Source organism: Quercus robur, chromosome 5 (genome assembly GCF_932294415.1).
Source record: "Quercus robur chromosome 5, dhQueRobu3.1, whole genome shotgun sequence".
Classification (NCBI taxonomy): Eukaryota; Viridiplantae; Streptophyta; class Magnoliopsida; order Fagales; family Fagaceae; genus Quercus; species Quercus robur.
The window spans coordinates 11,786,144-12,074,501 of NC_065538.1; the positions used below are offsets into that span (position 1 = coordinate 11,786,144).

Here is a 288,358-nt window from a genome sequence, read left to right on the forward strand (position 1 = left end):
ATTTTAGTGTGAAACAGAAATGAAAGATTGCATACATAATAAGAAACATGTGTATAAAGAGAAAAAAGAAATAACACATGGAGAGATAGGTGAAAAGGATAACAACATCATCAAATATATATATATATATATATCAAAATATAATGTTTGCTATCACTAAGTGGTCACAAAACTGATGTACAAAAAGATAATGTATCTAAATAGAAAGAAAAGAAAAGATACATAAGTCCTCACTACATCCCTCAAAAAATGTAAAACACTCCCCCCTAACAAAAAGGTCCTATGCTAACTTTCCCCCTAAGTACATGACTACTCTCATACCTAAAACTCCTCCCCCTTTTTGTCATGAACGACAAATGGCAAGTCATTGAGAAGCAGTCATCTCCTCATCACCGGAAGAGCTAGCATCCTCATCCTCATCATCACTGGAGCCATCATCATCATCCTCATCCTCTGAAACCTATGGAGATGGAGAGGGAGAAGCAACAAAACCACCAAGGCGAGCCTGACGTTGTGCAATATGACCCACACGGGTGGTCACCTGACTCATCTCATCAGTGAGAGTGTCAAGGCGAGCATCCATGCACTGAAGTTGCGCCATAATCGCCTCGAGCGTCACACCACCCACGGAAGAAGAAGAAGCAAAAGTGGATGGAGTGGAATGGGCTGGAGGAGTCGCCGTCTCAATCTGTGGCTGCTTCAGTCGAAGCTGAACAGTCACCGCGCTAATGGCACACATGATGGTGAAATGAGGAGACTCGAGATAAGAGACAGAGTAGTGGTGAATGATCCTCATGATAGTAGAAGGAAAGATAAGCTTATCACAGATCACCATATCCTTATAGACATCTATAAGAGAGAGTATGAAGTGAGAGAGAAAGTCAATAGTAAGGTCCTCGATGAGAGACAACAAAAAGCAAGCACGAGGCTTAGTAATAGAATTATAGTGAGACAAGGGATGTAGAACAAATGTCATTACCATATTCAGGAATCTCGAACCTTTTGCAAAGCCCGAGCATGAGGTATTTTAACGGTCACCCCATAAAGAAGACGTCTCACAAAAAAGAGACAGAAGTTTGTCTTTAGACACAGTCTTCAGATGAGGACATCCGGGGTAATTAGGATGCGATTCCCTCAGAACATGTAGCACATCAGAGATAAGCTCCGAAGTAACTACTATACGAGTACCTTGAATAGAAGTAATGAAACAAGGTATAGAATAATCAAAATCGTGCATATTGGAGTAAAACTCTTGTATGATCACGGAGGGATAACTCATGGGTATCTTACAAAGAGATTCCCAACCCCGCCTGTTTATGACAGTCGGAAGAGTAGTATCGAAGAAGTCCGATAGGATAACATGGCGTTCTGAATGAATGCCACATTTGGAGAAGTTCTTCGAGAAGTATTGATGGGCTTTCTCATCACAGAACCTGACATGGAGAGGTGTGGAATCAGAAGAAGATGCCCCGAAATGAAGAGGGTTCCAGGACGAAATAGTTTTGCGCTTGGGTGCCATGCGTAGACTATCTGAGAGAGAAAGAAAGAGAGAGGGAGACAAATAGAAAAGCACCAATCAACAGAATGTACCAAAGAGGAAATGGAAGGAACGTATGCATGAATAATACATGATCATGTGACGTGCAACAAAAATTTCATCATGGGCTCAGCCCAATCCAAACCTACCAGCAACAAGGTTCCAACATATAAAACACACATCTAAATGCATGAAACATTGTGAAAATGCAAAAGAAATGCAATGCATGAGCATACAACATCATTTAAGCAAAACCCAACCCAAAAATTTCACAAAATACTCATCAATTTGTAAAAACCCTAAACATTTTATCAAAAATCCAAAACCTAGGTCTAAATGCATGAAATGCATAAAGAATGAGAGAAAGAAAGATCATACCAGAGAAGAAATGATCACTCTAGGCCGAAATCTAAGTGGGTTAGAGATTTAAAGAGAAAGGGCAGGTTTCTGTCGAGAGAGATCAAAGAAATAAGATCAGATATCGCGTTGGATCTATTTAAAGAAAACGCGTCTTGATGGATTGAAGATCTATCAAGATTCTGTCGAGCACTAATTCTCGACAAATGAATCTGTCGAGGTGCTGTCAAGAATCTGTCGACAGCAAAATGCCTAGATGGATCGAGAATCTATCAGCCAGACAGAAACTTTCTCTATGGATCGAGAATCTATCAAGAAGCTATTGAGACAAAATCTAGAAAGCTTCGATGGATCGAAGATGCTTTAAAATCTGTCTAGAAAAGAAGTCCAAAGGTCTCGTTAGATAGCTATCTATCAAGATCTGTCGAGAAGCTGTCGAGCTTGATAAAAACAGTTTTTCAAAGAAAAGAAAAACACAGAAATGAATGCAATCAAGCAAGCTACTCAACTAAAGATTCAAACAACATTTTAAGCTTTGAAAAACATCTCTCAACAAGAAAAATGTAAAGCATTTAGGAACCAAACACACACACACACACACACACACACACACACACAAAAAACAAGTCTAACCAATTTTATATTTCAAAAACAAGTCAAGACAGTTTGCTGAGCATACATTAACACATGTATTCCTTGTGATGATCAAATCACATTGTACCTGCACATATATCAAAAGTAGCAAAGAATTTTGTGTGTTGTGTGTGAAAGACATCGCAAGATTACATAAGTGTCTCATGTTATGACGATTTGAGATATAAGAAAATCAAAGTTTAGAAAACTTTGTTTCAATGGCTTTCAGTACCAATGTACACAAAACACATTGTTTTTATATTTTTCTGATTTTTCAAAATTTTTTTAATGAAAACAAAATAAAGCAAAACTGAAAACAAATAAACAAAAACATGTTAAACAAAGTATAGCATAAAACTACATGCAAATGCATGAGGAATGAGGAGAAGGAGAGGAGATCAATCCGTCAAGACAACACCAATGCTTTGGCGAAGGAATTCAAACCATTTGCTATCAAGAGGTTTAGGGAACAAATCAGCCTTCTGATCATCGGTGTGAATGAACTCAAGAGTGAGGGTACCATCTTCGACAAGCTCCCGAATGAAGTGTTGTCGAATCTCTATATGTTTTGTCTGAGAATGTTGAACAGGATTCTTAGAGATGTTAATAGCACTGGTATTGTCACAATATATGGTAAGAAGTTCTTGACGAGTATCATAATCAAAGAGGAGTTTTTGCATTTACAGAAGTTTGGTGCAGCAGTTACCGGCAGTGATGTATTCAGCCTTTATAGTGGATAATGAGATGGAATTATATTTTTTGCTCATCTAAAAGACAAGATTATTACCCACATAAAAACAACCCCCTGACGTACTCTTTCTATCATCAACATTCCAAGCCCAATCTATGTCAGAATACCCAACTAAGACATCATTAGTGTCCTTGCTATACCACACACCAAAATCGGCAGTGGTTTTGACATACTTTATGATTCTTTTCAAAGCAATCATATGAGACTCTTTGGGATTAACCTGATATCTAGCACACACTCCCACACTGTAACTAATGTCGGTCTACTAGTAATAAGGTAAAGAAAACTACCTATCATGCTTCTATATAGAGAAGAATTAACACTTTTTCCCAACAAATCAATAGTGAGTTTAACTTTTGGGCTCACAGGGGTTCTAACAGAACTAGTAGAATCCAAACCAAACTTTTTCACAAGATTTTTAGCATATTTAGATTGAGATATGAATATACTTGACTCTTGCTGATGGATCTGCAACCCAAGGAAGTGATTCAACTCTCCAATCATGCTCATCTTGAACTCGGCTTGCATGAGTTTGGAGAAATTATGAGCAAGTTCATCCGTTGTAGTCCCGAAGATGATATCATCAACATAGACTTGAGTAACTGTCAACTCACCATCTTCCCTCTTGATGAAGAGTGTTTGATCAGTTTTTCCTCTTATGAAACCAAGTATTGTGTAAGCCAATCATACCATGCTCTGGGTGCTTGCTTTAATCCATAGAGTGCCTCTTGAGGTACAACATATAATCCGGAAAGTGTGGATCAATGAATCCTTTAGGTTAAGCCACATAGACATCTTCTTTAAGGAATCCATTCAAGAATGCAATCTTTACATCTATTTTGTAAAGCTTGAACTTCAAGTGACATGCTAGGGCTAGGAGAATCCTGATGGATTCCATATGAGCTACAAGAGCAAATGTCTCATCATAGTCTACTCCTTCCATTTGGAAGTATCCTTGAGCCATAAGATGAGTCTTGTTGTGGATCACATTTCCCTCATTATCAGTCTTATTGCGGAATATCCACTTTGTGCTAATGATGTGCTCACCTTCCGGTCTAGGTACTACGGTCCAGACATCATTCCTTTGAAACTAAAGCAGTTCATCATGCATTGCCTCAACCCAGCTTTCATCTTAGAGAGCTTCCTCAACCTTGGTGGGTTCTACCTGCAACAAATAGCAAGAATAAGACACAAAATTAGCAACACATTTATCAATTGTACGCTTCCTTAGTGTAAGTTCATTCATATTTCCCACAATAACTTCAGGAGGATGATTCAACTTCATCCTTAAGGAAGGTCCTTTCTCTTCATGAGATTCAGAATCAAGTGAGGTATGTATGTCTGCTAAACCTCCTACAACACTTGGAGTACTTGGAGATTTGGGCTCTTAATCAACAATTTCTTGAACACCCTTAGGCTCGAGAGGAAGAATTTCCCTAGAGATCTCCTCACTAATTTTCTATAAACCAGACTTTGAAGCTTCATCGATAACAGTATTGATTATTTCCATCACTTTCTTGGTTCTCTTGTTGTATACCTAATAAGCCTTGCTAGTAGAGGAGTATCCCAAAAATATTCCTTCATCACTTTGGGAATCAAATTTTCCCACATTCTCTCTATCATTAAGAATGAAACAAGTACTTCCAAAGATTCTGAAATACATCACATTTGGCTTTCTTCCCTTCCATAACTCATAGGGAGTTTTCTTGGTATCGAGTCTGAAATACACCCTTTTAACCTATGACACGCAGTGTTGACGACTTCTCCCTACAAATTTCTAGCCACATCCTTGTTGTGCAACATGGCTCTAGCCATCTCCTAAATGACTTTGTTCTTTCTTTCTACTATACCATTTTGTTGAGAAGTAATAGGAGCAAAGAATTCTTTAGATATACCTGATCTAGTGCAAAAGGATTCCATGTATGAGTTCTCGAATTCTTTACTATGATCACTTCGAATTCGATCAATCTTCAAGCTCTTCTCATTTTGTAATCTTGTACACAAGGCTTCAATGTGCTCAGGAGCATCTGACTTAGATCTTAGAAGAATGACCCAAGTGTACCTAGTGAAGTCATCTATTACAACCATGATGTATCTGTTTCCTCTAAGAGGCTCGATTCTAATTGGACCCATGAGATCTAGATGTAGTAGCTCCAAAGGTCTAGATGTAGTTGATGTCTGAGTGCCTAGATGTTTAGCTTTTGTCTATTTACCTAGCTAACACGGTCCACACACAACATTGTTCACTTTACTGAGTTTTAGTATCCCCAAAACTGATTCATGCTTAGATACAATTGAAAGATGTTTGTAGCTAGCATGTCCCATCCTTTGGTGCCATAGATCTTCATTTGGCAAACAAATGCTATTGCACACAATATCAGCATCAGGTACCAATCCATAACAGTTATCTAGAGTGCGTACACCGCTTATGAGTTTCTTCTCAGACTCATTCAACACAAGGCATTTCCCTTTTGAGAATAGCACCATAAAGTCTTGATCACATATCTAACTTATGCTCAACAAGTTCACTCTCAGACCTTCTACATATAGCACATTTGCAATGTCTAGCAGTCCAAGTAAAGAGATGGTTCCCTTCCCTTTAATCTGTGATTTGCTCCCATCACCGAAAGTGACATTACCACCTTTCTTAGACTCGAAAACCTTAAAGAGAGAACAGTCTGCAGTCATGTGTCTTGAGCAACCACTGTCAAGGTACCACAAACATGTGTCCATTACCTTAAATGTGGACTTCATCATGAAGCACACCTCATGCTTAGATGACAAATCAGTAGGATGGTGTTTTCTTTCATCTGCCATTTACGAACAAAGCTTTTAACTTTCACTCTTCTCAGATGAACTCCTCTACACATTTTCATTCTGAGACAATCTAGTTTCTTTTTTGTCATGCTAAGATCTTTTCCAATAATCATCATGATAGATTTCAAATAACTTTTAGACTTGCATTTTCTGAGACATTCAATCAAGTAGAAATTATAAAAACAAGATGTATTTGAAACAAAAGATCTTTTTACGCCGGTTGCAACCATGACAACAGGGGTCAATGGATCACACAACAAAGATTACCCTAATCAGAGTGTGCCTGCTCTGATACCACTTAATAGGCCAATAGTGTATTGACCTCTTAGATAAATTAATCAATTAATTAGCAAGTGAATTAATTAAGTCAATTTAACATGCAATACTCGTGGTATCACAAACAAATTATCAACTAAGTTAAATGTAGCGGAAAATAAATTTGACACAAGTGATTTGTTTACAAATGGGGAAAACCACCGAGGCAAAACCCCACCAGGTGTATTTAAGATCACCACTTCCGAGAATCCACTATTATCAAAACAAGTGGTTACAAGTAAAGGAATCTCAGTATCTTATACCAACCTACAGTTGAACCCTTACCCCAATATACAATTGGACTTGTAATGTAGTGGCAATCTCTCCTTTCAATGCATGGCTTCAAGTACGTGACTAACCAATCGATGCACGGATCCCAGTACGTGACTAACACACCAACTTGAGAAGGATGTTGGCTGCAAAGTTCTTCAGTTCATCCACACGATGAAGATCAAGAAGCTCCTTGGTTATAAAACCCTATAGCGTACAAACGCAGCAGCTTCTTCAAGAGAAAGATGAACGAAGGCAGATTGTCTTCGGTCACAATATGCATGTAACAGCAAGTGCAACAAACTTACGACGGCCCTTAAAATAATCCTTATATATGTCTAGAGTTGTGAGAAAAGAAACCCTACACAAATAGCTTGGATATGCGTGAAAAACAGATTTGGAAATCTGAATTTCGTAATTCTCGATAGATATAGCTGTCGAGCTTCAAATATTAAATCTCGATAGATACATCTGACAAGCTATCTGTCGAGCTTCAATGAACAATATTTCTTCACTTGATTCTTGGACAGATTTGCATGGCTTCAATACTTGGACTTGAACTCTTGTTCCTTAAAGTATTAAACACATCCTAGATCTACCCAATTACAAGTAAAGTGTGTTTTGTCAAAGGATTAGCCAATTCTAAATGACATATGTTCATAACAAGTTCTACATATGTCCTAACACTTGATTAGTTAAACTTCGAATCAAACAGGGGTCGAACTCTTCTCTTAATCGATTGAACTTGGACTCATAATTTTACATTAAGAACTCAACAAAACTCAATCTTTTTGTCATTGGTTACCAACACCTAATTCGTTGGACCTAACATGTCATACTCGTATCTTAGATTTTCTTGTATAGTTTTAGAAAAGATAGCACTATTTTTCTTGTATTGAATAATTGAATAGCCAATGTTTTTAGTGCAACTAAACACCAAAAATTGGTGAAAATATTTTCTAAAAATATTTTTAAAGGAAACAAACACAAACGTACAGTAAAAAGGGATGATTGGATAAAATAATTAAAAAATTCTTTGACTAAATTTTAGAGTGCGTAGCCTTGTAGGGATATGGATCCTTTCCATTTCAAAGAGAAATGGAGAGTATCCATTTCATGGACAAGATCTATTTAAAATAGATCTAAGGTGTAAAATGTGTCACCTTAATTAAATCTTATTACTCAACTCATCAACATGACTATGGTTTTTCCTAAAATAAAAATAAAAATAACTGCAGCTAAACACATTACAGGTTAATGTTGTTTTACATAAAAACATGAAACATTAACATTAGCGTTAAGTTCTGTTTTTTTTTTTTTTTTTTTTTGCTGAAAGCTATTAGGTATGGTGGTGTTGTGGCCGTTGGAGTTTCTGGTAGTGGCAATGGTGGACTTTTGCAGCAATGGTCTCATCCTCTGAAAGCCATCTGCCATGATCGCAACCGCCAACCTCTTCAATCATGACGCCTTTGTCGGCAGTGGACTCGCGTTTTTCTTTCTTTTCCTTCTCCTCTAGGCCTTTGGCAGAAAACTTCACAGGTTTTGTTTTGTTTTTGTTTTGTTTTTTTTTTTTTTTTCTGGCAAATTACAATTTAACCACTTATGGTTTGGATGAAATTTAAGTTGTCTATCTGTGGTTTGAAATTTGACACTTTACCTACTTGGGGTTAGCTTAGTTAGGGCTCTATTACCTATCTTTGTTAAAAACATGACTAGATATATAATTTTACTCCACTTCTAGGTATCTTTCCTCCAAAAACACAAAAAAAAAAAATAATAATAATAATAAAAACAAAAATACAAGATCAAATAAGATAATAAAAAAATCCCGCGAAACACTTGTATCATGGGATTTCAAACCACATATAGGCAACTTAAATTTCGGTCAAAGTGAAAACTGAAATTGAAACTGAAAATTTTTTGTTGAAAGTACTGTAGATAAATGTAAAAGTTAGCTGAAATAGTATAGTGGGACCCATGAATAGTACCAAAAAGCGTACTAAGGTTTATGAATAGTAGCAAAAATAAATTGAATAGTAAAATAAGCTAGCTTTTTAATTTGGAGCCAAACACATACTAGGTGAATAAAATGTCAAATTTCAAACCATGGTAGTAGATAGACAACTTAAATTTGGGCCTCCCCGACCCCGTTCATAAGTCCAAAAGTTGTAATTGCCGTATTTTTTTTTTATAGAAAACTAACCAACGTTAACCTTTTGAGTTACTGATTTTAAAAGAGGTGGCGAAATTATAGCCCCTAGATATCTTTGAAATGAATCTTAGCCTTTAAAATGGACACTCCATTTCATTTTGAAATGGAGAAGATCCGGATCCAGCCACGTAGTAGGTGATCGAAAAAGAGTATTGACAGTTGACAAAGAAAAGAACTTTTGAAGCAACGATGAGAGAAGGTCCAAAGCTCTACACCAACAAACCCAAAAATGTAAGCTCAAATCATTTCTACGCTTTCCAAAAAAAAAAAAAAAAAACAACAATATTTTTTATGTTTTTGAGAAACAGTAACAAGAGATTCCAAAAGCAACTTTAGTGCTTTTGTTGTTTTTGCTTTTAGTATTTTGGTTTTAGTATCTGACTTTTGATTGATTGATTGCTTGCTTGTGGTCTTTCACAAACAGCACAACTGAAATAATTTCAAGAGCACCAAACAAAAACCCAATGAGTTTCTTCACCATCAGCAATGGTCATTCATAAGTTAGCTCTACCACCTCAACCACCACCAAAAGAGTCATTTGCTCGACTTTACAAGTTTCTCTGGCCTATGCTTGTGGCTGTCAATCTTGCTGTTGGTGGTCCCTTTCTTTTTCTTATTCTTTAGCTTTGTAATTCACTGTTTATCTTAATTTCCTATCTACAGTAATATATGTGGGTGTTTATTTCGTATGCAAAGTGATTAAATTTATAAAAAGGTGTAATGGGTTTTAAGATTTCAACTTCGAAGATTTGTTTTTTAAGCTTATCGGATGCTTTTCATGATGTTATTTTTGATGAGTATTTTGTTGTTAGGATTGGGGGTTATGGTTTTAAATATCTCATTTTTGGAGGAATCCTTGATGGGAATGGAGGAATTTTGATTAAATGAGAATTGGTGTTCCATGGTTGGACTTGTGTGGGATTTAAGATTCTCCTTAGTTGAGGAATAGTGTGATTAGATGTTGATTCTAGCCTCTGTGGATTTAGATCTTAATTGGTTATGTCATATGTGACATCTAATTACTAATATGCACTAAAGAGTCTAGGAACGCAAATGTGTAAAGAGTGGTGATAAGTATGGGGTTAATATACTTTTCCTATTAGAGGGGAAATAAACATTTTATGTCTTGTGTGGGATTTATGATTCTCCTTTTCTTCTACCCAAGCACAGAGGGGGTTTATAAAAAGCTTATTTTTGGTCTCCATAGATATCCTTGGCCAAACGGCAATGTCCCCACTAACCCTCCCCTTCCCAGTTAGTTGAAGTAAAGGCAAAAGTACTACTCGAATCCCATGTCTCTGTGTCAGTTGTTTATTTTTCTATTGATAAAAACCATTATTTCTCAACTTAAACTTTTAGTTCACTATAGGTTTCTATTCGCGCTCCTTATAAATGGATGCATATTCCTTCATTTTGGAAATCCTGGAGTTTGTTGTTGATGGAACTTCTTCTTGTTTTGTTAAAATGGGAGTAACTGCAACAGCTCATGGCATTCTTCATTGTATCAGTGCAGCCTTATGGTTTCCTAATCAGAGTAATGGTTTTGGCTATTTATCATGGAAAACAGCCAATGATCAAGTAAAATACTTGCTTGTCTATCATTCTAAGTATAATCATTACAAAAGGTGGGAGAAAAAGACACACATAGAATGCAATTCTTGCATAATTTTTAACTGGTAGGCTAAAGCTCTACTACTTTATATGATTAAAATCATATACCAGTAATTTTTGGCTTTATCCATGTCAGTGGTGAGCAATATGTTGGATAGACAAAGTTAGTATCGGTTTAGGGTGTGCATAGTATCTTGCATACTGTAACGATAAGTTGGATGGAGTCATTCAAATGGCTCATTAGGAGCTTATAACAATATAGGTGAGTAGCAACATATTCCATTTGCTCAAACTCACTTACCTGTTTAACTAACTGCTGAACAAATATTGATGACTTTATAAGTAGGGGTTAGGATGCTTACCAATCACCACTCTTCGACCCCACAAAAGTGCGATCTTTATGCACTCGGTACAATCTTTTTAATATATAGGACCTACATTGGTGATCATTTTTAATAATTTGTTTGTCTCAGTCAAGTTTGAGAAAGAAAAAGTGGAGTATAAAAGAAGACTTCAGGGGTGGTAAAACTGGTTTCGTCACATTGACATAGAAGTAAACTGAGCAGTCTCATAAAGGAAATATATTATTTACATGTTATGGTCCTATATAGTTTGAGAGGTATTTATATCTAGGTTTGTGGTCAAAGTTGGTCTTTTCCCCCTCTATTTGTGTGTAATTTTTCTATATAAGTTGTTACTCTTTTATTTTTTAGTCTAGATAAGTTGTTAGTTTAAGCTTTTTTTAACACTGTCTTGAAGCCTATCACAAAGTTGTCTCTAGGGCTCTAAATATGCTCCTTAAGAAGTTAAGAGTTTCTGTGAACTTTTGTAGCCTACCTCTTTGTGTAGACAAAGAAGAAAGATGAGCACATAGAAGAAGAAGGTGCAACTCCAGTTTCAATCTCCGCTGCTAAAACTGATCCTATTGCTGAAAAAACCTTACACTCACCATCCGTCACAAAACCTGTGAAGTTGCTATAGACACTCAATTTTGCACCCATGATATAATCAAAGAAAATGACTTGAATAACCATCCATGTACCCCAAAAATCATTCTTGCATTACATGCATCAATTTGTTCTTGCATTACATGCATCAATTTGTCTTTGCATTACATGCATCAATTCATTCATTGCATATCATAAAAATGATCTTGAGGTTCTAATGATCGCAATGGTGTGTCCAGTTTCCAAATCGGACTATTGGATCGAAAGATATCGTATGATCAAGTTTGCACGATCAACATGCATTGTGTCTAGGTAGAGTTGACCGCATGTGATTAATTTAAACTAAATTCTGATTGGTTAAACAATTAAAATTAATTAAATAATTTTGTGATTGGTTGATAATTAGTGTCTAAAATAGGGATGCATGCGTAGGAATAAAATGGATGATTGGATAACAATAAAATTGTGAATAATCTGAACTTTATCAAGATTTATTTTAGGGTATTTATCTACAAGATAATTGTTCCTAAAAAGCCTGAATTATCTAGAAAATAGATTAAAAAAAAATCATGGACGGAGGATGAAAACACGTCTAGGTGCAAGGACCGGATCAAAAAACCTTAGAAGGAGAGTCCAAATGGCACCCGAACATGAAAGAGCGTTCAGCATCCAAAAGCACCATTCGGCACTTTTGGAGTGTCGAACGACACTTTAAAAGTACTAAATTGGCCTCTTTTGGGCTTTGGCCCAATGGCCTTCGGGTGACGATAAGGCACACCCTTTTCGATCTTTTTGTAGAATGATGAGTCCCGATTCATATTCTACACTTCGAGGCTATTTTTTAGAGTTTTTTGGCCTCTATAAATAGAGACTGGGTCTCATAATTCAGCACCTTTTTTCTACGCTCTGAGAGGCATACGTTTTGAGGCTCTCAAATTGCTGATACTTGTTGATCCTCTCAAAGATTTGCTGCTTTAATTAGGGTTTTTAGATTTCAAAGATAACTAAATAAGTTTCTTTGAACCCTAAAACATCCTCTCAAGATCAAGGAGTGCTTACGCAAGAGGTTGTCTTCAATCACTCTCTCTTTTTTATGCTATCTTTTTATGATTGATGAATATTTTATCCATAATATGAATGATTCTTCATTGTTTTGTTTAAAGCATGATTGTTTTTTATGTGATTGTTATGATCTTTTTCTTGAATGTTAATAATTTGCATGTGAACAATTCTTTTTCTTAAAATAAAAATAGATCTGCATCTTTCTTAGATGTAGATCTAAGTTTTTCTTCAAACAAAAACAGTTCTGCATCTTTATGAGATGTAGATCTAAATTTTTTTAAAGATAAAAACTGATTTTTATTTTTCTTGGATACAGATCTGATTTTTCTTTAACATATGCAGATTTTTGAAATAAAGAGAAAGATTAAACATGATTGTGTTTGCTTTTATTTATCTAATTCATGTTGCATAAATTCATATTATGAGTGAAACTCTCTTCTTAAAAGAAAAATCCTTTTCATTTTTTTTAACATAAAAGAAAAATAGATCTGATTTTTCTACTATTAAAAATCATGTTTTATTATTATAAAACAGATCTGATCTTTTACAAACCAAAAACACAATTTTTTTAATTCTTAAAAAACAGATTTGATATTTTTCAAACCAAAGGACATTATTTTGTGTAATAAAAACAGATCTTGATTTTTATCTCCAAAAACCACTTTTTTATATACCACAAAAGCAGATCTAATTTTTCCAAATCAAAATCAAATTTTTACCAACAAAAACAGAATTAATTCTTTTCAAAAGAAGAGACTTCATTCATAAATAAATTTGTGTGATTTAACATTTTTTTTTTCACATGTTCAATATATCATTCATGACATGCATAAAATGGTACATTGGTCACAAGATTCTAGAAGACCAGACTCTGTCTGGGCAGAATGGGTGCCTAACACTTTCCCATTCCGTAACCTAGCATCCGGATTTAGGTCTTTGGCTAAGTAGATCTAACCTTGTCTTTATTTATTTTGGGTAGAATGTAACTAGGACAAAAAGCCATGTAATTATTTGGTAGTTTGTAACTAGGACCCAAAGCCATGTAATTTTTCAATTTTTCAAATATGTAATTTATTATTCAATCAGTGAATGGAACGTCATGTATTTGTATATATTTATTTTTTTTCTTATTTTTTTGGTATAAAAAAATAAGTGGTGACTCCACACCACTTACCCAAAAAGAAAGGTGTCCTAAAAAGTACCCAACTCTCTTTTTTGAGAGGCACCCCAATTTTGGCGGTCTCTCACAGTTGCGGGAACCAATACCAGAGGATTAGTAGCACGAACTTTTCAAGTGGATGTTGGAAGAGAAAAGGAAGATCAAACCAAAAGATCCTGAAGAAAAAAAGCGCATTGATGAAGAGAAAGTCATTCTCAAACAGTTTATTCAAGCAAAACCTATCCATAATATCTAATTATTTAACAGTTGTTCTCAAGTTTAGAGATTACTATAAATGAATATTTTCTTTCTTTTTACATGTTCAATTTATCCTTATGTCAAATCTCTTTGAAGTTCTTTAAATCATTGTTGTTCAATGCAAGGAAAATGTTGATAACAGTCAGGAAAATGACTTCTTTCTCTTTTTCATGTAACAAATATTGCATCATAAGATTTTCTGTTTTAGGTGAGGACTCAAAGGGATCATATTCATTGAGGGTGGGGTCACCACTTAACCCAAATCACTCAGATTGATGGCTAAGTCATCAACCTTCAACTAAAAGATAACAACTGAAAATGATAATAACAATAAGCTCTCTGCTTCATTGTTTTCAATGACCTTAGGATACAAATGCTGATCATTACCTTTATCAAATGGCCCAGCCAAACCCATAATAGTTACTACTATTATGTTTATGTTGGTGGGCTGGACTGGGATTAATTTACTATCCTCTTTCAAACTAGCTCATGCATGGTCTCACTCACATCAACCAAATCTATACGGCACCTAGATCCCAAGACCCATATGGGCCCTGGGCTCAGGCCCAATGGAACGGCCCCATTGCCCTAAATCCTTCTTGAAACTGCCTTCATAAAACCGATCACGCTCTCAAGAGTCACGCCGGTACTCCCGAGAGACACGTCATCACCAGGACCGCTCACGGTCGCATGAATACGATTACCGAGGGTCGAAATCGCCGGAGGAATAGCAGCCTCACAATGCTGCCATGGACGCCATAAGTCGAGCCCTACGAATGGCTGCCCGGTCACCGTTCTCCGACGAGATTGAACAGGCCCCTATGCCGAGTAGATTTACACGACCGCCATTCAATTCCTACGATGGGAAGACGGACCCTGTGGAGCATGTCAGTCATTACATCCACATGTTGTCCTTGCATGCACACAATGATGCGTTGATGTGTAAGGTATTCCCCTCCAGTCTCGGCTCAATGGCCCTGAGATGGTTCAATGGGTTAGGAAAAGGCTCCATTCGTAGCTTCGCCGAGCTGATTCAAGAGTTCGGCAGTAGATTCGTGACATGCAGCCGAGTGCCACAGCCGGTGGACGCGCTACTTTCCATAAAGATGAGGTTCGGAGAAACCTTTCGAAGTTATGCCAGCCGGTACTGGGAACTCTACAACGAAATTGGTGGAGGAAATGAGAAGATTGCGGCAAGCACCTTCAGGATGGGGCTCCCCAAAGACTCTGAATTACAGGAGTCACTGACGAAAAGACCTCCCGAGGATATGAGGCAACTTATGAGACGCATTGAAGAGTACAAACGCCTGGAGGATGATCGGCTGCAGAACAGGGGGAAAGCTCCGTTACTCGGAGATCTCAGCAAGGCATTTTGCCGGCAAGACCAAAAAAAGACTTTAAGGTGCAGGAACCAGAGGTGCAAATTGAAAGAGTTAATGTGGCGTTCAAAGAGCCCGTGCACAAAATCTTAGATCAGATCAAGAACGAATCATTCTTCAGGTGGCCAAACAAAATGGGGGGTGACCCATCTCGGAGGAACCAAAACCTGTACTGCACATACCATAGAGACAAAGGGCACACCACCGAGCAGTGTCGGATACTAAAAGATCATCTCGGGCAGCTAGTGAAGGTAGGGTACCTGAAAGAGTTTGTAGTAGACTCCACTGACCGAAAAGCCGGCCAGGGTGTTCAACAGAAAAGGAACCCCTTCCCGCCACCACTAGGGGTGATCAAAGTCATCCACGCTGCACCAAAAGGTACGACAGCAGCTAAAAGGGTATTAACAGTGGCTTGCACTGAAAGAGATTTAGCCGAAAAGAAGAAGAAAGTTGAACGGCTGACCATCTCATTCGGAGAAGAGGATTTGGAAGGGACGGTCCAACCTCATGATGATGCGTTGGTAGTAACAACTCGGATAAGTGGGTTCCTGGTGAAGAGGGTGATGATAGACCAAGGAAGCGGGGCTGACGTCATGTACCCAGACCTGTTCGAAGGGCTCGGATTGAAGAGTCAGGATTTGACGAAATATGACACGCCGCTGGTCTCATTTGACAGGAGAGTCGTGATTCCTAAGGGACAAATCTCTCTCTCGGTGGACATGGAAGGCAAGGGAGTTATAGTGACCTTCATAGTAGTCCGATCATTCTCACCGTATACTGCAATCTTGGAGAGGACGTGGATTCACGCAATGAAGGCTGTTCCGTCCACCCTCCATGTGAAAGTAAAATTTCCCACTGAGTATGGAGTCGCCGAGGTGAGAGGGAACCAACAAGTGGCGAGGCAGTGTCTTGTCGCCGCGGTCAAATGGAAAAGTGAACAGCTAGGACAAGCGGAGCAGACCGATAGAGAAACTTTATAGCAATTACAAAAGCCCCGAGGGGAAACGGGGGCGGACGTTGCCGAGGAGGTATTGAAGGTTAGAATTTTTTCAGATACTGACAGGTATTTCCAGATAGGTACAAGCATGAATGACTGAGAAAAGGTAGAGATGTTGTTGTTCCTTTTGCAGAACGTAGACGTTTTTGCCTGGAGCCCATATGAAGTGCCCGGCGTAAATCCCGAGTTCATTGTCCACAAACTTAACGTGGCCCCATCATTTCCCCCGAAAAAGCAAAAACCGAGAAGAGCATCAAAGGAACATGTTGACGCAGTAAACTTGGAGGTCCAGCGGCTGAAGGAAGCCGAAGTGATAAGAGAAATATTCTTCCCGAGATGGCTAGCAAATACAGTGATAGTGAAGAAAAAGAACGGTAAATGGAGAGTTTGTGTGGACTTCACAGACTTGAACAAGGCGTGTCCCAAGGATTCGTTCCCAATGCCCAAGATTGACCAACTAGTAGACGCCACGTATGGGCACCCGAGGATGAGCTTCTTGGATGCTTTCCAGGGTTACCACCAGATTGCCTTGGCGCCCGAGGATCGAGAAAAGACAGCATTTATCTCCCCGAGTGTAAACTATCACTACGAGGTCATGCCGTTTGGATTGAAGAACGCCGGGGCCACGTACCAGTGGATGAAGTATACATTGACAACATGGTGGTAAAAAGCAGAAAAGAGTCACAACATACGGAAGACCTTCGGGGAGTATTTGAGATACTCCGGCGGCATAAATTGCGCCTGAACGCCGAGAAGTACACTTTCGGTGTGGGGGCTGGCAAGTTCCTGGGTTATCTGACCTCTACTCGGGGGATAGAGGCCAACCCCGACCAAGTAGAGGCCGTGAACCGTCTCAGACCACCAAGCAATCCCAAGGAAGTGCAAGTGCTTATCGAGATGTTAGTCGCCCTAAACCGATTCATCTCCAAATTCGCCGATCGCTGCCGGCCGTTTTATCAACTTTTGAAGAAGTGGAAAGGGTTTCATTGGGACAAGGGATGTGATGAGGCTTTTCGAGAGCTGAAGGAATACTTGGCAAAGGCGCCAATGTTGACGGCCCCGGAGCCCGGGGAGGATTTGTTTATGTACCTCTCAATCACCGACCATGCCGTAAGTGCTGTGTTACTAAGGGACCAAGGAGTACAGATGCCAGTATATTACATAAGCAAAACCTTAGTAGATGCCGAGACGAGGTACCTGCCCCCTGGAGAAGTTGGTTTTAGCCCTGGTACACGCCATTAGGAAGTTGCCACATTACTTTCAAGCTCATATGGTGTTCGTCCTCACCGAGTATCCATTACAGTCACTGTTAAAGAGATCAGACGTCACGGGCCGAATTGCCAAATGGGGGACTCGGTTGGGTTCGTTTGATATAAGGTACTGACCGAGAAGCTCGGTGAAGGGACAGGTTCTTGCAGATTTCATCGCAGAATTCACACCTAAGAACGACGGGAAGGTAATCTGTAATGCAGAAATTCGTCCGTGGAAGGTATTTGTAGACGGTGCTTCTAATGCTATGGGGGCCGGGGCTGGTATTGTCATAATCACCCCGGAGGGCATACGATTAGAACACTCCTTCAGATTGGGATTTAAAGCCTCAAACAACGAAGTCGAGTATGAGGCCCTACTGGCCGGTTTGAGGGCCGTATTGCATCTGGGCGCAAAAGATGTTGAGATTTATTCAGACTCTCGGTTGGTTGTTTATTAAATCATAGGAAGCTTCGAAGCTCGGGACTCTCGAATGAAAGCCTATCTAAGTGCAGCTAAGCAGATTATCGGTCAATTCGGAATGGTAAAGGTGGCCCAGGTAGGTCGGTCACAAAACAAACATGCCGACTCACTAGCCACGTTAGCTTCATCCGCTACCGAGGATACGCCATAGCTAGTCAAAATAGAGCTTATAAGGGAGCCAAGCATCAATGTGAAGAGTATTCACGACCAGGCCAGAGTAGAGGTTGCCAAGGTAACTGTGGCCAATCCGTGCTGGATGAACCCGATCATAGATTTCCTTGCCGAGGATAAAGTTTCGGATGATGAAGACGAGGCCAAAAAGATTCGTCGGGTAGCTCCCCGGTACTGGCTGTCATCGGATCACAAACTGTACCGAAGGTCTTTCGCAGGCCCTTACCTTTTATGCTTACATCCCGAGAAAGTAAGCGAACTTCTGACCGAGCTACATGACGGAGTGTGTGGCGGCCATGTTGGGGGACGATCTTTAGCGCATAGAGCGATGATCCAGGGGTTTTGGTGGCCACAGATGCAGAAGGATGCCGTCGAATATGTCCGGAGGTGCGAACAGTGTCAAAAGCACGCCCCTTTGATCCACTAGCCAGCAAGTCATCTGAACCCCGTCAGCAGCCCGTGGCCGTTCACGCAATGGGGGCTTGACATCTTCGGCCCATTCCCCCGAGCAACAGGTAACCACCGTTTTGTATTGGTGGCTGTAGATTACTTCACAAAATGGGCGGAAGCCGAGGCCTTGGCAAACATCCGGGATACTGACGTGAAAAAGTTTGTATGGAAAAATATAGTCACAAGGTTTGGGGTAACAAATTCACTAGTAACAGAAAATGGGCTACAGTTCGATAGCAAAACTTTCCGGGCCTTCTGCAGCGATCTCGGCATTAGAAACAAGTATTCAAGCCCGGCTTATTCACAAAGCAACGGCCAAGCCGAGGCAGTGAATAAGATGATTTTGAACGGGCTCAAGAGGAGGTTGGATGGGGCAAAAGGGAGATGGGCTGAAGAGCTACCTAATGTATTATAGGCTTACCGTACGACCCCCAGAAGATCCACGGGCGAGACCCCTTTCTCTTTGACATACAGGGTGGAGGCCGTAATACCAACCGAGGTGAGCTTATGCAGTGCACGAGTCGCGGTGTTTGACCCTGCCCAGAACGCCGATCTGATGATGGAGCGTTTGGACCGGCTAGAAGAATGCAGAGAGGCCGCAACCATATGGCTCGCCGAGTATCAGCAGAAACTAGCCCAAAGATACAACCGAGATGTAAAGGGGAAGGAATTCAACGCCGGGGAATTGGTGCTAAGAAAGGTCGTGGGAAACATGCGAGACTTAGCTGCAGGGAAGCTTGCTCAAACCTGGGAAGGACCGTACAGAGTTACCGCCATCGCCGGCATAGGGGCCTACTACTTGGAGGACCTTGACGAGAGGCCACTTCCCTGACCATGGAATGCCCACAACTTAAAGAAGTTTTACGCGTGACCACCCGTGTAAGCCAAAACTTGTATTTTGCTAAAGTCAAGATTATGATGGAGTTGCTTGTATATGCTGTTTTCAATTCCATTATTGCACACCAAGAGAATTGCAAATAAAAAACTCTAAGGACAGAAACCTGACCCTCGGCTCAATTAAAATCGCCGAGCAGGTGGAAACCTTATCGTCACAAAGGAATAAAAGGATAAGGACAAAAACATCATCCTCGGCAAGATCAAAATCGCCGAGCATGTGGGAACCCTAACCCTTTACAAACATTAAATCCATTGTCACTCTCGGATTATCCAAAGCACCGCGCAACAGGTTCTGGGGTATCATTCCATTTACGGTCAAAACACTGGCATAGTCTAAGCGAAACACACAAATAAATAGAAATTCATTCAACGAATTAAAACCAAAGTTAAAAAAGGAAGCTGTTTACGGGTCAATCCCGCGAAATAGAGGAAATTGTTCGTCCACCACATCCCGGTGACATAGGCAAATAAACCATTAAGAAAGTAAACTGAAAATGCAATAAAAATAAGTGAAAGCATAAAAAATTAGACTGCGGATAATCAATTGGAGGGCCGACTCGGATCTGTCACTTCTTGCTGGTCGGTCAGGGGGTAACGCGAGTCTTCACCGAGAAGGTCCTGTACAGTCGGGATGCTGGTGACTTCCATATCATCTGGCTCGACATGAGCATCAATCTATTCAACCAGCTCCCTCATGCTTGCCATTTCTTCCTCCTCAGCAGCAACCGGGGGATCCTGCACGGCAGTAACGGGGCTCGGGAAGGGAATTTGGCCAGGGTCTCTCAGGTGGGAATCCTCAGGAACTCCCAGTGCTTGAAGAGCGGCGAACCACCCGGCCTCAAAACCCAGCTTCCGAGCCTGGGCCACTACCGGTTCTACGGATTGCTCGGCATCAGCAAATCCTTCGTTGTACCACTTCTGCTCACAGGCCTCTAGGGCTACCCTAAGGTCAGCTAACTCCTCGGCTTGGGAGGTGTTGAGGCTGATGGCTTCAGCTAGCTTCAAGTTCGTTTCGTTCTGCTTAGCCAAAAGCTCCGCACACCTCTTTTCCGCCAACGCCCTATTTTTCTTCACGGCGGCGGCCTTCTTCTCGGCGGACTCAGCTACCTTTAGTTTTTCCTTCGCTATTTTGGCCGCTGACTCCCGCGCCCCCTTTTCATGCTCGACTTTCTCGGCAAGATCCTGTGCTCGGCCAGCCATTATGTGAGCCAGTTGAGCAACCTGGCAATCACAAAAGTTAGTAAGGAAGCAAAAGTAAATGTATGGGAAGAAATGGATAACTAAATAATTACCGCGATAGCGTGCCACTCTAACCGGCGCCCCACAGACTCCTCAAATCCCTCCTCAAAGGCATGCACGTCATCGGGAAGAAGAAGACCCTCGGCCAAGGTTTGGGCAATACAGCCACCCTCGCCTTTCTCCCACATCCGCACACAGGCGGTCGAAGGTAAAGGCTTGCCGTCCAACAAGAACTTGGGCTTCCACGCTGGAGCCGCTTGGGAGGAGGACGCAACCCCCGGACCAACCTGGGTCTACGGCTCACGGATAACGATCCCTCTTGTTGGCTGGGGAGGAGTCTGGACGGCAGCATCTCCCGGGCCTGTGGATGGTTGATCGGTGATCTTCTGTTTCTTACGGGCCCGTCCAGCTTGAGAAGAGGGTGGAGGCTGAGGCACCTGGCTCCGACCCTGAGAAGGTGGGGGCTGGTTGGGCTGCCGTGCATCGGGCACGAAACGATCAATAGTCATAACCTTCCTTGACACCATTCTTCCGCCGGGTTGGGTATCTTCAGCCGACAAGGCAGTCGCTTCAATCACTAGTTGCTGGGGCTCCGCGGCTAGGTTCTCGGGCTGTGCTTGCTTTTGAACAGGGCCCTCTTGTTGGATTGCCTCGTAAGCTAACTCTCTAAGATGCCGAGACACACGTTCCGCGGACTCGTCCCGCAAAGGAGCTAACTCATCCGAGCAAGTGTAACGCCTTCCGAACTCCCTCACCTCCCCGATTGTAAGCTTCGGCGGCAAAAATTTCATGAACCGAATGTCAATATATGACAGCAGGGGACTATCAACTAATAGCGCCTGCTTAAAGGGCTACCAGGTAGAGTAAACTGGCTCTACTCCGAGGATCAGGTGCGAGGCCCGAAGCTGTCCGTCCCAGTACACGAATATCTCGGAACGAAGGATGAAGTTTAGGTCTTTCACGTGGACGGTCCTGATGTCCGGAACGAACACTTTGCCGTCTGCAAAAGAACAAATGTTATATCAATATCCGATGATAAAGATCTACTTCAATAAAGAGGAAAGAAAAAGAAAAAAAATGGAGGAAAAACAGTTAGATCAAGGGATTGGTACGAACCCACTTCATGCCATGAAAGAGGGCAAGGGACATCTTCGGCAAACCAGTTGCCGCGCACCCGAACAAATTCCCCGGCGGAGTTCCTATTCAAATCAGGTAGGCATGATATAAGTCGTACCCGGTTATCTCTTGTTTTTAGGTAATAATTGGAGGCTTTGTTCCCACAGAGGCTATACATATGGTTAATATCATGGTAATTTAACTGTAAATCGAAGGTGTAGTTTAATCTACTGACACAGCTAACTACCCGGTAAAAGTTGGGGGGAAGCTGGTCGGGACACAGTCCGTAGTACCTAAGTGTATCTGCTAAAAGGAGATCCACGGGGAATCTAACCCCACCCTCTAGAATTGACATTAAAGGAAAAAAGGTCGTGCCTAGTCCTCAGTGGAGAGCGATTTCGCTCTCGTGGCAGTAAGCCATTTCCACGTCATCAGGAATATTAAACTTGCACCTAAAAGTGGCCAGGGCAGCTGGGGTCTCCAAGAGATGAGAGTAGCCCATCTGTGACGCTAAATGCTATGAAAGGAACTTGAAGAAATAAGCTAAAGGAATAGGAAGGGGAAGAGGACTTACTTTGGGTTCTAAGGGAGGAAAGAACTCTGGGCAGGTGAGTAAGCGCACAAAGAGTTGGTCGGCAGAGAGTAAGCTCGAAGGATCAGAGGTGAAGAAAAAGTGAAAGAATGTTCTGAGGAGGGCTATTTATAGGATTAGAAAAAGGAGCAAAGGAATGTTCAATCAAGCAATAAATGGACATGATTCACGAATGACCCTGCGGATGCCAAAGATAACCGACACGCGTGCCGCTTCGATTCGCGAACCGTCAGGTAATAATGAAAACTGAACCTGGCGCCGCGGAACGGCGCGTCTTTTGAGATGAGCATTAATGAGAAACCATAACCGCATGAGTCCCAGGCCATAGGACTTCCAAGACCAAAAAGCTCGGCTGGCTCCTTGATTCTTCTCGGCAACCGGGTATGAATCAAGGGGGGGCTAATGTACGGCACCTAGATCCCAAGACCCATATGGGCCCTGGGCTCAGGCCCAATGGAACGGCCCCATTGCCCTAAATCCTTCTTGAAACTGCCTTCATAAAAAACGAGTTTTGGGCCTCGGATCCAGAGATGCGCTCGGCATAGTACCTCACAAACAATCATATCAACCTTGTCCGGGCAAGTCATGGGATGCTCGGGGAACACCATTACTGAGCAGATTCGCCTGAACTGGAACCAAGTTCCAAGGCCATAATTGTTACATCCCACTCTCACCTAAACACCCACTTAAAACAGATAATATTGGACCTTCAATTGCACTAGCAGTGGCAGTAATCATGATCTCCCCACTAACCTAAGCTATAAATAGCTGAAGTTGGGGAAGATGAAGGGGTTCAGAAAAAAGGAGAAAAAACAGTCGTTGAGGAAGAGAGGAGGAATATTACTTTGAGTCTCTGTGTCGAGAACGACCCAAAGTAGAAAATCTTGAAACCCACTCTACAAATAAATTGTGAGCCCAAGTGAGTCCAAGCCCAACATTCTCATTTCTGGTTCTCACAAGATCTAAAAGCCTTTTGAATCCTAGCTTAAAGTAAAATACTAAAATGATGTAATATTAATAGCTGAGGTTATTTTTTTGTTCAAGAGATTCAAAGCCATTCATTATCCAAAATTCGACTATGCATATTTAATTAATGAATATAATAAATTAAAAATTAAAAATCAAATTAAAGAATTTGTAATTTAATTAGAATTTGTTTAATATTGGATTGCTTTAACCCACGGGAGTCAAGAGTATTAATTCTAAACTAATTAATTTAAACTTACATGGTTTAATTACTCAAAAAAAAAAAAAAAAAAACTTCCGAAGTTTTTTTTTTTTTTTTTGAGTAAACAGTAATACTTATTAGAATACACACAAAAATAATAATACTAGTATTTTAAAACGAATTTATAATACATTATATAACCAGAATAAATGGTTTACTTTGCCCCTATTTCAAATTATGTTCTTCCAATAACTCAAAAAAAAATTTTCAATTTTTTTTTTTTTAAATTTTGAGTTTTCATATATATCTTTTAAGAAAAGTTAAAATTAGATTTAAATTTTGCTTTTTCTTTTTCCCTTTCAATATCTCTTAAAAAATTCAACCTAAATATTTTCTTTTTGTGTAATAGTTACTAATTTATGCTATTAATATTTTATGTATAATATATGTTGACAGCAACAACGAAGTGATTGGCTACCCTTGGGAAGATGTTGAGCATATTTTCTATGAAGGTAAGTTCGAAAATTTTGAGACCTGTACATAAATAGGACAGGTAGAACTAGGATTTTTTTTTTTTTTTGGGTGAAATTTGATTCAGTAGTGTTAACACATTCCTCTCACTATATTTTTTGTTTTTAGCTTGAATAAAGGAAACTTTTTTTTTTTTTTTTTTGAGAAGCTAAATAGAGGAAACTATTCATGTGAGTTTCTTCACTATAATATTGCCTGTTAGAAAAAGATTGAAGCCAAGGCTAACATATTCATCCCCTGTAGGCTCTAACCCCATTAGGCTTTCTGGAAAAAGCACCCCACTATTATGTTCACATCAATCTTTTTTATTTATTTATTTTTTTTTTGTATGTGTTAAGCATGTTTTAATAAAAGGTAAAAAAACAAATAGTGAACTTTAGGAAAAAGTTCATCATATTGGGTGCTTTTGAAGTTGAGGGTGCAAATCGATAATTTTAGAACATATTAGATGACTAAAATTCTTTTCTTTTAGATACAAATACTATATGTTTTATACAAGGATAATTATTCTCTTACATTTGTGCACATTACCCTTACACATCACATATTTCATTCTTTTAAAATGTCCTTTTTGGTTATTAGGCTGGGTTGCCTCCTGCAGTACTGGGCCTAAATATTCTGAGTAAAGGAGTTGAGACCGGTCCAACTGCAACTCAATTTGGTTCAGCTTGTGCGCAAACTATGTCTCGTCTGCCAGGAGCATGCTTACGACGGGCAGGACTATTTCAGATGAGTCGTGGCAAGCAGATATAATAATAATAAGATAAAAGAAAGTACTTTGACTTCTTTATTAAAGTAAATAGATAATCCCTACTTAAGAAAAGATAATCACAGTTTAACAACAACTATTTTTATGAGAAAAGTAAGGGAAACAAGTGGGTAGTATATGGCTTAATTAAAAAAGGAAAGAAATCAGATTAAATCTAATCCACAGGACCAAAACTAGAGAGGGAAGAACACCTCTTCTCAAAGTGAATAACCTCCTAGGGAGATCCTACCGTGGAAATTAATCACTTTGAGGGAAGCGAACCTGAATGGTTGGTACACAGGAGAACTCTTTGTTTCTGACAGAGAGCAGGACTTTGAGAGGGAGAGAGGGAATCGACCTATTGGTGCATGCCTACTGCTCTAACTCTCTATTTTTTTCTTTCCTTCTCTTCTAATATTCCGCTTTCTTTTCTTTCTACTTCTTTTTCTTAATACTTGTTTTCTATTTCCTAGTTTTCAAATTCCTAATATCGTGGTGCTTGTGTCGTCTTGCTCCTATACATGGCAAGGGCCTCTTTATAGTGCCTGCCGTGACCAGATTTTACTATTTTAGCCCTTAACCACCTTTGTTTGGTCTAAGTGTACTTGCCGACCACCACTGATCTGTCTGTATGCCACTCCCCATCACCAGACAAAATAAAACTATTTTGTTTATTTGTCTACCGTGGCACCTGCTATGGTGTGGGTGCCTTCTCTCTCCCTATCTCTCATGGCATGTACCTAGTGGTTCCAACTCAGTTTTGCTTCTTTTGGGTGGTATGTCATCCCAGCAGGACACTTCCTCCAAAAGAGCCCTAGCAGGAACCTCAAAATAGGTTTTTCCCCTCTCCCCACTGCCAAACCATGCCCTCTTACCTCTGACCCATGACCTCACCGTGTCCTATATTGACTGGGTACAGGCTAGTGATGTCTGGACCTTGCGCATGCCTCTCTTCCATGTATGTCCAAAATCTACCTGCTGCTCATGCATTTGCCGTGGTTGGCCTGCACAGTGTGCCGTCCGTTTTTAACTATTTTCTGGTTTCCCTGTTTTTTATGGCTGGCCCCACTTAGGGGCTAGGCCTTGCTTGACGGTGGGCTTCGCCTTTCTTTGGCCCACCCTTTTTTTGGCTCCCATCTCCTACCATACCACTCTATCATTCCTGCTACGAAGTTGTTTGCCTCAATCGTATCGGGCCTCTTTGGACCTACCATTTATTCTTTTCCCAATAGCCTAGTACGACCATTGGTTCTTTTATTACATCACTGGCTGGCTCTTGTGTCCCATTTGTTTTCTTTCGGGCATCAGTGGCCCATTTGCTTTCCTTAGGCTTCCTTGGCCCTTAACTTTGTATTCCCATGGGCTTTTACTGAGTTCTTTAGGCTTCCTCGGCCCAATCACATTATCCCGCATCCTTAAAGCTCATGGGCTTGCCATCAACCCCTTACTTTGTTTGCTTTCATTACTTTGGGCTTGCCGTGGCCCATTCTCACTTTTTCCATATCATATACTGCACATGGTTTACTTATTTCTCTCTTTCTGGGCTCCTTTAAGCTCATTTACCCCCTCAAGGCCCATTTGTTTGTCTCATGGGCCTGTAATCTATTATTTTTGCCGCTTGGGCTTAATGAGTTTTCTATTCACTTACCAATTCTTTTCTGTCTGCATTGCTGGGCTTCTCCTTTCCACTTGGACTTCCAAAATGGCCATCAACAAATGTGAACATCAATAAAACAATATATGCAATTATGCATCACATGAATGTTGTGCGCAAATAGAGTGGGCCATGGTGCCTTTTAACTTTTCAAAACTCCTCCCTCCCTCTTGTATTTTTTGTAAAAAAAAGGATATATATTTGTACGACACGGGGCTCCCCAAGCCCATTTGGGCTTTGCACCTTGAGTTCCAGCCTTACAGCATGGCTCATGGGCCTAACCTACTCGTCTAAAGCTAGGCCCTGAACTAGGTGAGGCCATGGGACTAGGCCTCATGTCATTATGCTCGACCCAAAACTCGTTGAGCAAGCCATTATAATACATGTACGTCATCATTCATTATAATACATGTACGTCATCATCCACGCTACCCCGAGGGATACAACTGTAACCAGAAGAGGAGTGTTAACCATAGCGCCCGTGGGAAATTGCTCGGACGACCAGCCACCCGAGAAGAAAATGAGGATTGGTCAGGAACCCATCGCTTTTGACGATGATGATTTAAAAGGAACAATTCAACCACACGATGATGCGTTGGTAGTCACGGCCCAGATAAGCGGTTTTTTATTGAAAAGGGTGAGGGTAGACCAAGGAAGCGGGGCTGATGTGATGTATCTGGACCTATTCAAAGGGCTCGGGTTAAAGCATCAGGACTTATCGAAGTATGATACACCGTTAGTCTCGTTTGATGGCAGGGTGGTAATTCCCGAGGGTCAAGTTTCCCTTCTCGTAAGTATGGAAGGTAAAGAGGTGATGGAGACATTCATAGTGGTCAGTTCATTTTCTCCGTACATGGTGATTCTGGGAAAGCCGTGGATTCACGCAATGGGGGCTGTTCCGTCCACTTTACATGTGAAGGTTAAATTTCCTATCGAGCAGGGCGTTGCCATAGTGAGGGCAAGCTAGCGAGTGGCTAGGCAATGCCTAGTTGCTGCGGTTAATTGGAAGAATGAGTAGGCTAAACAGAAAGAAACCGCTGATGAGGGCCCTTTATAGCAATCATAGGAGCCCTGAGAGGGAATGGGGGCTGGTTGTGTTGAGGAACTGCTCAAAGTTAAGATATTATCGGATGCTGACAAGTATTTTCAAATAGAAGCAAGTATGATGGATGAGGATAGGGTAGAAATGTTGTTGTTTCTTATTCAAAATCGCTTGGAGCCCGTATGAGGTGCCCGGAGTGGATCCCGAATTCATAGTCTACAGGCTTAATATAGACCCGTCGTTTCCTCCCAAGAAATAGAAGCCAAGGAGCAAGCCGAGGCAGTGAAGTTGGAGGTTAGGAGGTTAAAGGAGGTTGGGGCAATAAGAGAAATCTTCTTCCCAGAATGGTTAGCAAATACTGTGGTGATGAAGAAGAATAATGGCAAGTGGAGAGTTTGTGTAGATTTCATAGATTTGAACAAAGCATGCCCAAAGAATCCATTAAGGATCCATTTCCTATGCCGAAGATCAATCAGTTGGTAGATGCCACATATGGACACCCAATGATGAGTTTTCTGAATGCTTTTCAGGGGTATCACTAGATTGCCTTGGTAGCCGAGGACTGAGAAAAGACAACATTCATCTCCCCATAAGCCAATTACTATTATATTGTGATGCCTTTTGGGTTGAAAAACGCTGGGGCCATGTACCAACGGATGATGACAAGAATGTTCTGAGATAAAATAGGACATACAGTTGAGGTATACATTGACGACATGGTCGTAAAAAGCAAGCAAGAAGTACGGCATATAGAGGATTTTCAGGGGGTGTTTGAGGTGCTTCGACAACATAAGTTACGCCTTAATGTAGAAAAATGTGCTTTTGGGGTGGAATTGATAAATTCTTGGGATATTTGATCATTAATCGGGGAATAGAGGCCAACCCCGACCAGATTGAAGCCATGAAACGCCTCAAGACGCCGAGCAATCTGAAAGAAGTGCAAGTATTGACCAGGATGTTAGCTACCCTTAACCAATTCATCTCCAAGTTTGTTGATCGCTTTCGACCATTCTACCAACTTCTGAAGAAGTGGAAGGGATTCTAGTGGAATGAGAATGTGATAGAGTTTTTCGAGATTTGAAGGAGTATTTGATGCAAGCACCCATGTTGACGGCCCTAGAACACGGGAGGATTTGTTCATGTGCCTCTCGATGCCCGATTATGCTGTAAGTGTCGTGCTACTAAGGGATCAAGGAGTATAGCAGCCTATGTATTACATCAGTAGGACCTTGGTAGATGCCGAGACAAGATATTTACCCCTGGGGAAGTTGGTGCTAGCACTCATGCACGCTACGAGAAAGTTGCCGCATTACTTCCAGGCTTACACCGTCTATGTCCTGACCGAGTACCCTTTACAGTTGTTGTTGAAGAAATTCGATTTTACGGGTCGGATAGCTAAGTGGGGGACTCGGCTAGGTTCCTTTGACATACGGTACAGGCCATGGAGTTCGATGAAGGGCCAAATCCTTGTTGATTTTGTTGGGGAATTCTCTCTAAAGAACGAAAGGGAAATGGTTTGTCAGGTGGAGAGTCGCTCGTGGAAGGTATTGGTGGATGGTGTATCAAGTGCCTTGGGGGCTGGAGCCGGGATTATCATTATTACTCCTGAAGGAATACAGTTAGAGTATACTTTTAGGTTAGGGTTCAGAGCCTCTAATAACGAGGCTGAGTACGAAACCCTACTCACCGGATTAAGAGTCATTTTGGGTATGGATGCCCGGGATGTAGAAATCTATTCAGATTCTCGGCTGGTGGTTAGCCAGGTGCAAGGCAGTTTTGAAGCCCAGGATTCTCAAATGAGAGCATACTTGCAGGTGGTAAAGCAAATCATGAATAAGTTTTGTACGACAAAGGTAGCCCAAGTGGCCTGGGTGCAGAACAGACATGCTGACTCCCTAGCTACGTTGGCGTCATCGATGATAGGGGAGGTCCCTTGGTTAATAAAGGTGGAGCTCATAGAGGAGCTAAGCATTAATGCGGTGATTGGTGCTGGTGCTGCTGGAGTTGATATTGCCATGATTTCGGCAACCGGACCATGTTGGATGGACCCGATCATTGACTACTTAGCCGAGTATCGAGTTCCAGATAATGAAAATGAGGCTAACAGGATTCGCCGAGTGGCTCTTCGGTATTGGTTGTCGACGGATCGCAAGTTATACCAGAGGTCTTTTGAGGGGTTGTACCTATTGTGCTTGCACCTCGAGAAAGTAAGCAAACTCTTAGCCAAGTTGCATAATGGGATGTGTGGCAATCATGTAGGGGGACGCTTATTGGCACACCGAGCAATGACCTAGGGATTTTGGTGGCCATAGATGCAGAAGAATGCCGCCGAGTATGCGCGCAAGTGTGAGCAGTGCCAAAAGCATGCCCCCTTAATTCATCAGCCAGCAGGCCATCTGAATCCAGTCAACAGTCCCTGGCCTTTCGTACAATGGGGGCTGGACATTATCGGCCTATTTCCCCGGGCAACAGGCAATCGAAGGTTTGTCTTAGTGGCAGTTGATTACTTCACCAAGTGGGCGGAGGCGGAGGCTTTAGCTAATATTCGAGACGTGGATGTTAAAAAGTTTTGTATGGAGAAACATAGTCACGAGATTTGGGGTGCCTAACTCGCTTATATCTAATAATGGACTACAATTTGATAGTAAGGCTTTTCGCGAGTTTTGCAGTAATCTCGGTATCAAAAACAGGTATTCCACCCTCGCGTATCCTCAAAGAAATGGCCAAGCAAAAGCCACTAACAAAGCAATCGTGAATGGATTGAAGAAAAGATTAGATAGTGCAAAAGGTAGGTGGGCCAAGGAGTTGCCCAACGTTTTATGGGCGTACCGAATGACTCCTAGAAGGTCTACAGAGGAGACTTCATTCTCTCTCACGTACGGTGCAAAAGCTGTAATACCGACTGAGGTAAACTTATGTAATGCGCGGGTTGTAGAGTTCGCCCCTACCTAGAATGACAGACTGTTGGTGAAGCGTTTGGATTTGCTAGAAGAATACCGAGAAGCGGTGACTATACGATTGGCCAAGTACCAACAAAAACTTGCCCGGCGCTATAACAGGGATGTAAAGACCAGGGAATTTAGTGTTAGGGATCTAGTGTTACGAAGGGCGGTAGGGAATATGCAGGATACGAATGCTGGGAAATTAGCTCCGTCTTGGGAAGGGCCTTATAGGGTAACCACCATTACAGGTGCAGGAGCATACTACTTGGAGATTTAGATGAAAGACCACTTCCCCGGCCATGGAATGCCTACAATCTGAAGAAATTCTACCACTGACAACCAATACGAGAGGGCGCAGGTTGAATGTAATGTATTATGTGCATATTTTTAATTTAATACAGTTATGAAATCTATTCATGCAGATATATTCTTACGTATAATCCCGTCATTATTAATTCATTATGGTCGGCAAATGTGCAAAGAACTATCAAATTTCAATTAAGGACAAAGACCTGTCCTTGGGTCGTTTCTTAACACCGGGCAGGTGGAAACCTTACTTTAAATATTTCTAAGGACATAAATCTGTCCTCAGGTCGTTTCTTAACACTGGGCAAGTGGAAATCTTACTCTAAATTTTTTCAAGGACAGAAACCTATCCTCGGGTCATTTCTTAACACCGGGTAGGTGGAAACCTTGCACTCAACTATTCTAAGGATAGAAACTTGTCCTCGGGTCGTTTCTTAACGCCGGGCAGGTGGAAACCTTGCACTCAACTATTCTAAGGATAGAAACCTGTCTTCGGGTCGTTTCTTAACACCGAGCAGGTGGAAACCTTATTCTAAATTTTTCTAAGGACAAAAACCTGTACTCGGGTCATTTCTTAACACCGGGCAAATGGAAACCTTACTCTAAATTTTTCTAAGGACAGAAACCTGTCCTTGGGTCGTTTCTTAACACCGAGCAGGTGGAAACCTTGCACTAAACTATTCTAAGGACAGAAACCTATCCTCGGGTCATTTCTTAACATCAGGCAAGTAGAAACCTTGCACTTAACTATTCTAAGGACAGAAACCTGTCCTCAGGTCGTTTCTTAACATCGGGTAGGTGGAAACCTTACTCTAAATTTTTCTAAGGACAAAAACCTGTCCTCAGGTCGTTTCTTAACATAGGGCAAGTGGAAACTTTACTCTAAATTTTTCTAAGGACAAAAACCTGTCCTCGGGTCGTTTCTTAACACCAGGCAGGTGGAAACCTTGCACTCAACTATTCTAAGGACAGAAACCTATCCTCGGGTCGTTTCTTAACACCAGGTAGGTGGAAACCTTACTCTAAATTTTTCTAAGGACAAAAACCTGTCCTCGGGTTGTCTCTTAACATCGGGCAAGTGGAAACCTTACTCTAAATTTTTCTAAGGACAAAAACCTGTCCTCGGGTCGTTTCTTAACACCGGGCAGGTGGAAACCTTACACTCAACTATTCTAAGGACAAAAACTTGTCCTCGGGTCATTTCTTAACACCGGGCAAGTGAAAACCTTACTCTAAATTTTTCTAAGGACAAAAACCTGTCCTCAGGTCGTTTCTTAACATCGGGCAGGTGGAAACCTTGCACTCAACTATTCTAAGGACAGAAACCTGTTTTTCGGTTCGGGTCCAATCACCCGACAGGTAACAACCAGATTTCAAATTTTGCTCAGTAATTGCCTGGCCTTTTATATGTAAATAATGTGGTTCCAACTGCCGTCCTATAGCAAATCGAGATTAAACCGCCTGGTCATTGGGAATACATGTATAAAGCAAAAAAACAATCAAAGAGCGTGACAAAAAGGATAACCTAATAGCAAACAGTTATAATTAAAGTAGATGAAGGTTAAACCAATATTTTGTCACCACAGCCTGGTGACTATAGGCAAATGGAACTTAGTAAAACAAGTATTAAAACAGTGTTCGGTCACCACAACCTGGTGACCTTGGGCATGCCAAAAAGTAAAAGAAAAGCAAACATAGGTAAAGAAGCTAGTTAAAAACATAAGTACTAAATGGCTGGATCGGTGGGAAGGAGTTGAGCATCATTGGCCTGTTGGCTAGGGACACCCTCGGTCAGTGGCTATTGGCCTTGCACATAATCAGCAACATTCAGGTTGTTAGTGACCTCGAGATCAGCGGTATCGACATGGGTGTCGATCGCTTGGACCAGCTCTTTCATGCTGGTAGTCTCCTCCTCGTTTACAGCATCAGCCTGACTCTGGGCAGGAGGTGGGGGAGCCGGATAAGGAATTTGAGTTGGATTTCTCAAAGAGGAGTCCTTTGGTACTCCCATCCCTAGAGGGCCGCCAGCCATCCCTCCCCAAACCCATGAAACCGCACTTAATGGACAACAAGCTCCACGGATTTCTCAGCGTCCGCGAAGCCCTTATCGTACCATTTGTTTTCACAGGCTTCAAGGGTCACTTTCAAATCAACTATTTGATCGGCCTAGGCCAAGTTCAAGCTGGTAGCCTTTGCCAGTTTAAGCTCAATACCCCCCAGTCGATCCTTTGCCTCGGCCAACTTCCCCTCCGCCAATTGTCGGGCCTTTTCCGAGGCTTAAGCCTTCTTCTCGGTAGCCTTGCCCTTCTCCTTGGCTGAGGCATTGGCGACGTCCTTCAGCGCCTTCTCCCGATCAGCATCCTCGGCAAGCTCCTTCAGTCTCTCACCAAGTACATATGTCATCTGTGCAGACTGGTAACATGAAAACAACGAGTATAAAGGTTGGGGAATCACTCATGCATCAAAGCAAACAGAAAAAGGAAGGAGAGGAAAATTACCACCACGGTGTGCCATTGTAATCGTTGTACTAGCAAGTCCTCACCCCCTTTCGTGAAGAATCGAACGTCCTCGAGCAGAAGGAGGCCATACACTAGACTTTAGGCTACCCTTCCCCAATGGCCCATATTCCATGTCCTTATGCTTTCAATGGATGGCAAAGGCCCGTCACCAAACTTGAAGTCGGGCTGCCAGATATTCTCAGGCCGGGACGAGGATGCTATGTCCTTACTGCCCTTGGCAGGTGGCCGGGAATCACCCATTGGTTCTCGGATCGTAATCACTCCCCCGGGAGGGGTTTTTGTGGGAACGTCACCGTGGACCTTTAGGGGATGGTCACCAACTTTCTATTTCTTCTTAGGACGGTTGGCAGCAGGGGAGGGGGAGCACAGTCCTCGCCTTGAGCTGGGTGAGGGTTGTGCACTGGGTATGAACCGATCAACGGTCATCTTCTTTCTGGTCACCATGGCTTCGTTCTGAACAGTCTTGGCTTCTCCTGGTCGGTTGCTTGGGCTTGGGCTGCTTGAGCTTAGCCTTTGTTTCCTTCAACAGGAATGTGTTCTTACTCCCTGAGAGCTCGGGAAACTCATTCGGCTAACTTGTCCCACTGGAGCAAGGTCTTCAGCAGTTATGTAGCGAGGGCTGAGATCTCGGGCTTCGCCAGTGGTCAGTGAGGAGGGGAGGAAATTGGCGTGCCAGACATCGATGTAAGACAGCAGCGGGCTGTCGACTGAAAGGGCTTGGCTGAACGGTTGCCAAGTCTTGTACATGAGGGTGCAATTGAGTATGAGGTGCGATGCTCGGAGCTGCTTGTTCGTATGAACGAATATTTCGAACCTGAGCACGAAATTCAAGTCCCTTATGTGCACTACTCTAAGATCCGGGGTAAATACTCTACCATTTGCTACATAGGAATACAATGAGTTAGCATTCAGATAAGCAAAAAAATCATAAGCAAAAAGAAAAGCAAGTTAGTGATCGGTACGAACTAACTTCATGCTACAAGAGGGGGTAAGGGATTTCATCGACAAACCAGTTGCCGCTCACTTGGACGAACTCCCTAGCGGAATTCCTATTAGAATCGGGTAGGCATGAGATTAGCCGTACCCACATATCTCTTACTTTCAAGTAATAATTGGTTTGCTTATTCCCACACAGACTGTACATGTAGTTTATATCGTGATGGTTCAATTGCAAACCGTATATCTGATTCAACCTACTGATACAACTAACTACCCGGTAAAAATTTGGAGGAAGTTGGTTCGGACACAAACCATAAAACCTAAGGGTATTGAGTAGGAGGGGATCCACGAGAAACCTAACCCCACCCTCTAAGATTGCCATCAAAGGGAAAAAAGCAGTGTTAGACCTTTTGTGGAGAGCAATTTTGCTCTTGTGGCAGTACGCCACATTCACATCCTCAGGGATGTTGAATGTTCGCCTAAAGGTGGCTAAGGACGCCTTAGTGTTTAGAAGGTGAGCATAACCCATCCTAAACTCTAAAAATTGAAGGAAGAAACTAAAATAAAAGAAAGAGGTAGAGAACTTACTTTGGGCTCTAGGAAAGAGGGGAATTCTGGGTTGAAGGATAAGCACATAGATGAATGCACGGCAGGGGGGAAATTCAAAGAGTAAAGAATGTAAAAGTGAAAAAATGACTCAGAATGAACTATTTATAGGAGCCAAAAAGGAGGGAATAAATGCTATTTAATAAATGAGGAGCGGGAAACCCTACGAATCCCTACCTCAACTACCACACGCATGTCACCTTGGTTTGCGAACCATCAGAAAATGATGACGACTGAGCCAACAATTTGGTGCAATGCATCTTTTTAGGGCGCATTAAGGGGACTCTTAACTGTCTAGTATTAATCCGTTAAGCTTCCTGGGGTAGTTTCTGTCCCTTGGCTTCCTTGATTCGTTCCCGGGGGCCGGACACAAATCAAGGGGAGGTTAATGTACGGTACGGGGCTCCCCAGGCCCATTTAAGCTTTGCACCTTGAGTTCTAGCCTTATAGAATGGCCCATGGGCCCAACCTACTCGTCTAAAGCTAGGCCCTGAACCTGGTGAGGCCATAGGACCAGGCCTCATGTCATTATGCTCGGCCCAAAACTCGTTGAGCAAGCCATTATAATACATGTACGTCATCGTTCATCACCTAGGAATTGACCGGCAAGGTACACCTCGGGCGGAAACATGATTGCTCGAAAACGTTGTACCCCGGTTATCCGGCACTACGCTGTCGAACATCCCTCCTGAAGTGGGGAGCCAGTTCCAATGCCACTCTCACCACACCTCACTCCTAACTAAAACATCCACTTAGCAATAATAACATTGGACCTCCTATTCCGCTAACTAGAAGAGTAATCATGACTCCCTACTAATTATAAGGCTATAAATAAGAGAAGCGAAGGAGGAAAATGGTTGTTGAAAGGAACACAAGGAAACTGAGAATATAGAGAAAGGGAAAGCGTGAGTAATAGTAGTAGTACAGAAAGAGCAAAATAGTTTAGAGTGAAAGGCAACTAAGTTGGGTTTCTGTGTTGTGAACGACCTTAAGTAGGAAACCCTAAATCCACTTCATAAATAAGTTGTGAGCCCAAGTGAGGTTCAGCCCAATAACATCATTCCTGGTGCGCACAATATTAATTTTGGACATAAATTTAAATAATGCTCCTCTAGATTTTTACTATAAGCATGTAATTAAAGTGTATTATACGTAATTTAATTATGTTTTATTTTTATTAAATGGACCTGTAAATTTTTAGATATGTCAAGACTTACTTTTTTAAAAATATAAATACTTACTTGATGTAAATATTTTTGTTTACATGAGAAATTTTTATATGTTAAATAAAAATTACAAATATTCTTCATGTATAAACAATAAATAAAAATGTAATATATATAGCTTTGGCTCTCTAAAATTTTTTATGCGTACATAATGTACAATAAAACAATATTTTTTGCTTGTGATAAGAATAAAAAACAGTATTTTCTGCTCAAAAACACTCAATATGATGAATCTGATTTTTTTTTTTTTTTAATGAAAAGATGACAACTTTATTAAGAAGAAGATAATTTAGTACATTTTGAGCCAAAACTAACTCGTTAAAAGCTACAAGATAAATCCAGTACAAATTTTTTGATGAATGTGATTTGATTTAATATTTAGTTACAAAATTGGTTATAATTAAGACTACAATCTTAATATCTTTTTATCGGAGGTGAATTTTGACAAATTCACCATTAGATTACATCTTCTTCTTATATCTTCCATACTTGTAAAATTTCTAAAAAATTAAAGATCAATAACTATGTCATTAATAAATTTTTTAAATTACAAGTTTTTGTAATTTAAAATTATGCATAAAATATAATCCTATAGATTATATAGTAAATAATATTTGATTGACATAAAAATTTGACATGTGTACATGTATAATGTAAAGAAAATGTAATTCAACAGTTAGAATTTTAAAATATGTAGTAAGATTTATTTTATTGATTTGTAACAAAATTTTGTCCTATTTTCTGCTTATAATGTACAATAAAACAATATTTTCTACTCAATGAATGTGATTTGATCCAATCCAATTCAAGTTAGAAGTTGAACAGTATCGTCTTATACATATTTATTATTTATAAAATATATATATATATATATTTTTTTTTATTATTAAAAAAAAAGGTACGTAAGTACCTTTCCTTAAACCGAAGTTTACAATTGTCGACATTGCCGCCTCCATTCGCTCAAAATTGAAAAACCTATGATGCGCTGAATTTGGGCCGTTGGATACTTAAATATACCGACGTTTACGATTGTTCTTCGTCACCTCACTTGCCGCCTCCATCCTTTTTATAAAACTCTTTTACATTCCAAACACCCCGTCGTCACCAAAAAAAACTCCTCACTCTCTTCCTTTCCTTTCACTATTATGTACGGATACCCTTCTGGTTTCCGGCCCCCCGCTGCTGCCGGCGGCGGCGTCGTCGGCGGCTGGGGTTCTCAGCCGCTGCAGCAACAACCACAACAGCCGCCTCAACAACAACAGCAGCCTCTTCCTCCTCCTGCTGCTCCGGTAGCTCTTTTAAATAATCCCAGTTTCGCCCTCCAAAACCCGAACTATTTCCTCCAAAACCCCCAAGCTGCCTTAGTTTTCCTTCAACAACATCAACAACAACAACAACTTCTACAACAACAACAACTACAGCAACAGCAACAACAACAACAACAACAACAACAACAACAGCAATTCCTTCTCCAAAACCAAAACCCTAACGCCTTCCCAATCCAAAACCCTCCTCCTCCGAATAACCCTAACCTCCATATCCCCCCTCCCCAGAATCTGAATCTGACTCAGAATCAGAATCAGCAGTTTTCCAATTCGAAACAAACCCACCCAATCGAAAAGGTCGACCGCCAAAACATCTCCCCTCCCCAGAATCCGAAGTTGCCCAATTCAAAGCAAACCCACTCAATCGACAAGGTCGACCGCGCCGTCGTGAAGGCGAGGCGCAATATAATCGCGGCCGGAGAGAACGTGACGGCGTGGCAAGTGTCTCAAGATGCGCTGCTCAACCTCAAGCTCGATTCCTGGTCTTCTCTCAACTTTCCAATGCAGAAAGTCCCCAGTCTTCACAGTCTTATGCTCCTCGAAGGGAAGGTACTATTATTATACTATTGTTATTTGTCTTTTACTTCAATTTTGTGTATTGGTGAAAGCAAAATTGATCCATAAAGGTTGTTGTTTTTGTTGTTTGGTTTGATTAGATAAATGCATTTATCCATTGCTTTGTTGGGGTTCAAAGAATTACTTCGTTGTATGATTTGGAAGTAGCGATTTGTAAGGTTGAGGGCGTAGATAGCTTCGAAAAGCTTGAATTGGGGCCATTGTTGCGACACCCGCTTGTGTTGCATTATTTTTCACTCAGTCCTGATATCACTGAAGTTTTTAAAATAACCGGCAAGGAGGTTTGTTCGTTACTTTGGAATTTCATGGATAAGAAGAAGAAGAAGAAGAGTAAGAATGTTGATGACGCTGTTCAAATTGAAGAGTTTTTGGATTTTGTTGCTAAGAAGCGTTCTGTTGCCAGCAAGGAGGAACTTTGCTTACGAATTCAAAGCTTGGGGATGCATATTTCTGTTATCCGGAAAGCCATGAGCTTAGAGACTGCCACTTTTAAGAAGCCTCTAGATAATGCTAAGAAGAAGACTCTATATAATGCTAAGAAGAAGACTCTAGATAATGCTAAGATGAAATCCAAGAGGAGGCGTCCTCTTCTTTGGGCGTTGAAAAAGCAGCTTGATGAACGTTTCAGTTCTATTTCTCAGCGTGTTGAATCATTCTCCTCTGTACAGAAGGTTTTTTGTGGCAAGCACACTAGATTTGGTTCATCAGGCTCTGATGAAGGTGAAAATATTGATGATGAAGATTTTGGTTCTGAAGACGAAAGGACTGAAGATGCTAACTTGCGATCGCAGAATGTTGCAAGTTCTTCTGACCGAGTCAGTAGCTGTCCATACCCATCTGAAATTGAAGAGATGACACGGCTTGGGTTGAAAGGTGAAGCGTATGGGCACCTTGCTCCTGCTAGCCCAAGGCACAATGAGAGTTGTAGTGGATCATCAAAAAAGAAAAGGAAATCTGAAAATCCAAGTTCCACCATGTCTGCACCCTCTGGATCATCTAAAAAGAAAAGAAAACCCGAAGATCTAGGCCGCAATGTGTCTAAGGTGGTGGTAGAACTAGATGTTGATACTGTAGATAATTCCAAGGAGATTGAGGAGGCTAACAATTGTAACGAAGCTGATCTTGCAATTGCTAATCACTCTATAAAGACATTCATTACAACCTGGAAGGAGGCGTGTCGGGATCATACTGTGCCTGAGGTATGTTAATTCTTGTTATAGATTATGATTCACACCTATCCATTGATTTAATTCTTTATCTGATTTTGAAATTTAATTTTGCTTTTTATGATTTATGTAAAGAATATATGTGTAAATTCATTTATTTAAAATGATTTCACGATAGTTCTCAGGGTTTATAAATTTTAGAAATCTTCTTTCATAGTCTTAGAGATTTTTACCACTCAGTATCTCTTTTGTGATTTGGTTGGAATTCTAATGGTTTTAATTGACAATGTAATATCTAAACTGTATTGCAAATCCTGCATATCTAATAGTGGGTCATTGATATATGAAGAATATATTCGACTGGAAATTAAAGGATTTGAGTTCATATCCTATTAGGACTAAAATTTTTAGTATGGCACAAAATATTGACAAAGGCTTTGACCATCCCATTATATCCTATGTGTATTGAAGATGATATAGTGGCTCTTGCTTGTTTGGGGTTGCACATGTCTCTCCTTTCTTTTCTTAACTTGGAAAGGGGAAAAAAAGAGAGGAGAAAGATCTTAAATTAAGTACATATTTCTATCCTGTTTTGAGGTTTGAGAGGGAGTGCGCATTTAGGGTCTCCTACCTAGAGCATTTGGTGTGCAAAGGTTCCGCAGAAGGTAGCATGTTTTGAGTGGACAGTGGAAAGTTTTTCCGAATTGTTGGAGTATATCGGTGACATAGTAAAAATCATATTTCTCTTGGCATTTTGCAGTGGCAATGGAACTGTTGTCTTTGGTGTTCTTAATCTGTGTTACCTATCAAAAAAAAAAAAAGGTGTTCTTAATCTGTGTTGCACCATGTGATGCTTAGGACCCATGAGGAGGTTCTGGCATGCTGGAAAGACAAACTTGTGTATCACAGGCATACTAAGGTTTGGAATGTTGTGCGTTTCTCCCTTATCTGGATGTTATGGTAATAGAAGAATAACCTCACCTTCGATTGAGTTGAGCATAATTTGAGATGGATTAAGTGTCCATTTGGGATTCCTTAAATTCATTGTGTGGACGGCCGCATGGGGAGATTCTTACTTGTGATAACCTCATTTTGAGAGGCAACACTTTAGTAGGATGGTGTTGCATGTGCTGGTCTAGTTGGGAGATGGTGGACCACCTTTTTTGATTCATTGTGTGGTTGCATATAATTTGTGGAGTTTTGTTTTAAGATGCTTTGGGATCCATTAGGTCCTACTGGGTAAGGTGATGGATGTCACGTTTGGTTGGAGGAATTGGGTGGGTAAGCATTCTTTGGCAATTTGGAATATGGTTCGTTTGTGTTTGATATGGACTATTTGGAGGAAACATAATTGGCGTACATTTGAAGATGTGTAGTGTAAGGGGAGGGTCAGTTTCTATCAATTTTTTCTAGCTCTCTATATGATTGGTCTCGAGCATGGGGCTTAACACATTGTGATTCTATTGCGTGATGTTTTTAGACTCGTTATCTTCTTGTACATAATTCTATTTTGTAATTCTTCAGGCATCTTCATGTCCTTTGCTTATGAAGTAGTTTTTTCTCAATAAAAATTTCTTATTTATATATATAAAAAAGAAGTCGTCGGCTTACTTGACTGAAAAAACAAGTTCGTTAAATAATTGTACTTTAAAAAAGTTGAAGGTTTTAAAATGTTGTACCTAGCCAAATTAGAAATAAGCCATCCTAAACACACATACAGAATATATGTTCTAAGACCATTGAATGATTGGAGGAGGGCCTTTGGCAGCCTCCATTGCCTTTTATTTTGTACGGTAAATTATAGATGCACCACCTCACCCTCCATCCCATTATTTTAGGAGATGTGCCAATTGAGCTACAGCTCATTGCCTCAGCAGCTTCCATTGTCATTTATTTTTAGATTTTGTTGCTCTTTTATATTTTGGATTGTAAAATTTTTTGGGGGATAATATGTACTTCTCCTTTATAATTTTTCCAGGTTCTGTTATTAATATTTCTATTACTTAAAAAAAGAAAAAGAATTATGAGAAAAAGGAAGCACTTGCCATGAAATCTTATATCTTATGTTACATGCCTGAGACTTTATTGTGAAATTTAACCGATTTTTTTTTTTTTTTCAACCTTGGTTGATTTTTTGTGGTAATAGAAGTCTATAAAATTTTTGGATTTTTGTGATCTTTTGATGTTGCAGAAGTTTAGGAGGATATATGAAATTTAGGAACTGTAAGTGAAATTCATAGTCTTCTATGTTCATCAAGTTATTGATGGATAATTTCTAAGTTATCTCTTGATGCCCAGAACTTATCTTATAAAACAGTTGCCTACAAACTTCAGCAATAGGTAGTTGCTAGTTGGTTGTTAAGTAGAGAAAGGAAACAATGAGGACATATGAAAACTAGGAACTATTATGTAAAATACTTAGCCTTCTATGTTCTGCAGTACTAACTAGTTCAAAGGAATCAATGTAACAAATGATCTAGTTATTGAGGGATAATTTCCGAGTGATCTTTTATTTCCCAGAACTTTGCTAATGAAACAGTTGCTTACTAACTCCAACAACAGGTGGTTGGTTGTTAAAAGGAAAGAAAGGAAAAGGTGTGGAGATATGATATTAGGAACTATTAAGTGTTCTGCAGTACTTACTAGTTCAAATGAATCAAAGTAAAAAATTTTCAAGCCATTGTGGAATAATATCCAAAATATCCCTTGATTCCCAGAACTTTACTTATGAAACAGTTGCTTACAAACTTCAACAGTTTTTTAAGGCCACTCTTTTGGTGTTCTGCTATCTTCTTGATGTTTTGCATAACATTATGTTTGATTCACTGCAAGAGAAAAGAAAATAAGTTATTTATTTATTTATAAAATTTAAAAAACAAATCCCTTTTTCTTTTTTTGATAAGTAAGAAAGATGTATATTTGGGTGACTCCTTAAGACTATGAATAAAATTTTCTTTACTTATCAAAAAAAGAAAGAAAGATGTAAATTCAAAAAGCTACCTCATGCAAAAAGGGCATAAGGTAGGCCAAAGATTACAGAAAGGAAAACGAACAAACAAAGAAAAAACTAATTACAAAGGAGAGAACAAAGGAATAAAGAGAGAGAATCACTAGAGGTAGTCCAAAAGCCCTAGACCAGTCAAAAAGGGAATCACCAAAAGAAGCAAGCAGGTCATTGGAGCTTTCCATGTTTTGTTTCATAAAAAAAATCCCTTTTCAAAAGTTTTGTTTGTTGATGGGGAGAGAAGAAATAAATTGTGAGGAACACATCATCATTCTCTTCTAGTGCCTCCCCAAAAACTATTCAAGATATGGATAGATGATTATAGTCTGATGTAGTATAGTCCTTTGGTTTTGAGATTGGGGTTTAGACTCAATATTTTAGATTTTGAGGTTTATGAAGTTGTGGAATTGAAAAATGAAAGAAAACAAAGTAACGGAGGTGCAGTCCAGGGGCTGTAAACATACTAGAATGATAGATTGAATTTTTGGGGTTGTCGATGCTCTTTGGTGATAAGTTGTGCTGACAGTTTTGGCTTGAAAGTGTCTGGTTTTGGTTCAGAAAATCAATGGAGAAATTCAAGAATAATGAGATAATTAGGCAGTCTTACCAGTTCTTCTAGACTCACTTAGAAGAATATATATATAGATATATATATATTGTGGAAATTCAATAGTTGGGGGAGGGGGGATTTGAACCCTAGGCATCTTCATTGGAAACACCAAAAAGTGCTAGTTGAGCCACAAGGCTCTTAGCAACTCACCTAGAAGAATTTTAGTGGAGTCTTGTAGTTAAAGGAAATCATAATATGCTGAATTTTATTAATCAAAGTTCTCTCTTTAATTGTTTACAGGGCCACAAAGTTCACTTATTTTGTAATAAATTCTAAACATACCCTAAAATAACATTAAAACTGCTAATAAGACAAGGAAATGACTAAACAAGGCTCAAAATATAACTAGAAAAAGTCAATTTAACAGCAATAAAATGAAACTAGACTAATAAGTCATAACTAAGTAACTTCTAACAAAATTGTAAAATTACTAAATTACCTTATAATTAGAATTTTCTGACTTGTTGGATCTGTCAGTGTCTATCATGCTGGCTTTATAAATTTTCAAGATTGCCTTCTGCATCATAGCTGTAAAGTTTGGGCTAGAAAGTGATGCTCTTTGGCGTTAAGTGATAGAGGTGAAGTATGGTTGTGATTGGGGTGATTGGTGTTCTAGCTCTTTCTCTGGTCCTTATGGAGTCAGTTTGTGGAAAAATATTAGAAGGGGGTGGCACTCTTTATCTCGGTTTATTATGTATGAAATTGGAGATGGATCAAAAGTGCAGTTTTGGCTAGATTGTTGGTGTTGGACTTCTTCACTCGCAGTCCGCTATCCTGAATTATATAGGATTAGCTGTAGTAAAGAGGCAAGTGTGGCGGATCTAATGAGGTACTCCAATGGAGTCCTCCATTGGGAGATTCAGTTTTGTAGGGAGGTGCATGATCGTGAATTGGAAGCTTTCAGGAGCTTCATCAATTCCATTTATAGCACTCCTGTAAGGGGAATAGAGGACGATAAGAGATGTTGGCTGCCTTGTAAGAGTAAGGGGTTCACGGTTAGTGCATACTACCATCTTCTTGTTGGCCATAGTGAGCAGTTTTTCCCTTGGAAAAGCATTTGGAAGCAGAAGATCCCCTCTAGAGTGGCTTTTTTTGTCTGGACCGCAGCCTTGGGGAAATGTCTAACAATTGACAATTTAAGGAAAAGAAAGGTTTGCATTTTGGATTGGTGTTTTATGTGCAAGTGTAATAGTGAAAGCGTTGACCATCTTTTCCTTCATTGCCTGGTTGCTTCGGAGCTATGGGATATGGTTTTTGGTTTATTTGGAGTTAGTTGGGTCATGCCATTGTCTGTTGTTGGGCTCTTTGCTTGCTGGCAAGGTCGTTTTGGTTGCCATCGTAATGGAGATATTTGGAAGGTCGTTCCTCTTTGTTTGATGTGGTGTATTTGGAAGGAGAGAAATAGTAGGTGTTTTGAAGACATTGAGCGTTCCATGCCTGATCTCAAGCTTCTTTTTCTCTGATCCTTATTTGACTGGTTCTCTGTGTGGAGAAACCAACCTTTTTCTACTATTTTGGATTTACTTGACTTTTGTAATTTTCGTTTTTAAATTGTTCACCCCTGTATACTTCTTGTGTACTTGGGTATCTCTCTTATTTTGATATCAGTGAATCCTTATTACTTATCAAAAAAAAAAGTTGTAAAGAAGAAAGATACCGAACTTCATTCTCTCTCTCCCTCCCTCCCTTTTCTGTTTAACCATAGAAATATATGTGTATGTGTTTGTGTTTGTGTGTGTGTGTGTGTGTAAGCGCGTTTCTCCTCTTTTGTTTTGTTTTGCTTTTTTTTTTAGTTGTAGTTTTCCTGGTAGTATGTGGAGGAAAAGGAGTGCAATAGATTGAAAAACTTACACTTTGATTTTCAATTATGCCTTCAGTTCTATTTCTTGTGACAATGCTATGTTTCTATTCAGGGGCTGGTCTAGTTGGTTCTTGTTTATTGTGCTTACAAAAATGGGATGCAATTTTCAGCTGATATCTCCTAATACCCTTGTAGGTTTTCGAGAGGATGCTTCAGTTTTATAACGTAAAAGCTCGACGGAGGAAGAAAATCAAATTGATGTTTTCATCGTTTCCATTTGTTGGATTACTAAATGTTGCTGTAAGTTGGTTGTGTTGAATTTTAGTATTAAACTTTATTACATGTAATAACTGAATAATAGAATCTTATCATGAAATATTTTAACTAACTCCAATTTTTTTGTTATATAAAGTAATTTTATAAGTTCCTTCAGATGGTATAAGTGCTAGTTAATGTATCTTCTGTCTGTTTGAGTGTCCTCATTTTTTAATTGTTGTCTATGTTTTATATTTGCATATACATAGTGACTAACGTCTGCAATCCTTGTTGTGATGCTTCTATATGAGATCACACAGTCTGATTAAGTTGCTTTTTATATATTGCAGGTATCATCTATCAAATCTGGAATGTGGGACAGCATATACGATACCTTCCTAGCCATTAGTCAACAGGAATTAACTAACTCATTTATGCAAAATCAATCTGACTATGAGATCATAGATGTTGAACCAAGTGTTAAGGATGCACCAGTCATCGCTGAGCATAGTGTTGAGCTTACACACAGTGAGTAGTGTTTACTTCTTAAAATAGGCTTTGCTGATAATAGTTCAATTATGGTTTGCCTATTCCCTTACTTTTCTTATCTTGTGTTGTCTGTCTTTTTTCTTTTTGGGTTTTTTGGGGGGGGGGGGGGGGGATTTCATAATTTTTTTAATTTACAACTGGAGTGTAAATTGGTTGAAAATTAAACATCCCTCCTTTCTCAACCTATGACTTGGTTATGCATTTTGACATCATCTTGAATTCTAAATCTTGCTGAATTTTTGTAAAATTTTGCTCACTGGACTCTTGTCATAATGCCACGATTGTAATGTGCATGCCTTGAAATTCTAGGGAGATTACATGGGACTTTGATATTTGTTTTTGGATAATTGGACTTTGATATTTGTTAATGGAAAAGGTCTATTTTCATTTGTTTAGTTGGTCATGCTTTGGTGTGATTTACTTGATAAGTGAATTAGGGAACCGGAAGGGGTAGCACAATCATTTGGGGACCTCACCTTATGAAGTGGTAATCACTAGTTTGAATCACACTTTCCTCCCCTGTTGGAGTCAAAACTTATATAAGAAAAAAGTGAATTGGGGAAGGTGTCAATATATTGTGACACTTTTTTGAGTTTCCCGACTTATTATCCCATCATTCCTAATATTTTTTCCCTATAAATTTCTTTACTTTAATTGTGATGTGTAATTACCAATTCGATCTCACAGGTGTATCTGTTGAAGACATTATCAGGAAAGCTGCAATGTATTTTGAGCTTGACAATGGAATCCATAGTCGTGGTAAATCAGTTCTAGAAAAGAGAATTAACATCTTAAGGGAGCTCTATAATTGTGAGTTTTGGCTAGCGGAGCAATTTTGCGTCAAGACATTTAAGTCACTTGGTTTTGGGGAGTTTTTAATGTTCCTAGAAAAACATGCCTCCCTCCTACCTGATGAAATACACAAGTTCTTAACAGCTGACATATGTGAAAAGTCCCCTTTGGAGGTTTGCATGCTTCAGCATCAGTTGTTTGTTTTAGTATCACAAGCTCTGAATGGCTGCGTAGGGGAGAAAGAAATAGCAACCAAGAAAATGATTTCTTCATTGCTTAGGAGGCAATTCCCATTGATCAGTTTCAAAATTTCGGAAAATGGTTCTATGTCGGACTTCCTAGATATTTTGGGGAAGCATAAGAATAATGTAATTTCTAAAGGAGTCCTATTTTCTGTAACATTATTTGAAATGTGTCATGTTGGAGACTCAACAGCCCATAATGGAAGTGAATTATTGGAAACCACGAAGGTGAGAATCGACATCAGCCAGAAAGGAGCCTTGGAATCTCTTACATCCAAGGATGCAGTTGAGGCCTTACTTAGGGCACCGCTGATGTCTGATCTAAACACATGGGCACATTGGGACTTGGTATTTGCTCCCTCACTTGGTCCTCTTGTGCCATGGTTGTTGAATGAAGTCAACACGAAAGAATTATTGTGTTTAGTGACAAAAGATGGCAAGGTCATGCGCATTGATCATTCAGCTACTGTGGACTCATTCTTGGAAGCTGCACTTAAAGGATCTCCTTTTCAAACAGCTGTGCAGTTGTTATCTTTGTTCTCATTAGTTGGGGGAGAAAAATATGTTCCCTTGTCCCTTTTAAAATGTCATGCACGTCATGCATTTGAAGTCATTTTGAAGAATTCTCTTGAGAATGGAGAAGTAAATGACAATCGGAACTCTCTCATGCAAGGAAACACTTCATATATGCAGAAAATAGTTGATGAGGTTGATACTCATGCTGGTAGTTTTAGTAGTGAGTTACACAAAAGTTTATGCAATATGAATAAAGCAGTGCCTGTAGTATCAAGATTTTTCCTTGATTGTCTTGGCTATTTACCCACAGAGTTTTGTGGTTTTGCTGCTGATGTTTTGCTTTCTGGAATGCGATCTGTCATCAAAGATGCTAATTCAGCCATTTTGTGTGAATGCAACCAAAGGGAAGAGCGTGTCATGCTTCATGAAGTTGGATTGTCTCTTGGTATAGTGGAGTGGATTGATGATTACCATGCATTTTGTTCTGCTGATGCGACTAATTTTTTCCCATTTGGAGCTTCATGCTTGGAAGCTGCTGGGCCTGAGAAAAGCATTGGCCTTAAGAATATGCAAGATTTGTCAAGTAAGTCTTCCACTTCCAAAGTAAAATTGGATGTACCTCTTGTGGCAGATGGGAAGATTGAAGAACATACTGGAGTTTGTCAATCAATCAATGGGGCATTAGCTTTTGATGATAGAATTAGTAGTGGTTGCTTGCAACATTTATCTGAACTTAATGAAGATAAGAATGCAGCCCTGGTCATTGAATCTATCAGGCGGGAGGAATTTGGCCTTGATCCAAGTCTTTCAAACACTGAAATTAGCATGTTGAAGAAGCAGCATGCTCGCCTAGGGAGAGCACTTCATTGTCTCTCACAAGAATTATATTCTCAGGATTCACATTTTCTTCTTGAGCTGGTAAGATCATCTTCTTTGTTTCTCTCATTGAGAGTAGTAGTGTAGTACAACTTCACATGTGAGTAACGTGATTGATAAATTACCAGTTGTCTCAAAAACTAAAGCTTTTGAGAGAATTGGTAATTTAACATGGTATCAAAGTAGGAGATTTGAGTTCAATCCTTGTCTTCACTCTACCTCCTATTTAAAATGTTAAAAATCCCATGTGTTAAGCCTCACTTATTAACTAGGAGTTTAGGCCCTCACATGAAGGAGAGTGTTAGAAATATGGTTAAATGATTAAATTCATCATTTCTTAATAACTTAAGCTTTTGGAACACTAGGTAATATAACAATGGTGAACCAATATAGATTTGTGAAGTTGGTTTTCAATGCATCCTATATTCTGTAAGGATTTTATGTTATTGAAACTTCATAAAATGATATTTGGAGTACAAAACAAACCATCATCCATATTTAGAGTACCAAAAACTATAACTGACATGCTGATGAACTCTAGCTGAAGTGGCACCTTCTCCCTAATTAAGACCAAGGTGGGGGGTGAGGTTGTGGGTTCATGACCCATCACATATGAAAGTACCAATACAAAAAATTGGTGTCACAAATCAACCATCTAATATCCATCCCAAATAAACTACATTCAATATTATTTAGTTGTGACAATATCTCCGTCATCGACCTCACCATTCATGAAAAGAGCAGTCTCCATTTTTTTTTTATATGAAAACTGATCTTATTAAAGAAGGTAGTAAAATTCAAATAGGGATTGTCCTGGATCTACTCCCGAAAGAATTAAAGTCTGAAAACCAAAAGATCTAAAATATCAAAGAAAGATGTAGCTTGTACGTTGTCTTAAAATAGTCACCCAATCATAAAAAGATAAAAAAAAGAGTACTTAACGCCATCAAATGTTCTACTATTCATTTCTCTCCTTATTGTTCACATTACACATAGAGGAACAGCATTCCTATTTTTTATACACTTTTGATTACAAAACCTCCCGTGCTAACATTCAAGCAACTAGATCACCTTCTTTGGCATTTTCCATAAGACACCAATAGTAAGAACACAAACAGTCAATATTTTTACCATTGATTAAGGAGTTAAGACTTAAAAAATGATCAGTTGCTTATTTACTGTTGTTTTGTATAGAATACCAATCAACAATTAATAGGTTTCTATTATGAATAGTCTTAAAATCTTTCCTTCAGAGGCACCTAGTTACATCAAATACTATTCCAAGGAAATTTCACAAAAATCAACCCTTGTAATGTCACATAAGAATCAGATGGACTACTAATTTTCAGAACCCAGCTACACTTCAATTTATTCTATCCTCAACAGCTCAACTACACTAGAAGGGAAGTTAGAAGAAAATAAATTTGTATGCTTCCATGACTGGTATGAACTAACGTTTGCTCAAATGACCTTTTGATGTTGGACAAATTTGGGGAATTTGTCTACATGTAGTTGTGGTGGGTTAAGGTTTAGTAGGATTTGTGGACATAGGATCTAGAGTTGTTAAAGAAAGGTTTATGGGGTTGTGTTAGGATTTAAATGTGGATTGATGAGTTATTTGGTGACTATTTGATAGAAGAAAGTGTGGACTCCTAATTTGACTAGTAAACTTAACCTAATAAAATACTAACTTGGACCCAAAGAAAATAAAACCTAATCTACTTAGGATCTCCTAGAAGATTCTAGACCTAACAAATTACAAAAATACCCTTAAGTCGTATGATTGTAGAAATTGTAGATTTGCCCCCCCCTCCTCTCAAAAAAACTGTTTTTACCTGAAAAGACTCGTATTCACATGTGGATCTAATAATATTATTCTTCAATAGGGAATGGAATTTTATTGGGACTGCACTTCTATTTTAATGAAATTTTTATTTACCTATCAAAAATAAAATTCTTGAATAGGGGAATTTCCAAAATATAAGAAAATCCATCTTCCATGGCTGCATTACCTTTAACCTGATACTACCTTGAACAAAGGAGTAAATATTGAACAAAGCCAAGTCCGCTTAGATTTTGCAATGATTGAATCATCAGTGAATTCCAAATGGTAGATCACCATAACCTCTCCTCCCTCAACCTAAAAGCCAGTTAAATAGCCAACACCAACATTTTTGTGTAACATTATGCTAAAAAGTTTTATAACCAATATGAAGAGGAGAGAAAATAAAATATCCCCTTGTCTCATTGCTCTTTGAACCTCCAAAGAATATGGCCTGCCATTTGTTAAAAGAAGAAAAGAAAAAACAAAAAAGAATAGTGAATCACAAAGCCAAATCCATTTCCACTTTTCACCAAAACCAAACCTGGGCATCAAGTGCATTAGAAAAAAAATCCTTTTAATATGGGCTTATGCCTTTATTTATTTATTTATTTTAAATTGGTTGCATGTGCACCTATTGAGTTTTAAACCCTGTGATGACTTTACCTTTTACCTATTCTTGTGGGAGGAGTTAGTGCCATTAGAGTTAGAGCTCAATATCTAAATTACATCCTCTAGGAACACCACTTTGAAGACTGCTATCAAGTGATTTGTTCCCAATATACTGAATTATGACTTGGAAAACATATTGAGGTACTTTAGGAAAATCGACCTCCCTTCTGAAGCAGCCATAAAATTGGTAAGAGGCTTTCTTTATGCATCTGTCCACCATCAAATACAAAGCCCGCTCATTTTTCGCTTCAAGGCCCCTTTCGTAAAAAAGCTCTCAATTTGTTCTATTTGGAAGAGTAATTTTCAAAGCAGTGTAACTCAGAGGAGCAAAACCCACAATCATATTATTAGCTGCTTTGGTGTAAGAGTTAATATGATATGGGTTTCTAGCAAAGTGGAATGGAAAGTCACCAGAATAGAACTTACATCCTAGCAATTTGAATTTTTCGATGCTCTCAGGAACCAACATTGTGAAGCTTGGACTTGCCCTTGAGCTGAATTGGCTCCCAAGTAGGTGATGTGACTTGTTTAGGCTTCTTTCTGTGTTCAGCCTCTTCTTCCATCCATTGTATCTTTCAAAGATGCTTTGGTGACACTTTAGGACATGGTTTTATCCCTACTTACTAATTTTTGAGCAAATAACCCTTCAAACGACAATAGATTCTTTTAAAGTACATTGACAATAACTGGAACTAAAGTTTGTGTTTCCACCCCCTTCACCCAAATTTTCCAATTTAGAGACGTAATTCCAAAGAGAACAATGAGCCATTGCATAAGATGAACTCACTCTCCAAAGGCATTAACCTATAACTGTATGATCTTATACTTAAATAATTCAGCTAAAATCAACAAAGTAACTAATGGGGGAAATCACACCAACCCCTTCCCTTGAGTATCAGGAAATGACAATTTCCCTACTTCACATTGTATTATGATATTATGGTTGAACCATTGTGACTTCTGGTTGTATGGTTTTTTATTCTCACTTTCTATTCTTTTTACTGTTATATGATTTTGTAAAAAGCTAAGAGTAACCCAGATGGTTGGCCATATCTAGTTTATCATTTGACTTACTGTCATCTGTACCATTCTTACTTTATTGTACATCCTGATACAGACTGCAACCCCAATTGTATGGAACCTTTTTTGGTTTGATTTTGGAGATAAATTTCATTAAAGGTATTAAGCACAAATTAGGTTGCTTAGAAGCCTTTTTTTTAATAAACGAATATATTTATTGTTCATGTTGCTTCAGGTTCAAAATGCTGATGATAATATTTATCTGGAAAATGTGGAACCAACTCTGACATTTATTCTTCAAGACTCTGGCATTATTGTCCTAAATAATGAGCGAGGCTTTTCAGCTCAAAACATCAGAGCACTTTGTGATGTTGGAAATTCAACAAAGAAAGGATCTAATGCTGGGTATATAGGGAAGAAGGGCATCGGTTTCAAATCGGTCTTCCGGGTATGTTTGGAGAAGACTATTATCACACACACACATGCATGTATATATTATTGGGACAAGTATTAAGAAATTTATTGAAAAAAATGATAGAGGGCATTGGTCAAGTACTTGGGTTGTCATCATTCTTTGTTTTTTTATTATTTTAAAATTTTCTATTTTTCTCTTCAATTTTAAATGATTTTATTTATTTTGTTTTTACTTTAGAATATTTGTTTTAAAGAAAGTCATAGAATCGAGAAGCTCAACCTAACTGAACCTAAGGCTTAATCATGAAAGTATCATGATATCATATGTTTTAAAGTTACAGAAGCTTTGATTTCTTGGCTATTTGTTGCTAAGTGAACCATCTAGACCTCATATTATTGTTCAATGTTTTCTCAGATAAATCTCTATCTGATTTGGGTGCTTGTATTCTTTTCTTGAAAGTTGCTGTGCTATTTTACTTATAAGTTTTGTTTAGAGATTTCATGCTTTTGAAGGAGTCTTTTCTGGTCAAGCTCCATCAATTCACTGGATTATTACGTTGATCTGGATTAGAATCCTCTAGAATACCCTAAAGGACCTTATCCCTCCTTTATTTCCCATTTATTTTGTGCATTTTCTTACTCTATGATTCATTATGTTATTTTGGGATGTATACTTGGTTTGGATCATGATCAATCAAACTGTCGATATTCAAGTATCACAAGCACTGCAAAGCTTTATACTGGTTTTTGGATTCATTAACCCAGGGTTATTAACATTGTTTTTGATACATATAAGGGCAAATGGCAAAGTACAACCCTACAGTTTGGGGTTGTTAGGATTTTACACCTTGAAGTTTGAGAAACTTGATTTTACACTCTGAAGTTTAGTTCGGTTAGCAAAATCACACCCTCGGTTAATTTGGCAGTTAAGTGACACCTCGTCATGCTGACATGTTTTTTTTTTTTTTTGCCAAATTAGCCTGGAGCCCCTTTTCCCAAAACACACAACATAAACCAGATTTTAATGAGACACTGTTTCACAGCTATTCTCAAACTCAAAACCCCATGAACACCTCATTCCCAAATCCCTTTTATAAAAATTTTGGCAACACAGTAATTTTTTTTTCACCAAGCGCCCCTTTGATCACAGATAAGTACTATGTTCTCAACTTTACTTTTCTTTCTTCCAATTTTTGTTTTCATTAACAATATCATTTTTCTAATCCTAACCCCATTCCAACCTCCAGATCTTACTTTTTTTTCCCCTATATTCCTCCTATTCTTGCTGTCCTTTTCTTCTTTCTTCTTAGTTCAATTTTTTTCCCCTGAATTCTATTGATTTATTGTTTGTTATTTTAATTTCCTTTGATTTTGGGTATTTTATTTTATTTATAATCCTGGGTATCTGCTGGTTGTGTTGAAGATCATAACTTTTTGCGTTGTTGAATGCTCCAAACTGGGCTGAGTGAGCCATGCCAACTGTTTGACTAATCTGCCTATCTTTTGTCTTTCTAAGAAATGAATTTGTTACTGTCACTTGATTTTTTTTTTTTTAAAAAAAAAAAAAAAAAAAAAAAAAACTAATGGATTTGGGAATGAGGTGTTCATGGGGTTTTTCTTCTCTCTTTTTGTTGTACTTTTTAATATGCTTTGTGCTCTACTTTGCATTTAGCAGTTTTTATATACATCCTTCTTACTTATCAAATAAGGAAAAAAAAAAAATCTGCAGTTAATTTGTGTTATGAGTTTTGGGCAAATGACTCTGTTTAAGCTAATGGATTTGGGAATGAGGTGTTCATGGTGTTTTGCTTTTCTCTCTTTTTTTGTACTTTTTAATATGCTTTGTGCTCTACTTTGCATTTACCAGTTTTTATATACATCTTTCTTATCAAAAAAAATCTGCAGTTAATTTGTGTTATGAGTTTTGGGCAAAATGACTCTGTTTAAGGGCTGATTTGGCACCCAAAAAAATAAATATCAATGTGATGAGGTGTGACTTAACACCCAAAACTAACCGAGGGTGTGACTTTGCTAATGGAACCAAACTTAGGGGTGTAAAATCAAGTTTTTAAGCTTCAGAGGTGGACTTTCATATAATTTGAACATTGGCTAAAGGTTATGCTTCTCAAACTCCAGGATTGAATACTAACAATTGCAATAAGTTCAGAAGCCAATTATTAAATCTGGTATATTATGCTTTAGAAGCAGATGATATAATCTATTGTTGACATTCATCTCCAATATGATCAATCTTTTGTTGACTGTGTTCATCTGTCACATGCATTCATAAGCTTTATTGTGGTTATTGGGCGTTTTACGTTGGTTAAAATGTAATTGACAGAATTTAATCTTTTGCTTAAGAATTAGTTTTTTGCTTGGGGTTATGACTTAATATTCCAGGAGTGGACATGAAAAATTGAATGAAGTTTAGAAGAAGATGATTAAAATAGATGTTTAAAGGCTATCTCCCACAAAGAATATAAACATGATTCGAATAGTGTGTAGATGTTTTTCATTTTTAGCATGTCAAAGTCTGTGTTTAACGCACTCTACTTTTGTCAGACAATTGTAATTGTGGTGAAAAGTGTTATGGTGTGAATCCTGGCATAGGTTTGAATGTGGTATCCTCACATAGAAACCTGAGTTACTTTTTGACTAAATTTTTTTTTATCAAACTAATGGTTATAAACTATAAATAATCAACATTCATCAATTTGGATGTTCTTTATGCAGGTTACAGATGCTCCAGAGATTCATTCTAATGGGTTTCATGTCAAATTTGATATAAGTGAGGGTCAGATTGGTTTTGTTTTGCCTACAATAGTACTTCCTTGTGATATTGACTTGTTCAGTAGGCTGGCATCCAGTGACACTGATCATTTGGATGGTCGATGCTGGAACACTTGCATTGTACTTCCTTTCAGATCAAGATTTTTGGACAGTACTGTCGTGAACAGCATTATCACTATGTTTTCAGATCTTCACCCATCTTTATTACTTTTTCTTCACCGGCTTAAGTGCATTAAGTTTAGAAACTTGCTCAATGATTCACTTATTGTGATGAAAAAAGAAATTGTGGGAAATGGCATCATAAGGGTTTCACATGGAAAAGAGAAAATGACATGGTTTGTAGCGTCAAAGAAGTTGTGGACAGATGTCATTCGTCGTGATGTGCAAACGACAGAGATCTCTATAGCATTAACATTGCAGGAATCAATTGATGGGGATTACACTCCACTTCTAGACCAGTGGCCTGTTTTTGCATTTCTTCCTTTAAGGACTTATGGTCTGAAATTTATTCTTCAAGGTGATTTTGTTCTTCCATCATCTAGAGAGGAAGTGGATGGAGATAGTCCCTGGAATCAGTGGTTATTGTCTGAGTTTCCTGGTTTGTTTGTTGATGCTGAGAGATCCTTCTGCGCTCTTCCGTGTTTTAGAGAGAATCCTGGAAAGGCTGTATCTGCTTTCATGAGCTTTGTTCCGCTTGTTGGAGAAGTTCATGGTTTCTTTTCAAGTCTTCCCCGGTTGATTATTTCAAAATTACGTATGACAAACTGCTTACTTCTGGAAGGAGGAAACGACAGATGGGCTCCTCCTTGCAAGGTTCTAAGAGGTTGGAATGAACAGGCTCGCATTCTTCTTCCTGATAGTATGCTTAGTGAGCACCTTGGCCTTGGATTCTTGGATAGAAATATACAAATTTCTGATTCATTAGCAAGGGCACTGGGTATTGAGGAATATGGTCCTAAAATTCTACTACAATTTATACGCTCTTTGAGTCATGTGGAGAATGGCATCAACTCCATGGGCCTGTATTGGTTGTCTTCTTGGCTAAATGCACTTTATACAATGTCATTCCATTCATCTAGACAAACTTTGTTTAATTCTGATGCAGAAATTGATCTCATAGAGAACCTTAAAAAATTACCATTTATTCCTCTTTCAGATGGTACATACAGTTCAGTGAATGAAGGTACAATCTGGTTACAATCTGATGCTTTAAGTGCAGGATTTGATGGCAGGCATGGACTTGAAGCTTTCCCAAATTTATTTGCTAAACTTCGAACTGTGAATCCTGCCCTCCTTTCTGCATCAACTGTTGATACCACATGCTTGGATGTGAGTTTTGTAGGCAACCTTACCAACTTGCTTCATAGAATTGGTGTCCAGTGGTTGTCTGCTCATGAAATTGTGAAGGTGCACATCTTGCCAGCTGTATCTGATGACAGAATTACAAATAGGGACAAGAATTTGATGACAGAGTATGTTTGCTTTGTAATGACCCACTTACAGTCTAGCTGCCCTGATTGTCATGTTGAAAGGGAGTACATAATCTCCCAATTACGAAATAAAGCTTTCATTTTAACAAATCAGGGCTTTCAACGACTTGTTGAGGTGCCAATTCATTTTAGTAAAGAATATGGAAATCCAGTCAATGTGAATATGTTGATTAATGTTGTAGATATGAAATGGCATGAAGTTGACAGCACTTATTTGAGGCATCCAGTTACTGAATCACTCTCAAGTGGACTGGAAAAATGGAGGGAATTTTTCCAGGAATTAGGTGTCGTGGATTTTGTGCAAATTAATCAAGTTGATAAGACTGTTTCTGATATATCTCATATCATTTTTAAGAATCTCATGTGGGAAAGAGATCTGATTTCCCCTGAATCAATTGCCAAAGACTGGGAATCTCATGAATTGGTCCACTTAATATCTGTATTGTCCAAAAATTGCATGCAGCAAAGTTGTATATATCTGTTAGAGATTTTTGATACACTATGGGATAGTTGTTTTAGTGACAAAGTGATGGGTTACTGCAATATTAACTCTGGCGGAGATAGCAAACCCTTCAAGTCTTCTTTTATGAGCAGCATTAGTGATGTCCAGTGGGTGGCATCTGGCATGGATGATGAGCTTCACTATCCCAAAGATTTATTTTACGATTGTGAAGCAGTACGCTCAATTCTTGGTGCTTCTGCTCCATATGCTGTTCCAAAGGTTAGTATGATACACACCAGATATGGTCTTTTACACTTCTCATCTTTTTTTTTTTTTTACTTTGATGTAATCTTTTTTCAATTCTGATTCCTTTGTGATGGGAGCATATCTAGTTGTCATTTATATTCTTTACAAATTCTCTTCTTTTTATGCATGAAATATTGTGAAAGGTGCAATATATTTGTTAGCCTTTTGGTTTGGATGAGTTCGTTTATTATGGAGACGGCCTTTGAATTGGTTTAATTATCATGAGTACTTCCACTATGATGTTAAAGAACTAGAATGTGATGCAAACATATTGAAGGTTGCTACAATTATCAGAAAGGTCATTTTGCACAATGAGATTGAGAGCCGTATTGAGCAGACAGCTCTTGCTTTAGGAGTATCTCTCTCTCTCACACACACACACACACATTTGTTTCTTTACGCTTGCTATGCCAAAGCATTGTACATCAAGTGAGAAAGGGCGTGAAGCTCAATTTGCTACATCAATCAATACAAATTTTTTTTTGGTTGGGGGGATAATTCTCAGTTTTATGAAAATATGGAACAGATTAGACATTTTGTTACAGAAAAGAGAAAAAAGATGAAAGATTGTTGGAGATCAATTTTTGGTTAGAAAATAATGTTATCTGAAATAAGCTTTCGTCACAAAGTTCGCACTTGTATGCAAGAAGAAAGTGAGTTCATCAGGGTTGCTCTTGTTCTTTTGTATGTTTGATATTACGTTGCAACATTAGCACACTGTTTTAAATACTGTAACTTGAAACAAAATATATATGCTCCATCTAATTCTTTGAATGGTTGGCAAAGCCAAATCCAACTTAAATGATTACCTACTTATAAATAATGTGCATTAGCACTCCTACAAGAAACGGCCTAGGTAACATGTGTCCTACGTTTTCTTCACCTGCTCTGCAGTTTGAGCTTCATACAGTGTTGTGCCCTTGATGAGAAAAACAGGGGCCACCCACTTTCTCTTTTCTGCACCAATCCTTATTTACTACTATATCTTTTTTGGGTGTATAGGTAGAGCATGACCGAGTTGTTTTCCTCTTTTCTTTTTTTTTTAGGGGGAGGGGTGGGGGGTTTTTCTTTAAGAACCTGCTGCATCTCCCTGTATGTTGGGAGGATGTAGCTCACATGGTTTTTTATAGTTCTTTACTGAGCTATTATTATTATTATTATTATTATTTTTGGAACAGGTACGAAACGGGAAGCTAGTAAGTGATATTGGGTTTAAGGTTAAAGTTACAATGGATGACATTTTGGAAATTCTGAAAGTGTGGAGAAGTTCTCAGAGATCTTTTAAAGCCAGGTATTGCTGCTTCTTATTTGCCATTTTAGATCTTTAAAAATGTCATCTGAAAGTAAGATTATTTAATTTAGTAAATGTTCTTTCTTGCTGGCTATAGGAACTAATCTAATGCTTTTTTCTCTAGATTTCATGTTATCCACTTGCCATGAACATGTATGTGTAAGGCAGCTCTTGAGTCAATGCTGGATTGAAATTCCTTGCATGGCTATTCTGCGGTTTATATAATTCAGATGATTTCTTGGAAATTTATTTGTTGATAATTTAATAGATGAGTTGATTCAAATTAAGGGAATGAGAAAAAAAGGTTGAACAGACCTAAAATAACATTAATAGAAGTATTAAAAAAGGATATGTCAATTAAGGAGGTGATGGAGAGTATGACTTTGGATATGGTAGAATGATAAGAAAAAATACATGTGACCGACTCTGATTAGTTTGTTGAGGATCTATATCTGACTCAAATATAGATTAATCTGACCCCAAACCCAAAATTTTGGGACTAAGACTTGGTTGTTGTTATTGACTTATTGCTGTATAATTTGACAGATTTGCATTGAGATGCTTTTCATCTATATTTGCTTTCCAGAACCAGAGGTTTTTACATGCTTTTGCTCATACGTTCATCTGTTACTCTTATTCTTTTTTGGATGACTTTCCTTTTTCCTCTTCCTGTTACAAATTACAATGATATCTTATTTACTTATGGAACACTTGCTTTTAATATACGCTTTATATGTGCACTTTTTTGACCTCTTAGCATGCTTGGGTTATATCTATTTTCCATTTATTATTTGTTTAGTCTATACTTTTGAGTCTTTCACTTATAAAAAATACTTCTGAGTCTTTCAACCAACTAAACGGGTCCAACTTTCTTCGCATGCCAGCATATCACAAATGTCAAACTTTTACACATTCATCTGGAAAGAAATGGCTACTTCAAGGCACAAAATCACTGAGGAATTACATTCTGGATCTTGTGTATTTGTTCCCTATGCATCTGGCTCTAGTCGTGAGGATGTGGTACCTGGTATGTTTTTGTCTCCTGAAGAAATATGTTGGCATGATCCAACTGGTTGTCTAGACCAAATTAAGGAGATAAATCCTCAGTGCAGTTTGACAGAAGTGACTCATTGCCCCTTAAAAAAGACACTGAGCAATATATATCCAGGCCTTCGTGACTTTTTCATTGACGGCTGCGGAGTACATGAGACCCCTCCTCTCCGTAGCTACCTACAAATTTTGCTCCAGCTTTCAACTGTTACTTTGCCTTCACAAGCAGCTAATGCAGTAAGTAACCAAATCTGAAACAAAATCACAGTTGCAATTAATGTTTGTTGTGGTGAAACTAAGAGTTTCTTTCATGTCTCAGGTTTTCCAAGTGTTTCTCAAGTGGAGTGATGGTTTGAAATCTGGACTCCTGAGTCCTGAAGATATCATTTACTTGAAAGAGCATCTTATGAAAATTAACTGTGCTGTACTTCCAACTGAATATGATAAGTGGATTTCCCTACACCCTTCCTTTGGCCTTGTGTGCTGGTCTGATAATTTGAAGTTATGGAAACAATTTAAGCATTTCGATAAGATTGAATTTCTGTACTTTGGCAAACTTAGTGAGGATGAAAAACAGATACTACAAACAAAAGTTTCTGTGCTCATGCAAACCATAGGGATTCCTGCTCTGTCAGATGTAAGATCTCTCTCTCTCTCTCTCTCTCTCTCTCTCTCTCTCTCTCTCCCCTCTCAGATGCACAGACGTGGAAAAATGGGCGCTGCACCCGCGTCCAACGCATGCTGCTGCCCGTGCGTCGGTGCTGCATCTGAGTTTTTTTTTTTTAATTTTTAAATTATTATTATTATTATTATTATTATTATTTTTTATGGATTTGTGCCGACTTGGCTTCAATTCGTGCCAATTCAGCCAAAATCAGGTCGTATTGGCCGGCGACCGAAATGGCCGAAAAAAGCCGAAATCGGCCTTGAATCAAGCCGGAACAGTTGAAATTGGCTTCGGGGGACAAATTTCCCACCTCAGAGATGTGTTTTGTGAATCAAGGCATAGTAATGTGTTTTTTAAGAATATTTTAATAGTAAAAATATATAGAAAATATAAATAAAAATATTTTAAATAATTTTTTAATCGCCGCACCCACACCCTACTTTTTCAAAAATTACCAAATCCCGCACCCACACCCGAATCTGGAAACACACCTGTGCTACATAGCTGTGCGCGCGTGTCTAGGCTGTGGTCTAGGGATGTTGCTCTTGAGTTGGCAATGTTTTAACTTCGCATGAACTCATCCAATAGGTCTGGCAGTGTATCTAATTATCAATGTGTTTACCTGAATGAAATGGACAGCTAGACATTCCTACTACAAATGATTGGAATTTTAACTTGAGCTTATCCTAAAGAAGCCTCAAACAATTTTATTTATAGCTATTTTAGCACTCAGAATAAACTATAAAGTACTCTACCTACTTTTAGATGTATTCATGGTTCTAATTTTGTATTGTTGTTTTATAGCACATCATAACTGAGCTTGTATACATATATAGTATAAGGAACTTTATCTTATTTGGTGCACCATGAGATACATGGGTAATCTTTGAACTCTTTCATTTTTGTTCATTTTACTGTGTAGAGCTTGTACTGATCATTTATTGATCACTTTCAAGGTTGGATCTTTCATGTGATGTTATTCGGTCCTAGAAGTTTGTTTACATGTGTTGTTTTGCAAGTATCATGATAAGTTTGTGTGGAGTATGAAATTATTCCTTTCTCTGTTGCATACACTCAAGTTGCTTCTGAATGTGTTCATAGAAAGTTGGGTTTGATAATTGTGTGTTCTTGTAACACCACTTCCACTTCAGATGTAGTTACTGGCAAACCTAGCAAAAGAATGAAAAATTGTGGGAAATGGAGAACGATATATAGTGGGTTTTACTTGGAATCGGACAGCTTTCTCTCTCTCCATAAAAGGGATTTCTATTACATGTGGATATAGTACTTTTTTGCATTACAATTCTTTTGAATTATTGACTTGCATCAGACAATGGAATTTCTTTTAAATGCTAGAATTTCTTTTTTAGCTTTAAATAAGCACGACAATTTGTATAGTTGCCTATGAGTTGTTGAGTGGAAATCATTCGCTGTTAGATTTTGTTGATCTAAGCAAAGATGAGCACCATTTTTGTCACCCTTAAGAGAAAAAAAAAAATAAAATAAAATAAAACAGGAAATGAGATATATAATGCGATCTTCATCTTCCTTTACTCATTGTTGCATTAATGTGCAGGTTGTAACTCGTGAAGCAATATATGATGGTCTGATAGACTCTAGCTTCAAAGCTTCATTGGTGGGCTGGGCTCTACCTTATGCTCAACGCTACTTCTGTAGTGTACACCCTGATAAATATGTAAAACTGAAGCAGTCTGGATTTGATCTTTTGAATCGTTTACAAGTTGTTGTTGTTGAAAAGCTTTACTACAGGAATGTCATAAAAAGTTGTGGTGATTCATGTGCATCAAAGAAGCGAATTGAATGTAGCTGCTTACTTCAGGTATGTGATGAAATCCTTTGTTCCATGTCCTCTCTCTTTCTATCCTCCCCACCCCCCACCCCCCCCCCCCCCCCCCCACCCTATTTACCTAGAAAGAAATGAAAAATGAAGATAGCATATTAAAAACAAAGTTTCAGCAAAACTGATACAAAACCTAGACAGACTATTTTTGCTCTAAGCCTTTAATAATTATTTTTTTGATAGGTAAATTAATATTATTGAAAAGAGACTACGTCGTGAAAAGAAAAAGAAACACGATGTAGCCTGAAGACTTAAAATGGGTTAATATCTACATATGAGTTGACTCTAAGAAGGAGTGAATAGAAATACTATCAGCAAGACATGATACAAAATACCACTCATAAAGAGAACTAATGAAGGATGCTTGTATTTAAAATTGCAACCACTTTTGGACATTTAGAACTTTGGAACTACTTTAAGCATTAAAAAGTTGGTAAACTACACTGGAACATGCTAATGTTATACTGTACAAGGTTTCTGCACTTGCTATTGCTGGAATTTGGAGATTTGTGATGTTGGCTTATTTTACTTTCACATCCTTCTAGTGCAGATATATTCTGTTTTTAGACTAGGTTTTTTAGCTAATGTTTTCACAATTTGAAAATCATGCTGTGTCTGATATTTGGCACTGTTGGGATATTAATATATTATCTGTCTCTCTTTTTTAGCTATTGCCATAATAGAGGAAACTTTATATCAATTAATGACTTTGGGGCTAGCAGAAACCTACTCCCACAAATGATAAAGTATAATGAGCAGTACATGACAACAAGATTTAAGAAACGTGGTTCATCCAACTCCATGCCTACATTTACAAGCATCATAAACCAAAATATACTACCATAGTCTCAAAATTTGAAATATTGTGGAAAATAAAGAGAAGATGCACATCTCCGGTCTTCATGGTGGGGAAAGTGAATCATACTTTCTAGCATAAAGATACAAATTTTGAACACTCAATTAACTGGCGCAACTCGCAAACCTAAACTATTTCCTACCACAAAGCTAAAACCCCTAGTGCCTTTGGATGGGATTGAGGTTAGGTTATGACTAAACCCTCCCGAGGGGGACTGCCTGTGGCCATTTTGGCATCAAGGTCCTTCAGGCATTGGTATCTTGGAGTGTTAGGGACTATGGTCATGCCCAGGTAGGGTTGCCATGGCTGTTTGCTCCCTCATATTGTGCATTTAAGGGGGGTGGGGTTGCAGGAAATAACTCTCACAAACCCTCGCAAGCATACACACTCAGAATCCCATACAAACGCCAACCAGAATGAAGCAACCCAAATTTCATTGCACATAATGGTGCTCTAACATTTGAACAATAAATCAAGGTGTTTCAATAAAACTCTCTGAAGTTTTTTTGTCTTTTTAGCTTCCAAACAAACACACACTATGCTTATGTTGAACCATAGACATCTTTCAAGTTGAAGTCCCTAAAATATGTCAGACTCCAACACTAACTTGGTACTCTCCTTTTAAGGCACATTTGGATTGTGTTTCTCCCATGCGCGTCTGCGTCCGGCTTTTTTTTTTTTTTTTTTTTGGGAGAAGCGCATTTCAAGTCTGGCAGTGGGTCCTGTGCACTGTTCACAGGACCCACAAATCTCTTTTTTCAACAAAACTTTCATTAAAATGGGTCTCACGGCACTATTCACACATTTAAAAATTATTTTGCTATAGTATTTTCAGTTTTCAGCAAAATAAGCAGTATTCAAATGCATACTTAGTTGATGGTTACTAAACTTACATGAGTACTATTTTAAACACCAATCAAGCCCCTCACCAGAATAAACCAACCTCAATATCATTGCACCTAATGGCTCTGTAACATTTGAACAATAAATCAAGGTGTTTCAACAAAATTTTCTCTGAAGTTTTATTGTCTTTTAGCTTCCAAACAAAACCACAATATACTTATGTTGAACCATAGACATCTTTCACGTTGAAGCCTTTTTTGGACTGATGCCTCCAAATCCCTAAAATATGTCAGCCTTCAACACTAACTCAGTACTCTCTTTTTAGTTGATGGTTACTAAAATGAGTACTATTAAACCTCCTTTTATACTTTGCAATGTATGCTTTATTAGAATTTGAGGGTATTTCCAACATTTATATCCTTATCGTATGCCTTTTACAGGACAACGTTTTGTACACAACCCAAGAATCCGATTCTCATGCCCTATTTATGGAGCTGTCTCGCTTGTTATATGATGGAACTCCTGATTTACACTTGGCAAATTTCCTTCACATGATCACAACCATGGCTGAATCAGGTTCTACTGAGGAGCAAACAGAGTTTTTCATCTTGAATAGCCAAAAGATGCCTAAGCTTTCTAATGAAGAATCTGTTTGGTCCCTCCCATCCATACCTTCACAGACAAAGAACGATGACTCACTCCAAACAAGTTTTGATTCGACAAAGTCCAAAAAGAAGGCTGGAAATAACTCAAATTGGCCGCCTGTGGATTGGAAAACTGCACCTGGTTTTAGTTATGCTCGTTTAAATGGTTTTAAGACTCAGGCAACAGCTGCACAGCCTAGCGGCAGCCCACGAAAGGATGATTCTGAAGGCACAGTCATGGAAACTGATAATGTTCCTATCTCAATTGAAGATGATTGGACCATTGAAGATGATTTTGCAGCAGCTTCAAAAGCTTTAGTTTTGTCAGCCAATTTGGAAAATCAGTCTGGCAATGCTTGCAATTCAACTTATTCTGATCAGTCTGGCCATGCTCCCAATCATACTGTTTCCACCAAGCATGTTGAATTTGATCCTGTTGATTTAGATCTGGTGTCTGATGGCCCTGAGTTGGGTGCATCTAATTTTAGCAGTAGAGATCATCTTAGATTTGGTACCCCCAATGCAGCACAAGCCATGCAAACGGGGAGAATAGGTGAGAGTGTTGCTTTCAAATACATTATTGGGAAATTTGGTGGGACAGCAGTGAAGTGGGTTAATGAAGATATTGAAACTGGGTTACCTTATGACATTATAGTAGGGGAGGAGAATAGTAGGGAGTACATAGAAGTTAAAGCAACTAAATCTCGAAGCAAAGACTGGTTCAATATATCAACAAGAGAGTGGCAATTTGCAGTTGAAAAGGGTGAATCATACAGCATTGCACATGTTTTGTTAGGTAAAAATAATGTTGCAAGGGTGTCAGTATTCAAGAATCCAGTAAAGTTATGTCAGCTAGGCAAGTTGCAGTTGGTTGTTATGATGCCCAGGCAGCACACGGAATTTTCCGTTGTCTCCTAACATGAACAAACATTGATTTTCATCTGCGCTTTTGAGTTATATTGACTCTATGAAGTCTTTAGCCAAATCATAACTGCCTTTATGGAAATACAGTGAAATGACAGAGGATTGTGTACAGTCACTCTTTCCCTCTGACAAAGTCCAGCTCCTGCAAAGGAAAGCAAGCATTTGTTGTGGATTTTATCTGCAAGAGAACTATGATGGGGCTGACTTGTTATAGGATTTGAAGAATCTCTGTAGTGGTATTTCTTCTGAAAGAGTGATCACAACGCCAAGGTTTGATTTGCACTGCAGGGATCTAATGTCATCTTCATAAATTGTTGTATGTAAATCATAGATTGCTACCATATTGTAATTTTATTTATTTGTAATATTTTATTAGTGGGTGATGGCTTAAGCAGTTGCCCATGAAATTTTGTACTAGCCTCGTACAGTTTACTTTTGACCTTTAAAATTTGAGCAAATAGTTCCAGTAATTAAAGAGAAAAAGCAGTTCAAAGCTTTTTTTCTGTTGCCTTTTAGCTTGAACAAATTCCTAATTCTTGTGGATTCAGCCAAACATTGTAATTTTACTGTGGATCTTTACATACCAAACCATTGAAACTTCATTTGTTACATTACACGACCATAGGGCATGAATAATTAATTAATTTGTAATAAGATTAGTCACATTGCACACAAATCGGATCAACTAGGGACACCACATCTAACCAGATTACAGATCGTAGGAAGGCTATTAGTCAAAGCTTGCCACAATGAAAATCTTGATCTTTTGAGGGTTTTTCAATGACTAAATGCGTTTCATACAAGAGGGTATATTATGTTTCGAGTGAATATATTCAGCCCTTTACAACACATTGGATCCATCAGTACATGGATTTCCCATGTTGTGAAAGAGGTGGGTATATACGCCTGAAATATTATTTAATTTTTCCTTCCAAAAGACTCCCCCATCCCCACTTCACCATATGAAGCTGTTGCACACAACCAAGATATTGCACTTCATGCAAAAAGCTCATCCAACTCTGTTGCTGTCTATACTCTACATAAGCTTATCCTCAACATTTAGATTAGATAATGAGCTTTGTTTTAATTAACGTACCCATTTGCTAGAAGGAAAACTCTCCTAAGCAAAAATTGACGTTTTAGAGCCTGGCATCTGAATCAATCAATTGATAGCAAAATTGTTGATTAAACAAATTGGAGATGTTTGTTCTGATCACTCAAAATTTTGATTATGGTTCATTCGAGTGTCATATGTTATCCAATATTATTTTTAGTCTCCAAAAATTTAAATTGATCTTATACTAAATGAGGTCATAGATATTAAAAAAAATATATATGAATTTTTTTTTTTAAAATAAAATTTTTGTGCCATATGCAGCAAAATTGTTTTGACATACATAAATATTTTCCTAATGCTTAGGAAATTTAGGGCAATTTGAGAAATAAGAGGATAAGGACTTCGTGTAATTATTCTGTTATTTCCATTTTCCACTATAAGATAGTTTCTTGCTCTAGATAAACATGTGTGACAAATATGTATCTATCTTTTTTTTTTAATCAATATATTTCACATTAGTTTTTTTTTTTTTTTTTCCCAAAAAAAAAAAAAAATGATGGGATGCTATTAGGTCGAATCATGCATTATTTCCATTTTTGATTTTTTGATTTTTTGATTTTTTTTTGATTTTTTTTTTTTTTTTTTTTTTTTTTTTTTTTTTTTTTTTTTTTTTTTACAATGAAAAAGAAGTTACTATGAAATTCAGTACAAATAAATTATAAATTATATGTGAAATTTAATAGAATGTTGAATTTCATTTGATAAATTATTCATTTGAATTATAGAGAAATTTTTTTTTACATTTTATTAAATATTAATTATAATAATATTATTTTTCATCTATTAATTGGTCTTGAATGTATATCCTTCTTATTTTTGAATTCCAAAAAATTTCTAGTGCTTTTAAATTTGGCAACCAAACAGCACCACAACTTTTTTTTTTTTTTTTAATTAAACAATTTCAGATCATACTCAAGAATAATCACGCTCTATGTATGAGAAAATTGGAGAATCAATATTGACCTATAAAGACCAATTTAACGAAATACACAAAAATTTATCATTTTTGATACATTGATTTTCAATTTAATTAAAAATCAACTATAATTGTCCAATATCTTAGTATTATAGGTGTTAAGTAAACTAGAGTTGCAAGTTTTCACCCACAACAACAACAATAATAATAATAAGTTACAAGTAAGAGTATTCATGGGTCGAGCAGAGCTGGATAGCGGCTCAACCTATCATTTAATCTGACTACATCGGGTAGGGGGAAGTAGGAATGGCAATAGGTCTGGTTCGGGCCAGGTTTTTCATACTCGAACCCGACTTGCGGGCCTGAACCCGCGGGCTGGACCTGGTCCGTTTATTAAACGAATTTTTTTTCCGGGGCCCAGACTCGCCCTGCCGGGCCCCGTTTAGGCCAATCCATGGCCCAACCGAAGAAGAAAAAAAGAAAAGAAAAAAAAAAGAATTAAAGCCTAAACAAAGCCCTAATGAAAATATAATCACAGTTTAGTAACTAAACTTATTCAAAAACCTCAAAATCAAACTAAAAACCAAAAAAATACATGAGAATTGAATCAAAGCAACAAATAATTAAAACTCTAACGATTCCTCTTTTTTCTCACACTTTCTCGGTAACCAAATAGAGCTAGAAAATCACGATTCACAAACCCAAAATCACAAACATAGAAATCATTGAATATACATGTTTAAATAAAAATAATTACAATAGATATTCTTCAACGACAAGTTTTTTGGGGGTTTGGTGGCTTTGAATTCGCTAAGGAACAGTGGAGGTTTCGATCAGAGGGTGAAGGAAATGTTGAGTACGAAATGTCCATTGGATGATGCTGCACTTGCATTGCTTGTGTACGGGTTTTCTGGGCTTGGTCGGGGTTGTCGTGGTGAGAAGAGAGGAGAGTGAGTGAGGCTTGGTTGTGGCTGTGGTGGTCAGAGGAGAGGAGAGTGAGTGAGTGAGAGTGGGAGAGGAGAGTGAGAGAGAGGGAGAGGAAAGTGGGGCAGCTGAAAAATGTGAAATGATATGAGATGGTAGGGTTTATAACTAAATATATATATATATATATATATGAGGGTATTTTAGTACTTAAGTATATAACTGGGTCGGGTTCAGGCCGGGTTTTTATTAAAACCCGGACCTGTTTCGGGTTTTCTTAAAACCCAAACCCAAACCCAACCCTATTCTTTATTGGACCGGGTAAAACCTGACCTATTAGGGTTGGGCCAGGCTGGATACCCGCAGGTCAGGCAAAAATTGCCATCCCTAAGGGGAAGGAATTCATTATTTACCTACTCTCAAATAAGATTAAAAAAAGAAAAAAGAAAAAAAAAAGCCTACTGTTAAAGATGACTTAGCCACTCAAAAGTCCATAGGTGGCTATTGAATACAGTTGAAACCAGCTAAGGGTGATGACAGTCATAAATTAATGGTTGAGATTAAAAATTTTAAAAATTAGTTTCAATCTCAACCATTGAATCAAAATTTTTAATATATATATATATATATATATATTTTTTTTTTTAAAATTTCCACAACCCTTTCACCTTTCTAACATTTAAATTTCACCAACACATAGTAATTGCACCTTGCATCAATAATTAGGTTTGCCAATTGAATTCAAATACTTAGATGCATTGATTTGATTGATCAATAAGATAAGTATGATGTTTTTTAAAGAACAATTAAATTGAAAACAACCATAAACCAAGTGTTTGAATTCAATTAGAAGCCTAATGTGGTGTGGAGCTAAGGGGCCTCGTTTACCACTTGTGCTAATTTTATAAACATATTAGTTATGTGGTTGAAAATGAAACATAGTAGTTATGTATCATAGTTTGGAATTGGAGTCTTGAGGGATAAAATCATAAAAACATGACTTGGACTTTTTTTTCTTCTTTTTTTAAGTTTCCTGTAGAAATTTTCACATTTGAATTTCTTTCAATTGATACTATATAACTAATATGTTTGCAAAACTAGCACAACTAGCAAAAAAAAAAAAAAAAAAAAAAAAAAAAAACATGAAACTAAGATACTAAGTAAGTCTTATATTTTTTTAGATAAAGTTTCAAATTGAACTCTAGTTTTCTTATTGGACAACAAGAGATTTTACCGAATAAATCTCTATCTAAAAAAATTGGCAAAACTACAATATTGGTCCCTTAAGTTTACTCTGTGTGAGCAATTGATTCCTCAAGTTTGAATCAAGCAAAATTAGTTTCTCAAGTTTTAAAACTGAGTTGTATTAGTCTTTTTACTAATTGCCGTTAGTGGTATTATTTACGTGGGTAATGGAACAATAACTTGACATTTTTTTTTAATGATTTGACATTTTTTAATTAAAAAATTACAAAATAAATTTACACAAACAATATTTACAACCCGGGTTCTCCATTGTCCTCCTCCTCCTCAATGTCTCATATGATATCATATCTCATTCCTTCCTTCATTCCTTGTTTAATTTATTTATTTATCACTATACATATATACAATTGATCTCTTATCTTGATTCTTTTGAGTTATAGAAACAAAAGAAGGGACCAAGTCCAACGCAACACAATAAAAGTTAGAAGCATGGCAGCAAGCTTGTTGTGTTCAAATCGAATAACGTTTTCTGAAAAATGGTTCATTTTCCAAAGAACATTTTCTTGAAAACTGTCTCATTTTTCAGTGTTTGGTAACGACCTTGAAAATAAGCTTGAGAATGTTTTCTAGTGTTGGGTATGCAATTTTTAAAAAAATATTTCTTGTATAATTTAAAACATGTATATTATATAAACTAACTAATGTAATCATTATAAATAAAAAACCAAAAATGAATTTGGTTTTCATACTAAAATTTTGACAATAGATGCAATCAAAATTATTTAGTTGTCAAATTTTCATGATCTTTACTATTCATCTTACTCATATATATAGAAAATAACGTACATACACACACACATATCAACCATTTGTCTATATATATATATATATATTTGACAAGGGAATACATTTTCAATAAGTATAAATAACAATAACTTTTAATTGTCTACTCTTTTTGTTGGTATACTAATTGTCTACTATGGTCAACTACAAGTCTTCAATATTACTCTAAATTATGTATTTACATAATGTACTGTATAATATATCATCAGTACATAGTATCTGCCAACAAAAAAAGTATTTGCCAACAAATGTAATTCTCCTAAACAATTATCATTTATTATATAACAATATTATTAGTCCACGGTAAAGATTGTCCCATGTAAAAGCAATATAGGTACTATGTTTAAAATTTTCATCTTTTACTTCATTCATTCTTTCTCCTTCTTCTTTTTATATTTTATATTTTTTTGCATTTTGTGTACGAAAAAGAAGTAACTTCTGCTTGGAATTTATCAAACTGAAAATTTCTTAGAGAAAAAAGAAAATCGAGCTTGAAATTCAAAGCAAAGAATTAGGATTTTGGTAGAAATGAATAAAATAATTACCACTACAAATTTGTTCTCATTTGCAAGTTAGAGCCATTGACCGATCAGTGAAGGAAAAAAAAAAAAATCTAATCAGAGAATTGTGTTACAAAGGGGTAGAGAAACATGGAGAAAATAGAGAAGAGAGACAATTAGAGAGAGAGGTCTATGGGAAGAGGAGAGACCAGAGTTAGTAACAGTGAGGGTGTGAGGAGAGAAAAAGCAAAGGGAAGAGAAAAAAAGTGAGAAACTTACCATGAGAGAGACGGCGCCAAAAAATTATATTTCCCACGGCTATAAACGAAGATAATATTTATAAGAGATGCAACGCGTGAGAGAGAGAGATTGTTTTCCATTGACCAAAAATAATTTTCCATTGACCAGATTTTTTTTGTGCCACCCAACACTGGAAAATGTGAAAAATTATCTTTATAGAAGGTTTTCCAGCGAAACAAACAGTAGTTTCACTCCCAGAGTAGAAAATCCGTTATACTCGAGATCATTCCTATCCCAAGCAAAAAGAAACCCACGACGTGGTAAGTTTTGTGTGGTAAAGTAAAATCCCCTCATGGGCTAGGCCACATTGTAGTTTTGCTAAAAAAAATTAGTACTAATCAAGTTTTAGGAATTGAATAATTCACGGACGTAAGGACGTTTAAGATTCTTTTGACATTGTTGTCACTCGCCGCCCCCAACCTAAATTCTTAACCTACAAACAGTCAAAAAAATTGTAACGAAATCACTGCCAGAAGTAGCCTTCACGTAGAAAATAAAAGAATTTGGAACTTGAAAGCAACAATGAGAGAAGTTCTAAGACTCTTCAACACCAACAAACCAAAACTGGGTAAACTAAAAAACATGACTTTTTTTCCGTTCTTTCTTTCACTTCTCAGAAAACTTTTTTTTTTTTGAGAAACAGAAACATGGGATTCATCCAAATACCACATTCATCAATGAAAGTTTTGTGCTTTTGTTTTTTTAGTTTCTGGGTTTTGGAATCTAAGCCTTGATTGATTGTGATCTTTACAAACAGCGCTACTTCTAAGGCACCAACAGAAACCCAACTTTTCATATCTTTCAACGGCGGCAGCAGCAGCATATCATCTTAGCAAAAGAAATCGCAGGAGCAGGCGCAGGTGCAGTACTCCGCCATCCTTTTTGGATTCAGGTTATTTTGTTTGCGGGTCTTTACTTCTCACGTGGTCTCTCGGTTTTGCTGCTTTAGGTAGGTCACTTTCTTATTCTTATTCCTCAGCTTGGTAATTGTTTCTTTTTATCTTAACATTCTATGTATATAGTATTTATTCGTTAAAAATTAATTTGTTAAATTTATAGAATGGTATAATGATTTTAGATTTCAGCCTTAAAAAGAATGTTGTTTTTTATGCTTATGGAGTGCTTTGCATCATGTTTTTGACTTTTTGTTGATGGGCGCACTCTATTGTTTGAATTGAGGTTATGGTTTCAATCTCATTTTTTGAGGATTCCTTGAGGGAAGTGAATGTGAAAATTGGGATTTAGTGTTCTAAGGTTGAGCTTGCATGTGTGAGATTTATGATTCTCTTTAGTTGAGAAATTGTGTGAGAATATGTTAGGTCTAGCCTCAATAGATTTAGATCTTAATTGGTTATGTGGCATCTGATTACGTAAGTTCTTGCGCTTTGCTCAATGCTAATCCTATGCACTATGCACTAAAGAGTCTAGGAATGGTAATGCGGAAGAGTGGTGACAAACATGGAGTTAATTAAAACAAACTGAGGGGAAAAAACATTTTATGTCTTCTGAGGATGGTTTTGATGAGTAGATCAGGACACTTGCTAATGTTAGTATTTCTGCTTCTGTTTCTGTTTCAAGAGTGTGTTTGTGTGTGATGATATGTGCAGGTGATTACTTTCAAGAAGAAAATATTGGTCACATTTAGAGTCGTTTCAAAATAACTAGGGAAAGCCATGTGGTTATTTTACTAAATGGCTTTTGTAGCCATATATCAAATTTTCAATATATAGACTTCCAAACAGACCAAGAAAAAAAATTTTTTGGGGGGGGGGGGGGGGGGGGTGGTGGGGGGGCGGAGGGTTGAGGTTTAAATAATATTAATGTCTTGTTAATTTGGTTTCTCCTGGTTGGAAGTGTTGGTAAAAACAATATATATAAAAAGTTGTTTGAAACATACTAGAGATAGTGTTGGATAACCGGAAAAATACTTTGAAATTTACGTTTACATGTGAAGTTCAAACTTCAAAGGAATGGCCAAACCTTGGCATCTCTGAAACGGTCTCCGTCTCTTATATACGTATTAACTTTACATTTGATTCAGTCAATTCCTATGTAAAATGATTATTAGGTTGCACGTAAAACTGTGGATGTTCTACAGTCTCTAATGTGTATTCATTTCTCTCATTCGATTATAATTAGTTCTGCATTTTAATTTGTTGGACATGTACTTCACTAATATCCATGTAACAGCAAAGCAACTTGAGAGGCTACCTGGAGGAAGTTCTCCCAAGCCCCTTTATTTGACTGTTGAACAAATGGTTGTGTATTTTTCTATTAGAGAAAAAAAAAAAAAAAAAAACCATCATTTCTCAAGTTAAACTTTAAAATTGCTACAGGTTTCGAGCCACACTCGCTGCATTATTTTAACAAGTTTTACCTAAAAAAAAATATAAAATAAAATTAAAAAAACTACAGATTGCTTAGGTAATTGGAAGGTTTGTTGGTTTCTTTATAATGAAATGCATATACACAATCTCGGAGGTTGTTTATTCCAGTGTTGTTGAAAGCAACCCTTAGGCGTGTTTAAGCTCAAAGCTCGAAATCTCAAGCTCTCAACACTTTGCTAGGGCAAAAAAAGCTCATTTAATAATGTGTGCTTTAGACGTGCTTTTTGGGCTTTTTGAAAAAGCACCTAAGCATACTTTTTTTTTTTTTTTTTATTACTAATTAAAAAAAATATGGATCATCAAAACTAATTGTTTGATAGTGAAAAAAATGATATGGACCAATGATTTACTACACAACCACTATCCTTAAGGTGTTGTATTACGCAAACAATTTAATTAATTACCTATCATAAGATACAAACAAGATTAATTTACAATTCTTGTGTTTTTTGGTTAACAATCACAGGTATGTACTTTTATAAAGCTCAAGAGATTTATATAAAATATAATGTTTAAACTTTCTAGAACTAGATTATTATAATATTAACTATTGTTAATTGTTTGCAATTTACTATATATAAATTTTAAGAATTGAAATAACTTGGGTAAAATTTGAACGTACAAACATTATTTACTTGACTTTCTTAATAAGTAAAATATAGAAATTTTGAGTTATTATTATTTTTTATGTATTGAGTATTTCTATTAAAATTTAGAAGATATTATATTTGAAAATTGTGTTTTACTTCAATCAAGCACGCGTTTGCACTTTGGACCAACCTTCAAGAGCCCTATACGCCTAAGTGCGCTTGAGACTTTGCTAACGTTGTTCATTCCTACTAAGTTGAAAATTATAGTTTTTTATGTTTTGATCCTAGTAAATGCTTGTTAGCCCATTATTAAGGCTGGGTGTGCTATTATGATGCAGTTAAAGATGAGTTTGCCAATGGTGTAAAGTCAAGAAGAGGGCATACTACATGATCAAAATTCTTGATTGCAGGCTTCTTAATTCCTCCTTAAGTGCAGCTTAACCTGTTTATTTGAATTGTTGGGGAAGGGTGTGATGTGGGTTTAGATTGTTCACTGTCAGTGTCGGTTAGATTAAAGTATTTTAGCTAGTGTTAGTTCATCTTGTAATAAAAGAGCAGACTTTGGATGGAGAAAATTTTCCAAAGTTAGCAACGCATTCCTTTGAGTGTGCACTACTTTTTAAAAATCTATATAACTTTTTAGTAAAACATTTTGTAATAATTATCTTGAAATCTTTGGCTGCTTCACAAAGTTGTTTCTATGGTTGTAAATGTGCTTCTAATTATGAGTTTTTGTGAACTTTATAGTATACTCCGATCCGTTAGAGAAGAATGGTAAACACAAAGAGGACGAAGTTGCAACTACAATTTCAACCACAGATGTGGAAACTTCTCCTCTTGCTGGAAAACCCTTACCCTCGCTACTCACCCTAGAGCCTATGGATTGCGAGAACCAGTTCTAGAGGATCAGCAGCAAAAACCTTTTCAAATGGATGTTGGAAGAGAAAATGAAGCTCAAACCAAAAGGTCTTGAGGAAAAGAAGAACATAGATAAAGATAGTCATTCTCAAACAGCTTATTCAAGCAAAATCTATCATGAGTGTCAAATTATTTAATACTTCTCAAATTACTAGATATTTTATTTTATTTTATTTTTATACTAGAGATATTTTATTTTATTTTTACACTAGAAGTTAGTTCAGTTTATCATTCTATTAAATATCAAATTATCAATAGGTTTCTCGGTTGCCCACAGACCCATAGTGAACGTGTGATCTAGGTTGCACGGACACGCCATTTTTGGCGTCGTGTCGGTGTCGGACACGTGTCGGACACCGGAACGGGTACGACTCGCCGGATTCCCGTGTCCGGCGAGTGTCTCTTTTTTTTTTTTTTTCGCTTCTCCGACACGGCACCGACACGGCTTCGACATGGCTCCGACAAACCAGCAGTGAAAAAAAAAAGAAAAAAAAGAAAGAAAATCACAGATTTCTCAACCCATCTCAAGTTCTCAACCCACATCTCAAGTTGAAAACCCATAGATAGTTGCCGGTAGACACGCCAGCAGTGAAAAAAAAACAGAAAATCACAGATTTTGACAGTCGCCGGTGAAAGTTTAGAGTCTGATACCGTGAAAGTTGAAGCCCATAGACAGTCGCCGGTGCAAGATCGGGCCGATCGGCGAGTCGGCGAGCTCCGTAGACAGTCGCCGTCGACGCCGTGCTCTCTGTCCCTTCCGATCTCTCTCTCTCTCTCTCGGCGTGGACAGGTCCGAGTCCGACCTCTTCTCTTCTCTCCCTCTTTTTTTTTTTTTTTTTTTTTTTTCTTTCTTTCAGAGATGCTGTGTACTCTGTTTACTTAAGTTATGACGCTTTTTTTTTTTCTTTTTTTTTAATCCCACTTTCACTATATATATATATATATCCCAAAAGTTTAAATCTGGTTTTCCTTAATGTTTTTAGTTTGACGTTGAATGTAGCCTGTTTAAACTTTTGGTTTGTGCTCTAAACATTTTATGTGTATTATTATACTACTTTGGGTGTTAGTTTACTTATTTGTAGTCTTTATATAATTTAAATTCTAGACATAAACGTATTTTATGTCTAAAAATATTAAAAAATATGCCTAAATATAAAATTTAATTAATTATTTAACTGCCGTGTCCCCGCCGTGTCGTGTCCTTATTTTTCAAAAATTGCCGTATCCCCGAGTCCGTGTCCGTGTCGTGTCCGTGTCCGTGTCCGTGTCCGTGCAACATAGCGTGTGATCAGTGTGGGATAGCTAGGAAGTTCCAATTTACTTAGTAATGACGTTGGGAGAAATGTATTTTTTAACTTTAAGCTCGGGCTGACTGACCCTCTTTATAAAGCGGAGTTAAGAGTCATAATCCTATGAAGCATCAAAAGAAGTCAAGGTCAGAAGTAACTCGCTAGGCCTTCGGAACAAAGGTGATTTTGTTCATGCTTCAGACGGTATGGCTGCAGTTCTTTGAATCAAACATTGAATGAATTCAATTCTTTTTTAGATATAAAAATTGGAAATCGGATAGGATAGATGGATGGATCTATCTTTCTATTCATATATATTACTAAAAAAAATCAGCCATGGAAATCGGGAACGTCCACTTTGATCTCCCGGTCTCCATGATCTCGATGCCCTTATAAGATAAGCCATATTTCTTCTGTGCTGCTTTAAGCTTCCATTTCTATTACCTAGGTATCTGGCTATGGAGGTCTTTTCCTACCAACCGATTTGAGTAACCGAAACGATTGTGTCTAGATTGCACTTAAATAGCTTTTTAGAAGCATGCTCAAGTCTTTGCCTTTTCGCTTCAAGATATTTATTTTATAATAATGTTATATCTCAAGGAGCCACGACATATCATTATTACTTGGGCTTTTTCATGGTTGGGCTTTACTTTGTTTTCCAAATCTCCCTTCATTTGGTCGGTTGGTTCATAGGAATCATCGTCTTCTTCTACGTGAGAGAGATATCTCGTCCCTTCTTTAATCACATCCATATACATAGTCAAACACAAAGGTGTACAATCCAGTCCAAATTTGTGGTTCTACACTGATCTATTAAACCTAGCTCATGAGAAAGAAACCACAGGGAAAGCTTCTCTATCTATTAAATAGATTATTCACATGGCGCATGATTCTAGGATAGTTTCATTCGACATTGTGATGGGCGGGCCGCTTGAATGGGACCTCTCTCTCTCTCTCTATATATATATATGTATATAAAGTAAGTTGGCACTTCTTGGTATTCCACGATATCCAAGTTCAAATCTCCCAACTCTCGTTATTAGTTGTAACTTGTTAGTATTGAATTACAAAAACATAAAAAAGACTAGAAACCAAGTTCTAGCTGTTAAATAATGCATGGATGCTTTATGAATGTTTTGCCATTGTTGTCATTCATTACTCCCAATGGGTGGTGTTTTGACAATACTTATTGCACACAAACGTACAAACATTTTTTGCACTGAAGTCGATTGTTTTGACATTATTGTCACTTGTTGCCCCCAATTTTGTCTTCATTCTCATTGAAAGCTTGCATAACAGTTAGTCCTATTGATTGCTCCCAATTTTCTTTCATTATCAACAAGGTGAAAAACTCAAGCAAGAGGGTCCATAACTTTGAGAATATAAACTATAGTATCTCAAAAAGAATGCATCAAAACTTTATCTATTACTCGTTTAGCCTTTGCTCCCTTTGCCCATTTACTACGAGTCCACTTCTCAAAATTAAACACGGTCCTTAAGTTATGATTTTGCTTATGAATACATTTTAGTGTAAGATATGAAGTACAAAACCTAGTATTTCTGAGCCTAACAAGCTCCTTGCTTTGTGTACTCTCTAATCATATTCAACACACACCCATGTCTATAGATATATCTAGTCATTTGAATGGCTCTTTCCAAAGTTCTTGTAACTCAGGGAATTTTCCCAATATCCTTCAACATAAGATCAATACAATGTGTAGTACGTGGAGTCCAATACATATTTGGCCTTTTTTTCTTCCAACAATTTCCCTGCCAACACATAATTAGATCAATTTTCTGTTATTACTTGGAATACATTGGCCTCCCCAATTTGATCTACAAATGAATCAAGTAATTTAAATTAAACGTTTTTGCCTCGATTTCCACAATACATTATGCATCACTTGACTTCACAAACATAGTTCCAAAGATTTAAATTGATTTTGTACTAAAAGAGGCCATATATATATATGTAGGGATGATAGGCCCAGTGTATATATTAGGCCGGGAGCTTGGTCCGAGGACGCCAAGTTGTCCGAGGACGGGTAAATGTTGTTATGGAGGTCGGTGTTAATGAATAAAGAAAGGGGTCTGGTCATGATGGTCCAAGAAGATGGTCCAAGGAGGGATGCTTCCTCAACTGAGCGAAGAAGAGGTCAGAAGGTGCGGTCTGCCATCCAGAAGCAACGTTCCAAGAGATTCTATTGATAAGGATATACATCATGAAAGCACAGGACAAAGGAAAGCTATGAAACATCTAAGAGAAAACTGTTACCACCTCATTGAATGCTCTGTGGCTAACTCTCTAGCCGCATTAATGAGGAAGTGATACCTGAATAGTAGTTTTTCAGCCTTATAGCTACTTCCAAAGACTTCAGGATGGTGCTGATGGGACAATGATCAACACCAGCAATCTAATCTACACATGGAGGGTAGAGATGAAAGAGGGAAGATGGTATAAAATAGAAAGAAGACCCTGAGGGAAAGGGATCGGAGAATTAAGAGAAAAATGCTGTAGCAATAAGAATTGTACTTGTAGTCAAATTCAAGAGATATATACAAAAACTGTGCTTGTAGATAAAACCAATCTATCTTTACTTTTTTGTTATCTGGATTCATTTTAATTGTTGCCCAACTCATTAGAGTCTAGTTTTCTAACTCATTTTCTACAAATTCATTGTATTGGGCTCTTTAAGCTTAAATCCTTTTACATTTTGGGCTTAGGAACCAAATTGTGTCCTTACAATATATATTTTAAATATGAAATGGTCAGATAGTTTATTATATATATACTAGTCTCATCATACACACTTTGCATGTATGATGAGACTCTTTTTTATTTTATTTTATTTATTTTTAGGTTTAGTAATGTCATAATATTTAAAAGTGAGATAAATATTTTTGATCCTATTAGATATACTTTTTTGGGCTTTTTGAAGATGCACAAAGTGCACACGCCTAAGCACACTTTTTTATTTTACTACTAAAAAAAAAAATGGATTGTCAAAATTTATTGTTTGATTGTGAAAGAAATGACATGGACCAAGGTTAATTTACAATTTATGTGCTTTTTGGTTAAATATCAAGGTTATGTACTTTTATAAAGCACAAGAGAATTATGTAAAATATTATGTTTAAACTTTCTATAACTAGATTATTATAATATTGATCATTGATAATTATTTTCAATTTACCATGCATATAAAAATTTTAAGAATTGAAATAACATGAGTTTGAACTTACAAACATTATTCAGTTGACTTCCCTAATAGGTAAAATATAGAAATTTTGATTTATTACTATTTTTTTATTATATGTAACAAGTATTTCTATTAAAAATTAGGAGATATATATTTGAAAATTGTGCGCTTTACTTCAATTAGGTGCGCACTTGCACTTTGCACCAACCTCCAAGAGGCCTATACGCTTAAGTGTGCTTGAGGCTTTTGCCAATTTTGTTTATTCCTGCTAAGTTGATCAGTTATAATATTTTATGTTTTGATTCTTGTAAATGCCTGTTAGTGCATAATCAAGGCCAAGTTAGATTCTTGATTGTAGGCTTCTTAGTTCCTCCTTAAAGTACAACTTAACCTGTTTATTTGAATTGTTGGAAGGGTGCCGGGGTGTGATGTGGTTGAGAGTCTTGAGACTGTTAATTGGGAATAATGTCTATTAGTTTAAAGTATTTTAGCTAGTGTCAGTTCATCTTGTAATAAAGGCGCCAACTTTGGATGGAGAAAGTCTACCAAAGTTAGCAACACATTCCTTTGAGTGTGCATTATTTTTTTAAATCTATATAACTTTTCAATCAAAAGTTTCGTGATAATTATCTTAAAATCTTTGATTTGGCCACTTCACAAAGTTGTCTTTATGGCTGTAAATGTGCTTCTTCTTAGTTTCTGTGAACTCTATAGTATACTATGATCTGTTAAAGAAGAATGGTAAACACATAAAGAAAGAAGTTGCATGTCCAGTTTAACCCACGGTTGTGGAAAATGCTCCTTTTGCTGGAAAATCCTTACCCTCGCCACCCATCCTAGAGCTTATGAGTTGGGGGAACCAATTTTGTAGGATCAGCCGAAAAAACCTTTCCAAGTGGATATTGCCATATTGGAAGAGAAAATGAAATTAAACCAAAAGATCTCGATGAAAAGAAGCACATTGATAAAGACAACCGAATGCAAACAATTTATTCAAGCAAAATCTATCCCCATGTGTCTAATTATTTAACACTTCTCAAATTATGTGACAACTAGATTTAAAAAAAATTAATCATTTTTATACTAGAAGGAAGTTCAATTTCTCCTTCAATTGACTATCAAATTATCAATGGGTTTCCCAATTGTGTTGTCTTTTTAAAATTTTTTTTAAAAAAAAAAAAAAATTCAAAACAACAAAGTCTTTAAATTCAATTGAAAACCTAATGCTAAAAAGACTTATAGTTTAGTTAGTTGGCACTGCTTGGTCTGTCCAGGACATCTAGGTTCAAATCTCCCATCTCTTTTTATAAGTTGTAAGTATTAAATTACGCACACACACACACAAAACCAAGTTCTAGCTGTTAGATAATGCACGGATGTATACAAATATTTTGCCATTGTTGTCACTTATCGCTCCCAAAGGGTGGTGTTTTTTTTTTCTTTTTCTTTTTTTTCCATAATACTTATTGCACACAAAAGTACAAACACGTTTTGCACTGAAATCAATTGTTTTGACATTATTGTCACTTGTTGCTCCTAATTTTGTCTTCATTCTCATTGAAAGCTTTCATAATAGTTAGTCCTATCCATTGACTCATATAGATTACCCATAACTAGTTTTCTCTCATTATCAGCAAGGTGAAGAACTCAAACAAGAGGGCCCATAAATTTGAGGATATAAACTATAGTATTCCAAAAAGAAGGCATCAAAATCGTATCTACTACTCGTTTAGCCTATGCTTCCTTTGCCCATCTACTATGAGCCCACTCCTAAAAAGGTAACATGTTCCTTAAGTTATGCTTTTGCTTATGAATGTAGTTTAGTGCAAGAAATGCAATGCAAAACCTTGTTTTTCCGAGCCTAACGAGCTCTCTTTGCTTTGTGTAATCTCTTATCATATTCAACACAACCCCCATGATTGTAGATATATCCAATCATTTGAATGACTCTTTCCAAAGTTCTTGTAACTCAAGCAATTTTCCCAATATCCTCCAACATAAGGTCAATAAAATGTGCAACACATGGAGTCCAATTTGTCCTTTTGGCTTCCAATTACTTCCCAACCAATACATAATTAGATCCATTATCTGTCCCTACTTGCACTACATTAGCCTCCCCAATTTGATCGACAAATGATCAAGTAATTGAAATGTTTTTTTCCTTAGTTTTCAAAATACATGATGCATCGATTGACTTCACAAATATAGTTTCAGTTGAGCAGTTCACCAAAATGTTTATCAAGCTCTGATTGGTTCTAATAGTCCACCCATCAGACATAATAGAGGAACCATGTTTCCCCCAAGATTCCTTGTGATCACTCAATAACTCATTTGTGTAAGCCACCTCTTTATTGAGAATTGGAATACTTAACTCATGGTAAGTAGGAGGTTTCATATTTGGACTGTATTTCCCAATAGCTTCAATTACTTTAAAGGAATCTAGGTGAAAACTTGCAACTGTGACTATTTTACAACTTTACATAACACCTATAATACTAAGATATGGACAGTTGCTATGGAAAATCTATGAATAACCATTTCTTATCTTATATATTGTCGATTTTGAATTAAATTGAAAATTATATATCAAACATGATAAATTTCTGTGTGTATTGTTGCATTGGTCTTCATAGCTTAGCAATGATTTTCACATTTTCTCATACATAAAATATGATTGTTCCTATGTATTGATTATCTGATATTGTTTTTTCTTTAAAAAAAAAAAAAAAGTCGTGGTGCTATTTGGTGGCCAAATTTAAAAACACTAGAAAATTTTTGGAATTAGAAAAAAAGATAAATATTCAAGACCCGATCATTATATAAAAATAAAAATATATATTATTTATTCAATAATAATAAAGTGTAAAAACTTGTTTCTTTATAATTTGAATGAATAATTTATCAAATGAAACTCAACATGCTATTAAATCCCGCATATAATATATAATTTATTTTGTAATAAATTTCATAGTAATTTTCTTTTCATTGTAATTTTTTTAAAAATCCTTTAGAAAAATTATTTTTCTTTCTTGTTGTGAATAGTAATTTTGACAGTATTCAATACCCAAAATACTCAATTTGTAATTGCATCAGAAACTAAAAAAAGGCAAGCACAAGTACAAACATGTTAGCGTGTGATTGTGATGAATGATTACACCATTATATGGTGCACCTTCACACATACAATAACCTCACTTGCTGGATGATGTTGCTTCACAAACAATATCAGTTTCGGAAGAGAAAGACTTGTATTTTGGTAAGGTTGTTACTATAAGGGTTGATGCATGTGTTCGTAAAGTTATATCTATTCCCAAGAAAAGTGAGTTTGCCATAAATACTAGGACCCTAATTTGCATTCAGGCACAAATTACACACTTTATTCTCTTTGCAGACACAATTCAATTAGAATTTCAAATTAGAGTTTCAATTTTGCGCCACGTGTCCTAAATTATTTATTCTTAAATAATTTTAATTCTTAATTTTAGAATCAAATGTGGGACTATATCATAAATATTTATCTAAGTGAGTTATTAAGTCCAAAAACCAAACAGTCTAGAATAAATGAATCGTAAAAAAAAAAAAAAAAAAAAGTACTTCACAATAATTTAAAAAAAAAAAAAAACTTGGACAATTTACATTTTATACCTAATAATATTCTTACAAAATTTTTTAAGGAGTTAATAAAATATAAAAATGATTATCAATAGTATTAAAATTATATATATATATATATATATATATGAATTATATTATGCATCTTATTGTATATCTTTAAATGTATCCATACATATGTACGGGGTTACAAACTAATAAAAGATAAAAAATAAATAAAATCACAATATGGTAGCAAAATAGACATTCTGCCTACAAGAAAATTTCTATCTATGATTTACATACGAGGGGCCTTCAATGAAGTTTTATATACAATATGGTAGCAACATAGACATTCTGCCTAAAACAAACTGGACTCACCCACCAACCGTGGAAAGGTAATAAAGTTTTTCATGCGTCAAGTCGAGGTAAAGAGTCACTGTACACAATCCTCAGTCATTTCAGTGTATTTCCATAAAGGCAGTTATGGTTAGGCTAAAGACTTCAGAGAGTCAATATAACCCATAAGCACAGATAAAAAATGAGTCTGTTACCGTTAGGAGACAACGGAAAATTTCTGCTGCTTCCTGGGCATCATAACAACCAACTGCAAATTGCCTAGTTGACATAACTTTACTGGATTCTTAAATACTGAGACCTTTGCAACATTATTACCTAACAAAACAACATGTGCAATGCTGAATGATTCTCCCTTTTCCACTGCAAATTGCCACTCTCTCATTGATATATCGAACCAGTCTTTTGTTGGAGATTTAGTTGCTTTAACTTCAATGTACTCTCTGCTATTCTCCTCCCCTACTATAATGTCATAAGGTAACCCAGTTTCACTATCTTCATTAACCCACTTCACTACTGTCCCACCAAATTTCCCAATAATGTATTTGAAAGCAATACTCTCACCAAGCCTCCCCGTTTGCATGGCTTGTGCTCCATCGGGGGTACCTAATCTAAGATGATCTCTCATGCTAAAATTAGATGCATCCAACTCAGGGCCATCAGATGTGGGATCTAAATCAACAGAATCGAAGTCAACATCCATAGTAAAATCAGCATGACTGGGAGCATGGCCAGACTGATTTTCCAAATTGTTGCAGTCTGACAAAACTAAAGCTTTTGAAGCTGCAGCTGAATCATCTTCAATGGTCCAATCATCAACAATTGAGATAGGAACAACATTATCAGTTTGCATGACTATACCTTCAGAATTGTCCTTTCGTGGGCTGCTTCTAGGCTGTGCAGTTGTTGCCTGAGTCTTAAAACCACTTAAACGAGCATGACTAAAACCAGGTGCAGTTTTCCAGTCCGCTGGTGGCCAGTTTGAGTTATTTCCAGCCTTCTTTTTGGACTTTAAATGACTTCGCTCATCCAGTGTTGTCGAATCAAAAGTTGTTTGGAGTGAGTCATCATTCTTTGTCTGTGAAGGTATGGACGGGAGGGACCAAACAGATTCTTCATTAGGAAGCTTAGGTACCTTTTGGCTATTCAAGATGAAAAATTCTGTTTGCTCCTCAGTTGAACCTGATTCAGCCATGGTTGTGATCATGTGAAGGAAATTTGCCAAGTGTAAATCAGGAGTTCCATCAAATAACAAACGAGACAGCTCCATAAATAGGGCATGAGAATCGGATTCTTGGGTTGTGTACAAAACGTTGTCCTGTAAAAGGCGTACGATAAGGATATAAATGTTGGAAGTACCCTCAAATTCTAACAAAGCATACATTGCAAAGTATAGGAGGTTTAATAGTACTTATGTAAGTTTAGTAACCATCAACTAAAAAGAGAGTACTGAGTTAGTGTTGGAGGCTGACAAATTTTAGGGATTTGGAGGCATCAGCCCAAAAAAGGCTTCAATGTAAAAGATGTCTATGGTTCAACATAAGTAAAGTGTGGTTTTGTTTGGAAGCTAAAAGACAATAAAACTTCAGAGAAAGTTTTGTTGAAAAACCTTGATTTATTGTTCAAATGTTACAGAACCATTAGGTGCAATGAAATTTGGGTTGGTTTATTCTGGTGATGGGCTTGGTTGGTATTTGTAAGGGATTGTGAGAGTGTGTAGTTAGACATCATTTATTTTCATTTTAATGTTTGTTTGTTTTTTTTTAAATAACCTAAAATGAACACAAATTATGTGTAAGAATATATAAAATATACCTAAAAATAAATATCAATTTATTGCCGTACGCCCAACATATCGTACTCTAGTTTTTCAAGAAATGGCGTATCCCCTTACCCATAGCAGTGTTGGTGTCCGTGCAACATAGGCTGGAACCACTAGATTACCACCTTTGAACACCATGTAATTTGCTATATTCATGTGTGTGTTAGGAGAGAAAAACGTGGCGGGGGGGTGGTGTGGTGGTGAGGCAAAGGACAAGGAACAAAGGATTTCATTACATACCTGAAGTAGGCAACTACATTCAATTTGCTTCTTAGATGCACCACCACAACTTTTTATGACATTCCTGTAGTAAAGCTTTTCAACAACAACTACTTGTAAACGGTTCAGAATATCAAATCCAGACTGCTTGAGTTGAAAATATTTTTCAGAGTGTACACTACAGAAGTAGCGTTGAGCATAAGGAAGACTCCAGCCCACTAATGAAGCTTTGAAGCTAGAGTCTGCCAGACCATCATATATTGCTTCACGAGTAACAACCTGCACATTAATGCAACAATGAGGAAAGGAAGGTGAAGATCGCATTATATATCTCATTCATTGTTTTATTATTATTTTTTTCTCTTCAGGGTGACAAAAATGGTGCTCTACTTTGCTTCAATCAACAGAATCTCACAGCGATTGATGTCTACTCAACAACTCATAGACAACTGTACAAATTGTCATGCTTCTTTCAAGCGAAAAAAGAAATTCTAGCATTTCAAAGAAATTCCATTGTCTTATACAAATCAATAATTCAAAAGAATTGTTATGCAAACACATACTATATCCACATGCAATAGCAATCCGTTTTTTCTTATGGGGGAGAGAGAGGTGTCCGAATCCAAGTAAAGGAAAGTATATATCGTTCTCCATTTCCCACACCTGTTCATTCTTTGCTAAGTTATGCTTTGCAAGTAGCTACATCTCAAGTGAAAGTGGTGTTACAGGAACATACAATCAGCAAACTCCAACTTTCTAAAAACGCATTCTGAAGCAAGTTGAGAGTATGCAATGGAGAAAGGAATGATTCCAGTCCACACAAACCATGAACTTTGCAAAGCAACACGTACTAAAATAGATTGAAATCATAGAACTTCTAGGACCAAATAACATCACATAAAAGATCCAGTACCTTAAAGGCAATCAATAAATAATCAGTAAAAGCTCTACACAGTTAAACGGACAATAATGAAACAGTTCAAAGATTACCCATGTATCTCATGGAGCACCACATAAGATAAAGTTCCTTATACTTTTTGTATACAAGCTTCCTTATGATGTGTTATGAAACAAAAATAAAAAATTAGAACCATGAACAAATCTAAAAGTAGGCAGAGTACTATATTCTTTTGAGTGCAAAAATGGTTATTAAAATTTTTTTTCAAGGCTTCTTTAGGATCAGCTCAAGTTGAAATTCCAGTCATTTGTAGCAGGAATGTTTAGCAGTCCATTCCTTTCAGGTCAACACATTGATAATTAGCTATACTGCCTGACCTACTGAATGAGTTCATATGGAGTTAAAAACATTGCTAACTCAAGAGCAACATCCCCAGACCAAAGCCTAAACAGAGAGAGAGATCTTACGTCTGACAGAGCAGGAATCCCTATGGTTTGCATGAGCACAGACACTTTCGTTTGAAGTATCTTTTTTTCATCCTCACTAAGTTTGCCGAAGTACAAAAAATAAATCTTATCGAAATGCTTAAATTGCTTTTGTAACTTCAGACTATCACACCAGCACACAAGGCCAAAGAGAGGGTGTAGGGAAACCCACTTGTCTTGTTCAGTTGGAAGTACCGCATAGTCCAATTTCATAAGACGCTCTTTCAAGTAAATGATATCTTCAGGACTCAAGAGTCCAGATTTCAACCCATCGCTCCACTTGAGAAATACATGGAAAACCTGGTACATTAAAGAAACACTTTAGTTGCACCACAACAAATTATAATTGCAACTGTGATTTTATTTCAGATTTGGTTACTTACTGCATTAGCTGTTTGTGAAGGCAAAGCAACAGTAGATAGCTGGAGCAAAATCCGTAGGTAGCTACGGAGAGGAGGGGTCTCATGTACTCTGCAACTGTAAACGAAAAAGTCACGAAGGCCTGGATATATATTGCTCAGTGTCTTGTTTAAGGGGCAATGAATCACTTCTGTCAAACTGCACTGAGGATTCATCTCCTTAATTTGGTCTAGACAACCAGTTGGATCATGCCAACATATTTCTTCTGGAGACAAAAACGTACCAGGTACCACATCCTCATGACTAGAGCCAGATGCATAGGGAACAAATATGCAGGATCCAGAATGTAATGCCTCTGTGATTTTGTGCCTTGAAGTAGCCATTTTTTTCCAAATGAATGTGTACAAGTTTGACATTTGTGATATGCTGGCATGCAAAGAAAGTTGGTCCCATTTAGTTGGTTGAAAGACTGAAGTATTTTTTATAAATGAAAGACTCAGACATATATACTAAACAAATAATAAATGGAAAATAGATATAATAATGCTAAGATGTCAGGAAAGTGCACGTATACAGAATATATTAAAAGCAAGTGTTCCATAAGTAGATAACATATCACTGTCACAGGAAGAGGAAAAAGGAAAGTTATTTAAAAAGGAATAAGAAGAGGAGCAGATGAAGGTATGAGCAAAAGCATGTAAAAATTTCTGGTTCTGGAAAGAAAATATAGATGAAAAGCATCTCGATGCAGATATAGATCCATGATACAAGTCTATTAAATTATACAACAATAACAACATCCAAGTCAGGGGTGGAACCAGGAATTTTTGTTTGGGAGGGACTGAGTTGTGATACTAATATTAGTGAAGACAAATCCCACACGCATTTGCAAACACATACATACATATAAAAATCTTAATGTTTTAATATTGGAGTAAGTCATAATTTATAAATATATTGTACATAAAATTATCAAATTTTACGTATATGTTTGCTAACTAATTTTTTTTTAGGAGAATTTATCTTTTAAATTCCAATGGGTATACAAAAGTTGTAAAGATTGATCTTAGACCTGTACACAAATATTTAATACAAAAATACTAAATATCTCCTATCAAAATTATGCCCCATGAAGATTTTCATAGAATAAAATTCATTTTTTATCATCTCCATAGCAAAATTATGAAATTATTCATTTTCAATTTAAAATACTAATTCTGCCGTTTATCCTCAAAACAAATTTAAAATACTAATTGTATACCAAAGGGATTAACAAAATTTTAATGAAACCAATGAAGTACCAACATGAATGATGTAAAACTTTAATGGAAGTAGAAGAGCATGTTTTACAATAAAAAATAAAATTGAGAAGGAAAAAAAATTACATTTGTCTCTATGAATATTATGCCAACTAACTAATTCTTTTCTGAGAAATTTTATTTTAAGAATGTGACAAATTAAAATATATAGTTTTGAGAGTAAGAAATTAAAATGTGATGTTTTAAAAAGTAAAAATTAAACCCCAACCTACATTATACCTCAAACACAATGGGTTAAAGTCTAGTTTGTTATTTTTAGAAATAGAGGTATATTTTGTCACTTTTGAAATTATAGGGTAATTTCACTAATTTATTACTTTGAAACTAGAATGTTTAATTTGTTACACCTCTTAATTACAAGATAAAATATAGTTTTGTTTATATTAAGAACACCGTTGGACTAAAATATTTGTGAGGGCCAACTCCAATTTCGACAAGGTAAATGTGGGGCCTGGCCCAAAATAATGGGCTAGTCAAACTACGGGCCTGTCCGAGAAGCATCCTGTCCGAGGAGAAGTCACAGCCAAAACCTTATTCAAACCCAATTGCGGTAAAAGAAACCTGTCCGAGGAGTAACTCCTCCTCGGACATTACGAAGTCCGGACGAAGAGCTCGCCCCAACCATTGCAGTTCATCCTCCAAGCATATAAAAAAGAATAAAACCCAAAATATCTCATGGAAAGCTGCCACCACCACATTAAAGTGTCATAACCACCCTCTTGGCCGCATTAATGAGGAAAAGACTCCTGAACAGTACTACCTTGGCCACTACAACTCACAAGGGAGTGATAAGGGTGTCTGATAGGACAGGTGCTCAAGTGGGGACTTAGATGATCAAACAAGTGTAAGGTTCAGATAAGAATGAGAGAGCTATATAATGTAGTGGAGTCCCTCGAAGAGGGGGACGAAGAAATGTATTCGGCACTCAGGAAATAGAATCTTCTGTTAGATATCCATTCTTGTGTTTTTGTTCCTGCAATAATATTGTCCATGCATCAGACCGACTAAGCTCACTGAGGCTAAGTTCTTTGACTCATCCTCTACAAATATTTATTGTGTGTTGCGCCTTGGGCCAAGGCCTGATTAATAGGGTTTGGACCAGGAAAATCGTGCAACTACAGTAAATCTTTGAAATATTCAATAAAAACACATAATATAAAAGGACTTTTGATTTTTTTGGGGGGGGGGGGGGGGATGGGGGTGGAGGGCATGGCCCCCCTTTCTTCTTACTAGTTCTGCCCCTGATCCAAGTCTTAGTCCCAAAAAAATTGGGTTTGAGGATATCAATGCTTAGCATACTAATTAAGGTTGGTTACATGTATTTTTTTTTATGTTATTCAATCCTATCCAAAATATTATTGTCTATCACCTACTTAATTGACATGTCCATTTTTAATACTTCTATTAATGTTATTTTAGGTCTTTTTCTACCTTTCTTTTCTTTTCTCGAATTGAATCAACTCGTCTGTCAAATTATAAACAAACAAATGTCGAAGAATCATCTGAATTATCTAAATCGCCAAAATAGCCATGCAAGGAATTTCCATCCAATATTGACTACTTACACATGCGTTGCCACAGCATGTAGAACACATGAAATCTTGAGAATTACAAAATAACACTATATATATATATATATATATATATTTCAGAAGCATCGCTAGGGAAAAAAAAAACCAGTCAGGTGATGAGCCCCCAAAACAAATTCAGATGAATGCAGAGTATGACTAAAAGAGCAATCTCAAGTATAAAAAGCTCGTAGATGATACTATAGGAACATAATCTAAGCACTGATATCAGTTTTAATTGGTCGCACTGAGAAACACACCACCATTTGCTTTTTCTTTTATTTATTTTATTTTTATGAACATTGGCATTATTGCACTATTACCCTGCATAGAAAATATTATACCACTAACATGCTCAAACGAAAAAAAAGAAGGCATTATTCGTAAAAACACAAGCTATTGACAAATACTTCACATGAAAAAGCAATAGTTAAGCCACAGAATGTATGGATTTTTTATGTGGAAAGAGAAAACTACCAAATATGTATGAACAAATCAATTAAACAGCAGAAAGAAGTAAAGCATTAAAATCCTATGTAATAAAACAAAACAAAAAAAGAATACTAATTAGTTCCTATAGCCAGCAGGAAAGAACATTTACTAAATAAATTATCTCTTTCAGATCACAAATATCAAAAATCTAAAATGGAAAATAAGATGCAGCAATACCTGGCATTAAAAGGTCTCTGAGAAATTCTCCACACTTTTAGAATTTCCAAAATGTCATCAATAGTAACTTTAATCTTAAACCCAATATCACTTACTAGCTTTCCATTTTGTACCTGTTCCAAGAAGAAGAAAAAAAAGCTCAATAAAGAACTTGTATAAACCCATGTCAGCTAAATCCTCCCATCATACAGGGAGATATAGCAGGTTTATGAATAGATATAGCAGGTTCTTAAAGCAAGTACCCCCACCCCTACCCCAAAAAAAGAAAGGAGGAACTGGTGCTGGTTATCCCCTCTACCAACTGAGCTATATACCCAAAAAAAAGATATATTAGTAAATAACGATTGGTGCAGAAAAGAAAAGAGGGTGGCCCCTCTTCTTCTCATCATATTAAAGGCGCGGAACACTGTATGAGGCTCAACTGCAGAGCAAGTGAAGAAAATGTAGGGCACACCTTAGCTAGGTTGTTTCTTGTAGGAGTGCTAACGAACATTGTTTATAAATAGATAATCATTTAATTTGGATTTGGCTTGACACCCATTCAAAGAATTATATGGAGAAGCATATATATTTTGTTTCATGTTACAGTATTTAACACAGAGCATGCATATATTGCAACACAATATCAAATACACAAAAGACCAGGAGCAACCCTTATGAACTCACTTTCTTCTTCCATACAAACGTGAACTTTGCGATGAAAGTTTATTTCATATAACGTTATGTACTAACAAAAACTTTATCTGCATCAATATTTCATATTTTTTTCATCTTTTCTTTAATTAAAGGTCTAATCTGTTCTGCATTTTTCATAAAACTAATAATTAACCCAAGAAAAAAAAGAATTCATATTGATTGATGTTGCAAATTCAGGCTCACGCCCTTTCTCAGTCGATGTGCAATGCTTTGGCAAGGCAAGGGGAGAGAAACAAATGAGAGAGAGAGATGCTCCTAAAGCAAGAGCTGTTTGCTCAATATGGCTCCCAATCTCATTGTGTGGAACACCCTTTCTGATAATTGCAGCAACCTTTAGTATGTTTTGTACCACGTTCCAGTTCTTAAAATCACAATGTAAGCAGTCAAGAAAATTAAACCAAAAAGCTTCTAAATATATTGCACCTTTCACAATATTTCATGCATAAAAAGAAAATAACTTTGTAAAGAGTATACATGATAATTAGATATACAGCCAATTTAAAAGGAAACAGAATTGAAGAAAGATTACATCAAAGTTAAAACAAGATGAGAAGTTCAAAAGGAAAATTCGGTGTATATCATACTAACCTTTGGAACAGCATATGGAGCAGAAGCACCCAGAATTGAATGTACAGCTTCACAATCGTAAAATAAATCTTTGGGATAGTGAAGCTCATCATCCATGCTAGATACTACCCACTGGACATCACAGATGCTGCTCATAAAAGAAGACTTGAAGGGTTTGCTATCTCCGCTAGAGTTAGGATTGCAGTAACCCATCACTTTGTCACTAAAACAACTATCCCATAGTGTATCAAAAATCTCTAACAGATATATACAACTTTGCTGCATGCCATTTTTGGACAATACAGAGATTAAATGGACCAATTCACGGGATTCCCAGTCTTTGGCAATTGATTCAGGGGAAATCAGGTCTCTTTCCCACATTAGATTCTTAAAATTGATATGAGATAGATCAGAAACAGTCTTATCAACTTGATTAATTTGCACAAAATCCACAACACCTATTTCCTGGAAAAATTCCCTCCATTTCACCAGTCCACATGAGAGTGATTCAGTAACTGGATACCTCAAATAAGTGGTGTCAACTTCATGCCATTCCATATCTACAACATTAATCAACTTATTCACATTGAATGGATTCCCATATTCTTTACTAAAATGAATTGGCACCTCAACAAGCCGTTTAAAGCCCTGATTTGTTAAAATGAAAGCTTTATTTCGTAATTGGGAGATTATGTTCTCCCTTTCAACAAAACAATCAGGGCAGCTAGACTGTAGGTGGATCATTACAAAGCAAACATACTCTGTCATCAAATTCTTGTCCCTATTTGTAATTCTGTCATCAGATACAGCTGGCAAGATGTGCACCTTCACAATTTCATGAGCAGACAACCACTGGACACCAATTCTATGAAGCATGTTGGTAAGGTTGCCCACTAAACTCACATCCATGCATGAGGTATCAACGGTTGATGCAGAAAGGAGGGCAGGATTCACAGTTCGAAGTTTAGCAAATAAATTTGGGAAAGCTTCAAGTCCATGCTTGCCATCAAACCCAGTGCTTACCGTATCAGATTGTAACCAGATTGTACCTTCATTCACTGAACTGTATGTACCATCTGAAAGAGGAATAAATGATATTTTTTGAAGGTTCTCTATGAGATCACCTTCTGTATCAGAGTTTAACAAAGTTTTTCTAGATGAATGGAATGACATTGTATAAAGTGCATTCAGCCAAGAAGACAACCAATGCAGGCCCATGGATTTGATGCCATTCTCCACATGACTCAGAGAGCACATAAATTGTAGTAGAATTTTAGGTCCGTAATCCTCAATACCCAGTGACCTTGCTAATGAATCAGAAATTTGTATATTTCTATCCAAGAATCCAAGGCCAAGGTGCTCACTAAGCATACTATCAGGAAGAAGAATGCGAGCCTGTTCATTCCAACCTCTTAGAACCTTGCAAGGAGGAGCCCATCTGTCATTTCCTCCTTCCAGAAGTAAGCAGTTTGTCATACGTAATTTAGAAATAATCAACCGGGGAAGACTTGAAAAGAAACCATGAACTTCCCCAACAAGCGGAACAAAGCTCATAAAAGCAGACACAGCCTTTCCTGGATTCTCTCTAAAACATGAAAGAGTGCAGAAGGATCTCTGAGCATCAACAAACAAACCAGGAAACTCAGACAATAACCACTGATTCCAGGGACTATCTCCATCCACTTCCTCTCTAGATGACGGAAGAACAAAATCACCTTGAAGAATAAATTTCAGACCATAAGTCCTTAAAGGAAGAAATGCAAAAACAGGCCACTGGTCTAGAAGTGGAATGTAATCCCCGTCAATTGATTCCTGCAATGTAAATGCTATAGAGATCTCTGTTGTTTGCACATCACGAAGAATGACCTCCGTCCACAACTTCTTCGATGCTACAAACCATGTCATTTTCTCATTTCCATGTGAAATCCTTATGATGCCATTTCCCACAATTTCTTTTTTCATCACAATGAGTGAATCATTGAGCAAGTTTCTAAACTTAATGCACTTAAGCCGGTGAAGAAAAAGCAATAAAGACGGGTGAAGTTCTGAAAACATAGTGATAATGCTGCTCATGACAGTACTGTCCGAAAATCTTGATCTGAAAGGAAGTACAATGCAAGTGTTCCAGCATTGATCATCCAAATGATCAGTGTCACTAGATGCCAGCCTACTGAACAAGTCAATATCACAAGGAAGTACTATTGTTGGCAAAACAAAACCAATCTGACCCTCACTTATATCAAATTTGACATGAAACCCATTAGAATGAATCTCTGGAGCATCTGTGATCTGTAGAAAGAACACCCAAATTGATGAAAGTTGATTATTTATAGTGTATAACCATTAGTTTGATAAAACATTCAGTCAAAAAGTAACTCAGGTTTCTATGTGAGGATACCACATTCAAACTCTATGCCTGCTTTCACACCATAACACTTTTCACCACAATTACAATTTTCTTAAAAATGTAGAGTTCGTGAAACATAGACTTTGACACACTTACTAAAAATGAAAAACATCTGCACACTATTCCAATCATTTTTATAATCTTTGTGGGAGATAGCCTTTAAACATCTATTTTAATCATCTTCTTCTAAACTTCACTCAATGTTTCATGTCCACTCCTGGAATATTGAGTCATAAACCCTAAGCAAAAAATTAATTCTAAATAAAAAGATTACATTCTTTGTCAGTCACATTTTAACCAACTTAAAACAACCAATAACCACGATAAAGCTTATGAATGCATGTGACAGATGAAAAGAGTCAACGAAAAGATTGATTATATTGGAGATGAGTGTCAACATTAGATTAATAGATGCTCAGCCCAAAGATTAATAAATGGCATTAGGATTGCCCCATCAATAGCTGGAATCTCCAAACTCTTCTATGCAGATGATGTTTTATTGGTCTGCAAGGCAAAACATTCAGAGATTAATGAGATCATGAACATCTTGGGAAAATATTGTGATCGGTCAGGCCAGCAAATCAATTTTGAGAAGTCAGGGGTCTTTGCTTCAAAAGGGGTTCACTCTCAATTCCTAAATCAGCTTAAGAATCAAAGAGGGTTAAAGAAACTTTCCCAAGGTACTAAATACTTGGGTGTCCATCTTTTTCTCTCAAGTAGCAAGAAGAAGGACTTTACTTATCTTAAAGAATCTTTGGAATCTAAGGTAAGCAACTGGAAGAGCAAATCCTTGTCTTGGATGGGTAGAGCAACACTAGTGAAATCTATAGCCTTGACTACTCCGATTTACGCTATGTCTTGCTTTCTCATTCCAAAAAATTTATGTGAGGAGATGGATAGTATGCTAAAAAAATTCTGGTGGAGCCCATCAAAGAATTCAAACCGGTATTTCACTCCTCTTGCTTGGGACAATTTATGTCAGCCTAAATATTTGGGTGGCCTTGGTTTTAGGCACTTTTCAGATACTAATATGGCCCTCCTGTCCAAAGTAGCTTGGTGGATTCTAATTCAGTACAATAAACCATGTGTGCAAGCACTTATTGCTAAATACAGGGTGAGAAGAAATTGGCTTGATGCGGATCCATCCAAGAAGGCTTCTTGGACATGGAAAAGTGTGGAATCAGCCAGGCATATTCTTATGGCTGGAGCTTGTAAGCAAGTTAACAATGGGGAAAGCATTCTCACGTGGGAAGATCCTTGGGTCCCGAACCTTCCTAACTATAAACCGGTTCCATTGTCTCCTGATAAGCTATCTAGTTGCTTGGTGGTGTCTCAGATTCTATCACCAGATAAATCAAGATGGGATGAGTCGAAACTCTATGAATTATTCACTGTAGAATCAGCCAAGGCTATCATGAGAATTCCAGTCAAAGTGAGTCATAGGGTGGACAAATGGGTATGGGTAAAATCCCATAATGGTAAACTTTCAGTGAAGTCGGCATATAAGGAACTTCTTGATCATTCTGAGCCCAACGAGTCTGACCAGGTGAAGTCAAAAATTTGGAAATCAAAAATTCATGATAGACTTAAGATGGTTTTATGGAGAGTGGCTTCAGATATTCTTCCAACCAAGGAAAAATTGGCAAGATTCTTTCCAGCCATGGATCCTAAGTGTCTCTTATGTGATGCCTCACCCGAATCCTCCTTACATCTATTTGTCTACTATCATGCTGCAAGATTTTTGTGGGCTGGCAATGAGTGGGGCTGCAGACCAAATGCATTGCAGTTTGACTGCCCAGGTCAATTTATAAAATTTCTCTTATCCCCCCAAGTCTCTTCCCATGGCACTTTTGACAAGGAGGGTTTCCTTTTATTTGGGGCTTTGGTGTTGGAGAATCTGTGGTATGCTAGAAATCAAGCTATTCATAAAGGAAGTAAATTCTCCCCAAATAAAGAAATCCAAGTAGTCTTAAAAAAAAATTTTGAACACCGTGTTGCGCTCACTGATGTCCCCTAAGGCCTCGTTTGGGAGGAGGGAATGGAATGGAAAGGAATGAAAAGAATCATTTTAGAATATTCTTCCATTCCCTTGTTTGGGAGTTTTAATGGAGGGAATGGAAAGCTCATTCCCTTGTTTGGGAGTTTAAGTGGGAGGGAATGGAATGGATAGGAGGGAACACTCATTCCTCTCTATTCCCTTAAAACCTCAAATTTTCATTCCCTTCAAAATTGGGAGGAATGGGAGGGAATGGAATTAGATTTAATGATTTTTTTACTAAAACTCCCAAAATACCCCTATATATTCAACTCTTTATTTTAAAATAGGGGTCTAATAGTAATATTATCAGAAAATGATTCCATTCCATTCCCTCCATGTTGCTCCCAAACAAGATTAGTTACATTCCATTCATTTTCATTCCTTTCCATTCCTTTATTTTAAAACATCCAAACAAAGTTACTTAATTCCATTCCATTCCATTCTTTTCCATTCCTTTCCCTTACTTAAATTTAGTTCATTCCATTCCATTCCTTTCCATTCCCTTATAATCATTCCATTCTATTTTATTTCATTCCCTTATAAACTCCCAAACGGAGCCTTAGTGTTGCCTAGACCTTTTTATTCTTGGATCAGGCCTGAGCAAGGAGCTGTTAAAATAAATTGTGATGCAGCGGTGGGGCTAGATCACTCATTTATTGCCATTGTGGCGAGAGATTGGAGAGGGGATTTGATTTTTTCCATGTCCAAACGGGTGAAAACCAACATCCCATCCAAGCAGAGGCTGAAGCCATTAATTTGGCGACTTGTGTTGCTGTTAACCGCGAGTTTGAGTTTGTAGTGGTTGAGAGCGATGCCAAAGCCTGCATTGATGCTCTCAAAGTCCCCTCTGATGAAGTGCCTTGGAGAATTTCATCCATTATAGCTGATACTCTTTTGCTGGCATTCCATGGTAAGAAGTTTGTTTTCAGGTGGAGTCCAAGAGAATCAAACAAAGCAGCCCATGTTTTAGCTTCTTGGTGCCTTGGGAAAAATTTATCTGGATGTTTTGGTCAGGGTTATGCTCCTAGCCCTTTTTTAGATGTAATTAATTCTGACCTCTTAGCAGCTGTAGCTGCTGGCTAGCCTTTGTTTCTTTTTGGTTTGTCAATAAAATTTTCTGTTCATCAAAAAAAATATATATATGTCATCTGCTTCTAAAGCGTCAAATACTAGATTAAATAATCAGCTTCTGAACTTCTTGCAATTGTTAGTATTCAATCCTGGAGTTTGAGAAGCATAACCTTTATATCCCACAATAACTTAATAAGACAAACAGTAAGAAGATGCACAAAATAAACAGGGAAAAAAGAAGGGAAAAGATGCACAATAACTTAATAAGACAATCAGTAAGAATAAACAGGGCATTCTAGAGGATCCTAATCCAAGAGGAAACCCCACCCCACCCCACCCTCTACCCCAAAAAATAAAAAATAAAAACAAAACAAAACCAGAGCTACGTAATAATCCAGTGAATTGACCGAGCTTGACCAGAAAAGACTCCTTCAAAAGCACGAAAATCTTTAAGTAAAACTTATAATTAAAACTGTAAAATACTATGATATACAGACGGTTCACTTAGCAACAAATAGCCGAGAAATCAAAGCTTCTATAATTTTAAAACATATGATATCATGATACTTTCAGGATTAAGCCTTAGGTACAGTTAAGTTGAGCTACTCGATTCTATGACTTTCTTTAAAACAAATATTCTCAAGTAAACACAAAATAAATCTTCTAATATTTGGAATATGGTTTCAGCTTGTCTTATGTGGTTAATTTGGTGGGAACGTAATAATCGTACTTTTGAATATATTGTGAGATTTGCAGATCTTTTGAAGCCTATACTAGGTTGGGCTTTATTTTAGTGGGGTAGAATTTGGGGTTTTACACAATGTATTTCCATTTATGATTTTCTCTTTTCTATTCATAACTCTTCTTGAATTACTTGTATCTGTTTTAAGTTCAGAGTGTTCACCATCATAAACATGATGTCTTTTTTTATGCAATAAATCTTTGATTACCTATCAAAAAAAAAATTAAAAAAAGAAAAGAAAAGAGAATAATAGAAAATTTTATAATAAAAAAAAAAAAAAAAAACAAAACAAAGAATGATCCCATCTAACAACCTTTGTACGTGGCCAATGCCCACTTTCATTTTTTTCAATAAATTTCTTAGTACTTGTCCCAATAAATAACAAACAAACAAAATTATGATTATAGTTTTCTTCAAACATACCCGGAAGACTGATTTGAAACCGATGCCCTTCTTCCCTATATACCCAGCATTAGATCCTTTCTTTGTCGAATTTCCAACGTCACAAAGTGCTCTGATGTTTTGAGCAGAAAAGCCTTGCTCATTATTTAGGACAACAATGCCTGTGTCTCGAAGAATGAATGTCAGAGTTGGTTCCACATTTTCCAGATAAATATTATCATCAGCATTTTGAACCTGAAGCAAAATGAACAATAAATAGATTCATTTATTATAAAAAAGTTATAAAAAAAAGGCTTCTAAGCAACCTAACCTATTCTGTATTTAATACCTATAATCAAATTCATCTTTATAATCAAACCAAAAAAGATTCCATACAATTGGGGTTGCAGTCTGTATCAGGATGTACAATAAACTACAAAATGGTACAGATGACATAATATCAAATGATAAACTAGATCACAATTCCCATGCCCAACCATCTGGGCTACTACTAGCTTCTCACAAAATCATATAACAGTTAAAAGAATAGCAACTGAGAATTAAAAACCATAAAACCAGAAGTCACAATGTATGTTATCACAATACAATGTGAAGTAGGGAAATTGCCATTTCCTTGTACTCAAGGGAAGTGGTTGGTGTGATTTCCCCCATTTTTTATTGTTGATTTTAGCTGAATTATTTTAGTATAATACTGTTATTGGTTAATGTCTTTGGAGAGTGAGTTCATCTTATGCAGTAGATCATTGTACTCTTCTTTGGAAGTACGTTGCTAAATTGGAAATTTTGGTTTAAGGGGGTGGAAACACAAACTTTAGTTGCAGTTATTGTCAATGTATTTTTAAGGGATTCTATTGTCGCATGAAGGCTTATTTGCTAAAAAATTAGTAATGTAGGAATAAAACCATGTCATAAAGTGTCACCAAAGCATCTTTGAAAGATAGAAAGGATGGAAGAAGAGGCAGAACAGAGAAAGAAGCCTAAACAAGTCACATCATCTCCTTGGGAGCCAATTCAGCTCAGGGGCAAGTACAAGCTTCACAATGTTGGTTCCTGAGAGCATCTAAAAAGTCAAATTGCTAGGATGTAAGTTCTATTCTGGTGACTTTCCGTTCCACTTTGCTAGAAACTCATATCATATTAGCTCTTACACCAAATCAGCTAATATTATGATTGTGGGTTTTGCTCCTCTAGGTTACAATGTTTTAAAAATTGCTCTTCCAAAATGAGAAAGCACACATTAAGATTTGTTGCTACCAAGGGGTCTTGAAGTGAAAAAGGAACGGGCATTGTATTTCATGGGAGGACAGATGCGCAAAGAAAGCCTCTTACAAATTTTATGACTGCTTCGGAAGGGAGATCAATTTTCTTAAAAGAAGTTGATGGTACAAAAAAGTATAAATAGAGGCATTATTTTAATATATCGATTTATCACTAATGTTCTTGCTAAAGTACTTCAAAATGTTTTCCAAGTCATAATTCAGTATGTTGTGAACAAATGACTTGATAGCAGGCTCAAAGTGGTGTCCCTAGAAGATGTAATTTACACATTGAGCACTAACTCAAATGGCACCAAGTCCTCCCACAAGAATAAGTAAAAGGTGAAGTTTTGGTAGGGTTCAAAACTCAATAGGTGCGTGTGTGTAACCAATTAAAAAAAAAAAAAAAAAAAAAAAAAAAAGGCATAAGCCCAGGTTAACTAGGATTTTTTTTTTCTAATGCACTTAATGGCCAGGTTTGGTTTTGGTGAAAAGTGGAGGAAATGGGTTTGGTTTTGTGTTTCACAATTCATTTTTTTTGTTCTTTTCTTTTTTTATAATGGCAGGCCAGATTCTTTGGAGGTTCAAAGAACATTGAGACAACGGAATACTTTATCTTCTCTCCTCTTCATATTGGTTATGGAGCTTTTTAGCATAATGCTACAATAAAATATTGGTGTTGGCTATTTAACCAGCTTTTAGGTTGAGGGAGGAGAGGTAAAGGTGATCTACCATTTGGAATCTGCTGATGATTCAATCCTTCCAAAATCTGAATGAACTTGGCTTTGTTCAATATTTACTCCTTTGTTTCAAGGTGGTATTAGGTTAAAAGGTGATGCATCCATGGAAGATGGAATTGCTTTTATTTTGGAAATCCCCCTATTCAATTTTTTTTTTTTTTTTTTTGATATGTAAATAAAAATTTCTTTAAAATAAGAGTGCAATCCCAATAAAATTTCTCCCCTGTTCAAGAATAATTTTATTAGGTCCACATGTGAATATGAGTCTTTTCAGGCAAAAAGAGTATTTTATATTTTATTAGTAATAGGAAATTTTATATGGAAAAAATTTACCTCGAAACCAATTTGGAGGAAACTTCCTCCAACTCACTATATGGAAATTAAAGAAACCACTCACGTATACTTTTAGTCACAGGACTTTTTAAATGAGTCATGTAACTTATTTAAATTCTACACATAGAAAGTTTATAAATAGCGACTTAATGGGTTGGAGGAGATTCCTCCAAATTGGTTTGGAGGAAAACCTTATCCAATATATGGTCATGAGCAATCTACAATTTCTACAATCATACAATTTAAGGGTATTTTTGTAATTTAGTTAGGTCTAGAATCTTCTATGATATCCAATTAGGTTTTGTTTTCTTTAGGTCCAAGTCAGTATTTTTTTAGGTTTTAGTTTTCTAGTCAAACTAGGAGTCCACATACTTTCCTGGGATGCACAGATGAGGCAAAACACCTGTCATACCCACATTTTTCGCGGCTCGACGTAGCGATGCACGAGGGACGCTGCTGCCTGCACATCGGTGCCACATCCATTTTTTTTTTTTTTTTTTTTTTTTTTTTTTTTTTCACGAATTGTGCTGACATGGCGCAGACTCAGGCTGATTCGCGCCGACTCAGACCGTATCAAGCAAAACCGCCAATTTAGGCCGAAATTCAAAAAAAAAAAAAAAAATGGTGCAAAACGCACTATTTGAACTTAATAACAAACCCTAAATTCTCTCATGCATTCTTCACTTCAAACTTTAGCTCTCTCTCACTAGTCTCTTTGTGCTCTTTGTGCTCTCTGCCTCTCTGTCTTTGCTCTCCGTCTCCCCTGTGAGACACTCAACCACTCAGTCACACACTCAATCTCACCCTCACACTCACACAATCTCACTCTCAACTCACTCACAACCTCACCGACCCACTCTCAATCTCAAGTTCTCAACTCAAATTTGTGGGTTGTATTTAATTTATGAACATCATGTTTTAGTTATCATCTACTATTGCTCTTAAATTTGGTATATGTTTATATAATGTGAAAAAGTATGCTTAGCAATATATTAAAAATATAAATAAAAATATTTTTAATAATTTTTTAATCGCCGCACCCCACCGCATCCGCTCTCTACTTTTTCAAAAATTGCCGAGTCCCGCACCCGCACCCGCACCCGCACCCAAACCCAATCTGGAAACGCACCCATGCTTCATAGATACTTTCTTCTACCAAATAGCCACCAAACAACTCATCAAACCACTTCTAAATCCTAACACAACCCCATAAACCATTCTCCAAAAACTCTAGATCCTATTTCCACAAATCCTCATAAACCTTAACCCACCACAACTACACGTAGACAAATTCCCCCAATTTGTCTTACATAGGTCAATTTGAGCAAATGTGAGTTAGTACCAATCATAGATGCATACACATTTATTGTATTCTAACTTCCCTTCTAGAAGAGTTGAGGATAGAATATATTGAAGTTTAGCTAGGCTAGAAAAATTAGTGGTCCATCTTATGTGGCATTTCAAGGGTTGATTGTTGTGAAATTTCCTTGGAATAGTATTTGATGTACCAAGGTGCCTCAAAAGGAAGATTTTAAGACAAATCTTCACAATAGAAACCTATTAATTGTTGTTTGGTGTTGTATACACAATTAAAGTAAATAAGCAGTGGATCATCTTTTAACTCCTTATTTGATGGTAAAAAGATTGTCCGTTTGTGTTCTTATTATTGGTGTCTTATAGAAAATGTAAAGGAATGTGATTTAGTTGCTTGAATGTTGATGAAGGAGATATTGATGAAATAGTCTTAACATAACTGTGTTCCTATATTTGTTGACATCTTAGTTGTTATAGATGGTAGGAAAGAAAACACCAGTGGTAGAAGAGTAAGAATATCAAAATATATATATAAAAAGTATGACAACAGTAAACAAAGTTCTTTCAACCAGCATGATAATACAGCCGATATTTAAACTACATGATAATACAACTGATATTTAAAAATGTGAAAGTAAATTCCTTACGGAACATAAGATGCATTGAAAAATCTACTTCACAAAACTATATTGGTTCATGATGTTATTCACATGTGAAGTTGCACTACACTACTACTTGCAATGAAAGAGACAAAGAAGATGATCTTACCAGCTCAAGAAGAAAATGTGAATCCTGAGAATATAATTCTTGTGAAAGACAATGAAGTGCTCTCCCTAGGCGAGCATGCTGTTTCTTTAACATGCTAATTTCAGTGTTTGAAAGACTTGGATCAAGGCCAAATTCATCCCGCCTAATAGATTCAATGACCAGGGCTGCATTCTTATCTTCATTAAGTTCAGATAAACGTTGCAAGTGACCACTGCTAATTCTATCATCAAAAACTTCTACCCCATTGATTGATTGACAAACTCCAGTAAGTTCTTCATTCTGCCCATCTGTCACGCAAGGTACATTCAATTTTGCTTTGGAAGTGGAAGACTTACCTGGCAAATCTTGAATATTCTTGGAGCCATAGCTTTTCTCAGGCCCAGCGGATTCCAAGCATGAAGTTCCAGATGGGAAAAAATCAGTAATATCAGCGGAACAAAATGCGTGGTAATCATTGATCCACTCCACTATACCAAGAGACAATCCAACTTCATGAAGCATGACACGCTCTTCCCTTTTGTTGCATTCACACAAAATGGCTGAATTAGCATCTTTGATGACAGATCGCATTCCAGAAAGCAAAACATCAGCAGCAAAACCACAAAACTCTGTGGGTAAATAGCCAAGACAATCAAGGAAAAATCTTGATACAACAGGCACTGCTTTATTCATTTTGCATAAACTTTTGTGTAACTCGCTACTAAAACTACTAGTAGCAGCCTTATCAACAATTTTCTGCCTATATAAGGTGTTTCCTTGCATGAGAGAGCTCTGAGTGTCATTTACTTCTCTACTCTCAAGAGAATTCTTCAAAATGACTTCAAATGCATGACGTGCATGACATTTTAAAAGGGACAAGGGAACATATTTTTCTCCTCCAACTAATGAGAACAAAGATAACAGCTGCACAGCTGTTTGAAAAGGAGATCCTTGAAGTGCAGCTTCCAAGAATGAGTCCACAGTAGCCGAATGATCAATGCGCATGGCTTTGCCATCCTTAGTCACTAAACACAATAATTCTTTCGTGTTGACTTCATTCAACAACCATGGTACAAGAGGACCAAGTGAGGGAGCAAAGATCAGGTCCCAATGTGCCCATGTGTTTAGATCTGACATCAGCGGTGCCCTAAGTAAGGCCTTAATTGCATCCTTGGATGTAAGAGATTCCAAGGCTCCTACTTTCTGGCTGACGTCAATTCTCACCTTGGTGGTTTCTAATAGTTCACGTCCATTATGGGCTGTTGAGTCTCCAACATAACACATTTCAAATAATGTTACAGAAAATAGGACTCCTTTAGAAATTACATTGGTCTTATGCTTCCCCAAAATATCTAGGAAGTCTGACACAAAACCATCTTCCGAAATTTTGAAACTGATCATTGGGAATTGCCTCATAAGCAGTGAAGAAATCATCTGTTTGCTCACTATTTCTTTCTCCCCTATGCAGCCATTCAGAGCTTGTGATACTAAAACAACCAGCTGATGCTGAAGCATGCAAACCTTGAAAGGGGATTTTTCACATATGTCACCTGTTAAGAACTCGTGTATTTCTTCAGGTAGCAGGGAGGCATGTTTTTCTAGAAACATTAAAAACTCCCCAAAACCAAGCGATTTAAATGTATTGACACAAAATTGCTCCGCTAGCCAAAACTCACAATCACAGAGCTTCCGTAAGATGTTAATTCTCTTTTCTAGAACTGATTGACCATAACTATGGATTCCATGGAAATACATTGCAACTTTCCTAATAATGTCCTCAACAGAAACACCTGTGAGATCAGATTGGTAGTTACACATCACAATTAAAGTGAACAAATTTATAGGGAAATAATATTAGGAATGATGGGATAATAAGGAGGGAAACTTAAAAAAGTGTCACAACATATTGACACCTTCCCCAATTCACTTTTTTCTTATATAATTTTTGACTCCAATGGGGAGGAAAGGTAGATTCAAACTAGTGATCACCACTTCATAAGGTGAGGTCCCCAAATGATTGTGCTATCACTTTGGGTTCCCCAATTCACTTATCAAGTAAATCACACCAAATTATGCCCAGCCAGCCAAATGAAAATACACCTTTTCCATTAACAAATATCAAAGCCCACTTGTCCAAAAACAAAAAACAAATATCAAAGTCTCACATAATCGCCCTAGAATTCCAAGGCTTTGTATATTAAAGTTGTGGCATTATGACAAGAGTCTAGTGAGTCAAATTTTACAAATTTCAGCAAGATTTAGAAACCAAGATAATGTCAAAATGCTTGGCCAAGTCATAGAGCCCATAAAATTTAACTCTTGGTGGTTCTCTTCTTTTTTCTTTAGGTTGAGAGGAGGGGGGGGGGGGGGGGGGGGGGAAGGGATTTTTAACTTTCAACCAATTTAGGTTGACAATTAAAAAAATTATGAAATCCTCTCTCCCCCCCCCCCCCCCCCCCCCCCCCAAAAAAAAAAAAAAAAAACAGACAGATAACACAAGTCTATTGGTGCATCCTCTTTTAAGAAGAAAAGCCTATTTGCCAACCATAACTGAATTATTATCAGCAAAGCCTAATTTAAGAAGCAAACACTACTTACTGTGTGTAAGCTCAACACTATGCTCGGGTGCCTCTTTAACACTTGGTTCAACATCTATGATCTCATATTCAGATTGGTTTTGCATACGTGAGCTGGTTAATTCCTGTTGATCAATGGCTAGGATGGTATCAAATATGCTGTCCCACATTCCAGATTTGGTAGATAATACCTGCAATATATAAAAAGCAACTTATATCATAATGTGTGATCTAATATAGAAGCATCACAACAAGGATTGCAGAGGTGAGTTACCATGCATATGCAAATATAAAACATAAACAACAATTAAAAAATGAGGACACTCGAACAAATATAAGATACAAGAAGTAGCACCTATACCATCTGAAGTAACTTATAAGATTATTTTAAATAACAAAAAAAGAAAGGTAAAGTCCTAGTCAAACAATAACCTTCATTTAGATAGAAGTGTTAATATTTAGATGGCCTGGATAACTAGACATGAGTCATAGACAATACAGCATTGTCCTTTACAAGCAGGTCTCTGGAAGGAGCACTCCATATTTTTACAACACCATGCAACTAGAGTCACTAATGGTAATTATACACTTACTGCATGTGAATATTCATCAAACCTCTACATCCCACATCTATGCCCAATCTTGTACCTCCTACTTCGAACCTCAATGAGTATTGCCACTTCCATAAAAAATCTGGCCATAAAACCGACAATTGTTTCCACCTCAAATGTGAAATACAAGACCTCATAGACAATGGAACTCTCCCAAATCCCAACATCATTACCAAGCCTAACATGAGGAAGAACCCCTTGCCTGATCATCACTGAGCTCCTTCTCCATATCAGAATTGGGTGCAAATAGATGAGATTGAATGGGATTCTTCAAAGTTGATAGAAACTGTAGAGGTTAATGCTTTAGAAGTCCAAAGGATATGGGATGAATTAAGGACATTACAGTAGATAATGATTAGTTACCACTTACCACTGCAGTGAAATAAGATCCAATCACCACTGAGTGTTAGTACTTGCTCCCAAATTTTTGAGGTTGATCTCATTTCAAATCATCAATGTTGTTACAATTTGGCTTAACCATATTCTAATGATTTTGAAATGAGTGACTCAGGATTGAACCCATGATCCCACCCCTCCCCCCTTATTCATGGGCAAAGGAGATACCAGTTGGTCCACAGACCTTTGGCCTCAGCAATTATAAACTTACGTATCAAGAAAAACTGGTAGAATTCAACACCAAAACTGTAAAAATTAGGTGGAAAAAGAAAAGAGTGGAATAGGTGATGCAGGGAGCACAAAATTCATTTAAGATTGTGTCTCTAAGTGTGCGTTTTGATTGAAATGAAAAATTAAAATTATTTTACTACTCAGCTTATTTTTGCTACTATTTATGGGTCTCACTGCACTTTTTAGCACTATTCATGGGCTCCACTGTACTATTTCAACTAACTTTTACTATTATCTACAGTACATTCAACAATAATTTTTCAGTTTCAGCAAAATAAACGGTATCCAAACACACCCTAAATTTGAAATTGTTTTTGAATTTGAATTTTGAAATTAGTTTTTAATGTTGAGGGTTTTAGGGAATTTGATTAGGCATTTCCCATAGTAATATAATCTCTAAAATCTATTTAATTGATACTGCTGTAATGAGGAAGGACAGTTGCATTTGAATAAGAATTAATTATAATGAGTTGAGAATATGTCTCCTCCTTTGTTTGGTGGTGATATCAGACACCCTTAGGAGGTGAAGCCTAGGGTTTGGAGGCAAATTCTAGGTGGTGAAGCTTAGGATTTATTATGTTTTTCCTTTTATTCCTCTTTTATTTCTTATTTCCTATTTGTGTTCTACATCAATAGGGAACGTAGAAGCAGAAGAAACAGCAATCCAAAGAAAATATGTTACAAAGAAGAATATAAAATGAACACAAAGGTACAATAACTCCATTCAGCCCAAGACAAGTCGTTAAACAAGAATTCTTTTATTATGAAACTCAGGAAAACCTTATCTGTAGTAATTAAGAGAAATTTTTATCAATAAAGGCAAGAAATTAATAATGACTTACAAAACAACATGCCAGAACCTAAGTTAATGAGTTTTAACCAATACATTTGAAACAGGTCAGCACAACTGGTGAGAGATAACTCTTACTAAGTTCAAAATCCTGCCCAATGAGCACAGAGATAAGAAATGTCTATAATCATATTATTATTATTATGGCTGTCAGAACCAGGATCTTTAAAAGAACTGAATACTGAGGAGGTAGTGATTATCAGATTGTAAGACCCTTTTTCAAAAGAATAGTTATAAGATAGAAGAGTCATACTATACACCTTAAGGATAGTGGTTGTATAGCAAATCATTCATCCAAGTTATATCTTTTAAGATCAAGCAATTAATTTTGATGATTCATATCTTTTTTAGCATAAAATATAAAAAAGCACACCAAGGTGTGCTCTCTTCAAAAAGTGCACTTCATTAAATGAGCGTTTCTTTTGCCAAGCGAAGCACTCAGACCTTGGGGCTTCAAGCTTTGAGCTTTAAGCGCACCTTAAGTTCGCTTTTAACAACACTCAGCTGTACATGATCTGCTTCTGCCACTTTACTAAAAGTTTTTTTTTTTTTACTATCTGTTTCATTGTTCAATTTCAATTATATAGGCATAGTTCTAATTTTTATTTAAAGAAAAAACCTTACATGGGAATATAATATTGGACTTAGATTAAATTGGTCTAACAAGAATCCAGATTCCCAAACACAATGCAGAAAATAGGAGTTAGCTAAAATTCTTCATGATATGATTACATTATTCAGTTATTACATGTAATAAAGGCTAACACTAAAATTCAACACAATCAACTTACAGCAGTATTTATTAATCCATCAAATGGAAAATTTGAGAACATCGATTTGATTTTCTTTATTCGTCGATCTTTTATGTTATAAAATTGAAGCATCCTCCCGAAAACCTACAAGTATTAGGAGATGTCAGCTGAGAATCATATCCCATTTTTGTAAGCACAATAAACAAGAACCAAATAGACCAGCCCCTGATTAGAAACATAGCATTACAACAAGAAATAGAACTGAAGGCATAATTCAAAATCAAAGTGCAAGTTTTTCAAACAGAAAAGAGAGAGAGAAGTTTGGTATATTTCTTCTTTACAACTATGATGCAGAAGGCAATCTTGAATATTTATAAAGCCAACATGATAGACACTAACAGATCCTACACTTTAGAAAATTCTAATTATAAGGTAATTTAGTGATTTTGCAATTCTATCAGTAGTTACTTACATAGTAATGAGTCTAGTTTCATTTTATTGTTGCTAGATTGACTTTTGCTAGTTGGATTTTGAGTCTTGTTTAGTCATTTCCTTTTCTTAGTAGAAGTTTTAAGGTTTTTTATGTTATGTTAAGAATTCAGGCTCCGGTTAATGGGTGCCCTTAGGGCATTTGTTAATGGACCATTTTAAAAAAGTTTTAATACAACTTTTATGGGAAATATAAAAAACTATCAAAAAAATAAGTTACTTTTTTCTTTTCCTATAAAAATTTTCTAATCCTAAACCAAAATTCGTTAACTTTTCCCAAGAATTTATTACTGAATAAGCAAACTTTGTGGTCCTATAAACAATTAGAGAGAGACCTTAGCATATTATGCTTCCCTTTAATCATGAAACTCCACTAAATTTCTTCTCAGTGAGTTTCTTAGAGCTCAATTGGTGCTTCTTGGTGTTTCAACGGAGATGTCCAATGTTCAAATTCCCCATCCACCAACTAATGATTTATCCAAAAAAAAATATTCTTCTAGGTGACTCTAGAAGAACTAGTAAGACTCTGCCTAATTATCTCATTCTTCTTGAATTTTTTTCATTAATTTTCTGAACCAAAACCACCTCTTTCAAGCCAAAACCATCAGCACAACTTATCATCAATGAGCATCGACAACACCAAAAATTCAAATTTACCATTCTAGTATGTTTACAGCCCCTGGACCTCTGTTTGTTTGTTTTCTTGTCAAATTTCAACTCCAAAACTTCCATAAATCTCAGATCTAAAAATCTAAAATCTTGAGTCCAAACCCCAATCAAAATCAAAACACTACATCAAACTATAATTGTCTCTCCATATCTTGCATATTTTTTGGGTAGACCCTAGAAAAAAATGATGACCGGTGTTCCTTGCAATTTCATTTCTTTTCTCTCCCCATCAATAAACCAAATTTTTGAAAATGGATTTAAAAAAATAAAATAAAATAAAAAAACTCCTTTTCTTTTCTCTTGCAGTGAATCAAACATAATGTTATGCAAATCATCAAGAAGAGAACAGAACACTAAAAGAGTAGCCTTAAAAAAATATCTTTTTCTTTCCTCACTGTTTCCATTATTTTCTTTTAACAACCAACCCCTATTGTTGGAGTTTGTAGGCAACGGTTTCATAAGAAAAATTCTGGGCATCAATAGATATTTTGAAATCCATAAATAAATTGGTTACTTTGAACAAGTCAGTACTGCAGAACATAGAAGACTATGCATTTCACTTAACAGTCCCTAAATTTCATATATGCTCCTAAACTTCTGCAACATCAAGTGATCACAACAATCCAAACATTTAATAGAGACCTGCAATAATCACAAAAGATAGACCAAGGTTGAAGAAAAAAAAAAATCTGTTCAATTTCACAATACAAGTCTCAAGGCATGTAATGTAAGATATAAGTTTTCATGGCAAGTGCTTGCTTTTTCTCATAATTCTTTTTTTTTTTTTTTTAAGTAATAGAAATAATAATAACAGGACCTTGAAAAAGTATAAAGGAGAAGTACACATTCTTCTTCAAAAAAATTACAATCCAAAATATAAAAGAGCAACAAAATCTTAAAATAAATGAAAATGGAGGATGCTGTGACAATAAGCAAAATTGGCAATTCCTTTCCTAAAATAATGGGATGGTGGGTGAGGTGGTGCATCTATAACTTACCAATAAAAAATAAAAAAACAATGGAGGCTGCCAAAGGTCCTCATCCAATCATACAATGGTCTTAATGACATTATCACAAGTAAGAATGAATTTAAGCAATCCCAAATGCTTAACCCACTTCAAATTATACTCAACTCAATCGAAGGTGTTGTTATTCTTCTATTTCCAAAACATCCAGATAAGGAAAAATTTATAAACCTTGAGAACTATTGTGAAATCATTTTAAAGAATTAAATTTACACACATATTCTTTATATAAACCATACAAAGCAAAATTATATTTCAACATCAGATAAACAATATAAAGCAGCGAATAGGCATGAAGCATAATTTATAACAAGAATTAACATACCTTATCAGGCTCAGTATGGTCCTGACATGCCTTCTTCCAGTTCGTAATGAATTTCTTTATAGATTGATTATCAACTGCAAGATCAGCTTCATTAAAATTTCTTTTCTTTTCTTTTTTATTTTTCTTTTCCATTTTATCTTTCTTTTTTATATTTTGAGATGATCCAGAGGGTCCAGGCATGGTGGAACATGAATGTTGATAACAACTCTCATTGTGTCTTGGGCTGCCACTAGCAGGAGCAGGGTACTCCCACGCGTCATCATCCCACCCAAGCCTTGTCATCTCTTCAATTTCAGCCGGGTGAGGATAGCTAGTCACTTGGTCAGAACTTGCAACATTTTGTGATGGCAAGTTAGCATTGTTGGGATCATCATCAATTTCATCGTCACTGGAGCTTGACGAAACAAATCTGATGCGCTTGCCACGAAAATCCTTCTGTGCAGAGGAGATTGATTCGATACGTTGAGAAATAGAAGTAGCATCTGCAGGTCTCTTTAAAATGGTAGTCTGTGCGTTCATGGCTTTTCGGACAGCAGAAATATGCATCCCCAAGTTTTGAATTCGTAAACAAAGTTCTTCCTTGCTGGCAACAGAACGCCTCTTAGCAATAAAATCCAAAAACTCTTCAACTTGAATATTGTCAATGTAATAACTCTTATTCTTCTTCTTCCTATCCAAAAACTCTTCAGCTTGAACATTGTTATTCTTCTTCTTCGTCCTATATACGAACTTCCAAAGGAAACTAATTACCTCCTCACCGGTTATCTTAAAAACTTCAGTGGCATCAGGTTTGAGTGAAAAATAATGCAAGGCAAGTGGGTGTCGCACCAAAGGCCCCAATTCGAGCTCTTCGAAGCTATCTACGCCCTCATTCTTACAGATTGCCACTTCCAAATCATACAATGAGGTAATTCTTTGGACCCCAACAAAGCAATGGATAAATGCATTTATCTAACAACAAAAAATAAGGACTTATTATAGGATCAAAATAGAATTAGAATTAGAACTACAGAGTAATAGTAATAGTAACAGTAATAGTACCTTCCCTTCAAGAAGCATAAGGCGGTGAAGACTGGGGACCTCCTGCATTGGAATGCCAAGAGAATTCCAAGAGTCGAGGTTGAGGATGAGCAGTGCAACCTGAGACACTTTCCTTGCCGTCACGCTCTCTCCGGCAGCGATTATATTGTGTCTGGCGTTTGTGACGGCAGAGTCGATCTTCTCCATGATCCGAGTAGTAGCTTTGTTTTGTTTTTTTGAAGTGAGAAGTTGTTGTTGTTGAAGGAAAGTTAAGGCAGCAGGGAGGGTTTTGGAGACCAAAACTGGGATTTTAAAAAGTGTTACCGAAGGAGGCTGTTGCTGCTGTGAAACTTAGCCGCCGCCACCGCCATCGGAGCGGTGGAAGGCAGAATGGTGTCTGTACATAGCAGGTGGTATAGTAGTGAAAGAATGATCTGAATGAAGACCAAGACTCCAAGTACAGGAAGGGAGGGATACTTGAATTTTGAGTTTGAATAATGTTAGTAGTAGACTTGGTAAGTAGCATAAAGTATAGTTTATGTGACGCATGAGACTATTGTCTTGTTGATAAGTGGGTGTGGTGGGTCCCTTCGGGCAGTCGGCTAAAAAGGAGAAATTGGTCTGGTGGGTGTGGGACCCATCCGTCAGTTAGACAATGGTCTAACATCTTGGGTGGTATGAAATACAATCTCGCCTTAGCAAATTATAAGTAGTGAAAAAAAAAAAAAAAAAAAAAAGTAAATTTATGTAATAAATAGTCTATCATAATTCATCATATAAGATAGTTGTGGTAAATTATGTGTAAAAATGTGAGTATTGGTAGTATAGAGTTTTACATACCTTGTTATATGGGTCCGTTTAGATTGAACTTATTGTTGTTGAAACTGAAAACTAAAAATATTGTAACAAAATAATTTTTAAATATGTGAATAGTGCCGTAGGACTCATTTTTAATATTTTTAGTACTTGAACAGTGATGAACAGTGCTTAAATAGTAATTTTTGTCTCTTGCATAGTAAATCCATGCGAGGTTACTGTTCATGGGCAGGAAAAAAAAAACTGAAAAACATAAAACGTGTATGCAGGATTCAGTTCAATCCAAACGGGCACTATATGTCATTTGCCTTAAACGGTGAATAACGAGTAACTCTTGCGCCACACTATTGGCCACAACATTATCACAACTTGAACACAGGAATTTTTTGTGATGGGGGAATTGTGACCGATATTGTTGGCTAATGGCGTGGCACAATAATTTTTTGTGAATAACGAAGAAACAATAACGGGTACACAGAGTTCTGGAAAGTAAGAAGTATACTTTTCCTATGATGCACTCTTGCCATGTCAGCATCGCTTTTGGTAGGAGACCAGCCAATAAAAAATAGAACATCGTACCACGTATCAACTTAAAGGGCCAATAAAAAAAAGCAAATTCGTTGCAATTGGAAGATGTTTGCTACTTTAGCATCCGTTAAGAAAACGAGAAAAGCAAAACCCTCCAAGAAAGCAAACCAACACGCGTAATAAATAGGCAATGTGTATTAGCAAAAGCAAAAGTAATTTGTACCAAAAATAAAAAATGAAATAAGAAAAAAGCAAAAGCACAAGTAATAATTCTCCTCTCTTTGCGGAAATTTTGGTTTTCCTTTCACGTTATCAACTTTCTTTTTTCCCTTATCCTTATTCTTTTTCTGGTCTACTGATTATCAACTTTAGTATTGAGCCAACGACACTGTTTTTAGTCTTCAAATTGGGTCCACGCAGGGATGTTCTTCAATCCATCATCTCTATAGCTTTGTTATGGATTCCAATTAAATCAATTAATAAAGTCTATGATAGTTGTATAAGATATCTGGATTCCCACCTACATCAAAAACTTATTGGTGTCTTAATCTAATGATAAAGAGCTATTATTAGGAGCAAATACCATAAGTTAACATTCTTTCCCAAAAAATAAAAAATAAAAAAATAAAAACCCTCTACAGCTCAAAAATGGGTCGAGGATGTTGGACAGTCCACATTGGAAGCATGACCTTCGCCCAAGAACAAACAGGTTGTGGTCCTGTGGAAGGCCCAACGCTCTGAGCCTGTGACCTTCGACCAAGCACCAATACGCATTCGAGGACCCGAACTGGCATTGAGCACAAGTTACAAAGTAATTTGACACAGTCAAATTGATGGAGCCCGCTGTTGATCTCGAATTTGATAAGGGGGAACAATGTCATAGACTCACAAGGCCATTAGGATCATTGATTTGGTGGGTCCCACACATGTGCGAGAGATTCCATCATAATGAAGGTCCAACTAGCAAGAGGGTATATAAGGGGGAGGAGGTAAGAGAAGAGGGGGAGGGTTGGAAAAATCGGGGTGTGAAAACATGAGAGAAGAGAGGTCTATACTGGGAAATGGAGATTTATCTCAGGGTAAGGGATATCAAATGTAGTTCGAAGATCATGTCCTCGGCCTAAGCTTAAAGTCAAAAGTGATAATCTGCCTTAAAGGACCAGCCTATTGTTGCCAGCAACTGCTCTTAGACCTCCCATCATGGTCCAAAAAATGTCCCCATAAAACAAATAAATTAAGGGTCCAAGCACAGTCTTATGGATTTTTGGGTTTGAGGGCCACAATACCCATTCTAATATTATTTGTCAAGTGAGGCAACTACAAAAGAAAAAAAAAATGATGCTAAAGATGTAGTGCAAAAAGTGTTTCATAAAATTTAATATAAAACATCCTTTATTATATATAGGATATATATGAATAGACATTGTTTTTGGTTTTGATTCTTCATTGATTTCATTGTTTAGATATAAAGTTATAAACATCTCAATTAAAGTAGATGAATATGTAAAGGTAAAATTATATGTAAAGTTAAAACCGTCTAAGATAAATGTGTAAAGTCAATCTATTTATATATTTTTTGAATACAAAATTAGGAATGACATACTCTTCACCCCTTATCCAACTCATCACATATTGAGTGTTGGAATCATCGGAGTGGACAAAGAGGTTTGAATAGAACTCTCTAATCAAGGCAGCTAGAGGAGGATGATCTACATCTAAAAGAGGCAACCAACCACTACGCTCAAAGTTCTTACGTATCTTCAGATCTAACTCATCTAGTATGACCTTATGCTCAGCCCAGACCGACCTAAATATGTTAAGCTTCTCATAGGTTTCCTGGTTTTTCTCAAATCTAAACCTATCACTCTCGAAAGCCGGGGTAGAGGAGGTGGTGGTTTTCTTTGTTCTAGTCTTTCTAACCATGATGCTAAGGGTTGGAAAGGAAAGACAAAAATAGAAAACAGAGAAAAGAAACAAAAAACCAAGGGCAAATTGCATTAGAGAGGGTTAGAGCACAAAAATCTCAATAAATAACAATCTATATGATGCATGTAATGAATGCACATATGATGCATGCTCTAATGCATTGAAATTTGTTCAATTCTACTTTATAAACCAACAATTGACTTGAACATAGAGTTTTAGGTCAAAAAACCCCAAATTTTGAAAAACCCCAATTTCAAAAATTAAGCCAAATTGAGCAATTAATCATCATACTAGTTAGGAAACATCATATAATGAGTTAATCAATCAATTACACAAGTCAATTTTACCAATTTAAGCCCAATTGAACAAAATCCCCAATTTCACAAAGTTTCAAGCCCTAGAATTTCAAAATTTTCCAAATTCACAAAATTGATCAAAGTAATGCATGAGGATGATGTTTATACCATCTAAGGATAAAAACTCAATGATCAAATGTGAATAAAAACAACCTAAAATTCAAAAACCCCAAAAATCATGAGTTCAAAAATTTCAAGTAAAATGCATGAAAATGTGAATAAATTGAAAAAGAAAGGGTAAAAGAGACTTAAAAGCACTTGAAGACAAAAACCCTTGAAGATTTGAGGCAGAAAACAACAAAAAATTTAGATTGGATCAATCGAGGAAAGAATAGTGAGAAAAGGTTTTGAAAAAGTTTGAAAAAAATGAAGAGCACATGAAGAGAAAACCCTTTTTAAAAAACTCACTGTTCGAATTTCGATCGGTCGAAAATTAGCTTCAATTGATCAAAAAACAGATTCAATCAATCTAGCATCAATAGAGCACTGATCGAGCTAGGCAGATTCAAACCTAAAATTTTATCGCATTTTCGATTGGATGAGGTGGAGTAACAAGATCTTGGTAACAATAAATGCTATGACTTCAGTTTTTAGATACACACCCTAAACACTCACAGTCAATCACATCCTTTACAATACCACAAGTTCAAAATGTCTAACATTAACATCATCAAAATCATAATTGCTATTGTCACTCAATATAAAATGCAATCTCTTCTTCCTTGATTGTAATCAACTTATACAGGTTAGGATTAGATGAGACAACAATGTTGAAGCATGGTAGGCGTCATTGAAATTTTGAAAGTAAATAACATCATTTTTAGTCCATGTGTATTTGTCATAGGATGGCATGAAGGGCCATAGGTAGGTATATATAAAAAAGTAGAAAGGCAAGAGGTAAAAATGGTGAATTGAATTGGAAAGTGTTTTGTGCATATGTGTGAGGGAGGAAAAGTCTTAAAACATTAAACCAAAAAAAAAAAAAAAAAATTTAATTAGAAAAGTCTTAAAACATTGGAGCAAATTAAATAAAAACAAGGTACTGTTATATTCCTATAATGACATTCTATTAATATAAGATTCCAATAATATAATATAATAATAAAATGTAACATTGTGGATTCCAATTAACTCAATTAGTAAAGTTTTTGATAGTTGAAAATAAGAGATCTGAGATTCGATCTCCACCTATATTAAAAACCGATTGATGTCTTGATCTGATGATAAAGAGCTATCCAAGAGCGGACGCCATAAGTTGAAACTCTCTAATATATATATATATATAAAGCTAACATGTAACATAATTACACCACATCCCTTACATGCATATATTTACATGTTTTTGTAAAACTTTAAATCATGATTTCCAACTTACATAAGAAGACACGTGAGTAAAAAAATGTCATTGGCCAAACTCACCAAAATCCAAAAGTGATGAGATGTGTGGTTACAACTTACAATAAAAAGGATTATTATACTTAATAAAAAATTTGATTGATAGGAATATAATATATGTACAGAGTCACTCGATAATTACATCAAAATATGCAAGAGACGTAACTTAAAATAGAGACTAAAAAAACTCAAAAGCAACAATTAATTGTAAAATTAATGATTTTCTTTTTTTTAATATAGTTGACATCTCTATATTTGGAGAAAGGTTGATTGTAAGAGAGTAAATCAATATTGAATCTAAAATGGAAAATTTCAAAGAACTTACACAATATGAAAGGGTTAAAGCTGATTAAGATTGTCCACGGCTGAGAAAAGAAAACTTTCAACTACATAAGTGTGGAAATAATATGAGGAGAATTGCATTGAGGAAGATAGTGTGGATTTTAGTTGTGTCAGTTATAATGCAAAGCGAAGCCTATATCTTCCCAATCAAGCACAGCTCTCCATCTACCCAAAACTATGTTTCATATGATAGCAAGTGCTTTCAACGATGCATTCAGGCGTGCTCCTTAGAGACAAGGGTGCCGCAAAAAGTCTGCTATGGCATTTGTTTTATGGAATGCCTCTCGGATTCACAAATCATTTTATATGAGCAAGAATGCTTCCAAAGCTGTTCCAAAGAGTGTTTCACGAATGACAAAATTATGCAAAAACCTTGTGTGCTTATGTGTATCTTCAGGTGCCTCAAACATCCAGACAATCCACACAAACAAGCATATCCTCTATCCTACCTCTATCCTCTCTTTCTCCATTTCCACATGCACATATTCATATCAATACCTTGGTAGAAAATGGGGTTTTTAATTTGTTTTCCTTCTGCCTTTTTGTTTTACGTACCCACCACAAGACATAGGCTAACATTTTCTACAAATTTAGAGTTGCCACACATTAGAGGCAATGTCGGTTTTTTTTTTTTTTTTTGGCCTTAAACTCTACTAAAAGTTCATTTTTCATCCCTAACTTTTAAAAAATTGTTTTTCATCTTTAAAACTTTGCAAAACGTTCTACTTTAGGTTTTTCTCTCTAAGTCCATTAGTTTATATAGTAACTTCATTCCTCAACCTGCATATCCAACTTTGAAATGAAAAAGTATAAAGAGGACTTACAAAAGCTAGAAGGAACAGCCATCACAGAATCTGCAGCGTTGCATGGCCAATGCGCACAGTTTTTGGAAGATAAATGCAAAAACAACAATCTTAAAATTTTTCTTAAGTTAATGCAAAATGCTCAGTTCAGGGATATATTATTTTGTCCAAGTTGTTCTACTTTTTTTTTTTTTGATGGGGTAAAACTACAGGACAGCTTTTCCTGCTTATTTTCTGAACCATAGTGAATACCTGCATTGAGATAAAAATTTAAGAGCAAATAATTGACAATGCAAATATGAATGACATATTATGAGTTCGCCAATCCAAAATGAATAAAAAAGGAAAAGAAAATGCCTCCTAAGAATTAAATCCATTACTCACCTCCTAATTAAAAGCACATAATTTTGAACTGAAGCTCCAATTTTGCAACTAATGGGTCTAAAATTCACATAATTTGCTTTGTTTTATTCGAACTTGTGAAGTTGTGATTTACAACTGATTTGTGTTGGCTTTAATTCCGTGCCAAATTTGATTGTAATTTGGTTCAATCTTTTGTACCCTATATTTATGTGGGATTTCATTGTAAAGGTTGTGTGTTATAGAGAGTGTGAAGACTCAAGACTCATTGAAGATCAAAGCTGTTTTCGTAGGTAGCTCGCAATAAGCCTTTCCGCGAAGTGAAGCATGTGCTCAGCATATGACTGAAATGCAAAGAGTCATGACAGATAGCAACAGCTCGTTTTCGCAAGTGTCTCACGGGTAAGGCCTTCTTGCGAGATACCCGCGAAATTTTCTGTTTTGCCAATTTGTCATATCTGATACATCAGGTCTCTACCCATACTATATATACCCACATTACCCACAGATTGAGAAGAGTGCTTTTCAAAGAGAAAACCCTAGTCATTACCCTTGAGAGTAAGAGATTGTCATACAGTGGCGGAGCCACTTGATGACCAAGGGGGGCCTGGGCCCCCCCAAAATTTTTGAAAAAAATAATTTTTTTTTGAAAATATCTTAAAAATTTTGTAAATTTTTAAATAACCTTATCATTTTGGCCTCTTATACCTGATAATATACATATATATTTAAGAAAGTCTAAAAAAAAAACTTAATTTTCATTTAAATAAAATACAATCCATAAATACATATGTCAACAAATTACAATAATTAAACATTCATCATCTTTAAAATGAACACATAAGTATTTTAACAATTATCTCAACAAATAAAAGGGAAAAAATTGAGTTATGAAGTATTGTATATTACTATTTTACATTTCACACACACACAAATTTATATATGGCCCCTCCAAAAATAAATTCCTAACTCCGCCACTGTTGTCATACCCACAATTCTCTACAAATTCCATTGTGGTTTTCCTCAACTGTAAGGTTGAATTTATTCAACCATCTAATTGGCTTTATTCCGTGCCAAATTTGCTTGTATTTCAGCATTTAATAACCCTGTATTTAGGTGGGTTTGATGTAAGGGTAGTGAGTGAGATAGAGTGAAGTTTGCTCAAGAGTGTGCGAGAACTGGCCAAGCCGCCAGACGCAGCACACGTGCCAAGCATGCTGGAAGGTAAACAGTCATGCAAGCTGGAGCACTACAGGACAAAACAGGACAACTGGCCATACGGTTATCTCGCGACTTAGTCAAGCCGCGAGGTCAAGCCGCGAGCCACCCCTGTTTTGTAAAACCTAATGTTTCACATTCCTCTACCACTCCAGTATAAATACCCCTTTTACCCACGATTGTAAGAGAGCTTCCAAAGAGAATTTTGAGAGAGAAACCCTAAAGAAAAACAAGATTGATTCACCCACAATCTATACATTAGAGTCTCTTCAAATTCCTCAACTCTCTTCCTCTCCATTGTCAAATCCTTGAAAGGCATTATACCAAACCTGGTTCTCACCATTATCATTACTGTGAGAGAGCTGTTTGGATTTCTGGGAAGCAGTTAGGAAGGAACCAATTTTCATTGGTTGATGCTACGGTCTAGTAGCGGAATCCGAGAAGTTAGAAAAGAAAAAGGTTCGGTGCAACCTCGTTGGAGCAAGAAGCTTGGAGGGCTTAGGTGCACTGGGTAGATTAGGCTTGGAGGGTCTATTGCTGTCCATGTATCCCAATTGTATTTTCTAGTGGATTGTTTACCGCTTGGAGGGCGGCGGAGAGGTTTTACGTCGAGGGCTTCGGTTTCCTCTTCGATAACACATTGCGTGTTATCTTTGTGTTTGCATCTTCCTTTCTCTCTATCTTTGCCTTTTTATTATCTGCTGTGGATTGTGTTTTAATTTGGCTTAGATAGTTTTTACCAATTCCATATTATAGCTTATGTTAAGTTTCCGCACACTAGTTGTTTGACATAATACTTGAATTGGTTAAGTTGTAATTTGGGGGTCTAAACGTTCAAGGGTGTTTATACACATAATTGAACTTTCATTTGGTATCAGAACGGGTACACTTGTTGTGGTTTAAATACCTAAGTGTGATCCTTGACCCCTTGTGTTTATTTGCCATGGATTGTGCTTTGTATGCCTCTTTGTATGATTTGGTTGGTGATGAATGTAACATGCCACGTGTTTGTGAAAATGCCTCTATGAGTGTTAATCCTCATAAGTGTGATGACATGTTATTTGAATCTATGAGTGTTGTTGACAAACTCTTGAAGAAAAATGCTAAGAAGTTTCAAAAGAATTTGAGTAAGTTATTTTGTGAAAATGATGATTTGATTGCTAAACTCAATGAATCCAACAAATTGGTTGAGAAATATAAAAAACTTGCTGAAATTTCTCTTGAAAAACTGAAAGAGTTTGAATGTTTAAATAAGGACTTGGATGCTAAATTTGTTTTGTCTAACAAACTTGTTGATGATCATAAATCTGAAAATGAATCTCTTAAGATGCATGCCAAGTGTTTGATTGCTGAACCTGTTGCTAAAATGGAAGAAAATATATGTTGCAATCATTTTGTGATACCCGATTTTGTGCCTATTCTGTGTTCTACCTCAAAGGACAAATCGGTGTACATTCCTCCACACAAAAGAAATCAAAAAGTGGAGAGAAAGGCTCTTAAGCCTAAGCCTCTGTTTAGGTCCCAATCTAGGGAAGTGAGTGGATCTAAGTTTGTTCCTACTTGCCACCATTGCGTTGTGATCGGTCACATAAGACCTCAATGCCCTAAGTTAAAAAGAGAACAAACCTTAGTTGTTAGATCCCTTCCCAAAAAGCCTAATGGACCTAAATACATTGTTTGTCACCATTGTGGTGCCTTTGGTCATCTAAGACCTCATTGCTCTAAGTTTCAAGCTCTTAAGAGAATCAAAAGAAAAGAGAAACTTGAGCTTTTTGGAAGTTGTGCTTTGAAAGCTAAACTGGATTGGATGGAAAATAGTAAGTTGTTGAAAAAACTGGTTAATGCTCTTACCTCCTTGTTTATGTGCATCTCCGATTCTCATTCTTCCAACCCTCGTCTCACTTCCCATGAGACACTCATTCCAAACAATCATTCCGTTTGGATGAGGAAGGGTTCCTATGATTGAGTTTTTGCTCTTTTGGTCCTTGATCTAATTCTTTCGATCTTTGTAGGACCCTTCATGCATTAAATGTCATAACTTCATGCATTTTGTGCATCTTGCATTTATTTGTATGCATTGTTTCGTTTTTTATCTTACTTTTATGTTTCTATTTTGTGTGAGTAAAAATCCAAAACCACATAAAAAGTGAAAAATTTAAAAGGCTTGATTGTATATGTTTGAGCACATATCACATGTGAGTTTGGCCTTGTACCTTTGTACAAATGGCTTTGTGCATTTACGAGCTTAGCTTGTTATGTTTGCACTTATATCTTTGTGGGAAAAATCTTGACATCTTTGTGTGATTGTTGTAAATCGATCTTCAAGCTTGTCATGAATGATTTGTCAATAGTCATATTGATTTTGATACATGCGTAAACTTGTGTTTATATCTCTTCCCACTCTTTTATTTTTATTGCTTAAAGAGCTCAATAAATGTAAATCTCAAAATGAAAAGAGATAATGAGCTGCAAAAGCCGTCGCATATACTAGTATTTGACTAGGAAAAAGGGAAAGCGACTTGTATTGAAAATGTTTGATGCCCAAAAGCCAAAGGCTTGTTCATCAAATTGAAATATCAAAAATTTCAAGCATCAATCTCAAAAATGAGATGTATTGCTCAAAATGAGTTGTATTGATTCAAAATGATCAAATGATATGAATTGTAAGAAGCCAAATGAAAAGCTTCAATCTTATGTAATCATTTTCTTGTGAGAGGTCATATATGTTCATTTCTATAATTGAAATAGACCACTTGACTTAGTACTAGTTGTGTATGACTTGATTGAATTGATTATTGAAACTTCACTCTAGACTAAGAACTATTCCACATTTGATACACACACACAACACACATGCCTAATGTTCAATAAATGTCTTATTCATTTGTTAGATTGTACTTGTCTAAATGTGATGTGTGTGTGCTCAATCATATATGGTTCAATCCAAAAAGATTTTTGACCATTTTATATGTTTTTGGAAGTGATTTTTATCACTCTCTGTGTTCTTGTTTAGTGTTTACTTTGTTTTTCATTGATTAACCATGTTCTGTATTGAAAAACAGGTGTTAGAGTTTTTCGCGGCTCAGCTGGCGACTCGCCAGTCGCGAAATCCCAGTCGCGAGTTCATCCAGAAGCTTTTGGAGACTTACTCGCGGCTTGCTCGCGACTCACTCGCGACTCGCGAAAATTTTCGCGACTGAACCTCGCGACTCGCAGCTTGCTCACGACTCACTCACGACTCGTGAAAATTTTCGCTACTGAACCTCGCGACTCGCCCAGTCGCGAAACGCTCAGAAATAGCTTTTTAAAGGGCTTTTTGTGGGAAACTTGTTTTAAACCTCTCTCATCTTCTCTAAAACCCCTCTTTCAATATTTTTACATCAAAACCCAACAAATTTGAATGATTTTTCATTCCATCAACATTTCTAAGGTAATTATAAACTCTTTTCATTAATCTTGATCCTTAGATTATGTTTTGGAGAATTTTGTACTCTTGGTTGGGATTTTCATCATAGGGGTTGGGAAAACATAATTTTTGTCAAATTTTTTTATGGGATTAGTTTCTTTTGTTGATTTGCATTGGATGTTGGCCCCTTGTGGCAAAAAGAACATGTATTAAGGGTGGATTTCTTGATATTCATGCATTGTTTCACATTATTGTTCATAGTGTGCATGCTAGGTGTTTGATAAAATGCCTTTTAGACATTTTCTCGCTTGTTTGGACTCTGATGAGTACCAAACTTTAGGGTTTCTCATGTTTCCTCATTAGGAACATGTTTGGTTCATTGGTTGTGTATTTAACACACCTTACCCCACATGTGCATTTTTCATGCATTGGTCATGCATTGCACTTAGCCACCTCTTGTATATACCTTTGCTACCATTGTCATGCATTGGTCTAGACCTTGCTTATTCATCCTAGCATGTCATGTCTACCTTATGTTCTGTAGCATTTTACATTGTCTTAGGTTTGAGCTTCATTTTCTCATTCATCTCGCACCCCTCATGCATCATTAGCATTGTTCGTACCTTCATCTCTTACCCTCGTTTCTTCTTGACCCTTTGTCTATTCCTGACAAAAAAGGGGAGAGTATACTCTAGAGAGTATACCGGAGTATTTTGTCATTTCTATATGACTCTTGTGCACATCCTTAGGGGGAGAAATTCTATTTCTCATGCACATTTGTAGGGGGAGAGTTATTCTATAGGGGAGATGCATATACTAAGGGGGAGAAGACATTGTGTTAACTAGAAAACTTTGTTCTGTTTGTTTTCTTGTTGGCTTTATGGTGTTTTGAGTTATGTTTTGCTGTTCTCATTGCATCATGTTTATGCTTTGGACATGCATATATCCCTATGCTATTGTGCTTCTTTGAATGCATGTTCGGATAATCATTTGCTTTGCTATGTGATCATTGTAGTCATTTCTATATGACTATTTTGGTGTATGATCAAGTTGCTCACATGTTTCACATCATGCTTACTTGATCGCAATTTACTTGTTACATTATACTTGTCATTTTATTACTTGCTTTACCTTGAGGGTCTAATGTGTTTTGTGCAAGTGTTTCAGGTTACAAGTATGTATGTTCCAAGTGCATAACAGCTTCTCATCATTCTGAAGGGGAGAGAAATTTTAAGCACTTTTAATTTATATTGTTTAAGTTTATATTCAGTATTTTGTGCTTTGTACCCATGTGCTTTTGTAAGCTTTTAGGGTTAATGTTTTATGCATAGTTTGTAGGCTTTATGGTATGTACCTTGCTTAATGCAGCCTTTTTGCTATGTTGAAATCAGTACTTTAATCTAAATGTCTTGTATTTTGATTTATGTACTGTCACTCTTGTGCCCTTGTAGGATTGTTCCTAGATGCATATACCTTGTGTATTATGCATTGGTTGAGTGTTGAGCATACAAGTATCTTGCCTTGGGCTTGTTAACTTGTATGTCCTTGTGTTCATTCCAAGTGTGAATGAGCACTGTGATCACTACCTTGTGGTGTTCACTTGGTTGATCAAGCCATGGTTTGTTTCTTAACTCCATCTTTGCTTGATCACATATTGCCTGTTTCATATGCATTTTATGATTTTCTGCTTACAATGATCTCGGTGTATTGTTGTGTTTCAGGAGTATTATGTTCATATGATTCAAGTGCTTCACAGCTTCTAGAGTTAGGTGTGAGTGAGTTTTGTTTAACTGTTCCCAACTCACATGTTAAGTCTAGAGTCTGTTTTAGGGTTTTGTCACGGAATAGCCAAAGGGGGAGATTGTAAGGTTGAATTTATTCAACCATCTAATTGGCTTTATTCCATGCCAAATTTGCATGTATTTTAGCATTTAGTAACCTTGTATTTAGGTGGGTTTGATGTAAGGGTAGTGAATGAGATAGAGTGAAGTTTGCTCAAGAGTGTGCAAGAAAACAGAGACTCGCGGCTTGGCCTTGCGGGTGACTCGCGGCTGCAAGCCGCCAGACGCAGCACATGTGCCAAGCATGCTGGAAGGTGAACAGTCATGCAAGCTGGAGCACTACAGGACAAAACAGGACAACTGGCCATACGGTTATCTCGTGACTGGATCTCGCGACTTAGTCAAGCCACGAGGTCAAGCCGCGAGCCACCCCTGTTTTGTAAAACCTGACGTTTCACATTCCTCTACCACTCCAGTATAAATACCCCTTTTACCCACGATTGTAAGAGAGCTTCCAGAGAGAATTTTGAGAGAGAAACCCTAAAGAAAAACAAGATTGATTCACCCACAATCTATACATTAGAGTCTCTTCAAATTCCTCAACTCTTTTCCTCTCCATTGTCAAATCCTTGAGAGGCATTATACCAAACCTGGTTCTCACCATTATCATTACTGTGAGAGAGCTGTTTGGATTTCTGGGAAGCAGTTAGGAAGGAACCAATCTTCATTGGTTGATGCTACGGTCTAGTAGCGGAATTCGGGAAGCTAGAAAAGAAAAAGGTTCGGCGCAATCTCGTTGGAGCAAGAAGCTTGGAGGGCTTAGGTGCACTGGGTAGATTAGGCTTGGAGGGTCTATTGCTGTCCATGTATCCCAACTGTATTTTCTAGTGGATTGTTTACCGCTTGGAGGGCGGTGGAGAGGTTTTACGCCGAGGGCTTCGGTTTCCTCTTCGATAACACATCGCGTGTTGTCTTTGTGTTTGCATCTTCCTTTCTCTCTATCTTTGCCTTTTTATTATCTGTTGTGGATTGTGTTTTAATTTGGTTTAGATAGTTTTTACCAATTCCATATTATAGCTTATGTTAAGTTTCCGCACACTAGTTGTTTGATATAATGCTTGAATTGGTTAAGTTGTAATTTGGGGGTCTAAACGTTCAATGGTGTTTATACACATAATTGAACTTTCATCAACTCCTATCTCTCCATATCCAAATCCTTGAAAGGTTGATAACTCAAACACTTACCACACCCATCTTGAGTGTAAAGTGAGGTTTTGGTGTTGCTAGGAAGAATTTGAAGAAGCCATTTGTTTGGTAGATGCAATCGAGCTGACTTGCGTGATCCATAGAGCTAGAGAAGACAAGGCTTCGTCAAGTCAGTTGGTAGCAGGAGCTTGGAGGGCTCAAGTACATGGAGTAAACTAGGCTTGGAGGGTCTTTTGTTATTTTGTACTCCAACTCATTCTCTAGTGGATCGATTTACCGCTTGGAGAGCGGCAAAGAGGTTTTTCACCAAGTTCTTCGGTTTCCTCTTCGATAACACATCTGCGTGTTATCTTGTGTTTGCATTCTTCTTCCCTACTCTTACAGCTTTCATTTTACTGCTGTGTTTTGATGAATATGGCTTAGAGTAGTTATCTTGTTTATCCGTTCGCATTTACTCTATTCCGTACTTAGTTCAAATTAGAGTAAAATCAACCAAGCCGTAATTTTAATTTGAGGGTCTAAACAACTCTTGTGTTTTCACATAAATTTGAGCTTTCATAACTAAAGCTTATTAGAATAAAAAAACTCAAAATTCATTTATAAAAGTATATTAGACACCTTTACATATCAACCATAATGTATCTATGTTGGTGGCTTCTGCCATACCAACCAACATATCATCTGCTTCATAGATTATCATTTTGGACTGATAAAGTTCCCATTGCAACTGCAATGAACATTGTAGCATTATCAATCTTGCAAGATAGAAAGATGTTTCACCAGACTCTTTCACCTTTTTTTTTTTTTTTTTTTTTTTTTTTTTTCGTTTTTTTAATTTAGCATTTTAGATACTTCCAATGTTTTTAAGGTGTAGAACTGTTTTCTAACCTATTGGAAATTGAAATGGATACTCAAGATAATAGAAAAAAGAAAACAGTAAGCAGGAATTTTAGATCCAACTGCTTATATTGAGCTAGAATCACAACCAAATCCTATCATCTCCCCAATTGATCATATTGACCGATGTATCTTAAACTTTCTACCATATCTGACATCAGCAAATCAATGTGCCTGGACTTCATCTATTTCAAATACTGAACGTATTTTTTCACAGGAATGGGCTAAAATCCCAGAGTGAGAGAGAGAAAGTAGGGTTTTTTTTTTTTTCATGTTTTTGGGTGGGAGGGTTGTGAGAGGAAACGTTAAGGGTAGCAGAAATGATTGATTCATTACTTTTACATTAGCATATTATTAGCAATGAATTTATAGAAGGGAACAAGGGGAAAAAGAGGGATTTTTTTTTGCACATCCAAAATGGCCTAAATGGCAAATTTCAAAAAGGAAGTGGGTTAGCAAAAACTTTGCATGTTTATATACATAATTAGCACTATTTTTACATCCTATTGCAATCACTTTATAATTCGACATTGTCATATCATGGAACACTTGAGGTGCAGGATTTAGACTATCTTTCTAACAGAAGATGTCAATCCCATGCTCCAAAGGGCCTTGCCATCCACATCCTTCCAAGTCATAGTTTCTTTGTCTTGTATCCCAAACAATTGGCTCCCCCCACCTTAATGCCAAGAGAAAGAAATCAAGGATCGTGGATTGCAAAGTCATGAATGTGCGGAGAAAGTTCAAAGAGCTCCTAACATTGGAGTGACCCAAGATCCAACAAGCGCAACCTAATGTCAATTCAAGCCCAAAAGCTTTCCTTGAAGACCAAAATAACAGCTCATTATTTTAAAACGTTTTTATTAATTAAGTCAATTTGTTTTTATTTAGTGTCTTCTAAGATGAATCAGACTTTATATTTTATTTCTCCTAGGCCGACAAGTAATTTATTGTGTTTCTAAGTTCCTAAGAGTCATATCTGGCTTTGGTCAGATTAAGTGAATGTATTTATTATTATTTTTCATTTTCCTATGCTTAGGGGGGCTGTTCCAAGCTCTATTTAAGCCTTTGGCTAAATCTAATAAAAAGCAGAGTGTATTTTTAGAATTAAAAACCTTGTGTGTTTTTTGGAAGATTGATTTCTTCTAATAAATTATCTCTTATCCCTTGGGTGGATTCTTTTGGGTGGCGAGAATTGGTTTCTGTATCTTTTGGGTGGTGTTAATCTGTATCCCATAGAGTGGTGAGCCAAAATAGTTCTATATCCTTAGCTAATTTTCTTGGGGGTGGTATTATTTGTATTCCTTTGGGTTTACTTAGGTGATGAGCTTATCTGTCATTTAAGTTATTGAGTGTTTTTTCTTATCCCATAAAACTAGAAAATACAAAATATATTCATCCAGCCTATTTCCATTTATTATATTAGTTAAGTTTGGGTTGCCCCTTATAAATCCGGTATTAGCTCCCCTTCACTAAAGGAATAAAAATAAAAGAAAGGAAAAAAAAGTTTGACAAGTACACCCTTAACAATAAAAAGATATGCAGCTATATTTAATGATATTTCCATTAAAAAAAAATACTGCTTTACAATTTGTATCATTTTCTAAATATAAACAAGGTATAAATTTCACTTTGGCCCACCAACAAAAGTAAGATCTTCAAAATAAAACAATGGAAATGCCAGGAAAAGTATGGTGAAAAAATGTGCTTTCCAGGTCAATTCAGTGTGCCAAAGGCCTAATTATTGGAAAATTATTAAATACTCCAAAAGTACACATTTATGAAACTTCGGAAGTACCCAATATTTAACCGTGTTGGAAAATTATTGATGTTAGAATGAACAAATCTTCATCCAAAACAAGACCATCGCTTCTTTTTACTAATATCTTACAAAATAAAACAATGGAGACACAATAAAACCTCAGCAATGCATGGAAATGCCTGGAAAAGTATGGTGAAAAATGAGCTTTCCAGGTCTCTAATTTAGTGCGCAAAAGGCCTAAGTGTCTGGGAGCTGAGCATATCCAAAGTCCAAACACACCAAAATTCCAAATGATTTCATTCCAATTTATATGCTTCTAAACACAAGGCAATACTTTGAAAATTTTGAGTTTTGCCACTCATGTCAGGTTCAAATGAAACCATAGTTTTGTGCATTCCAATTGACATGATAAAATTTACCTTAATTATGATAATATGGTTTTATAAATCACCTATTATAATTGCATAATGAATATGATACTATGCATCATTAAGTGCCAATAATTCTGACTACTAGAATTTATTGCAAATAATGCTTCATATTTAAGAGTATAATTTGTTACTCAAAGAACAGCAACATTCAAATCTATTTATTTCATAAAAGCACACCCGTTACAAAATTTAAGAGAGAGCAAGCACAAACCTTTTAGATGTAACACCAACAGTCCACATATATTTTTAGACAAATGCGAGAGAAAATATGGACAAACTCTCCAACATTTTTCCTGAAATCTATGTCGCAGGTCTGTTTGGTATCAAGTCCGAAATTGTTTTTCAAAAAGTGATCAATTACTTCTCTCCTAGTGGCCAAATTAGCTTCTCCATCCAGCAAGACAGACAGGAACTCCCAGAGGCCAGCAAGCAAACCATCATCAGGCCTTTTTACAAGAAGAAATCTATTGTTAGTTTGTCTTCCCTCTAATTTTTCCAGACCTCCCAGTAACTTTCTACTATCAATTTGGCTTCCCTCTAATGTTCTCTGACCTCCCAGTAACTCCACAACACATACAGCAGAAAAATCTTGTCTCTGTTTGACCATTACCCCCTTAAGTGGGAAATCTGTAACCAATACCAAGCTATCATGTCTAAAGATTGAGAGTGCAAGACAGTATCCAGATGCAGGACATGAAGAGCAGATTGGGTTCAGTGCATACAGTTGCACCAAGCTCCATGAGAGCCTGATCGAAGTCTCCAGATTGGATAGGATCAACTAGCTCGGCTGCCAGTTTCCTATCACCGCACCACATAAATAAAACCAGAAGAAGATTAAAACCTCAAACATGGACATGCATTAAGTACACAAACTCCGGGAAAGATAATCAAATAATCATCCTGTCATCACTTTGATCAAATCATGAAGGCTGCCATAAGTGTGCTTAGTATGATCCATGATGCATATATGTTATCAGATAAATGAATTCCATTTCATAATTAATTGGATCTTGGCAGGTTAAAGAAAAATTGAGGAATGAGTCTGCTTAGTAAAAGACAGATTGTATGTGGAAAAGACAGGTTGTATCAATTCCTTTTTCTGTGCATAGTATCTTGCATATTCAGTTACATACTGTAACATCAAGTAGGATGTAGTCATTCATATGCCTTGTTTGGAATGTAGTGCAAATATCGATTGCTTAAAATACTATGTCTAAGGATCATCTTTAATGTCATGTCTGGTGTCTCATTGGGGATTGAGATAGAAAAACTGGAGTATAAAAGAAGACTTCAAGGATTGGTTTCATTAAACTAACATGGAAGTAGAGTGAGCAAATTCTGATAGAGGAAATATATGCTTAAGATGTTATTATCATATATCAACTGAGATGAATACATATATAGTTTCATGGTCAAAGTTGGTCCCCTTCTTCATCTTCTTTTTGGTTGTTTTATATATAAAATGTTAGTTTAATCTCACTGGAATAACTATTTTAAAATCTATGATTTAGTTGCCTTACAAAGTTTTCTATAGGGATCTTAATGTGATTCTGTGAATTTTTCAGCCTCACAAAGATGCACACTGATGCAATTCCAATTTCAACAATAGCTGCAATTTCAGAGATGTGCGGAACTTTCTAGAGAATATGGGAATAGAAAAGACAGCTGAAACCAAAAGTCATGAAGGAAAGAAGTGCATTATGAAGTGAGAGCTATTCTCAAATGATTTATTTGAGAAAAATCTTTCCCAAGAATTATTCAACACTTGGTTCTCAAATTAAGAGACTACTAGAATTGATGATTTTATTTTCAATCTTAACCAGCATGAAGTTTAGTTTATCCTCATGTTGAATATTGATGGCTTTGCCAATTGTCTGTCTAGAATGATGGCCCCAAGAACTTCATCTAATTCTGTCAGAGTTCTTTTGATCATTGTCCTTCAAAAGAAGGATAATGTTGATTTTAGCCAGTAAAAGACAGAATAGTTACTTGCCTGCTCTGCTCCTACAATAGTAAATGAATATTGGACTGACTATTAAATGAACCATGAGCCATGACCATCTACTAAAAGATAACAATCCAATGCTTTCTGATAAAAGAGATGAAAATCTACAAGTAGACAATGATAACTAAAAATCATCTGTAAGTTTGGATTAACTTTACTTTTTTATTTTGATAACAAGTTTCCTTCTTTTTAGATGATTCAGAGGGTGCAGACATGGTGGAACTTGGATATTGATAACAACTCTCATTGTGCCTTTGGCTGCCACTAGCTGGAGCAGGTTGCCCCCACGCTTCATCTTCCAACCCAAGCCATGTCATCTCTTCAATTTCAACCGGCTAAGGACAGCTAGTCACTCGGTCAGAACTTGCAACATTTTGTGATGGCAAGTTAGCATCCTTAGAATCATCACTATCTTCATCGTCATTGGAGCTTGATGAAGCAAATCTAATGTTCTTGCCACAAAAATCCTTCCGTGCAGAGGAGAATGATTCGACACACTGAGAAATAGAAGTAGCATGTACAGGTTTCTTTAAAATTGCAGTCTGTGGGCTCATGGCTTTTTGGATAGCAGAAACATGCATCCCCAAGTTTTGAACTCGTATACAAAGTTCTTCCTTGCTTGCAACGGAACGCCTCTTAGCAATAAAATTCAAAAACTTATCAACTTGAATATTGTTAATATACTTATTCTTCTTCTTCTTCTTCTTCTTCTTCCCATCCAAAGACTCTTCAACTTCAACACTCTCATTATCCTGACTCTTCTTCTTCTTCATCCTATGTATATACTTCCAAAGGAAACAAAATACCTCCTCACCGGTTATTTTAAAAACTTCAGTGGCATCAGATTTGAGTGAAAAATAGTGCAAGACAAGTGGGTGTCGCAACAAAGGCCCCAATTCAAGCTTTTCGAAGTTATCTACGCCTTCATTCTTACAGATTGCTACTTCCAAATCATACAATGTAGTAACTCTTTGAACCCCAACAAAGCAATGGATAAATGCATTTATCTAATAAACCAAAACAACAACAACAACAAAACAAAGACTATTACACATAAAATTGAAGTAGAATCAATAGAGTAATAATCGTATAAAACAGTACCTTCCCTTCAGTGAGCATAAGGCGGTGAAGACTGGGGACCTCCTGCATGGGAAAGCCAAGAGAGGACCAAGAGTCGAGGTTGAGGATGAGTAGTGCATCCTGAGACACTTTCCATGCCGTCACACTTTCTCCGGCCGCAATTATGTTGCGTCTGGCGTTAGTGACAGCGCGGTCCACCTTCTCCATGATCGAGTAGTTGTTTTGTTTTGAAATGAAGAGCAGTTGTTGTTGTTGAAAGAAAGTTAAGGAAATAGTTGTTGGAAGCCAAAATCTGAAGTTTAAAGGTGGTAACGGTTGCGCTGCTGAAGGAGGCTGCTGTTGTTGTCGTTTTTGCCGCTGTGAAAACTAGCCGCCGCCGCCGGAGAGGTGGAAGCCAGAAGGGTGTCTGTACATAGGTGGTATGTTGGGAAAGAACCAGAGTGAAGAACGATTAGTCGATTACACTATTGGGAGTGATGGAGAAAGTGTCTGTCTCCGGGTCAGCATCCACTTTTGTGAGAGGCGAGCCAATAAAAATAAAGAAAAGACCAACTCAGGAAGTTTCCCCGAAACGAAATTAATAAAAAAAATAAAAGACCATAAGAGAGGCAAATCAATTAAGGAATATATGTACCATCACTTATTCTTAACGCGATGGTTTTTTATATAAGTACAAGCAATTGTAAGGTTCGGTGAAAAGTAAGAGTTAGAATCCAAGTTTTTATAAGAAAGTTTTACCAAAGAGAAGAGTAATCAAATATTTGAAAATGTCTACAAACTCTCATTTGTTACAAAAAGAATTAAGAAAATTACAAGTATTTGATATTTTGACTTCATTATAATTAGTTTTCAATGGTTCACATTGGTTAAAATCAAAATTCTATTTCTATTCTTACATTTTAAGGTTATTGTCAATTTGGTATCTATATTTTAGTAGCAATTAATTTGATCTGTGATGTTTTTAATTTGTAATAATTTGATATCTACCATCAACTTATTAACAAAAATTGATTACAACTTAAAATTAACATAGACTGAATTGACTACTACTAAAATATTATAAGCAAATGATGAAAAACATAAGTACTAAAATCATATTTTAGCCTGGATATCAATCGGAAGATGTTTGCCACTTTAGCATCTGTTAAGAAAACAAGAAAAGCAAAACCCACCTAAACCAACTAGTGTAAAAAGCAAAAGCAAATTCAACCACCCCCCCCAACAAAAAAAAAAAAATAATAATAATAAAATAAAAAAATAAAAGAAGAAGAAGAAGAAAGCAAAGCAAAGCACATGGAATGATTCTACATGATTCTACTCTCTTTCCGAAAATTGCGGTTTCACTCTCACTTTCACATTATCAACTTTCCTTTACTATTCTGGTCTACTGATTATCAACTTTAGTATTGGGCCGAAGACAGTGTCTTTTGTCTTCAAATTGGACCCATTCATGGATTTTGCTCCATCCATCACCTCTGCTCTGTATGTTAGCACCAGAAATGGGTTTGGTTCTTTTTGAAGCCCACATTAAAGAACAAAAAAATTAAAATCAACATGAATTTCGGTCCCTCTTTCATCTCTCTGTGTGGAAAGTTATAAAATTTAATAATAAACATTATTTTATTGCATTTAATTGATAGTACTACCAAAAAAAAAATTATTGTACCCGTTTTAATTGTATCAAACTTTATAAATTAGTGTTAGGTTGATTAAGTTTTTTAACATACATGTTCATGCAATATCTTTTTTTTTTTTTTTTTTTGTAGAGTGTTCATGTAATACCTACTATATATGCAGCCTTGCTTAGCAAAAAAAAAAAAAAAAAGCTTAGCAAAAAAAACTATATATGCAGCCTTTTCTTTTTCTTTTGTTTGCAATGTTTCACAAAATTTCCTTGGATATTTAGAAATAATGAGTAAATTAAATAATCTCTTTTGTCATGTCCTCTGATACCCAACCTTCGGTTTGTTTATAAATTCAATTGGCTAAAGTATTGGTCCATGCAATTGACCTATGGAAAACAAGGAATAGTGAAGTGGGATTTTTTTTTCTTGAGATAGGAAACATAGGAATTTTATTCATGTAAATTCAAAAATAAAACATCTTGAGATACCGCATGTTCAATAAACATTAGGCTCTCTTCCAACCAAGTAACAAAATCATTAATACCAAGAACATGTTTAGTTAACAAATGGGCTAGTGTATTATCTAAGTGCCCCATGTGGAAAATAGTAAGACTCGTGAAAATATTGTAGATAATATAATATACTTTTTTGGTAAAAATATATAATATACCTTCTTTTTTTTTTTTTTTTTTTACATAGTTTTGGATATTACATTATCAACATAGTTATAAATGAATTTATGAGATTATGATATTAGTGGGACTTTTTTTTTGTTTTTTACAAACTAAAGAAGAAAGTATTTATAGGTATTTTTTGTGTTGTTAAAACTCGCTTAACTCACTAGTCACCATTGAAATTATTTTTTTCTTACCAATAATAGCCAATAACAACCTACCACTTAAAATTTATTGTGAAAATATTGTGGTAGCTTTTCTTAATTTTAATTTCTTATTCTTTATTTTATTTTTCCCTTATTTATTTATTTTTTTTCCATCCATACAATTTCTTCTTCTTCTTCCCCCCCCCCCCCCCCCTCTTTTTTCTCCTCCACACACGTACCCTTACTCTTTTCTTTTTTTTTTTTTTTTTTTTTTTCCTTTTTTCCTCTTTTTTCCCTACCACTTCCTCCAAACTCCTGAACATACTAGAGCCCTCTTTCTTTCTCTTTTTTTTTTTCTTCCTTTCTCTTTTTTCTCTTACCACTTCATCCAAACTAGAGAGAATACCAGAGCTCTCTCTTTCTTTCTTTCTCTCTCTCTCTCATAAACAAAGATCGCCAGTGGATAACTCATCCTCTCCACCCATAGTGGCTCAAATGGGTCAGATTTGCTTTTCTTTTTCTTTTTCTTTTTTTTTTTTTTTTTTTTTTGGTTCTGATTTGATTAGTTTTAAGATTGTGATGTGAGTTTGTGCTTTGATTGTGATTGAGTTTAGAGATGTTTGAGAGAGAAAAGATCTGGAATGGTTGAGTTGTAGCCATTGTGATTGTTGAGTAAAATTGAATATTTTAATGGGTGTGTTGAATTTTTATTCCCATTAATTCTTTTGCTAATGAATAGTAGGTCATCAGACCAAGAGAGCTATTGTTCATTAGAGAGACTGCTAGAGCAAGTTTTTGTGGGTTTACTCTCCAAATTTGGGGTTTAGAAAGCTTGTTGTAGATGCTCTTAAGAACCCACATCTGGATAAAGCACGCATTTTGGTGTTTAAAATACAATTTTTTGAAGGTACAAATGCTCTTAGGGTATGTTTGTTTGGAGGTGAAATAGGATGGATGAAAAACTTTGGAGAGAAAATGGGAAGAAAATTTTTTTTTGGAGTGTGTTTAATTGGGTGGGGAAGAAGGAAAATAAATAATGGGGCCTGGGTGTTTTCTACTTGGACCCACAAAAAAAATTTCCCTCCAAAATGAAGAGAGAACTGAAGTGAGAAAATAGGGCTGCTTGATGGACAAAAATGCCCATGTGCACTTGCATAAATGCAATTCATCCAATTCCTCTTTTTTTTTTTTTTTTTTGTGATTACCTGAGCACGTTGCCTCTTTCTTTTTTTCTTTCCTCGTCGTTGCCTTTCTTCTTCTTTTTTTTTCCTTTTGATTTCCTAGGTTGTGGGAGTGATAATTGTTTTTTTTTTTTTTTTTTTTTTTTAACTAGATATGATTTTATTTTTTGGACATGATTCTTATTTTTTAATAAATTGGATGATTGATTTTTTTTTTTTGGCTATTTGTCACTTTTTTTTTTTGTTTTAATTGGTAATCATTTTTTAACAAGGGTGTATGAGTAAATTTATACAAACTCACTTTTTTCATCCCTCAGTTTTTCCACTCCCAACCAAACAAAAATTAGAGAAATTAAAATTTTTTTTCTATCATCCTACTTTTCCACCCCTCCAACTAAATGAACCCTTAGCAAAGTAAAGTTTCCTTGTACCAACCTGCACACCCTAATTCACCCACATTAATCTTATTAGTGATTCTATAACTGTATTCTCTTCGGTTGCATTGATACTTATTTTCCTTTAAATCAATCTTTGAAAAAGAAAGCGCAATTTGTTTCATATGAGCATTGAAACAAACGCATATATTGGAAATGGAGCTAAATGAAGGCATCTGTAGACATTAAAATTTTTATGATGTACTCACAACCATCCGATTGTTCATGATAAAATATTTGTGATCAAATTAATCTCCAATTGGTGAGGTGGACGATCAGCAAATGAAATCAAGCCACATGGCAACATCAAATAAGAAAGTCATATGGCAATGTCAGAAGAAAAGACCTACATGGAAAGTTCTTATTAAATGGGAGACTAAATTAAATCCATAATTAGCTCTCAATAAATGCTGAGAGAAAATTCCAAATTAAATATGACTGAGTTGCCTATAAATAGAGGCTTCTCATATGAGAAAAGAGAGAACACTTAGAGAGAAAACACTACCGACACTCTGCCAAAATAGAGAGTCATCTCTAAAGTTCACAAGAATTCCATTGTTCATCAAGGCCTATTCCTACTTCTTCAAATCAAAGTGGGGATTCTTCTTTAACCTAGTTCGAGATCAAGCCAACGGCCCTCGCATCAAATCAAGCACGTTCGACTATTCATTCAACTTGGAGACATCACATCACGATTCAAGATCAAGCTTCATAACTCCTTTGGATCGTAACGTTTTTTGGAGATCGAATCAAAGGAATTTATTGTACTCTTTCATTGTAAAGGTTTATACAGAGGATTGTACTCACATATATACAAATCAAATACAAGTTGATAATTTGTTACACTATTTCGTGATCGTGTGATTTATCTTTTACGAAATTTGTGTGTACAAATTTCTAGAACCATAGGTGCGTAGCTCTGTTCCACAACCATAGGTGCGTAGCTCTATTCGCGTACCCGTCGTCTTCACCTCACGGCTGTTGGCGTCAGAGCATTGAGAGAGCCACATATCGAATTCAAGCATCAATTTTTTTCATCTCTTGAAGGCAATTCTGCAGTGAGATTTCTGCTTCATCTTTGGACTACGCTCCTCTTCTTTCAGTGTCTTGCGGATTCGAGCATTGGCGGTTTCATCCTGGACTTTGCACTGCTGCCTTCCTCTTAGACTTTGTGCTGCTGCCTACGTCTTCACGTGATAACCAAGGTGCACACTGAATACACGCCTAGAGCTTCAATGCCTTCATGCGGACACATGGTTTCCTTGTAGCCTTGAACTTCAATGCCACGCCTAATAACCAAAAGCTATAACATGGTTTTTCCAAGTTTGGCTAATGGACATGCAAGCCTCTACGTGTCCTTTTCTTCACATGCATGTTAATGCAAGCCTCTACGTGTCCATCATATGGTCATTTCAACACCTACACACGATGTTTGCATGTTAATGTCGAATGAGTTTGAATCTGAATACCACATGACCCTTCTTTCTAATAAGCCGCGCTTCTTATTATTAAATTTTTTTTGTTATTATTATTTATTTATTTTTTATAAATTTATTAGTAAAGAGCATTTGAATGAAAAAGGTATTCATCCTTTCCTTTGGTTTGCTGTCAGGTGTGTCAGGTGATTTAGGCTTGCCAACCCTTTGCTCGACTTTGTGACTCTCCTACGTTTGCTCAAGTCGTGACCTCTACGAGCTTCTTCTTCTCCAAGTGGCTGCCATCAAGTGTGCTTCATCATGGTCATCTTTCACGACTCATCGAGGACTCTCAATGATCAATATGTCACTCTCTTGCGCTCTTCAAACGAACCCCTGGGAAAAGGCGTCGTCTTGAAAGTCCATCCACTTGGTAGCAGCATACCTTCATCTTCATCTACTACCATTCCTCGTCCTCCAAGTCTATCTCAATGGTGGGTCGAGGCATCTCACAAGCTACACGACCTGACTAGAAAGGGTTCGCATGTCGTTTCGAGGAAGTTTACTCTAGCCTCCAACCTTCACTCAGCCGCGGACCATGTCAATCCATTTGCTCTCCTTGGCTGTCGGATAAGTGCGGGAGAAGTGCAATGAGCCCTACCTTCCTCCAAGACCCCTCCACTCCAATATAGGGGTGAGTTTTTTTACCTCCCTAAATATTGGGAGTGGGTAGAAGGACATATTGAGCCACAATACTAAAGTCTTGAGTGATTCCAACCTTTACGAGTCTCTGCTTGCATCATTATTCACATATGATCGGAATGCCCACATCCTGCAAGCCTTCCTAGAATGTTGGTGTGCAGCTACAAACACGTTACACACGTTTGTAGGAGAGGTCTCCATTAGCTTATGGGACCTACATTCAATCGGTGGGCTTCTCGTGTACGGCTCATTCTACGAAGAGGTCGTTCCAAATTCGAAAGACATATCATCGCTTCCCTCATGTTGTCGTCATCTATTTGCTGCCTTTCATCATTTGAGTCTTGAGCTAGGTGGTTCACACTTGGTCACTACGGCCGCATGGGTGAAGTTTTGGTTCCATGGTGAGTCTAAATATCAGAAGCCGCCGACTAGAAGGTCAATACATAGGAAAGCAAGAGGCAAGCAATCTCATAACCCCTCTGGTAAAATCAATGCCCCCAGAATTCTGACTAAAGAAGACGAGGCTCCCTTCAATGTGCTCAAAGTGGATAGAAGGCTTATAGAAGAGACTTGGTTAGCTGCTTAGATCTCATGTTGGCTGTGTGAGTTCGCTCTTCCCAACGGGGGACCAAACTTAATCAGGCCTGGTGTTTTCAAGAGCGCAAGTGCGATGGCTCGTGGTAAGAGATACTGTCTTGCAGTCCCAATCCTGGCCAACATTTATAAGGGCTTGAATGAAATTGTGTCTTCTAAGACTCCAAGTAAATGTGATGCCACTTTTCCTACACACTACTTGAATGCTTGGTTGGCCGATTACTTCGACACTCACTTTGAACTTGAAGGGTCTCGCTCCAAGGTTGTTCCACGCATGTTTAGATACTCCGGAGAAGGTGCAGCCAAGCATTATGATGAGGTTACGGCCCGTAAGCTATTTCATGCTGTCAGTAGCTTCAAGTTTCACCGTTTGGGCCTTTTCAAAGGCCATCGAGAGATTCTGGTGGATGATGACAAGCTACCTAGCTCTTATGCAGATTACTTCATCAGCCAACGCTCCAGCTACTTGGCCTCTCGTCGTGGAAGTGTATGTATAGTTGAACCATATAGCCCTCACCGCTTTGGTCGACAGTTTGGTTTCAATCAACATATCCCTGGGGAGCTTAATGAGGACTTTCACACCGTCACCTTAGAGCAAGTGGTATGCTTTTGGCGCCAATGTCTTCGTCTTGCTACCAATTCGAAATTCTTGATCCCTGCCTGCCCATCTGAGCACGGGGCTTCATGCACGAAGGACTATATGAATTGGCGGGCTAGAAGATCTGATGGTTTCTTTTCTAGTAAGACTGAGCAACCGATTGGGAATGTTAACCCAAGCAAGATAAGACTCAAAATAAAATAGCCCAATGAAGTAGTTAAGCCCGTGAAGCGCCGAAGCTATGGGAAGCCCTCTTTTGGGATTTCGGAGGCTATCGATGAGTTTTTAGAAGGAGTATGCGTGGACAAGGCACATTCTCCTAAGCATGGGCCTTCTTGCATAGTCTCAATACCTCAAGATGTGGAGGTGACCAAGGGTAGGGATGCGTCAGATTCTGAGCAGAATAGTGGCAACTCAGATTCTCATTAGAGACGTAAAAGGCAGAGAGATAATCCCAGCAAGAACTTGGATCATGAGGGGGTCACCCAGGCGACTGACCGTGGTGTCGATATGGATTCGCTTCTCGATCCTTCAGGTGGCAGTGCACAAGTGAGTCTTAATTCTCTTTTTGATGATTTTGATCTTGAACCCATTAAAGACCTTTGTTTCCTTCACGATGACCTTGAAGCTATTTCTGGTATCCAAGAACTTTTTGAGAATGACAATCTTGGTATTCTTCCAATGCAGGATGACAATTATCCTTCGAAAAGAGTAGGAGAGAAGTGTACACCAGTTGCCACTAGCCCTTCTACGAGCGAGTTTTCCATTCAAGGTCCGACAGGTTTTGATTTGGCTACTAAGGCAATTGACCCATCACATTCGGGGAAGACTAATGCCACTCCTTCTTTTGACCCTATTCACATGCCTTCAAGGGACGTGACTCAAAATAAATCCATTATGTGTAGTTCAAGCATCCCAACCACTTCAACTGCCACAAATTTTGAACCCGATGATTTGATTTTGAAGGCCGATCGACAGCGTGCAAAAACATTAGGAGGGGACCTAATTGAGAAGGTTGTCAAAACCCCTTTTACTTTGATGACTTCACTTAGGGATGGAGTCGAGAAGATTCTCCAAGTTATTGCACAAATAAAAGTTGTGGATGCAATGCCTTTAAGAGAGCGTATTTCGAAATAAATGGATGATGCAGACCGATATTCTTCCCTCCATCATGCTCTTTCACAAGGCATCACGCTTGAAGACAAGGAACAGAAGCTCACTGACGCTCGGCATCGTCTCACTCTTGCCCTCGACTCGGAAGCCATTAAGATCAATCAAAAAGTTGCAATCAAGGCGAACTTAGACAAGGCCTTAGCTAGAGAGGTTGAATTGAAGAAGGAACTTGAGTTACTTTCAATGCAAAAGGCAGAGTATACAGCGTCGAGCCCCCGTTGTGATTCAGAGCTAGCCCAGCAACAAGTGATCATTTCTCAAATCAAGGGGGAGGTTTCCAAGATTGAGGCTACTCCAACTTTAGAAGCTTCTAATGATGCAAAACTTAGAGGGCTACAAGAGTTACTAGAGACTAGTAAAGAGGAGTTGAGGCATTTAGATTGGATAGGTTAATCTTTTTTTTTTTTTTTTCATTGATGTAGTCATTACAATGTAACGACACCTATCTCTTTATTAATAAAAATTCATTTATCTCTAGATCAATGTTTGCTTCTTCCTTGCTCCTTCTTTTTTTTTTTTCTTTTTTTTTGTAATTATTTTTTTTATTTTAAGTACATATGTGACTGAACTTAGTAACGAATACCAAGCTGCCTACGTACCCAAAAGGGATCAAGTCATAACGTAGTTCAAAGGAATTATTATATTTTTTTTCTTTTTAAGTTCATATGTGACTGAACTTAGTAATGAATACCAAGCTGCCTACGTACCCAAAAGGGATCAAGTCATAACTTAGTTCAAAGGACTTTTTTTTTTCTTCCTTAACTTTTGCCTAGGTCGCCTCTTTCAAGGTTTTCAACCTAGTGGGATTTTTTTTTTCCCCCTAACTTTTGCCTAGGTCGCCTCTTTCAAGGTTTTCAACCTAGCGGGAATTTTTTTTTTTTTTTTTTTTTAAATGGGCAGTTTAAGCTCTTACCGAGGAGCAACTTCAAAACCTCATGCATAGTATCGCTTCAGGAACTTTGCATTTATGGGACCTACCCTCAGGCCATCTCTGTTGACTATCTTGTAAGCACCATTAGTGTAGACCTCCTGCATGACATAGGGGCCATCCCATTTTGATGTGAACTTGTTCCCAGTCTTGTGAGAGATGTTGATGGGTCTTCGCATTGCAAGTACTAGGTCCCCTACTTGGAAAGATCGAGGTCAGACTCTCTTGTTGAACGCTCGCGAAAGCCGCGCTTAGTAGCATTCAAGACGTTGTTGAGCTTCCAATCTCTTTTCATCAAGTGCTTCCAACTCTTCGAGTCTTAATCGCGCATTTTCTTCATTTGTGAGCCCTTCTTGGATGGCAATTCGAAGTGACGGAATTTGTCGCTCCAAATGTAGGACTGCTTCAACACCATATACTAACGAATATGGAGTGGCTTGCGTGGGTGTCCTATATGTTGTTCGGTATGCCCATAAAGCTTCTCCAATCTTTTCATGCCAATCCCTCTTCGAGCGCTCTACTACCTTTTTCAACAAATTGCAAAGCGTCTTGTTGAAAGCCTCAGCAAGACCATTGGCCGGCGCGTTATACATGGATGACTTGTATTGCTTGAACTCAAACTTCTTGCATAGTTGGGTCACCAAAGTGTATGTACAAGTATTTGACATTTTGACTTCACATAATTAGCTTTCAATGGTTCACATTGGTTAAAATCAAAACCAAAATTTTATTTCTGTTCTTACATTTTGAGGTTATTGTCAATTTGGTATATACATTTTGGTAATAATCAATTTGGTCTGTAATGTTTTTAATTTACAATAATTTGATCTCTACGATCACCTTATTAACAAAAATTGACTACAACTTAAAACTAACATGGATTGAATTGACTACTGCTAAAATATTATAGGCAAATTGATTGTGATGAAAAACATAAGTACCAAAATCATAGCCTTGATATTAATTGGAAGATGTTTGCCACTTTAGCATCTGTTAAGAAAACAAGAAAAGCAAAACCCACCTAAACCAATAGGCGTAAAAAGCAAAAGCAAATTCAACAAACCCCCCCCCCCCCCCCCCCAAAACACCAAAAAAAAAGAAAAAAAAGAATGAAAGCAAAGCAAAGCACATGGAATGATTTTACTCTCTTTCCGAAAATTGTGGTTTCACTTTCACTTTCACATTATCAACTTTCCTTTTACTTTTCTGGTCTACTGATTATCAACTTTAGTATTGGGCTGAAGACATTGTCTTTTGTCTTCAAATTGGGCCAATGCATGGATTTTGTTCCATCCATCGCCTCTGCTCTACATATTAGCACCAGAAATGGGTTTGGTTCTTTTTGAAGCCCACATTAAAGAACAAAAAATTATGGAGCTCTAGACCAAAATTAAAATCAACATGAATTTCGTTCCCTCTTTTAGCTCTCTTTGAGGAAAGTTATAAAATTTAATAATAAACATTGTTTTATTGCATTTAATTGATAGTACTAGTAGGTTCTAGTTAGCTCAATTGATAAAGTCTCAGATGTTTGAATAAGAGATCTGGGGTTTGTTGAGGCTCATTTTTGACAAAGCCAAGTAAGAGAAAAGGCCCAGCAACACAGGCAAACCAAAGTTAGCAAGCAAGAAAAAGCCATTGAGCCCAAGTGACAAGAATGAATGACTCACGGGCTTATAAAGTGGGTCCTGAAGAAGCAAACAGGCTTGAATGACTCAAAAAGAGAGAAGAAGCAAAACCATGGGCAATACGTAGAAAAACAAGATTGGGTCATAGCAGGCCCAAAGTAATGCAAGTAAAGAAAGTAAGGGGCTAATGGAAGACCCATCAGCCTCAAGGATGAGGTATAAAGTAATTGAGCTAGGAAAGCCCAAGAGAGTTAGTAAAGGCCCATAGGAAAGCAGGATTGGAAAAGGGCCAAGGATACCCAAGGAAAGCAAATGGGTCAAGGATGCCCAAGAGGGAAATGGGACACATGAGCCCGCAAACAATGTAAGAAAAGGCCTAGTGAACACATTGAGTCACTGGGAGGGAAATAAACGGCAGGCCCAAAGAGGTCCAATAGGATTGAGTCAAACAACATTACAGTAGGAGCAGTAGAGTGGTACGACTGGAAAATGCTAACAAGGCCACAAAGTGAACACAAAATAGGCCGGGGGAGGGAAGACCCATGATCCAACAAGACCCAGTCTCCAAAAGAAGCAAGTCATAAAGAATGGTAGATCAGAAAACAACCCACGCCATAAAAAGCCAAAAGTGTACGACAGAATGTACAGAACAATCTCCAGAACACGACAAGTGCATGAGTAGCAGGTGAAGAAGGCGAAGCATGTGCGAGACCCAAGCACCACCAACTTGTACCCAGCCAATATAGGAAGTGGTGGGTCATGGGTTAGAGGGCATGGTCTGGTGGTGAGGAGAGGGAAAAAACCTATTTTGGGGTTCTTGCTCAGGCTCTTTTGGAGGAAATGTCCTGCTGGGATGACATGTCACCAAAAAGAAGTAAGGATGAGTTGGAACCACCAGGTGCATGCCATGAGGGATAGAGAGAGAGAGAGAGAAAGAGCACACACATGTAACGGGTAGAAAAAGCCACAGCAATCAAACAAACAAATTAGCCTTCTTTGTCTGGCAGATGGGAGCAGCACGGCCAACACAGGCAAGTGGTGATGGTTGAACCATTGATGACCAGTAAGTGGTCGGTAAGGACACCCACACCAGACAAAGGCAGTTAAGGGCTAAAACAATAAATACCAGTTATGGTAGGCTCTATAAAGGACCCCTTGCTATGCACTGAGAAAAGAGAGAAAAAATCATAGTAATAGGAATTTCTAGAGAAAAACATAACCTAGAAGTAAGTATTAAGAAGGAAAGCAAGTAAAATAAAAGAAAAAGAAAACTAGGAAGTAGGAAGGAGAGGAAAAGAAAAACAAAGAGTTTAGAACGGCAAGCATGCACCAATAGGTTGATTTCCTCTCTCCCTTAATAGCCTTGCTCTCTATAAAAAGCAAAAGATTTGTATTTGGGCATGGACCATTTAGGCCTGTTCTCTCAAAGCAATTAATTTCTTCTTTGAGATTACTCACATTGAGGGAACGGTTTTTCCCTTCTTGGTTTCAACCTCATGTATTATTTAGCATGGTAGACTAACGCTTTGATTTTGCTAACTCTTTTTTATTCTTCACTTAGCTTATTCTATGTACAAAGAGCCTTTTATTGCTCACTTTTATTTATTGTGGCTAAAAGTAATGATTGTGTTTCTTATATCATCTTTATTATATCTGCTTGCCATAACTTACTCATAGTGGTTCTGCCTGTCATGGGTCTGTGATTAAGTTTTGACGAACGGGGTATAGTTTGTGCACAAGCCGGACCAAAGTGAGTTACAGTTGGATCGGTCCCGACTCACTTACTTAGAATATTTGGGCCAAATACCGCAAGAGGTAGCCCAGCCCAACATTGCAAAAAAGGCCCACCACAAGGTTCAATTTCCGCCTACACCAAAAACTGATTAATGTCTTGGTCTAATGACAAAGAGCGCTCATTGCAAACGATATAGGTTGAAACTCTCTAAAAATTTTTTTTTGATAGTACTAAAAAAAATAGGCTAAAATACAAAACTAACCCTCTAAGTTTCACATTTTGTCATTTCAGTCCTTTAAGTTTCAGTTTTGTCATTTCAGTCTTCTAAATTTCAAATTTTGTCAATTTAGTCTTCTGTTAGCCTTCTGTCAAATGCTGCCATTTACTAACCAAAACTACGTCATTTTGGATGATTTTTTTTTTTAATTTCTTAATTTAAAAAATTGAAAAACGTTAATTACCAAAAAAAAAAAAAAAAAGAAAAAAAAAAAAAAAAAGAAGAAAAAAGAAGAAGAAGGAAACTAAGGGCTCAGGGAACGACATCGTTCTCTAGGTCCTAGTTCATTCTTCAACAATGGAAAGATGAACTTTCTTATAGCTATTTTGTTCAAGTAAAGACAATATTGCTTGAATTCATTTTCTTGCAACTGCTTCTCAAAAGGTGAACTTGAATAATTAAATCAATAACAAATACCATTAAAGAAAAATCCTATTACTAACAATAACTTTAGATTTTTATCACAGGCAATTCGTCGAGCAGGTTTAGTGCAAACCTTTCGTTCCAGTCTAAGCTTCTTTTCTGCTTCTTCTTCTATCCCAGATTTTTTGAAAAGAAAAAGAATTTTTTATCAAAAGAGACGAGACTTTCTTGGAGACATGTAAAATGAAATGGCTAGGGGAACGACGTTGTTCCCGAAGCTTTTGTTTTGTTTTTTTTTTTTTTAATAATTAACGTTTTTCAGTTTTTTAAATTAAGAAATGAAAAAAAAAAAATCATCTAAAACGACGTAGTTTTGATTAGTAAACGGCAACATTTAACAGAAGGCTAACGGAAGACTGAATTGACAAAATTTGAAACTTAGAAGATTGAAATGACAAAATTGAAATTTATAGAACTGAAATGACAAAAGGTGAAACTTAGAAGGTCAGTTTTACATTTTAGCCAAAAATATATATATTGTACCTATTGTAATTGTACCAAACTTTATAAATTAGTGTTAGTTTTATTAAGTTTTTTAACATACATATTCATGCAATATCTTTTTTTTTTGGTAGTGTTCATGCAATACCTACTATATATGCAGCCTTTTCTTTTTCTCTTGTTTGCAATGTTTCACAAAATTTCCTTGGATATTTAGAAATAATGAGTAAATTAAATAATCTCTTTTGTCATGTCCTCTGATGCCCAACCTTCGGTTTGTTTATAAATTCAATTGGGCTAAAGTTTGGTCCATGCAATTGACCTATGGAAAACAAGGAATAGCGAAGTGGGGTTTTATGTAAGATCTTTAGAAGTTCAGAACTAAGATTCTTGAATAGGTTTGATATTAGGTGTCTAGGTAGAGTTTGATAATAAAAAGATTAAATATTGACCCCCTCCTCCTTGGACCAAATCTCAGTTATCACCCAATACATACATACATATATATATATATATATATTTTGAAGCTTGATTTTGGGGGAAGTTTGATGGAAACAAAGATTTGAAAAAGATTTAAGGAACCTTTCAAAAAAAAAAAAAAAAAGATTTAAGGAACAGTAAACTTTAGGCAATTGCACCAAAACCTAGGTTCCCTAATTTATTTAGCTCCGAGAAAAAAGGGTTCCTTAAGCCATTACATTTAGCAAGTAGAGGGCAATTTAACCCTCAAAGCGTAATAAACTGCTGGATATTTATTAAATATAAACTCCCTATCTATTTGAGTGATTGCACAACGAAAGGCCATTATATAGGCTATTTTCAATTCTTCAAATAAAATCTTTTCCCTTCATTGCCAAAATCCCTAGTCATTCTTGAACTCTAATTATTCTTTTTAAAACCTAAATTAAAAAAACTCTCCTAACCATAAGCCTGCAATGAGCATAGGTAGATAGATTCCTGTGTCCTACATAAAATCTACAAATCTGCTTACAAAAAGTTTTTCCCTTGTCCCTGTACCTTGGTCTTTCCACTTTCTTCACAGAGCAATTCTTTGTTCCATATATGTCCACTAGTTTAGGATTAGCAGAGACCTGCTTGTGAACTTCGTAGTGTACTGTGTGTGTGAAGCTTGCTAGTGAAATTCATAGGGCACCATGTTTGACAAGCTTCCCGCGATCAAATGGCCATGTGAACTCACACCAAGGTTGGTATATGGTGGTGTTTTGATTGGTTTGACTTCACCTTGTATCAGCTAATATCAAGGACTTTGGGGTACTTTGCTCCCTCTTGTTTAATCAGCCATAAATGTTCCTAGTTCAACAGACCAAAATTCTTTAACCCTTTCAAACTAAGACAAATGAGCTTAAGGGAGGGGTTTTCTATTTTGGATTAAAATCAAGTCTGATCCACTTACCTATGTAAAGAGGGTTATTCACCTCCAGCCACTTTGGCATTAACTTAAAAGTTGGTATTTTCTTAGTTCTTTTTTATATGGATGATTCATCACCTGCCTTTATGCTAACTCAGTAACTTCTTAGCATCAACTGAAATAAGGAATTAAAAAAAAAGAGACAGATTTCTCCTTATTGTAGAGCTTAACCCCATAAGAACTCCATGTAATACTAAGTTGCTTTATTGAATTTTTTAATGTTTTTAATCATCATATAAATAATCTATAACGCTTGGATGCTTGAATTAAGTTTTTGGGACAATCGGTAATTTAAATGGTATTAGAATAGGAGATCTTGAGTTTGATTCCTGTTTTCACTTTACCTCTCATTTAAAATGTTAAAAATCTCACGTATTGGGCTCCACTTATTAAGGGAGAGTTTAAGCACACATATAAAGGGAAGTGTTAGAATTATGTAGTTAAATGATTAAATTTATCATTCTTTAATGACTTAAGCATTTGAGAGAATTAGTAATTTAACATGAATAATATAATATTTATATTAATATATATCTTTAAACAATCTGCACTTTTGAAAGGTCGTATAAAATGTTAAGTTTGTGCTTGTGGACCATAGCACCTACAACTATGAGGGTTTCAACTCTACATACCTTATCTCTTTCTAACTTCCAATAAACCTATAAGGTGTGCCCGATTATAAAGGGAGCAACTTTGAGTTTATTCCAATTGGGTTGGGTCGAAGGTCTTGCCCCAGTTTGCAACTTGGATTCCACAAGCTGGACTTGGCCGTGGTTCACCCTCCTCAACTGTTTCATGTGGGAGTTGCTTAAGTTAGCTGGACATGAACAATGTGTTTGGACTCACTACGCTTAGGGGCACATTAGACTTATTGTGGTACTGGGTAAATGCATGGTGTGTCTACTTGTTTGAGCAGATGAGGGGGAGTGAGGACTAAGGAGAAACCAAGGTTCCCCACTCGTAGAGCGGAGAGCAAGTCTAAACTGTGGACTTTTGAGGACTTTGAAAATAGGCTGTTTGAAAGGCTATACTTGGAAAAATTATGTTTAAAAAAGCTGTACTCAGAAAAAGTGTGGTTTCAAATTGGGACAAGTGATTGTTTTCCATTGGGAAGAGAGCGAGAGAGAGAAAATGGGCTGTTTTATAATTCAGTCCATTTTTATTTTAGGTGTAAATGTCTTTTTCGTCTTTATATTTTGAGGTCATTTTTATTTTGATTCCTACATTTTTATTTTACCATTTTTAGTTCTTAAACTAATTAGCGTGTGTCATATTAGTCCTTACTGTCAGCCAACTAACAGAAAAAGTTGATGTGGCTGACTGCACTATTAAAATAAAAAAAAATAAAAATTTATTTTGGCATTATAAAATGCCACATCAGCATTTAAATTAAAAATTAATTTTAACTAAATAAAAAAAATTAAAAACAAAAAATAACATGAATTGAGATTTAAGAGTGCCTTGAACAAAAACAATAAGAACACAAATCCAGATTTAAGAACAAGAAGAAAATTTTCCTTTATTTGACATTTTTTTTTATCTTAGAAAACAAACACAAGATTAAGCAAGAACAAATTCAGATCTAAGAACACAAACCCAGAAATTAAAATCCAAAAATTAAAAAATCTCAAAATCACCATTTTCTCAAACCCAACAAAATCATCAAATCCCAAAGCATCAAAATACCAAATCAATCCAAAAAATACAACACAACCAATCCAAACAAAAAAAATCTCAAACTCAGAAAAACCCATCTCAAGTAAGTTGAACCCAGCAAACCCACCTCACTCTCAAAAACCCAAACTAAAAACAACAAAAGCAAAACATAAAAATCGAAATCAAAACGCTGACTCTAAAACACTATGAAGATTTTTCTAATTCTCTCATTAGCTTCAATCTTCTGCTTTTCTCTAAGCAATTCCATTGAAGACGATGTGATGTGCTTGCAAGGCGTGAAGAATTCTCTCTCCGACCCGGCCAACAAACTGAGTTCATGGACCTTCACGAACTTGTTCGTCACTTCAATCTGCAAGCTCCAAGGAGTGTGTTGGAATAAGAAGAAGAACCGGCTCATCAACCTTTAGCTTCCAACGATGCAGCTTTTCGGCGAGGTTCCGGAGAGTCTGAAGTATTGTTGGAGCCTCCAAACCCTATATCTCTCCAACAACTCCATCTCCGGTCCAATCCCTTCTCAAATCTGTAATTGGTTGCCATGTGTCTCCTCGTAGATTAGACTGCTAATACGCTTCACTCCACCCCTGCGAGCCAAACGACGAATCGCAAGCTTCGTGATCCCCTAGATCTGGGGTTTATGGACCCATTTTTGCTCTTTGATTTTTTGTAGTTCAGTTTCATAGATATGGGGTTTGTGGACTCGTTTTTTCTATTTGATTTTCTGTAGGTTTGGATTGTGGTTTCTGTACTTTGGGTTTTTAATTTTCTCTAAGTTGACTTCTCATGCCTGGGTTTTGATTTCTATGTTCTTTAGGGCTAGATTTCTATGTTCTTCTCGGGTTTGTGTCAATCTTCATTTTCTTGTGTTTGCTTTTGTTCATGCTCTTTGATTTGGTGATGTTCATGTTTTTTTTTTTTTCCTGTAGGTTTGATGTTCATGTTCTTTGATGTTCATGTTCTTTTATTCTGGGTTTGCTCTTTGATTCTGGATTTGATGTCGTTGCTGGGTTTATTTCTTGATTTAAGAATAACATTGAAGAACAAGTTCTCATGTTCTCATGTTCTTAAATCTCACTTCATGTGATTTTTTGTTTTTAATTTTTTTATTTAATTAAAATTAATTTAAATACTGATGTGACATTTTTTAATGTCAAAATAATTTTTTTTATTATTATTTTAATAGTGTCGTTAGCCACGTCAGTTTTTTTTGTTAGTTGGCTGACAGCAAGAACTAATATAACACGCGCTAATTAGTTTAAGGACTAAAAGTGGTAAAATGAAAATGTAAGAACCAAAATAGAAATGACCCCAAAATATAGGACGAAAAGGGCATTTACTCCTTTATTTTATTTGACCTGATAGCTTACCTCTATTTTGTTGCTTTTGTTCCTTTTCTCAAACAGCATGGAGGGCTTTGCATGATCTAGATGGCATCCTGCTGAATGGGAAGAAAATAAAGATCATGTGGGTGAAGAATCTAGTCCATTTTATCACTAATGCTGAAGTAATAAATCCCAAAGAAGTTCCAGTTTTTGCACTCGAAGCTAGGCAGCAATTAGTTGCATAAATCAACATGCAAGATTTGAATGACATCCAAGATTTCTGTCAATGCCTTATCAAAGTATGAAGCAATCATAAAGATACTAGTCCTTTGGAGAACATTAGCCTCCAAAATCCATGGCCTAAGTACGAAGTTGTATACAATCATGTTGGCAGCATCATTAATCCCACTGAAGAGATTGTGCCAAACGAAAAAAAACCCAAACGAGGGTTTTGAGGGTTTCGAGCAGTGGTTCCTTAGTGTTGTCAACAAAATAGAGTTCTCTGTGTTGTAAGTAATTGTAAATGTAATTCCATTGCATTCCTTGTCTTCTGTTAGTTACAATTGATGGGATTTGAATGGAATTAATTGAGCTATTCGCACAAGTTTTACAATTGGACCATTATTGTATCATCTTGAATAATATAAGCAATTTGTTGCCTTTGGCATTGCTTATCCCTCTTAATCTTTCTCTTGGAGGGTGACTATCTCGAATTAAATCAATGCCTTTCTCATCTCTTAATTCTAATTCCCAACCAAAAGAAATCTAGAGTTTGAATGTCAATTTTATGTTACAAGTTTGAATAGAAACTACAAGCAATAGTTTCTACAAGTTTGAATAGAAGGGATGCATCATCTGTAATTGTTAAATTCTCTAGTAATATTTTAACACATTGACATGCTTTGTGAAATTTATTGACCAAGGAATTAGTTTCTCATTGATTGTTGCCGGTCCATCAGCAACTAACTTCATAAAATCCATATTTGAGAGAATTCAGTATCTTAAATATTTGTAATTGCGGCAGTTGTTCAGTCATGCTAACATAAACAGAATTTCAATAGAAAAAAGTGAAAGATGATAAACAGCTCATGAATAAAATTATTTTAATATGGAATTAATTGAATTTTGTATCTCGATGAGAGTATAAAGTATAAGTGAAAACCAAAACTAGTTTCGAATTCTCATCAGCACGTTGATCTGCCTGGACTTTATAGAACGTGATGTATTCTTCTCTTGTTTGGTTAAAATCATATGATTCCAGTCCATGAACAATTGCTTGTCGTTCGCCTTTCCAAGTAATAACTTGTTTCTGTTCCTAAATAAAGTTGCCATAAATTTTCTTTATCTCTCTCTTTTTTTTTTTTCTTTTTTTTTTTTCTTTTTTTTAGCATCTTTATTGTCATTGAGCTCTAACTCAACTGACACACCCTTTACTTACAAGTACTAGGTAGAGGGTAAGGCCTTGGTTCAAGACTAATGAGATGTGTATGAAACTAAAAAAAAAAAATCGTTGCATCTCTATCAGATAGGTTATCGAAAAGGGTGACATTTGTGCACCAATGTACTCAACCAGTCAACCAAATGTCCATCAATAATTCAATCCTTCTATCGTGTCACTTTTCCCTTACAATAAGTCTAATTTCACAAACACACTTTTCATAGTTTGCCACTTCAACAAGTTGTAAAATTTGTTATGTCTGTATAATTGTTACTTCCTTTAAAGCGTCAGCAGATGGTTAGTGATTTTGCCACTGTTACCTTCACATTAACACGTCCTCTGATCTAATGGCAAGTTTAAAGGTGGCAGGACCCAAGGCTTGCTTTATACTAGCATAAATTTTTTCAAGCCCATTCCAACGGCAGTCGTTGCAAATTATGAATATGTTGCTTCTTAATAGCTCAACATTCGGTACCAAAGAGCATAGTTGGTCATAAAGCAGTCTTATAAAATTTTCCCTATAACTTAATAGACATTCTATGATCATAGTCACACAACACTTATGATGCGCTTCTCCACTTCATCGATCTTGATTTTATCCTATAATTCACATTCTCTTCAATCTCCTCATACTTATGACTTATTGATCGAAAATATTGAAATTTGTAACTCTTTGATATCTCTTGACCATCAAATCTTACCACCTCTTTGTTTTGCTTCTACTTCCACTAAATTTACTATCTATGTACACTGTTTTAGTCCCACTTAATCAAAAACCTTCAAATTCTAATCACCAAATTTCTAACTTGGCATTAACTCCACTTCTAGTTTCTTCCACTAAAACTACATTATCTGCAAAAAGCAAATACCAAGCTCTAGGATCGATTTAGTGAGCTCATCCATCACTAGTGCAAAGAGATATGGATTGAGTGCTAATCCTTGATGCAAACCTATAGTGATAGCAAACCCACTTGTGATTCCTCCACTTTTTCTCAAACTAGCTACAGCTCTATTGTAAATATCCTTAATCAACTAAATATAGTTAAGGGGAACTCATTTCTTTGCCAAAACCCACCACATAAACTCTCTCTGGACCCTATCACGTGTTTTCTCTATATCAATGAAAACCACACGAAGATTTCTACAGTCCTCTCTATATTTTTCGATTAGACATCTAAGTAAGAAAATATGACACTAAATAACAAACAGATTCAATTCCCTACTCTAATGTCTGGTTGCTAACCTGGAAGCACAAGATAAATTATCAAAAAGTTACATATATGTTCATTTCATTCAAATATACAATTACGAGTCTTTAAGAGAAATAAATAAATAAATAGGTAAACTCGTCAAGATAACCCACACATTGGCATACAAGTTTCTCTTCAATGGAGATGCTCTACAGTAAACTCTCCCTAAGGCTAATAATACTTGTTTACCTGTCAAATATTTTTACATTTTTTATTATTATTAATTTTGTTATATAAGTATTTAAAGTTGGGACCGGGCTTAAAAAGCATTTCTAGTTTTGGTGATGCAAAGCTTTATCAGAAGTTTTTCTACTTTCTATTTTCCAAAACATATGATAAAGTTCATGCATTCATCTTGCTTACTTCAGACCAAATAATATATTTATGGATAGTGTTTGCTTTGTTTCACTACTAAAACAATTAAGAAAGTTATGCCTCATGCCTGTGATATCTATTGTTGAATGTAAAACTAGTACAAGTGATAAGTGATAACCAATACCAACACTTATATTCACACCTAATAAAAATTCACAAAATCGCCACAAGACTTGATTATGGAAAAACTGACGATTGATATAGCAAACATGTAACAGTAATCAAACAAATCGACAATAAATGCATTTTTATTGCTACCTAGGTGGATATTAAATGTTTTGAAGCAATTCAAGCCACGGACATATCCCCATACGGGTGAACGCCACAGACAGGAGAATTCCCCATACGAAATCCCCCTACGGGGGGAAACGGGGATTTCCCTAGTTTACTCCAAACACAACTGGAAATTACAAAAGCATAATTAAGAAAATCAAACAACACAAATACATAGCAGGGACGCTGCATGGAACAGCATGCAGCGAAATTTTTCACACCAAGCTGGCATCAAGACACAAGATAGCAAGCAGCAGAATCATTAGGTGGCTTCTCCGTCTGAAAGGGAATGGGAGTTGGCCAACACGGGGGCACAAAGGTGAAGACATTGCAGCCATGGTAAAAGTAGTCAGCAGTCGGAATATCACAGACCACTTCCAGTGTTTTTCTACTCAAGTTGCAAAATACCACCTTGAATTTAATCATCAAATACACAACTTCTCTATCATTTGGATGATAGGCTAAGACTGCCACAGTTGGATATTTCTTGCTTAGGTATTCTGTGAGCCAAGGAGATTTTTCTGAAACCATTTTGTCAAAATACAGCTCATGCTCTAAGTTCCATTTGCCTCCTTCATCATAGTCCTTGAGCTCCCAAACACGTAAACAAGGATCAGCGAAAGCAACCTCATAAGGGTAACCTGAAATCTGGCATATCCTCAAGGTACCATGACACACTCCGAGACGCTCAATTCCATGGGATGGGTTCAATTCTACGGGCTTCTCAAAGAATTGGCAGCATTTACTGGTGTTTGGATCAAACCCAACAAGGCAATCAGTTCTACTCCACCAGAAAAGCAAACCGTTATAGGGAACACCGGGGAAGGCAAAGAAATCCAACTGAAATGCTTGCGGGCACAACCCCACAGACTGAGTCCATTTACCTGTGTCGGATGAGAATATCTCTACACCGAATTCTGCTGACTCGCCCTTAAATTCAGGAATGCGCATCACCCTATAACTAAGTTGCTTATGAAGAGCAGTGTCATACCAACATATGAACCCAACCCGAGCCCTTGCAAGTTGAGGCATGGGAGGCAGGGCAGTCCATTGCCTACTAATTGGATTTATCACATAGTATTCGCTCATAGGACCAGACCCCGCATCATTGCCAACCATGTTTGCGCAGCATAATAGCAAGTCATTACACGAAGCTTGAACAGTGACCTCAATATTATCATTCTGATATATTGGTGGTATATAAGTCAGAGATTTAAATTCCGGTTCCTCCGATGTCACGAGGAGGTGTCTCTTCTTTATCTGCTTATCAACGTAGTGGAGGAGCAAGGCAAAGGGACGATCCATAACTGAAGATGCATGGAGCCTAACAAAGTTGTTGGCAAAAGAGGGATCAGAGATAAGATTGCACCATTGCCTTGCCACAGACTTGCATCGCATCGCGGATTTCAGATCCAGCCGATACAGGATTTCCAACAGTAGGGAAATTGGGAGGTCCTCTATTTTCGTCAATTGCTTCTCAAAGTTGGCATTCCAACCATCAACCTGATTTTTCATTCCAACTCCCAAATTCCGACTTACCATCCAATTTTCTGATGATTGGGTCGGATTTTCTTTTCTTCTTTTGCGATGTGGAACCAAAGAAAGGTTTTTTCTTGACTTCAAGAGAGACATGTCAACAGCAAAAGCAGGAGCAGAGAACAGACGAACGTGTATGAGTATCTACCTGCCTCTAGGGATTTGCTTTCAAATTTATAGACTGCCTTTCATGTCCGAGTCCTTGTAGATTTCTAATTGACGTGGGCGAAATCCAAACCGTTTGTTTTTTTAATTTCACAAGATCGAGTTATTCAGTTTTTGTGTGGGCGGTGTAAACAATATCGGAACATCCAATCTATTTTATGTATACTAAGTTACCAATACAGCAATACGCCTTAGCTTGATTTCGACCTTCAAATTATTTTCTTTTCTTTTCTTTTCTTTTTTCTACGAACAATTAACACAATTTTGTGATAAACTAACTTTTAGATTCTATTTGTGATTTTTAAAAGTATTATGAAAAACTAAGCATATTCAGTTAGGATCCTACGTAGGATCGTAGGAGGTAGGTGGAATTGTAGATCGTAAGATCGGATCGTGGATCGTAGGATCTTATATTATTTAAGAAAAAAACAAAAAAAATACACATTGGTATGTTAAATAATCACATAAATTATACATTCATTGATATAATTACCATACATTACTACATCCATTTATAAGCATCATTTAAAGTGACCAAAAATCTCAAAATGTGACACTCTATTGGGATATTTTTTATTTGAGTCCAATTGACACACTCTCTACATTAGAGTAGAAAAACTTGGTTTATTGGGATTTTATTTTTCATTTGGGTCTAACTGAGCCTTCTATCAAGTTAAAGAAAATTACAAGAAACCAAGGTTGTTTGGGATTGTCAGAATCGTACGATCTTACCGATCCTGAACATTCTTGAAAGATCCGAATCGTTTTGGGCAGGTGGAATCATAAAATTGTAGGATCGTAGAATTCAGATCAGGATTTTGACAACCATGCTACACAAAGACAAATTCACCTTTGTTTGAATCTTATATTCAGTTTTTTGGGCTTCTGGGCATTATTACATACAATGGAACCCCTTCTCCGAATTATGAAAGAAGTGTGAGTCAACAGCTGTGGGCATATTTTAACAAGTGAGTGCATATCATTTCTCTTTTCAAATAGATGAAGGACACGTGTAAGTGAAACAGGTGTGTACATATAACTAGGTGTTTCCCTCAAAGGAGTCAATATCATACCAGAGGCTGTACCGGTTTGGTCAGCGGTACGATATATTTCAGATACTGATCAATACCAATGTACCGTTTCGGGTTTACCACTCTAGATATATATATAGTGTTTAAAGCCCATATATATATGTGTGTGTGTGTGTGTGTGTATAAATTCATAGATTAGACTAATTTGTAATCTTAAACCCCACACAAGTCCAAGCCCAAGCCCAAGTCTATACATCTATATCTATAAAAAGAATTAAAAATCAAGTAATATTTAAAATACTAAGCTTACCTTTCAATGCTTTCACACATGAACTAACTGAGGGCTTAAAAAAAAATAGAACAACTGACAATTGATAGGACTTTTGACCGTTTTAGGGGCTAGGAAATAATTAAAAAAATGAAAAAAATCTGACACATGAAAGTTGCTTTTAACTTCCGGTTAATGTGTGCCCTTAGGGCACACATTAAGTTTTCTATTTTTGGAAACATTTTATCGAGAATTGAAAAAGCTGTCATTACTTTTTCAATTCTCGAGAAATTTTTTTCCAAAAATAGAAATTAATGTGTGCCCTAAGGGCACACATTAGTAAAATCCTTAACTTTATACATAACTTTTGCAAGCTGTCAACTTTATTAGGTGTTTAAAGAAGCTAAAATTCAGGCTATTGGGAATTTGAAAGAGAAACTGCGATTTAAACCTTTCTTGGACGCAACCCTTCCTACCAAGAAAGAGAAAGTAAATCTGAAAGAGAGAAAGAGAACGCTGGTCAAGAAGATCTGGAATTTGAGAGAGGAAAGACCATGCGCTATGAGTTTGAGAAACTGCAAGTGACGCCGGCGAATGGAGAGATGAGAGAGTGAGAACATTTTTTTTTTTTCTTCTTCTTTTTCTTGTTTCGGTCCAGTATGCATTTACCAGCCGAAATAGCCGGATTTTGCCGGTACAGTCGGTATGGCCGGTATTTTTTCCTATACGAAACAAAGGGGTAATTTGTACCGGTTTACTGGTCAGTACGGTATATACCGGCCGTACCGGTCGGTACGGTACGGAATTGACTTCCTTTGTTTCCCTTTTTAAATTGATGAAGGACACTTTCTCAAAAAAAAAAAAAAAAAAATGAAGAAGAAGAAGATGACGGTCATGTGTAAGTGAAGTAGTCCAAAGGCCAAAAAAAAAAAAAAAAAACACCACAAAGCAGCTTTTCTTTCATTCTCTCTCCATTACTCTCTCCTTGTCTCTCTCTATCTCTCAACCCTCTCTAGAACTCCAAAACTGAGCATCAAAGGTGTTTCTCTTTTTCATTAAATTGTGTCTTGCTCCTTCCTTCATCTTCTACACAAAGACAAATTCACTTTTGTTTGAATCTTATATTCAGTTTTTTGGGCTTCTGGGCATTATTACTTACAATGGAGCCCCTTCATCTGTAAGAATTTTTTTTTTTTTTTTTTTTTTTCATTTTTAGGTGAGTTTAAGCCAAGCTTTTGTATTTTCTTGAAACCCAAAACAACTATAGACTAGGATTTACCAGCTTTGGTGTTCTTGAAGAACCATTTATGATTGAGTGGTGGGGTTTGGGTTCAATTTCCTTTCCCTGATCTTGTTAGAGATCCCATGGAATATTTCATCCAATGTCCCAATTTCACCCTTTCTTCTCTGGTAAGCACCGATCTTCTCAGGTGAGGTCTGATCTTGGAGCGTCTGATGCTCAGTTCTGAAGAGAGCTAGATGGAGAGAGTATTGGAAATAGTGGAATTTTTTAGTAATTGCAATAGTACTAGAGATTTTGTGCACTGCCTTGTGGATTTTTGCCATCTTTGTGCAGAAGATGAAGGAAGGAACAAGACAATTTACTGAGAAAGACAGTTCTGGAGTTCTAGAGAGAGTTTAAAGTTGCTTTGTTGGTTATTTTTTAGCCTTTGGATTGCTTCACTTACACGCATCCTTCGTCTATTTAAAAAATGAAGAAAACAGGAGGGTATTGAATGGGAGACGAGGGTTCGCTTGGTAACGTTGTTCTAGTGACGTAATTTGTATTTTTTAAAAATATATGTTGGTGAAAAAATATATAAAAATACGTATAATATTGTTTAAATACTGAAAATTATCGTTTAAAATACACTACTAAACAACCCTGAGCCTGCCATAAAAATTAAAAAACCATAAGACTAACGACAAGCCTAAAGTTTGAGTGGATTCCCAGTTCGGCCTTGTGGATCAAAATGAGTGTTTTATTTTTAAAAATGGTTTCAAGTGTTGTGGTTTTATATTGGATTGGAATGGGTTAGCTTGGGTCATTTGTGACTTGGGTTCCGATTCTATATTAATTTTCTTAGTTTTTGTTTGACAAAAGGACCTAAAAGGGTTAAACGGCTTGAGTGTAACGGACTGAGTTTTTAGTTTTTTGTTTTTGTTTTTGTTTTTTTTTGTTTTTTTGTCTTTTGTCTTTTCATTTTAATTCTTTTTTTTTTAAAAATAATTATTACTGATGGAATTGTAAGTTGTAACTACATCCTTACCCCTAAGGATACAAAAGGCAAAACCACTAGAATGTAATGAGTTGAAAGGGCCTTTACTCACGTCAATAGCCTATTTTTATGCAGGTCTTAGTAAAAAAGGATTAGGTTATTTTCATAAATACATTCAATCAACTCCAATCCTTATACCCATTAATATTTTAGAAGATTTCACAAAACCCCTATCATTTAGTTTCGATTTTATTCCCTTGACGCAATGATCACTCCACAAGTATAAGTATTTGTGGAGTGTGGGGGATAAGAATCGGAGTTCAAGTCTCTAAAAGGGAGACACATATACACTTAGACGAGGCTAGAGTAGAATTTATATCTTATATATAAAAATAAAAGAATTTTCAATTTTTTGAAAATATTAGCTGATGAATTAGTTGTTTTTGTTCTTTTTTCTTTAGTACCTTTGGTGGTTCCTATACCTATCATGTTACTTGGATTATTTACAAGTGGTATTCAAGCTCTTGTTTTTGCAACTTTAATTGTGACTTATATAGGCAAATCCGTGGAGGGTCATCATTGACTAGTTTTCAAAATAGTCTCCTTTTTTTTTTTTTTTTTTTTTTTTAATATTTAAGCCTTGTGTAATATCAAGGCCAGCTCAATAGGTGATGCAATTGATGCATTGCACAGTAGCACAATTGCGCACTGCACAGTTGCACATTGCACATTACACAGGCTGCAGAGACTGCACAACCTTCAGTCACAAGACAGCACGTTTTCTTACTTTATCAATTATTATAAATTATCATACCAATTAATAATTTGATGTGTATCATATCAACTCGGGAAATTATTGTGTACTCCCGGAATACCATAAATACATATTTCCTCCTCTCATTTGAATGGTGGGTCCCATTAATTAAATTCATGGTGGGACCCACCATTTATGTGAGAGTGTGCATTTATGGTACTCTGGGAGTATCTAATAATTTTCCTATCAACTCATTTGTATTATAGTGATACTAATTTATTGAACCATGTAATAAATTAATTTCTATTTGTGCAGGTTTAGACTTTAAAGTGGTCATGACTTTAGAAAAATAGCAATAACTAGGTTCTATTATTCTATACTTTAAATTTTATCTTTAGTTAAATTATCATTTTTAATTATAAATTGTTCAAAAATTCAAAATTAAAATTAATAAAATCTTATTTAAGGTCTACTATGTCACAAGAAAGATTAGGTAGATTAGCTATATTATCAATTAAAAAAGAAATGTTAGAGGAACTTAAATACAAAAACTTGATTAGCAATTTTGCATCTCAAAAAGCAAGAAAAATAGATTTTAAATAAAAAAATTCAATATATATTATTTGATTAATATTTAAATATAAAAAAAAGCTCCACTTAAAATTTTCTCCTAAGGCCCCCAAAGTTGTTGAGCTGGCCCTATGCAATATATGTGCACATCAAGATAATCTGCTCTTCAAACTGATTTTTCTTAATGTATTTAATATTTCTATCATTATTTATGTTTTATTTTGAGTGAAAGTGCAATTTTAGTGCTTTGATTTTGTAGATTGGTTCATAATTAGTGGTTGGGTTTGTGTTTGCGTATATTCCTGTATTTTAGTGGTATTTGGTTAAATTTTCATTTCTATTAACTATATAAAAAGAGCCAAAGGCTCATGAATAGTGTTTTTTGGTTTATTCAATTAGTGAGCTACACTTTTTCTTTTTCTTTTTCTTTTTTTTCCCTTCAAGTACGCCAAATGGTTTAAGCTTTGATTTTTTTTTTAAGATCTTTATATGTTTACTTTGTACTTGCAATGTAAGTTTACATTGTAAATACACAAAAAGTGGCAAATATTATACACATTTACACAAAAAATGGCAAATATTGTACAAATTTTGCAAATGTGTACAAAATTTGCCAATTTTTATGTCTACAATATGTATTGTAAGAACAATACATACATAGAAATATTGTGAAAATGTTGTGATGCATGTATCAATTTCCTTATAGGTCAAAAAGAGCCAAAGGCTCATGAACAGTGTTTTTTGGTTTATTCAATTAGTGAGCTGCACTTTTTCCTTTTTTTTTTTTTTCTTCCCTTCAAGTACGCCAGATGGTTTGAGCTTTGATTTTTTTTTTTTTTTTTTTTTAAGATCTTTATATGTTTACTTTGTCCTTACAATGTAAGTTTACATTGTAGATACACAAAAAGTGGCAAATATTATACACATTTACACAAAAAAAAAAAAATGGCAAATATTGTACAAATTTTGCAAATGTGTACAAAATTTGCCAATTTTTATGTCTACAATATAAATTTACATTGTAAGTACAATACATACATAGAGATATTTTCAAAATGTTGTGACGCATGTATCAATTCCTTATAGGTCAAAATAAAATAAAATAAAATAATAAAATATCATACCGAGATCTAGCACAACTAAAAATGTCATGACATTTTGTTGTTATTATAATATTTTCACAACTATTGAGGTGTAAGTTCCTTATAGGTCAAAATAAGATAATAAAATATTAGACTGGATCTACCACCTTTGAAAATAGAGGTATTGTGAAAATGTTGTAATATTTTGTTGTATTTATAGACTTTTTTTTTTGTTGGTTTAGTCAAATTTAGTAATTTATATATAAAAAGAGTGAATAGGAAAAGCTACTGTAATTTCGCTACAGTAATTTTGGCTTGTTCAATTTTCATTGTTTTGTTGGCCTTTTTTTTTTTTTTTTGGTGAATGCGTAAAGCTGCAGTAGATTTGCTACATTATTTTTGGTTTGTCCAATTCGCATTGTTTCACATTATAATAAAATATTAACACAACAAATTAGCCCAATATTTTCACAATTGTTGAGGTGTTAATTCCTTATAAATTGAAATAAAATAATAAAATATCATATTGATGCCCTTAGGGCAATGGTTAACAATTCATTTAAAGAAAATTTTTATGAGAAAAGAAAAAAAAAGCAATTAATATTTTGATAGCTTTTTTCATTTCCCATAAAAGTGGTGTCAAAACTTTCCTAAAATGAATTGTTAACCATTACCCTAAGAGCACTCATTAGCATGATCCAATAATAAAGGGTCATTCTACCATACCCCCCTCAAAAAATAGGGGGTACGGTACCCACCTATATCTGAGCCGTTAATTTATTATCATTTTGATCTTAACCGTTGATGTAATTTTAAAGGTTTTTGGTTACCGGTTAAGCAGGTTTTATATATAAACAAAAAATTAAAACATTCTTCACGCTTTTTAGCCTTTTCTCCTTTCTCACGTTTGCTTCTCTACCTCTCTACTTCGTTTGCTCATTGCTCTGTTTGCCTCTCTAAACAAAACCCTCAGAGCTCGACGCACCCACAACCTCAAATCGGAGGCGCTTCTTCTCATCCAATCCAACTCGTCAACGCTGCTCTCTAGCTTATTCTTCCAATCCATATTCAAATCAGCGGCGCACTCATATCCAATCCAACTCGGCGGCGCTTCATCTCTTCCCGGACGACTCGGCGGCGCTTCTTCTCTTCCATTCTAAATCGGCGGCGCCACCCACAATCTTCAGGTTCTCTCTTTACATATGATTATCACCGATATGGGTTTATATTATTTCTCTAAACTTTGTGGGTTTATGATATTATTGTTTTGTTTGAGTTTCGGTTCTTATATATTTGAAAAATTAATCTTTACACCGAAGGGCTTAACAGTCCACCACTGATTGCCTGTTGCCGATGCTTTGGCAAAGAAATCTTGGGTTGTGCTAGAACTAGAACGTCGGGTTTGGGTTGAAGACTTAACTGGGGACATTATCCCCCTTGCTCTGTTTGATTAGTTTTCTTATGTTTTAATAAAAGCATCGTTCTGTCTCATAGACTGGTTTCTCAAAAAAAAGAAAAAAAATCTCAAAAAAAAATCAGTAGAAACACTTACAAACTGCAAGACTATCTAATATGTATTAAGCCTCATCTTTAATTTTTTTTTTATTTTTTTTTTATTTTAGCTCTCCTCACTACCTCCTTAAATGTATCATCCTCTCACAAGTCAATGTCCCCTCAAGATCTCCAATAATTCGAGCTATCCGAACCTCAAGGCCCCTTTGAACTTCCTGAAAGAGAGTTCTGACACTATCAGCAAAGCGTTTCATGTCAAAGCTGGCAATCTTATTTATTTCTTCAGTGACCCCAACAAATCCAAAAGCAATCTTGGATTGAATTTCCACCCATTTCTGTCCTGTTGCAACTATATGTCTCTGCAGCTGAAATGTTTCGTCTAGGAATTTTTGTAGTGCTTTAGTTTCTTCCTTTGGTCTTGCTGTACTAGAATGTCCACCACTCGCAGTTAGATTATGCTCATGCTGAAAAATATAAATAAGAAACCATACGTAGATGACTACATTTTTAAACTGCCAAAAGAGAGGCCAATGAGAATGTCATATAGTGTTTTAGGCCCTAATTGAATCCAAACAGAAGCACAGATATTTAAGAGAGATGGTTGAAATCTTGCAACTATCTAAGTGTTGAGAACACTGAATTGCCAAAAGTCAATTTTATTGTCATAGTTTTTTGAACTTTACTGAATTAATCCAAGCTTACCATGCGTTTGGAACGGTCATCTGCCTTCTCTTGAAAGGACTAGTACCTGCCAACTTGTTTATTCAGCATCAATGCAAGGAAACTCTTGATCCCAATTTGCCCATTATCATTGCTTTCTGTATCTTCAAGGCTTTCTTGCTTCCCTGTCAGTCTCTCAAGCATTAGAAGTTGCTACTTCAGCCTTTTGATCTTATAAGAAACTTGAAGAGCATGAAGATCCATCCTCCAAGGAGAATTGTTTGTCTTATTCAAGGGCTGACTAGATGATGCCAGGTTTTCAGTAACATCAATATCCACTGGACTTGTTCTTCCCTCTTTTACAGGACCCTCATTGGCAATTTCCTTATCATCTTCTAACTCTTTTTCAGGAGAATGGGCTATTAAACCTACATCCTTGGACTGGTTAAAGGATGATTTTCCTTCTTCTTTCTCAGCATCTTCCTCTTGACACAAATCCTCCAAATTTGGAGTCCTTGTTTCTTGCTCTCTCTCGTTCTGTTTTCTCTTATTGATAACTTCAAAGCCAATGGCCTCATGGGCTATTACTGGACTATGTACAGAACAATTTAAATTAGTATTTTGGCAATTTAGGGCCTTCAATTGTGATGCTAGTTGCTCTTTTAAGGAAGTTAATTCTTCTTCTCTCTCCAATAACAAGGCTTCCAATTTCATATTATCATGTCTGAGATGTGACATATCCTCATTCATTCCCTCAATATGGGACTGCAGCCGCTTTGATTCTAGTTCCATGCTCATCAACTGCCAACGAAATGTTTCTAATTTCTCATCTTTGATTCTCATTTGTTCTGCAAAAGCATCTTGTCTAAGTGATGCCTTTGCTCAATTAAAGTTGCATACTTCTCAGCTTCTGACAGTACCCAACTTTCCAATTGCTTAACATCAGCTGTCATAGCTTAAAAAGCAAGAAAAGGGAAGGTATTAAGAAAATAAGAATCTAGAATTTTATACATAATCAGGAATTAAAGCATTTTGATTGGATTTTATAAAGGAAAATAAAATCAAGAATATGTGTGTGCGTGCGCACATGTGTATTAGAGTTCGCTATTGATAATGTTGGTTAAAGCTAAGAGTTCATTTATGTTAAATCCTAATGAAAATTGGGAAATTTGTTCTTACCCAATGCCTCATTTCCTTCCAGTGAGTAGCAGTCAAAGATTGGAGAAAGTTCTGGCTCCCTTCTGTCCTTTTTAAGTCCAATATGCCCATACTCAAGAACAAGATCAGTTGGCTGTGATCTTGTCTTTCCATTGTATGATGATCCTGTTGCATGCTGATGCACCCCTCTTGCCCCTGTGTAAAAGTCCAATTTTGAATTTACTTGGTTAGTCAACATACTTCTTAATGAATGCCTCTCATGTCTAGACTCTGATACTGCCCTCCACCTTTCAGTTTCTATTTCAGCTTGCTTTCTCTTAGCCTTTGATAGTTTAACCTCCTTTAAAAGCAAGTGTTTCTCTGTTGTATCCAGCTTGTTCTTCCTAAGCATTGCTGACAGAATTTTTTCTTTTTGCTCCAAATCCTTATGCATTTTTACCATCTCCATTGATAGTTTTTGAACCATCAAGTCTGCCTCCTCCTTTTGCTCTAATACTACTCCAAGTTCTTGTTTTGTAGCTTCAATTTTCCTAAGTGCGCAGCCCATTCCAGCTTCAAGTTGCCGTTGGTTTGTCACAACTTCAATGAAGGCAGATTTGTGCTTCCATAGCTCAGAAGAATGCTCTTGGGCTTCAAGCGTTGCAGTTTCTCTCAATTCTTTGATGACATTTTCAGCTTCTTTTAGCTTTTCTTCTAATTCACTCTTATTCTGCTTCTCACAACTTTCTCAGTGGCTCTTGCATCTTCACGTCTCAGTTTTTTCAACTCTTCCGTCTCTCTCTCAGCAGTTTCAAGTTTATAGAGAAGCCCACACTTTCCTTCCCTGGCTCCTTCTCTCTGGACCTTCCACACAAGCAACCCCAGCAGCTGGGCACTTCCTTGCTACAATTTAGTGAATTTTATTTTTAATTCAAAGGGAGATTGAATTTCGTGAGTTGCACTATCCTTGTTTATGTGAGTTGCCCTGCATGTTTTTAGATATCAATTTATGTTGTTTGATTGGTGAGGATGCTAAGATGCATATATGAAAAGAGCAAAACTTAGATACAGTACCTTAGGTACCATTTTTAAAATTAAAACACCTGTCCACAAGTTGCTGTAAGAAAGTGAAGTTCTGGTAATGCCAAGGATTATTTATTGAAGTTCTTACCTTGTGGCTAGCTAGTATATTACTTCATTTAGGTAGTAAGTGGAGACATAAATACGTATTTGATTGTTCTAACTAGCATTCTGCATTTACTGTCTCCCTTAAGGAGCTTTTAACAGCATTATGTGAAGGCCAATGTAAGCGAAGAACATAAATATTTGTACATATCTGCCTGCTTCTTAGTGCCACCTTTTGACTATTTTTGTTAATATTTCTCATTTTGCCTTGGTTCTGACTTGTGCATAGGCAGACAGATTGGCAAAGTTTGCCACTTCAGGATTTATGAGGGATGCATTCCAAGCGTCTTGAGACATAAAGTGATTTGCAGCTCAACCATTTCAAACGGCAGAAAGACGTGTTAGATTGAATAGGCAGTAGGACTTATGATGTTGAATACATTCAAATTATTTTGTACAGTTGCAAGTTATTTAAAAATTGCACAATAAGCATTGTATTTAATTAGTGAATTCTGTTTTTACTTTAGTGTACTATCTTTTGCAATATGCCATGTGATATTTGTAATGTGAGTTCACAATAATAAAACACTGTTTACTTTATTTTATTATCAAAACTAAGGGTTTTTTTTTTTTTTTTTTTTTTTTTTTTAGAGTTATAAGTGGGGCATTTAAGCCATTTCATTTGAATTTATTGTGAGTTTTGGCTCTATGTTCACCACAGGTTGCCTCATCCTTTATAAAAAGAGTCCACCAACCTTCATTTGCCTGCACTTAAAGAAAATAGTGGGAACTAAGAGCTATGTGTATAGATTTTTTTGCAGTACGTTTTTGTGGAAGTGAATATTTGTGTATATGAGAATAATTTTCTGTGATGTGAAATGATATTGTTAGTTTAGTATTGGCTAGACATGTTGTTAAGCTGAGAAATATATCGATGCAAATTTTACTTGGTGAATGAAAAAATCAATGCTTTCTTTCAAGTTTCTGACATCCAAAATACCAAAGTAAGTACTATTTTTCCAAGCGATCCTTGCATGAAGTGGAGATATGATCTTGAAGGCAAAGCATATAACTAGTAAAGCAATTGGCTACATTCATTTATGATCCAATAAGAACAGCCCTCGTCCAAAACCAAGAAAACCCTAAGATTTTCAAGTACACTAATTAAATAATCCACACAAAAAAATTGTACACGTACAACAATTGCCAATATTCAGCTCAAAAGAAATAAATGACGCAATCTGTAATATTATGTACACATGTATTTATTACCACTTTCACCATCAGATACACAAGCAAGCCTATTCAGTGAGTGCTATTGATGCAATTGCATTAAAAAAACAGCAGTCCACACGCTACAGGCAGCAGCTATCCAGTGCAGAAATTCAGCAGTAACCAGTGCAGAGTGCAGAAATCCAGCAGTACCTAGTGCAGAGAAACTAGTACAGAGGGAAAAATAGCAATACCCCATTGCATGCAGCAACAAGACCTAACGCTGTGTATCAAGAAAAATATGGTAGTGCTTGAAGTATGGGCAAATATAGTTCAAGTTTGAGATGGTTGTAATAAATAAAGGCAAAAACAGTTCAAATAATCAAAAGGCCAGTAGTGAATTTGGACTAGAAAAAGTATCCAATATTAAAGAAGTTACACTTGTCTTTTTTTTTTTTTTGAAAAGCCCCTCACTCTCTCTGTCTTGCCTCAGCCTTAGGGTTTTTTTTTTTTTTTTTTTTTTTTTTTATTTTTTTTTTTTTTTTTTGACTTCGGAGACTGGAGTCTTCGGTCAGACTGCTAGGTTTACATTTTTGGACTAAACCTTTTTTTTTTTTTTTTTTTACATGTGGGCTGGCCGGCTGGGTTACAATTTCTGAGGGGGCCCAAGCTTTTTGTAAGGGGGCCCAAGTCTTTTTTTGGAAAACTAACCTACTTAAAAAAAGAAAAAAAAATTGGGCTAGAGGGGCCCGGGCCCCTACCTGTGTCTATCCCTAGCCCTGCGAAACCAAAAAGGAAAACAAAAACAAAACAAGATTAATAACAATTCAGCAATACAAAAGCCAAACGGCAAAAACCCCAGATGGAAAACTAAAGAATAAGGATGAGACGTACTGAAATTTTAGTGACGAGAAACGGTGGAGACTTCGAACAAAAGCACAGAGAAAGAGAGGAAAATCGGTGGCTGTTATCACCGACATTGAAGGAATGAAGATTTGGGATGAACTAGGGTTTTTCTTGGGCATAGGCTCTTGTGGGCTTTTCAGCTTATGGACCAAAAATTGAAAATTAAAAAAAAAAAAAAATTGCAAGTGTGAAGGATTCGAACTAGAGTTGCTCGGCCAAAAATATATCGACTTGCCACCATGCTAATTCGAACAAAGTATAGAGATGAAAATTGACCTTTTAACAGCCAATTATGTTCAAATTACACATTCTAATATTTTATAGGAACAAATACCAAATAGCTTTAGAATGACGAGTTTGTACAAATTTTGCGAAACCTAGAGAGAGAGAGAGAGAGAGAGAGAGATAAGTGCTTTGTGGCACCGATAAGTCTTCAACAACGAAAACATTCCATTGCTATTAAGGCTCTCTCAGACTTAGCTAGTGGAGGCTTTGCTGACTCAAATAAGGCTCACACTTATCATTGTGGTCGATATGCTAAACTCTCAATGACAAAATTATTTTGATAATTTTTTAAAAAGGATTGGGTTGTTCGTTTTTGGTAAAATCGGTCAATTATGCTTAATTGTTTTTATCTTTTCTATTGGTAATTTTTGTTATTGTGGAAATTTTTTGGGATGTTTATTTTGTTTTAGATGGGTCTAAATATAATAATAATTTTATGAAACAAAATTGCATAGACACTTTAATTGGGGTGGTTATACTCGTGTCGGACACAGTCATTTGACACTTCCGCACACGTGGATCTAATGAAAATGCCTAAAAAATATAAAACCTGGTGTAGTAGCCTTGATTGATGACTATTTCATACTGGATTTGTAGTTTCAATTCAAGTGTTTACTGAAAATTTAAAATTGTCAACAATCTTTGTATTGGATTTTTTGCATGTCTTGCTAATTGTATAGTCACCCTATTTCCAACCTTAGACACCACAATAAACACACAATTGTGATTAAGTTGCAGATGTTGCATAAGAACAATTAGAGAGCACATATGATTATACATCTTCGGTTTTATAGTGTATATTGATGATGCATAGAAAATCAGTAGGCTGAATGTTTCGAGTTTCAATGGCCTTGAGATTGCTCGGAAGGCCTGAAAAGAAAGAAGCACAAGATCAAAGGTGACTGTGGTGAACTGGCCAAGAACCCTCTGATGCTTAAGTTAGTTTTCTCTCTTGAAATTAGGAATTCCAACTCTGTAAGTGGTGAAAAACATACTTTGATTTCATATGGTTGAGTCCTTTTATAGTGAGCTTTGGAGTGGTTACTTGTTTAGTAACTTCCTCAACGTGGATGGAAGTTAGAAGGTTCAGACTTAATTTCTACAATTGCCTTCAGAAGTTAAGAACTTAATGGGAAGTTAGAGCGATGGATAAGAATTTTGCTCCTACTTCAGAATAGTAGAACGTGGTCTGAATCATAAGCTTTTGGATATAGATTTACTCCGAAAATTTCTAAGTTTTTAGCGGTCGTCCAGGTGACTCCATGCTGGACAACCTTCTTACACTTGGATGACCTTTCTGGTCTTGAACAACACTACGGACGGATTGGAGATAGTCTAATTTTTGGTTCACCATCATATATAAATAATAAAAATATAAACATCAAGAAAATGACCTTAACTATGAGGATGGAACCGTCAAATGTGAGAAAAAAGTAAGAAAACCACCAAATGTGAGAAAAAAATGTCACATGTGATGTTGGAACTGCACAATATGAGAATGAGACCGTTAAATGTGAGAAAAAAGTAAGAGAACCACCAAATGTGAGAAAAAAAACTGTTACATGTGATGTTGGAACTACACAATGTGAGGATGGAACCGTCAAGTGTGAGAAAAAAGTAGGGAACCACCCAATGTGACAAAAGAACTGTCATATGTGATATTGGAACCGCACAATGTGAGGATGAAACCATCAAATGTGAGAAAAAGAAAGTAAGGAAACCATCAAATGTGAGAAAAATTGTCACATGTGATGTTGAAACTGCACAATGTGAGAATGGAACAGTCAAATGTGAGAAAAAAGTAAGGGAACCACCAAATGTGAGAAAAGAACTGTCATATGTGTTGTTGGAACTACACAATGTGAGGATGGAACCGTCAAGTGTGAGAAAAAAGTAAGGAAACCACCCAATGTGACAAAAGAACTGTCATATGTGATGTTGGAACCGCACAATGTGAGGATGGAACTGTCAAATATGAGAAAAAAAAGTAAGGAAACCACTAAATGTGAGAAAAACTGTCACATGTGACGTTGGAACTGCACAATGTGAGAATGGAACCATCAAATGTGAGAAAAAAGTAAGGGAACCACTAAATGTGAGAAAAGAACTGTTACATGTGATATTGGAACTACACAATGTGAGAATGGAACCGTCAAATATGAGGAAAAAAGTAAGGGAACCACCAAATGTGAGAAAAGAACTGTCACATGTGATGTTGGAATTGCACAATGTGAGGATGGAACTGTCAAGTGTGAGAAAAAAGTAAAGAACCACCCAATGTGACAAAAGAACTGTCATATGTGATGTTGGAACCGCACAATGTGAGGATGGAATCGTTAAATGTGAGAAAAAGAAAGTAAGGGAACTACCAAATGTGAGAAAAAACTGTCACATGTGATGTTGAAACTGCACAATATGAGAATGGAACCGTCAAATGTGAGAAAAAAGTAAGGGAACCACTAAATGTGAGAAAAGAACTGTCACATGTGATGTTGGAACTACACAATGTTAGGATGGAACCGTCAAACGTGAGAAAAAAGTGAGGGAACCACCAAATGTAAGAAAAGAACTGTCACATGTGATGTTGGAACTGCACAATGTGAGGATAGAACTGTCAAGTGTGAGAAAAAAGTAAGGGAACCATCCAATGTGACAAAAGAACTGTCATATGTGATGTTGGAACCGCACAATGTGAGGATGAAACAGTCAAATGTGAGAAAAAAAAGTAAGGGAACCACCAAATGTGAGAAAAAACTGTCACATGTGATATTAGAACTGCACAATGTGAGAATAGAACCGTCATATGTGAGAAAAAAGTAAGGGAACCACCAAATGTGAGAAAAGAACTATCATATGTGATGTTGGAACTGCACAATATGAACATGAAACCGTCAAATATGAGAAAAAAGTAACCTGATGTAACAGGTTACCTACTAGTGGGTACCGTACCCCCCCTTTTTTGGGGAGGGTACCGTAGAATTACTCAATAATAAAATATCATACTGAAACCAACCACAACTAAAAATAAAGCTATTATGAAAAAAGAAGTGCTACATCCATAATATTTTTTACATTACTTTTGATGAGTCCAAAAAAAACATTAAGGTCATCCATTAATATGGAGGACCTTGCATCATTGACAAACTAAAAGATGTAACCGCTCAAGCACATTCAAAACATTAATGGTGACCGTTACTCATCAGTCTTAAACGCCCGTCAATACGATAACTGTTACACATGGGTAATAATCACCTCCAATTATGTACAACAGCTATCCAAATCACCTATAAAAGGGACAGTCCGTCTCACTTGTGAAGGTACGTCAAAAACTACAACAAAATACTATCTGAATACAAGAAATATGGGTTGATACTAACTTAAGCATCGGAGGCTCCCCTACCGGGCACAACCCAGTGGTCTCTTCGATCTATCTCTCTTTACCTTGCAGGTCCTACAAGATCGTCTAAAGCTCCGGATTGGACGAGTCACCCAACTGACGATTTTGGCATCATCAGTTTGGTGCCGTCTGTGGGGAGTGATTAGTCATCTAGCTCTTCCTGCAACAAAGGGTTCACTCAGTTCAATGGAGAATTACAAATACAACAGTACCGATCTAAGAGTACCCCACGGGATAATACCCTTTGATCATCTCTTCATTCTGCCCATGCTAATTTCATTTAATCTACGATTGGGCTGAGATGGGGGAGATAAAGAGGCATCACCAAGACAACTTCGTCTTCAAAGCATGACTTTTCAACCAAACAAGTAGACGATGATGTGAGAGCCAAGACGCAATGTCTCAAATCCTCTAGTCTTTAAACAGAGAAACATAACATCCATTTGGGTCTAAAGGTGGAGGTAATGAAGTGGGTGGCTCATTGTGAGGCATGGCCTAAACAAAAGACGACCACAAAATTCAAGCGACCTCAACAGTCCTTAAGGGTATGACCTAGTTCTTGGATCTTAAGGTGAGATTTATGCATTTCCCGTTCTAGCTCTCCAAATATTTGCAAGTTGCAACAATGTTTATATGATTGTTTTGGCATGTGGCTTCTTTTTAATTTCATGCTAAACTACTTTCAAAATATTGGATTGCCTCACGCTAAAAATTTTCTAAATTAAAATGCTTTCCTCACTAGCTTTAGATCTAGAATAAGTTTGGTTGTCTGTTGTCCTACCAAGCTTAAAGACCCCAATTTTGGGTATTAAAGAGGTGAGGTCAAATTGTATTTGAAAATACAAGTTTTTGGCATAAAAACAATATCACTACGGTTTTGCCACATTAAAAGACCATTTATTGTCTACAAAATTTAAGAAAAGGAAGAAAACGGTTAAGGAAAGCCAGCTGCCATGTATATAATTTTAATTGTATTCTCATTATTGCATTAGGCAACGTAATTTCTGGAAAGTATACTAGAAAGTTTCTTGATAAAGAATGGTACCAATTAAGGAGAGTGCCTATTAAGGAAGTCAACTATGAAAATGGTAGAAAATAGAAAACAAATCAAATTCTTTTGAAATATTTACCATAACTGTTGTTGGGGAGAAGAATTATGTGTATCCCATATGGAATCAAATCAAAATTTAAGTCCCGTAAATGTTGTTATGCCAGAGGTGGTGGGTAGCAAACCGCTACCATTTACCCAATTTTATTTGTCCCAATCCGAACAGCCACATAAAACACAATTAAGCTCTCACTAGAAGTTCAAATGATTTTTAGTCTGGACTTAAACCATTGTTCACAAGGCCAATCATAGGCAAATCACAAATCTGTTTTGCTCTTACACCATAACTCAAATAATGTATTTTATTTATCTCACATAAGAACTCCGCATGGTTCACATCCATAAAGGAATAGGCTAACACATCGGGTTTCATAGCTTTTTAAACACTTTACCGGGTGTAATTTATTTGCGTGGGAATATGCCTATTTTTTACTGTCAATCTTAAATGATTTTAAGATAGTCCCTCTTGTTATTCCATCCAAAGCCTAGAAACTTAAAAGGAAAGTTTCAAGAAAAATCGTCAATTTTATATTTGCCTTATAGGCCTAAAAATAAGAGAAGCTGCTTTTTGACTTTTCAAAGTTTAAAGATCCCAATTTTGGGTACTTAAAAGCATGAAACCAGGTATTTTTGAGCTTGAAGTCTTTAATTGCTCATTTAAAATGGAGCACGACATGCCTAAATTCTAGATTTTAGCATATGCACAAGCACAGCTATTTAATTACATGTGCAAAACATTGTTTTCTTTTGATCAATATCTCATATGTTATAGTTTGTCAATATATATATATATATATATATATATATATATCATATGTTATACACTAATGTGTGCAAGTAGTGGAAGAAATATTTCTCATTAGCTCTCTTTTTAGGAGAAATCCCACGAGCATATGATTGATTATGAATTCATAAATAATAATCATGACCCACTATTCGAAACCTTTCTAAATGATATCAACTGCTTTAATTTTTTGAGAAGAAATTCCAAAATATATTTGTGTTATGTAAACACTAAGGGATATTATGCTATGTCATAGATGCATCAACATATATCGCCCTTAAGTTAGAGAAAATTTTATACATTTGTGGTTAGTATTATTTGTGAATTTCTTTATTGGTATCGTTGCTGCTAGTCTAACACTTTGCACAAAAAGAGTACATGTAGTACAACAACTAGGCTAGAGCAACTAGACTATTTCGACTGTACATATACTGTCAAGTCCATAGGATTAAGAATAAGAACTTGTCAAGAAGAGCCTGCTAAGAAGGAGATCAAAGCTATGTGACATGATAGCATCATATCACCCCATATCTCTATCTATATATAATTGTTGACACTACTATAAGGTAATTTTGTGCCAAGGCCAAAAATCATGGAAAAGCCTAGAGTCTTTCCATAGCATCATGAATATTTCTTTCTTTTAAAAAAAAAATGCTATATTAGTATGCTATATGTTTGATATATAATGGCTCACACAATGATATGTAAGAGACATGGTGTTAAAACTTTAGCTTGAATATATATTGAATGTGAAAGTATGATGATAGATCATGTATCAAGCATAAGTAGTCTTTTTAAATTATAGTATATGCGTAACCAATTAGGCATGTGTTCGGAAGAATCTTATCCTATGCACATGCCAATCTTGACCTTAATGGGATCACCCCTTAAAACAAACTAGAACAAAGGCTAAATGCCCTATAAAATCTTACCAGCGGTCTCTTTACTCATATGACATGTGTTTAATGAAACACTTTGCAAGTACATGTATAAATTGCAGAATGACAGAACTTTAGACAATCGATCATAACAGTCAAGTGAATAGCCCAAGAAGAATAAGAAAAGAAATTGGCCAACTAGGCCACTGTCTCAACAAAGAGACAAAAGCGAAGGGTCATTTCACTAGTCATGATCAAACGATAAAGGAAGTATGAAAGTTCAAAAACGTGTACAAAACACCTTTGAACGTTTAGACCCCCAAAATACAACTTAACCAATTCAAGCAATATGTCAAACAACTAGTGTGCGGAAACTTAACATATGCTATAATATGAAATTGGTTAAAAACTATCTAAGCCATAACAAAATAAAATCCACAGCAGATAATAAAAAGGCAAAGATAGAGAGGAAGGAAGATGTAAACACAAAGACAACACGCGATGTGTTATCGAAGAGGAAACCGAAGCCCTCGGCGTAAAACCTCTCCGCCGCCCTCCAAGCGGTAAACAATCCACTAGAAAATACAGTTGGGATACAAGGATAGCAATAGACCCTCCAAGCCTAATCTACCCAGTGCACCTAAGCCCTCCAAGCTTCTTGCTCCAACGAGATTGCGCCGAACCTTTTTCTTTTCTAGCTTCCCGAATTCCGCTACTAGACCGTAGCATCAACCAATGAAGATTGGTTCCTTCCTAACTGCTTCCCAGAAATCCAAACAACTGTCTCACAGTGATGATGATGGTGAGAACCAGGTTTGGTATAATGCCTCTCAAGGATTTGACAATGGAGAGGAAGAGAGTTGAGGAATTTGAAGAGACTCTAAGGTAGAGATTGTGGGTGAAACAATCTGGTTTTTCTTTAGGGTTTCTCTCTCAAAATTCTCTCTGGAAGCTCTCTTTCAATCATAGGTAAAAGGGGTATTTATACTGGAGTGGGAGAGGAATGTGAAACGTTAGGTTTTACAAAACAGGGGTGGCTCGCGGCTTGACCTCGCGGCTTGACTAAGTCACGAGATCCAGTAGCGAGTTAACCGTATGGCCAGTTGTCCTGTTTTGTCTTGTAGTGCTCCAGCTAGCATGATTGTTCATCTTCCAGCATGCTTGGCACGTGTGCTGCTTCTGGCGGCTTGCAGCCGCGAGTCACCCGCGAGTCCCAGCCACGAGTCTCTGTTTTCTTGCACACTCTTGAGCAATCTTCACTCTATCTCACTCACTACCCTTACAACAAACCCACCTAAATACAAGGTTACTAAATGCTGAATTACAAGCAAATTTGGTACGGAATAAAGCCAATTAGATGGTTGAATAAATTCAACCTTACAAAGTAATAATAGAAGCCCATGGGATAGCCTTCGTCCCTAAAGGAAGGAAATATACCCTTGAATGGTTAACATGCCCTAGTCCTTGCACCTTCAAAAGAATGAAGCAAAAGAGATCTGAGCCTTAAAATATCATGTTAAGCTTAACAAAAGAGATCTTCAAGGCAGGGGAACTTGTCAAGAAGAATACAACAATGAAAAGATCAAACTACATACAAAATAGTATTGTGATTTAAGGTCTCTTGTTAAGGTAACTCATTTATTTATTTCTTTCTAATTAGCCATGCCAAATATGATCTTATTAGAACTAAGTGCATATCAAGCTTGGTCCAATCTTCATGGCTTTAATACTAGACTTGAACTCTTGTTCTTTGAAGTATTAAACACATGCTAGATCTACCAAATTACAAGTAAAGTGCATTTTGTCAAATGATTAGCCAATTCTAAATGACATATGTTCTTAACATGATCCACATATGTCCTAACACCAATAATCCCTTTAATGTATCTATAAGGGGAAAATAAAGGGGGGGGTGAGATAATTCAATAAGTGGAATTCACTAACATTGGGGTGTGGGAACAAACCTTTCAAATAAATAATTCTTACAACAAATTCATAACTTGTAACTCATCAATATTTTGTCGTAAAATATTTCACATAAAAAAATATATTTATATTGTGAGTCATCATAATATATATCAATACCATCTGATAGTTTTTAAACCCCTTAAACAATTGATTAAACCTAGATAATTAGCCAAGTTGTTACTTAGTCCAATTAAACAAGTCTAGGTTATACAATAACAAAGATCAAATCATGCATAGCAGCGGAAAATAAATAAGACAATGATATGATCACCCAGTAAACCAAACCGGTAAAAACCCGGGGAGGATTTGACCTAGCTATCCTCAAGGTAAACTTGAATCCACTATCTTGAAAGAATCGAAGTTCATACAAAAAGACTTACAAGCCCCCACACTTGACTTCTTATTGCTACCAACCAGTAGAACTTACTGACACGACCACGTGCAAGCTCCGAATCTACGGACTCCTTCTTTCTTGGATTCCCACCAACTACAAGCACACCCGCTTGTGTATTCTTTAAGTTTTAATGGCGGCAACTGAATTGATCATCAAGGTGTAGATAAATCTTCTCCTTGAAAACCCTAAGTTTGTGTAAAGGAAAGCTCCTCTAGATCTCACAAGAGATTTACACAAACTGCAAAAATGAGCAACACTAAAACGTGGCTAGGGTTTGCCTTTTATACTTAGGACAAATAAGAAACCCTAAAAACGTTTTAAAACAAATAGGGCTAAGTTGGACGAATCTGCAGAAAAGCATTCTGCCCGAGCTTCGATCGGTCGAGCCTAAGCTTCGATCGATCGAGCCAGGCCGAAAGGCACAATGCCTCCTGCTTTAACTCGATTCCAACTTTACATTGACACACAACTTTGAGCTAGCTTAAAACACTTCTAAACACATTGTTTTGATCATGGTTTGCCAACAATACACATTAGAGTTCTAAATACATAAAATCCTAAACTTTAGAACCTAACAAACTCCCCCTTTGGCAATCCGTGACAAAACACAACTTAGAAGCTCAAAGTTTACAAAATGAAAAGCCCTTTACAAAATAATGCTCATAAACCAAATTCAATCCTAACTACTATCCATCAGTTGCAAGTGTAGACAGCAACTCAATTGAATCAACCTGTATATTTCCTGAAACACTAAACAAAATGCATAACCGCATGTGTGGAAAGAAAGACATATATACAATAATATGAAACAGAATATAAAAAAACAAAAGTAAATTCTAACTCTCCCCCTGAGTTAGATACTTCAAAAAGTTTTTTATATTCTCCCCCTAAACAAAACAAAGAGGTCATCTATGTCTCCCCCTTTTTGTCACGTATTGACAAAGACTACCTAATCAAAAGGTAGACAGAAAACATGCGCAACAAAGTAAGAGAAAATAGAGACAACTCCCCCTATGAAGAGCAACAACTCCCCTTAAGAACCACAAAGGTTAAAAAAAAATTTCCCCCCTATAAAAATAGGAAAAACAAAACAAGTTTTGGGAAAAACAGTTTTGGGGAAAAATAAAGGGGTTGGGGATAAATAAAAAGACACAAACCAAGTTTTAAAAAAAAAAAAAACTAAGTTGAGGATACACATGAAGAAAAAATATTCTCTCTTTCAATAAAATGCAAACATGGCACTATGTGACCCATAAACAATTGCATGAGTAGAGAAAATATTTGCACATTGATTATCCATCATATCTCTTAAAAAAAATATTTTCTACTGTTCACACATAAAAATAGCATATACTAGAAAGTATATAACTCAAAAAATTAATCAATCAATTTTTAAATCAAGTTGAGTACCCAATGTAGCAAAGTGTATGCATGTTATGTGTGAAAACAATGAAAGATATGACTGCAAAATTGCAAGATGGATACAAAAACAATCAATGCAATACATTTCATGTGAATCCTAAACATAAATGATGCATGGAAAAATCAAATTTTTGAAAAACAGAGCAATTTAATGCAAAAACTCCTCAAAGCACAATATTTCATGAATAAAATGCATGAGTATGAGATGAAAAGTTTTTTTAAAAAAAAACACTTGAATTCAACCCAGATCTTCCAAAAAAAAATTTCAATCAATTTGTCCTCAAAGCGCAAACATTAAACACATTTTGCATTAAAATCAAGGAACTTTTAATCTTGGATGGCCAAAACAAGATCACACACAATATAATGTACCAAGTTTAGTAAAGAATAACTTGTGTAGTGTGTGCAACTAGCAAAAGCTTGAAATACATGTGAGGTGATATGTGAATAGCAATCAATCACAAAATCTACAAAATTCATCACATAGAATTTGAAAGAGACTATCACCTAAAGAGTTACATCATATAACTCCCACATCTCCTAGATCATAAGCTTGCAATCATGTAAGTTTCTTGTATTTATGCCTCATAATATACATTCCAATTTTAAGTTATGTGAGTTTGGCATCAAGCCTAATAGTACACACCAATTAGATTTTAAGAATTAAGCACTTTAACCGAGGCTTCACCTTATGTTCTTTTTGTGCATATGCTACACTTTCTTGAGTACAAAATCTTATGATATGCATTAAGGTGTTCATGATTGGCTAGTGAACAATGGTGAGATGGTTATTTATGCCTTTCTCAAAAGGTTCAAGTCCGACAGTCAAAGACATGTGACTTCAAGATCAAGACAAAGTGATCAAAAACTATAAACATCTCCCACACAACATGCACTACAAAGCTCAAACTAGTAAAGTGCAATACAAGAAGCTCATCCAAGCTAAACAAGGTACATAAACTTGTTATGTAAAGATAATATGGCCAATCCTTGATTATAAATCCAAGATGTGAAAAACAAAATACAAAAATCTTTTTGGTTTTAAAAACTACATGACCAAAAACAAAAAAAAAAACACATATTATGCAAAATGAACAATGCAAATGCAATGCATGACAGTGCTTAACTAAGCTATAGAGGGTACACAAACAAGAAATATCAATTTCTTAATTAACCCATGAGTAAATGTACAAATTAGTACATACTCACACAAAATCAGAAATAGCTTAGCACTTATATAACACATACTATTCAAGTTTCTCCACAATGTCAAACATGTTCTAAATCAAGAGAGAGATATCATAATTCATGTAATCCTCAAGAAAAATAAAACTAGACACAAAATAAAATATTTTTGTCTTTTTGAAAATTTTTCAATGTTTTTGGATTTTTTTTTAAAAAAAAAAACACGACCAAAAACAGAAACAAGGTATGTCCACAAATAATTGAAAGAATTAAATTAGGGACAAGTCAGCAACACTCACCTTGGAGAATCTTTTCTCACCCATATAGCACGAGTCTTCGGCTTTATAGGTGAAAATCCATGAAAAGCAGAGTGTATTTAAGGAATTACACTAATCTTCTGAGAAAGACTAAAATCCTGCAAATTCCTTTCACAAGCCAACAAGCTCAAATTTTTCAAAAAAATATGAAATAATTTATATGGACTTATGGCAGGAGAAATATCATCACAAATCCTAGATTGAAACACAGAATGCTTAAATTTCAATTTATGACAATTAAGATGAATGTGACCATGGATACCACAAAAGTGACAAACAGGAACAAATTTAGGAACATCAGTATTCCTAACAACAAATCTAGTCTCAGATTTTGGTTTTTTCCTCAACAAAGAGCAATTTGGTCTAATATGACCAACAACACCACAAAGGTGACAGGTAGGCGCAAAAACAGATTTATTGTGCTCTCTAATAGTAGGTTTAGACTTAGGTTTAGAAACTTCAGCGTCTACATCAGAACTTTTACCTTTGTCTAATCTAGCAAAATAAGCCTTTTCTTTATTATTCCTCTTAAAAGGAGGGATATAAACTTTCTCAATTTTAGGTTTAAGAGAAACAGAAACACTTCTGTTATCAACAGCAGGCTTGGTACTAGTCAAATTTTCAATTTTAGCTTTAGATTCAACTAACTCTTGTTCCAAGCTTTTCATCTTCTCATCTTGAGAGGAAATTTGATTTCTCAAAAATTTATTCTTTTTATTAGATTCATCTAATCTAACAATCAATTCCTCTTTTTCAAGATTAGCCAATTTTAACTCTTCCTTGAATTTCTTAGCAATTTTTATAGATTTCAATAATTCCTTACGAAGAGTTTCACAGGCATCAATAAAATCAACAGAAGCATGAGCAGAAACATGATCAAAAAGACACTTCAAATTATCCATGACAACAGGGGTCAAGGATCAGCTCTTAGATCAAAAGATCTAAAACAAAAGAGCAACCCGCTCTGATACCACTTGACAGTTTTTAGACCCCTTAAACAATTGATTAAACCTAGATAATTAGCCAAGTTGTTACTTAGTCCAATTAAACAAGTTTAGGTTATACAATAACAAAGATCAAATCATGCATAGCAACGGAAAATAAATAAGACAATGATATGATCACCTAGGAAACCAAACCGGTAAAAACCTGGGGAGGATTTGACCAAACTATCCTCAAGGTAAACTTGAATCCACTATTTTGAAAGAATCGAAGTTCATACAATAAGACTTACAAGCCCCCACGCTTGACTTCTTATTGCTACCGACCAGTAGAACTTACTGACACGACCACGTGCAAGCTCCGAATCTACGGACTCCTTCTTTCTTGGATTCCCACCAGCTACAAGCACACCCGCTTGTGTATTCTTTAAGCTTTAATGGCGGCAACTGAATTGGTCATCAAGGTGTAGATAAATCTTCTCCTTGAAAACCCTAAGTTTGTGTAAAGGAAAGCTCCTCTAGATCTCACAAGAGATTTACACAAACCGCAAAAATGAGTAACACTAAAACGTGGCTAGGGTTTGCCTTTTATACTTAGGACAAATAAGAAACCCTAAAAACGTTTTAAAACAAATAGGGCTGAGTTGGACGAATCTGCAGAAAAGCATTCTACCCGAGCTTCGATCGGTCGAGCCTAAGCTTCGATCGATTGAGCCAGGCCGAAAGGCACAATGCCTCCTGCTTTAACTCGATTCCAACTTTAAATTGACACACAACTTTGAGCTAGCTTAAAACACTTCTAAACACATTGTTTTGATCATGGTTTGCCAACAATACACATTAGAGTTCTAAATACATAAAATCCTAAACTTTAGAACCTAACACCATCATATAAACAATTTCGTAGACTTTTCTCATGATCAACGTTTACGCCCCATTGACAGGGTTGTGCTGTCCCCTTTTAAGACTTAAACCTCCTTTTCATCCCTTTTCTTAAAGATGGCTCCTTTGGAACCTAAAGGTGCACTCCCTTGCTAAGGAGCTTCCTTTTTGGATCATTAATAGTATACTCCCTTGCTAAGGAGCTATCAAATGCGCACTGTCCCCTTTTTTAGAACCATCCCTTGCTAAGGACTAGCTATAGTATGATTGTCCCTTGCTAAGGACTAAATACAATACTGAGCTTTTAATCACGACTTGCCATAGGTTTTCAAAACATATTCAAGATGCTCACAAAATAATCCATTCAAGATGCTCACAAAAAGTAATCCATTCATAGTTCTCAAAAATATAAGGAAATATTCACACATATAAGTTTAAATAGATTTAGGTTGTCCCACAAGTTTTTCATAAAATGAATAGTCAAAATATAAGGAAATATTCACACATATAAGTTTAAATAGATTTAGGTTGTCCCACAAGTTTTTCATAAAATGAATAGTCAATGTGCACATCAAGCATTTATAAAATATCAATTTATATATAGAATATCAACATATTTCTTTGATATAAAATAGTTTAATAATCAATACTATTTGGGAAAACTCCCAAAATTAGTAAACACCACTTACCTCTTAGTTGCAAAAATATGAAACTAACCTCCCTTGAATCACAACAAATCAATAGAATTAGAACTTAGCAACACCAAAGATAGGTCCATCAATACACAATTTCCCACTTAAAATCAATTTTCACACTTAAACAATTTTATCCTAGACAATACTGATATATCCAAAATCTTCATTTATTCACTTAACTATCCAATTCACTTTCAGCTTTGATCAGCTTTTTGGACTTCAAAATATTGTTGCCTAATCAAAATTTTCCATTAACGTAATCATAGGTATTCATGAAACTTCAATATGGGCGAATAATGAATATCTAATCAACCTAAATTTAACAGCCATGTGATTTATTCATATCTATTCATTCTAACATTACATCTATCCAATCTAATGTAGGAAGCCACGTATGGTAGTCTTAATTATCAATCCATTTGCCTATTATTCCCTGGATGCCGCTGGACTAGTATTTAGACAATAACAAAAGTGTGATGCATGTTCGTTGATGGTAAACAAGGTGAGGCTATAAACGAATATATATTAACCACAAAGCACCCTTTTCCCTTTAATATAAAGATAGGTCAAGCTTGTTGAGATCAGAACATATGCCTAGAAGTCCTTTCTTGTAATATATTGATAGGTTGGGTTTTATGAAGTGATGCCTATTATCCTAATAGCTACTAAAGTAATTCCACGCACCACTCATGCCTTTCCTGCAAACGTGGGACAAGTCTAGCCATTGAATATTCAACTTCTAAATTTAGAGCTAAAGGAAAACATACTTGCAGCAGTCTCACATTCAGCCACAAAGCAGAAAAGAAAATAAGTTGTTCAACCATGTGTTGCGGCTAAAACAAAAGAAAATCTTATATATATATATATGTGTGTGTGTGTGTGTATCTTAAGAGGTAAAAGGCTAGGTTTTTTTTTTTTTTTTAAATCTTATCAAGGCCCATATATTTACTTATGCCACCTCACTTGGGTCTCATATTCCATAATATTTATCAGATTTAAATATTTTAGGTCCAAACCAATTAAATCCATTTAATTGTGGGCCTCCTTTTAAAATTACTTATAAGAAGTAAATTGGTATCAAAATTATGGGGTATTACAATCCTAGCTCATATGTTTGGAGAGATCCAATGAGTTCTTGAATCCTGATCTTGTCCAAATCTTTACTTTCCTCAATGGCGGTGACCTTAGCCCAGAAACTTTCGGGTAAGGATCTTAAGATCTTTCTCACCACTTTGGCGTTTCAATTTCTCTCCAAAATTGAGTTTGGCAATTGTTAGGATTAGTGCCCTAAAATCCTATTGTATGATGCTATGTATGATATTATGTATGACATTATGTTATAAATAATGAAGTTGTTTTATTATCTAAAATAATGGTGACATGAATATTTGGACATTATCATATAGTCCTTGAGATGCATAATATGTGATTTATGTGATTTAGTTATAGAAGATATAAATCACAAGTTCTTTGTAAACTAAAAATCTTAGTTTGTAGTCGGTGATGAAATTGGGTATTTCGTCTGTGAAGACTATAACGTGTCAACTAAGATGGTCTGTCTTAATTATGGAAGTGGTGACTTCTAGTTGATATGTTGATGTGTCTTAAATGTATAAGACATATTGAACTGGACCATTGTGAGATTAATTATTCTAGTAATGACTTTCAACTGAAAATAAATCTTACAACTTTAATTTACATAAACTCTCAATCCTGAGAGGATAATGAACCTGATCATGAAATGTAGGTTGTTTTGATATATCAAAAGTGAGATCTAATTCAACGGTCAAAATCTCAATATGTTGGGCAGCCACACGTAGTGTTAAAGGAACACATATCCTCAAGATGAAATTCATAGTCTCTTTGTAGAGATATAAAATATTCCCTTGAGATAAGTTTAATGAGTTTGGTTATTCAAAGTGTTTGGCCTAACCACTTTAGTAAAGAGTTACTAAAGCTTATATTTTATGAAATTTGATTTCATAAATATATATGAATAACTTAAAGGATTAAACCGGGTACTCAAGGATCAAGAGGTAGTAATTTTCAAAGTGGCAGTTATATATTATGACTTTGTATTACTACGAATATTTTCATGAAGGGGTTAATTGTTTAGATAATAAAGTCTTGGGATTTAATTTTATTAATAAAGCTTAGAGTGCAATTATATTTATATAGTGGTATTAAATATAATTAATGATAACTTTGCGCTTGTTAAGAGTTGAGAGATAAGTCTGAAACCCATTGGAGCTAGAGTTTTATTTGTCTCTTTAGTCCAATCCTAAGCCACACACTAAAGCCCAATTGGGTTGGCCCAAAAGGCTAGCCCAATTAGATAATCAGTTATTTGTTTATTTAATAAGAGTTATTAAATAAAGTAACTACCTTTTAACAGTTTATAAAATAAAAAAAATTAAAAAAAAATGTACGTACGATTAAAAGAGAAATAAGACAATTTTCTCAAAACACATTCTCTTTTGAACAAGAGCGTACATAACTGATTGAGAGACCACACATCTAGGGCATTTGTGGAATTGGGGTGAAGATTGAAGGTTTTTCAAAGTTCTTTTGTTTTGAATTTCACTCCATCAAAGTATGCTTTTCTATTCTTCGTTTCTAAAATTCTAGATATTCCATGTTATCTCATATGAATGAACAAGATACTTGTGTTGCTTCTGCTATGTGTTTTGTATGAGATGCAAAACTAGTTTTTCCAACAGCAATCACAATCTCATTGAGTCTTCCATAAAAGTAATCAAATGACTCATCGTCGCTCATCTTCACTTCCTCAAATCGAGTAGTAAGCATTTGAAGCTTGGTGTCCTTGACCTTCTTGGTTCCTTCGTAGGTAGTCTCAAGAATGGCCCACGCCTCTTTGGCGGTCTTCACATGCGAAATCCTGTGAAACTTATCAATAAATACACCACAGAAAATAGCATTAATAGCTTAGTGTCCTTGACCTTCTTGGTTCCTTCGTAGGTAGTCTCAAGAATGGTCCACATCTCTTTGGCGGTCTTCACATGCAAAATCCTGTGAAACTCATCAATAGAAACACCATAGAAAATAGCATTAATAGCTTTGCTATTGGCGTTTACCAAAGCAAGAGTAGCCTTATCCCATTCGGATTTGGCTGTTGTGGCTCTTACCCATCCATTCTCAACAGAATCCCGCACTGTCTTATCAATAGCACAAAGAAAAGCACGAATACGTACTTTCCAAAAAGCATAGTTACTCCTATCAAAGTAGGGAGGTGCATTAAGGGATTGAGATCTATCCATCTCACACGGGGTCTTGGATCACACAAGGATATTGAAATCCGACAAGTGTACCCACTCTAATGCCAATTGAAAGCTCAAATTTGTGCTAAGACACAAGAGCTTGTTCAGACCCCCAATTAAAAATTATGGCTATATTGCTTTTACTCTAACTTAAGCTAAGTGCAGAACAAGAGTAAATAAGCGCAATGAATCGATAACTCTACTCTAAGCCATATTCATCCACAATAAACAATTAAATGAAAGCTTAAAGAATAGGGAAAAGAGATGCAAACACAAGATAACACCAAGACGTGTTATTGAAGAGGAAATCGAAGAAGCGAAAAACCTCTCCGCGACCCTCCAAGTAGAAATCGATCCACTAGAGAATAAAGTTCGAGTATACGAATGACAAAAGACCCTCCAAGCCTAGTCTACCCCATGTACTTAAGCCCTCCAAGCTCCTGCTACCAATGGATCTCTCGGAGTCTTGTCTTCTTTAGCTTTCCGAATCTCATAATTCAGCCCGATTGCATCTACCAACGAATGGCTCCTTCCAATGCTTCCCAACAACACCAAAATCTCACTTAACACTCAGAATGGGTGTGGTAAGTGTTTGAGCTAAGAACCTCTCAAGGATCTAGAGATTGAGAGGTAAGAGTTGAGAAAAACCACAAGGAAATGTGTAGATGATTATGGGTATAACAATCTTTAACTCTCAAGTGTATTTGCTAGGGTTTTCCCTCTGAAAAGCACTCCTTATAATTCGTGGGTAATGAGGGTATTTATAGTGTGGGTAAAGAATTTGGTAAAACAACTTAACTTTTTGCCAAACATAAAATTTCGCGGGTACTTCGCGGGATGGCCCTTCTCACGAAATACTCGCGAACTTGATAGCCTGGCGTGACCTTCAGCTTCCAGTCATGTGCTTCACATGTGGCCTTTTCAAGGGTTGCTTCTCGTGAGCTACTCGCAAGCTAGTCGTGAATTCTATCAATTCATCTTTTGAAGCTTGATTTCTCACCGATCTCTCACACTCATCCCTTACAAATAAACCCACATACATACAGGAAAAATGATTGAAGAAATTACAATCAAATTTGACACAGAATTAAAGTTAACACAAGTTAGTTGAAAATCACAACTTTACAAGGACCGCTGATAATTGTTACAGTATAACACCAAGTATAAGTCACAAGTGTTATAGTGTAAAAATTAATCAGGTGGACCTATGGCATCAACGACTAGGACATGCTAGCCACAAGCAAATAGAGAAGATCTCTAAGTGTGAAGCAATCCTCAGTTTACCAAAGTTTGAGAAGATAGAGAAGAGTATTTGTAGACCATGTCAAATTGGTAAACAAGTGAAAGCTAAGCATCCATCAATCAGTGAAGTCCAGACATCTAGACCTTTAGAGTTGTTTCATATTGATCTCATGGGTCCTGCCAAAGTTCAAAGCTTAGGTGGAATGAAGTACCTTCTTGTTGTAGTGGATGATTTCACACGATACACTTGGGTGATTCTCCTGAAGGATAAATCTGAAGCTCCTGACAAGTGAATTCATCTATTCAAGAAGCAGCAAGTAGAGAAGAATACATTGATTGCTCGAATTAGAAGTGATCATGGAAGAGAGTTTGAGAACTCTAAACTCGGGTCCTTTTGCAATGTCAGGGAACTAAGCAAGAATTTTCCTCACCCAAGACACCTCAACAAAATTGGGTCATGGAAAGAAAGAATAGAGTAATTCAAGAGATGGCTAGAGTCATGTTGAATAACAAAAGTATGCCAAAGTCTTTCTAGGGGGAAAGACAGATTATCCTAGATGAGTTAGATCCTTCTATTCGTAGAAGTCTAGTATCTAGGAACTGGGTATCTTTGTGTGATGTTTTTGATCCTCCTCTTGCTACCTTGATTAGAGAGTTCTACTTGAACCTCTCTATTTATTCTAAGGATACAGGTGGTCATTATTTGACTACTTGGATTAGAGGTAAAGAGTTTAGGATAAATAAACATGTAGTTTCTGAAGCTCTAGGTGTACCTTTGGTTTGTAAACCCACATATCCATACACTGAGTCACCTCCTATAAATGATGTGATGTCTTTACTTTGTGGAAGAGCAATAACTTGGGGATCTAAACTAAGGATAAACTCATGTGAGTTTACTGAGCTTAACCATCTTTATTTAAGGATAGTTTGTCATAATATCTACCCTATCTCTCATGTTCACACAATTCCTTTAGACAGGTGTGCTTTTCTTTATGCCTTTATCACAGACGAGTCCATGTGTTTTCCTTCCCTATTCATTCAAACCATTGTTGAAATTTATAGGAGTAAGTCCAAAGCACAAAAGCTATTCTTTCCTGTGTTTATATGTAGGGTGTTGAATTTTCTAGGGTTAGAAGACTTTCCTGCTCTAGAATTAGTTCATACCATTGCCCCTATTGGAGCCACTTTTCTCAAACAGCGACAGGCTTAGACGAAGAGTGCTGAACCAAGCACTGGGACTTCAAAGAAACCAAAAGGTGATGCTTCTACTACAACTCCTGCCTCTGGTGATCAGCCTATTGCTAAGGAGGTTCATGTGGATCCTACTAGTATGATGATATTGTTGACCCTACAGTTACCCCTCCTCTCTCACTTCGTGCCATGATGGAGTCCTTTATGACTACTCAAGCGGCTCATGGACAACTTATTGATGAGTTACTCATAAAGGTTGCTACCCTGAGAGCAGATTTTGCTGAGTATAAGAGTGTTTTCCCACCTCCTCCACCCTCTGACCCTTTATGGTTACCTTTGGAAGGGGGAGTAGGTTGTTAGGTTAGAGGTTTAGGGCTTTTGTATTTAGGGGAGAGCAAGGAGGTTTTGTATATAGGGAGAGTTTTGGGGAGTTCTTACTTTGATGTATTTTTGTATATGTGGTTGTATATATTTATTTCTTCTGTTCTTGTTTCACAAACATTGATTTGATTCTTGATTATTGTAACACCCCGACCCAATTTTTATAATTAAACTATGTGTTTAAGTGGTTAAGTATTATTAATATTTTAAGCCACTTACTTACAAAAATTAATATAAGAGTATTTAATAAACATATTATTTTATAATGTCATTGAATAAGAATTGTAAAGATTATAAATAATTGAAATGACTATTTGTATTATAAATATATACTTAGTATGTGCAAAACTATATTAAGTGGTTAAGTTATGAGATATATATATATATATATATATATAGTTGTTGGTGTTTTAACTGTGTATGATGCATGAGATATTATAGAACATATATGCTCTTTTAATGTGATAGATATAACTTTATAAAGGTAAGGATATATATATATATATATATATATATATATATGTATATGCAAAGTGATATTATTTTTGTAGAAAAGGGTGAGTGTGAATGCAAGAAATTATTTTTGTAGGAAAGTTTGAGTGTGAATGCAACAAAGTTGAAAAGTGGGTGTGATTTTTCTTTCCCTAGCCATACACGTATCCACCCAAAATTTTCCACATCTCTTATCTTCTTTTGTGCCCCAAAAGTCTTCTCCTTGCCTTATTTTCTTGGCCGCATCAGATCAGAAGTCCAGCCCCTCTACTCCTTTTTCCTCTTTCCTTGTTCTTCTTTCTCTTTTCTTCCTTTGCTTCTTACATGACAGCCCTCCCTCTCTCACCAAAACAAAATATCCCTCTCTAAGGAAGAAATTAAAGGGTTAACACTAAAATTTCAGCTTCAAATTGTTGGGGGGTAAGTAATCAAAACTTCATTTGTTTATTTCTACTTCTTTAACCTCTATCCTGATTTTATAGGCTGAATTATGATTCTGTTTTAGTGATTTGAAGGTTTGATGATATTATGGTTTATTGAATGTTTAATAACATATTTTAGTATGTTTATTATAGGTACAAAAATACCCAAATGAAATTAAGGCCTATTGCTATTTGTTGATGATTTTGTAAGAATATGTACTGAAGCTGTCTCTGTGACAGATTTGATGTTTACAACAAGAAAAATATGTATTAAATCATATTCTGTGAATTAGGATGCTAGGAGTAGTTTTTATTAATTCTAAGACACACATGGTTGTTATGAAAGTGGTCTCACATCAATTTGATTAATATAAAAATAATGGTTTAATTTATAAGTTGCGTGAAATTCTGTCAGGACAGATTTGAGTATGCTGTCTTGCGTGATTTTTAGTAAATCATGGATTTATGCTTTGACTTCGAAATTTTTATGGTTTATACTGGACATACAGGAGAGTATTTATGTAAAATTTCATGACAATTTGATGTGTGTGGACAGCCTGTTTGTATTTTAAAAATGAAGCATATGCTGCTGAAATGAGCAGTGAACAACATACGCTACACCTAACTTTTTGGATTTAATTCTCAAGTTAGGGTGAATTTTTTGAGCTATAATTTAATATTCTTATCTTTTTGTATGTATCGATCATAGATTAATTTTTGTGTAACTTTTTTTGAGGTTTAGTACTCAAAGGAAGGGGTTCTAAACCATGCGACGGTTGTATTTATGAAGCTGTTTTGTTCGACGTGTTGTATGTTATCATATGAATGTATATAATTACATAACCATGCTTAAAAGATTTTATATTTATGCATGCATTATTGCCCTAACCTCAAAGCACCTTTTGAAATAAAGTTGGCTCTTCTAGAGATATGGGATTAATATAAGAATGTTGGTTTCTCTAGGATTTTGTACCTGTTGTTTGATGAATGTATTTTTGTTTGTGGGAACCTCGTTCAGGTGGGATTAGGATTTTCTTGATTCTAAGAGATAGGCTTTGAGATGAATGTGTAAGTCTATGACAAGGAAATTATGGATAGTAATAAGCTTTGACTTATGGTTTAGGTGTTACCAGTATCCAAGTCTAAGCTCCTTTGACTGTAGGCTCTCAGTTCCTCTGCTTTCAGGTAAGGGATAAGTTATATGGGCATTTGGTAAGTCATGAGGTTATTTTAAAGTATATTATGTATTAAAATGTTTTTTATTAGAGATATGGCATGTAATCATTATTCTAACAAAGATATGTTCGTGAGCTTTCCAAAAACTTATGTATATGATTTAAGCATATTGATGCCATTACTAATTTCCACAAACATGATGTTTAATGAAAAGAATGGAAATGCTATTATTATGAGATGTTATGCAAAATAAGAAATTTCAGTATAATGTAAAGTACGAAATGTTTTCGGGTTATGTCCTCTGATAATCTGAACTCTGTCAGTAAGGGTTAATTACTGGCTTTTCATGAAAAATGTTATATGATTGGCCATTAAATGGGACTGGCTCTGCTGTACCCACCCCTTGTTGGTTACGGCCAACTTGTGGGGGAAGCCAACCTACCCCCATGGTTAGAAGATATGTATTATGATGTGATCCCAGGAATACCTGGCATTATGGGGAATGCTGGATGCCTAGCACCGTGGTGCTAGAAGCCTCCCAAATAAGTACAGATTTATCAGATATGGGCTAACCAATAAGTTAGTTATGAACAGCTATATTATGTTATTAATCATGAGAGAATGATTTTGTTAAATGCATTGTGAAAAGTTAAAAGCTCTCATGAAAGTAAGAAGTTTCTGATGAAAAGAAAAGCTGTTCATTAAAGATAAAAGTTTCTGAAGTTCTATTATGCTATAAAGATAAAACTTCTGATGAAAGTGCAAGATATGTTTAAAAGTTATCAGATACCTATTCTTTATGAAATGTTAAGTTTTATGATTATGAAAGTTATAATATTTTTCAGGAAAATGTTTATAAAGAAAGATTTTCTTATTGGGTCAAGATGTTTCTAGGTTAATACAAAGTTGCCGATTATCTGATTTAAGTTAAAATTATTATTTTGTAATGAGAATATACATATGGTGACTTTGTAGGAAATGAAATAAGCTTAATCCGAAAGGTTTTGGTAATATTAACCTGATAAGAAAAAGGAGAACAATTATTTTCTATGAAGAGCGTATAAGCTATTATTATGAATAGTATAAAATACTATGCATGAAAAAAAAAAATGTTCTCCTATTCGAATATTCATAGAATGAAATGATTTGATTTACATGCATCCTTATTGAATTCTCATATATCTTACCTTTACTGAGCTGTGTAGCTCACCTCTTCCACTCTTTCAGTTAGCAGGTTTTATTTTGGAGCAGAGGGAGCCTTAGTCGAGTTTGGAAGGAGCTGGTTTTAGTTTTATATGTATAGATCTTAAATTAGCAATTTGATGTTTAGCTTTGTAGTATTGTGTATTTTAGGATCTAATGAAAGTTGTGTACCTTAAAGTATTAAGGATGTATTATGTGAAAGTGTGGAAATTAAATGATTGGTGGATTATGTTATATTTCGAGTACAGTGTAGATGCTCTGACTATCAAGTGAAAAATTATATCAAGAAGTAAAGGAACAAGAATGAAAAAAAAAAAAAAAAAAAGCTTTTGTAAAAGTTAAGTTGGTTCTTGTTAATATCAAGTTTAAGCTTGATATTAGCATGCCGGTCATGGTCACAAATCCGGGTATTGGGTTTGGGGTGTGACAATTATGACAGTTATTAATGATGAGTTTATTCATTATGATATTACTGTCTCTCTTTATATGTTTTGTGAATTAAAGATCAGATTTTTTTACTTTGGATTTGAACTGTATTTTCCACACATACATTTATGGTTTGTTTTCTGTGTTTCAAGAATTTAAAGGTTAATTCTTTTAGCAATTGCTGTCTATACTAGCAACTAATAGTTAGTAGTTGTGATAGAATTGTATTAAGGCAATACATTGTAATTGGGCTGGTGTTTGATTTGAGCAATTCATTTTGTATGCATGTTTTGTCATGGATTACCAAAGGGGGAGATTGTTAAGTTCTAAAGATTTAGGATAAAATGTTTAGAATTCTATTTTGTATGTGTTGGCAAACTGCGAACAAAACATGTCTAGTTTATGTGTTAGGCATTGCTCAAAGATGTGTGTTTCAAGCTTCAAGTTTGAGCTAACTATAGAAAAGAGAGTTAAGAATCTGCCAAGCTTGATCGATCGAAAATTAGATTTGACTGATCGAAAATCGCAGAAATCAAATTTTGCAGAATTTTAAAACAAGGCCCAAGCCCGCAAAAACTTTTAGGGTTTCAATCCAACTTGTCCACATATAAAAAGGAAAACCCTAGCTACGTTTGGAAGACCTTTGGAAGACTTATGAGTTACTCCTTGTGAGATTCGAGAGGTGTTGTACCTTCTAACTATGCAAGCATCTACCGGAGCAAGATCTACAATCAAGCATTGGTAGAACCTAGTTGCTACTACAAAGATCAACAACTGAAAGTGATTTGAAACCTTTGAGTGGGATCTCAAAGTCACAGGTGTGGGTGCTTGTGTTGCAGCAAGTTCAAGAAGAGAAGGAGTCCGTGGATTCGGAACTTGCATGTAATCGTGTCAAAGTTACCACTGAAGGTAGCAATAGATTTAGGGTTAAATCTGATTGTAAAAACTTCGATTATCTTATAGTGGATTTGTTTTACCTTGAGGATTGCTAGGTTAAATCCTCCCCAGGTTTTTTTTACCTTGAGACGGTTCGTTTCATTAGTTTTCCTAGGTCATCATATCATGGTGTTTTTTACTTTCCGCTGCTTTGCATCATATGATTTATTATTGTTTAATCTAGATTTGAATAATTAACCTAAGTAATCACTTGGCTAATATATTAGGTTAAACAATCTGCTTTAAGGGGTCTAAACAAACAAACACACTGGATAATCACTTCAATGCTATTTCATTATTCATGTTTTGGTGTTAGGTCACATTACACTCACTCTTGGCTATTTCGGTAATTGACAAACACAAACCTCACTCAAAATGTATAAATCTCAAATTGGAATGAATGAAAAGTTTTAATAGTTAAAAAAAAATACATAGAAAATTCTCTAAGCACACACATGCCATAACTTCGCTGTAATAGCCAACAATGAGTATAATGTGATCTAGACCTCTATTCTTTGGCATGAGAAAAAGGTACTTGATCAAACCTTCTCTAGTGTGTTGGTACTGAAGATGAATCATGCAATGATTTATTCTGAGATTGTTTCTCCATACAAGTCATTGGGCTTCTAGCTACATTCTAGAATTCATTTTGGTAGCTCTTCAGTTTTGTCAAAGTATCTAGTTCTTCAATGTCATTATAGAATGTAATTTTGTTGAACTAGTTGATTTCCTAAACTCAGTTAGGATTTTTTCATTGGAAGTAACTTGGATTCTTGAGGATATTAAGCTGATATGTGAGAGTTTTGTTAATATATCCTTTGTTAGCATAAGTTTACATTGTAATCATGCTGCTAGTGTTGCAAAAAAGAATGAAAATGTCATTATTTTTAGAAGAATTCCCTCTTTTCTCTTTCTCATTGTATAATGTTATTCTGAATAAATAAAGTTTGTTTGGTTCTAAAGATTTAGGATTAAATGTTTAGAATTCTATTTTGTTTGTGTTGGCAAACCGAGAACAAAACATGTCTACCCCTCTTTAGGTGATAGTCACTTTCAAACATATGTGAATGATAATGTAAAAATTGTGCTTATTTTTCATCTACATATCACCTTTTGGATAACTCAAACACTTACTAGTTACACACACCACAAGCAAACCTTTGTTAAACTCTGTACATGTGATTGTGTGTTAATTTTTGAGGCCTTCCAAAATTTTACTTCTTGATATGTTTAATACTTTTTGGGGGTGTGAGGTAAGAAATGTTTGATGAAATTTTTTTTAGGCTTAACAAAGAAATTTTTTTTTGAAGGGAAAGAATTTTTGAAAACATTTGGAATCATTAACATGCATCCCATATCATAAAAATTTGTTTTACAAATGTTTCTGTAGAAAATTTCTAGGTTTTTAATTTTTAAATTTTTTTTTTCAGGATTCGATCGATCGAACCTATTTTAGGACCGATTGAAAAGAAAAGAAAAAAATCCATTTTTAAGGCTTAAACTCTCGGGTTGCCTCGATTCCTCACCCAATTCCTCTCAATCAATTGGATCTGTTTTTAATTGTTTTTTTTATTCCTGCCTCGATTCCTCTCGACCAATCGAAAATAATGTTTTAAAAACAAATAGGAATCAAATCACAGTTCTTTAGTGTTTTGTCCTCTTCTTCTTTGATTCCTCTAACGATCCCTTTCACTAAAATTTTGTCTTTTTTTGAGTCAAAACTTCAAGGGTTTTGTTCCTCAACACCTAGTAAGTCTCTTTTACCCTTTCTTTTTGGTTAAATTACATGCATACATGCATTTTCATCAATTTTTTTCAAATTTTCGTACTAAAGAAATTTTGGGGTTTTTGATGATTTTGAGTGTTTTAATCCAATTTGTTGGATGGGTTTTTGTTCATGCATCATATAAACATGATCCTTAGGCTTTAATTTCAAAATTTTCATAATTTCTTCAAAATTTCAAAATTAGGGTTTATGTGTTCTTGAGAATTTTGGGGATTTTGTTCAATTGGGATAAATTGATTGAAATTGTCTTATGATATTGCTTAATTGAGTGATTATAACATGTTTTATACTTGTTGTGTTGTTGAATTGATCAATATAAGAATATTTGAAAATTAGGGTTTTCAAAATTGGGGATTTTGCTAAATTTCTAATTTTCTTGGTCAATTTTCAAAATTGAGATGAAATTGAACTATTTTAGAGCATTAGATCATGCATCATATGTGTACTTGTGTCATGCGTCATATAGTTTTTAAAAATTTCACGTTATCCTGTGCTCTAACTCTATTTGATGCAGTCTGCCCTTGATTTTTGTTTATGTTTTTTTTTAAACCTTCAGACATGTCTCTTAAGGTTGGTAGAAAATTCAAAACCAAAGCCAATAGAAACTCTTCATCTTCTTCTTTTGCCCCTTCTTTGGTTGATAGGGTTAGGTTTCTTTCTTCTAAGATTGAGGAAGTCTTTGAGACCTTAACCAAGTATAGGTCTATATGGGGAGAGAGACAGATTTTCCTAGATGTGTTAGATCCCTCCATTCGTAGGAATCCAGTGTCTCAAAATTGGGTTACCTTGTGTGATGTCTCTAATCCTCCTACTGCTGCTTTGATTAGAGAGTTTTACTTAAATCTTTCTATTTATCTTGAGGATACAGGTGGTCATTATTTGACTACTTGGATTAGAGGTAAATTGTTTAGGATTACTAATGTGTAGTTTTTGAAGCTCTAGGTGTGCCTTTAGTTCGTAAACTCATATATCCATACACTAACTTTCTTCCTGTAGATGATATGTCTTTACTTTGTGGAAGATCAATTTCTTGGGGTTTTGAACCAAGGATAAACTCATGTGAGCTTACTAAGCTTAATTCTCTTTACTTAAGAATAGCCTAGCATAATATCTTCCCTATTTCCCATGTCCACACCATTCCTATAGATAGGTGTTCTTTTCTCTATGCTTTTATCATAGATGAATCTATGTATTTTCCTTCCCTATTCATTCAAACTATTGTTGATACTTATAGGAGTAAGTCCAAAGCACAAAAGTTGTTCTTTTCTATGTTTATATATAGGGTGTCGAACTTTCTGGCGTTAGCAAACTTTCCTCCTCTAGAGTTAGTTCATATCATTGCCCTTATAGGAGCCTCTTTTCTTAAACAGTGATAGACTCAGATGAAGATTGCTGAACCAAGCACTGGGACTTCAAAAATACCAAGAGGTGAAGTTTTTACTACAGCTCCTACCTCTAGTGATATGCCTGCTACTGAGGAGGTACATGTGGATCCTACTGTAGCTGTGGATCCTTCTAGTGATGATGATGTTGTTGACCCTACTGTTACCCCTCCATTCTCACTCCGTGCCATGATGGAGTCATTTATGACTACTCAGGCGGCTCATGGACAGCTTATTGATGAGTTACTCACTGAGGTTGCTGCCTTGAGAGCTGATTTTACTGAGTATAGGAGTGCTTTTTCACCTTCTCCACCCTCTGATGCTTAATGGTTGCCTTTGGCAATTCGTAACAAAAAGGGAGAGTAGGTTTAGGTTTAGGTTTGGGTGATGGCTCTTGTATTTAGGGGGGGTAGAGAGTTTTTGTATTTAGGGGGAGTTGCTTAGATTTTGAGACAAGAGATTTTGATGTATTTTTCTTTTCTCATTGTTTTGAGGTATATATGTTTTGTTTTCTTGTTCTTGTTTCACAAACATTGTTGGTTCATTAACTATGATAGTATATTTGACATTTATACATTTGATATTCTGTCTATTTTTCATGTTTTGTGAATTTAAGTTCAGTTTTTATTTATTGGTTTTGTACTGTATTTTCCACATATGCGTTTATGGTTTGTTTTCAGTGTTTCAAGAATTTATAGGTTAATTCTTTCAATAGCTGCTATCTATACTAGCAACTAATAGTTAGTAGTTGTGATAGAATTGTATTAGGGCAATACTTTGTAATTAGGCTGATGTTTGATTTAAGCAATTCATTTTGTATGTGTGTTTTGTCATGGATTGTCAAAGAGGGAGATTGTTAGGTTCTAAAAATTTAGGATTAAATGTTTGGAATTCTATTTTGTTTGTGTTGGCAAACCAAGAACAAAACATGTCTAGTCTATGTGTAAGGCATTGCTCAAAGGTGTATGTTTCAAGTTTCAAGTTTGAGCTGACTGTAGAAAAGAAGAGTCAAAATCTGCCAAGTTCGATTGATAAAAAATTAGATTCGACCAATTGAGAATCGCATAAATTAGATTTTGCAAAAATTTTAAACAAGGCCCAAGCCTACGAAAACATTTAGGGTTTCAATCTTACTTGTCCACATATAAAAGGGAAACCCTAGCTATGTTTGGGAGACCTTTGGAAGACTTATGTGTTACTCTTTGTGAGATCTAAACTGTAAATCAAAGAAAAGGAATTAAATTAAATAAACTGTAAATCAAAGAAAAGGAATTAAATTTCTAAACCCAATAGTAAAAGACAATAAGGTTTTTAATAGCAGTCTTGAACTATTAGGCCATTGGTCGGGCTGTCTTCTTTTTATGTTAATGTAAGTTTCTGTAATTGGAGACTTGTATCTTTGTGTCCAGACCAAATAGGTTAGGCCAACTCTCACGTAACGTTTAGCTAAAAGCCCACCTTTTGTAACATATTGAACCCATCAACCCCAAAAGGCTAGGCTTAATTGGAAAGGGGCTTCCCATTTCTAATACGCTATGTCCTTGCATGAAAGGTGTTTCTCCTACGCACAAGGCTCATGACATCTCCTACCAATGAGTAGAACATTCCTCTAATTCTATTTCTAACACCTTTTGTTGCTCAAGCCCAAATGGTTGATCTTTTGGGGCTTGAAGGATTCAAGGGGTTATATTTTTCAATTTGAGTTACCTACTTTTCAAGCACAACAAATTTTCTATTCTCTCTCTATTATATTTAAGCCTTTATCGATTTTTTTTTCTTTCCAATGGTCATATTTTTTATACAGTCATATATTTCTAATGATTGTGTTTTCCAACGATTATATTCTTTCAATATAAATAGCATAATTTCCTCTCTATTTTTCATTTAACTCTAACCCAATAATAGTCTCCCTCAAAAAAGGAAAAAGAAAAAGAAGCTTATTGTGTCATTTGGAGGTAGCCCAAATCCAATTTGAAGTGAATAACTTTTTATCTTTGGGTATAAAAGTAGATGTCCGTGGAAGAATTAAACCAGTTCAACATTTGGACTCATGAGAAATTGAGATTATCTTTTCTATGAAATTTCAAGTCAACTAAATTCAATAATAAAAATGAAACAATAATACGACTATGAAGAACAAAGAAGAAAGCAAATATTAGCAAACCACTGCATGTTGTGACTTGGTGGTAAGAGCTCTCGTATCGCTTCATATAATGCTTGACAATAGTTGAGTGGTTCGAGTAGTGACGCTTTGACAACTATGTTATATATCTACAATAATAGCTTCATCAAGGCCTCAATGGTATACATAGTATTATCCATTATCGTCACGTAGCGTGAGATCGATGGTAAAACTAAGAAATTTTTTTTTTTTTTTAAATGTCAAACTTTAAAAGTGTCATTGATTTTCTTACAACCTACTTTGGGTTTTTGTATGGTGGTGGTTCAATTGAGCACCATCTCAAATGTAAAATGTGAAATATTTGGTAAATTTTTTTATATCTGTTGGAGGATTGTAATTTAAAAACAATATAAAATGTGGGTTTAAAAACGTAATTTAAAAAAAAAAAAAAAAAAAAAAAAAAAAAAAAAAAAAAAGTTTGCTATTTGCAAAAACCTGGCCAGCGTGTCAGGTATCCAAACCTCCACTTCTCTTATGTAACTCAGAAGAATAAACCCACTTTAATTAGGAGATGTCAAACGCTGTCGTTTATAGGGCAAAAGATATATAAAAATAGAGGAATTTTGAAATTTCAAGAGACAAAAGAAAGAAGAAGAGATGAGGTCCATGAGGATGAGCTGTGATGGTTCCGGTTTTCTCCAAATCAGACTCACTCGATCCCAATCCTTCAGAATTGCTGTGTTTTCCATTTTTTTACTTCAACAAGCTCTGCTCTGACTCAGTGAAGTGAAAAATGGTGGCAATTGCCAATTATAGACGGTGCTGTTTTTTTATTGTTGGTATTTCTTTAGAGACAGCAAAAATATATGATTTGGTGTTTAAAATATGATTAAGGTTTTATTTTAGTTTGAAATATTTAATTTCCATTCCCTATAATATTGGAAAAAGTGTGCATATCAATAATAAGTTGGTTTTTGAGAAATGTGGTGTGTGAAGAAGGAATGTGGTTTCAGAGAACATATAGAAGAGGCACTGTACTGTGTGCAGAAAATGGTTCTGAGAAATGAGAAGGATTTGAGGATTATTAAATGAGTTTATCAAAATAACCTTGCCCTTTGATCCCAAAAGATGAACATGAGAAACAGATTCAATTTGCATTAGAGCAAGGAATTGGTGGAGTGGTCTCTGCTTTAGCCAGGAACAGATACCAGACCCCAGTAGAGCTTGAGATGGTTCACTGTTCAAGCTTGTTGTGTCGATTGGCATGAGAATGGTACCCAGCCACCCTGAAGATATTTAATTATATTGCATTTCTTGAATGGGAAATGGAAATCTTGAAGCAACTAGTTTGCAATAAGGTTTTTCATAGTATCTAGAGGAATTGAAATTGTGTCTGGTCTTTGAAAGAATTAATGAAGTGCTGCTTAATTAATTCCCAAGAATTTGTGTGGGAAGACATCGTTGTATGAGAAAATCAGTGGATGTGAAAATCTTTAAGGGTTGTGGTATGTAAGTTGGCCTCAGGTGCTGCTGTGTATGCCAGTCTCCAATGCCAGGGAATAAGAACTGAGGAGGTATTATGTAGTCTTTATAAAAAGAGAGCTTAAAACAACGGTGGAAACTATAAGTAAGCCATTTGTAGTAACTGGGGGATTAATTTAGCTCTATCCTGGGAGAGCACCCTGCATAGGTAATTTGGTGTGCAAATCAACATCTGTACCAAGCGAGGTTTCTGTTCAAAATTTCTCAATATGAATCAGAGAGCCAAATGCCAGGAAGGGGGGAAAAATATTATATATGTTGCGACTGTTGGAGAAAAAGAAAAACAACAATTATTTAATATAACAAACCGTTACAATGGAAAGATAAATATCAATACATAAATATGTATTTTTCTTAAAACAAAAGCGGCAGGATTTGTATTGCATTTCACAAAATCATCAAGTAGCCAAATCTCAGTGGCCCAATTTTACATCCAAGATCTGCTAAATCTAGAGGAGCATTATTACAGCTTTCGTCCACAAAATTAAAATTGAAGCATGGGAAAGTAGATTTGCTAGTTTCACTTTGTTGAACAAAGCATTTCAGGTCACTTTTTTTTTTTTTTGGGTGGGGGGAGAGAGAGAGAGAGAGGGAGGAATCCATGTTAAAAGCAGCAATGGCAAATTGGCAATACTTAAGTGGCTCTCAAGTTGAAACTCCTGAATTCCCTACCGGTTAAACAATTGTAGGGCATGCCAGAATCCTGCAAAATGAGCCTCCAAACGGCATTGGCCCACAATCACCTCAACCTTAGCTGCAACAAAATTCACATTGAGATCTCTAATCACTGCAACATTTACAGCAACATTTACCTTGGAGTAAGGTAACTGAGGGACCTTCCATATTAGGAGATGTACTTTCTGCAGTATCTCAGACGAAAATTTTGCAGCCTAGTGTTCATGCATCTCTTTACCTATATATACCAAAGTGGTTGGCTGTATTGCTGGTTCCCCAAATCTCTCCATTTCAGTGCAGCCATAATTGCCATGAGAGTGGGAAATAGTTTCAGTGAGAATGTATTCTTATGGTGCAGCATCCAGGAGAATAGATCAGTCCAGTTCTGATAAGGCTGGTGTGGGATAAAGTTTATGCATTCAACTAATTGCCATACCTTCTTGGTGTCTGGGCAAGATCACAGAGCATGTAAAGTGGTTTCAGGAACTTCATTACACTGCTCACAAGTTACTGAAGAGATGATGCATTTGGAAAATAGATGAAGTTTTGTTGGCAGGATAAACTGAAGAGTCCGCCATGAAGAACTTTAATCTTGTTAGGAACCTGAGCCTTCCACAGTGCCTGCCACATAATTGTTGAGCTGTGTGATTGTTTGAAGCCTCTCCTAAACCTGAGACTGCCTCGTGGTCTGACAAATTATATGCACTCCGAACTGAAAAATCTCCAATTTTTGCGCCCACCAAAAGATACAAATTTTTAGAATTTCACAGAATGCTTTGAATGACAGCAGCTTCTTGTGGCATGAACAACCTGTCCAGAACAATCCTTCTGCAGGTCTTTGTATTATCATCCAGCAACTCACACACAGTTTGCTGCAGATTGAGGATTTCTCAGTTAAACCACCCTGAATGTACTCAGTGTCAGCGCTGCCTATCTTCCCAGATGTTCACCTGTCTTCCATCGCTATCTTCTAACAGTAGCTCAACTGTGTAGCCTTTCTAGTTTCCATTATACATCTCCAACCAAATGAGGCATTGGATGGTAACTTTGTGTTAACAAGAAGAAGTTGATATGAAGGCTTTATATCTGTATGTCATTAGAAGTTTAACATAGCATTACACTTGCAGGACACCCACAAAAAAAAAAAAGATTTAATCAATAATAAGAGCAAATTGACAGTTAATTTAAATGCTTGACCATTTTGGTTCCTTGACCACTTTTGCAAGAGCCCAAGGTGAGTGTGAGAGGAGCATAGCTACTCGGCTAATACTTCAACGTTGACGCTCTTGTAACTATCCACTTTGGCAAAGGCTTCAAGCTTCTTAGACGTTTGATCCCATCCTTCCATTAATTAAATAAAAGTTCACCAACAAGAAAAAATTTGTGTTATTCCCACCTGATTAAAAAAAAAAAAAGTGATACGGTATGATATTAATTTTTGAGTTTGGGTCAATTCGGATACGAGTGCCAAAAGGTGCCACTAAGGTACAAGTATCACAATATTTTGAAGTTAGTAGGAAGAAAAATAATAACTTACAGGTAATGAACAGCAAACGATTAGCCTTCCAGGTCATTTTCACTAGATTCTTCAAAATCAGCCATTAATCCTTCGAGTTTTGAATCCACTTTGGCTTTGGATCCTCATTATAGTAGCACTCTCCTTCCATTATATAAAAGTTCCCCAACAAGTCAAGAAAAAAATTTGTATTATCAAACCTGATGAAAAAACTTTTTTTTAAAAAAGGGATATGGAATGATTTTAAATTTTGAGTTTGTGATGATTGGAGTGTGAATGCCAAAAGGTGATGTTAACTAGCAAAATACTTTGAACTTTCTTTTTTCCCTCTCTCAAAAAAGGAGTAAAAATCTAAAAAGAAAATCTCCAATTTATACCTATGACAAATTAAAATTTTTTATCATGCAAATTTAAACCTAACATTCAAAACCCACACTTTCATTTCATTGGATATCTCTCCCCAAAAAATAAAAGAGAACATCAAGACTTGTAAACTGTAATAGCAAGAAGAAAGATGATGATGACTTACAGGCAAAGAAGTCGAAACATTCCTAATACTAAATTCTTTAGAGTCAGCCATACATCCTCCAAGTCTTTGAATGTGGTTCGTTGTTAGAGTAGGCTTCTCCACTAGGTCCAGCCCCATCTTCCTCATCATGGCGTCGCTTATTTCTGCTACCTTCTGTGGCTGAATTGCAAAGATTATGGCGGAGATCACCCAGATCTTCATAGAGTGTCCTGCTGTTGATGCTTAACTGTGTTATTGTTTGATTGGGATCTTCAATGTCTTGGCAACTATCCTGCTTCCCTCCGTGAATGGATTCAAGTTTCTTGGACCTTTGATCCTCTCCTTGCACTAAATAAAAGTTCACCAACAAGACAACAAGAAAAATTTGTTTATTCCAACCTGATTTAAAAAAAAATTATGATGATAACTTGTAAAGTAGTAAGAAGAAAGATTATCACATACTGGCAAAGAAGTTGAAAAATTCCCTCTGACTAGAATCCTCAGAATCAGTCATAAATCCTCCGAGTCTTTGAATCTTCTTTGGTTGTAGTTTCTCATGATAGTAGCCTTCTCCACTAGGTCCAGCCCTGTCATCCTCATCAAGACTTTGCTTGTTTTTGCAGTCTGAATTGTCAAGATCATGATGGAGAACACCCAGATCCTCAAATGGTATGCCGCTGTTGTTGATGCATTGTGACATAGTTTTATTGGATAACAAAGAGAACCCAATTTTCTCCACCTTCAAGTTCCAGGAAGATATTTCAATATTAAGTTGATAGAATCCGTTCGCATCAGTTTGACTACATGCTTTATTCCAATCGGAGCCAGAGTCACGGTAACAGGACAAATAGCAAGAGGACAAGTAGAGCAGCCAAAGGTGATGCGATTCAACTTTACCATATTTTTCTGTAAATTTAAACACTTCTGGGTTTTTAATTTGACATCCATTGACGTTCAACAAACATGAAAGTTGACAATCTCTAGGGTATTGATGAGGCTCGTCGCGTTCAAAAACAACGCACAATGCAATTCCCATCAGCTCATCAAACCCACAAGGCACTTGTAAGTTCACTTTATGGCCCATAATTTCGTGGTTAAACCCTTCTAGAATTTCACTTCCAGGAATAATAATTTCTAACTTGTCTGGCAGTCTACCACTTTGTCCCTGATATATACAAAGCATAATGTTTAGAAGAGAGAGAGAGAGAGAGAGAGAGAGAGAGAGAGAGAGAGAAACCTGAAGCAAGTAACAGCCACTTTGAAAATTGTCAACCAATTTGAGGCAGTTGAGATATTGGAAACACAACTCGGAGTGATACGACCCGAAGGGAGCATTCTGTAGTTTTGGAAATCTCTCCAGTGAGGTACAATTGTTTGCAATTAAACACTCAATAGTTGATGGAACATTTTCCAATGATTGAAGCCTCTTGCAGCCTTCCAAATGGAGTCTTCGAAGGTTAGAGAGTTGAGAGCTGCTTTCAGGAAGGGAAACAAAATTATTTCCACTTAGATTTAAGTCTGCTAAAGAAGACAAGCAGCCAATATCATTGGGGATTGACAACATATCGCAGTCACAAAGATCCAAATATCTTAAAGAATGCAGACCAGATAAGGAAGGCAATGATAGACCCTCGAGAACATGACTTGTTAGCATGGAATCAAATGACAATAATGTCCCTTTCCATCGATGAATATGTAGTTCTTTGAGATTTTTAAGTTGAACAATGGAGGAAGGAATCTCTTTTATAGCTGTTCCACTCAAATTAAGCAACTCCAACCCTTCTACATTCCCTAGGTTCTCTGGCAAGTTGTCAAATTTTGAGCATCCAGAAAGATCAAGATAATTAAGCAACTTCAAGCTACAAATGGTGTTAGGAAGACACACAAGGTTTTTGCAATCTTTTAGAATCAAGAAATTAAGGTTAGTCGAATATTCAATTGATGAAGGCAGTTCTTTTATAACTGTTCCACTCAAATCAAGCTTATACAGACCTTCGACATTCCCTAGGTTCTCAAATTTTGTGCATCCAACAAGATCAAGAGAATTACCTAACCTCAAACTACGAATTGTGTTAGGAAAACACACAAGATTTTTGCAATCCCTTACGGTCAATAAACTAAGGCTTGTCAAATGTTCAATTGATGAAGGTAGCACCCTGATAGCTATTCCACTCAAATGAAGCTTTTTCAGACCTTTGAGATTTCCTAGGTTCTCTGGCAAATTTTCAAATTTTGAGCATCCAGAAAGATCAAAGAATTCAAGCGACTTTAAACTACAAATGGTGCATGGAAGACAAACAAGATTTTTACAATCTTTAAGAGTCAATAAAGTAAGGCTTATCAAATGTTCAATTGATGAAGGCATCTCTTTTATAGCTGTTCCCCTCAAATAAAGCTTCTTTAGGCCTTTGGCATTCCCTAGGTTCTCTGGCAAGTTGTCAAATTTTGAGCACCCAGAAAGATCAAGATATTTAAGCGATTCCAAACTACAAATGCTACTAGGAAGACACACAAGATTTTTGCAATAACTTAAAGTCAATGAAGTCAAGCCAATCAAGCCTTCAACTGATGAAGGTAGTTCCACAATTGCAGTGAAATCCAGAAAAAGCTTTTGTAAGCATTCCATGTTTCCCACAAAATCTGGAATTTTCTTAAGTCTTGAGCAACCAAAAAGGTTAAGGGTCACGAGAGACTCCATTTCAAACTTGCTTGGAAGACGACTTAGTTTTTTGCAACCCCCCAAATTAAGAAGAATCAGCTTTTTAAGAATTCCAATAGATGGGTGAAGCTCACGTAAATTTGTACAATTTTGAAGAACTAATTTTTCAAGATTTGGGACTCCAGTGAAGTCTGGGGTTATAATTAGGCCTGAAGAGCTGGTCAAGTCAATGATCTTCAACTTGTCATAATTCTGTTAAAAGAAATAATTTTTTTTTTGAATAATTAGCATTCTAGTGTCTATTTATTGAAATTATTGAAATTTAAAAAGCAAAGTTGTATTAGAATACTTAATAATGCTCTTACCTTTATTCGTTTCCAAAGTCGTTCAATTTTGCTTTGTGGTAAATAAAGTTGAACAAGCTCATCTAGTTGGATACTTGATGGCAATGATTTTGAAGGATATTGAATCCAATCAAGAATTCTTAAATTGGTAGGAAGATGTTTGGGTTCAAGCAAAATACCACGAACTCTAAGAAATTTGAGATTGTACATCTTTGAAACAACCTTAAAGTCCCAACGTGCCTCTTTTTCTTCATGACACATACCACAAATATCCATGGCTTGAACTGCTTTTGATCCCTTGTAATCAAGAAGAAATTGGTGAATTGCAAAATATATTATTAGCATAACAATTCAAATTTGAATTTTTTTTTTTTTTTTGAATAATAAGGTAGGGATTAAACTCAAATTCTCTAAATAACCTCTTACCTTATTTTTTTTCAAGACTTCATCAATGTCCTCATAACACCATAGTTTACTACGCATCCTAGGATCATTAGGGCACTCTTGATGAACTATGTTCCTACCCATTCCTGCAAGTAAATCATGCATCCACAATATATTTTCACCCACAATTTTCAAGAGAGATTTATTAATGAGTTCCTTCAATCCAATATCAGGGTAAAGGCCAAGATTATCTAGTATTTCTACAACATGATCTTTCCTCTCATGATTGAAGAAGCATGCAATGTGTAGGAAAATTTCCTTCTCAGTTTCATGGAGTCCATCAAAACTTAATTTAAGTACTTGGAGAACTTCTCTCTCAGGAAATTCTTTGAGCCTCTCTAACGCACTTTCCCATTCAATAACACTTTTATCAAACAAAAAGGAACCTAAAACCTTAAGAGCTAAAGGAAGGCCAGCAGCATAATTCAAAAAGCGGTTAGACACATTTAAAAAATCATCTGGGACGTACTTTTTCTTAAAGGCTTTCGAGCAAAAAAGTTGAAGAGCATATTCATCATTTAATCCTTTAACTTCATATATTTCATCTACTCCATGTGTCCTCAACACCTGCACATCTCTTGTTGTTATGATAATTCTACTGCCTGAACCAAACCAATCATGCTTTCGAGCTAACATATTTAACAAGTATGGTTTATCTACATCATCAAGAACAAGTAAAATCTTTTTATGACATAACCTATTCTTGATATTGAGAACCCCATCATACTCATCACTTATTTTCAAATTTGTTTCCATCAAAATTTGATCAATAATTTTCTGTTGTAGTGGAACTAAACCATCTTTTTCATAATTTTCCCTAACATCCTCTATAAAACTACAAGCTTCAAATTCTTTAGAAACCATTTGATAAACAACCCTTGCAAGAGTTGTCTTACCCATTCCCCCCATCGCCCAAATCCCTATAAAACGAACATTATTTGACATCATAGCTAAACATAACAGCAACTCCACCACTTGAGAATCTATTCCTACTAGATCCTTAGTAATATTTGCAAATGCATCATATTTCAAGTTAAGCGATATCCATCCCGCAATGCTTTGGATATCATGTGACTCAGGCCTGTAATGAACAAAGTAAAATATGCATTGAGTTTGAACAACCAAAAGTTCACACAAAAAATATGATACATTTCTAATGTTCAATTTTTTTGATTGAAACATAAATATATATATATGCATGCATGTATGTATGATTGTTTTGCTCAAGAAAAAACTGAAAAAAGTACAATGAAACTTGTATGTAGATTTGCTTAAGGTTCCAAATAGAGTTATATTTATGAAGTGGGTTATTTGGATATTTAAAAGAAATAAATAATTAAAATTTAATTACCGATAATTATTTAAATGCCATCCGCGAAGGTTGCCCACTTGTCTCAAAGCATCTCTCCATTTCTTTACCCTCTCTTTTTTCCCCTTTTTTTCATATTCAACAAATGGCTTTGCAAAAGCTCCTCTTTGTTTCCGTACATCAGATGGATTCACATAGTGAAAAACAGGTAGAACTGTCATTCCCATATATTTCCTACAATCAATGATTTTTACAAGTTCATCTAAGCACCAAGTTGAAGATGCATAGTTTTCTGAAAGAACAACGATAGCAAACTTCGATTCTTCTATGGCTTCCAATAGCTCTTCTTTAATGAATTTCCCTCTCTCAAGTTTTTGATCATCTCTAAAAGTGTAAATGCCTCTATCTTTCAAAACATTATATAGATGATCCACAAAATTATTGCGGGTGTCCTCACCTCTGAAATTGAGAAAGATATCATATTTCCATTGGCCAGCAGGAGAAGTAGATAAAGAACTTGTTCGGGCAGTAAAATAAGATGTAGAAGAAGAACTTGGGAAAGATGACAAGGAGGTCACACCCATTAAAGCCTACATACCAAAAATAAAATCAATTAGAAGTTTAGAACTGAAGAGAGATTGTTAAAAAACAAATAAATTAGGAAAGAACAAACTATTTGATTTCTAACCAGATTTCCGTGGCTTTGGAATTCCAGTGTAAAGAACTCAAACTCTGCTGAAGAACTTGAGTCCCTTGTACTCGAGTTCCAATGTAAAGAACTCAAACTCTGCTGAAAACTCAAAAAAATATATAATCTCAAATTTTTCTTGTTGAGCTATGTAGAGCCTAGTTTGTGTTTGATTCAAATTATGACTCAACCTGATATAAAAGTGTTTTGGTTTTAATGAAAGTTTTTCTAATGATTAGTCCATGGAGTGGAAGTTTGAGCCGATTGACCCATTTTTAGCCCATGTGAAACTACTGTGTAGGATATAAATAACATTGTTTCATATTAGGGTTCATTGTGTTGTTTTGAGAGAGAAAAATTTTATTGCTATATCTTGTATTTTTCCCTGAAAATAGTGAAATCACTTCAACTTCATAGACTTAGGCAAATTGCAGAACTACTTATTTTTTTGTGTTGTGTAATTGCCTTTTGTGTGTATTATTTTCTTTCTATTTTTCACTTTTCACAGATCTAAGAATTCATGTATATTCACAACATTTCTCAATGGAACTCAAGTTTTAGAGACTCAAATTCCAACTTCGGTCACATAACTAATATGTTTCAATTTTGATCATATAACTAATATGTTTGAAAAATTAACTTATGCGACAAAAAGAAACCCTAGGTGACCTTGTTTATGATTAATTTGACTTAAAGTGGTGTTTAATTGGTCGTGTAGGAAATTTACAAGAAACTTTGTTCTTCAAGATTCAAAGCTTATACATCCCGCGTTTTCACAAATTACAGCGAAAGTTTTTATTTTTCACTTTTATTATTACTAACAGGCTGTAATAGCTATAAAGTTCTCAACAAAAAGAGAGGCTATAAAGTTGTTTTCATGTTGCTTTTTCACCAGGTAAAAAGTTTTTCCTTTATTGTATAAATTCAAGCATTACAGGGAGGAAAACAAGTCGTGAGCATCAGTATTGGTGGTGGTAAAATAGTTATATTACCAACTCAAGCTCCAAAAAATGCTCACCTCAATGATGTCAAAGTCAAATTTTTTTAGCAACTTGCTACAGTGAACAAAAATTAGGCAAAATGCCTAAATTAAGTATATTTGAAACCTAGAATATTAGATGATTCAATTGAACAAAAATAAAGGTAAATTCTAAAATAAGTTTTAAATAAAATTTATTTTAAGGTGAAATTTGCATTTTAATCTAATTTTAATAAACATAAAAATGAAAAGAAGTAAGCTAGGGAAGAAGAAAACTAGGATTTTGAATCCCTCCGTTCATCAGATAGGTCAAACCTTACCTTTTTCTTTTTTTTTGTTTGGTCGATTGTCTGTTGAAGCACAGTTGAACTGAGGGTTCACAAAGTAGAGCAAATTAACTCAATCCCGCCACACGTACACATCACTCTGGTACCCGCTGCGACGAAGCCAGCCACGTCGCCATCCATAAACGCTGTTGAGGTCTCACCGTTCTGAACTCAGGGGAGGGGGTGCGTACTTGGTAGCTCTTAGTCAAGTCAACTACGCGTAAATGGTGTGGGGATACGGAGAGTTGGGGTGGACCAAGCTTTTTCTGGAGCAATGTGCAAAGCAAAAGGGTTTGACGGTTTGTTGATAACTCGCATTCAAACTCTGGTTATCTCTTAGTCAAGTCCACTACGCGTAAATGGTGTGGGGATAGTGAGAGTTGGAGTGGACCAAGCTTTTTCTGGAGCAATGTGCAAAGCAAAAGGATTCAAGTAATTAATGGCTGAAATTGAAAGCTGATTAAGAGGACAATAAAGGAAAGCAAATTCGATGTTTGCTACTTTAGCATCCGTTAGGAAAACGAGAAAAGCAAAACCCTCCCAGAAAGCAAACCAACAAGTGCGATAAAAAGGTATGTGTATAAGCAAAAGCAAAAGTAATTGGCAAAAATGGGTAATTACTCATAAAAAATTAATTATATAGTTAGTAGGGCCGGTTTACAAAGTATTTGGATTTTTAGCAACTCGAGCCTCAAAGGCTCGATTTTGACCTCTAAATCAAGCCTTTGAGGCTCGGTTTCTACGACTTGATATCGCCAAATTCCATGTGGCGTGTCCACGTGGAACTTGAGTTTTTAAAACTCGAGTTCTACGTGGACACGCCACGTGGAATATGGCCAAGTAGATCTCGAGGCTCAGAGACTCAGTTTACTTAAAGTGAAACTGAGAGTGAAACCGAGTCTCAGAAACTCGATTTCAAATAAGGCATTTTCAAAAATAACGCCTCACACAAATCACTCTCCACTATCACTCACCCTCACCCTCTCTCTCACACAGAGCAGACGCGCACTCTCACGCTCTCACTCACTGTCTCACCCTCTCACACTAATCTGTCACTCACTTTCTCCACTCACGCTCTCACTCACCTGCTTCTCCATCTCATTGTTCTCTCAGTCAATCTCAGTCTCAGTCTCAGTTAGCCTTCGCCAAAAGCTTTGATCAAGCCACAGCAAGCTTTGAGTCTACGCGGTCTCTCAAAAATAAAGAAAAAGGTGAGTTGCTTTGTACCCACCATTCACTGTTTGGTTGCCGAGAAACATGCATGAAAAATTAAAGAAAGTTTGGTTTCACGAAGTTGTTTTCTATTTTGGTTTATGTATTGAATTTGTAATAAAACTGTTAAACCTGCTAAAAAAGAGGGAAACTTTATTGTGTTTTGAGATTGAATTGGTTTGTGGGTTTGATTTTTTTTGTTTTGTTTTGTGCTTTGTTCTGTTCGTGGGTTGAACTATTGATATGAGGGAAATTTCATACTCAAATCTTGAACTATGCATTGTTTTGCAGTGATGATGTTAGGGTTTGTTAACTGGGTCTTTGTTAAATTAAATTGTTGATGTTAGGGTTTGTTAAAGTTGATGATAGGGTTTGTCAAAGTTGATGATTTAGTGTTTAATTTGATCCATGTTACTGAAAGTTTGATGACTTTCTTCTTGGTAAATTTGATAATGTCTTAAACCCCTTTTTATTTTTCTAATTTTGTGAATTCTGCATCTGTGCTCCTTTAAATTTTATTTACATTTAAATATTTCAATTGGGTTGTCATTTTAAATTTTTTTCGCATTTAGTAATTTTAAATTTTCCATATGAAGCGTATGCTTAGTGTAATTGTAATTGGATAATGATCAAAATATACTTATAATAGATTGATTGAAACATTTAGGAGATATTGGAATGGGCTTGGCTGCTTCTCTTAGGATTATTTCTGTTCCTTCTTTTTTAAAACAGAGTAGCCCTGTGGCTAATAGCTTCTGTTGAATTTTTTAGAGATTACATGTCTTACTTTTGACAGATGTGAGAGTTTTTTATTGTTAGTCTAATATTCATTGAGTACGTTCCTATACAGACAAAACTGGTTCAAAATGGTCTGAGAGAAGTTTTTGGTGCTTGTGCTAGTCTAATATATTCTCTGAATATGTCTCAAAACAGACAAAGCATTTGACATGTCCTTCAGCAACGTACTCAATTAATAGACTAGCACAAGCACAAGCAACAAAGACTGTTGACATGACCAGACAAGCAACGTACTCAGTTAATATATATTAGACTAGCACAAGCACAAGCAACAAAGACTGGTTGACATGACCAGACAACCAGACATGACCAGAGAAGGAGAGCATAGGGCTTTGAAACTCGAGTCTCTAAGACTCGGTTTCACTTTTAGTAAATCGAGTCTCAGAGACTCGAGTTTAAAGAATAGTGGCGTCCCGCCAGACAAGTATATACGGCTTTGAAACTCGAGCCTCTATGACTCGGTTTCACTTTTCCTAAACCGAGTCTCAGAGACTCGAGTTTAAAGCGTGTCAACGTGGCATCTACGTGGAACTCGAGTCTCAGAAATTCGAGTTCCACGTAGACGCCGCCTGGATTTTTGCCACATCAAACTACCTAAACCGAGCCTTAGAGGCTCGATTTAGAGGCCCAAAATCGAGCCTTTGAGGCTTGAGTTGTTAAAAATCCAAATACTTTGTAAACCGGCCCTACTAACTATATAGTTAGTTTTTTATGGGTAATTACCCATTTTCGCCAAAGCAATTTGTACCCAAAAGATAAAATAAAATAAGAAAAAAGCAAAAGCACAAGTAATAATTATTCTCTTTTTCTGGTCTACTGATTATCAACTTTAGTATTGAGCCGACAACACTGTTTTAGTCTTCAAATTGGGTCCACGCAGGGATGTTCTTCGATCCATCACCTCTGTTATTAGTTTTAGTTAGTTCAACTGGTAAAATTTATGATGGTAGTATAAGAAATTTGGGTCTCTGTCTACACTAAAAACTTATTAATATTTTAGTCTGACAAAAAAATAAAAATAAAAAATCTCTGCAGCTCTGCTTTGCATGTTAGCACCTGAAATTTGCATCCACAAATTAAAATGAACATGAATTTTGGTCCCTCTCTGTTCTCTCTATGGCAAGTTATAAAATTTAATAATAAAACATTATAAAAAAAATGATTGTATTTAATTGATACTAAAAATTATCAAAATAAGGATTGTACATGTGGGGGAACGTGTGTCAAGACCGTCTCAGAGGTGGGCTAAGGATGTTGGATGGTCCACATTGGAAGCATGACCTTGGCCCAAGAACGAACGAGTTGTGGAAGGCCCAACGCTCTGAGCCCATGACCTCTAACTAGGCGCCAATAAACATTCGAGGACCCGAACTAGCATTGGGCACAAGTTACAAAGTAATTCGACACAGTTAGATTGATGGAGTCCACTGTTGATCTCAAATTTGATAAGGGGGAACAATGCTATAGACTCAAAAGGCCACTAGGATCCTTGAATTCGTGGGTCCCACATACGTGGAGAGATTCCATCATAATGAAGTTCCGACTAACAAAAGGGTATAAAAGGGAGAGGAGGTAAGAGAAGGGGGGGGGGGGGGGAGGTTGGAAAAATCAAGGTGTGAAAACACGAGAGAATGAGAGGTCTATACTAAGAAATGGAGATTCATCTCAGGGTGAGGGATATCAAATGTAGTCCGAGGATCAAGTCCTTGGCCTAAGCTTAAAGTCAAAAGTGATAATCTGCCTTCAAGACCCAGCCTATTGTAGCCAGCAACTGCTCTTGGGACCTCCCATCGTGGGCCAAAAAAATATCCCCATCATAAAACAAATAAATTAAGGATCCAAGCTCAGTCTTACAGATTTTTGGGTTTGAGGGCCACAGTACCCATTGTAATATTAGGCTGCGTTTGAATTGACTTCAAACTGATTCCGGAAATGATTTTTCGGAAAATTGGGTGTTTGGTTGTAACTTCAAATTCGGTCAAACTGAAAAGCATTTCCGGTTGACTGAAAATGAGAGCCAAAACAACGGAAAATCATTTCCGTTTTCATTTTCACTTAAAATGATTTCCGGCCTTGGAAAATAGAAGAGAGAGAGAGAGGAAGAGCAAGAAGATCGCCGACGTCAGAGCAAGAAGATCACATCGGAGCAAGACGATCGCACCGCTCCGATCGTTCAAACCCACCCTCGTCGAACCCAGTCACCGAACATTGAGATCGTCTCACCATTTCCAGACCACGCGCGAAGAGAGAGACAGAGAGAGTAGAGAGATCGTCGCGAACCCACTCGCACCGACGAACCACGACGAACCCCGACGAACCCACTCGCACCGACGAACCCACTCGCATCGACGAACCCACTCGCACCGACAAACCCACTCACACCGCGAACCCACTCGCACCGACGAACCCACTCAACCAACGAACCCCGACGAAGCCACTCACACCGCGAACCCACTCACACCGACGAACCCCGACGAACCCACTCGCACCACAAACCCACTCGCAACGATTCGTTCTCGTTCTCGTTCTCGTTTGAAATTTTTGTAATAAAATTTGTTTGTGATTTTGATTTTTTACTCTCTCTCTCTTTGATCTCTGATTTTGTTGTTGTTGTTGTGGTGGCGTGGGTGGTGGTGTTTTGGTGGTTTTCCTGTTGTGTGGTGGTGGGTTTTGTGGGGGTGGTGGTGGAAAATAGTATTTTCAGGGTGTTACCAAACACATGAAATTATTTTCTAGAAAAATTTTCATAATACAACCAAACACTTGAAAATATTTTCCTTTCCGAAAAATAGCATTTCCGGAAAATAAGTATTTTCCGGAAAATCACTTACATGAAACAAACACAGCCTTATTTGTCAAGTGAGGCAAATGCAAAAGAAAAAGAAATGACGCCAAAGATGCAGTGCAAAAAGTGTTTTGTAAAATTTATTATAAAACTTCCATTATTATATATAAGATATATATGTATAGACATTGTTTTTGGTTTTTGATTCTTCATTGATTTCATTGTTTAGATATAAAGTAATAAACATCTCAATTAAAGTAGATGAATATGTAAAGGTAAAATTATATGTAAAGCTAAAAACGCTTAAGATGAATGTGTAAAGTTAATCTATTTGTATATTTTTTGAATAAAAAATTAGGAATAATAAATAAATAAGAAAAGAATTATTATATGGGTAATAACGTGATGGATGAGGTGGAGTAACAAGAACTTGGCAACAATAAATGCTATGACTTCAACTTTTTGATTCACATCCCAAACACTCACAGTCAATCACATTCTTTACAAAACCACAAGTTCAAAATGTCTAACGTTAACATCAAAATCATAATTGCTATTATCACTCAATATAAAATGCAACCTCTTCTTCCTTGGTTGTAGTCAACTCATACATGTTAGGATTAGATGAGACAACAGTATTGGAGCATGGTAGGCATTGTTGAAATATTGAAAGTAAATAACATCGTTTTTGGTCTATGTGTAATTGTTATGGGATGGCATGAAGGGACATAGGTAGGTATATATAAAAGAATAGAAAGGCAAGAGGTAAAAGTGGTGAATTGAATTGGAAAGTGTTTTGTGTAAATGTGTGAGGGAGGAAAAGTCTTAAAACATTAAACCAGAAAAAATTATTTATTTTTTAATTAGAAAAGTCTTAAAATATTGAATCAAATTAAATAAAAACAAGGTAATGTTATATTCTTGTAATGACATTCTATTAATATAAGACTCCAATAATATAATGTTACAATAAAATGTAACATTATGGGTTCTAGTTAGCTTAACTAATAAAGTCTCTAATAGTTAAGAATAAGATATTTGAGGTTCAATCTCCGCCTACACTAAAAACTGATTGATGTCTTGGTCTAATGATAAAGAGTTACCCAAGAGCGGACGCTATATATATATATATATATATGTATGTATGTATAAAAGCTAACATTTAACATAATTACATCACATCCCTTACATGCATATATTTACATGTTTTTATAAGCTGTAATACTTGTTGCACATAAACAATTTTACACACACAGCCCCCAAAAAAAAACAATTAAAATCGTAATTTTAAATCATGATTTCCAACTTAAATAAGAAGACACGTGAGTAAAAAAATGTCATTGGCTATACTCACCAAAATCCAAAAGTGATGAGATGTGTGGTTACAACTTACAATAACAAGGATTATTATACTTAATAAAAAATTTGATTGATAGGAATATAATATATGCATAGAGTCACTCGATAAACACATCATAATATGCAAGAGACGTAACTTTAAATAGAGACTAACTAACCTCAAAAGCCACAATTAATTGTAAAATGATTTTCTTTTTTTAATATAGTTGACATCTCTATATTTGGAGAAAGGTTGATTGTAAGAGAGTAAATCAATACAGAATCCAAAATGGAAAATTTCAAAGAACTTATACAATATAAAAGGGTTAAAGCTGATTAAGATTGTCCATGACTGAGAAAAGAAAACTTTCAATTACGTAAGTGTGGAAATAATATGAGGAGAATTGCTTTGAGGAAGATAGTATGGATTTTAGTTGTGTCAGTTATAATGCAAAGCGAAGCCTATATCTTCCCAATCAAGCACAGCTCTCCGTCTACCCAAAACTATGTCTCATATGATAGCAAGTGCTTTCAACGATGCATTCAAGTGTGCTCCTTAGATGCAAGGTTGCCGCAAAAAGTCTGCTATGGCATTTGCTTTGTGGAATGCCTCTCGGATTCACAAAATTTCATTTTATATGAGCAAGAATGCTTCCAAAGAGTGTTTCACAAATGACAAAATTATGCAAAAACCTTGTGTAGTGCTTATGTGTATCTTCAGGTGCCTCAAACGTCCAGATGATCCACACAAACAAGCAGATCCTCAACATTGAATACCAATTTCGGATATAGTATAAAGTTCCTACCTCTATCCTCTCTTTCTTCATTTCCACATGCACATATTCATATCAATACCTTGGTAGAAAATGGAATTTTAATTTGTTTTCCTTCTGCCTTTTTGTTTTACCCACCACAAGACTTAGGCTAACATTTTCTACAAATTTAGAGCTCCCACACATATAGTGGCTAGGGCTGTCCACGACCCGCCCGGACCTGAAAAACTGCCTGAAACCTAATCATCTTCACCCAAAACCGCCCGATCCAAGCTTGGTTTTGGTCGAACGTGGGTCGCCGGCACAAGGACCTGAGACCATCGGTTTGAGTTGCGGGTTGGCTATCTGAGAAACCCACGAACCCAACCTGCCTGATGAGCTGTTCTTCCTCGTCAGAAATCACAAGTTTCAGCCAAAAACCAGTAAGTCCAAACTCTTAAGTCCAACGATATAGGCAGATTTCGGCTAGATCCATCAAGATCTCAGCCCGATCTTTATAGAAATAGGGAAATATCAGCCAGATCTCATTAGATCTGACCAGATCTGGCAATATTTCGGCCAAAATTTGGCCAAATTTCGCTCCACTCTAGCAAACCCGAAACAGACCGATATGGAACCGAAACTGATATGACCCAAACCGGCAGACCCAAAACTCTATTCCGGTCGGTTATGGGTTAAACTTTTCCCCACCCGATGCATTCGGGTCGAGTCCGAGTTAGGCACAAACCCGACCCGGCTCGACCCGTGGACAGCCCTAATAGTGGCAATGTTATTTTTTTTTTTTATTTTTTTTTTTTTTGCCTCTAAACTCTACTAAAAGTTCGTTTTTCATCTCTAAACTTTAAAAAAATTGTTTTTCGTTCTTAAACTTTGCAAAATGTTCTACTTTAGGTTTTTCTGTCTAAGTCTGTTAGTTTATCTCCTATGTGGCTTAACGGAATGCTGACATGGTATCTAACTTGGAGCAAACCACCTTCATTTAAAATTATGGACATATGGCACGCGTGGATTAAAAAATTGGCAAGACTAAATTACCCCACTCCTTTAATTCAATCATGCCGCATTAACTCAAAATGCACCCCCAAAAAAAAAAAAAAAAAAACATTTTCAGTTTTTTTTTAAGAAAAATAATAAACTCTTTATAGTTTTCTTCTATGAAATGAGCAATATTGCTTTTCATCCTTATTGTTGGTAAGATACAATTTTTTGGATGTCATAGTCCTTTGAAGAAATCTTTTGCAATCCATCATCTGAAGATTAATATTCTCCTGTGCAGCTTACGATAATTTGATGGTGAGAAATAGAACGTTAAGGGATAAGTAGATTGCTGCTGAAACTATATTTAGAATGTGGTTATCAACTTTGTTAGAACTATGTTCTGATGTCCGATGAAGCTGCAAATAAATGGCTGTAATATTCTTGGAGACTTTCAAAAAAAAAAAAATCTGATTTTGACTGTTCTTGCTTAATAAAAGTTATAGGCTTATTATACCTATCTTCTTAAAAAAAAAGTTTTAGTGCTTTCGTGTTCTGCTTGTGGATTGAATAATTAATTACTTATCTTACTACAAAATAGCTATAAGTCAATGAGTTCTAACTCATGACATATAGTCATTACATGAAAAATACGATGGAATGTAAAGTTGTGGGCTTTGTGACTTTTTACCACTAGAAACTAGAAAGTGGAAACTCAAAATATTAGAATGAGCATTACAGGGAATACAAAATAATTATTCTTATGCATCTATTTGGTTATAGCACATGAATAGAACAATAAATTTGTATTTCATCGTTTGACATAACATGATTTGATGGGAAGGGGGGGGGGGGGGGGAATGGCTAAAATATTTAGCAAAATGTCTTTGCTTAAAATTGAGTAGTGTAAAACTCAATATCCTCAAAATCGAGTTCTATGTGTATTTCAAAAAAAAAATTTAAGTGGCAAAATATGCATAGAACTCGACATTACTAATGTCGAGTTGTACCTGGAACTCGATTTCGTTAAAATCAAATTTCAAAAACATTGGCATTTTACTAGATACTTTGGAAAGATGAGTGTTTTGCTACACACTTCAAAAATAAAGGATACTTAGCCATTTTTCCTTGATTTAAGGATAGAATATGATGTCCAGCTTAACATTCGATTATTTATAAATTAAAAAATTGTATAATTATTGGTTTTTAAAAAATAATTTTTTAATTAATATCATTGTCCTTTATTAAAAATTGCTAAATGTTAAAAGAAAATTAAAGATGGAAAAAAAACTGACTTAATTGTCACAAATATTAAATTCTAATATATGTCAAATTCACGCTCTCTCTCCATGGGTTTTCAATGGCGGTGTTGATCTTGAGTTTCAGTCCTCTCATCCCTCTCTGGTCGTGGGTTTTCAGTGGCAGTCTCCGGTTTTCAGTTTTGGTTGGTTTTAGGTATCGAGTTGTTTGGTTGTAGTTGCTAGTGGTTGTAATTTTGGTTGGTTTTGGGTGTTCCGAAGGGTGATGATTTTTTCGGATGGTTTTTTTTTTTTTTTTTTTTTTTTTTTTTTTATGAGAGTTGGGTTTTGGGTGTTATGTTAGTTGTAGTTTCGGTGCCAATGCTTTTTTTTTTTTTTTTTTAAATAAAAGGTTATAATTTTTAAGTTATTTTAATGGGTGATGTGTTAAATAGGATATGTGATGCAGAGTGTATTGAAAAGTGATGTATTAAAATAGTTATAATAATTTTTCCATGTGTCAAAATGACATTTGTTTTTAGTACTACTAATGCTGATGCTCTTATACGTTGGTTTTTGTGGAATTTTTACTCTCTTTTTTGGGGAAATTACAAGGTAGTTCCTTTCCTTTACACCATATCTCAATTTAGTCCCTAACCTTTTCATTGTGTCAATTTATTCTCTAACATTTTCAGTACTGTATTAATTTAGTCCTTATTGTTATTTATTGAATGGAAAAAATTGATGTGTCAATGAAAACAATATAAAATTATTTTCCATGCTACATCAACTACAACTATATCACCACGTCAATTAAAAAAAAAAAAAAAAAGAGTTATATTAAAACTGAGACATATGACCACCAAAATACCTAAAATCTCTTACTCATCTTCATCACCTCCATAAATCCATCTAATTATTAAAAAAAAGGTCTTCGTTACACGAATTAGAGATCAAAATCAGAATTCCAAGCACCAAAGTAAATTGATTCCCTAAGAATTCAAAACGAGATCTAATGCAACACAACACGCAGTTTGTAAAGCTCCAATAAGATAAATCCAAACAAAACTGGATCAAAATGTAAATTCCAGCTGAAACTGAAACTCAGATTTGTTGGCTTCTAGGATTTCATAACGAAAGCACTTGTGTAGACTAAGGCCCAAAGCATAGCAAGAACTCAAAGATAGAGAGAGATTCTGAAGCACAGAAAAAATAATAATAAAAATAAATTAATAAAACGTAAGGAAAATGGAAGAGAAGGTTTTAGGGATGTTTTAGCTTTTGATTAGTTCAGTGAAAGATCTGAGGCCTCTTCACTTTGTGTAATTAGAAACATTGAAGTTGTTTTTTGGTTGCTCAGAGCATTAGCATCCGGGGATGCAAAAAAGTGTCTATTATATATTCTCAAAACCTACTTTATTTATTTTACTATCTCATTTTATAACTCACCTAATACCTTAGTTTCTATTTAACTCATTAGAATAATATAAACAAATCAATTCTTTCTCTTTTCTCCCATCTCTTTTTCCCCACTTTTCCTCTCTCCATTAAAATATTAATTTTTATCTTTACAACCCATGAATAGTAGGGTTGTATATATACAACCTTACTATTCACTGATGGTATAAATTTTTAGATACCCACCCTCAGATGTAGCATGTTTTTAAATATCTAGGTTGTAAAATAGTAACTAGGGGGTTTTTACACCCCCGATGCTAGTGCTCCAGTGAACAAAGGTGGATTAGTGAGGGAATGACAAGGGAATTTGGAATTTTGTTCTAGTTTGTTTGGTCTATGTTGTTTTGTGGAAAAATAGAAACAATTAGAGAACTAATTGATGAGTGAAGTTTGAACCATTGGTTTTGTTAGAAACTAAACAATGAAATTTCAAGTGGAACAAAAATAGGAATTAATCATGAAAATTTTTCTTTTAAATTTTATTCCAAGTGGCACTTCATGTCATCAAATGTGGCATAAAAATAGGTTTTTATTTTGGCTATTAGTTACATCAACATTTTCCATCCATCACTTAATAGCAAAGACTATTTCAACACAATAACAAAATGTTAGGAACTAAACTGACACATTTGAAATGTTATGGACCAAATTAACATTCAGTGTAAAAGTTAGGAATCAAATTCGTAATTTACCTTTTTTTTTTTAGTTATTACGGGATTTAATGAATAACTATCACGCACTTTTGGTAAGGAATCCGTCATTATATGTGTATATATATATATATATATATATTATTTCCTATACTAAAAACGCAATCAAATAAAATAACTGAATGACAAAGGAATAGTAACTTCATTCCTCAACCTGCACATCCCATTTTGAAATGAAAAAAGTATAAAGAGGACTTAAAAAAGCTGGAAGGACCAGCTATCACAGAATCTGCAGCGTTGCATGGCCAATGCGCACATTTTTTGGAAGATAAATGCAAAAACAACAATCTTAAAAGTTTTTCTTGAGTTAATGCAAAAGCCTCAGTTCAGGGATATATTATTTTGTCCGAGTTGTTCTACTTCTCTTTTTTGATGGGGTAAATCTAAAGGACAACTTTTCCTGCTTAAGTTTCTGAACCATAGTGAATACCTGCATTGAGATAAAGATTTAAGAGCAGATAATTGACAATGCAAATATGAATGACATTTTATGATTTCGCCAATCCAAATATGAATAAAAAGGAAAAGAAAATGCCTTCCTAAGAATTAAATCCATTACTCACCTCCTAATTAAAAACACGTAATTTTGAACCGAAGCTCCAATTTTGCAACTAATTAATGGGTTTAAAATTCACATAATATGTTTTGTTTTATTCTAACTAAAGCTTATTAGAATACAAAACTCAAAATTCATTCATAAAAGTATATCAGACACCTGTACATATCAGGGACAAATCCAAGTAGGAGTCCAAGGGAGCCTGAGCCTTCCCTGGTCCAATATATATATATATATATATATAGTTATTATATATTTTATTTTTTTAGTTGGGCCCCGTTCCAAAACTTTAGTTCCTCTTTCTCCCCAATCAGCCTAGCTGGTCTAACTCAAATAGCAACTATTCAACCCTAAAACTTAACAAAAACAATAAAAATATTCACAATGGTGATTGTATTTTAGCAATTATATATATATATATATATATATATATTACCACCAAAGAACCAAAAAAACATGTGTTATAGGAGAAATTAAAGCTAAATTTTTTATAACTATGGTAAACTGGTATAAATACCAGTTGACTGTGGCGAGTTGTTAAAAATAAAATACAATATTTTATTAAAATTATATTTTTTCATTCTATTAAAAAACTCAAATTCTTTCTCTTCCTTTATTATTTTAATGAGTTGTTTATATTATTTTAAATAAAGTGATAAAAAAAAGAACATTTGATATTGAGCGTATTGTAAAGTGATGTGGTAAAATAGATAAAGTAGGTTTTTTAGGTGCTAAACGCTAAAATTTTTAGGACCACCATTGTGAATGCTCTAACTTCAACAACAACAAAAATCCTAACCAACCTAGTATTTTTTTAAAAAAAAACATTATTTTGTTTTTGTTTTTGTCTTTGTTGGTAGATGATTGCATCTTAATGTATTTAGAAGTAACGATTTTGTGTATTTATAATTTTTTAATACACTATGGATGCCTATTTGGAGTTTTTTATTTTTTATTTTCCCCTTTATACTCCTGCCCCTGCTAGCTTAAAATCCTGGATCCGTCCTTACATATCAGCCATAATGTATCTATATTGGTGGCTTCTGCCATACCAGCCAACATATCATTTGCTTCATAGATTATCATATTGGTCTGATAAAGTTCCCATTGCAACTGCAATGGAACATTGTAGCATTATCAATATTGCAAACTAGAGAGATGTTTCACCAAACTCTTTCACCCTTTTTTTTTTTGTTTTTTTAATTTAGCATTTTAGCTACTTCCAATGTTCTTAAGGTGTAGAACCATTTTCTAACCTATTGGAAATTGAAATGGATACTCAAGATAATAGAAAAAAGAAAACAGTAAGCAAGAATTTTAGATCCAACTCCTTACATTGAGCTAGAATCACAACCAAATTTTGTCATCTCCACAACTGATCATATTGAACGATGTATCTTAAACCATATCTGACATTAGCAAATCAATGTGCCTGGACTTCATCTATTTCAGATACTGAACGTATATTTTCATGGGGAGGGGCAAAAATCCCAGAGTGAGAGGGAGAAAGTAGTTTTTTTTTTTTTTTTTTCATTGTTTTGGGTGGGAGAGTTGTGAGAGGAAACGTTAAGGTAGCAGAAATGATTGATTCATTACTTTTACATTAGCATATTATTAGCAATGAATTTATAGAGGGAACAAGGAGGAAAAGAGGGATTTTTTTTTGCACATCCAAAATGGCCTAAATGGCAAATTTCAAAAAGGAAGTGGGTTAGCAAAAACTTTGCATGTTTATATACATAATTAGTACTATTTTTACATCCTATTGCAATCACTTTATAATTCGACATTGTCATATCATGGAACACTTGAGGTGCAGGATTTAGACTACCTTTCTAATAGAAGATGTCAATCCCATGCTCGAAAGGGCCTTGCCATCCACATACTTCCAAGTCATAGTTTCTTTGTCTTGTATCCCAGACAATTGGTTCCCCCCACCTTCATGCCAAGAGAAAGAAATCAAGGATCATGGATTGCAAAGTCATGAAGGTGCGGAGAATGCTCAAAGAGCTCTTGAAACCAAAGTGTCTCAAGATCCAGCAAGCCCAACCTGATGTCAGTCCAAGCCTAAAAGCTTTCCTTGAAGACTAGAATAGCAGCCCATTATTTTTTTTAAAAAATTATTAATTAAGTCAAATTGTCTTTATTTAGTGTCTCTTAGGATGAATCAGACTTTATGTTTTATTTCTCTTAGGCTGACAAGTAATTTATTGTGTTTCTAAGTTCCTAAGAGTTATATTTGACTTTGGTCAAATTAAGTGAATGTATTTATTATTATTTTTCTTTTCCTATTCTTGGGGAGTTGTTCCAAGCTCTATTTAAGCCTTTGGCTAAATTTAATAAAAAACAGTGTATTTTCAGAATTAAAAACCTTGTGTGTTTTTTAGAAGATTGATTTCTTCTAAATTATCTCTTATTCCCTTGGGTGGATTCCTTTGGGTGGCGAGAATCGGTTTCTGTCTCTTAGGTGGTGTTAATTTGTATCCCATAGAGTGGTGAGCCAAAATAGTTCTATATCCTTAGCTAAATTCCTTGGGGTGGTGCTATCTATATCCCTTTGGGTTTACTTAGGTGGTGAGCTTATCTATCCTTTAAGTTATTGAGTGTTTTTTCTTATCCCATAAAACCAGAAAATACAAAATATATTCATCCAGCCTATTTCCATTTATTATATCAATTAAGTTTGGGTTGCCCCTTATAAATCCGGTATTAGAGCTTTGGTTCAATGGTTGGACATCATCGACATGGAAACAATGGTGAGATACTTGAAAGGGATCATTGAGATTTTGAAATGGATGATTTAAGGAGACAACTTTAGCAACTCCAAGAGCATTTAGAGTTTTACAAGAATGAAAGGCAAGGTCCCAGAGATCATAATTCAAAATCTGAAGCTGTTAGCAATGATGAAGAGGAGAATCCATTTCACCGTGCCCCTAGTCATTCCTCCTGTGGGAGCATTCCACCCCATCGTCGTCATCTCAGAAACTTACAATAAGGTTATGATATGAAGGTGGACATTCTAGAATTTGAAGGGAAAATGCAACCTGATGATTTCATTGATTGGCTAACTACTATGGAGCGAATCTTTGATTTCAAAGATATTCTAGATAATCGCAAGGTGAAGATTGTTGCAATCAAGCTGAGAAAACATGCTTCAATTTGGTGGGAGCATCTCAAAAGGCAGCGACAACGGGAAGGAAGAGATCGTATTGAGACTTGGGAAAAGATAAAAAGAGAGCTCAAGAAAAAATACTTGCCTGATCACTTCAAGCAAGATGCTTTTTTGAGATTTCATAATTTCAAACAAAATGAGCTTTTTGTGGAGGAGTATACAACAGAGTTTGATCATCTTATGACTTGATGTGATATTGTAGAACCAAAGGACGAGCAAATGATTGCTCACTATCTTGGAGGTTTATGTGTTGAACTCAGTGATGTGGTCTAACTACAAACCTATTGGACCTACAATGATGTTTGCAAGCTTGCTATGAAAGTGGAGAAGTAACTGAAGGAGAGGCATGGCAGTAACTTTCGATCCTATAATTGAGAGGGTATTTCTAACCGAGGGAGTGATTCCACTTCTAAGGTTGTTGCACTACCCAAGATAGCTACTGTCAAGCAACCATCAAAGAATGAATTTGCATCAGGTTTTAATCATTCCAACACCGCTGGTACAGGTCGTAGATGTTTCAAATGTCAAGGCTTTGGACATATTGCTTCTGATTGTCCAAACCGCAAGATAGTTTCTCTAGTGGAGGAAGATGAGGATGATTCAGTATTGGTTGTTCATGAACCTATTGTTTACGATGAGGAGGTGGTCTTTTGCTGACCAAGGAGAGGCGCTTATTATTCAAAGAAGTCTCAAGGTAGCCTATGCAGAAGATGAATGGCTTTGAAACAATATTTTCCATCCCAGATGTACTTCTCATGGAAAAGTTTATGATGTTATCATTGACGGAGGAAGTTTTGAGAATGTTGTTGCAACAACCATGGTGGAAAAGTTGAAGCTAGAAACTGAAAATCATCCTCAGCGATACAAATTCCAGTGGCTTTGCGAAGGCAATGTGGTGAAGGTAAATAAGAGGTGCTTAATTCAATTTTCTATTAGCAAGAATTATAAAGATACAATAATTTGTGATGTTGTACCCATGGATGCATGTCATTTGTTACTTGGGAGACCGTGGCAGTATGATAGGAAGACTAGTCATGATGGTTTCAAAAATACTTATTCTTTTGAACTAGATGGTGTAAAAATAACTTTGGCTCCATTAAGAATGATCCATGTTCCCAAACCTTCACTTAGGGAGGGAAGCAATTTATTGACCAGAACTAAGGTGGAGAGAGCATTGAAGAATGTGGCCAGGGGTTTGCTATTATGGTTAGAAAAGAGAAGGATCCAGTGAATATTCCTCATTTGTTGATACTCTTTCTTAAGGAGTTTGGTGATGTCATTCCTGATGAAATTCCTTTTGGTTTCCCACCTATGAGAGATATGCAGCACTGCATTAATCTTGTGTCTGGTTCTGTTTTGCCTAATAAACCAGCTTATAGAATGAATCTGAAAGAGCATGAAGAGTTGCAATGACAAGTTGAAGAGTTGATAGCAAAAGACCTTGTAATTGAGAGTATGAATCCTTGTGCTGTTCCAACCATCCTTGTTCCCAAAAAGGATGACTCATGGCGTATGTGTATTGACAGTAGAGCAGTAAACAAGATCACCATTCAATACTGCTTTCCTATTCCACGGTTAGATGAACTTCTTGACCAGCTTTATGGAGCTATGGTTTTCTCAAAGATTGATCTACGAAATGGTTATCATCAAATTCGAATGAGGCCGGGTGATGAATGGAAAACAGCTTTCAAAACTAGAGAAGGATTGTATGAGTGGATGGTGATGCCCTTTGGACTCTCTAATGCTCCCAATACTTTTATGCGCTTAATGAATCATATCTTTAAGCCATTCATTGGTCACTATGTTGTTGTGTATTTTGATGACATCTTAGTGTACAACAAGTCTCAGCAGGAGCATATGGAGCATCTTCATGAGGTGTTTCGAACTCTTCAAGTGCAGAAGCTTTATGCAAATTTGAAGAAGTGTCATTTCCTAACTGATAGGCTTGTGTTCTTAGGCTATGTTGTTTCAAGTGATGGAATCAAAATGGATCCAAGAAAAATTGAGGCTATACTCAGTTGGCCCATGCCAAAGTCTCTCCATGATGTTAGAAGTTTTCATGGGCTTGCTTCCCTTTATCGGCGTTAATCATTTCTTGAAGCAAGAAGGTTTTTTATTCAAAGACAACAAACTGTGCATTTCTCAATGTTCTTTAAGAAGTGAAATTATCCAAGAAGCTCATGGGGAGGTCTTGCTGGACACTTTGGAAGTGACAAAACTCTGGCTCTTGTTCAAGAAAATTTCTACTAGCCCAAGTTGACTCATGATGTTATGTCTCTTTTGAGAAGCTGCAAAACTTGCTAAATTTCTAAGAGTCACAGCCAGAACACCGGGTTGTATACACCATTACTAGTTCCCAAAGCTTTATTGGAAGATGTTAGCTTAGACTCTTTTTTTTTTTTTTTTTTTTTTTTTTTTTTTGTGTTTGCCCTAAACTCAATGAAACAAGGATTCTATCATGGTGGTGGTTGATCGAATTTCAAAGATAGCTCATTTTGTTCCTTGTAATAAAACTGTAGATGCATCTTCTATTACTGATTTGCATTTCAAAGAAATAGTCAAGCTTCATGATGTTTCAAAAACTATCACTTCTGATCATGATTCGAAGTTTGTAAGTCATTTTTGGCATACTCTTTGGAGGAAGCTTGGGACTACACTGCAATTCAATTCTTCTTACCATCCACAAACAAATGGACAAACTGAAGTTGTGAAACAAAGTTTGGGAAATCTTTTAAGAAGTTTTGTGGGGAAAAACATTAGACATTGGGATCTTCTTTTAGCTCAAGCCGAGTTTTCTTATAATCGATCCACTAGCCAAACTACTGTCCTTTTGAAGTAGTTTATAGCCTTAATCCTACTAGACCACTTGAATTGACACCACCTTCTGTTACCAAAAATTTTAGTGGTGATGTTGAAGAAAGGGCGAAGGAAATAAAGAAATTGCATGAACAGGTCCAAAATAAGATTGGAAAGAAAAATGAGAAGTACTGCAAGCAAGCAAATAAGCATAAAAAACCAACAGTTTTCAAGGAAGGTGACTTGGTTTGGATTCATCTAAGGAAGGAAAGATTTCCCTCCAAAAGATCTTCTAAGTTGAAACCTAGCCCTGATGAACCTTTTAAAGTGTTGTAACGGATTGGTGAGAATGCTTACAAGATTAATGTACCTGGAGATTATAGTGTTTCAGCAACCTTCAACATTTCTAATCTTTCTTCTTACTATGAAGATAAGGAAGACCAAGTGGACTTGGGGTCAAGTCCTTTCAAGTAGGGGAGTGTTAGGATTAGTGCCCTAAAATCTTATTGTATGATGCTATGTATTTTATTATGTATGACTTAATGTTGTGATTAATAAAGTTGTGATTAATAAAGCTGCTTTATTATTATTTAAAATGATGGCAATATGAATACTTTGACATTATCATATAGTGCATGAGATGCATAGTATGTGATTTATGTGAAAAGTCACAGAAGATATAAATCACGGGTTCTTTGTAAACTCAAAATTTTAGTTCGTAGTCGGTGATAAAATTGGGCATTTCATCTGCGAAGACTATAACATATCAACTAAGATGATTTGTCTTGATCATGGAAGTGGAAACTTCTAATTGACATGTTGATATGTTTTAAGAGTTAAAACATATTGAACTGGACCGCTGTGAGATTTATTATTCTCCTAACGATTGTTAAATGAATAATAAATCTACAACTTCCTTTTACATAAACTTTTAATCCTGAGAGAATAATGGACCTGATCATGAAGTGTAGATTGCTTAATATATTAGAAGTGAGATCTAAATTAACGATCAAAACATTAGTATGTTGGGCAGCCACATTTAGTGTTGATGGAACATATATTCTCAAGATGGAATTCATAATTTCTTAACGGAGATTCAAAATATTCCCTTGAGATAAGTTTAATGGGTTTGTTATTCAAAATGTTAGGCCTAACAACTTTAGTAAATAGTTACTAAAGTATATATTTATGAAATTGGATTTCATAAATATATGATGAATAACTTAATGGATTAAACCGGGTACTCAAAGATTAAGATGTAGTAATTTACAAAGTGGCAGTCTACTTTCATGACTTTGTATTACTACGAATAGTTTATAAAGGGGTTGCATGTACAATAAAGTCTTGAGATATAATTTATTAATAAAGCCTAGAGTGCAATTATATTTATATAGTGGTATTAAATATAATTAATGGTAACTTTGGACTTGTCAAGAGTTGACAGAAAAGCCCAAGGCCCATTGGAGCTAGTGTCTTATTTGTTCCCTTTTGGTCCCACTTCAAGCCACATACTAAAGCCCAATTGGAAAGGCCCAAAAGGCTAATCCAATTAGATAATCAGTTATAAGGAGAGAAACATACATAATTTATATAACACATAAAAACGTTTGTATGAGTGTGTTAGACACTTTTCTCATTCTCCCTAGAACAAACTGATTGAGAGATTACACTTCTTGGGCATAAGTGGAATTGAAGTGAAGATTGAAAGTATTCTCAAGAACTTCTGATCTTCGGTTTTGAAATTCACCACACCAAGGTACACTCTCTTATTCTTGAATTCTGAAACTTACATAGTACATGTTATCAATTGCAAATGAAGTAGATCCGTTGTTTTTAATTTTTCCGCTGCGTACACTTATATTTCCGTCAGGGAGTATGACACTAGAGTGTCCCAAGATCTAGCAAGCCTAACCTAATGTAAGTCCAAGCCCAAAACCTTTCCTTGAATACTAGAATAATAGCCCATTATTTTAAAACTTTTTTATTAATTAAGTCAATTTGTCTTTATTTAGTGTCTCCTAGGATGAATCAAACTTTATGTTTTATTTCTCCTGGGATGACAAGTAATTTATTGTGTTTCTAAGTTCCTAGGAGTCAGATCTGACTTTGGTTAGATTAAGTGAATGTATTTATTATTATTTTTTGTTTTCCTATGCTTGGGGGGCTATTCCAAACTCTATTTAAGCCTTTGGCTGAATCTAATAAAAAGCAAAGTGTATTTTTAGAATTAAAAACCTCGTGTGTTTTTCAGAAGATTGATTTCTTCTAAATTATTTCTTATCCCTTGGGTGGATTCCTTTGGGTGGTGAGAATCAACTTCTTTATCTCTTGGGTCATGTTAATCTGTATCTCATAGAGTGGTGAGTCAAAATAATTCTATATATTTAGCTAAATTCCTTGGGGTGGTGCTATCTGTATCCCTTTGCGTTTACTTAGATGGTAAGTTTATCTATCCTTTAAGTTATTGAGTGTTTTTTCTTATCCCATAAAACTAGAAAATACAAAATATATTCATCCAACCTATTTCCATTTATTATATTGGTTAAATTTGGGTTGCCCCGTAGGCCCTTACGAATTCGGTATCAGCTCCCCTTCACTAAAGGAATAAAAAAAAAAAAAAGGAAAAAAAAAAAAGGTTTAACAAGTACACCCTTGACAATAAAAAGATATGCAGCTATATTTAATGATATTTCCATTAAAAAAATATCCTGCTTTACAATTTGTATCATTTTTTAAATATAAGCAAGGTATAAATTTCACTTTGGCCCACCAACAAAAGTAAGATCTTCAAAATAAAACAATGGAGATAGAATAAAACCTCAGCAATGCATGGAAATGCCACGAGAAGTATGGTGAAAAAATGAGCTTTCCAGGTCACTAATTCAGTGTGCTAAAGGCCTAAGTGTTGGAAAATTATTGAATATTTCGGGAATATTATAAATGCGTAGTCCCCTCTCTCACATGAATTGTGAGTCTCACCATAAATTTAATTAGTGAGATCCACAATTATGTAAGAGGAAAGAATATGCATTTATGGTATTTCGGGAGTACCCAATAATTACCTGTGTTAGAAAATTATTGATGTTAGAATGAACAAATCTTAATCCAAAACAAGACCCTCGCTTCTTTTTACTAATATCTTACAAAATAAAACAATGGAGACAGAATAAAACCTCAGCAATGCATGGAAATGCCTGGAAAAGTATGTTGAAAAAATGAGCTTTCCAGGTCTCTAATTCAGTGTGCAAAAGGCCTAAGTGTTTGGGAGCTGAGCATATCCAAAATTCCAATTGATTTCATTCCAATTTATATGCTTCTAAACACAAGGCAACACTTTGAAATTTTTGAGTTTTGCTACTCATGTCAGGTTCAGATGAAACCATAGTTTTGTGCATTCCAATTGACATGATAAAATTTACCTTAATTATGATAATATGGTTTTATAAATCACCTATTATAACTTCATAATGAATATGATACTATGCATCATTAAGTGCCAATAATTCTGACTACTAGAATTTATTGCAAATAATGCTTCATATTTAAGAGTATAATTTGTTAGTCAAAAAACAGAAACATTCAAATCTATTTATTTCATAAAAGCACACCCCTGTTACAAAATTTAAGAGAGAGCGAGCACAAACCTTTTAGATGTAACACCAACAGTCCACATATATCTTTAGACAAATGTGAGAGAAAATATGGACAAACTCTCCAACATTTTTCCTGAAAGCTATGTCGCAGGTCTGTTTGGTATCAAGTCCGAAATTGTTTTTCAAAAAGTGATCAATTACTTCTCTCCTATTGGCCAAATTAGCTTCTCCATCCAGCATGACAGACGGGAACTCCCAGAGGCCAGCAAGCAAACCATCATCAGGTCTTTTTACAAGAAGAAATCTATTGTTAGTTTGTCTTCCCTCTAATTTTTCCAGACCTCCTAGTAACTTTCTACTGTGAATTTGGCTTCCCTCTAATGTTCTCTGACCTCCCAGTAACTCCACAACACATACAGCAGAAAAATCTTGTCTCTGTTTGACCATTATCACCACACCACATAAATAAAACCAGAAGAAGATTAAAACATCAAACATGGACATGCATTAAATACACAAACTCCGGGAAAGATAATCAAATAATCATCCTGTCATCACTTTGATCAAATCATGAAGGCTGCCATAAGTGTGCTTAGTATGATCCATGATGCATATATGTTATCAGATAAATTGGATCTTGGCAGGTTAAAGAAAAATTGAGGAATGAGTCTGCTTAGTAAAAGGATTTTTAGCTTTTCTTTATCACAAGATGGGAGAAACATGACACGTGGAATGCAATTCTTGCATAATCATTTACTAGCCATCTAAAGTTCTACCTTGATATGTTTAAAATCATATACGAGTAATCTTTGGCTTTATCCGTGTCTATGATGAGCAATATGTGGAAAAGACGGATTGTATCAATTCCTTTTTCTATGCATATTATCTTGCATATTGAGTTAAATACTGTAACATCAAGTAGGATGTAGTCATTCATATGCCTCGTTTGGAATGGATGTAATCATTAATATGCCTCGTTTGGAATGTAGTGCAAATATCGATGTTTAATATACTATGTCTAGGTATCATCTTTAATGTCATGTTTGGTGTCTCATTGGGGATTGAGATAAAAAAAACTTGAGTATAAAAGAAGACTTCAAGGACTGGTTTCATTAAACTAACATGGAAGTAGAGTACTAGAGTGAGCAAATTCTGATAAAGGAAATATATGCTTAAGATGTTATTATCATATATCAACTGAGATGAATACATATATAGTTTCATGGTCAAAGTTGGTCCCCTTCTTCATCTTCTTTTTGGTTGTTTTATATATAAATTGTTAGTTTAATCTCACTGGAATAACTATTTTAAAACCTATGATTTAGTTGCCTTACAAAGTTTTCTCTAGGGATCTTAATGGGATTCTGTGAATATTTCAGCCTCACAAAGATGCACACTGATGCAATTCCAATTTCAACAATAGCTGCAATTTCAGAGCTGTGCAGAACTTTCTAGTGAATGTGGGAATAGAAAAGACAGGTCAAACCAAAAGACATGAATGAAAGAAGCACATTATGAAGAGAGAGCTATTCTCAAATGATTTATTTGAGAAAAACCTTTCCCAAGAATTATTCAACACTTGGTTCTCAAATTCAGAGACTACTAGAATTGATGTTTTTATTTTCAATCTTAACTGGCATAAAGTTTAGTTTATCCGCATGTTGAATATTGATGGCTTTGCCAATTGTCTGTCTAGAATGATGGCTGCAAAAACTTCATCTAATTCTGTCAGATTTCCTTTGATCATTGTCCTTCAAAAGAAGGATAATGTTGATTTTAGCCAGTAAAAGACAGAATAGTTACTTGCCTGCTCTGCTCCTACAATAGTCAATGAATATTGGACTGACTATTAAATGAACCATGAGCCATGACCATCTACTAAAAGATAACAATCCAATGTTTTCTGATAAAAGAGATGAAAATCTACAAGTAGACAATGATAACTAAGAATCATCTGTAAGTTTGGATTAACTTTACTTTTTTATTTTGATAACAAGTTTCCTTCTTTTTAGATGATTCAGAGGGTGCAGACATGGTGGAACTTGGATATTGATAACAACTCTCATTGTGCCTTTGGCTGCCACTAGCAGGAGCAGGTTGCCCCCACGCTTCATCTTCCAACCCAAGCCATGTCATCTCTTCAGTTTCAGCCGGCTAAGGACAGCTAGTCACTCGGTCAGAACTTGCAACATTTTGTGATGGCAAGTTAGCATCCTTAGAATCATCACTATCTTCATCGTCATTGGAGCTTGATGAAGCAAATCTAATGTTCTTGCCACGAAAATCCTTCCGTGCAGAGGAGAATGATTCGACACGCTGAGAAATAGAAGTAGCATCTACAGGTTTCTTTAAAATAGCAGTCTGTGGGCTCATGGCTTTTTGGATAGCAGAAACATGCATCCCCAAGTTTTGAATTCGTATACAAAGTTCTTCCTTGCTTGCAACGGAACGCCTCTTAGCAATAAAATTCAAAAACTTATCAACTTGAATATTGTTAATATACTTATTCTTCTTCCTCTTCTTCTTCCCATCCAAAGACTCTTCAACTTCAACACTCTCATTATTCTGACTCTTCTTCTTCTTCTTCCCATGTATATACTTCCAAAGGAAACAAAATACCTCCTCACCGGTTATTTTAAAAACTTCAGTGGCATCAGCTTTGAGTGAAAAATAGTGCAAGACAAGTGGGTGTCGCAACAAAGGCCCCAATTCAAGCTTTTCGAAGTTATCTACGCCTTCATTCTTACAGATTGCTACTTCCAAATCATACAATGTAGTAACTCTTTGAACCCCAACAAAGCAATGGATAAATGCATTTATCTAATAAACCAAAACAACAACAACAACAAAACAAAGACTATTACACATAAAATTGAAGTAGAATCAATAGAGTAATAATAGTATAAACCAGTACCTTCCCTTCAGTGAGCATAAGGCGGTGAAGACTGGGGACCTCCTGCATGGGAAAGCCAAGAGAGGACCAAGAGTCGAGGTTGAGGATGAGCAGTGCATCCTGAGACACTTTCCATGCCGTCACACTCTCTCCGGCCGCAATTATGTTGCGTCTAGCATTAGTGACAGCGCGGTCCACCTTCTCCATGATCGAGTAGTTGTTTTGTTTTGAAATGAAGAGTAGTTGTTGTTGTTGTTGAAAGAAAGTTAAGGAAATAGTTGTTGGAAGCCAAAATCTGAAATTTAAAGGCTGTAACGGTTGCGCTGCTGGAGGAGGCTGCTGTTGTTGTCGTTTTTGCTGCTGTGAAAACTAGCCGCCGCCGCCGCCGCCGCCGGAGAGGTGGAAGCCAGAAGGGTGTCTGTACATAGGTGGTATGTTGGGAAAGAACCAGAGTGAAGAACGATTACACTATTGAGAGTGATGGAGAAAGTGTCTCCCTCCGGGTCAGCATCCTCTTTTGTGAGAGGCGAGCCAATAAAAATATTAGACCAACTCAGGAAGGTTCCTCGAAAAAAAAAAAAGACCATAAGAAAGGAAAATCAATTAAGGAATATATGTACCATCACGCATTCTTAAAGTCGATGGTTTTCTAGAAGTACAAGCAATTGTAAGGTTTGATGTAAAGTTGGAGTTAGAGTTTAAGTCTCTATAAAAAAGTTTTAATAAAGAGAAGATTAATCAAATATTTGAAAAAGTCTACAAACTCTCATTTGTTACAAAAAGAAATAAGAAAATTACAAGTATTTGACATTTTGACTTCACTATAATTAGTTTTCAATGGTTCACATTGATTAAAATCAAAACCAAAATTTTATTTCTGTTCTTACATTTTGAGGTTATTGTCAATTTGATATTTACATTTTGGTAGTAATCAATTTGGTCTGTAATGTTTTTAATTTGCAATAATTTGATCTCTACCATTAACTTATTAACAAAAATTGATTACAACTTAAAACTAACATGGACTGAATTGACTGCTGCTAAAATATTATAAGCAAATTGAATGTGATGAAAAACATAAGTACCAAAATCATATTTTAGCCTTGATATCAATTGGAAGATGTTTGCCACTTTAGCATCTGTTAAGAAAACAAGAAAAGCAAAACCCACCTAAACCAATAAGCGTAAAATGCAAAAGCAAATTCAACAAACCAGCGCCGCCCTCTCCCCTCGCCCCCCCCCCCCCCCACCCCCCCCCAAAAAAAAAAAAAAAGAGGAGAAAGAAAGCAAAGCAAAGCACATGGAATGATTTTACTCTCTTTCCGAAAATTGCGGTTTCACTTTCACTTTCACATTATCAACTTTCCTTTTACTTTTCTGGTCTACTGATTATCAACTTTAGTATTGGGCCGAAGACATTGTCTTTTGTCTTCAAATTGGGCCAATGCATGGATTTTGTTCCATCCATCGCCTCTGCTCTGCATATTAGCACCAGAAATGGGTTTGGTTCTTTTTGAAGCCCACATTAAAGAACAAAAAATTATGGAGCTCTAGACCAAAATTAAAATCAACATGAATTTCGTTCCCTCTTTCAGCTCTCTCTGTGGAAAGTTATAAAATTTAATAATAAACATTGTTTTATTGCATTTAATTAATAATACTAGTGGTTTCTAGTTAACTCAACTGATAAGGTCTCAGATGTTTGAATAAGAGATCTAGGGTTCAGTTCTCGCCTACACCAAAAACTGATTAGTGTCTTGATCTGATGACAAAGAGTGCTCATCAGGAGCAAAAGACAAGGTTGAAACTCTCTCAAAATTTTTTTTTTTTATAGTACTAAAAATATATATATATATATTGTACCCATTGTAATTGTACCAAACTTTATAAATTAGTGTTAGTTTTATTAAGTTTTTTAACATACATATTCATGCAATATCTTTTTTTTTTTTTTTTTTGGTAGAGTGTTCATGCAATACCTACTATATATGCAGCTTTTTCTTTTTCTTTTGTTTGCAATGTTTCACAAAATTTCCTTGGATATTTAGAAATAATGAGTAAATTAAATAATCTCTTTTGTCATGTCCTCTGATACCCAACCTTCGGTTTGTTTATAAATTCAATTGGGCTAAAGTTTGGTCCATGCAATTGACCTATGGAAAACAAGGAATAGCGAAGTGGGATTTTATGTAAGATCTTTAGGAGTTCAGCACTAAGATTCTTGAATAGGGTTTGATATTAGGTGTCTAGTAGAGTTTGATAATAAAAAGATTAAATATTGACCCCCTCCTCCTTGGACCAAATCTCAGTTATCACCCAATACATACATACATACATATATATATATTTTGAAGCTTGATTTTGGGGAAAGTTTGAATAAGATTTAAGGAACAGTAAACTTTAGGCAATTGCACCAATACCTAGGTTCCTTAATTAATTTAGCTCCAAGAAAAAAGGGTTCCTTAAGCCATTACATTTAGCAAGTAGAGGGCAATTTAACCCTCAAAGCGTAATAAACTGCTGGATATTTATTAAATATAAATTCCCTATCTATTTGAGTGATTGCACAACGAAAGGCCATTATATAGGCTATTTTCAATTCTTCAAATAAAATCTTTTCCCTTCATTGCCAAAATCCCTAGTCATTCTTGAACTCTAATTATTCTTTCTAAAACCTAAATTAAAAAAACTCTCCTAACCATAAGCCTGCAATGAGCATAGGTAGATAGATTCCTGTGTCCTACATAAAATCTACAAATCTGCTTACAAAAAGTTTTTCCCTTGTCCCTGTACCTTGGTCTTTCCACTTTCTTCACAGAGCAATTGTTTCTTCCATATATGGTCCACTAGTATAGGATTAGCAGAGACCTGCCTGTGAACTTCGTAGTGTACTGTGTGTGTGAAGCTTGCTAGTGAAATTCATAGGGCACCATGTTTGACAAGCTTCCCACGATCAAATGGCCATGTGAACTCACACCAAGGTTGGTATATGGTGGTGTTTTGATTGGTTTGACCTCACCTTCTATCAGCTAATATCAAGGACTTTGGGGTACTTCGCTCCCTCTTGTTTAATCAGCCATAAATGTTCCTAGGTCAACAGACCAAAATTCTTTAACCTTTCAAACTAAGACAAATGAGCTTAAGGGAGGGGTTTTCTATTTTGGATTAAAATCAAGTCTGATCCACCTACCATGTAAAGAGGGTTATTCACCTCCAGCCACTTTGGCATTAACTTAAAAGTTGGTATTCTCTTAGTTTTTTTATTTTTTATGGATGATTCATCACCTGCCTTTATGCTAACTCAGTAACTTCTTAGCATTAACTGAAATAAGGAATTGAAAAAAAAAAAAAAAAGAAAGAAAGAAAGAGACAGATTTCTCCTTATTGTAGAGCTTAACCCCATAAGAACTCCATGTAATACTAAGTTGCTTTACTGAATTTTTTAATGTTTTTAATCATCATATAAGTAATCTATAACGTTTGGATGCTTGAATTAAACTTTTGGAACAATCGGTAATTTAAATAGTATTAGAATAGGAGATCTTGAGTTTGATTCCTATTTTCACCCTATCTCCCATTTAAAATATTAAAAATCTCACGTATTGGACTCCACTTGTTAAGAGGGAGTTTAAACCCATATGTGAGGAAGAGTGTTAGAATTATGTAGTTAAATAATTAAATTTACCATTCTCCAATAATTTAAACTTTTGAGAGAATCAGTAATTTAACATGAATAATATAATATTTATATTAATTTATCTTTAAACAATCTGCACTTTTGAAAGGTCGTATAAAATGTTAATTTTGTGTTTGTGGACCATAGCACGCTACAACTATGAGAGGGAGTTTAACCCCACATGTTGGGCTCCACTTAGCACGTGTTGGGCTCTACTTATTAAGGGGGAGTTTAAGCCCACATATGAGAAGGAGGGTTAAAATTATATACTTAAATGATTAAATTTACTATTATTCAATAGTTTAAGCTTTTGATAGAATCAGTAATTTAACATGAATAATATAATATTTAAATTAATTTATCTTTAAACAATCTGCACTTTTGAAAGGTCGTATAAAATGTTAATTTTGTGTTTGTGGACCATAGCACGCTACAACTATGAGGGTTTAAACTTTACATACCTTATCTCATTCTAACTTCCAATAAACCTATAAGGTGTGCCCGATTATACAGGGAGCAACTTTGAGTTTATTCCAATTGGGTCGGGTCGAAGGTCTTGCCCCAGTTTGCAACTTGGATTCCACAAGCTGGACTTGGCTGTGGTTCACCCTCCTCAACTGTTTCATGTGGGAGTTGCTTAAGTTAGCTGGATATGAACAATGTGTTTGGACTCACTATGCCTAGGGGAATACCCTCCTCCACTGTTTCATGTGGGAGTTGCCTAAGTTAGCTGGACACAGGGGCGGAGCCATGTTATGCTTTGGGGGGGCCATGGCCCCCCCAGAATATTTTGAAACCTCTATAATAGTAGGAAAAAAATGGTCTCACAGTTTTTCATTTAAGAGCTGGCCCCCCTATGAGAAAAACTTGGCCCCTCCTCCAATACGTAGCCATAAAAATGCCCCACTCCAAATTCCTACTTTTTATCTTTTTGACTTTTCCTTTACTTCTCTAAGACATGTCAGCCATATACCACATTTTTTTTCTTGTGTGAGGCCATATCCCATAGCTATTCAAAGACATATGTTGTACTAGTGTAGGAATTATCATTAGAGAGTAGAGAAACTATGAGAGAGTAGAGAGACTATGAGGGTATAGTATTAGACTATTAGTAGGAATGAAATTGATTTTGAATTTAGTTGGGATGAATGAAATTGATTTTGAATTTATTTTTGACCATATAGTCTAATTTGGTTGAATTTAACTGCTATTTATTTTATGGTTGCTTATAGTGACTTTATTATATTTAATTTCTATAAATATTATTTCTTGTAAATGTAGTCTAATTTTGGTTAGATATAATGTTTTTTTCTAAAACTAACACAGGAAGACATGTATATATGTATATATGTCATACTTTGTATTTTTCTTGAATTACAATTCAATATGATAATATTACCTCGGCCCCCCCAACCAAAAATTTCTGGCTACGCCCCTGGCTGGACATGAACAATGTGTTTGGACTCACTACGCTTAGGGGCACATTAGAGTTATTGTGGTACTGGGTAAATGCGTAGTGTGTCTACTTGTTTGAGCAGATGAGGGGGAGTGAGGACTAAGGAGAAACCAAGGTTTCCCACTTGTAGAGCGGAGAGCAAGTCTAAACTGTGGACTTTGAGGAGGAAAACAACCAAAATGCTAAAAACCACTGGGCTTTGAAGAAGATTTTGGTGCCTGCTTAGTACAAGTTATTTTTTCAACTTTTTGAAAATAGGCTGTTTGAAAGGCTGTACTTGGAAAAATGTAGCTTCAAAAAAGCTGTACTCTGAAAAAGTGTGGTTTCAAATTGGGACAAGTGATTGTTTTCCATTGGGAAGAGAGTGAGAGAGAGAAAATGGGCTGTTTTAAAAATCAGTCAATTTTTATTTTTATTTGACCTGATAGCTTACCTCTACTTTGTTGCTTTTGTTCCTTTCTTAAACAGCATGGAGGGCTATGCATGATCTAGATGGCATCCTGCTGAATGGGAAGAAAATAAAGATCATTTGGGTGAATATTCTAGTCCATTTTATCCCTAATGCTGAAGTAATAAATCCCAAAGAAGTTCCAGTTTTTGCACTCGAACCTAGGCGGCAATTCGTTGCATCAATCAACATGCAAGATATCTACAAAAAGGATTGCTATTGATGGCCAGAGTTCGTCGCAACAACACAAAAAGCCATTGCAGATTAGTATTGCCAACGGTAAAAGGCCGTCGGAAAAAGCCTTGTTGGTAATTCTATATTACCGACGAGACCATTGCTAATACTCATTTTCGACAGCACAACTCCGTCGTAAGTACTTGATAATTGCTGTCGTAGATTCAACTTTATACGAGGAAGTTGGACGACCAAATACCTTTTGTGACGGCCTTCGGCCGTTGTTAATGCATAGTTTCGACAACAAAATGTCATCGTAGTTATTTCATTTGTCATCGACAATACAACTTTATATGAGGAAGTTGTACGACCAAACACTTTCTACGACGAACAAAGGCCATTGATAATACCTTTTTTTGACGAATAAAAGCCATCGTAATTACTTGGTTTGTCGTCGACAATGTAACTTCATACGAGGAAGTCAAACGACCAAATACTTTCTACGACAAACTAAGGCCATTTTTAATACCTTTTTTTGACGAATAAAAGCCGTCGTAACTTCTTGGTTTGTCGTAGACAATGTAACTTCATACGAGGAAGTCAAATGACCAAATACTTTCTACGACAAACTAAGGCCGTTGTTAATTCCCTTGTTTTGACAAATAAAAGCTGTCATAAGTACTTGGTTTGTCGTCGAAAATAACTTTTGTGATGAACTATAGTTGTCGTTAATGTAGTTTTTCAATGACTAAAAGCCATCGTAAAATAATTGGTTTTTCGTCAACAATACATTATCAATGTGACCATTTACCTTTTTCAATGAATTTTGACCTTTATTGAAACCTATTCACTACGTCAGTAATACATTATTTGCAACAAAATAACTCTGTCAATAATAAAAGAGAGATCATTTCTAAGATTTTAATTGCGAGGAAACATAAATCTCCCAAAAGTTTTTCAATTCAAATAACAAGCACAAATCCATAATTGTCCAAATCTAGAAAGTGCATAATGCAATAAAAATATATTAAAACATCTATAAAATAGAATAAAAAATATTAATTAAAACGTCTACATGAAAGCTATAATATCCTTCACCAAACTTGAAAACATAAATATTGGAAGATCAATCATCATCTGAGTCAATATTCTCCTTCTAAAAGCCATCTGAGCCATCTTCCTCCTTAGAGTCATCTTCTGTGTTTTCGTCCACATTTTGATTTCCTTCTCCAGCATTGGTCCGTAATATTTTGATTAAACTAAATAAGTATACAAAAAAATTATTACTATGCAAATTATATTTACAATACATAATAAAGATATTGAAACGTATTAATTTAACAACATCAACAACAATCCCCACAATGAATAACAATGGTATTATCAACATCAAAGAATACAAGATCCTTACTAACAATAACCTTGTAGTTCTCTTGTGAATGAGAACTTCAAAGAATAAATTTGCCACCAATAATCACATTAATAACATTTTCATAACAAACACTACAAATCATGTACTTTGCATGGATAGGTAAAGATATACTAATTTAAATAACATTTTTTTAATCTAAATTTAGCGATCCAAATAATTGAAATCTATAATGAGCAACTTTACAACTTATTTCAACAACCTCAAGAAAATAGCAAAAAATATTAATGTTGATTATACTGAAAAATATATAAATATACTTGTGTAGTAGGTTCTTGCATAGAATTAAAGCCCATCTTTTTCAAAGCATTTGCTATCATATGAGGCATTTCCTCTTTCAATAGATTGATTTCTCCCTGCAATTCCATTTTCTTAGTAGAACTTTTATCCTCTGCTTCTTTAAAATGAAGCTCAAAATCCTCCTTTTCTTTTAAGCGATCCGCTTGACATTGCTTACTACACTGGCTAGATGAACTTGGGCCATATACATCTCTAGGCTTGACACCAGCACCCATGCCAAGCACATGACCACGAGTAGGAGGTCCAGTCACTTCAAAGAATATTTGACTATCATTAACAATCTCACCCTGAGATGCAACCTCTGATTTCCTTGCATCCATTTTTTCCTAAAACAACATTTATTCCGTTATTAGATATATACAAACTTTAAACTCAAAAAGACATTTAAAAATAATAATAGTAATAATAATAACATACATATAATTTTTGTGCTTTTTCACTGGCAAAAGTAACACCATCCTTTTTCATTTGCATCGACCTGAAACATTCGATTGGACTTGGTTCACATCCGTTCTTCTCCTCCTATGACCATTTTAAAAGGAAAATCATAAGATAAATCAATTCAATATATGAACTAATGTTATAGAAATTTAACATGGCAATTTTATCATACCAATTCTTTTCTGCGCTTAGCCATTGGTACAAAACCTGTAGTCGCAATGATAGCTTGATTTTCTTTGCAATTTCTTTTGTTTCTATCACTCTTTTCCTGGTTACATGAAAAAAATACACAAAATGAGTTAATAATTAAACATTTGCTTCTAAGAAAGATTTAAGAAAAAAATATATTAAAAAAAACTATTAATAAAGTTCATTTTATAATCACCTGCCACTTGCGATTATTCCATTTGTTGCACATCTCTTTCCAAATAGTTGGAGTTACATCATCATGGGGATGCTTGTACCATTCATCTTGAGGAATTTTATTTTTTACACAGTGTTCTCTAAGGTGCCACATCCACTCAAGATAGCGTCATTTGACATACTCATCAAATACCTCCCTCTCAAGAACTAAGTCATCTGTCTCAAATTGTGCTTCTTTAGGGTATTCTAAAAAGTTGTCCATGGCCCAGCAATGTTTTGGTGGAACTTAATAGTAATCTCTTGGGGTATTTTCTTTTCTATGAATCTAATAAAATGAAAGAAACACAAAGCATGTAAAATATTACATATAAATGAAATGTAAGAACTAAAAAATAAAGGATTAAAGTAACCAAAAAATAGGGAAAAAAGACCTTCTATCATGTATCTCACACTTGCGGTTTTGACCTGGATAAACACCCTTAGCCTTTCCTCGACCTCTTTTCTTTTGTTCAGTAGATCCTACCAATAATGGAATAAGTAAAAATAAATAAATAAGCTTTAAGCATAAAATTGGTATATTAGCATATAAACTTTAGGAAAATATTAAGTATTACCTTTGCTGCCCCCATTAATCACACTATTAGAAGAAACAAGTGCTTCATTAGTTGGAGACTCAGATGATGAAGGTGCAACTTGTGATTGACTACCACTATCACCTTTGTCTCTCGCTTGTTTTATAGCTCGCTTCTTACTTTTCTTTGCCATTCACTTGTAACGTAGTTAAAAAGAAAGCCACATCATTGATAAGTTGTAATTATTTAAAAGGCGTTTGGATAGGAATTATAATTCCTGCGTTTGCCTTTTTTTTTTCTTTTTTAAATCCAGTGCCTCTTGCACTGTTCATGGGACATGAACAGTGCAATTAGGCAAATGCACAGTGATTTCATTAATGAACAATAATCGAAAAATATTTTTTATTGTTTTCAGTTTTTAGTTTTCAACAAAATAAGCGGTATCCAAACACACTCAGTCAACAAAAACATAATTAAAACCAAGGACCACATATTAGAAATATCAATATAAAGATAAAAAAAATTTGTGATAGATAAACTTATTATAAAAGTTAAAAACTAAAAAACTAACTTAACAACACCACCTCTGAATATATTGTAAGCTAACTAACATGAAAAGCTTAATCAAATTTTAGAGATCCACTAGTTTAATTAAATAATTATATACAAATAACATACACAGCTTCAACAAATTGCTAAAGTTTAGAGAAAAAAAAAATTTTGCTAAGGTTACTTTTTACGGTACACTTATATTATTATATATCTACAAGACAAATATTATTATTATAATACTATTATTATAGGGTCACAGCTTCAACACAACAAATACTTATATTATTGAAAAGTGCTTAACAAGATTCTAGTCTCCTTGCAGTTTTACAGACAAAGGAATAGTCAACGGTACACTAATCAATATTATATTATTATATATCCACAACAAACAATAACCTTTCATTCAAATATATTTTTTTAATCAAAAAAAATTTCAGCCATTCATTCATTATCTTTTTGGCTCAGCACCCAACCATCCACTATCACCATATATCTATTCTGTGGATTCATTTAACCAAAACGTGCAGTAGAACTTAAAATTGTACAAAAAACTTAAGTGCAGACAAAGAGAGTGAGATAGAGTAAGTGATACTAATGGCTTAGCAAGACAATTGGATTCTGGCAACTATGGAGAACGATGGTGTAGAGACAAGCAAAGATACTGATGGCGCAAGAGAGTAATAAGACAAAGTTGCGTTTTTTTTTTTAATTTTTTTTTAATGTTTCTATTTTTTGGTTTTTGTATTGGGAATTAGGGATTTGTTGAGGAAGATAGATTTGGGCTTTTTTTTTTTGTTTTGTTTTGTAATTAGGGATATGTTTACTGGAAAGGAATTTCCTATATTTTTGGGTTTTTTAACTTTTTTTTTTTTTGGTTGGGAAGATGGGTTTGTTCCCATTGTTGTACCAACTTTATTTTATTTTTTGATTTTTTTTTCAACAAATTTATAAGGGTCAATTATAAAATTTTAAAGTATAAATTAAATTTTTTTTTTTGGATGATCTGAATTTTAAAATTTTTTGCTGCCAAATTCTAAATTTTGAGAGGGGTGGGGGTAGGAGGGAGGGGATGGCGGTAAAGAAAATTTTAATCTATGTTGCAATTTTATTCCATCTCAATTAGGAAGTTTCAAAAGTCAGGGAAATCTAACCTCAATATTGTGTAGGTGGATTTTTTTGTACGAAAATATAACCTCAATATTTAAAAAATAAAAAAATAATTTTGTGTATTTTATTTGGCAAAACCACCCCAGGAAAAAAAACATTTTTCACTTGAAATCTCATTAACCAAAATTTTTTTAATTAATATTAAAAATGTTGTATACTAACTTGCTTTCAACTTTCCAAAATTATCTTATTTTATAAATAAAATTTACTGATTTAAAAATTTTAATTAAATTTTTCTCAAAAAAAATTTAATTAAAGAGCATTTAAAATATTCTTCCAATCTAATGGTTAGATTTCGGATTTGAATCTAGAGCATTATGGACATGTGTTGTTGTACCAACATATCAAGAAATTTTGATTGGTTACGCTCTTCTAATCCAACCATTTGATTGAGCTCATAATTCATCAAAACCAATATTTTATCCCACTATTTCAATCCAATGGTCAAATTTGACTTTTGACTTTGGCATTTTAAAACTTGAAACAGATAAAGGCATGAAAACCAAAAAAACCTTAAAACACTGGCCAATACTCAAAACCCACTTAAAACCTCCTTGATCAACCTAATTTTATCAAATCCAGTGGTCTTGGAACCAACTTTGAATTTAACCAAAGATTGACCAAGTTTAATAGACTTTAACGAAGTTTCATAAGATTTGATTACTCTGTTCTCACAATCTAACCGTTTGATTGTCACTGTCATTTACAAAATCAAATATTTCACCACATTCTACTAATCCAACGGTCAAATTTTGGATCTCCATCTGGTTACATGATAGACATGTATTGCTGTACCCACCCACCAGGAAACTTTGATGAACCCCATTGACACAATCTGACCATCCAAAATGGCTGAAATACGCCATTAACCTCATTGACACAATCCCCACTCTTTCAATATAATGGTCAAACTTTGAATATGAGTTTGGCACATGATGGGTGCATGTCGTTATCTCATATATCGATAAAAACTACCAAATTAATAACCAATAATAACTACTATAAAAAATTATGTATTTTATTTGGCAAAACCACCTCATTTGAAGAAGAAGAAAAAAAAAAAAAAAATTTTCCACTTGACATCCCATTAACATTTTCTTGGTGTGTTGGTCATGTTCTCCTCATCCAACCATTTGATTGAGCTCAAAATTTGTCAAAACCAATATTTTATCCTACTCTTTCAATCCAATAGTCAAATTTTAAATTTAGATGGATGTGTGTTGTTTCTACCTATAATGAAACTTCAATAACTAAAAATATCCAATACTCTACTAATTAAGAGAGTTATACACTACATAAATATTACTAAGAATCAAGAAAATGATATGCAAAATACAACCAAAAACCTATAAAATGACCTTGAATGGATTTGCATATGACTTTTGACTTTACCATTTTAAAACTTGAAACTGATAAAATCATGAAAACCAAGAAAACCTTAAAACATTGACCAATACCCAAAACACATTGAAAACCTCCCTACTCAACATAATTTGATCCTATCGAGTGATCATAGACCTAACTTCGATGGTTGATCATGTTTGACCAAATATTGACCAAGTTTTGTAAACTTTGACTACTCGTTTTTCACAATCTGTCCGTCTAACTGATGTCATACTTCACCAACACCAATATCTCACCATATTCTTCCAATCCAATGGTTGGATTTTGGATTTGAGTCTAGAGCATTATGGACATGTGTTGTTGTACCAACACACCAAGAAATTATGATTGGACATGTTCTCCTAATTTAACCGTTTGATTGAGCTCAAAATTCATCAAAACCAATATTTTATCATACTTTATCAATCCAATGGTCAAATTTTAAATCTGACTATGGCACAAGATGGATGCGTGTCATATCTGCCTATAATGAAACTTCAATCACTAAAAATATCCAATACACTGAAAAAACATGAAAACCAAGAAAATCTTAAAATACTGATCAATACCCATTTCGTCCCTACATTTTGGGTCAATTCCCATTTTGGTCCCAAAATTGATTTCATTGCAAATTTCATCCCTAAAAAAAGAAAATCGTTTTTAAAATGGTCCATGTCGTCAACCCACTGATGGAAACCTCTTACGTGGCAGACGGAGTGCTCTGCTTGCTGACATGGCGCTGATGTAACATTGACGTGACTATTAAAATATGATTAAAAAATTATTTGGCATTTTTTAAATGACACGTCAGTATTTTAATTAATAAAAAATTAAAACAAAAAAAATTTAATTCCTCAATTTTAAAAAATAAAAAAACAAACAAAAATTTTACTTTTTTAGTTTTAAACAATTTTTTTATTAATCTAATTAAATTAATTAGAAAATTCAAAAAAAAATTTACCATTAGACCATTTTAGTAGTAATAAGTGTATTTACCCTTTTTTCTTTTAAGTGTGTTAGTCAAAAGTGTATATACTTTAAAAATCATCAAACCATTTTTTTTTATTATCATTAGAACATTTTAAACCTATATAAATTATTAAAGGTTTTAAAGAAGTTATAAGTACATATTTCAACTACTATGTAATCTTTAAGCTCAAATAATAATAATAACAAGAATAATAATAAGAAGAAGAAGTATCAGTTCAATCTTTATAAAATATAATAAGAGTAATAATATGAAAAAAAAAATGCAAAATAATTTTATTAAAAGAATAACCAAATACATGTAAAGGAGTGTCCAAGGCTTTCATAGACTTAACAGCTAGCCTAGCCCGTGGACAAGATTTGTTTTTATTTTTTAATTGAAAATGCAGAATACTTTTATTAAAAGAATAACCAAATGCATGTAAAGGAGGGTCTAGGGCTCTCATAGACTTAATTAACAGCTAGCCTAGCTCGTGGACAAGATATTTATCATTAAAAAATTCAACAAAAACCACTAGTGGGTTCGTTGGTTAGCCATTAACATCTGATACTCATGCAGTAACGATGTTAATATTAGTAGTTGGAATAGTGGAAGAAGGTTAAGGCTTGAACATTCATTTTTATTGTTAGTCACGTGGGGCTCAAAAAAACAAAACCAAAAAAAAAAAAAAAAAAATCAAATTTTAACACACAAGTGACAAAATAGAGGAGTATGTGGGCTGGCAAAAGCAGAACAAATAAAAAATTTAAAACAAAGCACATAGCATTTAAGGAAGAGTAAAGATGCTGACAAATAGTCACATAAATTACCTGTACAACACACAAATAAAAAAAGGAAAGGCAGACTGGCAGCAGGACTGAAACCCACCAGAAGAAAAAATCAAAAAGAGAAGAAGAGAAGAAGGGTCCAAAGTAGGAATTGACTCAAAATGTAGCGATGAAAAGTGCATTTTTTCCTTTAAAAAAATTACCAATGTTGACGGTGTAGGTCCATCACAAATATTATTTATTGGGAGGGATCCAATTCCATTACTAATACATTCTTTCTTTTAAAGCAAATCCATAATTGTCAAAATCTAAAAAGTGCATAATGCAATAAAAAATATTAAAATGCCTACAAAATAGAATAAAAAATATTAAAACGTCTCATTGAAACCTATAATATCCTTCACCAAACTTGAAAACTTAAAGATTGGAAGATCAATCATCATCTGAGTTAGTATTCTCCTTCTGAGAGCCATCTAAGTCATCTTCCTCCTTGAAGTCATCTTCTGTGTTTTCGTCCATGTTTTGATTTCCTCCTCCAACATTGGTCTGCAATATTTTGATTAAACTAAATAAGTATACAAAAAAAATATTACTATGCAAATTATATTTACAATTTACAATACATAAGACATACTAATTTAAATAACATAATTTTAATCTAAATTTAGCGATCCTAATAATTGAAATCTATAATGAGCAACTTTACAAGTTATTTCAACAACCTCAAGAAAATAGCAAAAAATATTATGTTGATAATACTAAAAAATATATAAATATACCTACGTAGTAGGTTCTTGCATAGAGTTAAAGCCCATCTACTCTAGTTCATCTCATCATCTTCTTCATTTGCTTCGGCCACATGTGTATTGAATCTTTGAACCTCTTCTTCTTGATAAGGCTCTTCTTCATTTGCGGGCATGTCATAAAGATTTCTTGGCTTGGTCTCAATCACAACGCTCCATGCTAGATCTTTTATACAATTTACATAGTAAACTTCTATTGCTTGACACACTAACACAAATGGCTCTTGTGTGTTTAGCTTACTGTTCTATTAATACTAGTGATCCCATGATGATCTAGCTTATAACCAATTCCTTCTTGAGCTACATCATACCAATCACATTTAAACAAAACAACAGAATTCCCCTTTGTGTAACGGAGTTCGATGATGTCTGTTATCAATCCATAATAAAACATATTTTGATATTCCCCTCTCACCATAAGAGCATTTGCAACAGTGGAGCTAAAAAGCTATAATGCTATTTTAGCTCCACCAATATACCAAAAAATGCTTGCAGCAGTGAAGGCAAAGCTAAAATTTTTAGCTGATTTGCTACAGTGCACATCTATATATAGATGTGCACTGTAGCACACATCTAAAAAAAAAAATTAATTTTTTAATCCAACTCCTATTAAAATAATAAAACCCACTTTATTTTTCTTCATTCTTTTATTCTATCTCCATCCATCATCTTAGTTCTCTCAGGAGCTCTCATCTTAGTTCTCTCGAGCTCTCATCTCTCTCACTCATCAAGCTCTCATCTCACTCATCAAGCTCTCCACGCCGTCGCCGTCCCAGCCATCCCAGCCCACGCCGTCACCGTCCTAGCCGTCGCCATCCTAGCCGTTCCAGCCCACGCCGTCGCCGTCCCACGCTGTCGTCGTTTAAATTCTGCAGATTGAAAGACCTTTCACCAAAAACAATATCAAATACTGGAGGACTTCATCAAATGCCTGGTCTGCGTGACAATGGACTTGCAGCTGTAGCATGGGATTCTTTTCAATGCTTCTGGGTTGTCTTTTGGTAATTGGCTTGTATAACTTCTCGGCCGTTTAACGTCTATTTCAAAATATTTTATTGATTAATTTGTAAATATTTATAAATTTAATTGTGTTTATTTCAGTTTAAACCTGTAGAATACATGGAAATGAGGCCAAACATATGGCGAATCAAATTGTGAGATGGCTTGGTGCGCGTGGCCCATAAAGCCCAGTAAGAAATTATAGAGACAGGTGGCAGAGCAAATTGACAGCCAGACTAACTTCTCTTGTAAATCTGAGCTATAGTCGTCAAATTTCTAAATTTTTCTGGGCAATCTTGATCACATGCATTTTGTGCACAATATAGTGTTATTATTATAGTCTCTGCTGTTTTCTTCAAAAGCAATCATGTCAGATATTTCATATTTTACATACTACGAACTTACAATGAGCTGGTCCATATATTTCTCACTAATAAATTATCATTTGTCTCAAAAGTTTAAGGTGAATTTAATTATTTTGCTATCATTATAAATTCACAATGAATTAAAATGGCCAAGATTTGAATTTAATGGAGTGGACATACTTTCAGAATAGAGAAATTCAATGAACAACCAAACCAATCTTTTGTTTGGTTAGAAAACTTGGGTCGGCAAGAACTCGGCGGCGGCGGCGGAAGAGTCGGTGGCGGTGGCGGTAAAAGAGTCGTCAGTGGCGGCGGCAGCGGTGACGGTGGCAGCGGTGGCGGTGGCGGCAACGGCGGTGGCGGTTAAAGGTGGTTGTGATTGTTGTTTATTGTATAGGATATATTATTTTATTGTAGTGGATATATTATTTTATTATAATGGATATATTATTTTATTGTGATGTTTATATTATTTTATTGTGTTAAAAGCTAAAATAGATCCACTGCTGCAGCATGTATGTAGGTAAAATAGATAAAGTAACTTTTGGTGGAGCTAAAAAGCTAAATTTTTAGCTCCACTGCTGTGGATGCTCTAACACCACTATTTTGTGTTTTTTTACCATCATCACGTTGTTTAGTACGGAACCTAAACCCATTGACATTGTAACAAGGGTAGTGTGTAGCTCGTTTATCTAGACCCCAAGCCAATGATTGCACATGCTCGTCAACTTGCTTGTTTCCATCATTATAAAGTTTTGTGATCTACAAAGATATATAAATAATGTAAGATTCATGCTTAAGTAATTAATTAAAAAAAAAAATGGATGAACCAATGTGATTGTACCCTTTCTTTGAATGAACAAATGAACTCATGTCTATGCATCTCGTCAACATTGAGACCCAAGTCTACAAGGGTGTTCCTATGTTCTCTACATATAAGATATCATAATAGTCAATCTTCAAAGTTTATACAAGAATATTAAAGAGTTGATGTATAAGAAGTAAGTCTTACTGAAAAAGGGGCTCGATCTCATCACAATTTTGTAGGACATAAAGCGATGCTGCATAGTAATCAGTGTTGTTTAACTCTCGTACTACACTCTTCCCAAAAGGGCGGCCTCTCCTAGAGAATATGGGTAATCGAGGGGTATCATCACATGTTGCTGGACATTGATCATCATTTTTCTCAGGTCGATTAAATATTGTTTCGATCTCAATTAGATACCGTGAGCAAAATGTTAGACATTCATCCGCCACATATCATTCTGCAATCGACCCTTCTGGGTGTGCCTTGTTACGAACATAACCCTTGAGCTTACACAAATACCTATTGATGCATCAAATTAATATGAGTATTTAAAAAAAAAAAACTATATTGTAAATAATATCTCATTTTAGCTTTCACTTATCAAAAAAAAAAAAAAAAAAACTCATTTTACCTTTCAATCGGATACATCCATCGATATTGCACTGGACCGGCAACTTTAGCTTCCCAAGGTAGATGAATTGGCAAGTGTACCATTACATCAAAGAAAGCAGGTGGAAAAATTCTTTTCGAACTTACTAAGAATTATAGGAATTGTGTGCTCCATATGCTCCAAGTCCTCCAACCGTAAAACTTTAGAGCATAATTCTTTTAAAAAATTGCTGAGCTTGATCAAAGCATCAGATACATTTTTAGGTAATAATTCATGCACTACAAGAGGGAGTAATCTCTCCAAGAAGACATGACAGTCACGAGTTTTCATACCAAAAATCTTCTGTTCTCCTACATTCACACACCGAGACAAATTTGCGAAGTAACCATCCGGAACCTTTACATTTTGCAACCATTGAAACACAACCTTTTTCTCATCTTTTGAGAGTGTATAACAAGCATGAGTAAAAGTAGTCTTCCCATCTTTAGGATGAAGTTCCTTTCGTATACCCATCATTTTTAACTAGGATTGCTTACTAATAGCAGATAGGCTTCACATCTAGCTTCAAACTGCCTAATAGAAAGGGAAGAACTTCGCCCAGTCGGAAGGAATCCACGACTTCGAGATACCTCCATACCGAGAAAGTAATGCAGCGGATGAAAGAGACAAATGAAATGGGTTGCCAAGCTCCTTGATGAAATCGAATTAAAGAGAAAAATCATTCCCGGTGAGAATGTTGTTGTCAACGTATAAAAGAAGGATGAGGCAACGACCATGACGTCGATGAACAAAGATGGAAGAATCCGCACGGCTACAATGGAACCCTTTTGAGCCTAGCATTTAAGGAATCTTTACTTTTCTTATCAATATCTAATACTGTCCCCATCACACTATCACATATATTTTTCTCAATGTGCATCACATCTAAATTATGATGCAACAACTATGTTCTCCAATACGGCAAATCAAAGAAAATACTACGCTTCTTCCAATTGTGGCACTTTTCACGGCCAGGTAACATTTTCCTTTTAACGGCCTTGCCTAGTGTTACTGGTGGCATAGTACCAAGTTGATTTAGCACATTATCACCAGATAATCGTTTTGGTGCCCCTTTTCTCTCTCTCTCTTACCATCAAATTGTGCTTTCTGTGAGGAGGAAGAAATCGATGATGACCCATATAGCACATTTTGCTACCATGCTTTAACCTACGATGAGAAGTCTCACTACCACAACAAGGGCATGCAAGATTCCCTTGTGTACTCCAACCCAAGGTATAAGCGTACACAGGAAAGTCATTGATAGTCCACATTAATGCAACTCTCATTTGAAAATTTTCCTGCGTTGAAGCATCATAGGTTTCAACACCCTTTTCCCATAATTCTTTCAACTCATCAATTAATGGCCTTAAAAATACATCGATACCATTGCCAAGACCCTTTTGGCCCGGAATAAGTAGAGACATGAATAGGTAAGGCTCTTTCATACACATCCACGGGGGAATGTTGTAAGGGAATACGACAACAGGCCAACAACAATAGCTAACACTCATGTTTCCAAAAGGATTAAAGCCATCGGTAGCTAACCCAAACCTTACATTGCGAGGATCTAAGGAAAAGGACTCATGAGTTCGATCAAATGATTTCCAAGCCTTAGCGTTTGCAGGACGCCTAAGTACTTCATCATTAGAACGATTCTCATGGTGCCATCTCATGTCTGGAGCTATTTTTTATGACATAAATAATCTTTGTAGCCTTGGATTAAGAGGAAAATATCGCAATACCTTCCATGGGACTTTTTAAGCATCCCTTTTACCACCCTTGCTATTCAACTTCCATCTTGAGATCTGACAAACTGAGCACTTATCTGCTTTCGAATGCTCCTTGTAATATAGCATACAATCATTTTTGCATGCATCGATCTTTTCATAGTTTAGACCAAGATCACTCACAATCTTCTTTGCCCCATAGTGGGATATGGGCAATTTTTCGCACATTGGAAATGCATCCTTCATTAGCTCCAGCAAAATTGTGAATGAGTTGTTGCTCCATGAATTCTTGCACTTTACGTGCATTAATTTGACAATAAAGGACAAATTGGAATACTTTTTACAACCCAAATAAAGTGGTTGGTTTGCCTCTTTAACCAATCTATAAAACTCCTTTGCTTCTTCATTTGGATCTTGTGATTCACTCCCACTTGTTTCCTTAACATCTCTCATATGAGGACAAGCATCCCGTATCATATTATGGATATCATCAATATTTTGTTCATCATCACTATTATTATCCTCATCCTCATCACTACCTTCCTGGTCCTCATCACTATTTCCCTCTCCATTCAGATGCCATCTAGTATAATCACACCTCATCCCTTTCCATAAGAGGTCTCTTGTAACCTCAACTCGTGTTCTTTTATATCTATTGTTACAATCATTACAAGGACATTTTATCTTCATATCTTCATCTTTGGTACGTTGAAATGCATAATCAGCAAACTCTATTACTCCATTTATATATTCCTCACATGACCTACTAGAAAGACTGATCCAAGATTTATCAACCGGCATTATATCAACACCCTTAAAAAATGACATAAATATTAACAATTATTCCTATCTAAATTGTGATAGATAAACTTATTATAAAAGTTAAAAAAAAAAGCACTAAATTAACAACACCACCTCTAAATATATTGTAAACTAACTAACATGAGAAACTTAATTAAATTTTAGAGTTCCACTAATTTAATTAAATAATTATATACAAATAACATGCACATATAACAATACCTGACCAAAAGAGAGACTGCTAAAAGAAACTAATAATTTCCTCATTATTAACTCACACAAAAAATCCACATATTCAAAACATATATATATATATATATATACACACACTTTACTTTCTGCCACCTGCCACCCTTAGTTCACTTTTAAGATAAGGACAAAACTAGATAACCATTATCATCTTTTGAGATGATAACTTCAAGTACGGTTAGGCACATGGCCTTATGGGAAAAACAACCCTTATTTCTTTTTATTTTTCTTTTTCATGATATCATGTTAGAACCAAGGTTTTAAAAATCGGTACGGAGAAAGAACCAGAAAAGGAGCTAATTATCGGTTTTCTAGTCGGATCGGTGACGTCATAAATAATTTAATTAAAATATTAAAATAATTTTATTTATATTTTAAATTTTAGTATTTTATATTAAGAAAATATAAAAAAAATAAAAAGTTTTTTTTTTCCATACCACCTTCCTATTCTTGTCAGTAATAGTTCACAAAGAATAAACTATTTAGCATTTAAGCTTCAGCTTTTAGTTTGTACAAACAATAGCATAACTTTAACTATTTATTTATTCAAGAAAATTTAAATTAAAAAAAAAAAAAAAAAAAAACCCAAAGTCAGATGACTTGACTAGTCACTGACTTATTACTCCTTTATAAATTCACTTTCCCACTCCACCCCTCCTAGCCACACATTTACTCTTTCTTTAATTTTTTTTTCCTCTAATACACGGTATACACCTTATAAAGCTGGCACTCCACTGCATACACTCCCCACTTTACTTACCATCAAAACACTATTTTTCCAGTCTTTTGTCCTCCACAAAATCCATATCTCCCTCTATCTCTCTCTCTCTCACTCAGGAAGTTAGAACTTAGATCTATTGCTTATCTCTACAATATCATCAACGGTTCCTCTCTTCCTCACTGAAGATCTGTAGATACCACTACAAGATGCTAATTTCAACGCCAAGCATGAACATTTAGTCATTTTCTCTCTCTCGAGCATAGCCAATCTTAAGAAAAAAGACTTTATTGCAAAAATCTGTCCTCACCATCAACAGATCTAAGAAAAAAGAAGATTTTTACTGCAAAAAAAGCTCCATTGCAGATCTGTTTTAGCAATATTGCAAAACCGGTTCGACCTTTCCGGTTTTCGGTTCTCAGGTTGAACCGGCCGGTTTGCACTGTTTATCAGGTTTAAAGCTATTTTCGGTTTTTTACTATAACCGAACCAGATTGAAGGCCGGTTCCCGGTTGAACCGGTCGGACCGATCAGACTGGTCCAGTTTTTAAAACCAAGGTTAGAACTCAAAGCCTATTTGCAAAAGGTTTTTTCTTTTTTATCAAGTCCCCTACTTTGGCATTATTATTGCAGATTTTTCTATTCAGTAACTTAAGTGGTTTTTGGTACACTCACTCAAATACACATTTTTAGTTTTTGAATAATATTACACGCGTTTTCATATATTTTTTTCACCCACACATATTTCTACACATATTTTCAAATAACAAAACACATATTTTTAAATACATATACCAAACACCCCCTTAATCTTTTTCTATACCTTTGTGCGTTAAGCGTAGAGAGAAGCGCAAATTTTTCTTAACAAATTGCTAAAGTTTAGCACGAAAAAAAAAAAAAAAAAGGGGTAAAGTTACTTTTACTGGTACACATATATTATTATATATCCACAACACAAATACTATTATTATAATACTATTATTAAAGCTTCAACAAATACTTAAAGTATTTAAAAGTGGTCAATAATACTATTCATCAAGTCTCCCTTGTAGTTTCACAGACAAAAAATTATTCAAACGGTACACTAATCAATATTATATTATTATATATCCACCACACAAATACACAAGCACCAACCATTCATTCAAATATATTTTTTTCATAAAAAAAATTTCAGCCATTCATTCATTAGCTTTTTGGCTCAGCACCCAACCATCCATTATCACTATATATCTATTCAGTGGATTCATTTAACCAGAATGTGCAGTATAACTTAAAACTGTACAAAAAGCTAAAGTGCAGACAAAGAGAGTGAGAGAGAGTAAGTGATACCAGTGGCTCAGCAAGGCAATTGGATTCTGGCAAGTATGGAGAACGATGGTGTAGAGATAAGCAAAGATACTGAGGGCACAAGAGAGTAACTGTAAGACAGAGTTGTGGTTTTTATTTTTTTTTATTTTTCTATTTTTTGGTTTTTGTACTGAGAATTAGGGATTTGTTGAGGAAGACAGATTTGGGCTTTTTTTTTTTTTGTTTTGTTTTGTTTTGTAATTAAGGATATGTTTACCTGAAAGGAATTTCCTATATTTTTGGGTCTTTTAACCTTTTTTTTTTTTTTTTTTGGTTGAGAAGATGGGTTTGTTCCATTGTTGTACCAACTTTATTTTATTTTTTGAATTTTTTTCGACAAATTTATAAGGGTCAATTATAAAATTTTAAAGTATAAATTAAATTTTTTTTGGATGATCTGAATTTTAAATTTTTTGTTGCCAAATTCTAAATTTTGAGAGGGGTGGGGGTAGGAGGGAGGGGGTGGTGGTAAAGAAAAAAGAAAATTTGCTACCAAATTATAAAGTATACATTCTTTCCTTTAAAGCAAATTAAATATTTATGACAGTTAGCATGTTTGTCGTAAATACAATCTCAATTAGAAAAAAAAAAAATTTAATTGTGTTGGATAAATGTTGTCACAAATGTGAAAAGTAAGGCGGGAATTTTCCCTCCAAAATATTTTACCATTTTTGATGGCTTCATGTCTGTCGCTAATACTCTTTTTTGTATTTACGATGGAATCATGTTTGTTGCAAATAATAACACCATAAAAAATATATATTTTGTATTTTCAATGCACAAAAGCCGTCACAAGTGTTAATAGTGTCGACAGTATTTCTTCTATCATCGTAAATAATACCCTCTTTTATATTTATGATGGAAGATTGTTTGTCGCAAATACTAACACCATAAAAAATATATATTTTGTATTTTCGATGTACCAAAGCTATCACAAGTGTTAATAGTTCCGACGGTTTTTTGTTTAGTCGTCATAAATAATATCTTACTATCGACAAACATTTTTATGCCATCGTAAAAAGTAAGGCGGGAACATTTCCCTCCAAAAAAAATCACATTTTCGACAAAAATAATAGGCATTTTTGACAGACTCATTTTGCCATCACAAATGTGTTGATATTTGACGAGTCATTGTCGATGGAAGAGACTTGCCGTCGAAAAAGCTAGTTTTTACGATAACTTTTTGTAATCGTCGAAAAAGTTTCGTCGCAAATAGCAATCTTTTTTGTAGTGTATTTTGAATGACATCCAAGATTTTTGTCAACGCCTTAACAAAGTATGGAGCAACTATAAAGATGCTAGTCCTTTGGAGAACATTAGCCTCCAAAATCCATGGCCTGAGTACGAAGTTGTATACAAACATGTTGACAGCATCATTAATCCCACTGAAGAGATTGTGCCAAACGTAAAAAACCCAAACGAGGGTTTTGAGCAGTGGTTCCTTAGTGTGGTCAACAAAATAGAGTTCTCTGCGTTGTAGGTAATTGTAAATGTAATTCCATTGCATTCCATGTCTTCTGTTAGTTAGAATTGATGGGATTTGAATGGAATTAATTGAGCTATTGGCACAAGTTTTACAATTGGACCATTATTGTATCATCTTGAATAATATAAGCAATTTGTTGCCTTTGGCATTGCTTATCCCTCTTAATCTTTCTCTTGGAAGGTGACTATCTTGAATTAAGTCAATGTCTTTTCCATCTCTTAATTCTAATTCCCAACCAAAAGAAATCTAGAGTTTTAATGTCAATTTTATGTTACAAGCGTGAATAGAAACTACAAACAATAGTTTCTACAAGTTTGAATAGAAGGGGTGCATCATCTGTAATTGTAAAATTCTCTAGTAATATTTTAACACATTGACATGCTTTGTGAAATTTATTGACCAAGGAATTAGTTTCTCATGATTGTTGCCGGTCCATCAGCAACTAACTTCATAGAATCCATACTTGAGAGAATTCAGTATCTTAAATATTTGTAATTGTGGCAGTTGTTCAGTCATGCTTACATAAACAGAATTTCCATAGAAAAAAGTGAAAGATGATAAACAGCTCATAAATAAAATTATTTTAATATGGAATTAATTGAATTTTGTATCTCGATGAGAGTATAAAGTATAAACGTAAACCAAAACTAGTTTCGAATTTTCATCAGCATGTTGATCTGCTTGGCCTTTATAAAACGTGATGTATTCTTCTTTTGTTTAGTTAAAATCATATGATTCCAGTCCATGAACAATTGCTTGTCCTTCGTCTTCCCAAGTAATAACTTGTTTCTGTTCCTAATCAAAGTCGCCATAAATTCTTTATCTTTTTTTTTTTTTTTTTGGTCATGGAGCTCTAGCTCAACTGACACACCCTTTACTTACAAGTACTAGGTAGAGCCAGAGGGTAAGGTCTTGGTTCAAGACTAATGGGATGTGTATGAAACTCACCAATAAAAAAAAAAAATCTTTGCATCTCTATCAGATAGGTTATCGAAAAGGGTGACATTTGTGCACCAATGTACTCAACCAGTCAACCAAATGTCCATCAATAATTCAATCCTTCTATCGTGTCACTTTTCCCTTACAATAAGTCTAATTTCATAAACACACTTTTCACAGTTTGCCATTTCAACAAGTTGTAAAATTTGTTATGTTTGTATAATTGTTACTTCCTTTAAAGCATCAGCAGATGATTAGTGATTTTGCCACTGTTACCATCACATTAACACGTCCTCTGATCTAATGGCAAGGTTAAAGGTGGTAGGACCCAAGGCTTGCTTTATACTAGCATAAATTTTTTCAAGCCTATTTCCAACTGCAGCCGCTGCAAAGGAACTGTCCTTCTTTTTGCTTTCTGGAGTTAGAGGGAAGATGTGCTGCCATGCTTGCATCTCTTCCAGATCGTACCAATCCCAAATCATGGTGGGGCTTGCTATTATTTGTGCCAACATGCTCGAAGATACCACCATGATTTTTCCCTTTCGAAAAATTGCCCATTCTTGCTTGCTCCAGCCATCCATCCCTGCCATCACCCTTCCTACTACTCATTGAGCCTAAAGGTGAGGTTGCACCACCAAAACTTCTTACTCCAGAGACACAAGAATTCGACGGGCAAGACAAAGTCTCGTTCTTGGAGTTGGTCTCTGCACCGAAGGAAAAGACAAGGGCACTTCCAAAATCGTGAAAAGGGGGTTCTTGAGAGGACTGAAGCCTTTGTTTCGTGGAAAGTGGGTTTTGCTTTTTCTTATCTCTAACCGAGGGGGGGCTTAAAGACCCCCTGTGACCTACCTCCATCTTATCTTTGTCAGACCCATATCTAAAATTATAGGGTGGCTTATCACATGTTTTGTTAACATGCCTTGGTGAAGTCTCACCATGCCAAAAGTACCTTTTGCCTGGACCCACATCCACTCCCTGTTTGGTGTTTCGAAGCCCCTCAAACTTAGCTCCAACTTTCTTTCTCTTAACAAGCAACCAAGGGCCATATGCATCCTTCCCATCACCTTTCAAATCAAAATCCACCTTTCCCGCCTCTTGTGAACCGTCACCATCCTCCCCACTAGTGTCAGCTTTATCGACAGTTGAGTCAGGCCTCTCCGCCTCCAAAGCTTGCTTCATATCCTTGATTGTAAATGGGCATCCTTCTCGTCAGTGCCCCACTCCACCACAAGAAAAACAAAGGGTGTTAATACCCTATTAGAGTACTTCCTGTACAACTTCTTCAAGCAAGATGCTCGTGATCAACGGTTTATCCAAGTTAACCTGGATACAAATTCTCGCAAACTGACCCCTAGCCTTCGACGCAGTATTAGAGTCCACCCTCAGAATCGGTCCAATGGCAGAGCCAATTTCTCTTAGAACCCCAGGATTGTAGTATTCAAAAGGTAGCTTTGGTAACCTGATCCATTCAGCCACTAAATTGCACACTACACTAGCAGGTTTGATGTTTGGTTCCCACGCTCTAATCGTCAAAAAGTGGCCTCTGATGAACCATGGTCCTCCTTTGATGATGTTCTTAAAGTCCTCAACCAATCCGAACCTCATAAGGAAGAAATCCCGACCAAGGTTGATGCAGTTAAGCCGCCCCGTTGGCTTCCATAAGCTCATAACCTTCAAACGGAGAAAATGGAAACCCAACGTCCGACCATACACCTTCACAATCAGGGCGTGGTTCCATCTTGCTCTAATGGACTTTCTCGTATCCAGGTCCAAGTTGACAGCCACCATACTGTTTACTAGCTCACCCATACTCACCAACAGGGTGGACATATCCATCTCGTGGCTATCAAGGTTGAAAGCCTGAGCAAAAGCGCCAGGCATCTCACCGACCAGCTTATCCCTGTAGGAAGGGGGAGAGCCGAACTCTGATGCTCCCTTTGCATCTTTTGCTTTCTTGGTGCTTCGTTGGAGCTCCGCCTCTTCTTCTGTGGACTTTTCGCCTTGAGAGAACTCACACTCCATGCTATTTTTCTCTGTGAACAATGCTTCATAAAACTACCCATGTTGAATACATATAAGCCTTTATATTTTACTCTTTAGATGCCTTCAGTAAGTAAAAGAAATAACAAAGTCTTATAACTCTACAACCACGATAGACATACGGGTTAATTTTTAAGGGTTGAATTTGAATTTCCTGGGTTGGAGCTTAGCTTAAATCAGTTGATAGAATGTTTATGCCAAATAATGATCTAACACTTGTGTGGAAGTAAGATTTTATTTTATTATTTTTTTTTCTGGGAATGAATCAGTAAGGATTTTATTACCAAACCAACATATACGAGAGCAGTAGGCTAAAAACTATAAAGCCAGCACTGCTATACAAACAACAGAACAAAGCCACAACAAACTTATCCCACCCAACATGAGCCACTAAAGGCAAGTAAATTCAACTAACCCAACATGAGCCACTAAAGGCAAGTAAATTCAACTAGCTAGAGCCTCTAGTCCAAACAGAAAACAATTAAGCCTAACTCAACAGAAACCAAATTCAAAGCCGAGTACAGAGCAAGGCCAGATTAATTCCCCAATTATAGCAGAGCACTTTATTTAATACTGAGTTAGAGCATTCACATCAATCTCCTTAAATTTTTAGCTAAACTAACCCAAAAAACTCTACTTTTACTATTAGCTACCCATGTTTTTTATGCACACACATCAAACTCAATACTCTATTTCTTACTTCATTTAAATATTTATTTATTCTCTCTCCTCTTAGCATCAGGCCTCCTAGTGATGATTTTTCAACAACAATACAACTCTTAGTTTTTACCTAGTAGACCCAAAAGGAGGCCACATTGCTTATGACTGCAAAAATTCCACATCTTCAATACCAAGCAGTAATCAAAATAAAAACTAATATAAGTAGAATGTGATCAGAATTATAAGCTAAACAATACATTTGCATTTGACCGGAAAAATGCCACATCTTCAATACCAAGCAGCAATCAAAATAAAAACTATTCTAAGTAGAATGTCATCAGAATTATAAGCTAGTCAATACATCTGCATTTGATTGGAAAAATACCACATCTTCAATACCAAGCAGTAATCAAATTAAAAACTATTCTAAGTAGAATGTGATCATAATTATAAGCTAGCCAATATATTTGCATACCTATCAGTCTACCCCGCTTTTATCCAAATTAAATAACTGTACTAAGCCTATAGCTTACATTAAAAGGGGAACCACATAAGATCAACAAATATTTGCATAAGGCATCAAGTAATAACTTGTCAACTATAAACAGAGTACTTATCTTGCCAGCAGGGGCCATGAACATTTTACATTTAGTGGACAAAAACCATACCAAAAGGAACTTAAGAAACCAGAGAGGAACAAAAGCAACACAAAACACACAAATAAAGTTAAAGTTTCGTTCTTTAATAAATCAAACTCTTTCCCCAACTACCAAACAGACCCAAAAGATTATTGAAAATCTGAGAAGTGAGTAAAATGTAGAACAGAGTTCTGAACCTCAGCACGTTAGAATAAATAGAGTACCATGAAAAAAAAAACAGCTATTCAGTTTAAAACCCAGAAACATGAACAAACACATTCAAACAGAAGTAAAATTGAGTAAAGAAAAATGATGATTTTGAGCAACAAATTGCATCAGCTACTAAAACAGATAGAGCCAAAAAAATTGAACCCATCATCAAACAAACCCACACCTGCAGCACAACTAATCCCACACGCTGCCAGCCACTCACCAGTACACGGCAGACACGCACACCCAACTGATATCATACCCATCATTAAGCAATTTTGGTGAAAAATTGAAGCACAAGTAAAGCAAATTTGGGGAAATTTCAAACCAACTTTACACTACCTGAAATGGGTTTCGATTGGCAACGTATAAAACCCCATTTCCCTGTGCCGCCAAGGCCAATTAACAGTGAGCTCCTTTACAAAAATGGTGCAAAGTCGAAGAGAGAGGACAGAGAGCATGGTCGAGAGAGAGAGAGTGATGCAAACTGATTTTGGGTGTGTTTCTGCATGAACAATGATTTTCTATTGTTTGGAATGAACAGTTCCCTCGCTAGAGCTGGCAAGGTACTGTTCATCTGCCAAGTTTGAAGGTCAAACTGGTGAGGCAGATGCAAACTGATTTTGGGTGTGTTTGGCCATTTATTTGCTGAAATGTTAAAGTAGCGACTAATGCAAAGGCTCTTACAGCTGCACCTTTTACTCTCCGTTCTTCCTTTAAGATCTTTTTGATGATGCTAATAATCTGCTCCAGTATAGGTTATCCCTGCATGTATAATAGCATTCCCTTACCGCCATATTTGGTGGACAGTAGCCCACCAAGCTAGCTTACACAAGGTGGCTCTAAATCCCTTTCCTTTTAATTGGGTAGCACCCCATTTCTCTAAGTCCTGCCAACTCGTTAGCATCTGTCACTAGACAAAGCCCCATGATATTATCCCATAATCTCTTAGTAAAGGGGCATTGAAAAAAGAAGAGGTCTCTATCTTCAATACTGGACCTGCAGAAATGCAGGTAGTGTTCACAGCAAGACCCCATTGTATCAACCTGTCCGTAGTTGGGAGCTTATTAAGGATAACCATCCAACCAACAAAAGAGTACCTAGGGATAGCTAGATTAAACCACACCACGAACCACCACTCTTCCTTATTAGCTTTAGTTCTAATTTCATTCCAGGTTTTAGCACAATCAAACTTGTGAGATACAGACCATAAAGCCTAGTCTTCCTCTTTCAAATCTATCAAAGGAAGCTTGCTCTGGATATTTATAAGATGATCTGATCTGGCAGGCCTCCATGTCCAGAATTTGTTGCGTAGGATTGATGCAACTTTAGCTTCACATCCATATTTCTGTCGTAAGATACCATCAGGATGCCATGCATCATGCCAAAGAAATATCCTGCTGCCATCTCCTACTTTTTAACTCAAAAATTTTCTTGCCTCTTCCCTGAGTTTAAGAATAGATCTCCAACTCCTAGAACTGTCTTGTGGAATTTTTATAGTCCAAAAGCACCTTCTTTTCAAGAAAAATTGTCTTCAATTCATAAATTTCTATGCCACCTCCAAATTTAGACTTCAATTGCCAAACTCACCTTCTTTTAGATCCCGTCAATCAACTCACAATGGTTCTAAATACGAATATACACAATTCAATTTCCTGCACTAAATAAAGCACCAAGATCTCTTCCCTTTGGAAAACTCAACCTTATCTTGCACTAAACGAAAAACCCACCACCAATTAACAATTATGCAGATGGAACATCAATTCAAGTTCAAATTGAACCCACTTTTATAGTCTAAACATCAAATCTATGACACAAAATAATGACGACGACAACAAACAAAGCCTTAGTCCCAAAATTTTGGGTTCGGCTTAGATACTCAATAGGATTAGTTAGGGTTGGCCATATCTATTCTTTTCCTTCATTCTACTCTATCTAAAGCCATATTCTTTTTTTTTTTTTTTTTAAATAAGTAAGAAGAATATATTATTGAAAAATGAATAGCAAGAAAAATACAAAAAGTTCACGTTAGCGAACAAAGAGTTGAAGCCATATTCTTTGTTACTTCCTTAATTGACATGTCATTTTTTTCTCAAAAAAAAAAAAAAAAAAAATTGACATGTCATTTTCTATTACTTCTGCTAATGTGATTTTAAGTCTTCCTCTACCTTTATTGGTTCCCTCAATTTGGATCAACTCACTCTTTCTTATTTATGCATTAGTTGCTCTCCTTTGAACATGACTGAACCATCTTAACGTCCCGTTTGTTTTGTTGGAAAATCTTGTTTAAAGATGTATTTGGTAGCATAAAAAAAGATGAGTTAAAGGAAAACTATCTTTGGTCAATATAAAAAGTATGACTTATTTTTAGATATTGTTTTCCATTAATTTTTTTTTGGAAAATAACTCTATCTCACAGCAAGCTAAATAAGGGAAGTTAGGAGATTGTTTTTTAACTCATTTAAAGTTGCTACCAAACATTAGAAAACGAGATAGTTTTATAGAAAATGATTATTGGAAAATGACTTATTTTCTAGAAAACATCACTGTTGAAACAAACAGAGCGTAGTGACCTTCCCTCATCTTTTCATCAATAGGGGCTACCCCTATTTTTAAGCGAATTTCCACATTTCAAATTCTATTTTCGAAGTGTATTTCCACTTGTCCATCTAAAATTTCTCATTTCAGCTACTTATTTTTATGAATATGTTGCTTCTTAATAGCTCAACATTTGGTACCAAAGAGCATAGTTGGTCATAAAGTAGTCTTATAAAATTTTCCCTATAACTTAATAGGCATTCTATGATCGCAATTGCACAACACTCCTGATGTGCTTCTCCACTTCATCCACCCTGATTTTATCCTATAATTCACATCCTCTTCAATCTCCCCATACTTATGACTTATTGATCCAAAATATTGAAATTTGTAACTCTTTGACATCTCTTGACCATCAAGTCTTACCACCTCTTTGTTTTTGCTTATAATTCCACTAAATTTACTATCTATGTACTCTGTTTTAGTCCCACTTAATCAAAAACCTTCAAATTCTAATCACCGAATTTCTAACTTGGCATTAACTCCACTTCTAGTTTCTTCCACTAAAACTATATCATTTGCAAAAGGCAAATACCAAGCTCTAGGATTGATTTAGTGAGCTCATCCATCACTAGTGCAAAGAGATATGGATTGAGTGCTAATCCTTAATGCAAACCTATAGTGATAGCAAACCCACTTGTGATTCCTCCACTTGTTCTCAAACTAGCTACAGATCCATTTTAAATATCCTTAATCAACTAAATATACTTAAGAGGAACTCATTTCTTTGCCAAAACCCACCACATAAACTCTCTATGGACCCTATCATATGTTTTCTCTATACCAATGAAATCCACATGAAGATCTCTACAGTCCTCTCTATGTTTTTCCATTAGACATCTAAGTAAGAAAATATGACACTAAACAACAAACAGATTCAATTCCCTACCCTAATGTCTGGTTGCTAACCTGGAAGCACAAGATAAATTATCAAAAAGTTACATATTTGTTCATTTCATTCAAATTAATATACAATTACGAGTCTTTAAGAGAAATAAAAAAATAAATAGGTAAACACGTCAAGATAACCCACACATCGGCATACAAGTTTCTCTTCAATGGAGATGCTCTACAGTAAACTCTCCCTAAGGCTAATAATATTTGTTTACCTGTCAAATATTTTTACATTTTTTTATTATTATTAATTTTGTTATATAAGTATTTTAAGTTAGGACCGGGCTTAAAAAGCATTTCTAGTTTTGGTGATGCAAAGCTTTATCAGAAGTTTTTCTACTTTCTATTTTCCAAAACATATATGATAAAGTTCATGAATTCATCTTGCTTACTTCAGACCAAATAATATATTTATGGATAGTGTTTGCTTTGTTTCACTACTAAAACAATTAAGAAAGTTATGCCTCATGCCTGTGATATCTATTGTTGAATGTAAAACTAGTACAAGTGATAAGTGATAACCAATACCGACACTTATATTCACACCTAATAAAAATTCACAAAATCACCACAAGACTTGATTATGGAAAAACTGATGATTGATATAGCAAACATGTAACAGTAATCAAACAAATCGGCAATAAATGCATTTTTATTGCTAGCTAGGTAGGTAAACGTTTTGAAGCAATTCAACCCCCCTGACATATCCCCACACTGGAGATGGAAGCCCTAGTTTACTCCAAACACAACTGGAAATTACAATAGCATAATTAAGAAAATCAAACAACACAAATACATAGCAGGGACGCTGCATGGAACAGCATGCAGCGAAATTTTTCACACCAAGCTGGCATCAAGACACAAGATAGCAAGCAGCAGAATCATTAGGTGGCCTTCTCCGTCTGAAAGGGAATGGGAGTTGGCCAACAAGGGAGCACAAAGGTGAAGACATTGCAGCCATGGTAAAAGTAGTCAGCAGTCGGAATATCACAGACCACTTCCAGTGTTTTTCTCCTCAAGTTGCATGATACCACCTTAAATTTAATCATCAAATACACAATTTCTCCATCATTTGGATGATAGGCTAAGACTGCCACAGTTGGATATTTCTTGCTTAGGTATTCTGTGAGCCAAGGAGATTTTTCTGAAACCATTTTGTCAAAATACAGCTCATGCTCTAAGTTCCATTTGCCTCCTTCATCATAGTCCTTGAGCTCCCAAACACGTAAACAAGGATCAGCAAAAGCAACCTCATAAGGGTAACCTGAAATCTGGCATATCCTCAAGGTACCATGACACACTCCGAGACGCTCAATTCCATGGGATGGGTTCAATTCTACGGGCTTCTCAAAGAATTGGCAGCATTTACTGGTGTTTGGATCAAACCCAACAAGGCAATCAGTGCTACTCCACCAGAAAAGCAAACCGTTATAGGGAACACCGGGGAAGGCAAAGACATCCAACCGAAATCCTTGCGGGCACAACCCCACAGACTGAGTCCATTTACCTGTGTCGGATGAGAATATCTCTACACCGAATTCTGCTGACTCACCCTTAAATTCAGGAATGCGCATCACCCTATAACTAAGTTGCTTATGAAGAGCAGTGTCATACCAACATATGAACCCAACCCGAGCCCTTGCAAGTTGAGGCATGGGAGGCAGGGCAGTCCATTGCCTACTAATTGGATTTATCACATAGTATTCGCTCATAGGACCAGACCCCGCATCATTGCCAACCATGTTTGCGCAGCATAATAGCAAGTCATTACACGAAGCTTGAACAGTGACCTCAATATTATCATGCTGATATATTGGTGGTATATAAGTCAGAGATTTAAATTCCGGTTCCTCCGATGTCACGAGAAGGTGTCTCTTCTTTATCTGCTTATCAACGTAGTGGAGGAGCAAGGCAAAGGGACGACCCATAACTGAAGATGCATGGAGCCTAACAAAGTTGTTGGCAAAAGAGGGATCAGAGATAAGATTGCACCATTGCCTTGCCACAGACTTGCATCGCATCGCGGATTTCAGATCCAGCCGATACAGGATTTCCAACAGTAGGGAAATTGGGAGGTCCTCTATTTTCGTCAATTGCTTCTCAAAGTTGGCATTCCAACCATCAACCTGATTTTTCATTCCAACTCCCAAATTCCGACTTACCATCCAATTTTCTGATGATTGGGTCGGATTTTCTTTTCTTCTTTTGCGATGTGGAACCAAAGAAAGGTTTTTTCTTGACTTCAAGAGAGACATGTCAACAGCAAAAGCAGGAGCAGAGAACAGACGAACGTGTATGAGTATCTACCTGCCTCTAGGGATTTGCTTTCAAATTTATAGACTGCCTTTCATGTCCGAGTCCTTGTAGATTTCTAATTGACGTGGGCGAAATCCAAACCGTTTGTTTTTTAATTTCACAAGATCGAGTTATTCAGTTTTTGTGTGGGCGGTGTAAACAATATCGGAACATCCAATCTATTTTATGTATACTAAGTTACCAATACAGCAATACGCCTTAGCTTGATTTCGACCTTCAAATTATTTTCTTTTCTTTTCTTTTCTTTTTTTCTACGAACAATTAACACAATTTTGTGATAAACTAACTTTTAGATTCTATTTGTGATTTTTAAAAGTATTATGAAAAACTGAGCATATTCAGTTAGGATCCTACGTAGGATCGTAGGAGGTAGGTGGAATTGTAGATCGTAAGATCGGATCGTGGATCGTAGGATCTTATATTATTTAAGAAAAAAACAAAAAAAAATACACATTGGTATGTTAAATAATCACATAAATTATACATTCATTGATATAATTACCATACATTACTACATCCATTTATAAGCATCATTTAAAGTGACCAAAAATCTCAAAATGTGACACTCTATTGGGATATTTTTTATTTGAGTCCAATTGACACACTCTCTACATTAGAGTAGAAAAACTTGGTTTATTGGGATTTTATTTTTCATTTGGGTCTAATTGAGCCTTCTATCAAGTTAAAGAAAATTACAAGAAACCAAGGTTGTTTGGGATTGTCAGAATCGTACGATCTTACCGATCCTGAACATTCTTGAAAGATCCGAATCGTTTTGGGCAGGTGGAATCATAAAATTGTAGGATCGTAGGATTCAGATCAGGATTTTGACAACCATGCTACACAAAGACAAATTCACCTTTGTTTGAATCTTATATTCAGTTTTTTGGGCTTTTGGGCATTATTACATACAATGGAACCCCTTCTCCGAATTATGAAAGAAGTGTGAGTCAACAGCTGTGGGCATATTTTAACAGGTGAGTGCATATCATTTCTCTTTTCAAATAGATGAAGGACACGTGTAAGTGAAATAGGTGTGTACATATAACTAGGTGTTTCCCTCAAAGGAGTCAATATCGTACTAGAGGCTGTACCAGTTTGGTCAGCGATACGATATATTTCAGATACCGATCAATACCAATGTACCGTTTCGGGTTTACCATTCTAGATATATATATAGTGTTAAGCCCATATATATATATATATATATATATGTATAAATTCATAGATTAGACTAATTTGTAATCTTAAACCCCACACAAGTCCAAGCCCAAGCCCAAGTCTATACATCTATATCTATAAAAAGAATTAAAAATCAAGTTAAATTTAAAATACTAAGCTTACCTTTCAATGCTTTCACACATGAACTAACTCAGGGCTAAAAAAAAAAATAGAACAACTGACAATTGATAGGACTTTTGACCGTTTTAGGGGCTAGGAAATAATTAAAAAAATGAAAAAAATCTAACACATGAAAGTTGCTTTTAACTTCCGGTTAATGTGTGCCCTTAGGGCACACATTAAGTTTTCTATTTTTGGAAACATTTTCTCGGGAATTGAAAAAGCTGTCATTACTTTTTCAATTCTCGAGAAATTTTTTTCCAAAAATAGAAATTAATGTGTGCCCTAAGGGCACACATTAGTAAAATCCTTAACTTTATACATAACTTTTGCAAGCTGTCAACTTTATTAGGTGTTTAAAGAAGCTAAAATTCAGGCTATTGGGAATTTGAAAGAGAAACTGCGATTTAAACCTTTCTTGGACGCAACCCTTCCTGCCAAGAAAGAGAAAGTAAATCTGAAAGAGAGAAAGAGAACGCTGGTCAAGAAGATCTGGAATTTGAGAGAGGAAAGACCATGCGCTATGAGTTTGAGAAACTGCAAGTGACGCCGGCGAGTGGAGAGATGAGAGAGTGAGAACATTTTTTTTTTTCTTCTTCTTTTTCTTGTTTCGGTCCGGTATGCATTTACCGGCCGAAATAGCCGAATTTTGCCGGTACAGTCGGTATGGCCGGTATTTTTTCCTATACAAAACAAAGGGGTAATTTGTACCGGTTTACTGGTCAGTACGGTATATACCTGCCGTACCGGTCGGTACGGTACGGAATTGACTTCCTTTGTTTCCCTTTTTAAATAGATGAAGGACACTTTCTCAAAAAAAAAAAAAAAAAAAAAAAAAAAATGAAGAAGAAGAAGATGACAGTCACGTGTAAGTGAAGTAGTCCAAAGGCCAAAAAAAAAAAAAAAAAAAAACACCACAAAGCAGCTTTTCTTTCATTCTCTCTCCATTACTCTCTCTTTGTCTCTCTCTATCTCTCAACCCTCTCTAGAACTCCAAAACTGAGCATCAAAGGTGTTTCTCTTTCTCATTAAATTGTGTCTTGCTCCTTCCTTCATCTTCTACACAAAGACAAATTCACTTTTGTTTGAATCTTATATTCAGTTTTTTGGGCTTCTGGGCATTATTACTTACAATGGAACCCCTTCATCTGTAAGAATTTTTTTTTTTTTTTTTTTTTTCATTTTTAGGTGAGTTTAAGCCAAGCTTTTGTATTTTCTTGAAACCCAAAACAACTATAGACTAGGATTTACCAGCTTTGGTGTTCTTGAAGAACCATTTATGATTGAGTGGTGGGGTTTGGGTTCAATTTCCTTTCCCTGATCTTGTTAGAGATCCCATGGAATATTTCATCCAATGTCCCAATTTCACCCTTTCTTCTCTGGTAAGCACCGATCTTCTCAGGTGAGGTCTGATCTTCGAGCGTCTGATGCTCAGCTCTGAAGAGAGCTAGACGGAGAGAGAATTGGAAATAGTGGAATTTTTCAATAATTGCAATAGTACTAGAGATTTTGTGCACTGCCTTGTGGATTTTTGCCATCTTTGTTCAGAAGATGAAGGAAGGAACAAGACAATTTACTGAGAAAGACAGTTCTGGAGTTCTAGAGAGAGTTTAAAGTTGCTTTGTTGGTTATTTTTTAGCCTTTGGATTGCTTCACTTACACGCATCCTTCGTCTATTTAAAAAATGGAGAAAACAGGAGGGTATTGAATGGGAGACGAGGGTTCGCTTGGTAACGTTGTTCTAGTGACGTAATCTGTATTTTTTAAAATATATGTTGGTGAAAAAATATATAAAAATACGTATAATGTTGTTTAAACACTGAAAATTATCGTTTAAAATACACTGCTAAACAACCCTGAGCCTGCATTAAAAAACCCTAAGACTAACGACAAGCCTAAAGTTTGAGTGGATTCCCAGTTCGGCCTTGTGGATCAAAATGAGTGTTTTATTTTTAAAAATGGTTTCAAGTGTTGTGGTTTTATATTGGATTGGAATGGGTTAGCTTGGGTCATTTGTGACTTGGGTTCCGATTCTATATTAATTTTCTTAGTTTTTGTTTGACAAAAGGACCTAAAAGGGTTAAACGGCTTGAGTGTAACGGACTGAGTTTTTAGTTTTTTGTTTTTGTTTTTGTTTTTGTTTTTTTGTCTTTTGTCTTTTCATTTTAATTCTTTTTTTTTAAAATAATTATTACTGATGGAATTGTAAGTTGTAACTACATCCTTACCCCTTAGGATACAAAAGGGAAAACCACTAGAATGTAATGAGTTGAAAGGGCCTTTACTCACGTCAATAGCCTATTTTTATGCAGGTCTTAGTAAAAAAGGATTAGGTTATTTTCGTAAATACATTCAATCAACTCCAATCCTTATACCCATTAATATTTTAGAAGATTTCACAAAACTCCTATCATTTAGTTTCGATTTTATTCCCTTGACGCAATGATCACTCCACAAGTATAAGTATTTGTGAAGTGTGGGGGATAAGAATCGGAGTTCAAGTCTCTAAAAGGGAGACACATATACACTTAGACAAGGCTAGAGTAGAATTTATATCTTATATATAAAAATAAAAGAATTTTCAATTTTTTGAAAATATTAGCTGATGAATTAGTTGTTTTTGTTCTTTTTTCTTTAGTACCTTTGGTGGTTCCTATACCTATCATGTTACTTGGATTATTTACAAGTGGTATTCAAGCTCTTGTTTTTGCAACTTTAATTGTGACTTATATAGGCAAATCCGTGGAGGGTCATCATTGACTAGTTTTCAAAATAGTCTCCTTTTTTTTTTTTTTTTTTTTTTTTTTTTTTTTTTTAAATATTTAAGCCTTGTGCAATATCAAGGCCGGCTCAATAGGTGATGCAATTGATGCATTGCACAGTAGCACAATTGCGCACTGCACAGTTGCACATTGCACATTACACAGGCTGCAGAGACTGCACAACCTTCAGTCACAAGACAGCACGTTTTCTTACTTTATCAATTATTATAAATTATCATACCAATTAATAATTTGATGTGTATCATATCAACTCGGGAAATTATTGTGTACTCCCGGAATACCATAAATACATATTTCCTCCTCTCATTTGAATGGTGGATCCCATTAATTAAATTCATGGTGGGACCCACCATTTATGTGAGAGTGTGCATTTATGGTACTCTGGGAGTATCTAATAATTTTCCTATCAACTTATTTGTATTATAGTGATACTAATTTATTGAACCATGTAATAAATTAATTTCTATTTGTGCAGGTTTAGACTTTAAAGTGGTCATGACTTTAGAAAAATAGCAATAACTAGGTTCTATTATTCTATACTTTAAATTTTATCTTTAGTTAAATTATCATTTTTAATTATAAATTGTTCAAAAATTCAAAATTAAAATTAATAAAATCTTATTTAAGGTCTACTATGTCACAAGAAAGATTAGGTAGATTAGCTATATTATCAATTAAAAAAGAAATGTTAGAGGAACTTAAATACAAAAACTTGATTAGCAATTTTGCATCTCAAAAAGCAAGAAAAATAGATTTTAAATAAAAAAAATTCAATATATATTATTTGATTAATATTTAAATATAAAAAAAGCTCCACTTAAAATTTTCTCCTAAGGCCCCCAAAGTTGTTGAGCTGGCCCTGTGCAATATATGTGCACATCAAGATAATCTGCTCTTCAAACTGATTTTTCTTAATGTATTTAATATTTCTATCATTATTTATGTTTTATTTTGAGTGAAAGTGCAATGTTAGTGCTTTGATTTTGTAGATTGGTTCATAATTAGTGGTTGGGTTTGTGTTTGCGTATATTCCTGTATTTTAGTGGTATTTGGTTAAATTTTCATTTCTATTAACTATATAAAAAGAGCCAAAGGCTCATGAATAGTGTTTTTTGGTTTATTCAATTAGTGAGCTACACTTTTTCTTTTTCTTTTTCTTTTTTTTCCCTTCAAGTACGCCAAATGGTTTAAGCTTTGATTTTTTTTTTTTTTTTTTTTTTAAGATCTTTATATGTTTACTTTGTACTTGCAATGTAAGTTTACATTGTAAATACACAAAAAGTGGCAAATATTATACACATTTACACAAAAAATGGCAAATATTGTACAAATTTTGCAAATGTGTACAAAATTTGCCAATTTTTATGTCTACAATATGTATTGTAAGAACAATACATACATAGAAATATTGTGAAAATGTTGTGATGCATGTATCAATTTCCTTATAGGTCAAAAAGAGCCAAAGGCTCATGAACAGTGTTTTTTGGTTTATTCAATTAGTGAGCTGCACTTTTTCCTTTTTTTTTTTTCTTCCCTTCAAGTACGCCAGATGATTTGAGCTTTCATTTTGTTTTTTTTTTTTTTAAGATCTTTATATGTTTACTTTGTCCTTACAATGTAAGTTTACATTGTAGATACACAAAAAGTGGCAAATATTATACACATTTACACAAAAAAAAAAAAAAATTGCAAATATTGTACAAATTTTGCAAATGTGTACAAAATTTGCCAATTTTTATGTCTACAATATAAATTTACATTGTAAGTACAATACATACATAGAGATATTTTCAAAATGTTGTGACGCATGTATCAATTCCTTAAAAAAATATCATACCGAGATCTAGCACAACTAAAAATGTCATGACATTTTGTTGTTATTATAATATTTTTACAACTATTGAGGTGTAAGTTCCTTATAGGTCAAAATAAGATAATAAAATATTAGACTGGATCTACCACCTTTGAAAATAGAGGTATTGTGAAAATGTTGTAATATTTTGTTGTATTTATAGACTTTTTTTTTTGTTGGTTTAGTCAAATTTAGTAATTTATATATAAAAAGAGTGAATAGGAAAAGCTACTGTAATTTCGCTACAGTAGTTTTGGCTTGTTCAATTTTCATTGTTTTGTTGGCCTTTTTTTTTTTTTGGTGAATGCGTAAAGCTGCAGTAGATTTGCTACATTATTTTTGGTTTGTCCAATTCGCATTGTTTTACATTATAATAAAATATTAACACAACAAATTAGCCCAATATTTTCACAATTGTTGAGGTGTTAATTCCTTATAGATTGAAATAAAATAATAAAATATCATATTGATGCCCTTAGGGCAATGGTTAACAATTCATTTAAAGAAAATTTTTATGAGAAAAGAAAAAAAAAAAAGCAATTAATATTTTGATAGCTTTTTTCATTTCCCATAAAAGTGGTGTCAAAACTTTCCTAAAATGAATTGTTAACCATTACCCTAAGAGCACTCATTAGCATGATCCAATAATAAAATATCATACTGAAACCAACCACAACTAAAAATAAAGCTATTATGAAAAAAGAAGTGCTACATCCATAATATTTTTTACATTACTTTTGATGAGTCCAAAAAAAACATTAAGGTCATCCATTAATATGGAGGACCTTGCATCATTAACAAACTAAAAGATGTAACCGCTTAAGCACATTCAAAACATTAATGGTGACCGTTACTCATCAGTCTTAAACGCCCGTCAATACGATAACTGTTACACATGGGTAATAATCACCTCCAATTATGTACAACAGCTATCCAAATCACCTATAAAAGGGACAGTCCGTCTCACTTGTGAAGGTACGTCAAAAGCTACAACAAAATACTATCTGAATACAAGAAATATGGGTTGATACTAACTTAAGCATCGGAGGCTCCCCTACCGGGCACAACCCAGTGGTCTCTTCGATCTATCTCTCTTTACCTTGCAGGTCCTACAAGATCCTCTAAAGCTCCGGATTGGAAGAGTCACCCAACTGATGATTTTGGCATCATCAGTTTGGTGCCGTCTGCGGGGAGTGATTAGTCATCTAGCTCTTCCTGCAACAAAGGGTTCACTCAATTCAATGGAGAATTACAAATACAACAGTACCGATCTAAGAGTACCCCACGGGATAATACCCTTTGATCATCTCTTCATTCTGCCCATGCTAATTTCATTTAATCTACGATTGGGCTGAGATGGGGGAGATAAAGAGGCATCACCAAGACAACTTCGTCTTCAAAGCATGACTTTTCAACCAAACAAGTAGACGATGATGTGAGAGCCAAGACGCAATGTCTGAAATCCTCTAGTCTTTAAACAGAGAAACATAACATCCATTTGGGTCTAAAGGTGGAGGTAATGAAGTGGGTGGCTCATTGTGAGGCATGGCCTAAACAAAAGACGACCACAAAATTCAAGCGACCTCAACAGTCCTCAAGGGTATGACCTAGTTCTTGGATCTTAAGGTCAGATTTATGCATTTCCCGTTCTAGCTCTCCAAATATTTGCAAGTTGCAACAATGTTTATATGATTGTTTTGGCATGTGGCTTCTTTTTAATTTCATGCTAAACTACTTTCAAAATATTGGATTGCCTCACGCTAAAAATTTTCTAAATTAAAATGCTTTCCTCACTAGCTTTAGATCTAGAATAAGTCTGGTTGTCTGTTGTCCTACCAAGCTTAAAGACCCCAATTTTGGGTATTAAAGAGGTGAGGTCAAATTGTATTTGAAAATACAAGTTTTTGGCATAAAAACAATATCACTACGGTTTTGCCACATTAAAAGACCATTTATTGTCTACAAAATTTAAGAAAAGGAAGAAAACGGTTAAGGAAAGCCAGCTGCCATGTATATAATTTTAATTGTATTCTCATTATTGCATTAGGCAACGTAATTTCTGGAAAGTATACTAGAAAGTTTCTTGATAAAGAATGGTACCAATTAAGGAGAGTGCCTATTAAGGAAGTCAACTATGAAAATGGTAGAAAATAGAAAACAAATCAAATTCTTTTGAAATATTTACCATAACTGTTGTTGGGGAGAAGAATTATGTGTATCCCATATGGAATCAAATCAAAATTTAAGTCCCGTAAATGTTGTTATGCCAGAGGTGGTGGGTAGCAAACCGCTACCATTTACCCAATTTTATTTGTCCCAATCCGAACAGCCACATAAAACACAATTAAGCTCTCACTAGAAGTTCAAATGATTTTTAGTCTGGACTTAAACCATTGTTCACAAGGCCAATCATAGGCAAATCACAAATCTGTTTTGCTCTTACACCATAACTCAAATAATGTATTTTATTTATCTCACATAAGAACTCCGCATGGTTCACATCCATAAAGGAATAGGCTAACACATCGGGTTTCATAGCTTTTTAAACACTTTACCGGGTGTAATTTATTTGCGTGGGAATATGCCTATATATTTTTTACTGTCAATCTTAAATGATTTTAAGATAGTCCCTCTTGTTATTCCATCCAAAGCCTAGAAATTTAAAAGGAAAGTTTCAAGAAAAATCGTCAATTTTATATTTGCCTTATAGGCCTAAAAATAAGAGAAGCTGCTTTTTGACTTTTCAAAGTTTAAAGATCCCAATTTTGGGTACTTAAAAGCATGAAACCAGGTATTTTTGAGCTTGAAGTCTTTAATTGCTCATTTAAAATGGAGCACGACATGCCTAAATTCTAGATTTTAGCATATGCACAAGCACAACTATTTAATTACATGTGCAAAACATTGTTTTCTTTTGATCAATATCTCATATGTTATAGTTTGTCAATATATATATATATATATATATATATCTCATATGTTATACACTAATGTGTGCAAGTAGTGGAAGAAATATTTCTCATTAGCTCTCTTTTTAGGAGAAATCCCACGAGCATATGATTGATTATGAATTCATAAATAATAATCATGACCCACTATTCGAAACCTTTCTAAATGATATCAACTGCTTTAATTTTTTGAGAAGAAATTCCAAAATATATTTGTGTTATGTAAACACTAAGGGATATTATGCTATGTCATAGATGCATCAACATATATCGCCCTTAAGTTAGAGAAAATTTTATACATTTGTGGTTAATATTATTTGTGAATTTCTTTATTGGTATCGTTGCTCCTAGTCTAACACTTTGCACAAAAAGAGTACATGTAGTACAACAACTAGGCTAGAGCAACTAGACTATTTCGACTGTACATATACTGTCAAGTCCACAGGATTAAGAATAAGAACTTGTCAAGAAGAGCCTGCTAAGAAGGATCAAAGCTATGTGACATGATAGCATCATATCACCCCATATCTCTATCTATATATAATTGTTGACACTACTATAAGGTAATTTTGTGCCAAGGCCAAAAATCATGGAAAAGCCTAGAGTCTTTCCATAGCATCATGAATATTTCTTTCTTTTAAAAAAAAAATGCTATATTAGTATGCTATATGTTTGATATATAATGGCTCACACAATGATATGTAAGAGACATGGTGTTAAAACTTTAGCTTGAATATATATTGAATGTGAAAGTATGATGATAGATCATGTATCAAGCATAAGTAGTCTTTTTAAATTATAGTATATGCATAACCAATTAGGCATGTGTTCGGAAGAATCTTATCCTATGCACATGCCAATCTTGACCTTAATGGGATCACCCCTTAAAACAAACTAGAACAAAGGCTAAATGCCCTATAAAATCTTACCAACGGTCTCTTTACTCATATGACATGTGTTTAATGAAACACTTTGCAAGTACATGTATAAATTGCAGAATGACAGAACTTTAGACAATCGATCATAACAGTCAAGTGAATAGTCCAAGAAGAATAAGAAAAGAAATTGGCCAACTAGGCCACTGTCTCAACAAAGAGACAAAAGTGAAGGGTCATTTCACTAGTCATGATCAAACGATAAAGGAAGTAATAATAGAAGCCCATGGGATAGCCTTCGTCCCTAAAGGAAGGAAATATACCCTTGAATGGTTAACATGCCCTAGTCCTTGCACCTTCAAAAGAATGAAGCAAAAGAGATCTAAGCCTTAAAATATCATGTTAAGCTTAACAAAAGAGATCTTCAAGGCAGGGGAACTTGTCAAGAAGAATACAACAATGAAAAGATCAAAGTACATACAAAATAGTATTGTGATTTAAGGTCTCTTGTTAAGGTAACTCATTTATTTATTTCTTTCTAATTAGCCATGCCAAATATGATCTTATTAGAACTAAGTGCATATCAAGCTTGGTCCAATCTTCATGGCTTTAATACTAGACTTGAACTCTTGTTCTTTGAAGTATTAAACACATGCTAGATCTACCAAATTACAAGTAAACTGCGTTTTGTCAAATGATTAGCCAATTCTAAATGACATATGTTCTTAACATCATCCACATATGTCCTAACACCAATAATCCCTTTAATGTATCTATAAGGGGAAAATAAAGGGGGGGGGGGGTGAGATAATTCAATAAGTGGAATTCACTAACATTGGGGTGTGGGAACAAACCTTTCAAATAAATAATTCTTACAAAAAATTCATAACTTGTAACTCATCAATATTTTGTCGTCAAATATTTCACATAAAAAAATATCTTTATATTGTGAGTCATCATAATATATATCAATACTATCTGATAGTTTTTAGACCCCTTAAACAATTGATTAAACCTAGATAATTAGCCAAGTTGTTACTTAGTCCAATTAAACAAGTCTAGGTTATACAATAACAAAGATCAAATCATGCATAGCAGCGGAAAATAAATAAGACAATGATATGATCACCTAGTAAACCAAACCGGTAAAAACCCGGGGAGGATTTGACCTAGCTATCCTCAAGGTAAACTTGAATCCACTATCTTGAAAGAATCGAAGTTCATACAATAAGACTTACAAGCCCCCACGCTCGATTTCTTATTGCTACCAACCAGTAGAACTTACTGACACGACCACGTGCAAGCTCCGAATCTACGGACTCGTTCTTTCTTGGATTCCCACCAACTACAAGCACACCCGCTTGTGTATTCTTTAAGTTTTAATGGCGGCAATTGAATTGATCATCAAGGTGTAAATAAATCTTCTCCTTGAAAACCCTAAGTTTGTGTAAAGGAAAGCTCCTCTAGATCTCACAAGAGATTTACACAAACCGCAAAAATGAGCAACACTAAAACGTGGCTAGGGTTTGCCTTTTATACTTAGGACAAATAAGAAACGCTAAAAACGTTTTAAAACAAATAGGGCTGAGTTGGACGAATCTGTAGAAAAGCATTTTGCCCGAGCTTTGATCGGTCGCGCCTAAGCTTCGATCGATCGAGCCAGGCCGAAAGGCACAATGCCTCCTGCTTTAACTCGATTCCAACTTTACATTGACACACAACTTTGAGCTAGCTTAAAACACTTCTAAACACATTGTTTTGATCATGGTTTGCCAACAATACACATTAGAGTTCTAAATACATAAAATCCTAAACTTTAGAACCTAACAAACTCCCCCTTTGGCAATCCGTGACAAAACACAACTTAGAAGCTCAAAGTTTACAAAATGAAAAGCCCTTTACAAAATAATGCTCATAAACCAAATTCAATCCTAACTACTATCCATCAATTGCAAGTGTAGACAGCAACTCAATTGAATCAACCTGTATATTTCCTGAAATACTAAACAAAATGCATAACTGCATGTGTGGAAAGAAAGACATATATACAATAATATGAAACAGAATATAAAAAACAAAAGTAAATTCTAACTCTCCCCCTAAGTTAGATACTTCAAAAAGTTTTTTATATTCTCCCCCTAAACAAAACAAAGAGGTCATCTATGTCTCCCCCTTTTTGTCACGTATTGACAAAGACTACCTAATCAAAAGGTAGACAGAAAACATGCGCAACAAAGTAAGAGAAAATAGAGACAACTCCCCCTATGAAGAGCAACAACTCCCCTTAAGAACCACAAAGGTTAAAAAAAAAAATTTCCCCCTATAAAAATAGGAAAAACAAAACAAGTTTTGGGGAAAAATAAAGGGGTTGGGGATAAATAAAAAGACACAAACCAAGTTTTAAAAAAAAAAACTAAGTTGAGGATACACATGAAGAAAAAATATTCTCTCTTTCAATAAAATGCAAACATGGCACTATGTGACCCATAAACAATTGCATGAGTAGAGAAAATATTTGCACATTGATTATCCATCACATCTCTTAAAAAAAATATTTTCTACTGTTCACACATAAAAATAGCATATACTAGAAAGTATATAACTCAAAAAATTAATCAATCAATTTTTAAATCAAGTTGAGTACCCAATGTAGCAAAGTGTATGCATGTTATGTGTGAAAACAATGAAAGATATGACTGCAAAACTGCAAGATGGATACAAAAACAATCAATGCAATACATTTCATGTGAATCCTAAACATAAATGATGCATGGAAAAATCAAATTTTTGAAAAACAGAGCAATTTAATGCAGAAACTCCTCAAAGCACAATATTTCATGAATAAAATGCATGAGTATGAGATGAAAAGTTAAAAAAAAAAAAAAACACTTGAATTCAACCCAAATCTTCCAAAAAAAAATTTCAATCAATTTGTCCTCAAAGCGCAAACATTAAACACATTTTGCATTAAAATCAAGGAACTTTTAATCTTGGATGGCCAAAACAAGATCACACACAATATAATGTACCAAGTTTAGCAAAGAATAACTTGTGTAGTGTGTGCAACTAGCAAAAACTTGAAATACATGTGAGGTGATATGTGAATAGCAATCAATCACAAAATCTACAAAATTCATCACATAGAATTTGAAAGAGACTATCACCTAAAGAGTTACATCATATAACTCCCACATCTCCTAGATCATAAGCTTGCAATCATGTAAGTTTCTTGTATTTATGCCTCATAATATACATTCCAATTTTAAGTTATGTGAGTTTGGCATCAAGCCTAATAGTACACACCAATTAGATTTTAAGAATTAAGCACTTTAACCGAGGCTTCACCTTATGTTCTTTTTGTGCATATGCTACACTTTCTTGAGCACAAAATCTTATGATATGCACTAAGGTGTTCATGATTGGCTAGTGAACAGTGGTGAGATGGTTATTTATGCCTTTCTCAAAAGGTTCAAGTCCGACAGTCAAAGACATGTGACTTCAAGATCAAGACAAAGTGATCAAAAACTATAAACATTTCTCACACAACATGCACTACAAAGCTCAAACTAGTAAAGTGCAATACAAGAAGCTCATCCAAGCTAAACAAGGTACATAAACTTGTTATGTAAAGATAATATGGCCAATCCTTGATTATAAATCCAAGATGTGAAAAACAAAATACAAAAATCTTTTTGGTTTTAAAAACTACATGACCAAAAACAAAAAAAAAACACATATTATGCAAAATGAACAATGCAAATGCAATGCATGACAGTGCTTAACTAAGCTATAGAGGGTACACAAACAAGAAATATCAATTTCTTAATTAACCCATGAGTACATGTACAAATTAGTACATACTCACACAAAATCAGAAATAGCTTAGCACTTATATAACACATACTATTCAAGTTTCTCCACAATGTCAAGCATGTTCTAAATCAAGAGAGAGATATCATAATTCATGTAATCCTGAAGAAAAATAAAACTAGACACAAAATAAAATATTTTTGTCTTTTTGAAATTTTTTCAATGTTTTTGGATTTTTTTTTTTTTTAAAAAAAACACGACCAAAAACAGAAACAAGGTATGTCCACAAATAATTGAAAGAATTAAATTAGGGACAAGTCAGCAACACTCACCTTGGAGAATCTTTTCTCACCCATATAGGACGAGTCTTCGGCTTTATAGGTGAAAATCCATGAGAAGTAGAGTGTATTTAAGGAATTACACTAATCTTCTGAGAAAGACTAAAATCCTGCAAATTCCTTTCACAAGCCAACAAGCTCAAATTTTTCAAAAAAATATGAAACAATTTATATGGACTTATGGCAGGAGAAATATCATCACAAATCCTAGATTGAAACACAGAATGTTTAAATTTCAATTTATGACAATTAAGACGAATGTGACCATGGATACCACAAAAGTTACAAACATGAACAAATTTAGGAACATCAGTATTCCTAACAACAAATCTAGTCTCAGATTTTGGTTTTTTCCTCAACAAAGAGCAATTTGGTCTAATATGACCAACAACACCACAAAGGTGACAGGTAGGCGCAAAAACAGATTTATTGTACTCTCTAATAGTAGGTTTAGACTTAGGTTTAGAAACTTCAGCGTCTACATCAGAAATTTTACCTTTGTCTAACCTAGCAAAATAAGCCTTTTCTTTATTATTCCTCTTAAAAGGAGGGATATAAACTTTCTCAGTTTTAGGCTTAAGAGAAACAGAAACACTTCTGTTATCAACAGCAGGCTTGGTACTAGTCAAATTTTCAATTTTAGCTTTAGATTCAACTAACTCTTGTTCCAAGCTTTTCATCTTCTCATCTTGAGAGGAAATTTGATTTCTCAAAAATTTATTCTTTTTATTAGATTCATCTAATCTAACAATCAATTCCTCTTTTTCAAGATTAGCCAATTTTAACTCTTCCTTGAATTTCTTAGCAATTTTTATAGATTTCAATAATTCCTTACGAAGAGTTTCACAGGCATCAATAAAATCAACAGATGCATGAGCAGAAACATGATCAAAAAGACACTTCAAATTATCCATGACAACAGGGGTCAAGGATCAGCTCTTAGATCAAAAGATCTAAAACAAAAGAGCAACCTGCTCTGATACCACTTGACAGTTTTTAGACCCCTTAAACAATTGATTAAACCTAGATAATTAGCCAAGTTGTTACTTAGTCCAATTAAACAAGTCTAGGTTATACAATAACAAAGATCAAATCATGCATAGCAACGGAAAATAAATAAGACAATGATATGATCACCTAGGAAACCAAACCGGTAAAAACCTGGGGAGGATTTGACCAAACTATCCTCAAGGTAAACTTGAATCCACTATTTTGAAAGAATCGAAGTTCATACAATAAGACTTACAAGCCCCCACGCTTGACTTCTTATTGCTACCAACCAGTAGAACTTACTGACACGACCACGTGCAAGCTCCGAATCCATGGACTCCTTCTTTCTTGGATTCCCACCAGCTACAAGCACACCCGCTTGTGTATTCTTTAAGCTTTAATGGCGGCAACTGAATTGATCATCAAGGTGTAGATAAATCTTCTCCTTGAAAACCCTAAGTTTGTGTAAAGGAAAGCTCCTCTAGATCTCACAAGAGATTTACACAAACCGCAAAAATGAGCAACACTAAAACGTGGCTAGGGTTTGCCTTTTATACTTAGGACAAATAAGAAACCCTAAAAACGTTTTAAAACAAATAGGGCTGAGTTGGACGAATCTGCAAAAAAGCATTCTGCCCGAGCTTCGATTGGTCGAGCCTAAGCTTCGATCGATCGAGCCAGGCCGAAAGGCACAATGCCTCCTGCTTTAACTCGATTCCAACTTTACATTGACACACAACTTTGAGCTAGCTTAAAACACTTCTAAACACATTGTTTTGATCATGGTTTGCCAACAATACACATTAGAGTTCTAAATACATAAAATCCTAAACTTTAGAACCTAACACCATCATATAAACAATTTCGTAGACTTTTCTCATGATCAACGTTTACGCCCCATTGACAGGGTTGTGCTGTCCCCTTTTAAGACTTAAACCTCCTTTTCATCCCTTTTCTTAAGGATGGCTCCTTTGGAACCTAAAGGTGCACTCCCTTGCTAAGGAGCTTCCTTTTTGGATCATTAATAGTATACTCCCTTGCTAAGGAGCTATCAAATGCGCACTGTCCCCTTTTTTAGAACCATCCCTTGCTAAGGACTAGCTATAGTATGATTGTCCCTTGCTAAGGACTAAATACAATACTGAGCTTTTAATCACGACTTGCCATAGGTTTTCAAAACATATTCAAGATGCTCACAAAATAATCCATTCAAGATGCTCACAAAAAGTAATCCATTCATAGTTCTCAAAAATATAAGGAAATATTCACACATATAAGTTTAAATAGATTTAGGTTGTCCCACAAGTTTTTCATAAAATGAATAGTCAATGTGCACATCAAGCATTTATAAAATATCAATTTATATATAGAATATCAACATATTTCTTTGATATAAAATAGTTTAATAATCAATATTATTTGGGAAAACTCCCAAAATTAGTAAACACCACTTACCTCTTAGTTGCAAAAATATGAAACTAACCTCCCTTGAATCACAACAAATCAATAGAATTAGAACTTAGCAACACCAAAGATAGGTCCATCAATACAAAATTTCCCACTTAAAATCAATTTTCACACTTAAACAATTTTATCCTAGACAATACTGATATATCCAAAATCTTCATTTATTCACTTAACTATCCAATTCACTTTCAGCTTTGATCAGCTTTTTGGACTTCAAAATATTGTTGCCTAATCAAAATTTTCCATTAACGTAATCATAGGTATTCATGAAACTTCAATATGGGCGAATAATGAATATCTAATCAACCTAAATTTAACAGCCATGTGATTTATTCATATCTATTCATTCTAACATTACATCTATCCAATCTAATGTAGGAAGCCACGTATGGTAGTCTTAATTATCAATCCATTTGCCTATTATTCCCTGGATGCCGCTGGACTAGTATTTAGACAATAACAAAAGTGTGATGCATGTTCGTTGATGGTAAACAAGGTGAGGCTATAAACGAATATATATTAACCACAAAGCACCCTTTTCCCTTTAATATAAAGATAGGTCAAGCTTGTTGAGATCAGAACATATGCCTAGAAGTCCTTTCTTGTAATATATTGATAGGTTGGGTTTTATGAAGTGATGCCTATTATCCTAATAGCTACTAAAGTAATTCCACGCACCAGTCATGCCTTTCCTGCAAACGTGGGACAAGTCTAGCCATTGAATATTCAACTTCTAAATTTAGAGCTAAAGGAAAACATACTTGCAGCAGTCTCACATTCAGCCACAAAGCAGAAAAGAAAATAAGTTGTTCAACCATGTGTTGCGGCTAAAACAAAAGAAAATCTTATATATATATATATATATATATATATGTGTGTGTGTGTGTGTGTATCTTAAGAGGTAAAAGGCTAGGGTTTTTTTTTTTTTTTTTTTTAAATCTTATCAAGGCCCATATATTTACTTATGCCACCTCACTTGGGTTTCATATTCCATAATATTTATCAGATTTAAATATTTTAGGTCCAAACCAATTAAATCCATTTAATTGTGGGCCTCCTTTTAAAATTACTTATAAGAAGTAAATTGGTATCAAAATTATGGGGTATTACAATCCTAGCTCATATGTTTGGAGAGATCCAATGAGTTCTTGAATCTTGATCTTGTCCAAATCTTTACTTTCCTCAATGGCGGTGACCTTAGCCCAGAAACTTTTGGGTAAGGATCTTAAGATCTTTCTCACCACTTTGGCGTTTCAATCTTCTCTCCAAAATTGAGTTTGGCAATTGTTAGGATTAGTGCCCTAAAATCCTATTGTATGATGCTATGTATGATATTATGTATGACATTATGTTATAAATAATGAAGTTGTTTTATTATCTAAAATAATGGTGACATGAATATTTGGACATTATCATATAGTTCTTGAGATGCATAATATGTGATTTATGTGATTTAGTTATAGAAGATATAAATCACAAGTTCTTTGTAAACTAAAAATCTTAGTTTGTAGTCGGTGATGAAATTGGGTATTTCGTCTGTGAAGACTATAACGTGTCAACTAAGATGGTCTGTCTTAATTATGGAAGTGGTGACTTCTAGTTGATATGTTGATGTGTCTTAAATGTATAAGACATATTGAACTGGACCATTGTGAGATTAATTATTCTAGTAATGACTTTCAACTGAAAATAAATCTTACGACTTTAATTTACATAAACTCTCAATCCTGAGAGGATAATGAACCCGATCATGAAATGTAGGTTGTTTTGATATATCAAAAGTGAGATCTAATTCAACGGTCAAAATCTCAATATGTTGGGCAGCCACACGTAGTGTTAAAGGAACACATATCCTCAAGATGAAATTCATAGTCTCTTTGTAGAGATATAAAATATTCCCTTGAGATAAGTTTAATGAGTTTGGTTATTCAGAGTGTTTAGCCTAACCACTTTAGTAAAGAGTTACTAAAGCTTATATTTTATGAAATTTGATTTCATAAATATATATGAATAACTTAAAGGATTAAACCGGGTACTCAAGGATCAAGAGGTAGTAATTTTCAAAGTGGCAGTTATATATTATGACTTTGTATTACTACGAATATTTTCATGAAGGGGTTAATTGTTTAGATAATAAAGTCTTGGGATTTAATTTTATTAATAAAGCCTAGAGTGCAATTATATTTATATAGTGGTATTAAATATAATTAATGGTAACTTTGCGCTTGTTAAGAGTTGAGAGATAAGTCTGAAACCCATTGGAGCTAGAGTTTTATTTGTCTCTTTAGTCCAATCCTAAGCCACACACTAAAGCCCAATTGGGTTGGCCCAAAAGGCTAGCCCAATTAGATAATCAGTTATTTGTTTATTTAATAAGAGTTATTAAATAAAGTAACTGCCTTTTAACAGTTTATAAAATAAAAAAAAATTAAAAAAAAATGTACGTACGATTAAAAGAGAAATAAGACAATTTTCTCAAAACACATTCTCTTTTGAACAAGAGCGTACATAACTGATTGAGAGACCACACATCTTGGGCATTTGTGGAATTGGGGTGAAGATTGAAGGTTTTTCAAAGTTCTTTTGTTTTGAATTTCACTCCATCAAAGTACGCTTTTCTATTCTTCGTTTCTAAAATTCTAGATATTCCATGTTATCTCATATGAATGAACAAGATACTTGTGTTGCTTCCGCTATGTGTTTTGTATGAGATGCAAAACTAGTTTTTCCAGCAGCAATCACAATCTCATTGAGTCTTCCATAAAAGTAATCAAATGACTCATCGTCACTCATCTTCACTTCCTCGAATCGAGTAGTAAGCATTTGAAGCTTGGTGTCCTTGACCTTCTTGGTTCCTTCGTAGGTAGTCTCAAGAATGGGCCACGCCTCTTTGGCGGTCTTCACATGCGAAATCCTGTGAAACTTATCAATAAATACACCACAGAAAATAGCATTAATAGCTTAGTGTCCTTGACCTTCTTGGTTCCTTCGTAGGTAGTCTCAAGAATGGTCCACATCTCTTTGGCGGTCTTCACATGCAAAATCCTGTGAAACTCATTGAAAGTTCACAAACGTGTATAAACACCCTTGAACTTTTAGACCCCCAAATACAAAATAACCAATTCAAGCTTTATGACAAACAACTAGTGTGCGGAAAATGAACATAAGCTATAAACAGAATTGGAAATCAATCTAAGCCAATTATAAATCACATCCACAGCAGAAAATAAAAGGCAAAGATAAAGAGAAGAGAGATGCAAACACAATGACAACACACGATGTGTTATCGAAGAGGAAACCGAAGCCCTCGGCGTAAAACCTCTCCGCCGCCCTCCAAGCGGTCAATAATCCACTAGAAAATGCAGTTGGGATACATGAACAGCAATAGACCCTCCAGGCCTAATCTACCCGATGTACCTAAGCCCTCCAAGCTTCTTGCTCCAACGAGGTTGCGCCGAACCTTTTTCTTTTCTAGCTTACCGGATTCCGCTACTAGACCGTAGCATCCGCCATCCTTGGCATCTTCCAATGCTTCCCAAAGCTCTAAAAACACTCAACACTCTGAATGGGTGTGGGTAGTGTTTGGATAGAAATCTCCTCTCAATAGGTATGACAATGAGAGAGGGAATGAGAAGAGACTACAAAGATTTCTCTCTAAGAATGAGTAGCTCTCTCTAATTGGGTGGGTGTTTTGAAGAAACCTCTCTTAGGGTTTTTCTTTCTGAATAGCCACACATATTTTGTGGGAATGAAGGGTATTTATACTGGTGTGAGAATGGAATACGAAGAGTCAGTTTTTCCAAAAACAGGGCTGGCTGGCGACTTGACCTCGCGACTTGACTGAGTCGCGAGTTCAAGTCGCGAGCTAACTTAATGGCCAGTCTGGATTTTTGTCGTGTAGTGCTCCAGGTGGCGTGACTGTTCAGCTCCCCTGCATGCTCTGCACGTGAGCAACTTTTGGCGGCTTGCAAGCCGCGAGCCACCTGCGAGTCCTAGCCGCGAGTCTCTGGTTCACTGCACTGTCTTGAGCATTTCTTCACACTCTCTCACACACTACCCTTACATGATTCCCACCTAAATACAAGGTTTCTAAGTGCTATATTACAAGCAAATTTGTCATGGAATAAAGTCAACACATGGTTGATTAAATTCAACCTTACAATCTCCCCCTTTGGCTATTCCATGACAAAACACCCTAAAACAGACTCTAGACTTAAACGTGAGTTTGGGAACAATGGCAAAACTCACTCACACCTAAATCTAGAAGCTGTGCAGCTCTTGAATCATATGAACATGAATATCCTGAAACACAACAATACACCATGATCATTGTAAGCAGAAAATTATAAATGCATATGAAACAGGCAGTATGTGATCAAGCAAAGATGGAGTTAAGAAACAAACCATGGCTTGATCAACCAAGTGAACACCACAAGGTAGTGATCACAGTGCTCATTCACACT

General features: G+C 35.7%; 11 protein-coding genes and 2 long non-coding RNA genes across 15 annotated transcripts; 3 read left to right on the forward strand and 10 right to left on the reverse strand.

The window, feature by feature from the left end:
• Window positions 1-9,378: 9,378 nt before the first annotated feature.
• On the forward strand, window positions 9,379-13,927 carry LOC126727801 (uncharacterized). The gene is given in 2 exon segments (XM_050433715.1): window positions 9,379-9,483; window positions 13,763-13,927. Coding segments are annotated over 2 exon segments (270 nt in total).
• Window positions 13,928-37,167: 23,240 nt separating this feature from the next.
• Window positions 37,168-65,493, forward strand: LOC126725148 (protein NO VEIN-like). Its single transcript, XM_050429685.1, has 12 exons — window positions 37,168-38,056; window positions 38,164-39,282; window positions 44,860-44,964; window positions 45,270-45,447; window positions 46,156-47,936; window positions 51,644-51,856; window positions 54,556-56,823; window positions 58,029-58,141; window positions 59,026-59,428; window positions 59,511-59,828; window positions 61,435-61,698; window positions 63,859-65,493. The coding sequence occupies exons 1-12, from the start codon at window positions 37,328-37,330 to the stop codon at window positions 64,978-64,980; spliced, it is 8,613 nt and encodes a 2,870-aa protein (XP_050285642.1). The 5' UTR covers window positions 37,168-37,327; the 3' UTR covers window positions 64,981-65,493.
• Window positions 65,494-83,017: 17,524 nt separating this feature from the next.
• LOC126725149 (protein NO VEIN-like) lies at window positions 83,018-132,643 on the reverse strand. 2 transcript variants are annotated; one of them, XM_050429687.1, is made up of 12 exons: window positions 132,055-132,643; window positions 110,702-111,652; window positions 108,233-108,337; window positions 105,376-105,544; window positions 102,799-104,567; window positions 98,409-98,621; window positions 91,749-94,016; window positions 90,465-90,577; window positions 86,932-87,334; window positions 86,531-86,848; window positions 85,187-85,444; window positions 83,018-84,442 (listed from the first exon to the last, which is right to left on the reverse strand). In XM_050429687.1, exons 1-12 carry the CDS (start codon window positions 132,238-132,240, stop codon window positions 83,324-83,326), a joined length of 7,872 nt encoding a protein of 2,623 aa, XP_050285644.1. In that variant the 5' UTR covers window positions 132,241-132,643; the 3' UTR covers window positions 83,018-83,323. The 2 variants fall into 2 exon arrangements, with proteins under 2 accessions (XP_050285644.1, XP_050285643.1); XM_050429686.1 differs by lacking the exon at window positions 132,055-132,643 and adding an exon at window positions 111,743-112,225.
• Window positions 132,644-153,999: 21,356 nt separating this feature from the next.
• On the reverse strand, window positions 154,000-155,310 carry LOC126727802 (F-box protein At3g26010-like). Its single transcript, XM_050433716.1, has one exon. It carries the CDS (start codon window positions 155,308-155,310, stop codon window positions 154,000-154,002), a length of 1,311 nt encoding a protein of 436 aa, XP_050289673.1.
• Window positions 155,311-163,024: 7,714 nt separating this feature from the next.
• On the reverse strand, window positions 163,025-164,408 carry LOC126727803 (uncharacterized). Its single transcript, XM_050433717.1, has 2 exons — window positions 163,809-164,408; window positions 163,025-163,369 (listed from the first exon to the last, which is right to left on the reverse strand). Exons 1-2 carry the CDS (start codon window positions 164,406-164,408, stop codon window positions 163,025-163,027), a joined length of 945 nt encoding a protein of 314 aa, XP_050289674.1.
• A 2-nt stretch (window positions 164,409-164,410) lies between these two features.
• On the reverse strand, window positions 164,411-185,479 carry LOC126727804 (uncharacterized; the record flags this gene model as incomplete). Its single annotated transcript, XM_050433718.1, has 4 exons — window positions 185,162-185,479; window positions 184,866-185,108; window positions 164,745-165,435; window positions 164,411-164,520 (listed from the first exon to the last, which is right to left on the reverse strand). Coding segments are annotated over exons 1-4 (1,362 nt in total), but the record flags the coding sequence as incomplete, so codon positions are not given.
• A 3,531-nt stretch (window positions 185,480-189,010) lies between these two features.
• Window positions 189,011-191,820, forward strand: LOC126725150 (uncharacterized). The gene is made up of 3 exons (XR_007655332.1): window positions 189,011-189,205; window positions 190,331-190,392; window positions 191,611-191,820. It is a non-coding gene; the product is annotated as an uncharacterized LOC126725150 (long non-coding RNA).
• A 9,775-nt stretch (window positions 191,821-201,595) lies between these two features.
• Window positions 201,596-205,766, reverse strand: LOC126725151 (probable disease resistance protein At4g19520). Of its 2 annotated transcripts, none has more exons than XM_050429689.1 (5): window positions 205,504-205,766; window positions 202,942-205,390; window positions 202,501-202,827; window positions 201,993-202,115; window positions 201,596-201,796 (listed from the first exon to the last, which is right to left on the reverse strand). In XM_050429689.1, exons 1-3 carry the CDS (start codon window positions 205,756-205,758, stop codon window positions 202,544-202,546), a joined length of 2,988 nt encoding a protein of 995 aa, XP_050285646.1. In that variant the 5' UTR covers window positions 205,759-205,766; the 3' UTR covers window positions 201,596-201,796; window positions 201,993-202,115; window positions 202,501-202,543. The 2 variants fall into 2 exon arrangements, with proteins under 2 accessions (XP_050285646.1, XP_050285647.1); XM_050429690.1 differs by having other exon boundaries at window positions 201,596-201,851.
• A 228-nt stretch (window positions 205,767-205,994) lies between these two features.
• On the reverse strand, window positions 205,995-210,325 carry LOC126727805 (disease resistance protein RUN1-like). The gene is made up of 4 exons (XM_050433719.1): window positions 210,314-210,325; window positions 207,278-207,825; window positions 206,227-207,007; window positions 205,995-206,012 (listed from the first exon to the last, which is right to left on the reverse strand). Exons 1-4 carry the CDS (start codon window positions 210,323-210,325, stop codon window positions 205,995-205,997), a joined length of 1,359 nt encoding a protein of 452 aa, XP_050289676.1.
• Window positions 210,326-232,508: 22,183 nt separating this feature from the next.
• On the reverse strand, window positions 232,509-234,213 carry LOC126725152 (protein NO VEIN-LIKE-like). Its single transcript, XM_050429691.1, has 2 exons — window positions 233,547-234,213; window positions 232,509-233,452 (listed from the first exon to the last, which is right to left on the reverse strand). Exons 1-2 carry the CDS (start codon window positions 233,730-233,732, stop codon window positions 232,787-232,789), a joined length of 852 nt encoding a protein of 283 aa, XP_050285648.1. The 5' UTR covers window positions 233,733-234,213; the 3' UTR covers window positions 232,509-232,786.
• Window positions 234,214-259,392: 25,179 nt separating this feature from the next.
• LOC126727806 (uncharacterized) lies at window positions 259,393-260,157 on the reverse strand. The gene has a single exon (XM_050433720.1). It carries the CDS (start codon window positions 260,155-260,157, stop codon window positions 259,393-259,395), a length of 765 nt encoding a protein of 254 aa, XP_050289677.1.
• A 1,399-nt stretch (window positions 260,158-261,556) lies between these two features.
• Window positions 261,557-262,421, reverse strand: LOC126725154 (uncharacterized). The gene is made up of 2 exons (XR_007655333.1): window positions 262,026-262,421; window positions 261,557-261,933 (listed from the first exon to the last, which is right to left on the reverse strand). It is a non-coding gene; the product is annotated as an uncharacterized LOC126725154 (long non-coding RNA).
• A 3,638-nt stretch (window positions 262,422-266,059) lies between these two features.
• LOC126727807 (F-box protein At3g26010-like) lies at window positions 266,060-267,340 on the reverse strand. The gene has a single exon (XM_050433721.1). The coding sequence runs from the start codon at window positions 267,338-267,340 to the stop codon at window positions 266,060-266,062; it is 1,281 nt and encodes a 426-aa protein (XP_050289678.1).
• Between the last annotated feature and the right edge of the window lie 21,018 nt (window positions 267,341-288,358).

What these genes read in the sequence shown, in the direction of transcription:
- LOC126725151 (XM_050429689.1), bottom strand. Translation starts at nt 205,758, where the DNA reads ATGGATATTTGTGGTATGTGTCATGAAGAAAAAGAGGCACGTTGGGAC. An exon ending in GACTTTGGAAACGAATAAAG is followed by an intron (nt 205,391 to 205,503) that starts GTAAGAGCATTA and finishes TTCTTTTAACAG; the next exon opens with AATTATGACAAGTTGAAGAT. An exon ending in ATTTTTCAACTTCTTTGCCA is followed by an intron (nt 202,828 to 202,941) that starts GTATGTGATAAT and finishes ACTTTTATTTAG; the next exon opens with TGCAAGGAGAGGATCAAAGG.
- LOC126727803 (XM_050433717.1), bottom strand. Translation starts at nt 164,408, where the DNA reads ATGAGAATCAAAGATGAGAAATTAGAAACATTTCGTTGGCAGTTGATG. An exon ending in TGGATCTTCATGCTCTTCAA is followed by an intron (nt 163,370 to 163,808) that starts GTTTCTTATAAG and finishes TATATTTTTCAG; the next exon opens with CATGAGCATAATCTAACTGC.
- LOC126725152 (XM_050429691.1), bottom strand. Translation starts at nt 233,732, where the DNA reads ATGGAGAAGGTGGACCGCGCTGTCACTAATGCTAGACGCAACATAATT. An exon ending in TTATGCTCACTGAAGGGAAG is followed by an intron (nt 233,453 to 233,546) that starts GTACTGGTTTAT and finishes TTGGTTTATTAG; the next exon opens with ATAAATGCATTTATCCATTG.
- LOC126725149 (XM_050429687.1), bottom strand. Translation starts at nt 132,240, where the DNA reads ATGGAGAAGGTGGACCGCGCTGTCACTAACGCCAGACGCAACATAATT. An exon ending in ATGGATTAATAAATACTGCT is followed by an intron (nt 105,545 to 108,232) that starts GTAAGTTGATTG and finishes TATATATTGCAG; the next exon opens with GTATTATCTACCAAATCTGG. An exon ending in CAGAGACCTTTTAATGCCAG is followed by an intron (nt 87,335 to 90,464) that starts GTATTGCTGCAT and finishes TTTGCATGCCAG; the next exon opens with CATATCACAAATGTCAAACT.
- LOC126727805 (XM_050433719.1), bottom strand. An exon ending in TGGCATTTAAATAATTATCG is followed by an intron (nt 207,008 to 207,277) that starts GTAATTAAATTT and finishes TGTTCATTACAG; the next exon opens with GCCTGAGTCACATGATATCC.
- LOC126727806 (XM_050433720.1), bottom strand. Translation starts at nt 260,157, where the DNA reads ATGGAGTGTGAGTTCTCTCAAGGCGAAAAGTCCACAGAAGAAGAGGCG.
- LOC126727807 (XM_050433721.1), bottom strand. Translation starts at nt 267,340, where the DNA reads ATGGTAAGTCGGAATTTGGGAGTTGGAATGAAAAATCAGGTTGATGGT.
- LOC126727802 (XM_050433716.1), bottom strand. Translation starts at nt 155,310, where the DNA reads ATGGTAAGTCGGAATTTGGGAGTTGGAATGAAAAATCAGGTTGATGGT.
- LOC126725148 (XM_050429685.1), top strand. Translation starts at nt 37,328, where the DNA reads ATGTACGGATACCCTTCTGGTTTCCGGCCCCCCGCTGCTGCCGGCGGC. An exon ending in TTGGATTACTAAATGTTGCT is followed by an intron (nt 44,965 to 45,269) that starts GTAAGTTGGTTG and finishes TATATATTGCAG; the next exon opens with GTATCATCTATCAAATCTGG. An exon ending in TAGTGTTGAGCTTACACACA is followed by an intron (nt 45,448 to 46,155) that starts GTGAGTAGTGTT and finishes TCGATCTCACAG; the next exon opens with GTGTATCTGTTGAAGACATT.